General features: G+C 40.3%; 1 protein-coding gene across 1 annotated transcript; it reads left to right on the top strand.

Annotated features, from left to right (window-relative positions):
* Positions 1-73,050: 73,050 nt before the first annotated feature.
* Positions 73,051-235,254, top strand: TBC1D10A (TBC1 domain family member 10A). The gene is made up of 9 exons (XM_053702201.1): positions 73,051-73,341; positions 135,803-135,902; positions 190,175-190,282; positions 190,362-190,468; positions 208,601-208,715; positions 208,816-208,881; positions 209,683-209,872; positions 220,464-220,618; positions 233,796-235,254. The coding sequence occupies exons 1-9, from the start codon at positions 73,160-73,162 to the stop codon at positions 234,300-234,302; spliced, it is 1,530 nt and encodes a 509-aa protein (XP_053558176.1). The 5' UTR covers positions 73,051-73,159; the 3' UTR covers positions 234,303-235,254.
* The last annotated feature ends 53,104 nt before the right edge of the window (positions 235,255-288,358 follow it).

Here is a 288,358-nt window from a genome sequence, read left to right as displayed (position 1 = left end):
TGCTGCCATTAAAACCTTTAATATTGCTGCACTGCTGCGCTTAGGTTCTGTGCCGTCTCTGACGGCACCAGAACGAGGCTCCCATTGGAGCCTATGGAAGCACGCTCTCTTGAGCACAATGCTTCCCAGCAATGTGAACGCAAGCTTGCCCTCACATTGCTGTCAACTTGTAATACCAGCGCACATTAGCGTGTGCTGGTATTACTCAGTGGAGCGCAAATTTAGCACTCCAATTGTAATCTAGCCCATAGTATATATATTATACTGTGTGTATATATATATATATATATATATATATATACAGACACACATATACATACATATATGTATATGTGTGTTTTGTTTTTTACCAAAGTCAGGAAGTTTTTGTGCATGTCTGATTTCCTATGAAAAGGGATGTCAATTGTGCTAATCTCTCTCCTGCATGTGTACCTTTAGATGAATATGGTTAGTCTCCCACTTCACTTTCCTGTTTGCTTTAGTCAGTCCTTTTGGGCAGAGGAGGCAGTTAAGAAGGCTTCAAGTTTTTTTTAACTCTGCATACTCCTACTTATTTGATTGTGACATTGTTGGCAGCTCGCCACAAGGTTGTACTTGAGCAGTTATGTAAAGCAGCCACTTACACTTTAACAAAATATTATCACTTCAACCGAGGTAACCATTGAGAGAAAAGCTGTATAACCTGTTTCATCGCCTGCTTTTTTTTCTTTTATTTAGGGCGATTATGGTCCTGTTTTTGTCGCCAGACATTCTTCCCTCCCATATGGTGATTCTCATTTGTCACAGACCCAATTGTCTAGAATCTAGGTTCATGTACTGTCACAATGTACATGAGAGAAAACAGGATTTTTGTGCTTGCTGTTAAATCATTTTCTATATGTTCTGAGTCATTGCTCATGATGACCCAAACTTCCTTTTCCTCTTCTGACTTTTTTGTTTGTAACAATGGAGGGAGAGAGGAGCAGGTGGTATGAGTTTCTTGATGAACAGGTTATTTGAAGTCTTTCCCTGTCTCCAAGTGTATATACGATTAACCAGGTCCTCAGCAAAGCTTTTTTACCTTAGAATGTGCAGAAAGTAGTTTAAAGGGACATAACACTGTGTAATTACAATACTTGTAGTCTTGCAATAAATTAGCATATTAGCCAAGTATGAAAACTATCTGATTGCATTAAAAATTTGTTTGCTGCAGTTGTTTTTCAATGGCCCAACCCCATTACCAAAAAATCATTATATATATAAATAAATAAATATATATATATATATATATATATATATATATATATGTACAGTATATATATATATATAAAATGTATATAAAGAGTAAATAAAACATATTATTCTATGTAAAGAACACTGGAATGTGAAATATTCAAAAGCCATGTCAGTTTACTGCAACTATGGGTATTAGTTTTTTTCTTGAAGACAGCACACTTAGTAAAAAAAATCAGCGCAAAAATAAATTGCTTGACCAGGTAAGTCAAATATAGGTGAAATACTAAGGAACAATAAAAATATGGAAAGAAGGATTGCACGACTTCCTTAAAGTCTCACTTAAGTGGTCCACAAATTACATAATACAACATTATAATATAATGTTTTTGGGCACTATAAATAAACTTATCTCAATCCCAATCATGAAGTGAGACTTCTTCAGATGTGAAAGAAAGCTCCCAGTCCAAGAGTCTTGAATCTCCTTGTAACCTTTTCCTTCCAATAGATAAGCCTTCACAGGACAAACCCTCAAAATCTGTAGAGCTGCTTTACATATGTAGATCACACTAGCCATAGAACCAGTAAAGAAATAGAGTCAATTCTGAAAATAATTAAAGCCCATCTACGATTCACAGCAGAGTTTATTATACCAAAAAGTAAAATCAAACAAATTGCACTCGCAAGATATATACAAACAACTACATATCATATAAACTGTTCACCCAGGTGAATCTCTTGGTTACGATACGCTCCACATGTCCGGTGAGACGCTGTCCTGCTGCCGCCAGCATTTGGGACATGGCTCCTTTAAATTTAGGCAGCCCACAGAGAAGGAGCGTGGTACTCTCGGCGTTCGCAAAGACCGGGTGGTTGTTTGCTGGCTCGCAACTTTAAAAAGACCTACCACAAAATCTTATATTTTAGCATTAAAAATGCAGGGGGGGAAAGCTTTTAGAGAATACTTTAAATGTCTATATAATATACGCAGTCCAGAAAATGTATCAAGTGATAAAGATGATACGTTAAGTGGGTGTATAAAGCAATATTTCCAGGGGGTGTCTCACCTTCCATCTCGCAAGAACAACACAACCAGTTAGATAGCCCCATTAAATTCAAATAAATTACTAACAGAATTAAAGACTTGCCTAACGGCAAAGCCCCATATTATACTTCCAAAACCAGGTAAATCCATTGACCTGGTAACAAATTACAGACCTTTAACACTTCTAAAAAAAATGCTAATATTAAGATTTTTGCACAAATATTGGCTAATCAGATAAGACATATAAGTATATATAAGTATATATTGGATAAGTATATACACATATTAACACATAAATAAATATGTATATAGTCATATACATATATATTTAAAATTTGCTGCCATTGCTGCATGACTTACCCCCTTCGCTGTGCTAGGTTCTTAGCTGTGTCTCACGGCATGAGAAGGAGGCTCCCATTGGAGCCTGTGAAAGCTCCCTCTCGTGAGCACAATTCTTCCCAGCAATGTGAACATGAGCTTTCGTTTGCATTGCTGTCCACTTGTAATACCAGCGCACATGCACTGGTTTTACTCAGTGGAGCACAAATATTGCTTTCCCATTAACCCGTCAATGTAGTTCTCCCACAGCTAATCTACACAGATTAAGCAGGTTTTGTACATATATATTTAAAATTTGCTGCCATCGCTGCATGACTTACCCCCTTCGCTGTGCTAGGTTCTTAGCTGTGTCTCACGGCATGAGAAGGAGGCTCCCATTGGAGCCTGTGAAAGCTCCCTCTCGTAAGCACAATTCTTCCCAGCAATGTGAACATGAGCTTTCGTTTGCATTGCTGTCCACTTGTAATACCAGCGCACATGCACTGGTTTTACTCAGTGGAACACAAATATTGCTTTCCCATTAACCCGTCAATGTAGTCCTCCCACAGCTAATCCACACAGATTAAGCAGGTTTTGTGCCCAATAGAGAGGTGAGAGATAATACAATAAGAACATTACATTTGATTGATTATGTAACCAGAACTGGTAAAAAAGCAGTCCTTGTATCAACTGATGCAGAGAAAGCCTTTGACAGGCTTAACTGGAGATTCTTGGAGGCCTCTCTGCATCAGTATGGATTTGTGCCTAAAAGGATACTCTGAATACTGTCTCTCTACACTACTACATCACCTCCAATTAAAAAAAATGGTATACTTTCTAACAGCTTTCGAAAATACAATGGAACCCAACAGGGATGCCCACTCTTGCCTCTCTTGTTTATTTTAACTATGGATGTACATTAGCCTGTCAGAAACAGAATTTCAGCAGCTGTCAACCGTATGCCCTTACACTCTAAATACCACAACGATAAAATATCTTGGAATTAAGCTCACACCAATTTATGATAAACTATTCAAACTCAACTACAAACTTGATACATACCATTAACTTGGAATTAAATAGATAGCACAATAAGCAGATCTCATGGTGGGGACGTATCCAAACTGTAAAAATTACAATTTTACGAACATTTTTATACGTACTTCAGGCAGTTCCAATTGAGTTACCTCACACTTTTCTTCACCAACTGCAATATTCTATTAATGCTTTTATTTGGGGACAAATTAAACCTAGGATTAATAAAGCAATATTTTCTAGACAGTTAGGGGTGGGGGGTTTAGGGGTACCACAAATTATGAAATATTATCAAGCTATTGTACTTCAACGCATCCTGGACTGGCATGGAAGAAGGTTAGATAAAGCTTGGGTCACTATAGATTCAAACATATTGAACGCTCCAAGAGTGGGTGCGTTATGTTGGATGCCTCAGGCTGCTAGAACCCAAATTTCAAAAGAATCCCCCCTCTACAATCATATATTTAAAACTTGGGATACACTGCTAGGAGAAGACATAGGGATTTCCTCATCTTATTCGCCTTTATACCCGATATCATACAATGCAGAACTACAGGATGGCATGCACCTCAAATATGTAACACAGAAAGATATTGGGGAAACTGTTACTATCTATGACCTAGTGTCTGGAAGTAAATTAAAACCAAAAATGGAGTTACAATCAGTAGCAAATGGACCTTTTTTATTATGGTTAAAATTTGCACAATTATAGCATCTTTTACAAACCTCTCCATACAGAGACCATTTTTTGAGAACCCCACACACTTTTAAACAATTATGCCTCTTGGAACATTTACCTAGAGGAACATTAGCTATCTCTAGACGTCTTTTAGATCAAACTGCCCTACACCTATTACCACAATTTGTCAATCAAAGGCAAAACAAATTAAATATACAATTGGAAGAGAAACAATGGTAAAAAATCTTCCAACATACTAAGAAATCTTCATTTTCGCCCAGGGTACTAGAAATTAACCATAAACTCTTATTTAGATGGTACTTGACATTTACAAGACTTAAGAAAATGTATTACCACATCTTGAACTTTTGTTGGCATGATTGGGGAGCACTGGGTACTTTATCTCACATATGGTGGCAGTGCCCATCTGCAAATGCCTATTGGAAGTCAATAGAAGAAATGTTTCATACCCTGTTAGCATCCCAATTCTCCTTAATTCTATTGTGAGCAATTACTTGTCTCTCCCATACTTCAATGATAGGCTCTTCACAGAATCCACAGCCATGGAAGGGTGCACAATCCCCCCATCTCAATAATTATCTAAATACTTATCTCAATCTTTATCTATATAATGAACTTACCTACTCATATTTCTTATCTCTATTTCTCTACCTTGACGTCCCAGTGCCTTCCCAACATATCATCCAATTTACCAGCCAGTTCATAACTTACCACCACTGGTTATAAGATATATGTTAGAGACCTTTTTGTACAAAACATAGGAAGGTCAGATCCCTTCATCTTTCTACCTGCTGTTTAGCCATAACTGACTATACCACTTAGTAGACCAAAATGCCAACCTGGACCTTATTATATACAATGTCTGATCATTTATCATTATTTTTCTTTTGTTTAGTGCTAAAGCTTACATATTAATGAATATAAATATTACAACTATGTGTTTGTATAGAAAAAAAAGAGATTTTGTTGAAAATATTGTACAAATTATGTACTTTATGTTATAAACCTTGTAATTGTTTAAATTCAGTTTTAAAGACTTGTTTTTTAATCTTCCTGTGGTTTTCCCTATTCCTGATGCAGTTTCTGACAGGATTTCTAGGGAATGATCTAAGGTAATTAATTTACTCCTTCTGCAAGGTTTAAAAAGTTATATGCTTACATTATCGTGTGCTGGTATTACAAAGTGGAACACTAATAACTCTTTCACTGTTAATCCTTTTTTCACCCCAGTGCTGAGAAAATGTTGAGGTTGTTTTGGTACCTACATTTAAACCATACTATGGCCTCTATTTATCAAGCCGTCGACTTCATTGCATTCGACGGCCCCAATACGCTCGCCTAAGATCGCCTAACATCACCGCCGCGGACCTGAATACGCTCTCCAAAATGATCAAGCTGTCAAAAAGCCGCAAACCAAGTATGGAGCGATGAGCAGCGGACTGTTGTTAACAGTCATCAATCTCGCTGCTCTTCGGCTTTTTTACAGCTTTCTTGCTATACTGTCACTAAGCACCCACACAATACTAAACTTTTTACCCCTATATCGCAGCTCCCGGAGCCCCCTGCAACTAAATAAAGTTATTTACCCCTACACCGCCGCTCCTGGACTCCGCCGCACCTACATAAATTTATTAACCCCTAAACCGCCGCTCCTGGAGCCCACCGCCACCTACATTACATTTATTAACCCCTAATCTGCCCCCCCTACACCGCCACCACTATATTAAATGAATTAACCCCTAAGCCTAAGTATAACCTAACACCCCCTAACTTAAATATTATTTAAATAAATCTAAATAAATTTACTATTATTAACTAAATTATTCCTATTTAAAACTAAATACTTACCTATAAAATAAACCCTAAGCTAGCTACAATATAACTAATAGTTACATTGTAGCTATCTCAGGGTTTATTTTTATTTTACAGGCAAGTTTGTATTTATTTTATCTAGGTACAATAGTTATTAAATAGTTATTAACTATTTAAAGGGACAGTCAACACCAGAATTTTTGTTGTTTAAAAAGAAAGATAATCGCTTTATTACCCATTCCCCAGTTTTGCATAACCAACACAGTTATAATAATACACGTTTTACCTCTGTAATTATCTTGTATCTAAGCTTCTGCTGACTGCCCCCTTATTTCAGTTCTTTTGACAGACATGCAGTTTAGCCAATCAGTGCTCAGTCCTAGGTCACTTTACATGCATGAGCTCAATGTTATCTATATGAAACATGTGAACTAATGCCCTCTAGTGGTCAAAATGTATTCAGATTAGAGGCAGTCTTCAAGGTCTAAGGAATTAGCATATGAACCTCCTACTTTTAGCTTTCAACTAAGAATACCAAGAGAACAAAGCAAAATTGGTGATAAAAGTAAATTGGGAAGTTGTTTAAAATTGCATACCCTATTTAAAAAATGAAAGTTTATTTTGGACTTGACTGTCCCTTTAATAGCTACCTAGCTAAAATAAAGACAAAATTACCTGTAAAATAAATCATAACCTAAGTTACAATTACACCTAACACTACACTACAATTAAATTAATTAAATTAATTAACTACAATTACCTACAATTAAATACAATTAAATAAAATTAACTAAAGTACAAAAAAACCCACTAAATTACAGAAACCAAAAAAATAATTACAAGAATTTTAAACTAATTACACCTAATCTAAGACCCATAATAAAATAAAAAAGCCCCCAAAATAAAAAAAGCCCTACCCTATACTAAATTACAAATAGCCCTTAAAAGGGCCTTTTGCGGGGCATTGCCCCAAAGTAATCAACTCTTTTACCTGTAAAAAAAGAAATACAACCCCCCAACATTAAAACCCACCACCCACACACCCAACCTTACTCTAAAACCCACCCAAACCCCCTTTAAAAAACCTAACACTAACCCCCTGAAGATCACCCTACCTTGAGCCGTCTTCACCCAACTGGGCAGAAGTGGTCCTCCAGACGGTCCGAAGTCTTCATCTAATCCGGGCAGAAGAGGACCTCCAAACGAGCAGAAGTCTTCATCCAGGCGGCATCTTCTATCTTCTTCCATCCAAAGAGGAGCGGCTCCATCTTGAAGACATCCGACACGGAGCATCCATCCAGACCGACGACTACCCGACGAATGATGGTTCCTTTAAATGACGTCATCCAAGATGGCGTCCCTTGAATTCCGATTGGCTGATAGAATTCTATCAGCCAATAGGAATTAAGGTAGGAAAAATCCTATTGGCTGATGCAATCAGCCAATAGGATTGACCTCGCATTCTATTGGCTGTTCCAATTCTATTGGCTGACCGTCTGGAGGACCACTTCTGCCCGGTTGGGTGAAGATGGCTCAAGGTAGGGTGATCTTCAGGGGGTTAGTGTTAGGTTTTTTAAGGGGGGATTGGATGGGTTTTAGAGTAGGGTTGGGTGTGTGGGTGGTGGGTTTTAATGTTGGGGGGGTTGTATTTCTTTTTTACAGGTAAAAGAGCGGATTACTTTGGGGCAATGCCCCACAAAAAGCCCTTTTAAGGGCTATTTGTAATTTAGTATAGGGTAGGGATTTTTATTGTTTTGGGGGGCTTTTTTATTTTATTAGGGGGCTTAGATTAGGTGTAATTAGTTTAAAATTCTTGTAATCATTTTTTTATTTTCTGTAATTTAGTGTTTGTTTGTTTTTGTACTTTAGTTAATTTTATTTAATTAATTTAATTGTAGTGTAGTGTTAGGTGTAATTGTAACTTAGGTTAGGATTTATTTTACAGGCAATTTTGTCTTTATTTTAGCTAGGTAGTTATTGTACCTAGTTAAAATAAATACAAAGTTGCCTGTAAAATAAAAATAAATCCTAAAATAGCTACAATGTAATTATTAATTATATTGTAGCTATCTTAGGGTTTATTTTACAGGTATTTAGTTTTAAATAGGAATAATTTAGTTAATTATAGGAATATTTATTTAGATTAATTTAAATAATATTAAAGTTAGGGGGTGTTAGGGTTAGACTTAGGTTTAGGGGTTAATAAAATTAATATAGTGGTGGCGGTGTAGGGGGAGCAGATTAGGGGTTAATACAATTAATATAGTGGCGGCGGTGTAGGGGGGGCAGATTAGGGGTTAATAAATATAATGTAGGTGGCGGTGGGCTCCGGGAGTGGAGGTTTAGGGGTTAAACACTTTATTTAGTTGCGGCGGGGTCCGGGAGCGCGGTTTAGGGGTCAATAGCTTTATTTAGTTGAGGCAGGGTCCGGGAGCGGCGGTTTAGGGGTTAATAAGTATAATGTAGGTGGCTGCGGTGTCAGGGCAGCAGATTAGGGGTTAATAAGTATAATGTAGGTGGCGGCGGTGTAGGGGGGCAGATTAGGGGTGTTTAGACTTGGGGTACATGTTAGGGTGTTAGGTGTAGGTGTTCCCATAGGAATCAATGAGATATCGGGCAGCAGCGAACATGAGCTTTCGCTGCTGTCAGACTCCCATTGATTCCTATGGCATCTGCGGCCTCCAGGGCGGCGGATTGAAAACCAGGTACGCTGGGCCGGAAAAGTGCTGAGCGTACCTGCTAGTTATTTGATAACTAGCAAAAGTAGTCAGATTGTGCCGAACTTGTGTTCGGAACATCTGGAGTGACATAAGCATCGATCTGTGTTGGACTGAGTCCGGCGGATCGTATGTTACGTCACTATATTCTACTTTTGCCCGTCTCTAGCCTTTGATAACTAAGGCGAATCAGGCTCGCCACAAATACACTGCGGAATTCCAGCGTATTTGCGGTGAGTCACCCATACAAATCATCATCATGGGTAGCCACATGTGAAATAAGGGCCCATAAAGGCTTTCGGGGGTTATAATATAGATTAGAGAAGCCCCATGTATTACCACAGTAATCACCTTACAATATAGACAAGATTCATATATATATTTTTAAGAGACTTGTCTACTAAAAAAATAAACTTTATTAGGGGTCTTTAGACATATTGCACATACAGCTCTGGAAAAAAATTAAGAGACCATTGCAAAATTATAATTTTTCCATAAACATTTTGTCATTTAGAGCATTTATTTGGAGAAAATGACAACTGGTCAAAATAACAAAGGTGCATTGTTTTCAGACCTATAATAATGCAAAGAAATAAGTTAATATTCATTTTTAATCTACACAATACTAATGTTTTAACTCAGCAAGAGTTCAGAAATCTATCAATTTGGTGGAATAACCCTGATTTTCACTCACAGCTTTCATGCGTCTTGCCATGCTCTCCACCAGTCTTTAACATTACTGACTTTATGCCTCGCCTGGTGCAAAAATTTCAAGAAGATTGGCTTTGTTTGACAGCTTGTGTCCATCCGTCTTACTCTTGATCCCATTCCAGAGGTTATCAATGGTCTGGAGATTGGGCTGGCCATAACAGGGTCTTGATCTGGTGGCCCTCCATCCACACCTTGATTTACCTGGGTGGCATGGAGCATTGTCCTGCTTGAAAAAAAAAAACAATCCTCAGAGCAGAAGGAAACAAGTTTTCTTCCAGAATAACCTTTTACGTGGCTTGATTCATGCGACCTTCACAGATATAAATCTGCTTGATTTCAGCCTTGCTGAAGCACCCCAAAATTATCACAAATCCTCTACCAAATTTCACAGTGGGTGCGAGAAACTGTGGCTTGTAGGCCTCTCCAGGTCTACGTCTCACCATTAGACCACTAGATGTTGGTCAAAGCTGAGAATATGACCTTACTCCAGTCCTCTACGTTCCTTTTTTTAATGGTCTTTTGCAAACCTCAGCTTGGCTCTTCTTTGCTTATCATTGATGATCATTTTTTCTAGCCTTGCACAACTTGAGCCCTGCCACTAGGAGCCTGTTTCGAACCATCCTTGCTGTGTATATAATATTCCATGTCATGGTTGGTTGATGGTCATTAAGTTCTGTCTCCCAGCTGGTCTTGTGGGATGGGGGGTGAGCTGCGCGGTGTGAGAGCAGTAATTTATATGATATGGAGAGAATACCCGTGGTTGGGAATGGTAGGTAACATAATGATTCGAATGGGGTCAGAGGTCGAGTTAAGTTGTTTTTATATGCATGCATCGAGAGGTAGTGTAAGAGTTGATGGTGTAGTAGCCATTTGTTAAGGGGGACCTATAATCTCAAGTAATTCCTATTTAGGTTTGAGTTTGCCATTTTGTAAGATTAGATAATGGGGTATCATTTGTAAAAGTGAGTGTTTAGCGTAAGTGTGAGGCGTAGATTGGAGGGGGGCTGTGGGATTGCCCAGCAGGGGTGTTAGAGGGGAATAGGGTGTAGAGATTGTTTTGTATCCTCTCAAAAAAATTTCCCACGTTTTAAATGTTTTAAATGTTTCTCTAGCTAGAAGAGGGAGTCCAGGGGAGCACTGGTCTCTTTTTAATTTAAGCCAGCAGACCTCCAAGTTGGCTACTCCGAGAGAGTTTGTGTTCTAAAACTACCCAATCCTTGTGGCTGGCATTTCTGCACCAGTCTACAATTCTGGTCATGAAAATCGCATAGCGATACAGCAGCAGGTTGGGAACCCCAAGTCCTCCCTCCAATTTTGTTTGATATAGGATTTGTGTAGCGATTCATGGACGTTTGTGATCCCAAATATATGAATTTATGATTTTCTGTGATTGGTATATGGTGGAGTCAGGGATAGGAATGGGCAAGGCCTGAAGGATATAGAGAATTTTGGGAAATTTTACCATTTTGATAGCATGAATCCTTTCCAGCCATGAAATTGGTTTATTGGACCAGGAGTGTAGAGTAGAGACTATGTGGTTTTTTAGAGGTTCAAAGTTTAAGGAGGCTATCTTGTTTAGATGTGGGTTGATCAGGATTCCTAGGTACTTAAGTGCTATTGGTTGATGTTTAAATTGCTGTGAGCTGAGTATACGCAGGCCTTCAGGTGATGGCTTCAGACTAATACATTCTGATTTAGTTTTATTGATACGAAAATTGCATAGTGTTCCATAGTCTTGAAAGCGGAGCATAAGGGGGGATAGAAGTGCTAATGTTTGTAAGTGTGAGTATGACATCATCGCATACAATGAGGTTTTATACTCCTGTTGTCCAATGAGGATACCCATTATCGCGGGTGAGATCCTAATACTAGCTGCTAAAACTTCCATTGCTAGGATAAACAATGTTGGGGACAACAGGCAACCCTGTCTTGTCCCATTTTGAATTTGAAAAGGGGGTGATAAGGAATCGTTCAACTTAATTTTAGCTGTACGGGCATTGTATAGGGCGAAGATTTTATGGGTAAATTGATCATCAAATCCGAATTTCCGTAGGGTGTGGGAAAGAAAAGGTCAGCTGAGGCGATCGAAAGCCTTTTTGGCATCTAACAATAAAACTATAGAGGGGATATGATTATTAGTGGCATATTCGATAATATTTAATATTTTAGTGGTGTTATCTCGGGCCTCTCTTTGGGGGGTAAAGCCCACCTGGTTAGTATGGATGATGTTTGGGATAATCCTGTTTAATCGTGTGGTGAGGATTTTGGCATATAGTTTAATATCTAAATTTAGTAGTGAGATTGGGCGTAAGTTTGAGAGTGTTGTTGGTCGTTTGCCCGGCTTTGGTATCACTGCTACGTGTGCCTCCAGCATAGAAGGGGGAATTTTGCACCATCCTAAATTGCATTAAATATCGTCATTAGGTGGAGTACCAGAGCATCCTAGAATGTCTGATAATATTTTGCAGTAAAACCGTCTGGGCCAGGGCTCTTCCCAGATTTAAGCGTCTGTATAGCCAATATGATCTCTTGTGCAGTGATTCGTGAGTTAAGGTCTTTTAATTGTTCAGTGGTGACAGTCGGGAGGGGACAGGTCTGGAGGAACCGTTCTGTCTCTTGAGCAATCTGATTAGGGAGGATTTCCGAGGGTATGTTATATAAATTAGAGTAGTAAGTGTGGAATGCTTGTAGAATGTCAGGGGTGGTTTTCCGAGGGGGTTTGTCCGGGAGGTGGATTTCGTAGATATGTGAATTGAGCTTTCTTTTTTAAAGGGTCCTAGCTAAGTATTTACCTGCTCTATTACTTTCAAAATTAAATAAGCTGTTTGTCTTTCTTTTTAGGGTGTGATATTCAATCTGCAGGAAGTCATCAAGAGCTCTCCGCACATCTGTGTCCTCAGACAGAATGGAAGGGTCTGTTGGTGATTGTTTGTGTTGAAATTCTAGTCGTGAGAGTGTAGTGGTCAGATCCCGATACGTTTCCCTTTGTTGCTTATTGACATGGGACTTTATTTTTATGAGTTCTCCCCAATGGAAGCACTTATGCGCCTCCCATACCGTGAACTGATTAGGTATTGAAGGGGCATTAATAAGGAAGTACTCTATTAGGGCCTTATTTAATTTAGTAACGTGCTCAACATTGCTCAGGATTGCATCATCTAATGTCCAAAGGAAAGGGCTAGTTGTGCATTCTGGCCAATTAAAAGAGAGTATTACCGCAGAGGAATAGAATGTATAATCTGTTGTGTTTGGATGCAGAAAACACCAGGTGTCATATAATTTATGAAGTTTAAGATTTTTCCAAAAGTATGTGAGGAATTTAGCATTTGATTTGGTAAGGGAGTTGGTGCTATCAAACTGTGGCTGGAGAGGGAAGTTGAAATCGCCTCCTATGTAGACAGGGCCCTTAGAGGTGTCTAACAATCTATTGAACATTGTAGTAAAGAATGGTTTTGAGGTAGTATTGGGTGCATAAATGTTGACAAGTGTTATGGGTTGTCCATAGAGAAGTCCTACCAATCCTAGAAGTCTACCTTCCGTATCTGTCATTTTATTCAGTAATGTGAAAGGTAGGGTTTTTTTGAGCAGTATACTAACCCCGCATTTTTTGGTGGGGCCTGAATTGTGAAAATGTTGGGTATATGTGCGGCCAAGGTATTTTGGCCAGCGATTTTTCCTGATATGGGTCACCTGTAAGTAAATAATGTCTGCCCCTCGTTTTGCCAGATCAGAGAGTGCTTTCGAGCATTTACAAGGGGAATTCAGTCCTTTTGCATTTTTTGACAATATAACTAAAGGGCGGGATTCTTTGGAATACTGAGTTGCACAGGGAATATACAGTGTTACAAAATATGCATAGAGAGTAAAAAACAATAAACGAATAATTCTGAACAAGCTGTAAAAGCAGTAAAATGAAAAAAATAAACATATCTCTAAGTCTAAAATTAAACATATACAGGGAGTGCAGAATTATTAGGCAAGTTGTATTTTTGAGGATTAATTTTATTATTGAACAACAACCATGTTCTCAATGAACCCAAAAAACTCATTAATATCAAAGCTGAATAGTTTTGGAAGTAGTTTTTAGTTTGTTTTTAGTTATAGCTATTTTAGGGGGATATCTGTGTGTGCAGGTGACTATTACTGTGCATAATTATTAGGCAACTTAACAAAAAACAAATATATACCCATTTCAATTATTTATTTTTACCAGTGAAACCAATATAACATCTCAACATTCACAAATATAAATTTCTGACATTCAAAAACAAAACAAAAACAAATCAGTGACCAATATAGCCACCTTTCTTTGCAAGAACACTCAAAAGCCTGCCATCCATGGATTCTGTCAGTGTTTTGATCTGTTCACCATCAACATTGCGTGCAGCAGCAACCACAGCCTCCCAGACACTGTTCAGAGAGGTGTACTGTTTTCCCTCCTTGTAAATCTCACATTTGATGATGGACCACAGGTTCTCAATGGGGTTCAGATCAGGTGAACAAGGAGGCCATGTCATTAGATTTTCTTCTTTTATACCCTTTCTTGCCAGCCACGCTGTGGAGTACTTGGACGCGTGTGATGGAGCATTGTCCTGCATGAAAATCATGTTTTTCTTGAAGGATGCAGACTTCTTCCTGTACCACTGCTTGAAGAAGGTGTCTTCCAGAAACTGGCAGTAGGACTGGGAGTTGAGCTTGACTCCATCCTCAACCCGAAAAGGCCCCACAAGCTCATCTTTGATGATACCAGCCCAAACCAGTACTCCACCTCCACCTTGCTGGCGTCTGAGTCAGACCAGAGCTCTCTGCCCTTTACCAATCCAGCCACGGGCCCATCCATCTGGCCCATCAAGACTCACTCTCATTTCATCAGTCCATAAAACCTTAGAAAAATCAGTCTTGAGATATTTCTTGGCCCAGTCTTGACGTTTCAGCTTGTGTGTCTTGTTCAGTGGTGGTCGTCTTTCAGCCTTTCTTACCTTGGCCATGTCTCTGAGTATTGCACACCTTGTGCTTTTGGGCACTCCAGTGATGTTGCAGCTCTGAAATATGGCCAAACTGGTGGCAAGTGGCATCTTGGCAGCTGCATGCTTGACTTTTCTCAGTTCATGGGCAGTTATTTTGCGCCTTGGTTTTTCCACACGCTTCTTGCGACCCTGTTGACTATTTTGAATGAAACGCTTGATTGTTCGATGATCACGCTTCAGAAGCTTTGCAATTTTAAGAGTGCTGCATCCCTCTGCAAGATATCTCACTATTTTTGACTTTTCTGAGCCTGTCAAGTCCTTCTTTTGACCCATTTTGCCAAAGGAAAGGAAGTTGCCTAATAATTATGCACACCTGATATAGGGTGTTGATGTCATTAGACCACACCCCTTCTCATTACAGAGATGCACATCACCTAATATGCTTAATTGGTAGTAGGCTTTCGAGCCTATACAGCTTGGAGTAAGACAACATGCATAAAGAGGATGATGTGGTCAAAATACTCATTTGCCTAATAATTCTGCACTCCCTGTATTAGAGTAAAAAGTCTTGAAGGGGGAATAAAGCACAGACCTCTTGTATTTATATAGTAATATATATCTCCTCCATCTCTCTACCTGGCGGGGCATCGTGAGAGAGAGGGGGGTAAACTTTTAAATCCTGGGGGGGGGGGGGGGTAATTAGCAGTACACAGAGTGTTCTGGAGATGATGAGAGTTACAATAGTTATGATAAGGGGGAGGGGGGTCATACAACACTGGAACTGTGAATGGAAGAGTCTGTTAGTGTTACCGGACCATATGACATGTCCTCTGATTTGAGCAAATTAAATGACTGGGCTCACTTTTATGCGACTATAGGATTTGTTGGGATAGGAATAGAATGTATAATCTGTCGTGTTTGGATGCAGAAAACGCCAGGTGTCATAAAATTTATGAAGTTTAAGATTTTTCCAAAAGTATGTGAAGAATTTAGCATTTGATTTGGTAAGGGGGTTGGTGCTATCAAACTGTGGCTGGAGAGGGAAGTTGAAATCGCCTGCAAAGTAGACGGGGCCCTTAGAGGTGTCTAACAATCTATTGAACATTGTAGTAAAGAATGGTTTTGGGGTAGTATTGGGTGCATAAATGTTGACAAGTGTTATGGGTTGTCCATAGAGAAGTCCTACCAGTCCTAGAAGTCCACCTTCCGTATCTGTCATTTTATTCAGTAATGTGAAAGGTAGGGTTTTTTTGAGCAGTATACTAACCCGCATTATTTGGTGGGGCCTGAATTGTGAAAATGTTGGGAATATGTGCGGCCAAGGTAATTTGGCCAGCGATTTTTCCTGATATGGGTCACCTGTAAGTAAATAATGTCTGCCCCTCGTTTTGCCAGATGAGAGAGCGCTTTCGAGCGTTTATAAGGGGAATTCAGTCCTTTTGCATTTTGTGACAATATAACTAAAGGGCGGGATTCTTTGGAATACTGAGTTGTCATAGTTTAAGTGTAGGTGTATGGTGAGTTAAGATATTTAGAGTATACACATAACTAATAATATGAAAGTGTTTTAACCAGACCTCTTCTGCACAAGGAATATACAGTGCTACAAAATATGCATACAGAGTAAAAAAACAATAAACCAATAATTCTGAACAAGCTGTAAAAGCAGTAACATGAAAAAAAATAAACATATATCTAAGTCTAAAATTAGACATATATTAGAGTAAAAAGTTTTGAAGGGGGAATAAGGCACAGACCTCTTGTATTTATATAGTAATATATATCTCCTCCATCTCTCTACCCGGCAAGGCATAGTGAGAGAGAGGGGGTAAAAATTTAAATCCTGGAGGTGATGAGAGTTACAAGAGTCTGGAACTGTGAATGGAAGAGTCTGTTAGTGTTACCTGACCATATGACATGTACTCTGATTTGAACACATTAAATGACTGGGCTCACTTTAACGTTCAGTACTGTTGAGGTCACAGGTTTAGGTCTCCTCAGGGTCGGAGGAGTGAGGGGATTTCTGCGGAGAGGGCCTGCAAGTCTCTGTGGCTTGTCTTCGGTCCAGGCTCTTGCATGGCATTTTAGTTTGCCACCTTGCTGTGTTTGGCTTCATCCTCTTAGGCAGCGCCTGGAGGGAAGAGGATGTGGGGGTAGTTGTTGTTGGGGGATCTACTCCTAGATCCTTGCAAAAAGATGGTATGTCCTCTGGTGTATGGCAGACATATCGCCTGTCATTCTGTATGACCATCAGTTGGACGGGGAATCCCCATCTATAAGGAATCTTCCTGTTGCGAAGCAGTGATGTTAGTGGAGAAATTATTTCCTAATCTGTAAAGTCCTTGCAGAAAGGTCTTGGTAGAATTGTACTACATTGCCTCAAAATTTGATGGGTTGTTTTCTCCGTGACTGGTTTAGCAGCATCTCCTTCTCAAGAAAATGTTTAAATCTGATAATGATGTCCCTGGGTGAGGCCTTTTCAGGAGGTTTAGGCCGGAGAGCCCTATAGGCCCTTACCCACAGGATGTTGTTTGGGTAGGATGATTCTTTGATAGAGGTGAATAGGGATTGTAGATATTCAGGAAAGTCTCTTGGGAGAATAGATTCAGGGATTCCACAGAGTCTTAAATTCTTTCTCTTGCTTCTGTTTTCAAGATCATCGATCTTGTCCATTAGTGCTGTGATTGTTTCTTGATGCGTTGACGTTCTGTCATCAATTCTTTGAATGTCTTCCCTTACCTCCTCGGTTTCAGCTTCTAGCATGTCTACCCTGGAACCTAGGTTATGGAGATCTTGTTTCAGCTCCGTGAGCTCCTCCCGGAGACAGGTTCTAAAGATGTCAGTGATCTCTTGTTTAGATGCAAAGTGAGATAAGAGCAAGGTAGAGATGCCCTTGTGCGTGCTAGACGTTGATGAGGGCTCAACTGTAAGGCTTGCCGGGCTGGAGGAGGGTGTATGCCTGTGGTGGGGGCAAGCAGTAGAGGCTGGGTGTTCAGCAGCAAAGAATTTCGACATGGTGTGAGATTTGGTTGCAGCTTGTTTCATTATTCTCTCTGATTTTGCTTGTTTCCTGGCCGCCATCATAATATAGTAAATTATTCACACATAGCAATACAGTGTTGATAACAAAACAGGTAGCAGGGTAGATACAGTTATAATGCTGTATATCCCTTTGTAAAAGGGTGAAGTGGGGCTGCGGGTCAGCCGTCAGGGCCTAAGTATGAGGAATAGGCACCTCTTCCTGTCTTAGGTCAAATGGTGAAGAAGTTTCACGTCTAACGCTATTATTATGTAGCAAATAGGAAGGGCCTTAATGATAAGGATGAATATAATAAAGATAGCTTGATAGAGTGTACTTTATTCATATGTCCCCGTAGGGATGGGAGTCAAGAAAGGCACCATGGAATCTGGGTGCGCTATCACTGTGATAAAGATCTTTGGCTTGCCTCACGTGCTTTAAATCGTTACCACAATTTTGGGTGGCCTGGTTATATATGTCCTATGCCTGAGAGAGTGTCTCTTATCTGCGGTGATGTTGGCCTCTTGCAGCCGGTTTAGAGATCCAGCACATGGCTGGTGTTAACAGGGGAGGAAAGGGGTGGTATATACATATATAAAATGGGTATTGCCCCTTTTAAAGTTTATGGCTGTCTTGGCCAGGGTAGTATGGTCATAAATGTTCTTGTAATAACCACCAGTGACAGCAGTATAGAGGTATATGAGTTACCTGGGTGCGCCTCTCAGAGTCACAGTGATGTGTGGTGTACCCGGCATGAAGAAGCCGACAAGATGGCATGGTCACTGCAGGTATATTTCAGGTGGCTCCCCCAGTCTCTGCAGGTCGGTTGGAGGAAGACAAAGGCTCTGGTTCAGGTTCCTGAGAGCTATGCAGAACGCATCTTACACCAGCAGTCGTGAGCAGTGTAATGCGGCTCTTCACTCAGACTCCACATTACAAGTTCGGTGTTGCCGCAGTTTGCAGCAAAGTAAGGGCCGGGGTTCCAACTGTCTGCTCTCTGGTCTGCAGGGCTTCTCTGAGTCACTCTGTGGGTCAGTTTAATGCAGCTTGGTTGCCCAGGATTAGCTGTCTGAGAGGTCTACTTCACGGAGCTCCGGAGTTACACAGCCATCTTAGCTGCTGTCAGGCTCCACCCCCAGGGGTTAATTAGTTTTTTAAGTGCCGCCAACGGATTTAGAACTTTTACAAAGTTCAAAATTTATAAAAAGTTGCCGAAGCTATTAAATAGTTGACAAAGTTTACGTTTTAATAAGCGTGACTGTGACCGGTCTTTTTCCCCAAAAAAGTTGTATGTGTCTTATTTTAGAGTTGGTTAAGTTATGTTAGTAAACAAAATGACATAATAGGAGGTTTAGCCCTTATAAACGTGGAGGGCCCTCTAGTGGGTCTGTAATAAAATTAAGGGCTAACTGACATGAAGTCTGGAGTTTGCCATGTGTATGTTTGTTACTTTTTTGCAACTGGAGGGGCGGAGAGTGTGCTTACTTTTATAGGTCCATGTTGCAGCAGTTCCAGCCTCTTTTCCTGCTTCCAGACTTCAAGAGGAAGTTTTCCCGCCCACCCGTCCCCTGAAGAAGCAGATGTTGGCGGCAGGATGTAATGTGTGTTTTTTTGTTAGGTCATTACCCTGGCATGAGTAGGTTTAATTGAAATAGCTCTTTTTAGCCCAGGTTTTAACTTAGACCTCCACCCTTGGTCAGCGGGTTGCATGGCACGTTGGTAAGGGTCCCCTAGCTTGACAGTCGGTTATGGCCCTGGAGCGAGCAGTTAGAATGAAGAGTGACGGCCTTTGAGAAAAGGGAGGGATGTCGCCCACTAGGTGCCAGTCTCTGGGTTCCACCCCTCGAAGAATGGCTGGCCGAAGATCTCTAATTACACATACATTCTCTCTGCTAATGAGCATGAACAAGCCGTGCCACGCTGCAGATCCGAAAGGGGCCTTGACCGTCTGTCGGTAGGGGTTAATTAGTTTTTTAAGTGCCGTCAACGGATTTAGAACTTTTACAAAGTTCAAAGTTTATGAAAAGTTGCTGAAGCTATTAAATACTTGACAAAGTTTACGTTTTAATAAATGTGACCGTGACCAGTTTTTTTCCAAAAAAGTTGTATGTGTCTTATTCTAGAGTTGCTTAAGTTATGTTATTAAACATAATGACGTAATAGGAGGTTTAGCCCTTATGGCTCTTTACCATAATTTATTTATTTTTACATGCAACATTTTTATTTTGATCTGCATACTTTTTTATTGTGCTAAATCCACATGTGGCCTCAGACTATTTATTTAACAATCAACCAGATCTTGTTATGTGAGCCCAGGTTAGCAGCAATGTTTAAAAGTAGAAGTTACATTTTCATTGTAAAGGGACAGTACACGCTTTGTAATTACAAGACATTGTCTTGCTATAGAATAACATATAAGTCAACATTTTAAAAACAAAAACATCTCAAAATTATCTCAGGCTAGTTTGTGACTCAGCGGGTTCAAGGGATTAAAAAACACTTTGTACTAGACCAAGAAAATGCCACAAACACCCCTTTAATGCCACCCACATTAAATTATCTCTGCTGTCACCATTTAGGATTATTATATGGGAAATGCTAAGAAAAACACAGACTAATAGATTTAAAAAATGCCTTTTGACAAAAATCAACCAAAAACAAAATACTGTTATATTTGTCTCATATTTGTCTCTTCAATAAGGTGGTTTATATATTAGACAAAGGCAAAATTTAATTATGGAATATTTATTATTAAAGGGAAATGAAACCCAAAAAATTTCTTTCAGATAGAGAATACAATTTTTTTACTTCTATTATCTAATCTGTTTCATTCTCTTTGTATCATGTGTTGAAAGAGCAGCAATGCACTAATGGTTTCTAACTGTACACATGGGTTAGCCAATCACAATCAATATATTTATGCAGCCACCAATCAACAGCTAGATCCTAGGTTCTCTGCTATCCCGAGCTTGCCTAGATAACCCTTTCAGCAAAGGATAACAAGAGAAGGAAGCAAATCAAATAATAGAAGTAAATTGGAAAGTTGTTTAAAATTGTATTCTCTATCTGAATCATGAAAGATTTTTTTTTGGGTTTCATGTTCCTTTAAAGGGAAAGTTTACCCAAAAACTTTCTCTCCTTAACTTCCCAATTATCAATTTTACCCACTGGAGTGTATTAAATTGTTTACAAATGGCTCATTAGCCTTTCTATTGGCATTTAAAACAGCTGATTTAGCCTGTAGTATATTTACCTATACTGAAATGTTCTATACCTAGGTATAGGCTTTTCCGAAACTAATGTAAACACAGCCAGCAGAAGAAATAATAGAGATAAAAAAATAAGCATTTGAGTGATAAGATAATGAGATCTGATCCATCTGCAAGCTTTGCCTATTTTGATGAGCTGTGGATTCAAATAGCAAATCCAGCTATTTATTTTGCAAAAAGAAGCATAAACGAGCAATTTCTCATACATTTTATATGCTGCAGCTGGTATAACAAATCATGGGGAACACATTCAGGGAAAAAATGTTTTACAGTGAACTGTCCCTCTCTGCACAAGGGAGATTGCAAGAAAATGGTCAAACAAAATTATTTAAAATATATTTTAATAACTTTCTTTGCAGCTAATTTGCAATGCAATTTTCAACTGTTGCAATATATTATAAAACTTTAAAAATTGATTTATTCTCCAGTTAATCAACACATTGCAATGCAGCTGGTGACTGCTTCATTTAAAAAATCTAATTTAATTTCACAATGACTTGCAGAAAATTCTTCACAAAAAAACAGCAAGTGAAAAAAGTTCTGCCTCTGGGCAAATCAGTTGTCCAAAAAGTTTGATTTTTTAAACAGGGTTCTGATCGGAGTAAAAAAGTTGTTTTCATTAAACTTTATATTAGAATTTCAATGTGTTTTCTGTTCCTTTTATTCACATTATATTAAAACTGGTAGTGCAATCTCTGTCTTCTCTAGGTCATAGATATGAACTTTTTATGTGCAAAATATTTTCTGTTTCTGAGTTATGATCTTTAGCAAGTTTTTTTCCCCATTTTTTATGATATTTAATGCCATACGCAGGTATATTTTGTGTGTTTATGCAGTATGTATATAATATTTGGAGATATAAATTAGAAAATATTTAAGTTCAGTCAAAGGTTTGAGCCTTTAACATCTCATTGAGTGTTCGAAGGGAGTGTTATTAATTAAAGCAGTTTCTCAACTTTTTTGTAGCAAGTACCCCTGTAGGCATACAGTTGTTTCCTAAGTACCCCAATTGTACCACACATATTATTGAACTTTAATATGAGCCAAAATAGAAATCATGTGTATCACTTGATTTCACATGCTTGTATTAGATATATTAATGAAATATATAGGAATCAGATATTTGTTTTATGTTTTTTTCGAAATTTCATATTTAGCAATATTACAACTGAGAATAATGTAAAACACATAAAACATAGATATATAGTCCATTGATAATAATTACAGTATATGCAATTAATAAAAAAGAGAAAATAACAGCTGGATCGGCATGTGAAAGACGCAAGAGAGATGGTCGATACCAAAAACTTGACTCCCCGATCTAGAATTCAGCTACTAGATGCGCTCCCTTATTTAGTCTGGTCAAGAACACTGGCTGCACGCTTTGGCCATGCAGTTTCAAGATTCCGGAGTTAATACAACCTGCTGGGAGTACAGACAACTCTCACATTAGTTGTGAAAAGAGCGTGGAGCAGTCAAATTTGCAGCATTTCTCTGTGAACCATGTATGCAGACAGAGTCACTGGAAAATGGGCATTGGCTGACATTGCTACATGACTGATATAGGATATGTTTCCAACAATGCAGAGACACAGGCAGTATGTATAATTGGGAAACAAATTACACCTTGACACTAACTCTTTCACTGCTAAACATGACTCCTCTCCTTGGATTTAACTCTATCTCTATAACTGCTGTACCCTAATGATGGTGACTATGCCTGATGTTTGGGGGACTTTAATATTTAACGCTAAAATGTCAGAGTTGGTTTTAAAGTAAATACTGCATAGCCCATCCCTTCTCAGTACTTTAAAATTGAGGCATAATGGTGGACTTGTCCCTTAGAACTGCGGCATTTCACCTCTTCAGTCTGGTAATGGTTACTGTTCTACAAAACCTTTGCAAAGGGGGCTTTTTACTGTTATTCTTTTCTCTGACTAATTCTATCAGCCAGATTACGAGTTTTGCATTATGGCTGCTTGCTAATATCGTGTACGTTATTTCCATTGCATATCTTTTATAACGTAGGTATTACGAGTCTGAAAACAACCTTGTAACGCGTCGCAGTAACATGACTACCGCGTTTATTTAATAAGCGTAATCACGGGTTCGTTAAAGATTCTCCCATAGAGATCAATGCTAAATGAACTAATCACAGATTTCTTTCATGTAAGTAGCAAGAGTCCATGAGCTAGTGACGTATGGGATATACATTCCTACCAGGAGGGGCAAAGTTTCCCAAACCTTAAAATGCCTATAAATACACCCCTCACCACACCCACAATTCAGTTTTACAAACTTTGCCTCCCGTGGAGGTGGTGAAGTAAGTTTGTGCTAGATTCTTCGTTGATATGCGCTTCGCAGCAGGCTGGAGCCCGGTTTTCCTCTCAGAGTGCAGTGAATGTCAGAGGGATGTGAAGAGAGTATTGCCTATTTGAATACCATGGTCTCCTTCTACGGGATCTATTTCATAGGTTCTCTGTTATCGGTCGTAGAGATTCATCTCTTACCTCCCTTTTCAGATCGACGATATACTCTTATGTACCATTACCTCTACTGATTCTCGTTTCAGTACTGGTTTGGCTATCTACTATATGTAGATGAGTGTCCTGGGGTAAGTAAAATCTTATTTTTTGTGACACTCTAAGCTATGGTTGGGCACTTTATATATAAAGTTCTAAATATATGTCTTTAAACTTATATTTGCCATGATTCAGGATAATCAGTATTCCTTTATAATTCAGACTGTCAGTTTCATTATTTGGGATAATGCATTTTAATTCAATTTATTTTTCATTACCTTGAAAATTCTCAATTGGCCATTTTCCCTGCGTGCTGTTAGGCTCGCGGGGGCAGAAAATGTTGCTTTTTATTGTGTCATTCTTGGCACGGACTTTTTGGCGCAAAATTTTTTTGTCATTTCCGGCGCCGTAGTTGACGCCGGAAGTTGTATTCTGTAAACGTCATTTTTTGACGCATGTGTATTCAGACATTTTTTTCCCGCCAAAAAATGTGGGCGTCTGTTTTGGCGTCAGAGGATGTGGCGTCATACTTGGCGCCAAAGAATATGGGCGTTGTATTTAGCGCCAATAATGTGGGCGTCATTTTTGGCGCCAAAAAATGTGGTTATTTAAATCTCACTTTTTTTATTGCTTCTGGTTTTTAGAAGCTTATTATTTTGCATTTCTTTTCCCATTCCTGAAACTGTCATTTAAGGAATTTGATAATTTTGCTTTAAAGATTGTTTTTTTCTATTACTTATTGCAAGATTTCTCTGTTCCTGTTTCAAAATCGTTCTAAGGGATTCCCTTTGACTGAGGTTCAGTCCTACCAAAGCTAAGTTCATTTATTTTAAAAATGTTATGAATGTTTTTCTTTAGCTATGGTTTGTAATAAGTTATCATGATAAACTTTTACATGCAGAATCCGTTAGTATTTATGCTTTATATATTTGCTATTCTTTTTACATCTTATGTTCAAGAATTACGTAGAAGATTTATAAGAATATTTTTCTGATTCTAGTTTAAAGGCTTTGTCTGACATCGTGCCTTCTAATAAAAAATTTTAGGTCTTTTTCAAACTTCTTTTTTAATTATTGCAGTTTCAAATGACCAACTACATAATGATTTATCCCTCTCTGATGATGTTTTTCTCATTTCAGAATTTTCTTCATCAGATATTGACACTATCAAATCCACTTTTTTATTTTTAAAGTACATTTGTTCTTTGTTGAAAAGGTGTTGATTATTTTGGATATTAAGGTAATTAGTTCTTTCCAGACTAACTAACATTTTATTTCTGAATATTTATTCTTCTGTATTTTCAGAGGTTTTTTTCCAGTTCCTCATACTAGGGAATGGAATAGGCTGGGAATTTTCTTTTATTCCTTCTTTAAAGGATTTAAATTATATTCTTTGCCGGCAATTCATTTCAATTTTGATGGTTGTCCAATTTAATGGGGCTATCTCTACTCCTACTAATTATGCTATTGTTTCTATAGCAAAATAGTATTTATTTTTCCTTTAGATGGTTGTATCCTATTTAAGGAAAATTATTTTTCACCTGTGATTTATTTGAATGATGTTGCAATTGCTTCATTTATTCTGTTTACTTTAAATTCAAGTATCAGATTATGTTTTATTTAGCATTGTTAAGGGACAAAGTCTTCTGCTCATTTGAGGTTCAGACTGGGTGCTGTTGCATTTGTCTTGTTGTCTTGCATTTGTTTATGCAAGTCTGGTGTTGACTGGTCCTTTAACTGGATTAACATGCTAATGATTTCATTTGTATCTTCATTTTATTGAATATTTTCACAAATGAGGTTTAATCTATGTCTTTAGCTGTTTTTAGCTAGAAGAATTTTGTGATTTCTAAAAATCCTTATTTCTTTTTTCCAAGATAATCAATTATTTGATTCATTTCTTAACTGTTACTCTGGGCTTCAAGATTGAGTTTTAAGAATAAAACTTTGAGCTTATTTTAGTTCGGTTGTTCTTACTCAGGAACAAAATTCTAAATTCTTATCCAAGTAACATGTTTTTAATTGGAAGTTTTTTGGTTCTATTCGATCCAAATTTCTTAGATTTTGGTGTAGAATAAAATTTAGAGTTAAACCGTCTATGAGAAGTCTTTTTCTCTCTTTTATATTCCAGTTATTCCAGTAAGGCTAACATTTTCCTATATATTTTGGGTAATGTTGAAGTGCGGCTGATCACCTGTTGGGGCTCAAGCGCTGCTCAGATCTGGAATCTTCTGGGGTATTTATTCCTGTTCCATTTTTAGGAACTGGGTTTTGAGGTTTTTATTTAAAACTATTCATTGTTCCAAAGATAGAAAATCTTTTGGTATTTATATGGTCTATTCTGCCTTTTTTTTGGGTCAGTGATAGCATTATTTGTTTTCAAAAGCTCTTGATTCCTCACACAAGGGTCACCTTTTTTAGGTTTCCAGATAGATTGTGTCACTGTCTTTGTCTCTAACAGACAAGTGACTTTTTTATTGGGTTCTGTCTGTCGGTACCTTCAGTCTCTATTATTTCCAGTTTTTTATGCTGAATAATGGTGCAGGGATTCTAGGATTTCACTTTTTAAATCTTCAAATTCTATGTTTATCTATCTTTGATTAGGTGGTTAAGATCACCATCATTTAGTTCTACAAGTCTCTCAACCTGGACCATGATCTCTATAGATGCGAGTCTTTTAGGTTGGGAGGCTGTCTGAGGTTCTCTGTCAGGACAAGGGGTTTGGAAATCTCAGGAGGCGAGATTACCATTTGATATTTTTGAACTCCGTGCATTCCCAGAGTTCTTCAGTTGGTTTCTTTTGAAGAAGAGACGTTTATTGTTTTTTTCAGACATTATCACATCTGTGGTGTATGTCATTCATCAGGGTGTGACTATCAGTCTTTAGACTGTGACAAAAGTATCTCGGATATTTGCTTGGGCTAAATCCAGCTCCTATCTAAATTCTGGGGTCCTTTTCCCAGGTATAGACGTTTGGGAAGCGGATTATCTCTGTTTATCAAGCTTTACATCCGGAGAATGGTCTTTACCCAGATATGTTTTTCAATTTTTCGGATGTGAGGGCTTCCAGAAATAGATCTGTTGGCCTCTCGTCTTAACAAGGAACTTCCCAGGGGCCTATTTCAGGTCCGGGGATCCTCAGGCGGAAGTAGCGTATGCATTGACACTTCCTTGGAATTATCATTCTGTCTATATCCTCCGCCTCTAGTTCTTCCAAAATTCTAATGGAGCATTCGTTTGTTCTGCTGGTGGTTCCAGCATGGCCTCACAGGTTTTGGTATGCGGATCTCATTCGGATGGCCAGTTGCCAACCTTGGACATGGACATTTCCGTTAAGACCAGACTTTTTATCTCAAAGCCCATTTTTCCATCAGGATCTCAAATCATTTAATTTGAAGGTATGGAGATTGAACGTTTGATTCTTAGTCATAGAGGTTTCTCTGACTCAGTGATTAATACTATGTTACAGGTTTGTAAATCTGTCTCTAGAAAGATTTATTATCGAGTTTGGAAGACTTTCATTTCTTGGTGTTCTTCTCATAAATTCTTTTGGCATTCTTTTAGAATTCCTAGAATTTTACAATTTTTCAGGTTGGTTTAGATAAGGTTTTGTCTGCAAGTTCTTGAAAGGACAAATCTCTACTCTTTCTGTTCTTTTTCACGGAAAGATTGTTATTCATTCTGATATTCATTGTTTTGTACAGGCTTTGGCTTGTATCAAACCTGTCATTAAGTCAATATCTCCTCCTTGGAGTCTCAATTTGGTACTGAGGGCTTTACAGGCTCCTCCGTTTGAACCTTTGCGTTCTCTGGACATTAAATTACTTTCTTGGAAAGGATTGTTCCTTTTGGTTATCTCTTCTGCTAGAAGAGTTTCTGAGTTTTCTGCTCTTTCTTGTGGATCTCCTTTTCTGATTTTCATCAGGGTAAGGCAGTGTTCCTTCCTGTTATTCATTATTTTGTTCAGGCTTTGGTTCTTATCAAACCTGTCATTAAGCCAATTTCTCCTCCTTGGAGTTTTAATTTGGTTCTAAAGGCTTTACAGGCTCTTCTATTTGAGCATATGTTTTCTCTAGACATTATTTACTTTCATGGAAAGTATTGTTCTTTTTAGACATCTCTTCAGCGAGAACAATTTTTAATTATCTGTTCTTTCTTGTGAGTCTCCTTTTCTGATTTTTTCATCAGGATAAGGTGGTTTTTGCTATCCTCATTTCAATTCTTACCTAAAGTTGTGATTTCTATCAACATTAGGGAGGAATTATTGTCTTTTCCTAAGACTTCTTTGGTAAGATTCTTACTTTCTTTGGATATGGTAAGAGTTTTGAAATCTTATGTTGAAGCTATTCAGATTTCAGATAGTCTTCTAGTCTATTTGTTATCTTTTCTGGTGTTAGGAAGGTCAAAAGGCTTCTGCCATTTATTTGGCATCATGCTTAAACTTTTGATTCATCATGCTTATTTGGAGTCGGGTGGATTCCCGCCTCGGAGGATTATGGCTCATTCTACTAGGTAAGTTTCTACTTCCTGGGCTTTTTAAGAATGAAGCTTCTGTGGATCAGGTTTGCAAAGCAATGACTTGGTTTTCTTTGCATACTTTTACTATGTTCTACCATTTTGATGTTTTCTCTTCTTTTGAAGCAGTTTTGGTAGAATGGTACTTCAGGCAGCTGTTTCAGTTTGATTCTTCTGCTTATATTTTCAGTTTTTTTCATTATAAAAATTGAATTTTTTTTGATTTGGGTAGTGGATTAATTTTTCAGCGGAATTGGCTGTCTTTATTTTATCCCTCCCTCTCTAGTGACTCTTGCGTGGAAGTTCCACATCTTGGGTATTTATTATCCCATACGTCACTAGCTCATGGACTCTTGCTAATTACATGAAAGAAAACATAATTTATGTAAGAACTTACCTGATAAATTCATTTCTTTCATATTAGCAAGAGTCCATGAGGCCCACCCTTTTTTTGTGGTGGTTATGATTTTCTGTATAAAGCACAATTATTCCAATTCCTTATTTTTTTGATGCTTTCGCTCCTTTTTTATCACCCCACTTCTTGGCTATTCGTTAAACTGAATAATGCACAACAAAAACACAGCTCAAATGTACAAACAACAATTGCTCACGCAACATAGCACATTCGCATTCAACATTCACAATCGTAAGAAAAAAATAATGCACAACATTTACACTAAACGAGGAATCGATAAATACGTTCAGATCTTGCAACACGGAACAAAACAACATAAAAAAAGAATTGCACACTGATACACAAACAAAACATTTGCATTGCAGATTGTGGAACATTAGCATAAATAAACATATACACCACTTGACAAATATGAGACCATCACAAATCAGTATTTACATTTACAGATACTACTTTGGGAGAATGTTATGTGTGAGTCACTATGACATCATCGCATTATACACATTACACAAATACAAAAAAAATTTGAGCATGCGCAAATTCAAACAGCTAATCCACATTGCACACATACTAATTACTAACGCCTAGATTTAGAGTTTTGCGTTAGAAGGGGTGCGTTAGCTACGCGTGGTTTTTTCCCCCCGCACCTTTTAAACAACGCTGGTATTTAGAGTTCTCAGAAGGGCTGCGTTAGGCTCCAAAAAGGGAGCGTACAGGCATATTTACCGCCACTGCAACTCTCAATACCAGCGTGCTCGTGCACGATTCCCCCATAGGAAACAATAGGGCAGTTTGACCTGAAAAAAAAACACCTGTAAAAAAGCAGCGTTCAGCTCCTAACGCAGCCCCATTGTTTCCTATGGGGAAACAGTTTCTAAGTCTGCACCTAACACCCTAACATGTACCCCGAGTCTAAACACCCCTAACCTTACACTTATTAACCCCTAATCTGCCGCCCCCGCTATCGCTGACCCCTGCATATTCTTTTTAACCCCTAATCTGCCGCTTCGTACACCACCGCAACCTACGTTATCCCTATGTACCCCTAATCTGCTGCCCCTAACACCGCCGACCCCTATATTATATTTATTAACCCCTAATCTGCCGCCCCCAATGTCGCCGCCACATACCTACAATTATTAACTCTGCCGACCGGAACTCACCGCTACTATAATAAATGTATTAACCCCTAATCCGCCTCACTCCCGCCTCAAAAACCCTATAATAAATAGTATTAACCCCTAATCTGCCCTCCCTAACATCGCCGACACCTAACTTCAAGTATTAACCCCTAATCTGCTGACCGGACCTCACTGCTACTATAATAAATGTATTAACCCCTAAAGCTAAGTCTAACCTTAACCCTAACACCCCCCTAAGTTAAATATAATTTTATTCTAACGAAATAAAATAATTCTTATTAAATAAATTAATCCTATTTAAAGCTAAATACTTACCTGTAAAATAAACCCTAATATAGCTACAATATAAATAATAATTATATTGTAGCTATTTTAGGATTAATATTTATTTTACAGGCAACTTTGTATTTATTTTAACCAGGTACAATAGCTATTAAATAAATAAATTACAAAATTACCTGTAAAATAAATCCTAACCTAAGTTACAATTAAACCTAACACTACACTATCAATAAATTAATTAAATAAACTATCTACAATTATCTACAATTAAATCAACTAAACTAAATTACAAAAACAAACAAACACTAAATTACAAAAAAACCCCACTAAATTTAAAAAAATAAAAAAAGATTACAAGAATTTTAAACTAATTACACCTACTCTAAGCCCCCTAAAAAAATAACAAAGCCCCCCAAAATAAAAAAATGCCCTACCCTATTCTAAAATAAAAATTTTACAGCTCTTTTACCTTACCAGCCCTTAAAAGGGCCTTTTGCGGTGCATGCCCCAAAGAAAACAGCTCTTTTGCCTGTAAAAAAACATACAATACCCCCCAACATTACAACCCACCACCCACATACCCCTAATCTAACCCAAACCCCCCATAAAAAAACCTAACACTAAGACCCTGAAGATCTTCCTACCTTATCTTCACCACGCCGAGTATCACCGATCAGTCCATAAGAGGGTCCGAAGTCTTCATCCTATCCGGCAAGAAGAGGTCCAGAAGAGGGTCTGAAGTCTTCATCCTATCCGTCAAGAAGAGGGCATCTGGACCGGTAGACATCTTCATCCAGACGGCATCTTCTATCTTCTTCCATCCGGCGTGGAGCGGTACCATCTTGAAGCAGCCGACGCGGATCCATCCTCTTCTAACGACGTCCTAAGTCCGAATGAAGGTTCCTTTAAATGACGTCATCCAAGATGGCGTCCCTCGAATTCCGATTGGCTGATAGGGCCTCTACAGAAGGATGTATACTTTTGTTTATTGCAGGGGGCAAGGAAATCTGTATTACTTCAAGAAGATTTGTATTTGATAAAATGACCTTGACCCCCTAAATGTATTCATATGTGTAAGAATATATAAGCTAATAAAAAGATAAAATAAAAAAAAATAAAAAAATAGTTAATAACTATTTAATAACTATTCTAACTAGCTAAAATAAATACTTACGCCTAGATTTAGAGTTCTGCGGCCAAAGGGGTGCGTTAGCTACGCTGGCTTTTTTTCTCCCGCACCTTTTAAATACCGCTGGTATTTAGAGTTCACAGAAGGGCGGCGTTAGGCTCCAAAAAGGGAGTGTAGAGCATATTTACCGCCACTGCAACTCTCAATACCAGCGTTGCTTACGGACGTGGCCAGCTTCAAAAACGTGCTCGTGCACGATTCCCCCATAGGAAACAATGGGGCTGTTTGAGCTGAAAAAAAACCTAACACCTGCAAAAAAGCAGCGTTCAGCTCCTAACGCATGCTACATTGTTTCCTATGGGGAAACACTTCCTAAGTCTGCACCTAACACCCTAACATGTACCCCGAGTCTAAACACCCCTAACCTTACACTTATTAACCCCTAATCTGCCGCCCCCGCTATTGCTGACCCCTGCATATTATTATTAACCCCTAATCTGCCGCTCCGTACACCGCCGCAACCTACATTATACCTATGTACCCCTAATCTGCCCCTAACATCGCCGACCACTATGTTATATTTATTAACCCCTAATCTGCCGCCCCCGCTATCGCTGACACCTGCATATTATTATTAACCCCTAATCTGCCGCTCCGTACACAACCGCAACCTACATTATCCCTATGTACCCCTAATCTGCTGCCCCCAACACCGCCGACCCCTATATTATATTTATTAACCCCTAATCTGCCGCCCCCAATGTCGCCTCCACCTACCTACAATTATTAACCCCTAATCTGCTGACCGGATCTCACCGCTACTCTAATAAATGTATTAACCCCTAAAGCTAAGTCTAACCCTAACCCTAACACCCCCCTAAATTAAATATAATTTAAATCTAACGAAATAAATTAACTCTTATTAAATAAATTATTCCTATTTAAAGCTAAATACTTACCTGTAAAATAAACCCTAATATAGCTACAATATAAATTATAATTATATTGTAGCTATTTTAGGATTAATATTTATTTTACAGGCAACTTTGTAATTATTTTAACCAGGTACAATAGCTATTAAATAGTTAATAACTATTTAATAGTTACCTAGTTAAAATAATTACAAAATTACCTGTAAAATAAATCCTAACCTAAGTTACAATTAAACCTAACACTACACTATCAATACATTAATTAAATACAATACCTACAATTATCTACAATTAAACCTAACACTACACTATCAATAAATTAATTAAATACAATACCTACAAATAAATACAATGAAATAAACTAACTAAAGTACAAAAAATAAAAAAGAACTAAGTTACAAAAAATAAAAAAATATTTCCAAACATTAGAAAAATATTACAACAATGTTAAACTAATTACACCTACTCTAAGCCCCCTAATAAAATAAGAAAGACCCCCAAAATAAAAAAATGCCCTACCCTATTCTAAAATTAAAATAGAAAAGCTCTTTTACCTTACCAGCCCTGAAAAGGGCCCTTTGCGGGGCATGCCCCAAAGAATTCAGCTCTTTTGCCTGTAAAAAAAAACATACAATACCCCCCCAACATTACAACCCACCACCCACAGACCCCTAATCTAACCCAAACCCCCCTTAAATAAACCTAACACTAAGCCCCTGAATATCTTCCTACCTTATCTTCACCTCACCGGGTATCACACCGATCCGTCCTGGCTCCGATGTCTTGATCCAAGCCCAAGCGGGGGGCTGAAGAGGTCCATGATCGGGCTGAAGTGTTCATCCAAGCGGGAGCTGAAGAGGTCCATGATCCGGCTGAAGTCTGTTCCGATTAGCCAATAGAATGCGAGCTCAATCTGATTGGCTGATCGGATCAGCCAATCGGATTGAACTTGATTCTGATTGGCTGATTCCATCAGCCAATCAGAATTTTCCTACCTTAATTCCGATTGGCTGATAGAATCCTATCAGCCAATGGGAATTCGAGGGACGCCATCTTGGATGACATCCCTTAAAGGAACCGTCATTCGTCGGGAAGTCGTCGGTGAAGATGGATGTTCCGCGTCGGCGGGATGAACATGGATCCGGAAGAAAGAAGATTGAAGATGCCGCTTGATAGAAGACTTCAGCCGGATCATGGACCTCTTCAGTTCCCGCTTGGATGAAGACTTCAGCTGGATCATGGACATCTTCAGCCCCCCGCTTGGGCTTGGATCAAGACATCGGAGCCAGGACGGATCGGTGTGATACCCGGCGAGGTGAAGATAAGGTAGGAAGATCTTCAGGGGCTTAGTGTTAGGTTTATTTAAGGGGGGTTTGGGTTAGATTAGGGGTATGTGGGTGGTGGGTTGTAATGTTGGGGGGGGTATTGTATGTGTTTTTTTTACAGGCAAAAGAGCTGAATTCTTTGGGGCATGCCCCGAAAAGGGCCCTTTTCAGGGCTGGTAAGGTAAAAGAGCTTTTAACTTTTTTAATTTAGAATAGGGTAGGGCATTTTTTTATTTTGGGGGGCTTAGTTATTTTATTAGGGGGCATAGAGTAGGTGTAATTAGTTTAAAATTGTTGTAATATTTTTCTAATGTTTGTAAATATTTTTTATTTTTTGTAACTTAGTTCTTTTTTATTTTTTGTACTTTAGTTAGTTTATTTAATTGTATTTATTTGTAGGTATTGTATTTAATTAATTTATTGATAGTGTAGTGTTAGGTTTAATTGTAGATAATTGTAGGTATTGTATTTAATTAATTTATTGATAGTGTAGTGTTAGGTTTAATTGTAACTTAGGTTAGGATTTATTTTACAGGTAATTTTGTAATTATTTTAACTAGGTAACTATTAAATAGTTATTAACTATTTAATAGCTATTGTACCTGGTTAATATAATTACAAAGTTGCCTGTAAAATAAATATTAATCCTACAATAGCTACAATATAATTATAATTTATATTGTAGCTATATTAGGGTTTATTTTACAGGTAAGTATTTAGCTTTAAATAGGAATAATTTATTTAATAATAGTTAATTTATTTCGTTATATTTAAATTATATTTAAGTTAGAGGGTGTTAGGGTTAGAGTTAGACTTAGCTTTAGGGGTTAATACATTTATTATAGTAGCAGTGTGGTCCGGTCGGCAGATTAGGGGTTAATTATTGTAGGTAGGTGGAGGCGAAGTTGGGGGCGGCAGATTAGGGGTTAATAAATATAATATAGGGGTCGGTTGTGTTAGGGGCAGCAGATTAGGGGTACATAGGGATAATGTAGGTTGCGGCGGTGTACGGAGCGGCAGATTAGGGGTTAAAAAAATATAATATAGGGGTCGGCGATTTTAGGGGCAGCAGATTAGGGGTACATAGGGATAACGTAGCTGGCGGCGGTGTACGGAGCGGCAGATTAGGGGTTAAAATTTTTTAATAGAGTGGCGGCGATGTGGGGGGGGCCTCGGTTTAGGGGTACATAGGTAGTTTATGGGTCTTAGTGTACTTTAGAGCACAGTAGTTAAGAGCTTTATAAACCGGCGTTAGCCCAGAAAGCTCTTAACTACTGACTTTTTTCTGCAGCTGGAGTTTTGTCGTTAGATTTCTAACGCTCACTTCAGCCAGGACTCTAAATACCGGCGTTAGAAAGATCCCATTGAAAAGATAGGATACGTAAATGGCGTAGAGGGATCTGCGGTATGGAAAAGTTGCGGCTGCAAAGTGAGCGTTAGACCCTTTCCTGACTGACTCCAAATACCAGCGGGCGGTAAAAACCAGCGTTAGGAGCCTCTAACGCTGGTTTTGACGGCTACCGCCCAACTCTAAATCTAGGCCAAAGTTACCTGTAAAATAAATATAAATCCTAAAATAGCTACAATGTAATTATTAATTACATTGTAGCTATCTTAGGGTTTATTTTACAGGTAAGTATTTAGTTTTAAATAGGAATAATTTATTAAAGTATAGTGTAGTGTTAGGTGTAATTGTAATTTAGGTTAGGATTTATTTTACAGGTAAATTTCTCTTTATTTTAGCTAGGTAAGCTATTAAATAGTTAATAACTATTTAATAGCTATTGTACCTAGTTAAAATAAATTGAAATTTGCCTGTAAAATAAATATAAATCCTAAAATAGCTACCGCCCAACTCTAAATCTAGGCCAAAGTTACCTGTAAAATAAATATAAATCCTAAAATAGCTACAATGTAATTATTAATTACATTGTAGCTATCTTAGGGTTTATTTTAAAGGTAAGTATTTAGTTTTAAATAGGATTAATTTAGTTAATAATATAAATATTATTTAGATTTATTTAATTAATATTTAAGTTGGGGGGTGTTAGGGTTAGGGTTAGACTTAGGTTTAGGGGTTAATACATATATTATAGTTGCGGCGGGGTCAGGGAGCGGCGGTTTAGGGGTTAATACATATATTATAGTTGCGGCGGGGTCAGGGAGCGGCGGTTTAGGGGTTAACATATTTATTATAGCTTGCGGTGGGCTCCGGGAGTGGCGGTTTAGGGGTTAATCATTTTATTAGAGTGGCGGTGGGCTCCGGGAGCGGCGGTTTAGGGGGTAATAACTTTATTTAGTTTCAGCGGTGTAGGGGGCAGATTAGGGGTGTTTAGACTCTGGGTACATGTTAGGGTGTTAGGTGTAGACAGCTCCCATAGGAATCAATGGGATGTCGGGCAGCAGCGAACATGAACTTTCGCTATGGTCAGACTCCCATTGATTCCTATGGGATCCGCCGCCTCCAGGGCGGCGGATTGAAAACCAGGTATGCTGGGCCAGAAAAGTGCTGAGCGTACCTGCTAGTTTTTTGATAACTAGCAAAAGTAGTCAGATTGTGCCGAACTTGTGTGCGGAACATCTGGAGTGACGTAAGAATCGATCTGTGTCGGACTAAGTCCGGCGGATCGAAGCTTACGTCACTAAATTCTACTTTTGCCGGTCTCTAGCCTTTGATAACTAACGCGAATCAGCCTCGCCACAAATACGCTGTGGAATTCCAGCGTATTTGAGGTTGACGGCTTGATAACTACCCCCCAAAGTGTATACTTACCATCTGATGTTGTCTTTTAAAATATACCATCTGACATTGAGCCCCTCGTCCCGGAATGGCCCCTTTAGAACTGGGCTGTCCTCCTCATCCTGGACGGCCTGCAGCATACCAGCCCGCTGAGCTATGTTATGCAGGATGCTGCAGGCTATAACGATCTTTGCCACTTTCCTAGGGCTGTATTGGAGGGCTCCTCCAGACCTGTCCAGGCATCTTAAGCGCATTTTGAGGAGCCCAAACATCTGCTCCACTACAGCCCTATTCCGCTGACCCCCAAAATAAAAAAATGCCCTATCCTATTCTAAAATTAAAATAGAAAAGCTCTTTTACCTTACCAGCCCTGAAAAGGGCCCTTTGCGGGGCATGCCCCAAAGAATTCAGCTCTTTTGCCTGTAAAAAAAAACATACAATACCCCCCCAACATTACAACCCACCACCCACAGACCCCTAATCTAACCCAAACCCCCCTTAAATAAACCTAACACTAAGCCCCTGAATATCTTCCTACCTTATCTTCACCTCGCCGGGTATCACACCGATCCATCCTGGCTCCGATGTCTTGATCCAAGCCCAAGCGGGGGGCTGAAGAGGTCCATGATCGGGCTGAAGTGTTCATCCAAGCGGGAGCTGAAGAGGTCCATGATCGGGCTGAAGTCTGTTCCGATTAGCCAATAGAATGCGAGCTCAATCTGATTGGCTGATCGGATCAGCCAATCGGATTGAACTTGATTCTGATTGGCTGATTCCATCAGCCAATCAGAATTTTCCTACCTTAATTCCGATTGGCTGATAGAATCCTATCAGCCAATCGGAATTCGAGGGACGCCATCTTGGATGACGTCCCTTAAAGGAACCGTCATTCGCCGGGAAGTCGTCGGTGAAGATGGAGGTTGATGGCATGATAACTACCCCCCAAAGTGTATACTTACCATCTGATGTTGTCTTTTAAAATATACCATCTGACATTGAGCCCCTCGTCCCGGAATGGCCCCTTTAGAACTGGGCTGTCCTCCTCATCCTGGACGGCCTGCAGCGCTGAGCTATGTTATGCAGGATGCTGCAGGCTATAACGATCTTTGCCACTTTCCTAGGGCTGTATTGGAGGGCTCCTCCAGACCTGTCCAGGCATCTTAAGTGCATTTTGAGGAGCCCAAACATCTGCTCCACTACAGCCCTATTCCGCTTGTGCGCCCGATTGTAGCGCTCCTGGGCCTCGTCTGCAGGGTTACGCAACGGCGTAATGAGCCAAGGCTGACTCATGTTACCCGAATCACCTATAAATAATGAACATAACAAAATGACAAATATTACAAATATCGTAAAAATTATTATATTAAAATACATTTCAATAAGATACAATGCATGTGTACACAAAAATCCCATAAACTAGACATTTGCAGAAATACAAATAAATGGTTAAATTGCATCCTATAGCTGCACATTTAAGATAGGACCTGCTACATATCTGTTTGGAGATAAAACTAGACATTTGCAGAAAGACAAATAAATGGTTAAATAGCATCCTATAGCTGCACATTTAAGCTAGGACATGCTACATATGCATTTTTCGCATAAACTAGACATTTGCTGAAAGAGAAAGAAATGGTTAAATCGCATCCTATAGCTGCACATTTAAGCTAGGACATGCTACATATCTGTTTGGAGCTAAAACTAGACATTTGCAGAAATACAAATAAATGGTTAAATCATATCCTATGGCGGCACATTTAAGCTAGGACCTGCTACATATCTGTTTTGAGATAAAACTAGACATTTGCAGAAGGACAAATAAATGGTTAAATCGCATCCTATAGCTGCACATTTAAGCTAGGGCCTGCTACATATCTGTTTGGAGATAAAACTAGACATTTGCAGAAATACTAATAAATGGTTAAATTGCATCCTATAGCTGCACATTTAAGCTAGGACATGCTACATATGCGTTTTTCGCATAAACTAGACATTTGCTGAAAGAGAAAGAAATGGTTAAATTGCATCCTATAGCTGCACATTTAAGCTAGGACCTGCTACATATCTGTTTGGAGATAAAACTAGATTTTTGCTGAAAGACAAATAAATGGTTAAATCGCATCCTATAGCTGCACATTTAAGCTGGGACCTGCTACATATCTGTTTGGAAATAAAACTAGACATTTGCAGAAAGACAAATAAATGGTTAAATCGCATCCTATAGCTGTACATTTAAGCTAGGACATGCTACATATCTGTTTGGAGATAAAACTAGACATTTGCTGAAAGAGACAATTAAATGGTTAAAGCGCATCCTATAGCTGCACATTTTGCACATTACACAAACACAACTGTTTTTGAACATTACAGTGGTAATTGTCTAAATTCTGAACCGTGCTGTGCACAAATACTCACCAATGAGCCACCCATGGGGAAACTGTCTGCCCTCAAGCTGCCACCACAGTGACGGCTCCCTGAGGATACGGGCATCATGACAAGCCCCACCAAAATTTGCGCACACATTCATAATCCGCATCCGTGCATCATAGATGAACTGCACATTGAGACTATGAAAATGTTTACGATTTTGGAAGGGCTGGTCATTTGCTGGAACACGCAGCACAATGTGGGTGCAATCTATTGCTCCCAACACATTGGGCATTCAAGCTATTGCATAGAATTCGCTCTTCAGGCTCCTCCAATCGCCATCATTTTGAGGGAATCCTATGTAAAGCTTACAAACTCGTACCATGGCATCCAGAAAATTGTCAAAACCACAGAGAAGGTACCCTGAGACCGCCCATGCATGTACCCCTCTCCAGATTGAAAACTTCCAGAGGCCAGGACGTGTATGCAATTTAGCATCTTGGTCATGCCAGGGATCGCAGTCTACATACGTTTACGTGGCTCCAGATGAGGTTTAAGTACTTTGTAAAGGCCCATGAGTTGCTCTCGATTGAGCCTATACTTGTCATAAACCTCAAAGTCGCTCATGTTATCCAAGGTGGGCCTCACCCTGTGAACAGGAGGACCTCTTGGAGACGCTGAGCACGCCTGATTCTGTTGTACACAATTCATGCAACAGCACCAACTAACTGGGGATCATCTATATTTGCAAAGCCAAACAGCACAAAGCTAAACAGCAGAGCAAACACACAAGGAGTAACAAGGTATGCAGAAACACAAAAGCGATTTGATACAATGTCGATCACAAGGGACGCTTTGGCCATGTTGTTTGGTGGATTTATAGTGCAATATGTCCAATGGCAGTGATTGCTGATTGTATACACTTGATTGTATCTGAGCGGCGCGAATGCTTTCAAAGTGGGCGGATTTTCTTGTGTTTGATAAAATTTATTTTCCCCCCAATGAATCGTAATGTGAAAGTGTAAAATATAACATATACAGTGCACCTTCGTGATGTTTGTTCATATGCGTAATAAATACTTATTAAACGCAATGTTATATTAAAAAACACACGTCCACGCTAACATAATTGAAAGTGCATACTTGTGCATAATGTGCATAGACATGGCATACAATCTGATCGATCAATGTTGCTGCAATATTGTTGCCAAACGATAAAGTAACGTCTGACATCTATAATATTCTATATATAAGTGATTGTCGAGATGTCAATATTTTACTTGTCCCATTGAAATCGCAATAATAATGAAGATCTTCCAACCCTCTCATTTACGTATATGTAGTATTGAGTGAGAAACTGTCCAAAGGGGCGGTACAGTCCTAATGCTGTAATCTGTATGATTGAAGCTTAGAATGATGTCATCATATTAGCAACCTGCCTGTCTAGTTTGCAAATCTTTATTCTCTTGTTGTATTTTGCAACATTCTTATTGTGTGATGATTAAAAAAATAAATGTGTGCTTTGTTGTTGTGTGATGTGTTTTATGTATATCTATGTATGTATTGTGATTCTCTCACACATATGTTCATTTATATAAAGCAGTATAGCATTGTTGTTCCTTCCAAAAAAGTGACAACTCTAATATTTTCTAATGATATGTTATTATTGTACGTAATTCCTAATGGTATATTATGAGTGAATTGTGATGTTAAAGGGACACTAAATCCCTAATTTCTGTTTCATGATTCAGAGAGAGAATCCAATGTTAAACGACCTTCCAATGTAGTTGTATGCTGTAAATGTGTTCATTGTTTATATCTTTTTTTTTACTGAATATCAATGCACATGTATGAGTCAATGACAAAAGGCATGCATGTGCATGCATCAATCATCATCTGGTGAGCCTATCTAGATATGCTGGTCATCCAAGCATATGAGTTGAATAAATTAAATGCTATAATAGATGTAAATGAGACGTGTTAACAATTGGCTACTGTTTGTGAATAATGAAATCTTAAAAAATAATTTTTCTGTCCATTTAAATATGATTTCATTTTTTAAACCAATTTTGTATTGTTGATGATAGAATTGATGGTGATTTCTAGTTGATGTAATGTAATTTCGTAAAAGATTTTAATGATGTAGTGATGTTCACACAAGTAAAAGCCATAACTCCATAGGGAAATAGTAATTTCTTGATCTATTTGTCATAGCGGGACTAACGCAAGAATGAATTAATTAGCGACACAATTCTAATGCTGGTATTACGAGTTTTAAAGTCTAAAATGTTTGCGTGCGATAGGTAAATCTGCAGTTTCGTGCACGAACATGTATTCCCCATAGAAGTGAATGGAAGAGAGAATTTTCAAGAGGAATAAAACCCAACACTTGTGTTGAGCATAAAGTGAGTGACGTTATGTACTTCTGTGAAAAAGTAGCTAAATCGTGTTAAAGGGACAGTCTAGTATAAATTCATTTTTCATTATTCAGATAGGACTTTTAATTTTAATCAACTTTCCAATTTACTTTTATCATCATATTTGCTTTTTTCTCTTGGTATCCTTAGTTTAAACTAAACCCAGGTAGGCTCATATGCTCATTTCTAAGCCTTTGAGGGCTGCCTCTTATCACAGGATTTTTAAATCTCTTTTCAACACAAAGAGACAGAAAGTACACGTGGGCCATATAGATAACACTGTGTTCAGGCACAGGAGGTTATTTAAGATCTAGCACAAAACAAAGCTAAATGCAAGACAATAGAAAATAACAAGTCACAGTCATGTGATCAGGGGGCTGGAAGAAGGTTCCTAGATACAAGGTAATCATAGAGGTAAAAAGTATATTATTATAACTGTGTTGTTTATGCAAAACTGGGGAATGGGTAATAAAGGGATTATCTATCTTTTAAAACAATAACAATTCTATGGTAGACTGCCTCTTTAATGTCATAATAAACTAATGTTTTGTGTAGGTAATGTGCTGTATATTGTTTATATGTATCGATTTGTATATATATGTTATAATATTTGTAGTTAGATGTAGCTAGATGAGTGTATGTTCCCGTAGGTCTATGTAAGTCAATGTAAAATGGGTTTGTGTGCATTTTTTTTTCAAACACCCGAGATCTCGTAACTTTGATCCGTTATATTTTGACATGAAAATTTTTAATTTAATAATGAAATATTGTAGAGTGTTTGTATGAGTGTAGGTGTACTTTGTGTAATGTTTTTGAAGTGATTTGTAAATGTTTTTGTTATCGGTATATCATTAACTACTGAGTCTGTGTGAGCATTAGGTATTTGAGCGTAGATGTGGATATTTGTGGCGCTACGGAAACTTGTAATAGCAGCGTTAGGGAAAATTAAGCGTTATGGCCCATAACGATGATATTTGAGTCATAACGCACAACTCGTAATCTAGCTGTATGTACAGTAGATTAGGAACAACAGAAAGTATACTAGAGAGATCAGGATTTTAAAAATTTGCAATTGTCTATTGTATTTTACAAGCATGTTCTTTGAGTTCTGTTTTGTTCACTAATCTGCTAATCCAGATTACATATCAGAGCTGTATTATATATATATTAATCATCACTATCTGAGTAATAGTACATAGGTTTAGAAAAAGGATGCAATAAGTTTGTTTAGTGATATTGCTAGTCTCTCACATACAGTACTGATGTGCTGCTATAGTAATATATTATGTGTCATAAATACAGTAATTGTGTTGACTGAGCTATTAGGTGTTTAAATATCACTTTTATTTTTCACAAACAGGTTAGACATAGTGAGATAAACGTTTTCTCCTATCTATGTATCGTTGATATAATCTCTGAAGACCCCTTTAACACATTATTTTAAGGTGGGTGGTTCATAAGGATCTACCATTCTACATTGGGGCCAAGTTTTGCACTTATCACAGTTATGGGGTTATACAGAGAGCTATAGAAGATGTTTATGTTTACTTGCACACCTATATATATATATCCTTATCTATACAGGGGATGTAACTGTTATGACCCCTCACAGGCTTTTTAACACCTAATTTCATTCTGGGTGGTTTAAGTGAGACATAGCCCCATATATTAGTTTATTTTCTGATAGGAGTCCTACAGTGTGGTATAGGATTTGTTCCTAGTTATATGCCCAGACCAGCTGTGGTAGTATGTTATATAGTTCAGAAATTTAGTTGAGCATTGTGTCACTATGAGGGCCCCAGAGCCTATAGTAAATATAGTATAGATTTTCACTATTGATCTATGTTGTTGTTTATAAATATAAGTCAAGGGTCCAAGAGTGGCCCTATCACCATTTAAACAAACTTCCATGTCTCATAATTTCGGTTTTAAAGGTCCAAGAGAGGCCTTTGTAGGTCCAGGAGGTAGAAAATGAGAGCTCATGGGGCATATGTATCAAGGTCTAGCGGACCTGATCCGACACTGCGGATCAGGTCCGCCAGACCTCGCTGAATTTGGCGAGCAATACGCTCGCCGTATTCGGCATTGCACCAGCACAAGAGCTGCTGGTGCAACGCCGCCCCCTGCAGACTCGCGGCCAATAGGCTGCCAGCAGGGGGTGTCAATCAACCCGATCGTACTCGATCGGGTTGTACTGTGGCGATGTCTGTCTGCCTGCTCAGAGCAGGCGGACAGGTTATGGAGCAGCGGTCTTTGTGACAGCTGCTTCATAACTTTTGTTTCTGGCGAGCCTGCAGACTCGCCAGAAACACAGAACATCAAGCTCCATACGGAGCTTGATACATATGCCCCATGTCTTTTCTCTGTTATTGTTGTGCAGGCACAGTTTTGGTTATATTGATATTGTATATTGGTATACAATGTGCTCTTTACATTTACATGTACTTACAAATGCTGTGGAAAGGGGGAGCTGGTATTCTGGTTATTTGAAACTTGTTTTGTATCTCTCTAAATCTCTGTTTGTAACAGACTCCTCTGTATTTTGAAATGTTTACCTGTACCTGTTACCCCTGCAAATTATCTCTCAATAAAAAAAACATTTAAAAAATAAAAAAAAGAGAAAAATAAACTTTTCTACATGATGAGGGAATTCATGTTTATGGTACCATCTTTCTATTTTAATAACCATTTCATAAAAGTTTTTTTGGTCTCACTTCAGTATAATGCACACTTCAGTATAATGCACTTTACCTATTTCACAGTGGCACATTTATCTGTCACTTGTCTCTGTTACACTTGATCACAGTAATACACTTTCTCTGATCATATAAGTAAAGCTCAACTGCAGCCCCCAAAGGTCACTAACAAGCCAGAATCTAAAGTTTTACCACTTTGAGGTAAATCTGTGTCTGAGCGGTGGTCTAATCAAGGCATAGAAATACACTCTGCCCTGTTAGGAGAGTTTAAAGGGACACTGAACCCAATTTTTGGCTCAGAACCCTGAACCAAAGATGGGCTGGCTCATAAGCTTACATTCCTGCTTTTTCAAATAAAGATACCAAGAGAATGAAGACAAATTGATAATAAGAGTAAATTAGAAAGTTGCTTAAAATTGCATGCTCTGGCCTCTAGTTATCATGGTCTGGCGAACCTGATCCGACACTCCGCCAGACCTCGCTGAATACGGCGAGCAATATGCTCCCCGTATTCAGCATTGCACCAGCAGCTCACATGAGCTTCTGGTGCTACGCCGCCCCCTGCAGACTCGCGGCCAATTGGCCGCCAGCAGGGGGTGTCAATCAACCCGATCGTACTCGATCGGGTTGATTTCCGGCGATGTATGTCCGCCTGCTCAGAGCAGGCAGACAGGTTATGGAGCAGCGGTCTTTGTGACCGCTGCTTCATAACGGCTGTTATGAAACACGGATACATATGCCCCTCTATCTGAATCACAAAAGAAAATTGATAATAAGAGTAAATTAGAAAGTTGCTTAAAATTGCATGCTCTGGCCTCTAGTTATCATGGTCTGGCGAACCTGATCCGACACTCCGCCAGACCTCGCTGAATACGGCGAGCAATACGCTCCCCGTATTCAGCATTGCACCAGCAGCTCACAAGAGCTGCTGGTGCTACGCCGCCCCCTGCAGACTCGCGGCCAATTGGCCGCCAGCAGGGGGTGTCAATCAACCCGATCGTACTCGATCGGGTTGATTTCCGGCGATGTATGTCCGCCTGCTCAGAGCAGGCAGACAGGTTATGGAGCAGGAGAGAGAGAGAGAGAGAGAGGGAGAGGGAGAGGGAGAGAGAGAGAGAGAGAGAGAGAGAGAGACCTGTTTTACAGACCCTCTCTCTGTGCTCTTCTGAGCGGGTCTGTTTGTTTCACACAGCGCATCGGGCCAGCTGCATAGTCACAGTCCAGCCTGACCGCGCCATAACACTAAGTGCAGCTCGCTCCTGCTCTGTCTGACAGCAGGAGCGGGCTGCACTGTGTATAATGGCGCGATCGGGCCGGGCTGTGACTATACAGCTGGCCAGATGCGCTGTGTGAAACAAACAGACCCGCACAGAGAGCGGGTATATAAAACAGACGTTTTTAAAAAAAATTAAAAGGGTATATTATGTTTTACAAAGTTTGGCTAATATAATGTTATATAATTCTGCATTATGTGCAGAATTATATAACATTATTTTTGAGGTTTACTGTCCCTTTAAATATGAATATTGCGAGGCAGAGCCTGGAGGAGCTGAGGAATGGAAGCCTAAGGGTGAAGCTCTGTGTAGAACATTAAGTATTTGGGCTTAAAAACTGATGTAGGAGGCAAGAAATTAAGTACAATAGGGGCTTGAGCTACGGAGACACACTTGCTGTCTGTCTATATGGCTTGACAGAAAATCACTACCTCGCAGATCCAAGGACATTCATTACGGAGGTGAGCACAGCAGCGGTATAGCCGCCATCTCTACAACCCACGTGGCATTGCTTATAACATAGCTCTCACAGCGAGAGCGCAAGGTGCAGGAGGAAACCAGAGTGGAGGCTGAAATAACCGCATCGGAGATCCGCATATATGTGAGAGGGAAGGAGCAGCGGCAGGAGGGAGACAGTGAAGGAGTGAACGGCCTTTACAGCATCTGGGCTCCAGAGTGACAGGTATGCAGGGAAAGCCTGATCACGCTTGTCAGTTAGGCTGGGGGCCATAACCGGACATTACACAGAAATGCTAAAAGGGGATTATTTAAAGGGCAGGCTCACACATAAATCAAGAGACTCAGCATTATCGTAAGAAGCTGTTCCCAACGATTTATAGCTTGTTAGCAGGCTCAGTTGTGACACGGAGCTATAGGGCACAGGGAGAGTTTTGTTTTTCTATCTATAAGCCAGCAGGCCCCAAATCCTGTACCCCCCCAGCCACTGTTTGCTAACCATGATACAGGGACCCAGATAAGAAGCGAGCCTAGAAAGAAGCCTGACACTAAAGGCTACAAAGGATTTAAAAATGACAGTGTAGAGTTTCTGACAGGGGATTGAATCTTATGATGGCAGAGATCGCAACAGCCTAATGACAATAGGAGATGCCACGCTGACAGCATGACCTCAGATATTTAACAGAGACTCCCCAGGGTCTTACATCTTATGCCTCAGACTTCATATAATATATAATTGACCCTGAAGGATCCTATCATGCCCCTATGATAAGTGGAGCTACCTTACTTGGAACTGTAGATACTGTAGTGTAATACTGGTCTAATAGGACTCATTATACACTGGTCAGTGCCAGTGGAAACACTATTTATACCCCTGTTGAGAATAAAACCTAATGCTTTTTTCTGCTTATGGTCTAACCGACCCCCACTACTACATTGCACGCCACACTTGACAGGGTGGCAAGAAGAGATCAAGATGGCCGCAAAGAAAAATACCAAAACACAATCACTTGCTAAACAGTCCTCGACTAACCTTTTCTTTAAACCTCTGAAAGGAGATAAGTTGTCTGACATACAGACGCAACATTCGAATGAGGAGAGGGAAGTGGATGAGGTTCCTAAAGATAAGATGGAGGACTCAAGGCCCATTACCAAAGCAGATTTGGATCATCTTGTCTCCAAGCAGGATATTAATATAAATTTTGAAAGATTGCTGGAAAGGATGGAGAGTTTGCAAAATTCTGTGACTAACAGCATAATTGAATTGAAGCAGGAGATAGTAGATTTGGGTTCACAAGTAAACTCCCTGGAAGAAAGTGGGGACTCAATGGTAGAGGATCTGAATGCAGTAACGAATAAAGTCACTTCTCAACAATCAGAAATTGAAGATATATACGATAAACTAGAAGATTTAGAGAATCGTAGCAGAAGATCTAATATACGTTTAAAAGGAGTCCCTGAATCGATAGGTCCTAAAGAGTTAAATTCCTATCTGCTTAACCTTTTCCTAAGCATTACTGGTTCGGAGGAGGAAGACAAATTCCAAATGGAAAGGGCTCACAGGGCACTTCGAGCCAAACCAAAGGGGGAAGATTCCCCTAGGGATGTTATTATCAAGATGCTGCGCTTCCAAGAAAGAGAGGAAATACTAGCAGCGGCAAGGAAGAATCCCACTTTTAAGTACCAAGGGAACGTTATTCAATTCTTTCAGGATCTTTGCCTAAGGACCCTACAGAGAAGAAGCTCTCTTTGACCATTTACCTCCTTGCTGAGGAAATATCAAGTTCCATATCGGTGGGGCTTCCCTTTTGCTCTGCATATATCGTGGGAAAACAGGTCATTCTCTATCAAGGATCCTCAGGAAATCCCAGAAATCAGTCGTAAAATGAAGTTGGACCCTCCGGCTATGCCACAACAAGAAGCAACCTCTGATCTAATTAATCAGGGGGGAAAACCTCGTCAGAGGCAATGGTCCAAAATTCCAGACAAGAAGCGGAAAACCTGAAGCTCATAATAAGCTTACTTGAATAAGGGACTTGACTCCCTTTTTGCTGAAATCAATTTGATGGAAACAGGAGAAATAGTTCTGAACTCTTATGGCCAGTAGAAACGCTCTCCAGAGGCCAGATAAGTATAATGACAATTTGCGAATGTTTTGTTAGAAAAGTTTTTGTTTGGGAGTTTAACAAATTATAAGCAAGGAACTATGCTGGAGGAGGGGGCCATATTTCTGTTGTGGTTTCCTGCTTTTTTCCCCTTGCAGGTACTATGCAGAGACAGAATGTTGCGGGACGAGTTCCTGCCTGCTTGATTTATTATTTATAATTGTTATTCTATGCCATGGTTTGTTTTCTTGCTGTTTTTTGTTTTCTTTTTCTATTCTTGCCTTTAGGTTGGACATTTATTAAGTCGTAATGAATAAGGTATGATGATATCTGCACTATATAGAATGTGTTGGAATCCTGTCGGGATTATCAAAGTTTTTGTCCACATGTTCAATGTTTTTTGTTACTTAATCTTTTGTTTTTTTAACCAGGTGTTTCCTTACAGATTTGAAGGAAGGAAGGGGAGGAAGTCTCGAGGCGTTAGAGGGTATCAGGTACTATGGATTAGTGTGGGAAGGAGGATTCTTAATGGCTCTGACAGAATAGCTGAGATAGGTCTTACACAGCTATGTAGGAGGAAGAAAAGGGGGGAATACGGATGACACATAACATAAGACTAGTCTCCCATAACGTTAGGGGGTTGAATACAGACAATAAGAGACGGACGGCAATGACACACTATCTGAAGGTAAACGCAAACATAATATTTCTCCAGGAAACGCACTTCGTGTCCCAGAAAATCCCTAAATACTGGTCACGACAGTTCCCCCTTCACTTTCATTCAACGACAGACTCTAAAAAAAGGGGAGTGACAATCTTAATACATAAATCTTTAGATTTTATACTTGATAGTGAGATAAGGGATAACGAGGGCAGGTTTGTGATATTAAGAGGATCAATTCAAAATACTAGAGTCACTCTTTGTAATGTGTACGCACCCAACGAAACCCAGAATGCCTTTTTTTAGAAAATTTCACAGCATCTTACCCAGTGGTCACAAGATAGAATTATCTTGGCGGGGGATTTTAATGTTTCCATGAACTCCTTCAGGGGGGGGGAACTAAGGGGCAGTCATGTAAACAGCATTGCCAAAATGCAGTCGTTAAGTCGATTAGGGAATCAATGGGGGCACATAATCTTATAGACTCTTGGGAGGCGTTGGGCTACTCTAACCATGACTATACATACTACTCACCGGCACACAATTCATATTCAACCTTAGATTATATTTTTGTGAGTCAAATAATGATTCCTAATTTAGTGACCTCAAGCACGCAACCGTGTGTTTTTTCAGATCATACACTAGTAATCTTAGAGCTAGCGGGTATTCTAAATTTTTTAAGACCTAGGTCTTGGACATATAACCCAGCGCTCCTTAAAAATCCAGGAATACAGGAGAGGATAAAAATAGCATTGAGGGAATATTGGCAGTTAAATGAAGGGTCCACGGATAACCCATTAACGGTCTGGGCTGCACACAAGCCCGTGCTAAGAGGTTTGTTTATTAAAGAGAAGTCGATGGCAGTAAGACAATCAACACAAATAGTGAGCACACTTCAGGGGGAGGTTGAGACACTTGAGCTAGAACATAGACGCACTTTATCCTCAGGGATATATAAGTCCCTTCAGTCTAAACGGAAAGAATTGTCTACAATTTTAAATGATAATTCTATGCGTGCAGCTCTGAGGCTTAAAGCGCACTATTATGTGTACGCAAATAAGCCAGATAAATATCTGGCATATAAATTAAGGGAGAGTACCAAGTTCTTTGCAATACCCTCTATCCACAAACTGGATGGAAGTCCCACGTCAAATCCTCAAGAGATAACCGAAACTTTCGCTCAGTACTATGAGAGTCTTTATGATGGGAGAAAGGTGGCCGGGGGGACCTCACTCGGCAGACACATGATTTTCTAGAACAGGCTAAATTACCGACGATACAGGACACAGATTTGGCAGGGTTGAATGCAGACATCACGACCTTAGAAATACTATCAGTAATTAACAACCTTAAAACGGGTAAAGCGCCATGCCCAGACGGATTAACAGGAGAATATTATAAATTATTTAAGAAAGAATTATTACCCCATTTATTGACTTTCTGTAAAGGTATGTTGGCGGGAAAGGAACTACCCAGGGATATGTTACAAGCCAAAATTGTGGTGATACCCAAAGTAGGGAAAAATTCGAAGTATTGTCAAAATTATAGGCCTATTTCCCTGATTAATACAGATCTCAAAATATTTACAAAAATTATGGCTAACAGACTTAAATTGATTTTACCATCACTCATCCACAAAGGTAGGCTTTATTACGGAAAGGGAGGCCCCAGATAATGTGAGGAGAATCTTGACCCTAATAGACTATCTTGTGCAAACTAAGACACCATCGCTACTGTTATCACTTGACACGGAAAAAGCGTTTGATAGGGTAGACTGGCCTTTTATGTTTAAAGTTTTAGATAAAATGGGATTTAAGGGAGCCTTTATAAGGGCACTCACAACTATATATTCAAGACCAACTGCGGTGGTAGGAGCTGCAGGATACATATCTAGGTCCATCGACATCTTAAATGGCACTCGTCAGGGTTGCCCACTCTCACCACTTCTATTTGCCATTAGTATTGAACCACTTGCAGCGCTTATAAGGCAATCAGTAGATGTGTCAGGGGTACAGTTAGCAAAAGATGAATACAAATTAACACTATTTGCGGATGACGTTTTGTTGACTCTGACGAGACCTCTAATTTCCTTACCTAACCTGTATGCTATTTTGGGGAAATTCGCAGAGATCTCGGGTTATAAGATTAACCTGGACAAATGCGAAGCCTTGCCGATTTGTCTCCCTTCTCATACACAAAAGACAGTAGAACTAAATTTCAATATAACATGGGCAAAAACTCACATCACCTACTTGGGAGTTAAGATAAATAACACCTTTTCAGACTTATATGGGCTAAACTATGTTCCTATTTATAAAACCATTAGGAAGGATCTAAATAACTGGAAGAAAGGTAGGTTTTCATGGTATGGGAGACTGTCGGCTATAAAAATGAATGTCCTCCCTACTATTTTGTATCTCTTTAGAGCTCTGCCGATTGGGGTCCCCCTGACGGATTTAAATGCCTTACAGTCTGATCTATTTCGTTTCCTGAGGGGAGACGGTAAACCTCGCATTGCATCACAGCTGCTGAAACAACATAGACAGATGGGGGGGTGGGAGTCCCGAATCTAGTGGACTATTATCACGCGTCTAGGTTGGCGCAGTCTGCCATCCTAGGGTAAAACTTTCAGGGAGTCATTTGGCCAAAGATAGAAGCGGCTATTGAAGGCTGCGAGAGTCCGGCGGACATTTTATGGGACCCCTTGTGGAAGGCAAAAAAACTCACATACAGATCACCAGTGACTCGTGAGACACTTTACACCTGGCATAAGATGGCCAAACAGATGGATTTGTTGAATCCTCATTCAGTATTACTACCCTTAAAGTTTATGCTACCTATGGAACTAAGAAAAGTAGTGGGGAAATGGGAAAATAAGGGGTTATACAGGGTGGCTGATTTTTTAGATAAATCAGCAATACTCACTTTTAACCAGATTAGAGATAAGATTCAGCCTAACGTTTTAAATTGGTTTCTTTACCTACAGATTTCGTCAGCTATTTCTAAATACATGACTAGTAGACTAAACCAACCCGTGACCTTGCTAGAAAGGTTATGCAACACACAATCCAGGGGGGAACATGTAATATCTCAGATCTACATGACGTTGCAAGGAAAGAAAGATACTCTTAAGACTCCCATTATGGAGAGATGGAAGAGAGATGTAGGGGAAGTGAGGGAAAAGGAAATTTGGGGAAAAGATTTTCTCAGAAACCGGGAAAGGTCTGCTTAGTGCAAATATGAAGGAAAATTGCTTGAAGGTGGCCTTTAGATGGTACCTTACACCAGAACGGACAGCTCACATTCCCTCCCTAACCTCTTTGTTATAGAGGTTGTGGAGTGAAAGGCACGTATAGACATATGTGGTGGGACTGCTCAGCAGTACGACCATTATGGGAGAAATTATTGAAACTCCTTAGCGACACATTAGACTAAAGGATTGAGCTGACAGTAACCCAAGCACTTTTGTATGAGAGGGTACGACCGCTAAATTCAGCGATCAATACTTTTATTAAGACTTTGTGTACCTGTCTTCGTATCTGCATCGCTAGGCATTGGAAAGTGGGTGCTCCAGGATGGGCAGAAGTATTAGATAAAATAAATGACACCTATCTAATGTCAGAACTAGCAGCATGGACACAGGGGAATACTGAACAGTTTCAAAAAGTATGGTTCTACTGGATCATGAAGGGCTATGTTAGAACACACCCCAATCAGGAGGGAAATGAGTAAAAGAGAGAGGTATTGTGAGGTAGATTTGAAGGGAATAGAAGAAACCTACTAAGGACGGACACTTGGTACCTGGACGCGAGGGACGTATTGACTATAATTGATTTCTATAGCAATAGTTGGATAATACGTTTAACTAAATAAAGGAAAGATATTTGCAGAGTTTGGAAACACCTGGGGGGGAGAGGAGTTATGTATTATGTTTTTGATGCACTGTTTATTATACCACATTATGAAAGGTGAGACAATCTTGAATTTACCAGATTCTACCTGCTGTAAAAAGGTACTGGTTGTAAGTAAAAGACTGTCACAGCATTTGTCAGCGGGACATGTGTAATTGCTGATATCCACCTTTACTGTATATCTATGTTTTTGTACTATGTTTATAAAATCAATAAAAATCATTTCAATTAAATATGAATATTGCATAAATATGATTTTACATGTTTTCCTCTACTTGACTGTAAAGGGCTCCAATGCACTTCTATATATGTTTAAATATGTATTTATGTGTCTATATGTGTATACATGTCTGTAAATACATATATACACATATAAATACATGAATACATATATATAAATATACATACATAGCCATCTTTAGACATGCATATGTATGTATGTATCACTATGTGAAAGCCCATTGCCTGGGTTTCCCCCTAACACCTGAGATCTCATAACTTTGAGCCTTTATAACTTTTTTGTGCAATATTTGTTTTTGAATAATGTTTATTAGATGTTATTATTATGAATGTAAATGTACTTTGTAATGTATTTTTGATGTATTTTGTGCAACTTTTATGTTGCTTTAATAATTTTAGCGTAAATTGCGATTGCGCTCTAGGAATTACATTTACTTTCAACTTGTAATACCAACGGTAAGCCCGACGAGTGCAACTGCAAACCCTCACAATAAACCACTTAACACTTGGGCGCAAACATCTGCACTCCACTCGTAATCTGACCCTAAATATTTAGCCTGACTGCTGAAAAGTAGTAATTGCTCTGAGTCACATGACATTGCCTCTGGGGTATTAATGTCTAAAAATGTTTTATCTAACACAGTCTGAGCAAATTTATTTTCATTTATTCAGAAATTAGATAAAGCTGACTACCAGAAAAACTTCCTGGTTATTTTGCTTCCCAGGAGAGAATGTTCATATTTTTCCGGAAGGTATGGGATGACTGCCAGCAAATTCCTGCTGATCAATAAACACTCAATGAGTCTGAAGGGAGATTATGTTATCTTTTATTTCCTGGTTGAATATTATTTTGTTGGTATGGGAATAACTATACACCTGCACAATGCTCTCTGTGTCTTTTCTGCTATTTCTGTTTGTCCTTCTCATAAAACTCACTGCATGTCCCTATAACAATAACAACAACCCCACACTATCCTTATCTCACCCCCCTTTCTCACATCCCCTAGGGTGTCTTCTCATCAACTACTCTGTCTCCTTAGAAATACTTCCCCATCTAATTCTCCTGTCTCTAACCATACACGCTCCTACAAGTCTCACTCTCACCTTCTGTCACTTACACTCCTACTACTGCTTGCTGCTGGTGATGTCTCTCCTAACCCTGGCCCTGCAGCAATCACCACACTTTCACACTCTTGCTCAGTCTCCCACAATACAATCTATAGGTCACGCAATCCTAGTAATCTCATCTCCATTAACCCACAGCGCTTATCCCCTTTCTTATCTTGTGCTCTCTGGAATGCTCACTCTGTCTGTAAAAAACTTACAACTGCTCACGACCTGTTTGTTTCTAACACTTTCAATCTTCTAGCAATTACTGACACCTGGCCATCTTCTTCTGGCACTGCTTCCATTGCTGCTCTCACACAAGGTGGTCTCCACTTTAGCCGCACACCTAGGCCAGGTGAGAGACATGGTGGTGGTGTTGGAATCTTACTCTCTCCCTCATGCTCCTATCACCACCTGCCTCCTCATCCATCTCTCTCCTTCTCCTCCTTTGAAGTCCACTGCATCCGCCTGTTCTTCCCCCTCTCCCTAAGAGTGGTAATTATCTATCGCCCCCCTGGACCAACCTCTCAATTCTTTGACAACTTTACTGCCTGGCTTTCTCACTTTCTCTCTACAAATACACCTGCTCTAATCCTAGGAGACTTCAACATCCCCATTGATAACCCATCTGCCCCTGCTGCCTCTAAACTTCTCTCACTCACAAACTCCTTTGGTCTCTCACAATCCCCCCTATTTCCTACTCACCGCGATGGTCACTCTATTGATCTGATATTCTCCTACCTCTGTGCTCTCTCTGATGTCACCTGTCATCCATTTCCCATCTAAGACCACCATCTGCTTACCTGTAATCTGTACAAGCTAAACCTACTTCTCCCCCGCACCTGTAGAAATCTGCACAATGTGGATCCTCTCCAACTTTCAAACCTTATTCAAAAGCGCCTCCTCTAAACTTCCACAATATTCTCCCCTGACCTTGCTACAACCACCTATAACACTACTCCCAATACAACTAATCCCAACGCAAGACTGCAGCCTTCCATCTCCGCCCCCAGTCACCCCCTCCACCACTATTGGCACCTTCCCCCCAACCACTGAGAATGAAGTGAGTTCCCTATTGTCTTCCTCACACATCATTACCTGCCCACTTGACCCTATCCCTTCACATCTAATACCTTCTCTGTCTTCTACCCTCAATCCAGCTCTTACTCACATATTCAACCTATCCCTTAATAGCGGTTCATTTCTATCTTCCTTCAAACACTCAAAGGTCACCCCATCCTCAAAAAACTCTGGACTCAAGGCTCTGTTCTGGGTCCTCTACTCTCTCTATGGCTTCAACTATCACCTCTATGCGGATGATACTCAGATCTACCTATCCACCCCTGCACTCTCTCCATCTGTCAATTCTCACATCAGCGACTGTTTATCTGGCATTTCTTCTTGGATGGCCTCTCACCACCTAAAAATCAACATGTCCAAGACTGAGCTCCTTCTAATCTCTCTAATTCTACTCCAGTTTCTAACTTTTCTATCACTGTTGGCGACACCACTATCTCCCCATCACCCCAAGTCCGCTGCCTAGGAGTTACACTTGACTCCAATCTGTCCTTCATACCCCACATCCAATTGCTCTCTTCATCCTGTCACAACCACCTATGCAATATATCCAAAATGTGTCTGTTTCGGAGTGCTGAAAATACTAAACAGCTAATCCTCTCCCTAGTAATTTCCCGACTTGACTACTGTAATAACCTACTAACTGGCCTTCCTCTCTTCTGCCTCTCCCCCTTCAATCCATCCTAAATGCCTCTGCTAGATTAATCCACCTCTCCCGACGAGCTGTATCTGCTGCACCTCTCTGCGAGTCCCTTTACTGGCTCCCCATTCACAGCAAAATTAAATTCAAAATTCTCACCCTGACCTACAAAGCCCTTACCAACTGAGCTCCCCCTCCCCACCTGTCCTCACTCATCAACAAATATACTCCAGCCTGCCCCCTACGATCAAACAATGACCTGCTCCTTGCATCTTCTACCATAACCTCCTCCCATGCTAGACTACAGGACTTCTCTCATGCGGCACCAACCCTCTGGAACGCACTTCCTCTCCTCCTTTAAACGCTCGCTCCCTAAATAACTTTTTGTTCAGGGAAGTCTATCAGTAAATCAATAACAAATTAATTCCACTTGCCTAATAGTTGCCCTCTTCTAACTCCACACTAACATCATTATCACCTTTGCAGTCCCCACCTCCTGTTTCTCACCCTCCTACCCATCTAGTTTGTAAGTTCCCACGGGAACAGGGCCCTCAATTTCCCCTGTATACGTTTATTTAATTTTGTCTAGTGTCTTATATTGTATTGTACTGTACTTTTTATCTTTGTAAAGCAAAAAAGGAATAGCAGCACTCCAATAGAATTTGTACTCCTGGAATGAAATAAAGTTTGGAGAAAATTCTATAGGAGTGCTGCTATTCCTTTTTTGCTTTGGATATCGGTTGCTGGGCTGTGCAGTGCTTGGTTATAGTGTGCACCCAACATTTACAGTGTGTGCTGGACTTTTGTGATTTACTTTTTATCTTTGTACCCATGGACAGCGCTGCAGAATCTGTTGGCTCTTTATAAATAAATAATAATAATATCTAGGTCATTGATATTCTCCTGGTAAGTTTTATATTTTAGACCATTTTAGTAGTTATGCAGACTTTGATTATAAGCAATGTTCGGTGACATTTCATGAGCAGAAAAAACAAACAAACAGTCATCAACTCCTTCCCTTTCACTAAAATAAAAAAAAGTTGTTTTTTTCAAGAACTACAGCAGTATTATGCTCAGAATGTAGTTGGTTTAAAGCAAATTTTCTATCTTAATAAAACTTTTTTTCAGCTTTCTAGGAAGATGTGGTATGCATCTGTTGTTATAAGATATTAATCACAATTTGAAGATACTATTCTTTCAAATTTTGATTTCTTGGGGATTTATGCCTTGGATTACAGACTATTTAATCACTTGTATGCACCATTGATATGTCTGTCTTTTATACTTCTTTCTTATGAGGAATAAGTTATTGTATTTTTTTTTGCATCACTATCTTGAAAGTTACCACTTTAACGCCTAGATTTAGAGTTCTGCGGCCAAAGGGGTGCGTTAGCTACGCATGCTTTTTTCCCCCCACACCTTTTAAATACCGCTGGTATTTAGAGTTCACAGAATGGCTGGGTTTTCAGTGCGTTAGGGAGCGTAGAGCATAATTTAACGCCACTGCAACTCTAGATACCAGCGGTGCTTACGGACTGGGTTTTCAGTGCGTTAGGGAGCGTAGAGCATAATTTAACGCCACTGCAACTCTAGATACCAGCGGTGCTTACGGACGCGGCCAGCTTCAAAAACGTGCTCGTGCACGATTCCCCCATAGAAAACAATGGGGCCATTTGAGCTGAAAAAAAACCTAACACCTGCAAAAAAGCCGCGTTCAGCTCCTAACGCAGCCCCATTGTTTTCTATGGGGAAACACTTCCTACGTCTGCACCTAACACTCTAACATGTACCCCGAGTCTAAACACCCCTAACATTACACTTATTAACCCCTATTCTGCCGCCCCCGCTATCGCTGACCCCTGCATATTATTATTAACCCCTAATCTGCCGCTCCGTACACCACCACCACCTACATTATAGCTATGTACCCCTAATCTGCTGCCCCTAACACCGCCGACCCCTATATTATATTTATTAAACCCTAATCTGCCCCCCTCAACGTCGCCTCCACCTGCCTACACTTATTAACCTCTAATCTGCCGAGCGGACCGCAACGCTACTATAATAAAGTTATTAACCCCTAATCCGCCTCACTCCCGCCTCAATAACCCTATAATAAATAGTATTAACCCCTAATCTGCCCTCCCTAACATTGCCGATACCTAACTTCAATTATTAACCCCTAATCTGCCGACCGAATCTCACCGCTACTGTAATAAATGGATTAACCCCTAAAGCTTCCGATCAGCCAATAGAATGCGAGCTCAATCTGATTGGCTGATCGGATCAGCCAATCGGATTGAACTTGATTCTAATTGGCTGATTCCATCAACCAATCAGAATTTTCCTACCTTAATTCCGATTGGCTGATAGAATCCTATCAGCCAATCAGAATTCGAGGGACGCCATCTTGGATGACGTCCCTTAAAGGAACCGTCATTCTTCAGTTGGACGTCGGAGAAAGAAGATTGATCCGCGCTGGAGGTCTTCACGATGGAGCCGTTCCTCATCGGATGAAGATAGAAGATGCCGCTTGGATCAAGATGGTTGCCGGTCTGGATCGCCTCTTCTTCCCGGATAGGATGAAGACTTTGGAGCCTCTTCTGGACCTCTTCAGCCACAGGATTATGGATCGCCAGCCCCCGCTTGGGTTGGATGAAGATTTCAGAGCCAGGACCGATCGGTGATACCCGGCGAGGTGAAGATAAGGTAGGAAGATCTTCAGGGGCTTAGTGTTAGGTTTATTTAAGGGGGGTTTGGGTTAGATTAGGGGTATGTGGGTAGTGGGTTGTAATGTTGGGGGGGGTATTGTATGTTTTTTTTTACAGGCAAAAGAGCTGAATTCTTTGGGGCATGCCCCACAAAAGGTCCTTTTAAGGGCTGGTAAGGTAAAAGAGCTTTGAACTTTTTTAATTTAGAATAGGGTAGGGCATTTTTTTATTTTGGGGGGCTTTGTTATTTTATTAGGGGGCTTAGAGTAGGTGTAATTAGTTTAAAATTGTTGTAATATTTTTCTGATGTTTGTAAATATTTTTTTATTTTTTGTAACTTAGTTCTTTTTTATTTTTTGTACTTTAGTTAGTTTATTTAATTGTAGTTATTTGTATGTATTGTATTTAATTAATGTATTGATAGTGTAGTGTTAGGTTTAATTGTAGGTAATTGGAGGTATTTTATTTAATTTATTTATTGATAGTGTAGTGTTAGGTTTAATTGTAACTTAGGTTAGGATTTATTTTACAGGTAATTTTGTAATTATTTTAACTATTTTAGCTATTAAATAGTTCTTAACTATTTAATAGCTATTGTACCTGGTTAAAATAAATACAAAGTTACCTGTAAAATAAATATAAATCCTAAAATAGCTATAATATAATTATAATTTATATTGTAGCTATATTAGGGTTTATTTTACAGGTAAGTATTTAGCTTTAAATAGGAATAATTTATTTAATAAGAGTTAATTTATTTTGTTAGATTTAAATTATATTTAACTTAGGGGGTGTTAGTGTTAGGGTTAGACTTAGCTTTAGGGGTTAATCCATTTATTACAGTAGCGGCGAGATTCGGTCGGCAGATTAGGGGTTAATAAGTGTAGGCAGGTGGAGGCGACATTGAGGGGGCAGATTAGGGGTTAATAAATATAATATAGGGGTCGGCGGTGTTAGGGGCAGCAGATTAGGGGTACATAGCTATAATGTAGGTGGCGGTGGTGTATGGAGCGGCAGATTAGGGGTTAATAATAATATGCAGGGGTCAGCGATAGCGGGGGTGGCAGATTAGGGGTTAATAAATATAATATAGGTGTCGGCGGTGTTAGGGGCAGCAGATTAGGGGTACATAGGGATATCGTAGTTGGCGGCAGTGTACAGAGCGGAAGATTAGGGGTTAAAAAATTAAAATATAGTGGCGGCGATGTGGGGGGACCTCGGTTTAGGGGTACATAGGTAGTTTATGGGTGTTAGTGTACTTTAGAGCACAGTAGTTAAGAGCTTTATAAACCGGCGTTAGCCCAGAAAGCTCTTAACTACTGACTTTTTTCTGCGGCTGGAGTTTTGTCGTTAGATTTCTAACGCTCACTTCAGCCACGACTCTAAATACCGGCGTTAGAAAGATTCCATTGAAAAGATAGGATACGCAATTGACGTAAGGGGATCTGCGGTATGGAAAAGTTGCGGCTGGAAAGTGAGCGTTAGACCCTTTAATGACTGGCTCCAAATACCAGCGGTAGCCCAAAACCAGCGTTAGGAGCCTCTAACGCTGGTTTTGACGGCTACCGCCCAACTCTAAATCTAGGCCTAAGTTTGTTTGGGTCTTTTGCTAAATACCCATTTTTCACCTATACTCCTCTGTCATTTAGGATTTGGTTTAAAGGGATGTGATACCAAAATGTTAAGGCATGTAAAAGATGGAGCATAGCAGTAAAGAGCTGATTAGAAAATATCACCTGAAAATCTCTATGTAAAAAATTAACCTATTTTACATCAAAATTTCCTCAGTAGCCACATTCCATTGAAGCATTCAATCAGGATGCTAGTCCTAGGGCTTAGAAGGGAGTATGCATCTTGCATGTATAGAAACAGTCATGCTATTTCCATCCTCAGTTTAAAGGGACATGAAACACAACATTTTTATTTCATGATTCACTGATTTATTTTTATGATTCAGATAGAGCATGCAATTTAACCCTTTCAGTGGTAACAACAGCTCTGAGCCGTCGCAGAGTTTCCCACTCAAGTGCTAACGACTCAGAGCCATCACTAGCACTCTCCCACCTTGAGGGAGATTTGGAGGTCCCACCCGCTTCTACCTCGGAGATCGGGCCTGTATAGTGACAGGCATCGCCGGGGCTTCACATTATGCGTGGTGATGTCACTGCAAAACTTTATTTAAACATAACAATGTTAAGTATAGGAAAACGGGGCATGCTGCTTAGAAGCCTGTATCTCAGGCATCTAAGCAGCTACAGACCCCCAAGACCCATTGTTGGAAAGGTAATCACCTTGATAATGAAACAGATGTTTAAATAGTAGTAAATTGGAAACTTTTTGAAAATTTGTAAAATTGTATGCTCTATCTGAATCACATAAACTGTTGGGTTTCATGTCCCTTTAAGGAAGTTTACTATGAAATCTCATAAGATTTAAATGAAATCTCATGGGATTACAGTAAAGCAAAGTGTCAACTCAACACTGATGAAGCTGATTGGCTATTTTTTTTTCTCAACAAATTGTGAGGTAAAATATCTTACTTTTTTACACAGAGGTATTCATGTGATATTTTCTTGCCAACATTTCAGTTACACTATGTCACTTTGAAGTGATTTACCTTCCTAGTATTATGTCCCTTTAAACAAGAGATAAGGCTAATGTCACTACCCACGTAATTGTTGTTTGGTTTGGCAACAAACAGACACTAGGGGGTGTGGAGAGGTGTCACCAACACCCATTCTTTATGTAGCATCCTCAAACCTCAAAGGTATCAGCTGTATTAAATTTTCAAAGTAGAGCCTTTTAACAGAAGTTAAAAGGACATTAAACTTGAGTTGATTTTTGAAGACCTTGGCTTAAAAATAACAAAATAATGGACTTCCTGTGTGGCAAGGAGGAGGGGTGATAGCTTTGTGTCTCCATGCTGATTTGCAGAAATGCTGGAACGACCATGTGACACACAATGTGGGGTCAGCAAGTGAATACTTGCTGAGCAGTAGGAGTAAGATAAAGAAGAAAAAAGGGAATAGGTGTTGGGCACTTTCCCTACTTTATCTAACATTTCTATACTATGTTGACTCCTGCCCCTCTACATAAACCAATTTAAAGAATTACTACCCGCATTGGATTACAAAATTAGCTTTAAAAGGATACTAAACTCATATTTTTTCATTAATGATTCAGGTAGTGCATGCAATTTTAAGCAACTTTCTAATTTACTCCAATTATCAATGTTTCTTTGTTCTCTTGCTATCTTTATTTAAAAAGCAGGAATGTAAAGGTTAGGAACCGGACAATTTTAGGTTCAGAAACCTGGATTGCACTTGCTTTTTTGTGGCTACGTTTAGACACCAATAAGCAAGCGTAACCCAGATTCAGAACCAAAAATGGGCCGGCTCCTAAGCTTTACCTTCCTGCTTTTTAAATAAAGATAGCAAGAGAACGAAGAAAATTTCATAATAGGAGTAAATTAGAAAGTTGCTTAAAATTGCATGCTCTGTCTGAATAATTAAAGAAAAAATAATAATATCCCTTTAAAGCTAATTTTGTAATCCAATGCGAGTAGTAATTCCTTGAATTAATTTATGTAGAAGGACAGGAGTCAACATAGTCTAGCAATTTGGGTTTAGTATCCATTTAATTAATATCATGGCTGGAAATAGCTGCTTATTATGAGCAGGACTAATACATCTAATTGTTTCCTTTTTGATGGAAATTTAAAGGAAGAATCAATCTTCTTTCTTTTGGCTCAAGGATATAAAACACCTCTAATTTAAATGGTGTGGTGGGACATACAGTGAAAGTGTTTGGGGGACAAGTCCCTTGAATGACCGTTTTGTACAACTGTGCTCTAAAAGGACTCATATCTTTGGAAGTCTGGCATGAATCCAAGGAATATAGAACATAAATCCTCTTAGACACATAGTTCTGCATATACTTCTTAAACTATGCAGATAAAAAGTAATCTTGGGAGGACTTCCGGGCAGCGGCCATCTTAATGGTCGCATTGTGCTTCAGCTCCTGATTTATTCACCACTTCTATCCTAATTTCAGCTGAAATCTTGGCAACAAGTCATTTCACGAGGTAGAGAAGCTTGACTGAAGGCACTATAACTCAAGAGATAGGGTTTTGGTTTGTGGCGAGGCTCTCCAGCCCTCAGTACCGGACTTTTGCATTGAGGCCTTCCCCTATATCTGAAGCCTCATTTATCCTCACAATTGCTGCGCCATTGTTGCGCAGCCAGTGCCCTACGTGGCAAGCTAAGGAGAAGCGAAACCACAGTACAGCTAAAATGTACAATGCCCCAGATGAGATGGCAATCCAAGAGGATCTCCTTGTATCTGCCCTCAGATCCCTGCTACAGCAACAATTCGAATGCCTTGCTGAGACCATTCACCAGGCATTTAAAGGAAAAAAAAAGATACTATCTGTCAGTCTGCAGAACTAGAGATTACCACAGAGGAACAGAAAAACCATCAAGGAGACGCTTGCCTACTTACCGATAAGGTGATGGCCCTGCATGGATGCCCCAGGGAGTCAATGGGCCGGATGGTAGTGGCGGCTGAGCCTAATCTACAGGAGATGGAGAGCAGTCGAGATCTAATGGTGGCAAAGGTGTATGAGTGGTCGCCGAACACGGTCAATGCTGCTCCGCCTCCCTTCCTAGATACACCCCGTGAGACTGCACCAGACGGTCCACCTGGATCTATTACTCTGCAGTGTGCTATACTCTCAGCTGCGATGGATGACATTGAATCCTGGTACAGAGACACACCTGTTACATACCTAACTTTATTCCAGCACCTCAGAGACTTCCTAAGAGGTGACTTGAAATATCGGCAACTCTGAAAGGGTGAACTATTTGCCTTTAGCAAATGCATTATAGCAATGGAATTGAAATGGAGAGATGGGGTGGGTTAAAGTTTTGTATTTTACCCTGGATACAAATGTGGACAAAATGTCTGGCAATACTCGAGACCCCTTAACTATATAGTAGATCCACAATTGTGTCAATCTTATTTTACTACCCACCTGTGTTTACCCTTAGGGACTCAACCATTCATGAGGACTCTATTGTCTGATACATCTGGTTGTATTTGGACTGGGACGATTATGTGCTGCCTGATAGTACTAATTATACTTCTATTTGTGTCCTGATATATTATTAAGTATGTGAGACAGGTAGCAGATATTACTACTGTGACGGGTTAAACAGCCTCTACACTCATACTAAGCCTCATTATATACCATATAAGTATTACAGCAGCCAAATACTATTTGTAAGTCTTTAATCACATTATACTTTACCTTTACATAAAAAATATAGATTGCATTTGCATTTGCACAACCTATATATGATGAGTACCTTATACACCCAAGCTAACTGTCACTTAGGTACATTTTTTTAGCCTAGACTCCGCTATTCACTGAACAACATACCATGTAGCTGTATTGGCTCCCAGTTGGTTTGACATCTGAGATCTACATAATGTATCCCTAAGTATAATTATCTATTGGTGACTATTTACATTGCCCTATAATATATTTTCCTGATCCTTTGCTGTTTTTCCCTTTTTTACCTTTACCGAGCATTTGATACCAGTTAATTGTTTTATCCAAGGTCCATAAGTGACCATCTTTATAATTTAAATCCCTCCTTCAAGCTTTATATTTTTATTTGGGCTCAATATATTTTGGGAGGCATCCTGTTTATATTTAAAATGAGATTACATTGCAATCTGTCCATTTACACAATAATAGAGTATTTAGATAGCAATATGACTTACAGATAAATGTATTGCATTTAACATGCCAGCTTATATGTATTATACACGTCTATGTGGATGTATATGGACATGTGATTGCCAAAAAAATTTCAATGAAAAAAAAAAAGTAATCTTGGAACTGGAAGTCAAATATTAATAAGTTTGTTGCAGGGCGAGGAAATCGAAAGGAGCTTTAAGTTAGCAGACGCAGCAACAATACTGGTGAGCTGGAAAGAAACTCAGATTAAGTTAATGAATAACTATTATTTAACCCCGCTGAGGATTAGTAAGTGGGCACAAGATGGGCATTGGAACTGCTTTAAATGTAATAAAGAGGGGGCAGATTTGATACACTGTCTCTGGGCATGCCCAAAAATTAGACAATATTCGAGTAAAATTCAATACTGGGTGAACAGATTCTTGCAAGATGAGTGTACATTTCAGCTGAGCCATATTTTTTTCTTAAAAGACGATGGAAGTTTGAAAGGCGACAGACAGCTAACTAATATGGTCATTCTTGCAGCGCGTTATTTGATATTCCGGAAGTGGAGATCCCCTGATGCCCCTAGCTTGTGTGAGTTTATAAATAATATAAAATTACAAATGATTATAGAAAGACAACATTTAGTATGTGCGTCGGAAAAGGTATTTAGAATATTTTTCAACAAATGGAAGAAAGTAATTCTATCATGGCCTTTAGCGTTACAGGTTCAATTTGTTGCGCCCCTGAAAAATATTTTTTTTTTATAACACTGGTGGCAGAGGAAGTTCTTCCCTCAGACTGGTTATAAAGAATTTCTGGTCGGAGGGTGGGGTCAGACTGGCATCCGGGACCTTTTTTTTTTTTTGTGTGAGGTTAAAATGCAAACTTTGCTGGATTTAAATAACATGTTTAGTATAACACCGCAAAAGAACGTATATGTTTATTGACTTTCCCTGTAAGAGTAATCCTGGTGTTGTAAAGAAAGATATTATATTGTTAATTTTGTAACAGAATAATTCAGCTAAGGGAGAGGTGAAGAGTAGGAGCTGCGTCTCCTTCGAATGTCATTGAAATCAAGGAAGCTGCGTCTTCCAAGAATTGTTTGTTTTTTTGTTTTGTTTTTTTGTTGTTTTTCTTTTTTTGTTGTTTTTCTTTTTGACATATTATTTTGTTGATGATGTGGTGTGCATGGAATAAATAAAAATGTAATTATATAAAAAAAACAAAAGAAATATTAATAAGTGCATAGTTATAGGACCTAGTGGAATAGTTATTCCGCTTATTCAAATATTTGTAATGGTTTAAATTTATACTGATTTAACTCTTTTGACATAATGTGATCATATATTAGATTGTTCTAAAAGTAGTGGTTAACATAATAGAAGATTTGTTTGGATTTGAAAAGTCAAGCTATTGAGATATTTTAAACAATAAAAAGGGGGACTGTGGGAAATGTATCTCATTTAAGGAACTTCGTATTTTAAAAATAGAGAAGGTATTTCCATTATCTCACTAATATTTTACAGATTTATGGAAAAAATGAATCACTTCATTGACACATAATCACTAAGAGGGATTGCTGTACTCCTCACAGATATATATTTACACTTTTGTATTGGGATATTAATAATAATATAATTGTCACAAAAAGGGTTTTTGTTTTTTCTCACTATCTTTCCCTAGATAATTAGATATATGGAAAAGTTATTGCAGAATAATACAAAAAACAATGTTATATCCAGCGATGGTTAGGGGTTAAGTTACAAACCCTAGAAATGTTCAATAATGTTAAAGAAATTAAAGGAACAGTTACCCCAAACACTTTTTCTCATTTAATTTGATCCTAATTTTACCAGCTGGAGTATATTAAATAATTTACAAATAGCTCTTTAACCTTTATATTGGCATTTGAAATAGCTGATTTATCCTGTAGTATACTTACCTGTACTGAAAAGTCTATACCTAGATATAGGCTATTGAAAAACACAGCCAGCAGATGAAATTACCCTCACAGTGTGAGGTGGAAGAAATAAAGCTCTAAAAATTGTTCTTTCTAAGTATTATATAGAGCCAGAGATAAGAAAGGGAAGCATTTGAGTGATAATATAACAAGATCTGATCTGTCAGCAAGCCAATCCTATGTTGGTGGGCTGTGTTTTAAAAAAACAAATCCAGCTATTTATTTTGCAAAAAGAACCATAAATTAACAATTTATCATATGTTTTATACTCTGTGGCTGGTATAACAAGTCATGGGGAACAGATTTAGGGTAAAAAACAATTTTACAGTGAACTGTCCCTTAAAACAATATATGGGAAGAGAATAAAAAGTTTACAATGGCTAAATTATAGATTGAGAATATATTTTGATGCAGATAGAAAAAAAATTGTGTCTATACCTAGATATAGGCTATTGAAAAACACAGCCAGCAGATGAAATTACCCTCACAGTGTGAGGTGGAAGAAATAAAGCTCTAAAAATTGTTCTTTCTAAGTATTATATAGAGCCAGAGATAAGAAAGGGAAGCATTTGAGTGATAATATAACAAGATCTGATCTGTCAGCAAGCCAATCCTATGTTGGTGGGCTGTGTTTTAAAAAAAACAAATCCAGCTATTTATTTTGCAAAAAGAACCATAAATTAACAATTTATCATATGTTTTATACTCTGTGGCTGGTATAACAAGTCATGGGGAACAGATTTAGGGTAAAAAACAATTTTACAGTGAACTGTCCCTTAAAACAATATATGGGAAGAGAATAAAAAGTTTACAATGGCTAAATTATAGATTGAGAATATATTTTGATGCAGATAGAAAAAAAATTGTGTAATAGGAATTATGAACATAATTTTAAATCTTTGTTTATTTTATTCAATTTCTTTTATTCTCTATCTTCTTCAGGTCACATTTCTAAAACAAAAAAAGACAAACATAGTTGTCAATACTTTAACTTTGGCTTTTTTAAGCAAAAATGTCTGCTCCTATAATTCCAAGGAGGGATAGTGAAGGGGGCTCCTTTCTATTTTCAATTATGTATTCTATTAAGTAGTGATCAATATTTTTAAGATAATCTCTAGGAACACTGATGGAATTTCCTCTCCAATGAAAAAGAAAAGCATATTTACATTTCTAAATACTTTTTTGGGGGGAAATATATTTTTTATAAGAGACACATCTAAAGAAAAAGACCTAGTAAAATTCAGAATCGCATCAATTGAGGAGGGGATATATTCTTGTAAAAGAAAAAGAGGAGCTGCAATCTTATTTCTTAGGGGTCTGGATTTTAATATAGTTTCAAAGGATATCAATTCAAAAGGTAGATATGTAATATTAGAAGTCTATATTAAAAAGCAGAAGTATATTTTATGCAAAGTATACAGACCTAATAAAAAAGATATGATATTCTGGAAAAGCCTACAAACCAATCTATTAACATATAATAGTAAAGAGTTAATAATAGGAGGCAATTTCAATATAGCTCCTAAAATACCTTTAGACAGATTCAGACATAGGGGATTAGGGCAACCCCCCACACCCTGAAATGTTGGCATAAATATTAGTAAAACAAAAACCATAATATTTCAAGAAATAATTGGTACTCTTAACTTGTTAGATATCTGGAGGTTAAGAAAACAAACAGACATAAATTGTACATGTATTTCTAGAGCACTTAAGACCTGTTCTAGGACTATTTCCTTATATCAGATAAATTAGTAAAAAAATCTCAGAAGATAAAATAACACAATAATTTCAGATCAAGCTCCTATTAGCTTGTCAATAGGTTCTGAAATTAGGTATCGTAAAAGTAATAGATTATATTTTCCAGAATATTTGTGTAAGAGCAAAACATTTACACCATTTTTAGAAAGTAAGTGGAAGGATTAAGAGCAGTTTAATTTTGAGTATAACAACAAACCAGATGTCTTCTGGGAAGCATCAAAGGCAGTAATTAGAGGAGAAATTTTAGCATACATATTTATTTATTTTTTTAAAGTATTTTTTTATTGAGGTTTTTGAATGGTACAATAAAAAGAAGAAAATTACATAGTTTGTGCCATAAACAATAAGTGAATATACAATCGCTTTGCAGGCAAAAATTATTAAAGCTCATAGGAACATGTATGCTGTGTGTATGACAGTATAATGGTCATATTATAATCAGGTATGCAATTGAATATATATAGCTCACTGATTGCACAAAACTCTATTACATTAGAAGCAACACAGTAACAGTGTCTACTTGTATCTGAAGAGTATTAAATTAAATCTTCTTTATACCACTAGATGTCTGAAACATAAATAACAATAGAAAGGGAAACTAGACAAACATAGATGAAACCTCATTTTTCTTTTAGTAGAGGAATGTGAAGTAACTACTGCGTCAGTCACTCTTGGACCAATTTTATCGTAGGTGTTATGACAAGTGGTAGTTACTTAAGGCAAGCGTTGTGTGAAATATTAGGGGAAGGGGTCCAGCGGGCAAGAGCCGCTTGTGTAAAAGAGGGTAAAGGGAGGGCGTGACCTAGTTCCAAATTAGATATTTCCAGGTAAGTAAGATAACTAAAGCGGGATCAGAGTATATATGAAATCTTAGACCTCATCTTGTTTAAGAAGGGTATGCCAATGCACACAAATATAAACGCTTGTGTCTCATAGGGAATATGCTAGTGTATCTGTATTCAGTTTGGCTATGGCTTATGTGAAGCAGTTTATTCCCTGCATATAGGTTTAAGTTTATAGGGGATTGAGAGATCTATGAGCTGTTATTCACAGTATGAAATATGTGGCGTCGATATGTAGTGATCAGGATTATAGCCTGCTACAGAAACGGACCATTAATAAGAGGTGTAGGAGCATGGATAGGAGGCTATAGTAGTAGATAAGCTGTACAATGTAATATTATGAACACCAAACCTATTCCTCTTAGGAATAAAGCGAGCCATGTAGAGATATTGCAGTAACTAACGTGTGATGGCATAAGATTGGAAATAGGGGGCTAACAAATATGACCTGGTCAAATTGAGAGGTACATATTGTTCTAGAAAGATGTTCAGTAATGTTAGTATATATGGTTGTTTCAGAATAAATATTATAAGAGTACATAGGAATTGTAGAGTAAGATATAGAGCCTTCTTAAGTTGAGTTAAGTTGCCACACTACATATAATCCTACTATCAGCTAATCCAACCCACCTAGCATACATATTTAAATAAATAAAAAAGGCTAGGGACAAGCAACTTGCCAAGCAGGTTCCTAACTCTTACAATAAATATTTAATGAACCCCTCACAATTTAAAACATCTCAATAAATATAAGCTATTAAAACTAAAAGTATCTTCTATTTACATGCTCAAAAAGCAGTCAAGATTTTAGCTAATTTTATTAAATTAATAAAGAAATCTAATGTAATAGCTATTATTGAGGAGGCAAAAGGAAAAAATATTTAAGACTGATGAAATAGCAAAATTACTCAGGTCTTATTTCTTCAAAATATATGAAAAAAGCAAGATAAACATAGAAAATAAAAATGAGTTTTGGAATAATATAATCTTAAAAAAAGTTTCAGAACAACAAAAACTAGAAAATAAAAATATAGAATCCTCTGAAGTCAGTAAATGGTAAAGCTCCTGGCCCAGGTAATCTACTGGGGGAATACTATAAAATGATCCATGATCTGATTATACCTTTTAAACAGGATTATATAATAGCTTTTTGGAAGGAAAAATAATTACTAATCAAGACTTCACTAGTTCAGTTATGTTGCTCATTTTTAAACCAGGAAAAAAACCCTGAAAAGCATGTTTCTTATAGACCAATAGCACTCCTTAACGCAGTTTATTAGATATTCACTAAGATTCTGACTAATAAATTACAAAAGGTTCTTCCAGGTCTAATACATTCAGATGAGACAGAATTAATAAATGGAAGATCATCAGAAAACATTGTAAGGAAAGTGCAGTTAATTTTAGAAGCACATTGGAATAAAAAAATATCAAGATTGATTAAGAATGATAGTGTTATTATTACAATAGATGCAGAAAAAAAACATTTGATAATATAGCTTGGGACTACCTATAGCTTTAGAAAAGCATAACCTGGGAAATATTTTTTAATACAGTTAAATCATTATATAAGACATCAGTGGCCAGCGTCTTGGTGAATAATTATGAACCTCAACCAATAAAATTAAATAGAGGGACAAGGCATGGGTGTCCCTTGTTCCAATTAATTTTAATCTCTCATTAGAACCATTGGCCATATTGCTTAGAAAAACATATGAAGGATTGAAGATAGCAAACGAAGAAATCCAGGTAGCAATGTATGCAGATGACTTGATACCATTCGTAAACAAAATATATTAATTTTTTCTAGAATAATAGAAAAATGAAATAAATATGGCTCATTTTTGGATTAAAATTAATAAAAAATAAATCATAAATTATTTCGTTTACAAATTTTTTTAAGGGGAACACTGGTTTTGGCTTTCAAGAAGCACAGCACTAGTTCACTTATCTAGGATTAAAAATGTCATAAAATCCTAAAAAAATGGTATGAGCTAAGCATAGGAAGTTGAATAGAAGAAATTGGGGAAGATCTTAAAACATGGGATAATTTACCAGTGTCCCTAATATGAAGAAAAAAACATTTTAAAAATGGTAGCGTTAAATAAATTGCTTTATCCTATTCAAATGCTATTGCTATTAATTAGTGCTAAGGATTTAAAGAAGCCCAATTCAAAAGTAAAAAAAAAAAAAAAATTTGGAAGGGAAAAAAGCAAGAATAGGTCAAAACAAACTACATAACTCTATAGATATTTTGGACTTATTTTTGCCCAACTTTGAATAGTATAATTTGGTGATAATAGTTGAACCAGTTATAGATTGGTTGGTCATGGATAATGTGAGAGATAATTATAAAATAGAATATAGACTGACAGAGCCCTTTTCACTTCCATTCCTCCCGAATATGAAATTGCCAAAATTACCTTGGTGTGTGAAAGAGTCAATAGTTATGAATTCTCTTATTGCCTGGAATAAAATGTGTACTTACCTTGGAGTTGACAGAGAAATTACAAGGAACATGCCAATTCAAGGAAATCCAGATTTCCTGCTTGATTTTTCCTCTGATACATTACAAAATGGCAAGAATTAGGTATTAAAAGAATATATCAATTATTATGGCCACAGGATAAGATGAAAACTTTTGAACATTTAAAGGGACACTTTACCCAAATTTTTTATTTTGTAATTCAGAAAGAGCATGCAATTTTAAGCAACTTTCTAATTTACTCCTATTTTCATTTTTTCTTCGTTCTCTTGCTATTATTATTTTAAAAAGAAGGCATCTAAGCTTTTTTTTGTTTCAGTACTCTGGACAGCACTTTTTTATTGGTGGATGAATTTATCCACCAATCAGCAAGGACAACCCAGGTTGTTCACCAAAAATGGGCCGGCATCTAAACTTACATTTTTGCATTTCAAATAAAGATTCCAAGAGAATGAAGAAAATTTGATAATAGGAGTAAATTAAAAAGTTGCTTAAAATTTCATGCTCTATCTGAATCACAAAAGAAAAATTTTGGTTACAGTGTCCCTTTAAGGACAGAATAAAGTTTGCAAGATGATCAATAATTTGCTTTCATGCAGGTAAATGATTATTTAAAACAACTGGTATCAAGTTTAAAATCTGGTTGGGATATGGGAATTTTGAATCTGATATTAAATTTTAAAAAGATTGGTATTTTCAAAACTGCAAGAATTTATGAAATGTTAGCTGAAGAAAAAGTTTATGAACAAACCAAAGCAGTATTAGTAAAATGGGTTAAGATAATTCTATCTAATAAAGAAGGTATTAACATTATAGATAATATTAAATTGGTGATAAAAACACCTATATCAGCTGAAATGAAAGAATCTCATATAAAAGTAATACATCTTGCATACTATACTCCCATAAAAACTTGGGATAATGGGCAAAATTAGAAAGTGGAAATAGTCTTAAATGCAACCTCAATCTACTTGATTTTAAACATTGTATTTGGGCTTGTCCCAAAATCCAGAAATGTTGGTCTATGGTAATATATTGTGTAAACAAGGAATGTGGTAAAAATATTAAACTGTTTACAAGTGATTTTATTGTTTGATTCAGAAGTTAAAAAAAAATAAACCACGTATAGTTCGTATTATCCTATTGGCCAGAAAGCTAATTATTTAACAGTGGAAGACTACATAATCATTGAACACATAGATGCACAGGATGATGGAGAGAATAGATTACAGATTTATTTAGACAAATAGGAGAGTGTTATTTGTTATCAGACAATATAAATGATATAAACAAATCTTATCTATTGTTAAGGATTCCCTATATTTTATGGAACAGCAATCTAGAGGAAAATGGAACGTGATCTGAAGCAGGTGATGGAAGAGCATAAAATGAGAAGTAAAATATGAAATTTCCTCATATGTAAGCATTTAATACTTATATATTCTGTATTTGTTGAAGAATATTTAATTGTGATTGTCAATTACTAGAATTTGAGAAATTGTATGTTCTTTTTTCTTTGTTAAAGTTATACTAAACCCAATTTTTTGATAGAGCATGCAATTTTAAGCAACTTTCTAATTTGGATAGTACATATGCAAGAAAGCAGTTTTTGGAAAGGTAAATACAGTCAAGTATTTAATGTTTGATATAGTTGTCCTTTTAAAAAGAAGAGTATTTTCTTGATAAAGGGACAGTCAAGTCCAAAAAAAACTTTAATGCTTTAAATAGTGAATGTAATTTTAAACAACTTTCAAATTTACTTTTATCACCAATTTTGCTTTATTCTCTTGGTATTCTTAGTTAAATAGCTAATTCTAGGAGGTTCATATGCTAATTTCTTAGACCTTGAAGACTGCCTCTAATCTGCCTCTAATCTGAATGCATTTTGACCACTAGAGGGCATTAGTTCACGTGTTTCATATAGATAACATTGAGCTCATGCACGTGAAGTTACCTGATTGGCTAAAATGCAAGTCTGTCAAAAGAACTGAAATAAGGGGGCAGTTTGCAGAGGCTTAGATACAAGGTAATCACAGAGGTAAAAAGTGTATTATTATAACTGTGTTGGTTATGCAAAACTGGGGAATGGGTAAACAACAAAAATGCTGATGTTGACTGTCCCTTTAAATGTTATCATTAGCTCAAGAGAAGCAGATATTTACATATCTGGTAAAACTACACCAGTTTTATACATATTGGTATACTGCCATTTTTTTTTTACAAAATAAAAGACATTTACAGTGTGTAGTTTAGTTCGGATGTGCAGCAGCTTATAGCCTGGATCCCTGTGGGGACAACTCGTGTTTTAAACACTGTGTAAATATTCCAACTGTTTCAGTATCAACTTGCTCAGCAGGATGGAGGATGTAGGCGGGGACGCTGTGATTTACATTGCATGTGGCGTGGCAAGTTTTGATTGACATGACACTAGGCGGGGTTATCTTGTTTTACTAAAGTCTGAGCGTTTCTGTTTTGCATATTATCGCTAGGATCGAAGGTCGTTTATTTAATACCTTCCACCAATCTATCCATTGCTATAGGGGTTAATGACATTTTTGACGTGAAGCTTTTATGGAAAGTGACAGTTCCACAGCTGCGAGTAGTACTGGTTGGCTGCAAGCGATCCACTCGCTAATTGGTCAGAGCAGTGAGAAACAGCTATCGCTTAAGATTTTTCGTCTACCAGTTTGATTGATATGTTGCGAAGAGTGCTGATTGGCTTGAATTGTATGTTGTGGTTTTACTTTGTTTTCTGATTGGTGGCAAGTGTTAGGTTGGGCGGGACATGTCAGTTAGGCCCTGGGAGTCGGCTGGTGCTCAGCTGAGTCGGTGTGTGAGGTGGAGAGGGACCTGGGGAGAGGCAATGATTTCATCCTGCTAAACAGGGGGCCATTATGGCACGGAGCCCAGGGGTGGGTAGCGGGTCCACGTCCTCCAGCCTCCGCGGGACCCGCGAGACCCTGAGTGATCTGGATCTCGAATCTATGAGCTCTGACTCAGAGGTCAATGGGCTCTCTGTGGAGAGAAGAACCGACCGGTACGGCTTCCTGCTGAAGAGCGAGGGCGACGGAGCCCTGTGAGTACCGGGACAGGGGTTGAGTGTGGAAAGGAACGCTGGCTGTAACTATGTGAGGGGCGGTACTAAAGTCTTGGGAATAGTACTTTAGTGTTACTGGGGGCTTTTCCACTTTGTGATGGGTCAATGTCTGACAGTCATATTGAGGATGTCAGTACGTGTATTGTGTGATAAGGGCAATATCTGAGTTCAATACGGGATTTGTGTTGTGAGGAGAGTGGCAGAGATTGTCACTGTTCTGTGTAATTGTGATGTGTAAGCAGAACCTAAATGCCTCTTGGGTCAGCGATTGAGTTTTCACAATTTAATATATAAGTCCCATTGAAATGCCTTCTTGCGTTTTTGTTTTCTTGTCTTACTCTGAAATTTGGAGAAGAACCAGAACTACACTGGGAGTCATTACCTTATTGTCACAGGGACAGTACCTGAGTATTACTATATGAGGCGATCATAGCAGTATCTAAATGTCAGGTGTGATGGTATCAGTTCTTGAGAAAGGGGTGGAAAGTTTACACCAGGAGTTGGGAAATATTATATGAAACTTAGTGGTTTGTTAGGATATTGAGGAGCAAGTCACAAATATTTTTATTTATTTATAGAGCTAAGAAATATCCAAATACACATGTATAAATGTTCGTATAGGAACAGTGCTATGTCTTACAAGGTGAGGAAGCAGTGTAATAGCTTATCCATAGGAGACTGTGTACTATGTAGAAGTTGTGTCTTTTTAGGGGTTACAGTATAGTGAGTGGTGGTGTTTGTCTTTCATTGTGCTTGTGTGAGTCACTGTATTGAAGAGAGGTTGTTATTTGGGGGTGCTATGCACCCCCAAACGCACATATAACAACACCTGGTTATCTGCAAAAGGCTTCATATATTGTCACCACCTTTGTTAAACCTCAAAATATTAAAGGGACAGTAAACACCTTTTTTTTAACGATTTTTTAACGTTTTTAGAACATATTAACATCATTTTTACTGCAATTATTTTTCAATAACCAAATTCCACCCACCATTTGTCCTATATGGAGGAGCCAATCTGGGCTTTAGTCTGCAGAAAACAAGACTAGCTACTGACGTAGTTAGTATAAAGTGAACTGCTTTGCAGTTGTTATCTGTTAAAGCCAATTGGGGACATATATGTAGCAGGGTTATGGCCTTGAGAAGTCAGCAAGGTGCATTTCAAGGGCCGAGAGTTAGAAATTGCTCTATTTTCAGAGCTATATTACATGAAAAGGGGGCAAAATAATGACAATATATAGCAAAATAGTTTCATTATGTATAACTAAACATTTTCTGTAAAAATATCAAGGTGTTTACGATCCCGTTAAGTTCTAGAACCGCCACTGAGAACAGTGTCAATGTTGGTGGCAGGGTAGTGCCACTGTGTATAAATAACAGTTGCAAACCTTTTATCTAGGCATATAAAGAAGCACTTACAGAGTTACACCGTTTTCAACATAACATTTCCCTTTAATAAATCCTTTGATGCACCTCACAGTCCTGGAAAACTTTAAAGGGACACTGAACCCATTTTTTTCTTTCATGATTCAGATAGAGCATATTTTAAGCAACTTTCTAATTTACTCCTATTATCAATTTTTCTTCGTTCTTTTGCTATCTTTATTTTAAAAGCAGGGATGTTAAATCTTAGCAGCCAGCTCGTTTTAGGTTCAGCACCATGGATAGCGCTTGCTTATTGAAGGCTTACATTTACCCACCAATAAGCAAGCATAAGCCAGGTTCTCAACCAAAAATAGGCCGGCTCCTATGCATCACATTCCTGCTTTTTAAATAAAGATAAAAAGACAACAAATAAAATTTGATAATAGGAGTGAATTAGAAAGTTGCTTAAAATTGCATGCTCTATCTGAATCACTAAAGAAGAAAATTGGGTTTAGTGTCCCTTTTAAAGGGATACTAAACCCAAATTTGTTCTTTGATGATTCAGATAGAGCATGCAATTTTAAACAACTTTCCAATTTACTTATGGTATCAAATTTGCTTTGTTATCTTGGTATCTTTTATTGAAGAGTAAAAATATGTATGCTCAGGAGTGTGCACGTGTCTTTAGTACTATATGGCAGCAGTGTTTTGGAACATTATTTGCTTTGCTATACAATGTTGCAAAACACTGCTGCCATAGAGTACTTAAGACACGTGCACACTCCTGAGCTCTTGAGTTTTACTCTTCAATAAAAGATAACGAGAACAAAGCATTTGATAACATAAGTAAATTGGAAAGTTGTTTTAAAATTGCATGAACTATCTAAATCATGAAAGGAAATTTTTTGACTTTACCGTGCCTTTAATATCAAACCCAAGATAAATTGAAGAAGTGTCAGTGTGTGCATGACTAGGGACTAGTGTATGTATTTATCACTGTGGTTACATAGAGAGAAGTGTTGGTGCCCATATCACTTAGTTGAAGAGGAAGGAAGTGTGAATATGCGTATCAATGTGGACAGGGAAGGAAAGTGTTGGTGTGTGTAGAGCTGTAGATAGAGTAGGGAAGTGTTGTTTATCAGCGAGGGCAAGGGGGGGGGGATAAGGTTATTTGTTTATGTATCATTGTGGGAAGTTGGAGCACGAAGGGGCAATGTCCATGTATTACTGTGGACAGAGGGACAGTGATGGTGCATGTATTGTTATAATAATTGTGGAGACATTGCCAGTGTATATGTAACAATAAGCTGATAGGGTAGTGTTAGCATTTTGTATTCTCTTGTTTCACCCCAGCAAGTGTTTTGTGGTGAGAACTTATTATGAGTGTGTGTTGCTGGTAGAGAAAATGATCATATATCTCTGTCTTTTCTATAACTTAAAGGGACAGTCAAGTATAAATTAAACTTTCATTATTCAGATAGGACTTTTAATTTTAATCAACTTTCCAATTTACTTTTATCATTAAATTTGCTTTTTTTCTCTTGGTATTCTTAGTTTAAACTAAACATAGGTAGGCTCATATGCTAATTTCTAAGCCTTTGAGGGCTGCCTCTTATCACATGCTTTTTAAATCTCTTTTTAACACAAAGAGACAGAAAGTACACGTGGGCCATATAGATAACACTGTGTGGCACAGGGGGTTATTTAAGATCTAGCACAATACAATGCTAAATTTAAGACAATAGATAATAAACAGTCACAGTCATGTGATCAGGGGGCTGGAAGAAGGTTCCTAGATACAAGGTAATCAGAGGTAAAAAGTATATTAATATAACTGTGTTGGTTATGCAAAACTGGGGAATGGGTAATAAAGGGATTATCTATCTCTTAAAGCATCAACAATTCTATGGTAGACTGTCCCTTTAACATTATATTAAATGCAGGATGACATTCAATGTGGTTTTGCAGCCTTTAAAAAGGCATTGAAGTAATTTATAAATGTATATGCAATTAAGCCTTGCATCACAGGATACGTATTTTATAAGTATTTCTATTTGAATTTTGTTAGCAAACTGTGCATTTGTTTTGTTTTCTCACAGAAGTTCAGGGACATATAGCTTGAGAAACGTTTTCAGTATAATTTTTACCACCACTGCTGTAACCTGTTAGGGACTTATATAACTGAGCTACGGTAAAGATCAAACATTCACTAGTAGGTAGCATGTTGCAGACTGAGAGTTCTGTATCCTACCGGATGTACTTCAGACTCTCTGGAGGGAGTAGAACTCCCCCACACAATGTCCAGAAAGAACATATATAAAATATGGTCAAATAAATAATGAAAGTACAGTAAATTTGTGTTTTATGCATGATTAACCAATTTATGGGAGATTTAATTTTCAGTTGAATGTCCCTTTTTATTGTAGTAGAGATGCGCATTCAGCAGTTTTGTCTCTTTTCGGAGCAGAATATCCTCTCGTGCAAGTGAAAAGCATTAAGTTCTGGATTTGCACAGATCTTAGTGTGTTTCACTTGCACGAGAGGATAATCGGCTCCAAAAAGAGCTTCCAACTTCCACATTCGCAGTGAATGAAACTGCTTAATGTACCTCCTCCAATTTTCATTATGACTGTTACTCTAACTGTACATTATCCTATTATAATTGGGGGTTAGAATAGGACTTTGTTTCCAGTCCATTTTAGCTTTACTATAGATTAAATGACATTGTTCAACAGAATAATAGTTTTGGACAGTTTCTACAGTATATTGTTAACACTCTGGGAACCAAAGTATGGCTTTCACTGTACAATGACCTCTTAAGGCTATATTGAAACCATAGATTTAATTAATAAATATGCTGAATCATTTATGTTTTCATACAAGGAAATCACCTCTTTTCACTCCTTTTTAAAATGTGTGAATTTTAATGCAAGAGAAGCAAAAGTAATTCATAAGCTGTTAAACACAGCCACTTGTTATGTGGCATTTGGTACTTGATTAGATATCGGCTGCCTGCCACACACCCAGGGCCATTAGACAGGCATTCTCCGTTGTCAGCTTCCTCTGTTCCACCCTACACACCTCTTATTAAATCTCTTTATAGCAATGAAGGGATGTTAGTTTTCAGCTTTGTTTTGTTTCTTTAAAGGGATATGAAACTCAAAAATGTGTGTTCTTGATTCAGAGAGAGCATACAATTTTAATTAACTTTCCAATTTTCTTCTTTTATCTAATTTGTTTCATTATCTTGGTGACAAAATAGCAATACACTTCTGGGAGCTAGTGGAACACATTGGGTAAGCCAATGACAACAGGCATACATGTGCAGCCCCCAATAAGCAGCTAGCTCCCAGTAGTGCATTGCTGCTCCTAAGCCTACCAAGATATGCTTTTCAACTCAACAGTGGATACCAAGAGAACAAATTAAATTATATAATAGAAAGTAAATTGAATAATGAGAGAACAATTTGGGTTTAATGTCCTTTTTAAAAAGACTTCACTGCTGTTTATGGTTGCAAGAAATATTTCCTCCACATTCATTTGGTAAACCCGTGATCCTACAGGCTTCTTTCTCATTGTGTTGTCCAACCCTTATCTATCCCAGTTCTCATTGACAATGTCCCCCTATCAACACAACCATGGTTACAATATTCCATCCTAAGGTAGTTGGATAATACAAAACTTATTATTCTGCCAATGAAAACATAATCTCCATGAAAAAAAAAGAGACCTGGCCTTCCATCAAACCATCAGCAGCCTTATTATCCTGCAGTATTTACAGTACTGGGGCCCGTGAAATAGTTTCCACTTACGTCACTGGGCACAGCCAGACTGTTAGGAAAAAAGCAAGAGAATTCTTCTTCCCCCCCCAAAGACACTACAGAAACTTTTTTCCCCCTTCATCTTTCTCAGTTTTAAAGCACATTTAACCATTGCCTTATATACTGCAATCTCATTTACCTCTCTTATTGCAAACAAAATAAGGCATGATATTTCCTCTTATTTAAAGGGACAGTCTACACCAGAATTTTTATTGTTTTAAAAGATAGATAATCCCTTTATTATCCATTCCCCAGTTTTGCATAACCAACACAGTTATATTGATATACTTTTAACCTCTGTGATTATCTTGTATCTAAGCCTCTGCAAACTGCTCCTTTATTTCAGTTCTTTTTACAGACTTGCAGTTTAGCCAATCAGTGCCTGCTCCCAGATAACTTCACGTGCACGAGCACAGTATTATCTATAGGAAATACGTGAACTAACACCCTCTAGTGGTGAAAAACTGTTAAAAGCATTCTGAAAAGAGGTGGCCTTCAAAGTCTAAGAAATTAGCATATGAACCTCCTAGGTTAAGCTTTCAACTAGGAATACCAAGAGAACAAAGCAAAATTGGTGATAAAAGTAAATTGGAAAATTGTTTAAAATGACATGCTCTATCTGAATCATGAACGTTTATTTTGGCCTAGACTATCCCTTTAAGTGATGCACAAGGTGACTGGAACAAAATGAGGCAATGTTGTGACAAGAGTCTAAATATACTCGCACATTCCCAGAATACCTCAAGCATGCCACTTTCCCTTCTTTGTCAGTTCTCTCTTCTTCATCAATCCTCTTTTCATCTGGGTTTTTACTCCTTGTAAGAGAGGCAGGAAAAAATTGCTTCTGAAGAAGGCAGCTGCCACCTGCTGAAACATGTTGAACAAAATTGAACGCAGCTGTTATCTGTTTTTATGAATACGTTTGACTGTTTTTATGTATAGATTCTTAAGAGTGTTATTCATCACTGCTTCAAGGCAGAACATGCTGTGATCGGAGATGTCATCGCAGAAAACGCAGCATTTCTGCAGAAAAAATAGGACACTGTTAGTGCTTTCACTTTGCAGCGCTGCTCAGCATTAGACTTTTCTCTTCAAACAGTGTTGTGCTCTTTGCTGCACTGTGTAGGTTTTCTTTAAAAGTGCACCCAGAGCAAAGTGCTGTTTAAAGAGAACAGTCAAATACGGAGTAGCTCTGCAAAGCAGCAGTGTATTTATTGATGACTGTCTCTCAGGGATTTTTTTTCAACCCCCCCCCCAGCCTTTCCTGGTTTGCAAAGCTGTGACTTCTGAATGTAAGATTTTCTTGTGAGCAATGCACCATTTTTATTGCTACATTTCTACCTTGTGATGTTAGGTCTAGAGAAAAGGAAACACATTTTTTCAGGTGATTTTTTTTTTTTTTTTTTTTTTTTGTCTGCAGCTAATTTGCAATGCAATTTTGAACTGCAGCACTAGATTATAAAACTTAAAAAAAACAAAAAAAAACCACAACATTCCAGTTAACACATTGCAAATGAGCTGTTGATTTAGTGTAACTACCTTTTTTAAAATTACATTTTATTTCAAAATGATCTGCAGAAATGTTTTCACTAAAATAAATTTCATCGCAGAAAGTGAAGAAAAGTTCTGCCTCTGGACTGCTGAAAATAGACATTTGGCGTGATGCTACTCTGTTCCCTTTATTTGTTTGTCTTTCTTGGATGTAGAGATAATGGATGAAGAAGCAGGACTAATAATCCTATACTATCCTTGGAATGTGTGTACATTATCAACCCACCATTTTAAGTGTTTTGTTATGTTATCATATAGTTTCTTTTATTCACCCTTATATAACGTGATGGGAATGGGTCTGATTCTTTGGAGAGCTTGTTTAGTGCAGTCTACTTTTGTGCATTCTGTTCACTAAATAATAGGATTATTATTATTATTATTATTATTAGGTATTTGTAGAGCGCCAACAGATTCCGCTGCGCTATAAACATAGGCGGTATACAAGATAACATTTATAGGGATCAAATAGGTAGAGGGCACTGCCGAGAGTTGCACTGTTGTAGTCGGCTCTTATGAAGGCGATCTACAGACAGCTGGGCTAATAGGATTACATGCTAAGGGGTTCAAGGGGATAGCAATGGAGTTGGGGAAAGGTTAGTGTAGGTTGAATGCATCCCTCAACAGTTGAGTCTTTAGGAAGCGCTTGAAGCTTTCAAAACTAGGGGAGAGTCTTATGGAGCGAGGCAAAGAGTTCCACAAGATAGGAGCTAGTCTGGAGAAGTCCTGTAAACTGGAATGTGAGGAGGTAACGAGAGAGGAGAGTAGGAGGTTGTGAGCAGAGGGAATTGGATGAGAGGGAGAGTATCTGAAAACAAGGCCTGAGATATAGGGGGAGCAGTGCTATTAAGGGCTTTGTATGTGAGTCAGAATTTTGTGTTTAATCCTGGAAGCTGGAGGAAGCCAGTGAAGGGATTGGCAAAGAGGTGCAGCAGATGAAGAGCAACGTGTAAGGAAGATGAGCCTGGCAGAGGTATTCATTATGGATTGTAAAGAAGCTAGACGGCAGCTAGGGAGACCAGAGGATGGATTTGCTATAGTCGAGGCGAGAGGATGAGAGAGTGGATTAAATTCTTAGTTGTGTTTTATGTAAGGAAATGTCTAATTTCTCTTACAAGGTGTATCCAGTCCACAGATTCATCCTTACTTGTGGGATATTCTCATTCCCTACAGGAAGTGGCAAAGAGAGCACACAGCAGAGCTGTCCATATAGCTCCCCCTCAGGCTCTGCCCCCCCAGTCATTCTCTTTGCCGCTCTAACAAGTAGCATCTCCACGGGAGGGTAAAGTGAATGTGGTGTTAGATTTGTAGTTTTTATTTCTTCAATCAAAAGTTTATTTTAAAATAGTGCCGGTTTGTACTATTTACTCTGTGGCAGAAAGTGATGAAGATTTCTGCTGAGAGGAAAACGATTTTAGTATGTTGTAACTAAAATCCATTGCTGTTCCCACACAGGACTGATGAGTACCCGAAAACTTCAGTTGGGGGGAACAGTTTGCAGGCTTAACTGCTATAAGGTATGTTCAGTCATTTTTTTCTAGTCAAGACTTAGTAATGCTAGAAGACTGACAAGAATCCCCATGTGGGGAAGGTAAGCCATATTCTGAGACTTAGTATAGAAGGAAGGCTTAATTAAAAGGGCTCAAAACACTGGTGGACACTATTAAGGGGCAATCGATTATTTTATAACAAAAATCTGATCTTTTTACAAGTTTTTATTACATTTGGAACGTTTTTATGGGTTTTATTCCACATGGCATATATTTAGACATTTATTTAGGCTTGTGAAGGACCCACAACTCCATAGTGGAGAGGGAGGGGGCCTAGATTTCGCGCCTCAGTTGCACAGTTGATATTACAGACAGCTTCATGCAGCTTGACTTGGAGGGTCCAAAGATTACTTGAGGACTTCATAGAGGCTTATTTTCGATCAAAACTAATCCCCAAGGAAGGTAGGGCCACAGCAGATTGCTGTGGCATGGTGCTGTAGTTTGCTAACCGGTTGCCAGCTTTAGTTTGCTCCGGTTTGGGCATTAAGGGGTTAATTGACTTGAAATTCACTGTGCAATCATTTCAAAGCATTAGGATCATATGGTGAAAATTTCATAAAGATTGGGTTGTTTTTTGAGATTTAGTAAAAAAGTGTGCGCTTTTTATTATTTAAAGGCACAGTACCGTTTTTTCTAAAATTGTATTTTTCTGTATTTGAGTGCTGTCTAAGTCTGTTTAACATGTCTGAGCCTACAGATAGACGTTGTTCTATGTGTTTAATTGCCATGGCGGAACCCCCTTTACATTTGTGTTTAAAGTGTGCTAAGGTATCTAAGCATTTTAAAGACCATGCAGTGACACTTAAAAATGTAGCCCAAGATGATTCTTTAACGGAAGGTAACGAGGATAGTCCACCTTCCTCTCCCCATGTGTCGACACCAGTTACGCCCGCGCAAGCGATGCCTAGTACCTCTAGCGCATTGACCCCTATTACATTACAACAATTAGCAACAGTCATGGATAATTCCCTTGCGGCTTTTCTATCCAAACTGCCAGTTTTTCCTAAAAAGCGTGATAGCTCAGTTTTAAGAACAGAGGATGGGCAATCAGAAGCTTTGGATGATTTATCCGTTGTACCCTCACAACACTCTGAAGTGGCAGTGAGGGATGTGCTGTCCGAGGGAGAAATTTCTGACACAGGAAAGGTTTCTAAGCGGGCAGAATCAGATTCCTTAGCATTTAAATTTAAGCTGGAACACCTCCGCGTACTGCTTAAGGAGGTTTTAGCTACGCTGGATGATTGCGACCCCATGGTGGCCCCAGAAAAATTGTGTAAAATGGACAAGTTTCTAGAAGTCCCTGTATACACTGATGCGTTTCCGATCCCAAAGAGGGTGGCGGATATTGTAACTAGGGAGTGGGAGAGACCAGGTGTACCTTTTGTCCCCCCCCCCCTATCTTTAAGAAAATGTTCCCCATAACTGACCCCAGGCGGGACACGTGGCAGACGGTCCCTAAGGTAGAGGGAGCAGTTTCAACACTAGCCAAGCGCACGACCATACCAATAGAAGACAGTTGTGCCTTCAAAGATCCTATGGATAAAAAATTAGAAGGTTTACTAAAGAAAATATTTGTTCAACAAGGTTTCCTTCTTTAACCAATTGCCTGCATTATTCCTGTAACTACTGCAGCGGCTTTCTGGTTTGAGGCGCTGGAGGAGTCGCTCCAGAGAGAGACTTCATATGACGAAGTCATGGATAGAATTCATGCTCTAAAGCTGGCTAATTCTTTTATCACAGATGCTGCCTTTCAATTAGCTAAGTTAGTGGTGAAAAATTCTGGTTTTGCCATTATGGCGCGAAGAGCGCTTTGGCTCAAATCATGGTCGGCTGACGTGTCGTCCAAAACAAAATTACTAAATATTCCTTTCAAGGGAAAAACCCTTTTTGGTCCTGAGTTGAAAGAAATTATTTCGGATATCACTGGGGGAAAGGGCCATGCCCTCCCGCAAGATAGACCGTTTAAGGCCAAAAACAAGGCTAATTTTCGCTCCTTTCGCAACTTCAGGAGCGGCATTGCTTCAACCTCTGCAACCGCAAAGCAAGAGGGTAACGCTTCACAGCCCAAAGCAACCTGGAAACCATTGCAAAGCTGGAACAAGGGTAAACAGGCCAAGAAGCCTGCGGCTGCTACTAAGACAGCATGAAAGGGTAGCCCCCGATCTGGGACCGGATCTAGTAGGGGGCAGACTCTCTCTCTTTGCTCAGGCTTGGGCAAGAGATGTTCCAGATCCCTGGGCATTAGAAATCGTTGCTCAGGGATATCTTCTAGAATTCAAGGACTCTCCTCCAAGGGGAAGGTTCCACATTTCTCGTTTGTCTTCAGACCAGACAAAGAAACAGGCGTTCTTAAGCTGTGTAGAAGATCTATTAAAGATGGGAGTGATATATCCAGTTCCGATTGCAGAACAAGGACTGGGGTTTTACTCAAACCTGTTTGTAGTTCCCAAAAAGGAAGGAACTTTCAGGCCAATCCTGGATCTAAAAATTCTAAACAAATTCCTCAGAGTTCCATCATTCAAAATGGAAACCATTCGGCCAATCTTACCGATGATCCAGGAAGGTCAATATATGACTACCGTGGATCTAAAGGATGCGTACCTACATATTCCTATCCACAAAGATCACCATCAGTTCCTAAGGTTTGCTTTTCTGGACAAGCATTACCAGTTCGTGGCCCTTGCTTTCGGTTTTGCCACTGCTCCCAGAATTTTCACAAAGGTGCTAGGGTCCCTTCTGGCGGTACTAAGACTGCGGGGCATTGCAGTAGCACCTTATCTGGACGACATCTTAATACAGGCGTCGTATTTTCCCAGAGCCAAGGCTCATACGGACATTGTTCTGGCCTTCTAAGGTCTCACGGGTGGAAGGTGAACGTCGAAAAAAGTTCTCTGTCCCCGCTCACAAGGGTTCCCTTCCTGGGAACACTAATAGACTCGGTAGGCTTTTAACTACTTGCCGAGTTCTTCATTCCATTCCTCGGCCTTCTGTAGCTCAGTGCATGGAGGTAATCGGATTAATGGTTGCGGCAATGGACGTTGTCCCTTTTGCCCGAATTCATCTCAGACCACTGCAACTGTGCATGCTCAAACAGTGGAATGGGGATTATGCAGATTTGTCTCCTCAATTACAACTGGACCAGAAAACCAGAGATTCTCTTCTCTGGTGATTGTCTCAGGGAATGTGCTTCCGCAGACCGGAGTGGATCATTGTCACGACCAATGCCCAGGAGTAGACAACTGGGAGGCGGATTTCCTAAGTCATCAGACTTTTCACCCGGGGGAGTGGGAACTCCACCCGGAGGTTTTTGCTCAGCTGACCCAGCTATGGGGCATTCCAGAGTTGGATCTGATGGCGTCCCGTCAGAACACCAAACTTCCTTTTTACGGATCCAGGTACAGGGACCCCAAGGCGGAATTGATAGATGCTCTAGTAGCGCCTTGGTCCTTCAATCTGGCTTATGTCTTTCCACCGTTTCCCCTTCTCCCTCGACTGGTAGCCAGAATCAAACAGGAGAAGGCTTCGGTAATTTTGATAGCGCCTGCGTGGCCACGCAGGACTTGGTATGCAGACCTAGTGGACATGTCATCTGTTCCACCATGGACACTGCCATCGAGGCAGGATCTTGTAATACAGGGTCCATTCAAGCATCCAAATCTAGTTTCTCTGCAACTGACTGCTTGGAGATTGAACGCTTGATTTTATCTAAGCGTGGGTTCTCTGAATCCGTTATAGATACTCTGATCCAGGCTAGAAAGCCTGTCACCAGGAAAATTTACCATAAGATATGGCGGAAATATCTTTGTTGGTGTGAATCCAAGGGTTACTCGTGGAGTAAAATTAGGATTCCCAGGATATTGTCTTTTCTCCAAGAAGGATTGGAGAAAGGATTGTCAGCTAGTTCCTTAAAGGGACAGATATCTACTCTGTCTATCCTGTTACACAAGCATCTGGCAGAAGTACCAGACGTTCAAGCGTTTGCGCAGGCTTTAGTCAGAATCAAGCCTGTCTATAAATCTGTGGCTCCTCCATGGAGTCTAAATTTAGTTCTTTCAGTTCTTCAAGGGTTTCCGTTTGAACCTTTACATTCCATAGATATTAAGTTATTATCTTGGAAAGTTTTGTTTTTGGTAGCTATATCTTCTGCTCGAAGAGTCTCAGAATTATCTGCTTTGCAGTGTAATTCACCCTATCTGGTGTTCCGTGCAGATAAGGTGGTTTTGCGTACCAAACCTGGTTTTCTTCCTAAAGTGGTTTCTAATAAGAATATTAACCAGGAAATCATTGTTCCTTCTCTATGTCCTAATCCATCTTCAAAGAAGGAACGGCTATTACATAATCTTGATGTGGTTCGTGCTTTAAAATTCTATTTGCAAGCAACTAAAGATTTCAGACAAACATCATCCTTGTTTGTTGTCTATTCTGGTAAGAGGAGAGGTCAGAAAGCGACTGCTACCTCTCTTTCCTTCTGGCTGAAAAGCATCATCCGATTGGCTTATGAGACTTCTGGACAGTAGCCTCCTGAACGAATTACAGCTCCTTCCACCAGAGCTGTGGCTTCCACATGGGCTTTCAAGAATGAGGCTTCTGTTGAACAGATTTGTAAGGCAGCGACTTGGTCTTCACTGCATACATTTGCCAAATTTTACAAATTCTATACTTTTGTTTCTTCTGAGGCTATTTTTGGGGGAGAGGTTTTGCAAGCAGTCGTGCCTTCCGCTTAGGTTACCTGACTTGTTCCCTCCCTTCATCCATGTCCTAAAGCTTTGGTATTGGTATCCCACAAGTAAGGATTAATCCGTGGACTGGATACACCTTGTAAGAGAAAACAGAATTTATGCTTACCTGATAAATTACTTTCTCTTACGGTGTATCCAGTCCACGGCCCGCCCTGGCACTTAAGTCAGGTTCAAATTTATTTTTGTTAAACCACAGTCACCACTGCACCCTATGGTTTCTCCTTTTTCTCCTAACCGTTGGTCGAATGACTGGGGGGGCGGAGCCTGAGGGGGAGCTATATGGACAGCTCTGCTGTGTGCTCTCTTTGCCACTTCCTGTAAGGATGAATCCGTGGACTGGATACACTGTAAGAGAAAGTAATTTATCAGGTAAGCATAAATTCTGTTTTTAGAGAGTTTTTTTTTTTTTTTAAGGCGGAAGCGCCAAGCTTTAGCCAAGGACTGAATGTGAGGCACATTAGGACAACTACTGTATATACAGGGACACCCTTAGCATTTGTGGGGCCCTGGGCAAGACAAAACATTCATTGTTACCTATATAAGGAATAACACTTTGTATTACACCTCCAGATAGATACCATAAAAATTCTTCATAAACAAATTAAAGGATGTACATTGCACCTTCTCATACCTTGACCCCTGAAAGTGCCCGAAGCACGGGACCTGGGGCATGTGCCCCTCTTGCCCTGCCCAAAAGGACAGGCCTTACTTACTTATTAGTCAGCACTTGGAGATCTACAGGTATTGCTATTCTGAGATTTTTCAAATAAATTCTAAATGAGCGATGCTTTATTTTTTCTTATCCAGATCTGCAGCCATAATTTCTGTTCTTTCCCTCAGTGAAGTGTGTGGGGGGTGTAATTTCTAAATATTTTAAGGAGGGAATACATTTTTATCAATGTATTTTCTTCCTAACATACACAATTCATTTTTTCTTCTTCTTAATTAAATAACCCCTTTATTACCCATTCCCCAGTTTTGCATAACCAACACAGTTATATTAATACACTTTACCTCTGTGATTACCTTGAATCTAAGCCTCTGCAGACTCCCCCTTATTTCAGTTCTTTTGACAGACTTGCTTTTTAGCCAATCGGTGCTTACTCCTAGGTAACTCTACGCTAGCCTCTTAGTCAATAGGCGTGGGGGCTATCTGGCTTGGCGCTGACTGGCCCGCATGGCTGTTTGCTAAGAGGTGGAAACGTCACCTCACAGCAAAATATTGTTCTGCCGTGGGCTGCCTGAGCAGCTCAGTGCGGCAAACGCTTCCAACAAATAAAGGAGGTTTCAGCATGTAGTATTTTATACTTCATGAATGAAAGTCCCCTTTATTTGTTCCAATTGTAAATCCTAGCGTTTCACAAATGCTAGGATTTACAATTTAATTTTGACTAGACTGTCCCTCTAATCTTGTCCATTGCTGTATAATATTAATGCAGGTATTGAACAGCAAAAGGGTTAACAAGTGCTTAGAGGTTATAATTGTTCAACAGTTAAAAAAACAAACAAACAACTTTTATGGGGTTTTAAGGCTAATAAAAATAAGGCAGACAGACTGTCGGATGTAACCAAATCATTTCTTTCATTTGTAAACATTCTTGATAATGGGAAATCCTGATGATGTAGGAGAAGGTGTATTACATTTAAAGAGCCACGTGAGTCACATGATTAGTTTAATATACTGCTAGTTTCTGGGTTAAGAAGGAATTGCTGCTGTAACACCCATATCATGTGCCAGGGACTAGCTTATGAGACAGAAGGGCGTTCATTTGTTTCACAAGCAAGAGCGTGGGATATGAAAATCACTCTCTCAACTTCCTCTGAGTGAATGTTCTTTCCTTCCTGAGGTCAGAGAGGTGACAGAATGTGAAACCTTCCCTTGACCATTAGCTGTTCTACCAATGTAGGATGTGTTTAACAAGTGCCCATATTCTAAAGAACGTATTTAGAAGATTTCCTACACAAAATCCAGAATTAGTAGAGGATTTTTTTGAAGAATGTTTAGATAAGTGGAGCTTGCATAGAGTTATACTTTTATTGTGACTTCTCTTATTCCACACAAAATAATTTCCAGCAAGTTTCACTATCCATTTTAAACAACATTTACTTATACAGACCTTCTAATATAATAACAAAAAGCTCTAATTCATAAGCATTTTATTACCATATGTTTAAACCTTCACAATAGGGTTAAATACATAGTTTAAGCTTGTGCACCAGGAATGCTTCAAGTAAGAAGTTTAACTGTGTTTAAACACATATTTGTTGTGCATTTGTATTAGAATATGTTATATAATTATACACACACATACACCATTTCGTCAAAGCATGTGGATACCTCTACTAATGTGCATTGCTGTTTCTTCAACAAAAGATTCCAATTGAATGAAGCAAATTAGATAATAGAAGTTAATTGGAAAGTTGTTTAAAACTATGTAGTCTACGTGGACCATGAAAGAAAATGTTTGGGTTTCATGTCTCTTTAAATAAATATATGCAATGCCAAGTGTTGGCAGAAGTATTGTAAAGAATGCTGCCACTGGACTCTGCAGCAGTGGAAACGTGTTCTAGAACTAGATTGATGAATCACACTTCACTACCTGACAGCCTGGTTGAAGAATCTTGGTGTGATGGATACCATAAGAATGCTACCTACCTGAGTGCACTGCCTACTGTAAAGGTTGGAAGAGGAGCGATAAAGGACTGGAACTGTTTTTAAGGGTTTGGGATAGGCCCCTTTCGTTCCAGTGAACGGTCAACTTAATGCTACAGGATACAAGATAATGTGGTACTTCCAACTTTATGGCAACAGTTTGAGAAAAGGCTCTTTCAGCATGATTGTGCCCCTGTCCACAAAGCAAGGTCCATGAAGACATGATTTGAAGAGTTTTGTGTGGAGGACCGTAAATGGCTTGACCTCAGCATATTAAATACCCTTTCGTAGAGTTGGAAAGCTGACTGCGTAGATACTTTTAGAATATGGTTGTGTGTGATATGGCCTGCAGCCACAAAGTAGGTTCTGATGTATCCTGTTTATTTTATTTAACCCCTTAACGACCAAGGACGTACGCCACGCGTCCTCAAAAAAAAAATACAGTTAATGACCGAGGACGTGTGGCGCACGTCCTTGGTCTGGAAAGCAGCTGGAAGCGATCCTGCTCGCTTCTAGTTGCTTTCCGGTTATTGCAGTGATGCCTCGATATCGAGGCATCCTGCAATAACCTTTTTTTAGCAATCCGGTGCAGAGAGAGCCACTCTGTGGCCCTCTCTGCACCAGACATCACCGGCTAAATCCGTTGGTGGGTGGGAGCCGGTTCGGGAGACGGGTGGCGGCCATCGATGGCCCTGATGATGTGGAGGGGGGCGGGATCGTGGGCGGGGGTGATCGGAGGCGCGCACGTGAGGGCGGGCGCGTGCACGGGGAGGGAGCGGGTGGGAACCGCTACACTACAGAAAAATTATGTTTTAAAAAGTAGTAAATATTTATATAAAAATACATTAGTCAGGGGGTGGGGGATTGGTCTCGGGGGGGGGGGGGGGGGGAGCTACACTACAGAAAAAGAACATAACAATAAAAAAAAACCATTTCTCTTGCAAACTGGGTACTGGCAGACAGCTGCCAGTACCCAAGATGGCCCCCAATAAGGGAGATGGGGAGGGTTAGAGAGCTGTTTTGGGGGTGATCAGGGAGGGGGGCTAAGGGGGGATCCTACAAAGTAGCATATGTAAATATGCTAAACATTTAAAAGTTTAAAAAATAAAATAAAAAATATTTTAGTACTGGCAGACTTTCTGCCAGTACTTAAGATGGCGGGGACAATTGTGGTGTGGGGGAGGCAAGGGAGCTGTTTGGGAGGGATCAGGGGGTCTGATGTGTCAGGTGGGAGGCTGATCTCTACACTAAAGCTAAAAGTAACCCTGCAAGCTCCCTACAAACTACCTAATTAACCCCTTCACTGCTAGCCAAAATACACGTGTGATGCGCAGCAGCACTTAGCGGCTTTCTAATTACCAAAAAGCAACGTCAAAGTCATATATGTCTGCTATTTCTGAACAAAGGGGATCCCAGAGAAGCATTTACAACCATTTGTGCCATAATTGCACATGCTGTTTGTAAATAATTTCAGTGAGAAACCTAAAATTGTGAAAAATTTAGTGTTTTTTTTTTAAATTTGATTGCATTTGACGGTGAAATGGTGGCATGAAATATACCAAAATGGGCCTAGATCAATACTTTGGGATGTCTTCTAAAAAAAAATATATACATGTCAATGGATATTCAGGGATTCCTGAAAGATATCAGTGTCCCAATGTAACTATCGCTAATTTTGAAAAAAAAGTGGTTTGGAAATAGCAAAGTGCTACTTGTATTTATGGCCCTATAACTTGCAAAAAAAGCAAAGAACATGTAAACATTGGGTATTTCTAAACTCAGGACAAAATTTAGAAACTATTTAGCATATGTATTTTTTGGTGGTTGTAGATGTGTAACAGATTTTGGGGGTCAAAGTTAGAAAAAGTGTGTTTTTTTTTTTCCTCCATATTTTATAATTTTTTTTTATAGTAAATTATAAGATATGATGAAAGTATATTTTGAAAGTCCATTTAATGGCGAGAAAAACGGTATATAATATGTGTGGGTACATTAAATGAGTAAGGGGAAAATTACAGCTAAATACAAACACCGCAGAAATGTAAAAATAGCCTTGGTCCCAAACGGACAGAAAATGGAAAAGTGCTGTGGTTATTAAGGGGTTAAAAGTGTGTGTCTGCACAAAAACATATTATAACTTTCCATTTTACGTCTTACCAAATTTTAGTTTTTGTTCTCTTTATATACTTTGCTGAAAACATACTTGGGTAGGCTTAGGAGTTCTCTACTGGGAGCTAGCTGCTGATTGGTGGCTGCACATATATGCCTCTTGTCATTGGTTCACCCAATATGTTAGCTCCCAGTAGTGCATTGCTGCTTCTTAAAAAAGGGGCACCAAGGGACAACAAGAGAATTAATTAAATTTAATAGAAGTAAATTGTAAAGGTTTAAAATTGTATGTTCTGTCTGAGTCATGAAAGGGAAAGAAATGGGTTTCCAGTCCCTCTTATTACAAACAATTTTTCTATTAGCTCCTTTTGTTGGCCATAAACACATTTATATAAAGTAATCCTACAACCTCTCAAGCCTCTGTAGCGCTAAACGCTTTCTAGGTCTTCCTTTTAGCTAATTGGTTCCCAAAGCTGTATTCTATGATGAAGGGGAGATCTTACCAGGGTTTTATATTGGGGCAGAATTATGCTCTCATCCTTTGTATCCTCATCCCTTTTTTATATTTGCTATTATCTTACGTGTTTTAGAAGCTACTGTCTACGATAATCCCCAAATCCTTTTCCATCTTTGTTACACCAGATTTTGTCCCATATAAGTGATTATTCACATATCAGCAATAGGCCGTTTTTTGCTCCTAAAATGGAAATGTTTCCATTTATCAGTATTTAATATTTGCTTTTTGCCAAAGCTAGAAATGTTGCTGTTTTAATGCATATGGGTTAAACACATAGGTTAAGTACTGCTCAATTGCAGTAGGAATAAATTAGAAAGTTGCTTAAAATTGCATGCTGTATCTGAATCATGAAAGTTTAATTTTGATTAGACTATTCCTTTAAATTGTCATGCTCTATGCAATCCATTTAAAGTGAATGTAAAGTTTAATAAGTACCTGGTATCTAAAAATACTCTTAAAAGCAGGGGCACTTTCATTTATTAAACTTTACATTGAAACTTCTTTTTTAAATACTTACCTTTTTCTTTATGGAAAGCAGACTGACAATCCTCTGCCTGCAGACCCTGCTGTAGTTAGCAGATTGATGACAAATCCAGGTTCATCCAATGGTTGCGTTGCCCCCTTTGGCCTCCAGTTTGTGTGGCAAAGCAACTATTGGAGGAACCCAGATTCATTGCATTGCCCCCTTTGGCGTCCAATTTGTGGGGCAGCGCAACCATTGGAGGAACCTAGATTCGTAATCGATCTGCTAACTACAGCAGGAGCTGCGTGTGGAGGATCGCCGGTGAATTTTAAAAAATAAACTATATAAAGTTAAATAAATGAAAGTGCCCCTGTTTGTAAGAGTTTTTTTTATATACCGGGCACTTATTCATTAAATTTTACATTCACTTTAAGTTAAATTTTGACTTTATTGTCTCTCTTTAATTTTCTCATGGAATTAGATCAGTTTAGCATGTTCTATTTATACATACATACATACACCACACACGGGGCCCTCGTTTTACAACGGTTCAATTTACTCCGTTTCAGAATAACAACCTTTTCCAGTCATGTGACTGCTATTGAAAAGCATTGAGAGCAGTGCATTTATTAAAATAGCCAGAAGGTGGAGCTGTCCGCTTGTGTTGCCGCAAAGCCAAGCAAGCTGAAATTAATCAGTTAACTTTAACCAGACCTGAGCTATTGAGCAGATTTCAAAGGAACAATATCTTCCTGTCTAACTCAGTCCAGATTGGAATGCATAGAAAGAACTGTTTGCAGAAAAATGCAAGTGAAGTCTGTGTTGTGTGATTATTTTATTAGGTTTAGAATGCTGTCTAGCATTTAAAGTCTTCATTTCAAAGCTTTTAAAATAATGTATTAGGTGTTATTTATGACAATTTTGAGAGGGGCCTGGAACCTATCTCCCTCACTTCCTATTGACTTACATCATAAACTGTGTTTCAATTTACAACGGTTTCGATTTACAACCATTTCTTCTGGAACCTAACCCTAAACTGAGGGCTACCTGTGTGTGTGTGTATATATATATATATATATATATGTATATGTATATATATATATATATATGTATATGTATATATGTATATGTATATATATATATATATATATATATATATATATAGTCCTGGCGAGTGCACTCCTCATTATTTTCTATTTACTTATCTGCTGCACCCTGGGTATTGGAACTGGATTTCTGGAGTGCTTGTCTATCCTGTATGTATATATCTTTATAGCATGGCCTAGTACTCACGGTAACCTTTGAACCACCGGGGTGCACATCAAAGAGATCCTGCATAATTCACAGATCCAACATATCGCAAAAAGGAAGGCACTCGCCGGGTTTAATAAGGATAATGTTTTATTTCTTATGAAGAGTAAAACTTTATCCTTATTCAGGGCCTATGAATACCCAAAAACTCCCCTCGCCCACCGGGCGAGTAAATGACAAAACTTACCAGAGCGCAAGAAACTTTAGTCGCCCGTGCGTATCTGCATGTAGTGTGTTTATATCTTATGTAAAAAGGCAATGTAAATAGTGTTATTGTAATCCCATAAAGCATTGCAGACAGATGTCCCAATTTGAATGCCCTGCAAGCTGCTTAATATTTGGGACTTAATAAAAAGGCTTTAATTTTAGAAAAAAAAATTCTATCACTAGGTAGAAAAAAACAGGGATATTATCTTTGTAATACTGTATGTACGTCTTGACTTTTTTTCCCCCTAAGGAAAAAAAGAGATAATTGAGCTTTTTTTTTTTTACTTCAGCATATATGGGGGGTTATGATTAACTAAGTATATTTAATGCTGCCACCCTTCACCCTATAGCGCTGTGAGCGGTACAGCATTTAGCTGGACAATGAACAGTGACATAACGAGCATTTTAAAAATACTTTCCCCCCCCCCCTTTCTGCCCAGCTGCCTTTCAACTACTAGTGCGACTGTCAGTGCCGCGCTAGCAGATTTGACTGGGTGCATGGAGATGATATGTTCTCTACTAATTGGATTGGTAAAGTCAGTTTTTGGAGCATTAATAGCATCCAGAAAAATTGTGCACTGCTCTATATTGTTATGGTAGGCAGCTTGATCGTGTACATTGTGCTGAAGTACTGCAGAGGACCCTGGAGCACGTCCGCATAATGTACGTGAGCAAGCTGCCTACCATAACTATATAGTCACTTAAACCCATACTTCATTCATACACAGAGAAGAAACACTCACCGCTCTAGCAGGATGTCTTCCCATGCAAACAACTTTTAGGGGTGGGAAGTAGCAACTGACAAGGAAGAGACCAAGAGCCATGGAGATAAGGGGAGGTCTTTGAATGCATTTAACAGAAAGAACCTCCCCTTTCTATCCTCCTTTCCGTGTGTGCGCATATGAGAAAGGCAATTTGACATTTTTATTATTGCTTCTTATATCCCACTTAAAATGACAGGTCGCCGCTCGGGCTGGTAAACTTAAAATTTTACTTGCAAACATGAAATTTAGGTCGCCATTGGCGACCGGACCGGTCTATTCATATGCCCTGCTTATTAAACCCGGCGAGTGCCTTCCTTTTTGCGATATATATATATATATATATATATATATATATATATATATATATATATATTCAACGGATATACTTATTAAAATAATCTTAATCTCATGTCAAGCTGGTCTACAGATTCCATGCACAAGAGGCCCAACCTCCTCCAAACAGCTTTTTCAGCCGACTTATTTGATAACGGGTTGCGGTATTCTATGGGCTTTGCCGCGCATGTGCACATTCACCAAATTGTTCCATCGCACGCCGCCGACTTGCCGTGCCCGGGGGGGTCATGCTTATGGGGTTTACAGGGGGTGCTGATGGGGCTTACGTAGGTTACACAGGTTGTGCTTAGGGGGGTTACAGTGGGTGCAGATGGGGCTTATGTAGCGCCATAAGCACCCACTGTAACCCCCTAATCACCCCCCTGTGTAACTTCCATAAGCCCCATCAGCACCCCCTGTAAACCCCATAAGCACGACCCCCCCCCAAGCATGGCAAGTCAGCGGCTTGCGATAGAACAATTTGGTGAATGGGCGTGGGCAAATCAAATGGAGATCAGATAATACATGGCAAAAAAAAGCATTGTTGCATTATCTGATTGGTCCGTGAAGTCAGTGGCTGTACAACCAATAGGGTCTTGTCTGATGAGTAGGGACGTGTGCGCGGCACGGCTCATAGAATCCTGCGACCCATTATCAATTAAGTCGGCTTAAACAGCTGTTTGGAGGAGGTTGGGCCTCTTGCGCATGCACCATGAGCGCCACAAACCTAAAACAGCTGATTACACGTCACCAGAAGTGACGTGGTACACACATTTCTATGGTAGACAACTTATTTTAGAACACCGGTGGTACTATGTCTAAAGAGTTTGTCTTGAAAATTTAAAGGGACATGAAAGTCAAAAGTAAACATTCAGGTAGAGAATGCAGTTTTAAGAAATATTTTAATTTACATTTTTTTTTTTTTTTTTTTAATTATTTTAATTCTTTTATTAAGCTAGTTTACAGAACATAAGGGAGAAAATGACCTACACTTCATGCCCATAAAACAGGCGGCATGTTTATACAAGAGCAATAGATAAATACATAAACCACAGAAAAATAAGTGTAGACCACGTTTTTCAAGAATTTGGCCATAATGAAATTCAGAGATTACCCTGATTTCAAAGTTTCCCAAACCAATACAGGGTAATTCCTGTTTATCTATTGACACTTATTTAAAAAAAACAAAAAAAACTCATGCCTATGAACCGTACAAATTTTTCTTTTATCCCCCCAAACACATAAAATAAACACAGAACAAACAGAGACAAAAAAAAAAGAATTATAACCATAAATGAATCACTCCATCCCTCTATAACATTACTTGCTTTAACACAGTCTTCAAATTACTTTGCTACTAATGAGGCGGGTAGCCAAGAAAGAGGAAACATCCCCGTTTTAGCTGCTGATATAAAAGGTTTGGTGTTGAATAAAGGAGAGAACTGTTTTTGAATCGCCAATGTTTGTGCTTTGATCAGTGGTAGCCATTTGTCCAAGAATTCCTGTGTCTTATTATCATTTAATAAATTAATGTTCTGTATCTCGAACGTAATATGTTGTAGCTGGGTGCTTATAAAACTAGAAAAACTAGGTAGAGATCTATCCTTCCACTTCTTTAATATCATGTATCGCATTATCAGCGTACAGTAGCTATGGTAGTAATTTGGTTTAATGATTGCTGAGTCCGACAAGAAAAAAATATATCTACCATTAATCTTGAAATGATCAGAAAAAAATTGTTGTTTTTTAATATTTAATTTGGATCATAATTGTCATATTTTTGTATACCAAGAGAATGAAGAAAATTTGATAATAGGAGTAAATTAGAAAGTTGCTTAAAATTTCATGCTCTATCTGAATCACAAATGAAAAAAATTGGGTTCAGTGTCCCTTTAAGTACGTATGAGGACAGACGTGGTTGTCATCCGCACAATTTATTTAGTGTGGGTGACAACCCCCTGCATTTACACCACATCCTTGGTGGCAGAGGACTATATATTAATATTATTGTGCTTTTCTCTTGTTAAGTGTATCCAGTCCACGGATCATCCATTACTTGTGGGATATTCTCCCTCCCAACAGGAAGTTGCAAGAGGATCACCCACAGCAGAGCTGCTATATAGCTCCTCCCCTCACTGCCATATCCAGTCATTCTCTTGCAACTCTCAACTAAGATGGAGGTCGTAAGAGGACTGTGGTGTTTTATACTTAGTTTATTTCTTCAATCAAAAGTTTGTTATTTTTAAATGGTACCGGAGTGTACTGTTTATCTCAGGCAGTATTTAGAAGAAGAATCTGCCTGCGTTTTCTATGATCTTAGCAGAAGTAACTAAGATCCTTTGCTGTTCTCACATATTCTGAGGAGTGAGGTAACTTCAGAGGGGGAATAGCGTGCAGGTTTTCCTGTAATAAGGTATGTGCAGTTAAAATATTTTTCTAGGGATGGAATTTGCTAGAAAATGCTGCTGATACCGAAGTAATGTAAGTAAAGCCTTAAATGCAGTGATAGCGACTGGTATCAGGCTTATTAATAGAGATACATACTCTTATAAAAGTGTATTTTAAAACGTTTGCTGGCATGTTTAATCGTTTTTTACATATGTTTGGTGATAAAACTTATTGGGGCCTAGTTATTTCCACATGGCTGGCTTGAATTTTGCCTAGAAACAGTTCCCTGAGGCTTCCCACTGTTGTAATATGAGTGGGAGGGGCCTATTTTGGCGTGTTTTTTTTGCACAGCAAAAATTACAGACACAGACATCCAGCTTCTTCCTGCATGATCCAGGACTTCTTTGAAGGGCTCAAAAGGCTTCAAAAGTCGTATTGAGGGAGGAAGCCACAGTAGAGCTGTGGCAGTTGTTGTGACTGTTTAAAAAACATTTTTGTCATTTGTTATTCCGTTTTTGGTATTAAGGGGTTAATCATCCATTTGCAAGTGGGTGCAATGCTCTGCTAACTTATTACATACACTGTAAAAATTTCGTTAGTGTAACTGCATTTTTTCACTGTTATTTCAAAATTTGGGAAAATTTGTGTTTCTTAAAGGCGCAGTAACGTTTTTTATATTGCTTGTAAACTTGTTTTAAAGTGTTTTCCAAGCTTGCTAGTCTCATTGCTAGTCTGTTTAAACATGTCTGACACAGAGGAACCTACTTGTTCATTATGTTTGAAAGCCATGGTGGAGCCCCATAGGAGAATGTGTACTAAATGTATTGATTTCACCTTAAACAGTAAAGATCAGTCTTTATCTATAAAATAATTATCACCAGAGGGTTCTGTCGAGGGGGAAGTTATGCCGACTAACTCTCCCCACGTGTCAGACCCTTCGCCTCCCGCTCAGGGGACGCACGCTAATATGGCGCCAATTACATCAGGGACGCCCATAGCGATTACCTTGCAGGACATGGCTGCAATCATGAATAATACCCTGTCAGAGGTATTATCTAGATTGCCTGAATTAAGAGGCAAGCGCGATAGCTCTGGGGTTAGGAGAGATACAGAGCGCGCAAATGTTGTTAGAGCCATGTCTGATACTGCGTCACAGTATGCAGAACATGAGGATGGAGAGCTTCAGTCTGTGGCTGACATCTCTGACTCGGGAAAACCTGATTCAGAGATTTCTAATTTTAAATTTAAGCTTGAGAACCTCCGTGTATTGCTTGCGGAGGTATTAGCTGCTCTGAATGACTGTAACACAGTTGCAATTCCAGAGAAATGTGTGTACTGACGTTTTTCCTATACCTAAAAGGCTTACAGAAATGATTAGCAAGGAGTGGGATAGACCCGGTGTGCCCTTTTCCCCACCTCCTATATTTAGAAAAATGTTTCCAATAGACGCCACTACACGGGACTTATGGCAGACGGTCCCTAAGGTGGAGGGAGCAATTTCTACTTTAGCAAAGCGTACCACTATCCCGGTTGAGGACAGTTGTGCTTTTTCAGATCCAATGGATAAAAAATTGGAGGGTTACCTTAAGAAAATCTTTATTCAACAAGGTTTTATTTTACAGCCCCTTGCATGCATTGCGCCTGTCACTGCTGCGGCGGCATTCTGGTTTGAGGCCCTGGAAGAGGCCATCCAGACAGCTCCATTGAATGAAATTATTGACAAGCTTAGAATGCTTAAGCTAGCTAACTCATTTGTTTCTGATGCCATTGTTCATTTGACTAAACTAACGGCTAAGAATTCCGGATTCGCCATCCAGGCGCGTAGGGCGCTATAGCTTAAATCCTGGTCAGCTGACATGACTTCAAAGTCTAAATTACTCAACATTCCTTTCAAGGGGCAGACCTTATTCGGGCCTGGCTTGAAGGAAATTATTGCTGACATTACTGGAGGCAAGGGTCATACCCTTCCTCAGGACGGGGCCAAATCAAATTCCAAACAGTCTAATTTCTCTTGTAGTGTATCCAGTCCACGGATCATCCATTACTTATGGAATATATTCTCCTTCCCAACAGGAAGTTGCAAGAGTCCACCCACAGCAAAGCTGCTATATAGCTCCTCCCCTAACTGCCATATTCAGTCATTCTCTTGCAAGCCTCAACATAGATAGGAGGTCGTGAGAGTCTGTGGTGATTTATACTTAGTTTATTCTTCAATCAAAAGTTGTTTTTTTTTTAAATGGCACCGGAGTGTGCTGTTTTTCTCAGGCAGTATTTGGAAGAAGAATCTGCCTGCGTTTTTCTATGATCTTAGCAGAAGTAACTGAGATCCATTTGCTGTTCTCACACATTCTGAGGAGTGAGGTACTTCAGAGGGGGAATGGCGTGCAGGTTTTCCTGCAGATAAGGTATGTGCAGTAAAATATTTTTCTAGGAATGGAATTGACTAAGAAAATACTGCTGATACCGAAGTAATGTAAGTAAAGCCTTAAATGCAGCGATAGCGACTGGTATCAGGCTTATTAATAGAGATACATACTCTTATAAAAATGTGTTTTAAAACGTTTGCTGGCATGTTTAATCGTTTTTTAATGTACATTGGTGATAACACTGTAATGTTGGTATAGCCTTAAATGCAGTAAAAGCGACTGGTATCAGGCTTATTAATAGAGATACATACTCTTGTAAAAATGTGTTTTAAAACGTTTGCTGGCATGTTTAATCGTTTTTAACATATGTTTGGTGATAAAACTTATTGGGGCCTAAGTTTTTTCCACATGGCTGGCTTAAATTTTGCATAGAAACAGTTAACTGAAGCTTCCCACTGTTGTAATATGAGTGGGAGGGGCCTAATTTAGCTCTTTTTTGCGCAGTTAAAATTACAAAATGAATTATCCAGATTCCCTCAGCAGTCCCATGAATACTACAGGACATTTCTAAAGGGCTAAAAAGACTTCCAAAATCGTTTATAGGGAAGGTAATCCACAGCTCTGCTGTGGCAGTTTTGTTGTGTCTGTTTTTAAAAACGTCTGTCGTTTTTTTGATCTGTTTTTTGCATTAAGGGGTTAATCATCCACTAGCAAGTGGGTGCAATGCTCTGTTACCTTATTACATGTACTGTAAAAATTTCGTTTGTTTTACTGCCTTTTTTCACTGTTTTTCAAATTTTGACAAAATTTGTTTCTCTTAAAGGCACAGTAACGTTTTATATATTTGCTTGTTAACTTGATTTAAAGTGTTTTCCAAGCTTATTAGTCTCATTATTAGTCTGTTCTAACATGTCTGACATAGAGGAAGCTCTGTGTTCATTATGTTTTAAAGCCATGGTGGAACCCCATCTTAGAATGTGTACCAGATGTACTGATTTCATGTTAAACAATAAAGATAATTTTTTGTCTTTAAAAACATTATCACCAGAGTATTCTGTCGTGGGGGTAGTTATGCCGACTAACTTTCCCCACGTGTCAGACCTTTTGACTCCCGCTTTAGGGACTCACGCTCAAATGGCGCCAAGTACATCAAGGGCACCCATAGCGTTTATTTTACCAGGGGATTCTGTCGAGGGGAAAGTTATGCCGATTAACTCTCCCCACGTGTCAGACCCTTCGACTCCCGCTTCAGGGACTCACGCTCAAATGGCGCCAAGTACATCAAGGGCGTCCATAGCGTTTATTTTACAAGACATGGCAAAGGTGGTGAATAATACTCTGGCAGCAGTATTAGACTACCTGAAATTAAAGGAAAGCAGATAGCTCTGGGGGTAGATACAGAGCATAGACGCTTTAAGAACCATGTATGATACTACCTCACAATATGCTTAGTCTGTGGGTGATTTTTTTGACTCAGGGAAGATGATTTAACCTGATTCTGATATTTCTACATTTAAAATTTATGCTTGAGAACCTCCACTTGTTGCTCAGGGAGGCTTTGGCTGCTCTGAATGAATGTGTACAATCGCAGGGCCAGAGAAATTGTGTAGACTGGATAAATAATATGCAGTGCCGGTGTGTACTGATGTTTTTCCAATACCTAAAGAGGTTTACTAAAAAATTTTTTTTAATAAGGAATGGGATAGACCAGGTGTGCCTTTCTCTTCCCCTCCTATTTTTTAGAAGAATGTTTTCTAATAGTTACCACCACACGGGACTTCTGGCAGACAGTTCCTAAGGTGGAGAGAAGAGTTTCTACTCTAGCTAAGCGTACCACTACCTCTGGTGAGGACAGTTGTGCTTTTTAGATCCAATGGATAAAAAATGTTTATTCAACAGGGTTTTATCCTGCAGCCCCTTGCATACATTGCTTCTGTCACTGCTGCTGCGGCGTTCTGGGTTGAGTCTCTTGATGAGGCTTTACAGTTAGCGACTCCATTGGATGAATATATTTGACAAGCTTATGCTAGCCAATTCCTTTGTTTTCTGATGCCTTTGTTCATTTGACTAGACTAACGGCTAAGAATTCTGTTTTTTACTATACTGGCGCGCAGAGCACTATGGCTTATATCATGGTCAGCTGTCGTGACTTTAATAAATAAGCTACTTAACTTCCCTTCAAGGGGCAGACCCTATTCGGGCCTGGTTTGAAGGAGATTATTGCTTATATCACTGGAGGAAAAGGTCATGCCCTTCCTCAGGATAGGAATCAAGGGCCAAAAAAGGTCTAATTTTCGTGCCTTTTAAAACTTCAGGGCAGGTGTGGCATCCACTTCCTCTAAGGCAAAACAAGAGGGAATTTTTGCTCAGTCCAAGGCGGTCTGGAGACAATTGGACCTGGAACAAAGATAAACAGGCCAAGGAGCCTGCTGCTGCCTCTAAGGCAGCATGAAGGAACGGACCCCTATCCGGTAACGGATCCTATAGGGGGCAGACTTTCATTCTTCGCCCGGGCGTGGGCAAGAGATGCCCAGGATCCCTAGGCATTGGAATTTATATCCCAGAGATATCTTCTGGATTTCAAAGATTCCCCCCCCCCCAAAAAAAGGGGAGATTTCGCCTTTCACAATTATCTGCAAACCAGATAAAGAAGGAGGCATTCTTACATTGTGTACGAGATCCATCCAGTTCCAAGAGAGGAACAGGGACAGAGTTTTTACTCAAATCTGTTTGTGGTTCCCAAGGTGAGGGAACCTTCAGACCTATTTTGGATCTAAAGATCTTAAACAAATTCCTCAGAATTCCGTCATTTACGATGGAAACTATTCGTACCATCTTAACTATGATCCAGGAGAGTCAATAGAGGACTACAATGGATTTGAAGGATGCTTATCCTCACATTGTGATGCATAAAGATCACCTTCGTTTTTCAGGTTTGCCTTTCTAGACAGGCATTACCAGTTTGTAGCTCTTTCCTTTGGGATATCTACAGCCCCAAGAATCTTTATGGAGGTTCTGGGGTCGCTTTGGCGGTCCTTAGGCCGCGGGGCATAGAAGTGGCCCCTTAGTTAGACGACATCCTGATACAGGCGTCAAACATCCAAATTGCCAAGTCTCATACGGACGTAGTACTGGCATTTCTGAGATCACATGGGTGGAAAGTGAACAAGGAAAGAGTTCTCTATCCCCAATCTCAAGGGTATCCCTCCTAGGGACTCTGATAGATTCTGTAGAAATTAAAATTTACCTGACGGAGTCCAGGTTGTCAAAGTTTCTAAATTTCTGCCGTGTTTTTCATCCCATCCGCGCCCTTCGGTGGCTCAGTACATGAATGAAATCGGCTTAATAGGTAGCGGCAAGGGACATAGTACCGTTTGCACGTCTAAATTTCAGACCGCTGCAACTATGCATGCTCAGTCAGAGGAACGGGGATTACACAGATTTGTCCCCCTGTTGAACCTGGACCAAGAGACCAGAGATTCTCTTCTCTGGTGACTATGTCGGGTCCATCTGTCCAAGGGTATGACCTTCCGCAGGTCAGATGGGACAATTGTTACAATGGATGCCAGCCTTTTAGGTTGGGATGCAGTCTGGAACTCCCTGAAGGCTCAGGGATAGTGGACTTAGGAGGAGACCCTCCTTCTAATAAATATTCTGGGAGTGATATTCCATGCTCTTCAGACTTGGCCTCAGTTAGCAACTCTGAGGTACATCATACTCAGTCGGACAATATACACGACTGTGGCTTACATCAGCCATCAAGGGGGAACAGAAGTTCCCTAGTGATGTTAGAAGTCTTACAATAATTCACTGGACAGAGACTCACTCTTGTCTATCAGCTATCCATATCCCAGGTGTTGAGAACTGGGAGGTGGATTTTCTAAGTCGTCAGACTTTTCTTCCGGGGGAGTGGGATTTCCTTCGGAGGTCAAGACCAAGCAGGAGAGGGCTTTGGTGTTTTTGACAGCGCCTGCGTAGCCACGCAGGACCTGGTATGCAGATCTGGTGGACATGTCATCCTTTCCATCACGGTCTCTGCTTCTGAGACAGGTCCCTCTACCTCAGGGTCCTTTCAACCATCTAAATAGAATCAATCTGAGATGGACTGCCTGGAGACTGAACGCTTGATGTTATCAAAGCATGGCTTCTCTGAGTCAGTCATTGATACCTTTAAATACAGACATGAAAGCCTGTCTCTAGGAAAATTGAACATAGATATGGTGTAAATATCTGATTGTTATGAATCCAAGGGTTACTCATGGAGTAAAGCCTGGATTCCCAGGATATTATCTTTTCTCCAAGATGTTTTTGAGAAAGGGTTGTCGGCTAATTCCTTAAAAGGGACAGATTTCTACTCTGTCTATTCTTTTGCACCAGCGTCTGGCAGGTATTCTAGACGTTCAGGCATTTGGTCAGGCTTTGGTTAGATCCAAGCCTGTGTTTAAAACTGTTGCTCCACCATGGAGCTTAAACCTGGTTCTTAAGGCTCTTCAAGAAGTTCCGTTTGAACCTTTTTTGTTCCATAGATATCAATCTTTATCTTGGAAAATTCCTTTTGGGTAGCTATTTCCTCGACTCGTAGAGTCTCCAAGTTATCTGTGTTACAATGTGATTCTCCTTATCTGGTCCTTCGTACGGATAAGGTAGTCCTGCGTACCAACCTGGGTTTTTTCCTAAGGTGGTATCTAACAAGAATATCACTCAAGAGATAGTTGTTCCATGCTTGTATCCTAATCCTTCCTCAAAGAAGGAACGTCTATTACACAATATTTGACGTGGTTTGTGCTTTAAAGTTTTACTTACAAGTTACTACAGTTTTCATCAAACGTTCACCTTGTTTGTTGTCTATTCTGGACAGAGGAGAGGTCAAAAGACTTCAGCAGCCTCTCTGTCTTTTTGTTAAAAAGCATAATTAATTTAGCTTATGAGACTGCTGGACAGCAGCCTCCTGAAGGGATTGCAGCTCATTCTACTAGAGCTGTGGTTTTCACTTGAGCCTTTTTTAAATGTGGCTTCTGTTGAACAGATTTACAAGACGGAGTCTTGGTCTGCGCTTCATACTTTTTCAAATTTAACAAATTTGATACCTTGCTTCTTCGGAGGCTATTTTTGGGAGAAAGTGTTTTTTTTTTTTTTTTACAGGCAGTGGTAACTTCCGTTTAAGTACCTGCCTTGTCCCTCCCATCATCCGTGTACTTTAGCTTTGGTATTGGTATTCCATAAGTAATGGATGATCCATGGACTGGATACACTTAACAAGAGAAAACATAATTTATGCTTGCCTGATAAATTTATTTCTCTTGTAGTGTATCCAGTCCACGGCCCGCCCTGTCACTTTAAGGCAGGTAATTTTTTTCATTTGAACTACAGTCACCACTGCACCCTATGGTTTTTCCTTTCTCTGCATGTTTTCGGTCGAATGACTGAATATGGCAGTTAGGGGAGGAGCTATATAGCAGCTTTGCTGTGGGTGGACTCTTGCAACTTCCTGTTGGGAAGGAGAATATATTCCATAAGTAATGGATGATCCGTGGACTGGATACACTACAAGAGAAATAAATTTATCAGGTAAGCATAAATTATGTTTTTTGTGCCTTTCGAAATTTCAAGGCAGGAGCAGCATCAACTTCCTCCGCTTCAAAACAAGAGGGAACTGTTGCTCATTCCAGACAGGCCTGGAAACCTAACCAGTCCTGGAACAAGGGCAAGCAGGCCAGAAAGCCTGCTGCTGCCCCCAAGACAGCATGAAGGAACGGCCCCCTATCTGGAAACGGATCTAGTGGGGGGCAGACTTTCTCTCTTCGCCCAGGCGTGGGCAAGAGATGTTCAGGATCCCTGGGCGTTGGAGATCATATCTCAGGGATATCTTCTGGACTTCAAAGCTTCTCCTCCACAAGGGAGATTTCATCTTTCAAGGTTATCAGCAAACCAGATAAAGAAAGAGGCATTCCTAAGCTGTGTGCAAGACCTCCTAGTAATGGGAGTGATCCATCCAGTTCCGCGGACGGAACAAGGACAGGGATTTTATTCAAATCTGTTTGTGGTTCCCAAGAAAGAGGGAACCTTCAGACCAATCTTGGATCTAAAGATCTTAAACAAATTCCTCAGAGTTCCATCATTCAAAATGGAAACTATTCGGACCATCCTACCCATGATCCAAGAGGGTCAGTACATGACCACAGTGGACTTAAAGGATGCCTACCTTCACATACCGATTCACAAAGATCATCATCGGTTCCTAAGGTTTGCCTTTCTAGACAGGCATTACCAATTTGTAGCTCTTCCTTTTGGGTTGGCCACTGCCCCGAGAATTTTTACAAAGGTTCTGGGCTCACTTCTGGCGGTTCTAAGACCGCGAGGCATAGCGGTGGCTCCGTATCTAGACGACATCCTGATACAGGCGTCCAGCTTTCAAATTGCCAAATCTCATACAGAGATAGTTCTGGCATTTCTGAGGTCGCATGGGTGGAAAGTAAACGTGGAAAAGAGTTCTCTATCACCACTCACAAGAGTCTCCTTCCTAGGGACTCTTATAGATTTTGTAGAGATGAAAATTTACCTGACGGAGTCCAGGTTATCAAAACTTCTAAATGCTTGCCGTGTCCTTCATTCCATTCCACGCCCGTCAGTGGCTCAGTGCATGGAAGTAATCGGCTTAATGGTAGCGGAAATGGACATAGTGCCATTTGCGCGCCTGCATCTCAGACCGCTGCAATTATGCATGCTAAGTCAGTGGAATGGGGATTACTCAGATTTGTCCCCTCTACTAAATCTGGATCAAGAGACCAGAGATTCTCTTCTCTGGTGGATTTCTCGGGTCCATCTGTCCAAGGGTATGACCTTTCATAGGCCAGATTGGACGATTGTAACAACAGATGCCAGCCTTCTAGGTTGGGGCGCAGTCTGGAACTCCCTGAAGGCTCAGGGATCGTGGACTCAGGAGGAGAAACTCCTCCCAATAAATATTCTGGAGTTAAGAGGAATATTCAATGCTCTTCTAGCTTGGCCTCAGTTAGCAACACTGAGGTTCATCAGATTTCAGTCGGACAACATCATGACTGTGGCTTACATCAACCATCAAGGGGGAACCAGGAGTTCCCTAGCGATGTTAGAAGTCTCAAAGATATTTCGCTGGGCAGAGTCTCACTCTTGCCACCTGTCAGCGTTCCACATCCCAGGCGTAGAGAACTGGGAGGCGGATTTTCTAAGTCGTCAGACTTTTCATCCGGGGGAGTGGGAACTCCATCCGGAGGTGTTTGCTCAACTGGTCCATCATTGGGGCAAACCAGAACTGGATCTCATGGCGTCTCGCCAGAACGCCAAGCTTCCTTGTTACGGATCCAGGTCCAGGGACCCGGGAGCAACGCTGATAGATGCTCTAGCAGCTCCTTGGTTCTTCAACCTGGCCTATGTGTTTCCACCGTTTCCTCTGCTCCCTCGACTGATTGCCAAAATCAAACAGGAGAGAGCATCAGTGATTCTGATAGCGCCTGCGTGGCCACGCAGGACCTGGTATGCAGACCTAGTGGACATGTCATCTCTTCCACCATGGACTCTGCCTCTGAGGCAGGACCTTCTAACACAAGGTCCTTTCAATCATCCAAATCTAATTTCTCGGAGACTGACTGCATGGAGATTGAACGCTTGATTCTATCAAGGCGTGGCTTCTCAGAGTCAGTCATTGATACTTTTTATACAGGCTCGGAAGCCTGTCACCAGGAAAATCTACCATAAGATATGGCGTAAATATCTTTATTGGTGTGAATTCAAGAGTTACTCATGGAGTAAGGTTAGGATTCCTAGGATATTGTCCTTTCTCCAAGAGGGTTTGGACAAAGGCTTATCAGCTAGTTCTTTAAAAGGACAGATCCCTGCTCTGTCTATTCTTTTGCACAAGCGTCTGGCAGAAGTTCCAGACGTCCAGGCATTTTGTCAGGCTTTGGTTAGGATTAAGCCTGTGTTTAAAACTGTTGCTCCCCCGTGGAGCTTAAACTTGGTTCTTAAGGTTCTTCAGGGAGTTCCGTTTGAACCCCTTCATTCCATTGATATTAAACTTTTATCTTGGAAAGTTCTGTTTTTGATGGCTATTTCCTCGGCTCGAAGAGTCTCTGAGTTATCTGCCTTACATTGTGATTCTCCGTATCTGATTTTTCATTCAGACAAGGTAGTTCTGCGTACCAAACCTGGGTTTTTACCTAAAGTGGTCTCTAACAGGAATATCAATCAAGAGATTGTTTTTCCATCATTGTGTCCTAATCCTTCTTCATAGAAGGAACGTCTTTTGCATAATCTGGACGTAGTCCGTGCCTTGAAGTTTTACTTACAGTCTACTAAAGATTTTCGTCAAACTTCTGCCCTGTTTGTCGTTTACTCTGGACAGACGAGAGGTCAAAAAGCTTCAGCAACCTCTCTCTCCTTTTGGCTTCGGAGCATAATACGCTTAGCCTATGAGACTGCTGGACAGCAGCCCCCTGAAAGGATTACAGCTCATTCTACTAGAACTGTGGCTTCCACCTGGGCCTTTAAAAATGAGGCCTCTGTTGAACAGATTTGCAAGGCTGCGACTTGGTCTTCGCTTCACACCTTTTTCAAAATTTTACAAATTTGACACTTTTGCTTCTTCGGAGGCTGTTTTTGGGAGAAAGGTTCTACAGGCAGTGGTTCCTACCGTTTTAAGTTCCTGCCTTGTCCCTCCCATCATCCGTGTACTTTAGCTTTGGTATTGGTATCCCACAAGTAATGGATAATCCGTGGACTGGATACACTTAACAAGAGAAAACAACATATTTATGCTTACCTGATAAATTTATTTCTCTTGTAGTGTATCCAGTCCACGGCCCACCCTGTCCTTTTAAGGCAGGTCTAAATTTTAATTAAACTACAGTCACCACTGCACCCTATGATTTCTCCTTTCTCGTCTTGTTTCGGTCGAATGACTGGATATGGCAGTGAGGGGAGGAGCTATATAGCAGCTCTGCTGTGGGTGATCCTCTTGCAACTTCCTGTTGGGAGGGAGAATATCCCACAAGTAATGGATGATCCGTGGACTGGATACACTACAAGAGAAATACATTTATCAGGTAAGCATAAATTATGTTTTCTGTAAAAAATAAAAAATGGTGCCGGTACTAAAAAAATAAATAAAAATAAAATAAAAAATGTTGCTGGTACTCATTAATTATTGATTGATATATTGTGCTCAGTGACTTTGAGAAAAGCAAAGGGACAACATTATTTACAATTTACAAAAAACAGTGTGTATATGTGTGTGTTTATGTATATATGTGTGTGTAAATATTTTATTATATCTTTGCATGTGACAACACTGAAGAAATGACTTTGCTACAATTTAGTAGTGAGTGTACAGCCTGTATAACAGTGTAAATTTGCTGTCCCCTCAAAATTACTCAACACACAGCCATTAATGTCTAAACTGTTGGCAACAAAAGTGAGTACACCCCTAAGTGGAAATGTCCAAATTAGACTCAATTAGCCATTTTCCCTCCCCAGTGTCATGCGACTCGTTAGTGTTAAAAGGTCTCAGGTGTGAATGGGCAGCAGGTGTGTTAAATTTGGTGTTATCGCTATCACACTGTCTCATACTGGTCACGGGAAGTTCAGCACCTCATGGTAAAGAACTCTGAGGATCTGAAAAAAAGAATTGTTGCTCTACATAAAGATGGCCTAGGCTATAAGAAGATTGCCAAGACCCTGAAACTGAGCTGAAGCACGGTGGGCAAGACAATACAGCGGTTTCACAGACAGGTTCCACTCAGAACAGGCCTTGCCATGGTCGACCAAAGAAGTTGAGTGCACGTGCTTTGGGAAATAGACTTTTGATTTGCTCATAGGGGTCAGCAATACATAAAATCAATCTGCTTGCAAATTGATATATATAAAAATGATAGTTCAGGCACATCAATTAAATGTTCCCAACAACAAACCTTGAGTAGTATAGAAGAGTAGTATCAATATTCTCTAGCAGTGGATAAGAATGCTCTGACCATTAGGTGGCGCTTTTACACATGTATAAAACTGCCCATAAGTGACATAATAAAGAAACTTATAGTCCACTCCTCAGTACCAGGGAAGTTATTTGCAATCCAGTAAATTATGAGCATATTAAAAATGAAAGCAAATAAATAAATCTAGCACTGATATTCCAGCATGTCCTTTCTTTCTCTGTCATGCGGCTATGTGTGTATGTGTGTGTGTGTATATGTATATATATATATATATATATATATATATATATATATATACTCTCTGATGAAGCGCATGTGAGCATGCGCGAAACGCGTCAGATCTAGCACCCCTTGCACACCTGTGTTAGTGCTACTCACTTTGTATATCTAATAAAGTCACCTGGCTTCAAGTTCCTGAGTCCTCGCTTTCTTCCTTGTATTATATATATATATATATATATATATATATATATATATATATATATATATATATATATATATATATATATATATATATATATATATATATATATATACATATACATATATATATGAAAAGTAGGTGACAAAACAGGCGCACAAGGCACACTTCGTGTAATACGTTCTGGTATTGAAAGTTATATAGAAATGTGAAAAATCCACGCTCACCTGGTGATACCTCACAGTATGAGGTATTTAAAATGCCTTAGTGTTAGTGAAGTCTTCCTCCTCTCACTCCTCTATCTCTCCACGATCCTCAGATATCCAGAATTTTTCCCTTGTTAGTGGGAAGCTGTGAGTTGTCTTGACTGTCTGCTGCTGCTGCCAATTCAGAACTGAGCTACTTCTGCAAATCTGTTCCCCAGCCAGGACAGTGTATATACACACCTTGGGGTGAGGTGTTAAGAATAGAGTCTCCAACTGTCGGAGAAATGTCATGTGTCGGGGGTATATATATATATATATATATGTTTGTGTGTATATATATATATATATATATATCTCTCATGTGTCGGGGGTATATATGTGTATGTATATATATATATATATATATATATATATATATATATATATATATATATATATATATATATATATATATACACACAACAAGCTCAATACCATTGTTAGCCTGTTCTTTGGCGATTTACCACCTGGGTGCAACTTCTTTTAGCCCAGCAATGCTTTTCACAGAGTAGAACTTTCCTGTAGTATATCAGTCTGATCCCGCCTATTACGGTCAGTCCAGCGCCGAAATACCAGGCAATTCCTCTCTGAACAAGGAACAAAGCAACCCCAGATGATTGTTTCGGCCTTCATTGGACCTCGCCAGTGAGGTGTAGCAGTATTCCTCTAAGGACACTGAGCAAGGAGTCCAAGTCTGGTTTCCCCTTTTTCCCATAGGGAGACTAAATACACACAGAGAAATGCACTCACAGGAACGAACAACCAGCTCAATACCATTGTTAGCCTTTTTTAAAATAGTAAAAAACAGAAAAATATAGAATTCAGCTTAGCACTCAAAGGGTTAAGAGACTCCACTGTCCTCCACTCATTACCTGTATTAATGGCACCTGTTTGAACTTATCAGTATAAAAGACACCTGTCCACAACCTCAAACAGTCACACTCCAAACTCCACTATGGTGAAGACCAAAGAGCTGTTGAAAGACACCAGAAACAAAATTGCAGACCTGCACCAGGCTGGGAAGACTGAATCTGCAATAGACAAGCAGCTTGGTGTGAAGAAATCAACTGTGGGAGCAATAATTAGAAAATGGAAGACATACAAGACCACTGATAATCTCCCTCGATCTGGGGCTCCACGCAAGATCTCACCCCCGTGGGGTCAAAACGATCACAAGAACGGTGAGCCAACATCCCAGGACCACACGGGGGGACCTAGTGCATGACCTGCAGAGAGCTGGGACCAACGTAACAAAGGCTACCATTAGTAACACACTACGCCGCCAGGGACTCAGAACCTGCAGTACCAAACGTGTCCCCCTGCTTAAGCCAGTACATGTCCAGGCCCGTCTGAAGTATGCTAGAGAGCATTTGGATGATCCAGAAGCGGATTGGGATAATGTCATATGGTCAGATGAAACCAAAGTAGAACTGTTTGGTAGAAACACAACTCGTCGTGTTTGGAGGAGAGAGAATGCTGAGTTGCAACCAAAGAACACCATACCTACTGTGCAGCATGGGGGTGGCAACGTCATGGTTTGGGGCTGTTTCTCTGCAAAGGGAAAAGGACGACTGATCCGTGTGCATGAAAGAATGAATGGGGCCATGTATCGTGAGATTTTGAGTGCAAACCTCCTTCCATCAGCAAGGGCATTGAAGATGAAACGTGGCTGGGTCTTCCAGCATGACAATGATCCCAAACACACCGCCCGGGCAACAAAGGAGTGGCTTCGTAAGAAGCATTTCAAGGTCCTGGAGTGGCCTAGCCAGTCTCCAGATCTCAACCCCCTAGAAAACCTTTGGAGATAGTTGAAAGTCTGTGTTGCCCAGCGACAGCCCCAAAACATCACTGCTCTAGAGGAGATCTGCATGCAGGAATGGGCCAACATACCAGCAACAGTGTGTGACAACCTTGTGAAAACTTACAGAAAATGTTTGACCTCTGTCATTGCCAACAAAGGATATATAACAAAGTATTGAGATGAACTTTTGATATTGACGAAATACTTATTTTCCACCATAATTTGCAAATAAATTCTTTCCAAATCAGACAATGTGATTGTCTGGATTTGTTTCCACATTTTGTCTCTCATAGTTGAGGTATACCTATGATGAAAATTACAGGCCTCTCTCATCTTCTTAAGTGGGAGAACTTGCACAATTGGTGGCTGACTAAATACTTTTTTGCCCCAATATATATATATATAATGGAATTGACTGAGAAAATACTGCTAATACCGATGTAATGTAAGTGCAGCCTTAAATGCAGTAGTAGCGACTGGTATCAGGCTGATATGTATGTATGTATACTCTGAGGTATTTCTGGGGAATGGAATTTCACTGAGAAAATACTGTCAATATTAAAGTAATATTTGATCCTGCACTGCAGTGAAAGCGACTAGCAGCAGGCTTATTAATAACACTTCATAATTTTCAATTTTTAAAACGTTTACTGGCATGTTAATCGTTTTTTCTGAGGTACTTGGTGATAAAACTTTATGGGCATGATTTTTACCACATAGCTGTCGTTTTTTTCTGAATAAAAACAGTTTACTGAGCTTCCCCACTGTTGTAATATGAGTGGGAGGGGCCTATTTTAGTGCTTTATTGCGCAGTAAAAATGTAGTCACAGTCTTCCTATTTCTTCCTCCATGATCCAGGACGTCTCTACAGAGCCCAGGGGTCTCCAAAATTAGTTTGAGGGAGGTAATCAGTCACAGCAGACCTGTGACAGTGTGTTTGACTGTGATAAAAACGTTCATTGTTAATTCAACTGTGTCACATTTTTATGTTTCTTAAAGGCGCAGTAGCGTTTTTTATATTGCTTGTAAATTTATTTAAAAGTTTTTTTCCAAGCTTGCTAGTGTTATTGCTAGTCTGTTTAAACATGTCTGACACAAATGAATATGTTTGTTCACTATGTTTAAAGGCCAATGTGGAGCCCAATAGAAATTTGTGCACTCAATGTATAGTTATGCCGACTAACTCTCCTCTCAGGAGGTGCGTGATATTGTGGCGCCAAGTACATCAGGGCGGCCCATACAAATCACTTTGCAAGACATGGCTAATGTTATGACTGAAGTACTATCTAAATTGCCAGAATTAAGAGGTAAACGTGATCACTCTGGGGTAAGAACAGAGTGCGCTGATAATAGTAGAGCCATGTCTGATACTGCGTCACAATTTGCAGAACATGAGGACGGAGAGCTTCATTCTGTGGGTGACGGATCTGATCCAAGTAAACTGGATTCAGAGATTTAAAATTTTAAATTTAAGCTTGAGAACCTCCGTGTATTACTAGGGGAGGTATTAGCGGCTCTGAATGATTGTAACACGGTTGCAATTCCAGAGAAAGTATGTAGGCTGGATAAATATTTTGCGGTACCGGCGTGTACTGACGTTTTTCCTATACCTAAAAGGCTTACAGAAATTGTTAACAAGGAGTGGGATAGACCCGGTGTGCCCTTTTCACCCCCTCCTATATTTAGAAAAATGTTTCCAATAGACGCAACCACACGGGACCTATTGCAGACGGTCCCTAAGGTGGAGGGAGCAGTTTCTACTCTGGCTAAGCGCACCACTATCCCGGTGGAGGATAGCTGTGCTTTTTCAGATCCAATGGATAAAAAGTTAGAGGGTTACCTTAAGAAAATTTTTGTTCAGCAAGGTTTTATATTACAACCCCTTGCATGCATCGCGCCTGTCACTGCTGCGGCGGCATTCTGGTTTGAGTCTCTGGAAGAGACCCTTAGCACAGCTCCATTGGATGAGATTATGAACAAGCTTAAAGCCCTTAAGCTAGCTAATTCATTTATTTCTGATGCCGTAGAACACTTAACCAAACTTACGGCTAAGAACTCCGGATTCGCCATTCAAGCGCTGTGGCTTAAATCCTGGTAAGCTGATGTGACTTCTAAATCTAAATTGCTTAATATAACTTTCAAAGGGCAGACATTATTCGGGCCCGGCTTGAAAGAAATTATCGCTGACATTACTGGAGGTAAGGGCCATGCCCTGCCTCAAGATAGGGCCAAACCAAAGGCTAAACAGTCTAATTTTCGTGCTTTTCGTAACTTCAAGGCAGGAGCAGCATCAACTTCCTCCGCTCCAAGACAGGAAGGAACTGTTGCTCGCTACAGACAGGGCTGGAAACCTAACCAGTCCTGGAACAAGGGCAAGCAGGCCAGAAAACCTGCTGCTGCCCCTAAGACAGCATGAAGTGAGGGCCCCCGATCCGGAAACGGATCTAGTGGGGGGCAGACTTTCTCTCTTCGCCCAGGCTTGGGCAAGAGATGTCCAGGAGGATCCCTGGGCGTTGGAGATCATATCTCAGGGATATCTTCTGGACTTCAAAGCTTCTCCTCCACAAGGGAGATTTCATCTTTCAAGGTTATCAGCAAACCAGATAAAGAAAGAGGTGTTTCTACGCTGTGTACAAGACCTCTTACTAATGGGAGTGATCCACCCAGTTCCGCGGTCGGAACACGGGCAAGGATTCTATTCAAATCTGTTTGTGGTTCCCAAAAAAGAGGGAACCTTCAGACCAATCTTGGACTTAAAGATCCTAAACAAATTCCTAAGAGTTCCATCGTTCAAAATGGAAACTATTCGAACCATCTTACCCATGATCCAAGAGGGTCAGTACATGACCACAGTGGATTTAAAGGATGCCTACCTTCACATACCGATTCACAAGGATCATTACCGGTATCTAAGATTTGCCTTCCTAAACAGGCATTACCAGTTTGTAGCTCTTCCCTTCGGGTTAGCTACGGCTCCAAGAATCTTTGCAAAGGTTCTGGGCTCTCTTCTGGCGGTACTAAGACCGCGAGGCATAGCGGTAGCTCCGTACCTAGACGACATTCTGATACAAGCGTCAAGTTTCCAAACTGCCAAGTCTCATACAGAGTTAGTTCTGGCATTTCTTAGGTCGCATGGGTGGAAGGTGAACGTAGAAAAGAGTTCTCTATTGCCACTCACAAGAGTTCCCTTTCTAGGGACTCTTATAGATACTGTAGAAATGAAAATTTACCTGACGGAGGACAGGTTATCAAAACTTCTAAATGCTTGCCGTGTCCTTCATTCCATTCAACACCCGTCAGTGGCTCAGTGCATGGAGGTAATCGGCTTAATGGTAGCGGCAATGGACATAGTACCATTTGCGCGCATCTCAGACCGCTGCAATTGTGCATGCTAAGTCAGTGGAATGGGGATTACTCAGATTTGTCCCCTCTGCTAAATCTGGATCAAGAGACCAGAGATTCTCTTCTATGGTGGCTTTCTCGGCCACATCTGTCCAAGGGGATGCCCTTCCGCAGGCCAGATTGGACGATTGTAACAACAGACTCCAGCATTCTAGGTTGGGGCGCAGTCTGGAATTCCCTGAAGGCTCAGGGATCATGGACTCAGGAGGAGAGACTCCTTCCAATAAACATTCTGGAATTAAGAGCAATTTTCAATGCTCTTCTAGCTTGGCCTCAGTTAGCAACTCTGAGGTTCATCAGGTTTCAGTCGGACAACATCACAACTGTGGCTTACATCAACCATCAAGGAGGAACAAGGAGTTCCCTAGCGATGATGGAAGTCTCAAAGATAATTCGCTGGGCAGAGTCTCACTCTTGCCACCTGTCAGCGATCCACATCCCAGGCGTGGAGAACTGGGAGGCGGATTTTCTAAGTCGCCAGACCTTTCATCCGGGGGAGTGGGAACTTCATCCGGAGGTGTTTGCCCAACTGCTTCATCATTGGGGCAAACCAGATCTGGATCTCATGGCGTCTCGCCAGAACGCCAAGCTTCCTTGTTACGGATCCAGGTCCAGGGACCCGGGAGCGGTGCTGATAGATGCTCTGACAGCACCTTGGGTCTTCAACATGGCTTATGTGTTTCCACCTTTCCCGATGCTTCCTCGATTGATTGCCAGGATCAAACAGGAGAGAGCATCGGTGATTCTAATAGCGCCTGCGTGTCCACGCAGGACCTGGTATGCAGATCTAGTGGACATGTCGTCCTGTCCACCATGGTCTCTGCCTCTGAGACAGGACCTTCTGATTCAGGGTCCTTTCAAACATCCAAATCTAATTTCTCTGAGGCTGACTGCATGGAGATTGAACGCTTGATTCTATCAAAGCGTGGATTCTCGGAGTCAGTGATTGATACCTTAATACAGGCTAGGAAACCTGTTACCATGAAAATTTACCATAAAATATGGCGTAAATACTTATATTGGTGCGAATCCAAGAGTTACTCATGGAGTAAGGTTAGGATTCCTAGGATATTGTCTTTTCTACAAGAAGGTTTAGAAAAGGGTTTATCTGCTAGTTCGTTAAAGGGACAGATTTCAGCTCTTTCTATCCTTTTACACAAACGTCTGTCAGAAGTTCCAGACGTTCAGGCTTTTTGTCAGGCTTTGGCTAGGATTAAGCCTGTGTTTAAGACTGTTGCTCCGCCGTGGAGCTTAAACTTAGTTCTTAACGTTCTGCAGGGTGTTCCGTTTGAACCCCTTCATTCCATCGATATCAAGCTGTTATCTTGGAAAGTTCTAAACCTGGGTTCTTACCTAAGGTAGTCACTAACAAGAATATCAATCAAGAGATTGTTGTTCCATCATTGTGCCCTAACCCTTCTTCAAAGAAGGAACGACTTTTGCACAATCTGGACGTCGTCCGTGCCCTGAAATTTTATTTGCAGGCAACTAAAGATTTTCGTCAAACTTCTTCCCTGTTTGTCGTTTATTCTGGACAGAGGAGAGGTCAAAAAGCTTCGGCTACCTCTCTCTCTCTTTTTGGCTTCGTAGCATAATACGTTTAGCCTATGAGACTGCTGGACAGCAGCCTCCTGAAAGGATTACAGCTCATTCTACTAGAGCTGTGGCTTCCACTTGGGCCTTTAAGAATGAGGCCTCTGTTGAACAGATTTGCAAGGCTGCAACTTGGTCTTCACTTCACACTTTTTCAAAATTTTACAAATTTGACACTTTTGCTTCTTCGGAGGCTGTTTTTGGGAGAAAGGTTCTACAGGCAGTGGTTCCTTCCGTGTAAAGATCCTGTCTGTCCCTCCCGTCATCCGTGTACTTTTAGCTTTGGTATTGGTATCCCATAAGTAATGGATGACCCGTGGACTGACTACACTTAACAGGAGAAAATATAATTTATGCTTACCTGATAAATTCATTTCTCCTGTAGTGTAGTCAGTCCACGGCCCGCCCTGTTTTTACGGCAGGTCTAAATTTTAATTAAACTCCAGTCACCACTGCACCCTATAGTTTCTCCTTTCTCGTATGGTTTCGGTCGAATGACTGGATATGACGTAGAGGGGAGGAGCTATATAGCAGCTCTGCTTGGGTGATCCTCTTGCACTTCCTGTTAGGGAGGAGTTATAATCCAATAAGTAATGGATGACCCGTGGACTGACTACACTACAGGAGAAATGAATTTATCAGGTAAGCATAAATTATATTTTTTAAACCTCCTGTGGTTACTCCAGAGGTTTTTCCTATTCCTGATGGTATTTCTGATATGATTTCTAAGGAATGGAATAAGCTAGGTACTCCTTTTATTCCTTCTTCAAGGTTCAAAAAATTGTATCCTTAACCAGCAATTTCTATAGAGTTTCGGGAAAAGATCCCCAAAGTTGATGGGGCTATTTCTACTCTTGCTAAACGTACCACTATTCCTATGGAAGATAGTACTTCTTTTAAAGATCCTTTAGATAGGAAACTTGAATCCTATCTAAGGAAAGCCTATTTATATTCAGGTAATCTTCTCAGGCCTGCAATTTCTTTGGTTGATGTTGTGGCTGCATCAACTTTTTGGTTGGAGAATTTAGCACAACAAGAATTGGATTCTGACATATCTAGCATTGTTCGCTTACTGCAACATGCTAATCATTTTATTTGTGATGCCATTTTTTATATTATCAAAATTGATGTTAGATCCATGTCTTTAGTTATTTTAGCTAGAAGAGCTTTATGGCTTAAATCTTGGAATGCTGATATGACATCTAAATCTAGATTATTTTTCTTTTCCAAGGTAATAATTTATTTGGTTCTCATTTGGATTCTATTATTTCAACTGTTACTGGAGGAAAGGGTTTTTTTCTGCCTCAGGATAAAAAACCCTAAGGGTAAATCTAAGGCTTCTAACCGTTTTCGTTCCTTTCGTCAAAATAAGGAACAAAAATCTAATCCTTCCCCCAAGGAATCTGTTTCCAATTGGAAGCCTTCCTCAAATTGGAATAAATCCAAGCCATTTAAAAAACCAAAGTCAGCCCCTAAGTCCGCATGAAGGTGTGGCTCTCATTCCAGCTCAGCTGGTAGGGGGCAGATTAAGGTTTTTCAAGGATATTTGGATAAATTCTGTCCACAATCAATGGATTCAGAGCATTGTCTCTCAAGGGATCGAATATTATTCAGAGTAACACCTCCTGTGAGAAGATTTTTTCTCTCACCTATCCCAGCAAATCCAGTAAAAGCTCAGGCTTTCCTGAAGTGTGTTTCAGACCTGGAGTCTTCAGGGGTAATCATACCAGTTTCTTTACAGGAACAAGGTCTGGGGTTTTATTCAAATCTATTCATTGTCCCAAAGAAGAAAAATTCATTCAGACCAGTTCTGGATCTGAAAATTTTGAATCGTTATGTAAGAGTACCAACTTTCAAAATGGTGACTATATGGACTATTCTGCCTTTTGTTCAGCAAGGACATTATATGTCTACAATAGACTTGCAGGATGCATACATTCATATTCCGATTCATCCAGAACATTATCAGTTCCTGAGATTCTCTTTTCTATAAAGGCATGACCAATTTGTTGCTCTTCCATTTGGCCTAGCAACAACTCCAAGAATCTTTTCAAAGGTTCTAGGTGCCCTACTTTCTGTAATCAGAGAGCAGGGTATTGCGGTGTTTCCTTATTTGTACGATATCTTGGTACTCCGTCTTTACATTCTGCAGAATCTCACACGAATCAACTAGTGTTGTTTCTTCAAAAACATGGTTGTAGGATCAATTTACCAAAAAGTTTCTTGATTCCTCAGATAAGGGTCACCTTTTTAGGTTTCCAGATAGATTCAGTGTCCATGACTCTGTCTCTAACAGACAAGAGACGTTTGAAATTGGTTGCAGCCTGTCGGCACCTTCAGTCTCAGTCATTCCCTTCAGTGACTGTGCATGGAAGTTTTAGGCCTCATGACTGCAGCATCGGACGTGATTCCTTTTGCTCGTTTTCACATGAGACCTCTCCAGCTTTGTATGCTGAATCAATGGTGCAGGGATTATACAAAGATATCACAGTTAATATCCTTAAATCCCAATGTTCGACACTCTCTGACGTGGTGGTTAAATCACCAGCATTTAGTTCAAGGGGCTTCCTTTATTCGGCCAACCTGGACTGTGATCACTACAGACGCAAGTCTTTCAGGTTGGGGAGCTGTTTGGGGATCTCTGACAGCACAAGGGGTTTGGAAATCTCAAGAGGCGAGATTACCAATCAATATTTTAGAACTTCGTGCAATTCTCAGAGCTCTTCAGTTTTGGCCTCTGTTGAAGAGAGAACCGTTCATTTGCTTTCAGACAGACAATATCACAACTGTGGCATATGTCAATCATCAGGGTGGGACTCACAGTCCCCAAGCCATGAAAGAAGTATCTCGGATACTTGCTTGGGCGGAATCCAGCTCCTGTCTAATCTCTGCGGTGCATATCAGACAATTGGGAGGCAGATTATTTCAGCCGTCAGACTTTACATCCAGGGGAGTGGTCTCTCCATCTAGATGTGTTTTCTCAGATTGTTCAGATGTGGGGTCTTCCAGAGAGAGATCTCATGGCCTCTCATCTAAACAAGAAACTTCCCAGATACCTGTCCAGGTCCAGGGATGTTCAGGCTGAAGCAGTGGATGCGCTGACCTTTCCTTGGTGTTATCATCCTGCTTACATTTTCCTGCCTCTAGTTCTTCTTCCAAGAGTGATCTCCAAAATCATCATGGAACAGTCTTTTGTGTTGCTGGTGGCTCCAGCATGGTCACACAAGTTTTGGTATGCGGATCTTGTTCGGATGTCCAGTTGCCAACCTTGGCCACTTCCGTTAAGTCCGGACCTACTGTCTCAAGGTCCGTTTTTCTATCAGGATCTCAAATCATTAAATTTGAAGGTATGGAAATTGAACGCTTAGTAGTTTCTCTGACTCGGTGATTAATACTATGTTACAAGCTCATAAATCTGTCTCTAGAAAGATTTATTATTGAGTTTGGAACACCTACATTTCATGGTGTAATTCTCATATATTCTCTTGACATTCTTTTAGAATCCCTAGAATTTTACAGTTTCTTCAGGATGGTTTGTCTGCAAGTTCCTTGAAGGGACAAATCTGCTCTTTCTGTTTTATTTCACAGAAAGATTGCTAAACTTCCTGATATTCACTGTTTTGTACAGGCTTTAGTTCGTATTAAGCCCGTCATTAAATCAATTTCTCCTCCTTGGAGTCTTAATTTGGTTTTGAAGGCGTTACAAGCACCTCCATTTGAGCCTATGCATTCTTTGGACATTAACATTAAACTACTTTCTTGGAAAGTGTTGTTCCTTTTGGCCATCTCTTCTGCTAGAAGAGTTTCTGAGCTATCTGCTCTTTCTTGTGAATCTCCTTTTCTGATTTTTCATCAGGATAAGGTGGTTTTGTGGACTTCATTTAAATTTTTGCCTAAAGTTGTGAATTCTAACAACATTAGTAGAGAAATTGTTGTGTCCTAATAATTCTTTGGAAAGATCCTTACAATCTTTGGATGTGGTGAGAGCTTTGAAATATTATGTTGAAGCTACTAAAGATTTCTTGAAGACTTCTAGTCTGTTTGTTATATTTTCTGGTCCTAGGAAAGGTCAGAAGGCTTCTGCTATTTCCTTGGCTTCTTGATTAAAGCTTTTGATCCATCAAGCTTATTTGGAGTCGGGTCAGGCCCCGCCTCAGAGAATTACAGCTCATTCTACTAGATCAGTCTCCACTTCATGGGCTTTTAAGAATGAAGCTTCAGTTGATCAAATTTGCAGAGCTGCAACTTGGTCTTCTTTACATACATTTTACTAAATTCTACCGTTTTGATGTATTTGCTTCTTCAGAAGGAGTTTTTGGTAGAAAAGTTCTTCAGGCAGCTGTTTCAGTTTGATTCTTCTGCTGATGTTTTAAGTTTTTCTTGTCATTTAAAGAATAAACTTATATTTTGGGTTGTGCATTATTTTTTTCAGCGGAATATGGCTGCTGTTTGTTTTTATCCCTCCCTCTCTAGTGACTCTTGCGTGGAGTTCCACATCTTGGGTATTGATATACCATACGTCAGTAGCTCATGGACTCTTGCCAATTACATGAAAGAAAACATAATTTATGTAAGAATTTACCTGATAAATTCATTTCTTTCATATTGGCAAGAGTCCATGAGGCCCACCCTTTTTTATGGTGGTTATGATTTTTTGTATAAAGCACAATTATTTCCAGATTCCTTTGTTTATGCTTTTTACTCCTTTCTTTATCACCCCACTACTTGGCTATTCGTTAAACTGAATTGTGGGTGTGGTGAGGGGTGTATTTATAGGCATTTTGAGGTTCTGGAAACTTTGCCAGTCCTTTTAGGATTGTATATCCCATACGTCACTAGCTCATGGACTCTTGCCAATATGAAAGAAATTAATTTATCAGGTAAATTCTTACAAAAATTATATATATATATATAATATACCGTGTGTGTGTGTTATATGTGTATATATATGTGTGTATATATATATATATATATATATATATATATATATATATATATATATATATATATATATATATATATATATATATATATATATATATAATATTGATTGTGTGTATATATATATATATATATATATATATATACACACACACACACACAAGGGGACTGCACGCTCATGGGTACACATCCTATGACACTGCAATTTGCACAGCCCTGGGTGCTCAATAGCTCTCACATGTAGCTGTACTGTACCCAGTGTCACAGGCAGTTAACCCCAGACCAGTCTGTGTGCAAGGCCCATAGGGAAAATTACAAAACAAATTAATACAACACACAGAGAAAGTCCAGCACTCACTTGCAAGCTCTTCTCTAAGATTAAAAGCAAAACTGGAAGAGTTAGTTACCGCATCTGGTCACAATGGGACAACCCCAGGCACAAAAAAGTGCACTCTCACTTCATTCCAGCAACTCGAGGGTCAAGAAGTAAAAGATCTACAGGAAAAAGTATTGTCTTTGCACTTACTCCTAATATAGCAAATTTATTATGTGGCGTTTCGGGGATAAACCTTTCCTCAGACAAATACAAACTGTGCAAAGATTCATTTATAGTGCTAGAAACCCCACCGATATGTTAGTGCACTCCAATCGTAATGTGATGTATTTAAGTTCTATTTGTATTTATAAGATCCACCATACAGATATTTGTTTATTCATTACATAGTACTATGAATCATAACATATATTTGTGTTTATTAATAAGTGCATTGTTATGTTATTAACCTCATCATTCTAGCAGCGCAGTTTTTTTTCAGCTTTTCAAAGCCAAGGCACCCCGGGAAAGTAGCCCCTGCTTGCCAATAAGTTCCCAGGACTCCCTAGGTCAATGTCCCCTGCTTGCTAGTAGGCTCCCAGACATTACCAGGAAAGTGGCCCTTGCTTGCAAATATGCCTCAGGAACCCTGGGAAAGAGGCCCTGCTTGCCAAATATTTTCTAGGCACCTCATGGAAGTGTCTCTTGCTTGCCTATATACTCTCAGGCACCCCGGAAAAGGGCCCCTGTTTGTCAATAGACTCCTAGGCACCCCTGGAAAAGTGGCCCTTGTCAATAGGCTCCCAAGCACCCCAGGAAAGTGGACCTTGCTTGCCAATATACTCCCAGACACCCAGGAAAGTGGACCCTGCTTGCCAATAGGCTCCCAGACACCCTAAGAAAGTGTCCCCTACATGCTAATAAGATCACAGTACCCCCCAAGAAAGTGGCCCCTACTCACCAATAGGCTCTCAGCACCCTTGGAAAGCACATTGGCAAGCAGGGGCCACTTTACTGTGCTGTATGGGAGCCTATTGGTTAGCAGGGGTCACTTTCCCAGGATGGGAAACATATTGACAAGCAGCAGCCACTTTCTCGGGGGGGGGGGGGGGTCTGGGAGCCTATTGGTGAGCAGAGGCCACTTTTCTGAGATGCCTGGGAGCATATTGTAAAACTGGTCACTTTCTCAGGAGGCCTGGGTACTTATTAGCGAGCATGGACCACTTTCTCAGGGTGCCTAGGATCCTATTGGTAAGCAGGGGCCACTTTCCCAGGGTGTCTTGGAACATATTGGCAAGCAGGGGCCACATTCCCTGGAGGACTGGGAGCCTATTGGCAAGCAGGAACTTCTTTCCTTGGTTACATGGGACTCTATTGATAAGCTGGGGCCACTTTCTGGGCTGTCTGAGCCTATTGGCAAGTAGGGGACACTTTTTGCAAGCAAGGGCCACTTTTCCAGGTGCCTCAGAGCCTAATGGCAAGCAGGAGCCACTTTCCAGGGAAGTCCTGGGAACTTATTGGTAAACAGGGGCCACTTTTTCAAGGTGCCTGGGAACCTATTGTTAAACAGGGGCCACTTTTTCTGGGTGCGTTGGCTTTTTGAAAAGCTGAAAAAACTGTGCAGTAGTAGTTAGGCAAAAGGCTTTTGCCTAGGAAAATGGTTTTTAAAGCTTAAAGGGATACTAAACCCAATTTTTCTTCTTTAATGATTCAGATAGAACATGCAATTTTAAGCAACTTTCTAATTTACTCCTATTAATTTTTCTTCGTTCTCTTGCTATCTTTATTTAAAAAGCAGGAATTTTAAGCTTAGGAGCCAGCCCATTTTAGGTTCAGCAACCTGGATAGCGCTTGCTTATTGGTGGCTACATTTAGCAAACCAATAAGCAAGCATAACCCAGGTTCTCAACCAAAAATGGCCTGGCTCTTAAGCTTTAAATGCCTGCTTTTCTTAAATGGAAATAGTGCACAGCTGCATTTATTACTTTTGGGAAATAAGAAACTGGCCACCAGGAGGAGGCAAAGACACCCCAGCCAAAGGTTTAAATACTCCTCCCACTCATCCCCCAGTCATTCTTTGCCTTTTGGCTCAGGAGGTTGGCAGAGACGTGTCAGAATTTTTAAATTTTTGTTTTTTGTCTCTCATGGAGGGGAGTACTCTTCGGCATGGGACAGGAGTTTTAAGTAGTCCTGTCAGCCTCTCAGTGAGGGCTTGGATAAAAGTTAAAGTCCGGAGATGCAGGGAGAGTCTTTCTGTGAAACCATCCATATTCATATTAACAGCTCCTCAAGCAATCGGCCTTGTCGAACTTCGCTCCGCTGCCTGCTTTGTTCTCTCAAGTCCATGGAGGAGGTGAAGCCACTATTTGTCGTGTACCTGTTCCACGGTGTAGATTCCGGTAAGATTGTTTAATTTTACTTTATCGTCAATGTACTGTAATGTGAATGTTTTCCCGAGAGGTTACACACCTTTGCGTGTCTAACTATATGACATAAGTGAGTCTCTGTTAGTATCTTGGAATCGAGGGTTAATATCTCCTGAGGGGGGTTATTGAACAGGGGGGTTATAATCATGTTTGTTATGTGATACAACCTGCTTATGTGTGATGTTTATGGGTTTGTGGTTGGAACTTTGAGGCCTTTGGAAGTGACGCAACCTTTTGGTTGGGCACGCTTTTTTGGACTATTCGGTTCACCTTGTGTTCGGGCGTGGTTCCGTCCCCTATTTCCGCATTCCTGACTGTGTGGCGAAGGAGCTATTCTAGTCTGCAGGGGTCTGGTCATAGAAGGTGGCGAGTGCCCCAGCCACTGTGGGTGTCAGGTGCCATTTTTGTTTTCATACTTTAGTCCATATTAATATTTCCTCTATCCAGTTATGGAGGATTCGGTTGCTGAGACTCTGCTCGTTTCAGATTCTTTTACAGAGGATTCTGATACCGAGACTATTTTGATTTCAGATTCTGTGTCCGGTTACGAATCCGGATTGGCCTCGTTGACACATGTCAAACCAGTTTTGTTCTGTATGCCATTTCAGAGCGCCTGGTTCCTCGGGCTCGGAGAATCAAGGGACTGCTGAGCCATCCGCCTCTGGGGGTCCTGTCATCCGAGAGGCGAGTTCCCTACCAATTCATACTTATACACATGCTGGTAACCCAGTTTCTGATTCCTCCATGCAGGGTGACGTGTGTCCCCCCCCCCCTCCCCAGAGGTTGCAGTACGTTTTCGCTTCCGCATAAAGTTGACGATTGTTCGTCTGCAGAGTCCAGACGTTTCTTTGAGAATGTATTGCGCCCTATTGTCCTTGGCCTTCCGCCTTGTAAAGGGCCTTTACAGTTCCCCGCGGGTGTAACTGTCCCTGAGTGTTGTGCCTTTCATTACAGGATTGCGCGCCCTTGCGTATTGTTTAGACATGTTTTTCGGTTATTGAATGACCCTATCATTTCCAGATAAAGGGATTTTCAGTCTGCTGATTCGAATGGTGCACCTCATTAGACATGTGGGGATGAAGTAATATCCTGATTGTCATTTGTTTGAGATCTTTCCCAGTTTTTGAAAGAGAGGGCTCCGTTTGGCTGGTCCTGTGGGTAGGCCTGTGTCTTTTTGGGCTTTAAAGGGACAGTCTAGGCCAAAATAAACTTTCATGGTTCAGATAGAGCATGTCATTTTAAACAATTTTCCAATTTACTTTTATCACCAATTTTGCTTTGTTCTCTTGGTATTCTTATTTGAAAGCTTAACCTATGAGGTTCATATGCTAATTTCTTAGACCTTGAAGGCCACCTTTTCAGAATGCATTTTAACAGTTTTTCACCACTAGAGGGTGTTAGTTCATGTATTTCATATAGATAACACTGTGCTCGTGCACGTGAAGTTATCTGGGAGCAGGCACTGATTGGCTAAACTGCAAGTCTGTCAAAAGAACTGAAATAAAGGGGCAGTTTGCAGATGCTTAGATACAAGATAATCACAGAAGTTAAAAGTGTATTAATATAACTGTGTTGGTTATGCAAAACTGGGGAATGGGTAATAAAGCGATCTTTTAAAACAATAAAAATTCTGGTGTAGACTGTCCCTTTAACCTCCGGGTTGCCTTATATTTTATTTATATCAGATGGGATGTCTTTTATTTGTTTTTTGTTTCCTTCGGGAACCTTATGGGATTGATACTCCTTTATTACGTCTTCAGAAGTTGTTATGGACATGTTAGTCCTATGTTAAAGATGTCTGGTTTTTCCCCTAGGAGGGAGAATTTTTGCAGCTTGCCGGTTAGGACCCTAGGTGCAGGCTGGTCTTGTTTGTTAGGTTCGTTCGGTCTTGCGGCTGTTCAGACACGTGACGCTATTCTGCTCTGCTGGTTCGGTAGAAGCACCGAGTGCTCAGGTTATCATTGTTTTTCATGTTCAACTAAGCATTCGAGAGGACCTGTGGGTCCGTGAGGCGGGAAGGATTGTTTGTCCTTATAGCCTTCAGTCATAGATGGCCGGGCAGGGGAGTTTTTCCGCTGCGTCATTCTATCTGACATGTGATTTCATCAGAACTTAAGCCCTCCACCACATGGGGGAGGAAAACTAACGCCCCTTACTAGGGCTGCTGAAAATAATCGATTCAGTGATGTATCGTGATGCAGCCGTTAACGATGCTTGCATTGATGCAGTGCAGACCTGAAATGATTCAGGGGTCAGTGACGTCATCGCGCAACGTCACGTGACCCTGCCTCAAGGGGAGGCTATGAAATCGCAGAACGCATGCGCAGTCTTCCCAGCTTCCTCTGGGAGTTGTAGTCATATACATTATTTTGTGACAGTGTACTGTTAAGGATGATAAGGTCGGGCGCTGACTGACTACATCTCCCATCACACAGTAGACAGTGCGAAGACTTCCTGAGTTGGAGGATTTACTATTTCCTGGTATATACAATATTCACACTGAATTGAGAAGGAACTGTCTCTTTATGGGTGAAGTGGAGAAATGGATGACATGGGCCAGACACTATTAAGTTAATAGTGTCTGGCCCATGTCATCCGTTTCTCCCCTTCATCCATAAAGAGACAGTAGTATTAAGTATTAACTAGTCCTTTCTAAGGCTACCATAAGTATCTGCAAACACCTCTGTTTAATTTAAGTGGACGTAGCCTTGCTGGGGCATTTTGGGGCATTTTTATCAGCTTTACCATTTGACTAGGTATAATTACTCTGTAACCTCCATGGTAATCCAACGCTTTCACTGAAATGGCTTTAGAGGAACAGCTACATTAATGTAATTTACAACGAATGGTTTGGGAGTGTGGATATTTTATGTGCTTGAGGATATTAGTGTGATTTAACTGTTTAATACAGATATTTTCTGTCTGTGCAAACACCCTGAGGTTATCACGTCATATTGAACACTATTGGCCTGTCTGTATGCCAGCATAACAGTCTGTCATGTTTTTATACACAGTGTTAATCGTCAGCTAAGCACTGTATTGCAAAAGATTTGACACCATGCAAGGAGTAATGCATGCAAGTATTACAAGTATTTTAAGAAATTAAAAGTACAAAAACAAAATACCCTTTGTAGGCAGATGGGGCATATTACAAATTGGCAGGCATGTGGAGTGTTCACTGGAGCATCTAAAGGGTTATTAGCAATTTAATTTATTAGGTGATGTAACACAAACTACACCGTGGCAACCCAGTTGGAGATTGAGATAAATATTAAATTTTGTTAGAAGATAATGTACATTAGGAAAAACCTATAAATGATAGAAAACGGGGATGTGTGTGTGTGTATGTATGTGTGTGTATATATATATATATATATATATATTATGGAATAGAACAAGTTCATGAAAATCATAGGCAGTAATCGTGATGCATTGCGGAATCGAATCGTTGACAGGATAATCGTAATCGAATCGTGAGACCAGTGAAGATGCACACCCCTACCCCTTACCGCAGTTGAGCGATTTGGCCTTCATTTTTAGGCCTCTGGATTTGTCCTTTCGGGCTTGATCCAACAGCTTGTACAGGATAGCTGTCTAGCATGCGGAAGGTTTGCAGTTTGAAACCAGTTGCAGCTCTCGACACCTTGCAGGTGTACGCGTAAGCTGTTTATAGTGTATCTAGATACAGCTCTTAATCTTTGACGTGTACTGTCTGTCTGAGTTATAAGAGACCTTTGGGTCTTCTTCCATTGTCTCCGGGGGAGTTGGATCTCCTTTTAGGGATCTGTGTTTTCGGGTGCTGGTTGCTCCCTGCGGGAACTCTGTTTAGCTCAGGGTTTTCTGGAGCTGGGTAGGCTTAGTGCCTTTCTCTTCCTTGTGTCCTCACTTGTGCGGAGGTGATAGGGAGACTAGTCCTGCTAGTATAATTTTTTTCACCTCCAGGTATCCCTTGGTTGTCCTGAGGCTCTGGGAAGTATCTTCATATGACTTCTAGCCTTGCTCCTTGGAGCGTTGGACTTTAGCTAGGGGTGGTTCCTTCCTTTGGTCGGGGCTTTCGAGTTCTTCTTACTATCCGGATTCTCTGGATATGCATCCGTATCCCTTGTGTCTGGCTTTTTGGCCAGCTGGGGTGTTTAGTTCTAGGGTAAGGTTTGCCTGAATCATTAGGTGCCCGGACCTGTTTTTCTCCCTGAGACTTCCTGTTGCTGAAGCTTTGCTTTGCCTTTTTATTGACCCAGTCTTGGGTGGTTTTGGAATCTTGGATCTCAGGGCTGGTCGGGGTGTTCCACGGTAGTGGGAACTTGGGCTATGTCCTTGGTCCATCTACCTAACCTGGCCATGGTTGGCCAGGTTTTCTCAGTATTTTTATACTCTTTGCCACCATCATCTGGTGGTTATCTGTGTGGCTTGCGCCTCAATGGTTGTTGGTTCATACCCAGCTGCTGGCGCTGGATGTCCAATTTCTGGTGCGTCTTATTGTTGCTTTCCCCTGGTCAGCTTGGCAGTGTTCCTGTGGATTCCCTGCTCTGCAGACAAATGGGTTGGCTGTGCCTCTGCTTGGCAAGCTACTTTGTAGGGGGGTCCATTTCTAGGACATCTGTGTTGGGAATTTCTCTTCTCATTAGCCGGTGATTTCGGGCCTTGCGTACAGTTGTTGCACTTCCGGCATCATCCCTTTCTTTTAGGGGATATTCTCCTCCCTATGGAGATGGAGCCCTTGCTTGGGGCTTCTCCTGAATGGGAGGCGGAAAGGTGGGATGGGTTCCCCCTGGGGTCTTGCTGGCTTCAAGTCAGACTTATTGGGCCTTTATTTTGATAGATCCTTAGGTCTCTGGCCTTGCTGTCTGTTTTCAGAGTCGGGTTGTACTTGTACTCTGTGGGGATGGCTGTGCTATCCTTACGCTCATTCCTGTACCTGTTTTGGGATTCTTTTGTTCCCCTGTCTTGGATCCCTGAGGCTGGGTTGGTCCAGCTGGGTGTGGGTCTGCAGGTCAGGATGGCCCAGTGGTCTAAGGCACTGCGTTCGGTCGCAGTCTCCTCTGGATGTGTGAGCCTTGTTGAGTCTATCCTGTTTGCTCAGTCTGCTAGGGTATAGATTCTCCTTTCAACTTGCTCCATTGATTTCAGAAGAGGGTTTACTCTTCCTTCGGGTTCTGAGGGTATACTCCCCTCCTCGGGGGGGGGGGGGGGGGCCTCGATTGAGCTTTGGTGTTCCCCTTTTTAGAGACCTGTAGGTCTGGGGGTTGCTTTTGCGGTCTGTTTCTTGCTTGACTGCTTCTTCCTCCTCGCAAGTACCCTCTGTGTCGTCCTGTTATGGACTCTGTGTTCTCAAACTTGTTTTTCACCTGGGTGTATTACACACTTTTTCATGGCGAATGCTTTGGTATTCTATGGTCAGACACTGGGAGGACTTTGCCTCTTCAGTTGCATTCCGTGCTTTCAGGATGTTGGAGAGACGTCTTTCTGTCTCTGTGTCTGGTCTTATCCCGGGTTTTGCTTGGTATGGGTGTGGCCTCCTTCCCCTGTTTGGGCCCCTTTGGGTCTCTGTGAGCTGGGCTCACTCTTGGAGGTGTTCCTTTTTTGTATTAGGGGACCTTTTGGTTTCCTTGGTTCTCCTTTGCCTTGTCCCCTTAGGGGTTTCGGCTGGTGTCTCCTTCATTTGTGGTGGATGAGCGGTGGGGGACAGTCTGTTGGGCAACGGTGTCTCCAAGAGGACTGTTGGCTCAGTCAAGTCCGTTTGCTGTCTCTAGTTTGACTTCTGAACTGACTGCGAGTCAGTGTCTTTGGGGCTTTTCCTCTTACATTTTTCTCAGCTTCGGACAAAGTGGTTTTTTTATTGGGCAGAGGTTCAGGCCTGGTGCCCTCAGTATGGGCCGCCTATTGTACCCTCCCGTCTTGGCATTCAGTGTCCTCTATAGCTTGGGTATTGATTTCCCTAAAGTAATGAATGCAGCTGTGGACTCTTTTCATTTAAGAAGAAAAACATAAATTATGCTTTCCTGATAATTTTCCTTTTCTTCTGATGGAAAGAGTCCACAGCTCCCCACCCGTAATTTTCTGTGGGGCGTCCTTATTATTCTTCTGACACCTTTCACACTCATATTTCTTCTACTGTTCCTAGTTCCTTGGCAGAATGACTGGGGGATGAGGGGAGTGGGAGGAGTATTTAAGCCTTTGGCTGGGGTGTCTTTGCTTCCTCCTGGTGGCCAGGTTCTTATTTCTCAAAAGTAATGAATGCAGCTGTGGACTCTTTCCATCAGAAGAAAAGGAAGTTATCAGGTAAGCATAATTTATGTTTTTTAAATAAAGATAGGAAGAGAACTAAGAAAAATTGCTAATAGGAGTAAATTAGAAATTTGCTTTAAAATTGCATGCTCTATCTGAATCATGAAAGAAAAAAATTGGGTTTATTGTCCCTTTAAACAAAATTTCAAAAGCTATTTGTCTGAAATTACTATTTGCCTACCGCATATATAGCACCTTACCCAAATTATGCACCCTACATTTGAGAGAGACAATATTTAAACAGCTAATTAATAAAACACATCAGCATGTTATGACTAATATTTTATTTGAATGTATCATTCTATCTAGCATTTATTTAGTATTTAATGTCCCTTTAAGAATTAAGTTTCCCAGTTTATGCATTCATAATCTTTCCTTAAAGGGACAGTATACTCCAGAATTTTTTGTTTAAAAGGATAAATAATCTCATTATTCCCCATTCACCATTTTTGCATAACAAACACTGTTATTAATACACTTTTTACATCTGTGATTACCTTGTTTCTAAGCCTCTGCAGACTGACCCCTTATCTCAGTTATTTTGACAGACATCCATTTTAGCCAGTCATTGCTGACTCTTAAATAACTCCACATGAGTGAGCAGAATGGTATCTATATGACACATATGAACTAACCGTGTCTAACTGGAAAAAAAACCCCTGTCAAAATGCACTAAGATAAAAGGCAGTTCAACGGCTTAGAAGTTATTATATGAGTCTACCTAGGTCTAAAGAGAGCAAAGTAAATTGGAAAGTTGTTTAAAATGGCATGCCCTATCTGAATTGTGAACCTTTTTATTTTTGACTAGACTGTCCCTTTAAATCCCTGAAATATATGGTCTTCTTGTTTGGGCTCATATAACATTGTCTGTGAAATCCAGTTTCAAATGTGAACATGTTATGCTCTTTCCTTTTTTTTTTTTTTTTTAATATAATTAAATCCAGAATAGCTTTATTTTTAGTCTGTTCTTCTATCAATTGTGATGTGTGTATTAATAAGGACAAGTGTAGAATAGATCAGCTAATGACTAGAACTGTGTCAGGCTAAAGGAACATACAATTTATATTGTTTTAGAATAAATACATTGTCACTTGAACTATGCAGCAAATTAGGTGGACTCTAATTACTAAATAAACGGGACAGTTTAAAGTCAAAATGAAACGTTCATGCTTCAGATGCATGCAGTTTTAAAGTACTTAAAGGGACACTGAACCCACATTTTTCTTTCATGATTCAGAGAACATGCAATTTTAAGCAACTTTCTAATTTACTCCTATTAGCAAATGTTCTTCATTCTCTTGGTATCTTTATTTGAAAAGCACAGTCTCAAAGTGACTCAAGCACCAGTAGTGTAGATTAGATGTGCAGAGCTGGAGGAGCCACTGCTCAAAGACTCCCATATATCAAGTACAAAGAAAATCCAGCAGCACCACAATGGTTATCTTTCAAAATGTATTAGTACCTGGAGGTAAAAAGATGACGTTTCGGGCTCAGTAGCCCTTAATCATACGATTAAGGGCTACTGAGCCCGAAACGTCATCTTTTTACCTCCAGGTACTAATACATTTTGAAAGATAACCATTGTGGTGCTGCTGGATTTTCTTTGTACTTTATTTGAAAAGCAAGAATGTAAGTTTAGATGCTGGCCCATTTTTGGTGAGCAACCTGGGTTGTTCTTGCTGATTGGTGGATAAATTTATCCACCAATAAACATGTGCTGTCCAGGATCCTGGACTTTCTTTTTCAAATAAAGATAACGAGAACAAAGAAAATTTGATAATAGGAGTAACTTAGAAAGTTGCTTAAAATTGCACGCTCTATCTGAATCACAAAAGAAAAAATTTGGGTTCAGTGTCCCTTTAACAATTTTACGTCTATTCTCTAATGTGCTTTGTTATTTTCATATCCTTTGTTGAAGAGCAAGCCTAGGTAGCCTGATAGGAACTTAGGAGCCTGTATGTGCTTTTAGCATTCTATGGCAGCTGAAGTGGCACAATTTGATAAAATTGCTAAAAAAACATTGTTGCAAACACTTCTGCCAAAGCATGGTTGGTTAGCTCATCTAGCAGAATATCAAGAGAACTAAGCAAAATTTATAATATAAGTAAATTGGAAAGTTGTTTAACATTTTTTATCCAATCCATTTGTATTAAATTGTGACTTTCTTGTCCCTTTAAGAAACATAGAAACATAGAATTTGACGGTAGATAAGAATCAAAAAGGCCCATCAAGTCTACTCATATTACATGTTACTTTTTCCTTAGGATAGTCTTATGCATGTCCCAGGCATTTTTAAATTCCTTTACAGTCTTTGTGTTTACCACCTCAAATGGAAGTTTATTCCATGAATCCACCACCCTTTCTGTAAAAAAATGCTTCCTTAAATTTCTCCTGAATCTGCTACCCTCTAACTTTAGTTTGTGACCCCTTGTGTTGGAATTTGTGTGTGAAAAATGCTTTCAGCTTCTATTTTAAGTCCCTTCATGTATTTGAAGGTTTCTATCATGTCACCTCTTTCCCTTCTATCCTCTAAACTATACATATTTAGATCATAGAGTCTTTCTTTGTACGTTTTATATTTTAGACCATGTACCATTTTAGTAGCCCTCCTTTGGACAGCTTCTAGTTTATTTATATCTTTCTGAAGATATGGTCTCCAGAACCAGGGCCGTCTTTAATATTGATTGGACCCTGGGCAAAAATTTTCTTGGGCCCCCACCCCATGCAATTTCGCTCTCCACCCCAAAATCCCAAAAAATAACTAAATCAATTTTTTTTTATGATTAGCCCAGCAGTGGATCATCCACTGCTGGGCTAATCATTTAAAAAAAAAAAAAAAAAATTAAAAAAAATTGCAATATGTGAAACTGGACCTAAGCAGTACTAATAAGTAAATAAATATATAAATTCCTCCACTGTGGATTCATTTAATATTCTTTTGAATGTGATTCTGGTGTGAGGTTACCTGGTTAAAGAGATTTAGGGCAGCCAACAGGAGCAAAGCAAGGTGAAGGAGGAAGCATGGAGGTGCAGACAAATATAAGTTTACTGACTTGAACAGCAGAACTACTATGGGAAGCTGTAAAATCTGAGACAGAGAGAAAATAAAAACTATAAAAATAAACCTTACATTAATGTGTGAAGTATCAGCATGACGCTATACATCAGCCACACCAGCACATGTAGCTTCTTTGCTAGGAACAAGTTCCCTCTCACCCTGAACTAGACAATGCTGCATGGGGATGGGCGTGTGTGCACTCACTTATTCTTCCCACTGACACCTTTCTACATTGCACTATTCCCCTAACAAACTTCAGTTAGTTGATCTTAGGGCCACAGCAGAAAGAGCAGGGCTAAGGGGACCAGTAGACATGATGCTGTCTGTCCAAGGCTGCATGGATACAGTGTGAGATGAGTCACACAGCCTCAAGACTGAAGAGAGCAGTGTATGCAGCTGCACAGATGCTCAAATCCTCATGTGCCTGCCGCTCCAGCTTTCTGCTGCATGTGCCTACAGTCAGCCCTACCCAGAAACAATCTTCACCACCAGAGCAGTTACCTGGTAACAGTGGTAACCCCAGCAGGACCTTTTCTGATGCAGTGGGAAATGGCTGGATGCCGAGTTAGGGCTTTGCATTCAGGGCTGCACAGTGCACATCTAAAACAGCACATGGCACTAGCTTGGCATGTCACATGACACGGGCACGGTCTGGCACAGTTTTTAAAAAAAAAAAAAATATATATTTTTTTAAGGACTCTTGGGCCCCTCAACAGAGACTGGGCCAAGGGCAGCTGCCCCTTTTGCCCTGTGTTAAAGACGGTCCTGTCCAGAACTGTACACAGTATTCCAGATTTGATCTAACTAATGATCTGTAAAGTGGCATAAGAACCTTGCTATTTCTGCTACTAAAACCTCTTCCAATGCAACCAAGCATTTGACTGGCCTTGCTTGCTGCACTGCGGCATTGTGTACCAAATTTTAAATCATCTGAAATAATAATTCCCAAGTCCCTTTCTTCTTCAGTTACAGTCAGTAATGTACCATTGAGACTATAATTGGCCTTTGGGTTTTTGGATCCTATATCCATAATTTTGCTCTTGGTTTCAGATCCCATTTATTTGACCAGTCCTTAGGTAAAGGATAAGTAGAACCGTTATCCAGAAACTGATTTGTATGTGTAACTAATGAAGTAGTGAAAAAATTATTATGAAACCTCTCGATCTCCGTACTTTATTGCAAGTTTAAAAATAGCACATCTAGTTAATTGTGCTTTATTGTACAGTGCTGTTTATTAAAGGGACAGTTTACTCAAAAATTTTCTCCTCTTTAATTTGTTGCCAATGATCCACTTTACCTGCTGGAGTGTATTAAATTGTTTACAAGTAGCTCCTTTACCCTTATATTGGCATTTGAAATTGTTAATTTAGCATGTGGTATCCCCACCTATTCTGAAAGTTTGTGGCCGCGCGTACCAGCAATAGATAAGCTTTGTAAACACAGCCAGCAGAAGAAATTACACTCCCAGTGTGATAAAGCAGAGATAAGGTAATAAAATGTTGATTTTCCATTGTTCTCTCAAAGTACTGGTGATTGTTTTAAGGACAGATATAAGATAAAGAAGCAGGTATATGTGCACAATGTGATACAGTAATGAGATCTGATTATACCTACAAGCTCAACCTATTTTATTAGGCTGTGGCTTCAAAACACAAAATCAGAGCTTTAATATACACAAAAAACCTTAAAAAGCTAATTTTCATACATTTGTTTACTCTGCAGTTGGTAAAAAAAGCAATTGTAAACACATTAAGGGAAAAACTATTTTACAGTACACTGTCCCTTTAAGGGGAAGCACAGTAAGGACTGTGAACAGTCTATGGACACTACTCTGACGGTTTAATTTCTTCATATAGGCTGGAGGAGCTGCCAGTAGAAGTGTTACGGCAAAGAGAGGCCAAATGGCTGGATATGCTGGGAAACTGGGATAAATGGATGGCAAAGAGGCACAAAAAGGTAGGTTGAGTAATGTAACATTCTCGTAGTTGTAAAGGCATCTACCCCACTCTCATAAATCTGTGGGTGATATTTTGACTTTATTGGTATGTCACGTAGAGACACCACTTCCCCAATGCATTCATTGCTGCTGGCTCCATTAAAGGGACAGTCTACACCAGAATTGTTATTGTTTTAAAAGATAGATAATCCCTTTATTACCCATTTCCCAGTTTTGCATAACTAACACAGTTATAATAATATACGTTTAACCTCTGTGATTATCTTGTATCTAAGCCTCTGCAAACTGCCCCTTTTTTCAGTTCTTTTGACAGACTTGCAGTCTATCCAATCAGTGCCTGCTCCCAGATAACTATTCGTGCACAAGCACAGTGTTATCTATATGAAATACGTGAACCAACACCCTCTAGTGGTGAAAAACTGTTAAAATGCAATCTGAAAGAGGTGGGCTTCAAGGTCTAAGAAATTAGCATATGAACCTCCTAGGTTAAACTTTCAACTAAGAATACCAAGAGAACAAAGCAAAATTGGTGATAAAAGTAAATTGGAAAATTGTTTAAAATTACATGCTCTATCTAAATCATGAAAGTTTATTTTGGCCTAGACTGTCCCTTTAATAGCTCCCTTTTGGTGGTTGGTGAACGTTTTGTTAAAATAATATGTACAAAAGGACATTTAGTCATTTTTATATATGTATAATATGTACCCACAGTTAAGCACAACATTAAATATCTGCTTGCAAAATGTTTAACAGCATTTTACACGTCATTTTGTTAGAACACTGTGTTTTGCAAGTCAAGTGCAATCCTTTGTAAACTCTTGAGTATGTTTGTTTCCAATGTTAATCGCCATTTATGACTAGAGATTTTGTACGACTATAAACAATCACATTGTAGCATGTACTAGAATTGGATAAACTGCAAACCAAATGCCCTTGGTGGAGTGGAAGTACAGTTGTCAGAAGTATTTTGCATCAAAGCAGGCAAATTATTATATTGCATTGTTGTTATTTTTCCTTAATTGAACAGTTTGTGGGGGATAGACAGTCAATAAACGTTTACATTTCTTCAGTGTATTTTGATACGATACTGTATGGATGCATACAACTGTGGAAATATAAGTTTAGCACCATTGTGAGTTGGTTTTACATCCACAGCTGCAGACCCACAGGTGCAGGTTTAAGTTCTACTATCTTTTTATGGGGCAAGGGGGACAGTATACTGATTTGCTGTACTTTCTGCCATCTATGAAAAGAAAAAAAAGGTTCACACTAGGGGATGGCTGGGCATGTAAATAAACACGCATGGTGTGAGCGCTAAACTTGTGTGCTCTGCAACGTTGCATAGTCTTCCACATATGTACAGCATCTAAACGCTGCAATTACATCAACTGCATAACCTAAAAATGAAGCATTTACTGTTCCTTTAAATCCATATTGAGCAACGAAAAGTTTCCTGTCCCATTCCAGCAGAGCAAGGGCCAGAACTGGGCGGATGGACTTTGATTCACGTGCAAGTACAAACCCTAGAAGCACGTGCAGCAGCTAAGGAGAAAATAGATCTTTAGTTTTATTTGTGCCTTTAATAATAAAAAAAACCCAACATACTCACTCACTGGTTCAACCACTTATCAGCATAGCCATTAATAACAAACTAAATGAGGTCACACATCAATAGTACAGCAGGGCAGGTCTCCTGATTATTAAACAGTTCCCTTCTAAGCAGCACAATAATATTGTCGCATACCTTTTTTCTTTATGCATCTATGAACTAAAGCAGTGACTACAAATAATCTTAAAGTGAAAATGCTTCAAAAAGGCTTTTAATCAGTAATTATTTTATTTATCTCATTTAACTTCAAAATGTAGATAACTTTATATTGCTTTAATTGTATTTTGTGTAAATCTTTGTATTTCCATCCAAACATAGCATCTTTTAACCAAAAATGTTTGATTCTAAGTGCTTATCTGTTAATCGTATCACTGTATTTGATGTGTATTAGTGTAAAATGTGAGTAAATAAAATATTAAAATACCCTTTAAAAAAATCCTTAGAAAGAGGGAGGTTTGTCACCTTAAAGGCTGGTGAGAATCAAGGCCTTTACGGTATCTGGGGGGCGGGAGGTATAGACGCCAGAGAATCTATAATCTATATATTTATATCCTTAAAGGACCACTTAACACAGAAGACTATCATAATCAGTAAATGCATAATAAAAATAAAATGCTAAAGCACTAATTTCAAATGAGCAGTAAAGTAAATCCATCAACTTTTGAAACACAGATACTTCATGTAAAAAACTCCTTTATTTGTTTTAACCGATCGCCGTTCTTAGCTGCTACAGCAGCCCACGGCTAAAAAAATGTTTTGCTAAGAGGTGACGTTTTCACCTCTTAGCCAATAGCCTTGCGGGAAATCCGGCTCCCATGGGCGCCAAGCCGGATTTACTGCACGGCTATTGGCTAAGAGGTGAAAACGTCACCTCTTAGCAAAAAATTTTTTAGCCGTGGGCTGCTGTAGCAGCTAAGAACGGCGATCGGTTAAAACAAATAAAGGAGCTTTCTCCAACATAGGTGTGTCCGGTCCACGGCGTCATCCTTACTTGTGGGATATTCTCTTCCCCAACAGGAAATGGCAAAGAGCCCAGCAAAGCTGGTCACATGATCCCTCCTAGGCTCCGCCTACCCCAGTCATTCTCTTTGCCGTTGTACAGGCAACATCTCCACGGAGATGGCTTAGAGTTTTTTAGTGTTTAACTGTAGTTTTTCATTATTCAATCAAGAGTTTGTTATTTTCAAATAGTGCTGGTACGTACTATTTACTCAGAAACAGAAAAGAGATGAAGAATTCTGTTTGTATGAGGAAAATGATTTTAGCAACCGTAACTAAAATCCATGGCTGTTCCACACAGGACTGTTGAGAGCATTAACTTCAGTTGGGGGAACAGTTTGCAGTCCTTTGCTGCTTGAGGTATGACACATTCTAACAAGACGATGTAATGCTGGAAGCTGTCATTTTCCCTATGGGATCCGGTAAGCCATGTTTATTACGATTGTAAATAAGGGCTTCACAAGGGCTTATTTAGACTGTAGACATTTTTTGGGCTAAATCGATTGATATTAACACTTATTTAGCCTTGAGGAATCATTTATTCTGGGTATTTTGATATAATTATATCGGCAGGCACTGTTTTAGACACCTTATTCTTTAGGGGCTTTCCCAAAGCATAGGCAGAGTCTCATTTTCGCGCCGGTGTTGCGCACTTGTTTTTGAGAGGCATGGCATGCAGTCGCATGTGAGAGGAGCTCTGATACTGATAATAGACTTCTGAAGGCATCATTTGGTATCGTATTCCCCTTGGGTTTGGTTGGGTCTCAGCAAAGCAGATACCAGGGACTGTAAAGGGGTTAAAGCTTAAAACGGCTCCGGTTCCGTTATTTTAAGGGTTAAAGCTTCCAAAATTGGTGTGCAATATTTTCAAGGCTTTAAGACACTGTGGTGAAAGTTTGGTGAATTTTGAACAATTCCTTCATGTTTTTTCGCAATTGCAGTAATAAAGTGTGTTCAGTTTAAAATTTAAAGTGACAGTAACGGTTTTATTTCAAAACGTTTTTTGTACTTTCTTATCAAGTTTATGCCTGTTTAACATGTCTGAACTACCAGATAGACTGTGTTCTGAATGTGGGGAAGCCAGAATTCCTATTCATTTAAATAAATGTGATTTATGTGATAATGACAATGATGCCCAAGATGATTCCTCAAGTGAGGGGAGTAAGCATGGTACTGCATCATTCCCTCCTTCGTCTACACGAGTCTTGCCCACTCAGGAGGCCCCTAGTACATCTAGCGCGCCAATACTCCTTACTATGCAACAATTAACGGCTGTAATGGATAATTCTGTCAAAAACATTTTAGCCAAAATGAACCCTTGTCAGCGTAAGCGTGGATGCTCTGTTTTAGTTACTGAAGAGCATGACGACGCTGATATTAATATCTCTGAAGGGCCCCTAACCCAATCTGAGGGAGCCAGGGAGGTTTTGTCTGAGGGAGAAATTACTGATTTAGGGAACATTTCTCAGCAGGCTGAATCTGATGTGATTACTTTTAAATTTAAATTGGAACATCTCCGCATTTTGCTTAAGGAGGTATTATCCACTCTGGATGATTGTGAAAATTTGGTCATCCCAGAGAAACTATGTAAAATGGACAAGTTCCTAGAGGTGCCGGGGCTCCCAGAAGCTTTTCCTATACCCAAGCGGGTGGCGGACATTGTTAATAAAGAATGGGAAAGGCCCGGTATTCCTTTCGTCCCTCCCCCCATATTTAAAAAATTGTTTCCTATGGTCGACCCCAGAAAGGACTTATGGCAGTCAGTCCCCAAGGTCGAGGGAGCGGTTTCTACTTTAAACAAACGCACCACTATTCCCATAGAGGATAGTTGTGCTTTCAAAGATCCTATGGATAAAAAATTAGAAGGTTTGCTTAAAAAGATGTTTGTTCAGCAGGGTTACCTTCTACAACCCATTTCATGCATTGTCCCTGTCACTACAGCCGCATATTTCTGGTTTGATGAACTGATTAAGGTGCTCGATAGTGACTCTCCTCCTTATGAGGAGATTATGGACAGAGTCAATGCTCTCAAATTGGCTAATTCTTTCACTCTAGACGCCTCTTTGCAATTGGCTAAGTTAGCGGCTAAGAATTCTGGGTTTGCTATTGTGGCGCGCAGAGCGCTTTGGTTGAAATCTTGGTCGGCTGATGCGTCTTCCAAGAACAAGCTACTAAACATTCCTTTCAAGGGGAAAACGCTGTTTGGTCCTGACTTGAAAGAGATTATCTCTGATATCACTGGGGGTAAGGGCCATGCCCTTCCTCAGGATCGGCCTTTCAAGGCAAAAAATAGACCTAATTTTCGTCCCTTTCGTAAAAACGGACCAGCCCAAGGTGCTACGTCCTCTAAGCAAGAGGGTAATACTTCTCAGGCCAAGCCAGCTTGGAGACCAATGCAAGGCTGGAACAAGGGAAAGCAGGCAAAGAAACCTGCCACTGCTACCAAGACAGCATGAAATATCGGCCCCCGATCCGGGACCGGATCTGGTGGGGGGCAGACTCTCTCTCTTCGCTCAGGCTTGGGCAAGAGATGTTCTGGATCCTTGGGCGCTAGAAATAGTCTCCCAGGGTTATCTTCTGGAATTCAAGGGACTTCCCCCAAGGGGAAGGTTCCACAGGTCTCAGTTGTCTTCAGACCACATAAAAAGACAGGCGTTCTTACATTGTGTAGAAGACCTGTTAAAAATGGGAGTGATTCATCCTGTTCCATTGAGAGAACAAGGGATGGGGTTCTACTCCAATCTGTTCATAGTTCCCAAAAAAGAGGGAACGTTCAGACCAATCCTAGATCTCAAGATCTTAAACAAATTTCTCAAGGTCCCATCTTTCAAGATGGAAACCATTCGAACTATCCTTCCTTCCATCCAGGAAGGTCAATTCATGACCACGGTGGATTTAAAGGATGCGTATCTACATATTCCTATCCACAAGGAACATCATCGGTTCCTAAGGTTTGCATTCCTGGACAAACATTACCAGTTCGTGGCGCTTCCTTTCGGATTAGCCACTGCTCCAAGGATTTTCACAAAGGTACTAGGGTCCCTTCTAGCTGTGCTAAGACCAAGGGGCATTGCAGTTGTACCTTACCTGGACGACATTCTGATTCAAGCGTCGTCCCTCCCTCGAGCAAAGGCTCACACGGACATCGTCCTGGCCTTTCTCAGATCGCACGGCTGGAAAGTGAACGTGGAAAAGAGTTCTCTATCCCCGTCAACAAGGGTTCCCTTCTTGGGAACAATTATAGACTCCTCAGAAATGAGGATTTTTCTAACAGAGGCCAGAAAGACAAAGCTTCTGGACTCTTGTCGAATACTTCATTCCGTTCCTCTTCCTTCCGTAGCTCAGTGCATGGAAGTGATCGGGTTGATGGTAGCGACAATGGACATAGTTCCTTTTGCGCGCATTCATCTAAGACCATTACAACTGTGCATGCTCAGTCAGTGGAATGGGGACTATACAGACTTGTCTCCAAAGATACAAGTAAATCAGAGGACCAGAGACTCACTCCGTTGGTGGCTGTCCCTGGACAACCTGTCACGAGGGATGACATTCCACAGACCAGAGTGGGTCATTGTCACGACCGACGCCAGTCTGATGGGCTGGGGCGCGGTCTGGGGATCCCTGAAAGCTCAGGGTCTTTGGTCTCGGGAAGAATCTCTTCTACCGATAAATATTCTGGAACTGAGAGCGATATTCAAGGCTCTCAAGGCTTGGCCTCAGCTAGCGGGGACCAAGTTCATACGGTTTCAATCAGACATTGCATCCGGGGGAGTGGGAACTCCATCCGGAAATCTTTGCCCAAGTCACTCAACTTTGGGGCATTCCAGACATGGATCTGATGGCCTCTCGTCAGAACTTCAAAGTTCCTTGCTACGGGTCCAGATCCAGGGATCCCAAGGCGGCTCTAGTGGATGCACTAGTAGCACCTTGGACCTTCAAACTAGCTTATGTGTTCCCGCCGTTTCCTCTCATCCCCAGGCTGGTAGCCAGGATCAATCAGGAGAGGGCGTCGGTGATCTTGATAGCTCCTGCGTGGCCACGCAGGACTTGGTATGCAGATCTGGTGAATATGTCATCGGCTCCACCTTGGAAGCTACCTTTGAGACGAGACCTTCTTGTTCAGGGTCCGTTCGAACATCCGAATCTGGTTTCACTCCAGCTGACTGCTTGGAGATTGAACGCTTGATTTTATCGAAGCGAGGTTTCTCAGATTCTGTTATCGATACTCTTGTTCAGGCCAGAAAGCCTGTAACTAGAAAGATTTACCACAAAATTTGGAAAAAATATATCTGTTGGTGTGAATCTAAAGGATTCCCTTGGGACAAGGTTAAGATTCCTAGGATTCTATCCTTCCTTCAAGAAGGATTGGAAAAAGGATTATCGGCAAGTTCCCTGAAGGGACAGATTTCTGCCTTGTCGGTGTTACTTCACAAAAAACTGGCAGCTGTGCCAGATGTTCAAGCCTTTGTTCAGGCTCTGGTTAGAATCAAGCCTGTTTACAAACCTTTGACTCCTCCTTGGAGTCTCAATCTAGTTCTTTCAGTTCTTCAGGGGGTTCCGTTTGAACCCTTACATTCCGTTGATATTAAGTTATTATCTTGGAAAGTTTTGTTTTTAGTTGCAATTTCTTCTGCTAGAAGAGTTTCAGAATTATCTGCTCTGCAGTGTTCTCCTCCTTATCTGGTGTTCCATGCAGATAAGGTGGTTTTACGTACTAAACCTGGTTTTCTTCCAAAAGTTGTTTCTAACAAAAACATTAACCAGGAGATTATCGTACCTTCTCTGTGTCCGAAACCAGTTTCAAAGAAGGAACGCTTGTTGCACAATTTGGATGTTGTTCGCGCTCTAAAATTCTATTTAGATGCTACAAAGGATTTTAGACAAACATCTTCCCTGTTTGTTGTTTATTCAGGTAAAAGGAGAGGTCAAAAAGCAACTTCTACCTCTCTCTCTTTTTGGATTAAAAGCATCATCAGATTGGCTTACGAGACTGCCGGACGGCAGCCTCCCGAAAGAATCACGGCTCATTCCACTAGGGCTGTGGCTTCCACATGGGCCTTCAAGAACGAGGCTTCTGTTGATCAGATATGTAGGGCAGCGACTTGGTCTTCACTGCACACTTTTACCAAATTTTACAAGTTTGATACTTTTGCTTCTTCTGAGGCTATTTTTGGGAGAAAGGTTTTGCAAGCCGTGGTGCCTTCCATTTAGGTGACCTGATTTGCTCCCTCCCTTCATCCGTGTCCTAAAGCTTTGGTATTGGTTCCCACAAGTAAGGATGACGCCGTGGACCGGACACACCTATGTTGGAGAAAACAGAATTTATGTTTACCTGATAAATTTCTTTCTCCAACGGTGTGTCCGGTCCACGGCCCGCCCTGGTTTTTTAATCAGGTCTGATAATTTATTTTCTTTAACTACAGTCACCACGGTACCATATGGTTTCTCCTATGCTATTATTCCTCCTTAACGTCGGTCGAATGACTGGGGTAGGCGGAGCCTAGGAGGGATCATGTGACCAGCTTTGCTGGGCTCTTTGCCATTTCCTGTTGGGGAAGAGAATATCCCACAAGTAAGGATGACGCCGTGGACCGGACACACCGTTGGAGAAAGAAATTTATCAGGTAAACATAAATTCTGTTTTCTACATGAAGTATCTTATACTTCATAAATGAAAGTCAATCCTAGCGCTTGTAAAATGCTAGGATTTACTTTCACTTTAAAGTTAGTTCTATTTTTCTTGCTACTGCATCCATCATGTGACAAACATCAGCAAATCACAAAATGCATATACATATATCCTTTGAATTCTTGCACATGCTCAGTAGGAGCTGGTGCCTCAAAGTGTGCAAATAAAACAATTGTACACATTTAGGTAAGTGAAGTGGAAAGTTGTGTAAAATTGTGTGCTGAGTCTGAATCATGAAAGTTTTTTTTTTTTTTTTTCCTTTTTCACTTTAGCGTTCCTTTTAAATCTATAATTGTTTGAATGGGTTATGGACTGGTACAAATTGCAACAAGCTCAGGCTTGTTGCTGCTTCTGTCCTAAGCATTAGATTGTTGTCTGAGGTTTACCAGAGATATGCATCAGCTGCGCTCTCTGTGTAATCTGTGGCTACTGGCATGGGGATTTCTGGAGAATGTCTTATTCAATATATCCATAGCATATTTATCAAAAATGAAAAGAAATAAAAAGTTTCCAAGTGCCAGACTGAATTACGTATATTAAAGTCATATGTTGCTTATTATACTTTCATTTGCTTGATATACTACTGTATTTATTGCATGGCTTTTTGAAGAATGGCGACAGCATTACATGTGGTTAGTTCCATATCTCATTCCAATAGGAATACAGCATTGTTTTCTAAAACTGAATGTATTCATGTATAAAATTTAAAGGGATACTAAACCCAAATTTTTTCTTTCATAATTCAGATAGATGAAGCATGCAATTTTAAACAACGCTCTACTTTACTCATATTATCAATTTGTCTTCATTCTCTTGCTATCTTTATTTAAAAAGCAGGAATGTAAATCTCTGGAGCCGGCCCATTTTAGGTTCAGCACCCTGGATAGCACTTGCTTATTGATGGCTACATTCAGCAAACAAATAAGCAAGCATAACCCAGGTTCTGAACCTATAACAAGAGAACAAAGAAAAATTGATAATAGGAGCATGAAAGTTGATTAAAATTGCCTGCTCTATCTGAATCATGAAATGAAAAAATGTGGGTTTAGTGTCCCTTTAATTTTCGTTATGGATCTGTTATCAGGCTGCACCTAAGTGGGAAGTGTTTTAATGCAAGCAGTTACTGTATGTCCCTTTCTGTTACTTCAGAGCTTGATCATTAGCTTTGCAGTCTGTCTTCTCCGGGCAGAAAGTGCACAAGTTCCCCATATAAAACCAGCAGCACTATCATTAGCCATCGGATTGGCTACTGTGCCAGTTACACATGTTGTCAAAATGTAGACCGTTGTATTAAAATGTGATATATATATATATCCAAACAATTTCCAGTTCAGCCCACCAAGAGACAGCAGCCTGGGTGCAAATATAAATAGTATAAGTAAACAGAAACAGATGCACTCTCAGGACTTCCACAAAATGTCTTTAATGGAACGTTTTCGGGGTGCTGATGAAGGGGTTGTGAACCCCGAAAACGTTCCATTAAAGAAATTTTGTGGAAGTCCTGAGAGTGCATCTGTTTCTGTTTACTTATATATATATATATTACTGTGTGTGGCTCTCCCTCCGCCCCATTTCCTTTTCTGTAGTGTAGTGATGTAGAGAGCAGTCCCACAGCTCTCTACGTCAGAGCTTTACAAACTTGTTATGTTGGTGACACACTTTTTAGACCTACATCATTTCGCAACACGGTAATTCAGTTGTACTAGCAAACGGGAGGTTAAACTAATTTGTTTTAAGCAAAACAGACACATACATAAATTATATAATAACGAAATGTATTTACAAGTAACAGTATGTAAGTGCAAGAATTAAAAAAAATAGTTTAATATCACCAATAGCTACTTACTATTTTAATGGGATGTATGAGGTTGATGGGATAAACACGGTTTCTGAATATTTACTAGAATATTAGATAAAGACACTCACATTTTATCATCAAGCATTTTTAAGCTTCCACTTCCTATCCATATATCAAGAGCAGGAGCAGCAATGCACTACTGGGAGCTAGCTGCAAAAAAAACACTGACTTCTGACTTCAGCTCATCGTTTTAAGCTGCCGCCCTCAGAGCTCTGTGAGTTCTGACTAACTACTGCCTGTGCTGCAAACACTTTGCTGTCCCACTCACTGACTACACATCCAGTCAGGAGCCAATTGAGGAGACTACACGTGCAGCCAGGAGCCAATGTGCCGCCAATAGGAATAGTTTAAGATCCCGCTGAGCTGTGTCAATAGGTTAAGATGATCTGTGACCCACTAGGTATCAATCACGTGTCAACCACATGATATGCGTAGTAGGCAGGCGGAAAGCGGAAACCAAAATTAAATTAAAATGTGTCTCGACACACAGTTTGGAAAGCACTGCTCTACGTAGTAATTATAACTAATGTGCATGTGCAGATCTATGCAGAGGCATGTCCGGCAATACACAGCAATTGGTAAACAGCCAACAAATAGAACATATGTTAGAATTTTAAAGGGAACTACATCACAAAAATCAAAGATTAAAAAGCTATTTAGCAAAATAATTAACTTTTACTACTTAACCATCACTTTTTAAATAGACTCATCTGTATCCAATAACCTCCTTTTACTTTTTAAATAATCCATTGCTGGTCTTTCTATGGAGAAGATGTCACGTTTTCAATAGAGCCAACAGCGAGACCGCACTATTTTATCAAGCCTTAAGGAGGGAGGGTCTAATAGTTATTATACCCTGACGATCCCTTAATGACCAGCAAAGTACAGGGTGAACTCTAGAACAATAGTAGCTGGTGCCTCAGAAAGTGTGCATATAAGAAAATGTAATAATGGAAGATATTTTGAAAGTCTCTTAAAACTGTACGATTTGTCTGAATCATGAAAGTTTAATTTTGGCTTTAGTGTTCCTTTTAAGTTTAATCGGGTTACATACTGGGTTTTTTCGCTGGCACACCGTAGTAGACACAATAAGTTGTTTCTCAAAATGGATAAACAGAAACTTTGCCATGCTTTTTCATTCTTGTTTATTTTCTTGTTAGGATAACTGATTATCCCTTTCATTCCCTCCCTCAGGATCAGCAGTTCTGTGTGGCATTCGAGAAGTATTTTTACTATGTGTGTAACCTCTTTGCTGAGTATAAACGCACAGACCTGCAGGGTTGATAGTGCTATAATTACATATTCTGTAGAATTAAAAGGACATTATAGTTTAAAAATATTCTTTATTTTTCAGCTAAGACACTACTGCAGCAACTAATATTCTTCGCGAAATTATGACAAAATTTACACCCCTCCCCCCATAAAAAGAAATAAAATCTTCTTTGGCTGCTGTAGATATTTATAACAAGCCCAATTCAGCATTTATTTTATGTTTAGTGCAGTTAAGTGTGTTTTTTTTTGTTTGTTTTTTTTTCTTAATCCTTTCTTTTCTTTCTTTTTTTTTCTTTTTTCGTCTTGTTGGGTTTGTTTCCTTTTCTGCACACACTCCCTGGCACGTGGTGTACAGACCTGCACTCTGCCAGCTACTCACAGGTCCTGCACCCTGGTGTTTCCCTTAGCTAGCCACTTGACATTTTTTTACTTTTTACATAAATGTAGTGTAGTGTACTTTCTGTATACATTGAAGTAATGGTAATTTATACATACTAACTGAAGGTATATACCATACATGACGTCCGCTAAACTGAAAAAATGACTGTATTTATCTTCTGTTTTAAAACTATTTTTTATAATGATTAAGTGAGCAGTTATACTCCGCACCTTTTGAGTTCTTAATATTTAGTGAAATAGAGAGCAGTCCCACCAACTCTCTATGAAGACAGCAAAACACATGCTATGCATGCGTATCCTGTGTATCCTTTGTGTGTCATTATGCATGCATATTCATTCTGTGAAAAAGAATTGGGCACCAAAGCGTATGTGCCCCAAGGCAGAACATAGAGTGATCTGATATGTCATCGCAGAAAATGCAGCATGTCTGCAGAAAGAACAGGAACTGTTAGCCCTTTAACTTTTCAGTGCTGCTCCACATTAGGCTGTTCTTTTTAAACAGAGCTGTTCTCTGGCTGCATTGTATAAGTTTTCCTTAACACAGGCCATCCAGAGCAAAGTGCTGTTTGAAGACAACAATCAAATATGCAGCAGTGCATTGATTTGTTGCCTGGCTATGAGATTTTTGCAAGCTCGTTCCCTAGCTTTTCACAGTCTGCAAAGCTGTTTTTCTCTGAATGTAAGCTGTTAGTATGAGCAAAGCACCTTTTTTATTACTACATTTCTATGTTAGACTAAGAGAAAAGGAAACAAATTAATTCAAGAAACATTTTACAATTGCTTTTTTCGTCTGCAGCTAATTTGCAATGCAGTTTTCAACTACTTCACTAGATTATACAACTTTAAATATTGCTTTATTCTCCAGTTAACCAACAAATTGCAATTGATCTGGTGCTTTAGTGTAACTGACAAATTTACAATTTTATTTTATTTAAAAATGACCTGCAGAAAAATTTTCACTAAAAAAATCTCATCGCAGAAAGGGAAAAAAAGTTCTGTCTCTGGGCGTATGTGTAGCTCTGCTATTTCATGCGAGCCATATGGCTGACGATAATTGGAGGATGAGTATTGAGAGGGGCCGGTGGGGTGATTGACATTAAAGAAGATATCTTAATGATTTAAAGTAAAAAGACTGAATAACAATTCATATACACACACATGTTTTTAAGGACAAATAATGTGCATATATGGAAAGTTTACCATCACTTTAAGCTTGTAGATATTTAGCTTTTAAAAGAATGTTATATTGCTGCTTCTTGTGATATTCTTGCAGCTTTATTGGATGGGGCTTCCCTGGAAATCAGTGAGACTGAATCTGACTGGGATACTTGTATTCTAAGCACAGTAGTTTTGTGTGTTTCTCAGACAGTATATTTCCTGAATAAAGCCTCAGACCAGGAATGCAGTTTGTGGCTCACTGACTTGTAGGGAAGCGAAAAACAAACCGTAGTTAACTCCTTAACAGTGTAATAACACAAAGTGAAATACAATAACAAAAATGACTGTGTACCAGACAGCGTGTTCTAAAATAGAAGGATATTAATAGAATTCCCTAAATGAGTTGAAGTTTTCTCCACATAACTTGTTTGCATTTCTCTTGTTTGGAGGTTACTTACAGAGCTTCAGAACAATGGAATCCAGATACACGTGCGGAGATGAACCTGATTCTTGTGCTTATATCCTTAAAAGGACATGAAACCCACAATATTTCTGTCATGAATCAGAGCATACAATTTTAAACATCTTTCCAATTTACTTCTGTTATCTAATTTGCTTCCTTTTCTTGGTATCCTTTGCTGAAGGAGTAGCAATGCACTACTGGTTAATGTTTAACATTGGGTGAGACAATGACGAGGCATATATGTACAGCCACCAATCAGCAGCAGCTCTTGAGCTTACATAGGTATGCTTTTCAACAAAGGATACAAAGAGCACAAAATAAATGATATAACAGAAGTACACTTTCTGGCTTTAACCATCTTTATCCATTTCATACTTCAAACCCTTTGAGTTCCCTATAACAGATGAACAAATGTTCTGTTGCAGAACATCTGAGCTTAAGAAATTTTAAGGGACACTAAATCTCTCTCAAATTTTTAATGTTTTTGTTTCTCAGAAAGAAACATAATGGTCCAGATTACAAGTGGAGCGTTATAGTTAGAGTGAGTAGTGTAAACGCGATTGTGAGACCACAGTGTTCTTTACAAGTGGCGCGCTGTTAAATTACCGCAAATTCTATGGGCGTTGGCAGGCAGAAATGTCCACTCGTATTACAAGTTAAAAGTAAATGCAAACGCAATAGCATTTAACACTTAAACTTTTTACACAACCTGAAAGGTCGTGCAGAGAGTTTGGACGTAGGAAATAGTTGCACTAAGCTATTCTATTTACCCCTAAACTGACACCTCGCACATTGCAAAGTAACCCACTACACTTTTAACCCCTAAACCACCATAGAGTAACCCACTACACTATTAACCCCTAAACCAACACAACCCCCATTGCAAAATAACCCACTACAATATTCATCCGTTGGGATGAAGATAAGAAGATCGCAGCCTGGATGAAGATGGGGCTCTGCTGTCCTGATTAATCTTTGAGTACCATCGTTGGTGTTAGGTGTGTTTTTTTTGTTTTTGTTTTTTGGGTGTAGTTTTTCTTTTAGTTTAGTTTAAGGTGGTTGTTTTTTTTTTTTTTTTTTTTTTAATATGGGCAACAAACGAACTAAATGCCCAGCCAAATGCCCGTTTCAGGGCAATTTTTAGAGAGCCCTTTTTTGGGAGGGGTAATGGGTTAATTTGTAGAGTGGTGATGTTTTTATTTTGTTTAGAAAAAAGTATGACACTTTACGTTAATGCCCTGCAAAAGACCCTCTTAGTGTTAGTATAGTTTCCTTCTTAATACGGGGAGAGTCCACAGCTGCATTCATTACTTATGGGAAATACAGAACCTGGCCACCAGGAGGAGGCTGACACCCCAGCCAAAGACTTTCCCTCATCCCCCAGTTATTCTTTGCCTTTCGTCACAGGAGGTTGGCAGAGAAGTGTCAGAAGATTATGGAGTAGTTCCTTAGGAAGGGTATCTGCCCTTCGAGATGGGGACTGGAGTTTTAAGTAGTCTTGTCAGCCTCTCAGTGAGAGCATTGATGAAAGTTAGAGTCTGGAGATGCAGGGAGAGTCTTTCTGCGACACCATCCAGACTCATATTAACAGCTCCATAAGCAATCCACGACATAGATTCCAGTAAGATTGTTTAAATTTTTACACACAGGATTAACGTTAGAAGACAGGGTCACAGTGAAACTCTTTTATCTTTATGGAATCAAGGGTTAATATCTCCTGAGGGGAATTATTGAACAATGGGGACTTTTAATCATATTTGTTATGTGATTTTGACTGCTTTTGTGTAGACACGTTTTGGGGCTCATAGGCTGATACAGAACGTACAGGTTATTTTCATTTTGAGAGCTGCGTAGTTTTATTAAGCTGGCACGCTTTTCCTTAGCAGGGGCGGTCCTGCATGATGCACCATGTGACCGGGAGTGGTCACGTTTTGCTTTTCTATTTCCGATTCCTGAGTGAGTGTCTGCGGAGAGGAGCCGATTTCTCTACCTGTCTGGATCATAGGAGGTGGTGAGTGCCACAGCCATTGGGGTATAAGGTGCCAGTTGTTTTTTTCCATAATTTTAATTTTGACGTGTTATGGAGGATTCTGATGTTTTAGAGGGGGATCACTCTGCTACAGAATTTGATACTTGCGTATATTGTGAGGAGGCCTGGGTAGACCAGCCCTCTCAATTATGTTCTGTATGCTGCAACAGGGTGTTCTCATCAACCAATGTTGAGATGTTAGAGACCACTGAGCCATCCGTCTCTTAGGATTATTCGTCCCGTTAGGTGTGTTCCCTAGAAGCTTCTGTTTCTACAAATGCAATTTTCCTGAATACTGCTGCTCCTTCGCCTGAAGGTTACTGCGCGGTTCCGCATGGTCATCTTTATGGCTTTAGCGGCTTTGCCTCTTCCTGCTACGTGCAAGTAAAGGGTTAATCCATGCACTCCTGTCGTGTAAGATGACGATTGTATCCGATCAGTCTTCTGGGGAAGCGGTGCCCTCTAAAGGCTTCAGAGGTAGAACCTTCAGGGTCGGAGTCTCCTGATTTGATTCCTCCGACTGAGGAGGATTTAGCATTTAGATTTAGAATGGCTTGCCTGTGTTTACTTCTGAGAGAGGTTTTGGCGATGTTAGAGGTTCCCAGTACTGATCCGTCAGCTGAATCTCAGTCCTCTAAATCAGATAGCGAGTTTGACTAGACGAGTGGAGAGTTATGGAGATCCTATTCCTTATCGTCTATATATTTTATATATATATATTTTTTTTTTGTATTTAGAATCCCAGTACCGAGCTCTAAGAGAAGTTTGTGTCGTATGACAGGCTGGACCTGTTTGTTTTTTGTTTTACACTCTCCTTTGGCTATTGCTTTTGTGCGCTTGCCTATTTTCTTTTCTATTTCGTTTAGGATAGTTTTTGATTTTAGAGCTCTGGGTTGTTGTAGAAACTCCTTTTAGGAAAACGTTTTGCCACTGGGATTTTGTTACTAGCGAATTTAAAGGTCTCTGTTCGGGGTGATTCCCTTGATGATTTCGAGACAATATTTAAGCAACGGAACTTATATTTCTTTATTTTGATTATTCTTAGTTTTCCTAGCACTGCTGGAACGTAAGAATTTTCCATTTGACCCTTGAGTTTTATGACAGATATGTCGTATCCTAGATGACAGGCTGGACCTGTTGGGGTACTAGTTTAAGTCTATTTCCTTCTATTCAAGAGAAGGAGTTATTTCTAGCTATTCTGGTTCAGAGCTGGTCCATCTATCCTAGATAACAGACGGGACCTGGTTTAGGTACTATCTTGGATGGGTGTTTTGATGCTGGATCATATGGATCCAGGGGACCTAGAGGCCAGAGCTAGACTTTCTGAGGGCCCACTACGGCTCATTGTCAGCAATCCACTTTCTGAGCGTGCTTTTCAGGAACGGATGTTTCCCTACACTCATTCCTTTGATCTGGATACCCGAAGGGTTTCGAATGTGTAGCTGAATGAGGAAGCAGATCGAGATTCTCAGGGCGTCCGTACCTATCCCAGGTTTTCCCCCTAGGGGGTTGTGGCCAGGGATCCTTAGACAGAACTATTGGATCCTTAACATTGCTTGGGAGGTCTATTTTAACCTTCTTTTTCGGCCATGTCACTCTTTTTCGAGGACTCGATCCTACAGGAGCAGACGTCAGTGAGTCTGATTGCTCTGGTTGTGCCAGCGAGTTCGTATAGCAGTTTAGGGGTTTCACCGCTATGGGAGTTAATTGTTGCAGAGATCTGCAGGGTCATGGTCCCTTTGGTGTCATGAGATCGTTTTGTCTTCTGATGCGGATTGCGAGAGGTCGCTTGGTCTTAGCTATGAGGTGTTTTTCTGAAAGGTTCGGTCCTTTCCTTCAGCTCGTAGTTGGTCCCTCGCCATCTATCTTAGGATGGAGGACCCCCTGTTTTTGCCAGGAGGAGCTAGTTCATCCTGACTCTATATATTGGATTTCCAGGGGTTCTTCTTTGTTCTCCTCCAGGATGCCCTGGAGAAGCTTCTTCCTAGCTAGTTCTTGTTCGAATGGGTGGCGAGCTGTAATAGCCTGATGGTTAGCTTAGCTGCCTAACAAGCGAAAGGTTACAGGTTGGAATCAGCTGTAGTTCCTTGCCCTGGTATGTGGGCTCACAAGCAGATTTTAGATACTGTTTGTTTTCCTGTCCCAGAGGTTCATTAAACTTCAGGCGTTCAGTTCCTTTTGCTAGGGCGCTGACTGCGGTCCGGCGGATGAGTTCTATCTGCTGCTCCTTTAGGAGTTTTTAGATTTTGTTTTTAGGGGGTTGCATCGGGTTCCTTTTGTACCTGTGCAGGTGGTGGTCTTTGAATTTTCTCTTCAATGATCTATTCCGTCTAAGAATATTCTCTACGTGCCATGGTCGCTATTGCAATACAGCAATCCGTACTCCTTTATTGGGGTTTCAGTTATAAGGAGACTATTTTCGAGTTTTGTTAGGGGCTTCTATCTAAGATTGTTACTTTTAATGTCATACTGGGAAGGCTTCTTCCTTTTTCTGCGAATCTTGTCTTGATGGTCTTTTTTTAAGACTACATTAGAATAGACAGTTTTTTTTTTTTGCTGTTGTATATTCATATCTGGGAGGTTCAAGGTTTTGGGAGACTTAGTTGAATTCCTTATTGTTAGTGGAGGAGTGTTATTTGCTTGACCTCGGAGACAGCGGGACACTAGCTTCTTCAGAGGTTTTTGGCTCTGTTTGAGAGCAGTCTTTTGGGGTCTGTGGCATGGGATCTTTATGGTTCTGATTGTTGGACGGTTCCTAACATTCTTGTTCCTTTTTGCTTCTGTTGAAGCAGTCTTCGGGAGAATGGGTTTGTTGCATGCTGTGGTACCCTCACGAGTGATCACTTCCGGTTTCGCTCCACGTGGAGCCCGACAGTCTAGCAGAGCATCGGAAGCGATCAGACAGGCTTCTTATGCTCTGCTTGTGTGCTGAGTGCCTCGGTGGGTCGAGGCACTCCAAATCTATTAAAATAAAATAATATAAAAATTTAAATAAAAAAAAAGTTTTTTTTTGTGTGTTTTTTTTTTTTTTTTAATATTATTATAAGCTCCATATAGCCCCCCTCCCCCACCCCATGAGGCTTCATAGATGGGGATGCCCAGTGGATCATAGGGCTTCTGGGGGTGTCCCTAGCCTGCCTCATCATAGGGGCCAGGCTAGGGTCATCCAATCTGAGCTTGCGCTATAATTTATTTTTTAATAATAAAATATCCCATTTGTCTGATCATGTCAATATTTGTAAATAGTGACTCTGATCAGTGTGGATCTCCCTCTCCTCACTTGCGTTTTTGTGGGAGACAGAGAGAGACCTGTGCTTAGGGGAGAGAGATTTACTTGAAATTTGTTAAAAATTGTGAGACCCAAAGGTTCTTTTCAGAGCCATTAACCCCTAGTTTGCCAGTGATCACTATAAATCACTGGCAGTAGCACAGCTGCACTTTTTTTTTTTTTGGTAATTTTTTTTTTTTTTTTTTGCGAGACCCAAAGGCTCTTTTCAGAGCCATTTAGTTAATTTAAATTTAAATTTTGTGTTGAAATTTTTTTTTTTTTTTAGTAATTTTTTTTCTCTCTGACAGATAAAATAAATGTCACAGAGAATATATAGTGCTGAGGAGGCATATGCCATCCTTGCATCAGAGTCAGACACCTCTATGAGGCCTATTTATAATATGTCTGTCGGACCTGATCCGACACTGCGGATCAGGTCCAACAGACATCGATGAATGCGGAGAGCAATTTGCTCTCCGTATTCAGCATTGCACCAGCAGCTCTTGTGAGCTGCTGGTGCAACGCCGCCCCCTGCAGACTCACGGCCAATCGGCCGCCAGCAGGGGGTGTCAATCATCCCGGTCGTACTAGATCGGGTTGATTTCCGGCTATTCCTGTCCGCCTCATCAGAGCAGGCGGACAGGGTTGTGGAACAGTGGTCTTTAGACCGCTGCTCCATAACATGTGTTTCTGGCGAGTCTGAAGACTCGCCAGAAACACGGGCCTTCAATCTCCGTTCGAAGCTTGATAGATAGGCCCCAAAGTCTGACTCAGATCCCAATTTTGACCCTGCCATATGCTCAGATACATCACTATTAGTTGAGACTGTATCGAATGATGTATCTGCGGCTGCTAGCCCCCCTGCCAGAAGTAGACATGTTGCTTCCATTGCCGCTGAAGAGTGGGTAACGCCTCATCACCAGAGGCCAAATATCCCACCCTTCACAGCAAATCCTGGCATCAATATGGATGTTGCATGATTTAGCCCCCCAACAGTTTCTGGAGGTGTTTCTGGGTGATGATGTAGTGGGGAACATTGTTGCCCAAACTAATTTATATGCCCATCAGATCTATGCTGCAAAGCCTGACTCATACTTGGCAAAGCAGCAATGGGCCCCCATCGATGTGCCAGAATTTAAAAGATTCTGGGCATTGACTATGCTGATGGGCATCATAAAGAAACCCTCCATTCACTCCTACTGGAGCAGTAGCCCTATCTGCTCTATCCCTATTTTTTTCCAGTGTATGTCGAGGAAGAGGTATGAAATGATTCTACATTTCATGCACTTCAGCGACAACAGCCTGTGCCCCCCTGGGGAGCATCCCCAATTTGACAGGCTGTAGAAAATCTGCCCCCTGATTACCCACTTTGCTGCCAGGTTTGCAGAGGCTTATACACCTGGAAGGAATATATGCATGGATGAATCCCTGATGAAGTATAAGGGAAGGCTGGGATCCAAGCAGTATATTCCTTCCAAGCACTCCAGGTATGGGGTAAAGGTGTATAAGCTCTGTGAGAGCGAGACTGGGTATACTCGGACCTTCTGGGTGAGGGAGAGAATAGCCACCTTGACCCTTCAGGTTGCCCAGAACATATGGGAACCACTGGCAAGATTGTCTGGAACCTGATATTACCCCTGATGAACAAAGGGTACCATTTTGTATTTAGATAATTTCTATACAAGTGTCCTTTTTGTTCAAGCTACTGTATTGCTTTGATACAGTAGCTTGCGGTACAATTAAAAAGAACCGCGCAGGTTTCCCAGGACAGCTTGCACGCACACGGCTACGAAAGGGGGAGACCTCAACTGCCAACATCTCCTCTTGGCACAGAGCTAAGTACACAGACAAGAAGGATGTATACCTTCTTTACCACCATCCGCAGAGAGAGGACTGGGGAGGTCTCTGTACGTGGCAGAGCTGAGAGCATAATGAAGTCAATGTGCATTCAAGGCCTATAACCGGCATATGGGTGGGGTTGATCTGGCAGATCAGCTACTGCAGCCCTACCTAATTTTGCGGAAGACAAGGGCCTGGTACAAAAATGTTGCAATTTACTTAATGCAGATTGCAACCCACAACGCTTTTTTGTTCAAAAAAAGCAAACCCCGTAATGAAAAATACTTTTTTACAGTTTCAGCTCCAGATCATTTTGAGGATTTTGTACCAAGATGCACCTGCTCCCCGGCGGCGATGGGAGAGAGCAGAGTTGGGGCTTTTTTTTGGTTATGTTCATTTAGTTTTTTTTTTTTTTTTTTTTTTTCTTTTACTGTGCTCGATTTTTTACATTTCACTACTTTTTATAAGTTCTAAAATTAGTGTTGTATTTTACCAAACCCCCTTTTTAAACCTATCCATGGGGGGCATGGGTGTACTCAGGGGGCCTTGCAGAAAACAATCTGGAGTGGGTTTTTTTTGCAATAACTTACAACAGGATCTCATAAATCATAGTCAAAAAGCAATGTGTGTGTAAAAATGAAAATTAAAAAATTACCACCATACACTTTGTCCAATTTTTTTGGCTAAAACAGTTGCATCAAAGCAAACCATATACAATACCGTTGGGTGCCAGCATTTCAAATACATACACTTTCATGGCAATAAATAAAACTGGGGTATGTGATAGGCCCCAAACTAAAGATAGGCCTATCAGAAGAAATACTCTCACTTTTAACTAACATTACAAGTAAATAAATTGTAACAGAACCTTCCCAAAATCCTGGCAAACCTATGCATGGGGGGCATAGGTGTACTCAGGATGTCTTGCAGAAAACAACCTGGAGTGTTTTCTTGCAATAACTTGCAACAGGCTCTCTTAAATCATAGTTAAAAAGCAATGTTTGTGGAAAAATAAAAATAGAATTATTACCGCCATACACTTTCTCCAATTTTTTTGGCTTAAAAGGTTTGCATCAAAGCACACCATATACAATACCTTGGGGTGTCAACATTTCAAATATATACACTTTTATGGCAATAAATTAAACTGGGGTATGTGATGGGCCCCAAACTAAAGATAGACCTATCAGAAGAAATACTCACACTTTTAACTAAAATTACAAGTCATAAAATTGTAACAGAACCTTCCCAAAATCCTGGCAAACCTATGCATGGGGGGCATAGGTGTACTCAGGAGGTCTTGCAATAACTTACAACAGGCTCTCCTAAATCATAGCCAAAAAGCAATGTGTGTGTAAAAATAAAAAAATGCCACCACACACTTTCTCCATTTTTTTTTTGACTAAAACAGTTGCATCAAAGGCATCAAAACACCACATATACAATACCTTGGGGTCTCAACTTCTGAAATATATGCGCGTTCATGCCGAGCAAATACATTGGAGTATGAAAAAAGGCCCCCCAAAAGAAGATAGTCAAAGAAGATATGTTAAATTTGAAAAAATCACAAACACATGTCAGAAGTTTGGCATTGCAAACCCCAAACAACCCAACAAACCTATGCATATGTGGTATCACTGTACTCAGGAGATCTTGCTGAATTAATATTGGGGTGTTCTTTTGTAGTAACACATAACAGGAACTTAGAATCCATGCTAAAGTACAATGTGTGTGAAAAATAACACAATAAAATTACTACCCAAAAGTTTGACAAAGACTGGTGGTTGACTTAGTGCATGGAAAGTTTTAAAATACCAGCTTGTCAAATAGCCTAGGGTGTCTACTTTTCAAAAATATATGGTTTGATGCGGATAAATTACAGATGTGAAAATTCCAAGTTGGAAAACTGGAGTGCATCCCCTAAAAATAAGGCTTTTTAGCCCCCTGAGAACCCGACAAACCTATTTATAGGTGGCATCACTGTACTCTGGAGATGTTGTTGAACACATATTGAGGTGTTTTGGGGCAGTAACACATAACAGGAACTAAGAATCCATGCCTAAAGTACAATGTGTGTGAAAAATAACACAAAAAATGACTACCCAAAAGTTTGACAAAGACTGGTGGTTGAATTAGTGCATGGAAAGTGTTAAAATGCCAGCATTTCAAATACCCTAGGGTGTCTACTCTTCAAAAATATTTGGTTTGATGGGGGTAAATTACATTGGCTGGCTTCAGAAATGTCCCAAATAGGACATGGGTGCATGATGACAGATGTGAAAATTCCAAGTTGGAAAACTGGAATGCACCCCCTAAAAATAAGGCCTTTTAGCCCCCAGAGAACCCGACAAACCTATACATAGGTGGTATCGCTGTACTTAAAATACCCCAAGTTTAATACCTTAGGTTGTCTTCTTTTTAAAAAAATATATATACATGTGAAGGGTTATTCAGGAATTCCTGACAGATATCAGTGTTACAATGTAACTATCGCTAGTTTTGGGGGGAAAAATGGTTTGGAAATAGCAAAGTGCTACTTGTACTTATTGCCCTATAACTTGCAAAAAAAGCAAAGAACATGTAAACATTGGGTATTTCTAAACTCAGGACAAAATTTAGAAACTATTTAGCATGGGTGTTTTTTGGTGGTTGTAGATGTGCAACAGATTTTGGGGGTCAAAGTTAGTGTTTAGGTTTTTTTCTCCATTTTTTTCATCATATTTTATAATATTTTTTATAGTAAATAAGATATGATGAAAATAATAGTATCTTTAAAAAGTCAATTTAATGGCAAGAAAAACGTTATAATATGTGTGGGTACAGTAAATGAGTAAGAGTAAAATTACAGCTAAACACAAACACCACAGAAATGTAAAAATAGCCCTGGTCCCAAACGGTCAGGAAATGGAAAAGTGCTGTGGTCACTAAGGGGTTAAAGGGATATGAAACCCCAATTTTTTCTCCTCCTTGATTTAGATAGAGCATGCAATTTTAATCAACTTTCTAATTTACTCCTATTATCAATTTTTCTTTGTTCTCTTGGTATCTTTATTTGAAAAGGCAGGAATGTAAGCTTAGGAGTTGACCCATTTTTGGTTCAGCACCCTAAGTAGTGCTTGCTGATTGGTGGATACATTTAGCCACCAATCAACAAGCACTTCCCAGGTGCTAAACCAAAAAATGGGCTGGCTCTTAAGCTTACATTCTTGCTTTTCAAATAAAGATACCAAGAGAATGAAGAAAAAATGATAATAGGAGTAAATTAGAAAGTTGCTTACAATTGCATGCTCTATCTGAATCCTGAAAGAAAACAATGTTTTTCATATCCCTTTAAACAAATAATGAAAGTACTTGTCAGCAGCTGCATAGAACTGCTTGTCCCAAGTGGACATGGGCAGTGAGACAATTGGCAGCAGCAGTTGCACAAATAAGGCATAACATAGTATGTTGATTTATAACAAGACTGCAGAAGAATCTTGTAATTCCAATTTATTTATCTTTTTAATTACTTCAATAGGATTAAACACCTAATAAAGTTGCAATCCTGAAAGACCTTTTTTCTGCTTTAGATAAGTGACAATGATAGTATACACTTGTATGCCTGTTACTCATTTACTCGCCATCTGTAGCCTCATCTTATTTATTCCCTTTGCAGGAGTTAAATAGTAAAACAAAGCAGTGTGTTTAAAAATAAAATGTTCTAATGGAATGTCCTTTTAAATACTCTGGCACACAGGATAAGGAAAGAGATTACAAAATGTTTTAATGGTCACAAATAATTTTGCTGATTCATAACTTAGGCCGCAATAATTTAATAGCTGTTTTTTTTTACTCCACATCTGCTAAATAGATTTTAGAAATCATTAAGGAATAATGGAATCAAAAGTTTTAGTGGAAACACAGGAGCAACTCCCATTTCCCAATGTGATATTAAGAATATGTTTACAATCTTATTACTCGGCTAGAGGAACATTTTGTTAAATTTCTAGTTTTATTGAAGAAAAACTATTTTGATGCATTAGTTTACATAAAGGAGCAATGCATCATTTGCATAGGGTTTTGCATTTCATTACATATAGTAGTTTTTGAATGTTACAGCATTTGTTTAACACGGATCTATTCCGAAGTTAAATGCTGTGGTGATATTGTCATACCCAGTCTGCCAAAATCTGATAAAGATTGGATTTGGGGAGATGGTTGAAAACTGAATATTCTTTCTTTCTTTCTTTTTTTTTTTTTTTGTATGCACATATTTATTTTGGTGTGTGTTTGTTTTCTTTAATATAGGTGATAAGAGTCCACGATCCATTACTAATGGGAATTACCTTTCCTGCCACTAGGAGGAGGCAAAGATTTGCAAACCTCAGAGCTCTATATAACCCCCCCACACACACACACACACCTCTATAGTAATCAGTCTTGTCTTTGCCTCCGCTGTAGGTAGGTGAAGAATGATGATGTGTTTAAGTTTTTTAGGTAAGTTTATGTTTTAGGTGGGTGGCTGTTGTTATGATGGAAACCATCAGGAATACCCTTGGCCAGCTTAGTAGTGCTAGCTTTTGCAGCACATTCTTATATTTGATGAGCTCTCAGAGGGATCTTTAGTGTGTGTGTGTTGTTGTGGTTTTTTTTTTGGTTTTTTTTCTCACTTGAAAGTCAAAATTAAACTTTCCTGGTACAGAGAGAGCTCACAATTTTAAGAGACATTTTGGTTTACTTTATTGTTATGGAATGTATGTTATGCTCTTGGTATCCTTTGTTGAAAAGCATACCTAGGTATGTTGGGGAAGGAACAGCAATGTATACTGGGAGCTAGCCAATGATTGGTGGCTACACACATTGGCATTGACTCACCAGATGTATTCATCTGGCTCCCAGCAGTGCAGTGTTGCTCTGGACTGACTAACTTTTTAAGGGTTAACCCAGTGTTTCCCAACTGTGGTCCTCAAGTACCCCAACAGGCCTGGTTTTCATTATAGCTGAACCAGTGCACAGGTGAAGTAATCAGCTGATCAGTAACCAACCTGCTCTCATCCATCAGCTGATTATTTCACCTGTACTCTAGTTCAGCTATAATGAAAACCAGGACTGTTGGGAGTATTTGAGGACCGCGGTTGGGAAACACTGCCTTAACCCAATAAGACGTGTATATATGCATCTTGCAGTACTTTGCCTATCGTACTGCAAGACACACACACACATATATATATATATATATATATATATATATATACACACTTCTTCTCTTCAGGAAGCTCCAGCACTCTCGGCTGTTAAGTTACAGCCGAGAGCTGGAACTCCTGAAGCGCCAGACATCTGCCGCATATGGAGCTGGAGCGTGATTGGTGCTCCGGCTCCATATGAGGGCAGATGCCTGATCGTTACAGATGGTGGTGACACTGGGAGGTGTGGGCGGGAGGCTGGTGGCGGGTGGGCGACCCAGCAGGGGGGGCGGGAGGGAGTGGGAGGGCCCTACGCTACAGCAAACCAATAAAGGGACAGGGAGGGATGGGGCAGCTACGCTACAGAAAAGGGGATCTGGGGGTGTGGCGGGCCCTAACTAAAGATTGTGGGGGGGGACTACTCTACAGAATTAAGGAAGAAATAAAAATAAAATATTTTTTAAAAAAGTAGAGCAGTTTATAGGCACTGGCAGACAGCTGCCAGTACCTATGATGGTGCCTAACAGTTAGAGGGGGGAGGTTTAGAGAGCTTTTTGGGGGGGTTCAGGGAGGTTGGAGGGTAAAGAGGATCCTATACTGCAAAAAAATAAATATATATATATAGCCTCATTTTCATACTGGCAAACTGTCGGCCAGTACCTACGATGGGGGTTATCAGTGTGGGGTGGGGGAGGGATCAGGTAGGGATCAGGGGGTGGGAAGTGTCAGTTGGGAGGCTAATCTCTACACTAAAGCTAAAATTAACCTTTTAAGCTACCCTATTATTCCTGGCAGTGAATGGGTTAATTAAAGTGTGGTGTGCAACTGCAATAAGCGGCCTTCTTATTTCCAAAAAACAATGGCAAAACAATATATGTCTGCTATTTCTGAACAAAGGAGATCCCAGAGAAACTTTTACAAACATCTATGCCATGATTGCACAAACAGTATGTAAATAATTTTAACTTACCACTGCCTTTAGGTACAATGGTGCCTAGGGGGCGCCTACCTAAGACCACAATCTCCCAAAAATTAAGGACAATAATGTACTAGATGTATATATGTATGTATGCACAGTATATATATATATATATATATATATATATATATATATATATATATATATATATATATATATATATATATATATATATATACAACCATATTTCCATTATAATATGAGGAGAGTCCACGGCTTCATTCATTACTTGTGGGAAATACAGAACCTGGCCACCCGGAGGAGGCAAAAACACCCCAGCCAAAGGCTTAAATACCTCCCCCATTCCCCTCATCCCCCAGTCATTCTTTGCCTTTTGTCACAGGAGGATGGCAGAGAAGTGCCGGAAGATTCGGAGTAGTCTCTTATGGAGGGTAGTATTCTTCGAAATGGAACTGGAGTTTTAAGTAGTCTTGTCAGCCTCTCAGTGAGAGCATTGAAGAATGTTAGGGTCTGGAGATGCAGGGAGAGTCTTTCTTGCGAAACCATCCAGACTCTTAGTTACAGCTTCTTAAAGGGATACTAAACCCATTTTTTTATTTCATGATTCAGATAGAGCATGATATTTTAAGCACCTTTCTAATTTACTCCTATTATCAATTTTTCTTTGTTCTCATGCTATCTTGATTTGAAGAAGCAATACTGTAAGCTTTAGAGCCGGACCATTTTTTGTTCAGCACCTGGGTAGCACTTGCTGCTTTGTGGCTAAATGTAGCAAACCAATCAGCAAACTCTAGTGCTGAACTAAAAATGGGCTGGCTCCTAACCTTTTATTACTGCTTTTTTAAATCATGATAACATGAGAACAAAGAAAAATTGATAATAGGAGTAAATTAGAAAGTTGCTTAAAATTGCATGCTCTATCTGAATCATGAAAGAAAAAAATGTGGGGTTAGTATCCCTTTAAGAGTTTCACTGCCTGCTTTCTACCACTCAAGTCCATGTCAGGAGGGATGCTACAACATTGTCAAACTTGAGAAGCCGTGTTTCTGTTCCACATATATACATTATGTATGTTAACGCAAGAAGACAGGGTCACATTGTGACTCCTTTTATCTGTATAGAATCAAGGGTTAATATCTCTGGAAGGGGATTATTGAACAGGGGGGGATTTATACATGATTGCTTTATTGTGTTTTTGCTGCAACGTGTGAGATGTGGCTCTGGCAATGTGTGAACAGTCAGGTTCTTCTTTCGTTTTGATTGAACTGTGCACACTATTTAGTTTGGTGCGGTTTTTCTCGGCTGCAAGGGCGGTCCATCGTGGCACTCCATGTGACCGGGTGTGGCCTCATTATCTTCCTTTTTTCCTGTTTTTGCAGGAGACAAAGCGGTTTCTCTGTGGGCCTGGGTCATAGGAGGTGGTGAGTGCCCCGGCCATTGGTATAAAGGTGCCATTTTTTTTCTATAGTCCATATTAAAGGCACAAGCTATGGAGGACTCTGATGCGTTAGAGGGTACTCCCTCTTTGCCTAAATCTAATGCCTGTGTTTATTGTGAGGAGGCTACAGTATACCCGCCTGCTCAACTATGTTCCACATTCCTTGATAAAATAGTGATATCTAAAAAGAACAAAATGTTTAGTACCACTGAGCCGTCCACCTCTGAGGGGTCTCCGTCCGCGAGGTGCATTCCCTATAATCATCTCCGATTACACATGCAGCTCCCCAGTGCACTACTAATCCTCCTGCGGGAGGGGCCCGGTGGCCGCCAGATTTTGCTGAGCAGTTGCAAACAGTGTCTGCGGCCTTCAGTGCTTTACCTCCCTCTGCTGCAAGAAATTGTTCCCTGTTCCTGACTCTCAGCTAGAATTGTGGGGGTCTGTCCCTAAGGTGGATGGAGCTATCTCCACGCTCGCTAAGCGCACCACTATCCCACGATAGTTTGTCGTTTAAGGAGACCATGAATAAGAAATTAGAGACCTTGTTGAGAGAGATGTTTCATCACACAGGGTACTTATTTTAGCCTGCAGCGGCAGTTGCTGCGGTGGCGGGAGTCTCTATCTATTGGTGTGACTCTCTGTCAGACATGATCGAGGTGGAGACTCCCCTTGATGAGATACAGGAAAGAATTAAGGCCCTGGGGTAGCTAATTCGTTTATCTGTGATGCAAATATGCAGATTATTTGCTTGAATGCCAAGAAATCAGGCTTTTCTGTTCTGGCCCGGAGGGCTCTTTTGCGAGGTGCAGAGGGTATTTTTGTGCTGATTTATTATATATGGCTATAAATACTGTTTAGCAGTTAATTCTTCCCTTAATACTTAGGGTGCATTAATTTTTGGAAGCCTTATTTAGGATTGTGTTAATTTTGAAGAAAAATTAACGTTTTTACGCACTTTTGAAAAAATTGTTCACTTTATTTTTTAAAGGCACAGTACACGTTTTTCTGAAAACTGTTTAAAACATTTATTAAAGTATTTAAATGACTTTTGTGGGTTTTTTACTGGTCTGTTTAGCATGTCTGACATTGAGGAATCTCAGTGTTCTATGTGTTTAGAAGCTATTGTGGAACCCCCTCTTACATTGTGTATTTCTTGTGCTGAAAGGGCCTTACATTGTAAAGAGCATATTCTAATTAAAGATAGTGTGTCTAAGGATGATTCTCAGTTTGAAGAAAATCAGGATATGCCATCCAATTCTCCCCAAGTGTCACAGCCTTTAACGCCCACAAAAGCGACGCCAAGTACCTCTAGTGCGTCTAATTCCTTTACTCTGCAGGAGATGGCTGCAGTTATGTCAACTACCCTTACAGAGGTATTATCTAAATTACCAGTGTTACAGGGTAAACGCAGTAGGTCAAGTATTAACGGGAATACTGAATCCTCTGATGCTTTATTAGCTATTTCCGATGTACCCTCACAGTGTTCCGAGTTGGGGGCCAGGGAATTGCTGTCTGAGGGAGAAATTTCAGACTCAGGGAATGTGTTACCTCAGACAGATTCAGACGTTCTGTCCTTTAAATTTAAGCTCGAACACCTCCGTCTGTTGCTTCGGGAGGTTTTAGCGACTCTGGATGATTGTGACCCTATTATGATACCACCAGAGAAATAGTGACCCACAGTTATAAATTGGACTTCAAGGATTTTCTCCCAAGAGGGAGGTTTCATCTTTCAAGATTATCTGTAGACCAGATAAAAAGAGAGGCGTTCTTACGCTGTGTAAAAGACCTTGTTACCATGGGAGTAATTTGTCCAGTTCCAAAATCGGAACAAGAACAGGGGTTTTTCTCAAAATCTATTTGTGGTTTCCAAAAAAGAGGGAACTTTCAGACCCATCTTAAACCTCAAGTGTCTAAACAAGTTTCTCAGTCCCATCGTTCAAGATGGAGACTATACGAACAATTTTACCAATGATTCAGGAGGGTCAATATATGACTACCGTGGACTTGAAGGATGCTTACCTTCATATTCCTATACACAAGGATCATCATCAGTTTCTAAGGTTTGCCTTCCTGGACAAACATTATCAGTTTGTGGCTCTTCCCTTCGGGTTAGCCACAGCACCCAGAATCTTCACAAAGGTTCTAGGGTCTCTTTTGGCGGTTCTCAGACCGTGAGGCATAGCAGTGGCGCCTTTCTGGACGATATTCTGATCCAGGCGTCAACATATCAACTGACAAAATCTCACACGGACACAGTGTTGTCTTTCCTGAGAAATCACGGTTGGAAGGTGAACATAGAGAAGAGTTCACTTGTTCCACAGACAAGGGTTCCTTTCTTGGGAACTCTGATAGACTCGGTAGCCATGAAAATATTTCTGACAGAGGTCAGGAAATCAAAGATTCTAAATACTTGCCGAGCACTTCTGTCCATTCCTCGGCCATCAGTGGCTCAGTGTATGGAGGTAATTGGATTAATGGTAGTGGCAATGGACATCATTCCGTTTGCTCGCTTTCATCTCAGACCGCTGCAGCTGTGCATGCTCGGACAGTGGAATGGGGATTATGCGGATTTATCTCCTCAGATAAATCTAGACCAAGAAACCAGAGAGACTCTTCTTTGGTGGTTGTCGCTGGATCATCTGTCCCAGGGGACTTGTTTCCGCAGACCCTCATGGGTGATAGTGACAACGGACGCCAGCCTTCTGGGCTGGGGTGCAGTCTGGAATTCCCTGAAGGCTCAGGGTGTTTGGACTCAGGTGGAGTCTTTACTTCTAATCAATATTCTGGAACTGAGAGCAATATTCAATGCGCTTCAGGCATGGCCTCAGTTGGCTTTGGCCAAATTCATCAGATTCCAGTCGGACAACATGACGACTGTGGCCTATATGAATCATCAGGGGGGGAACAAGGAGTCCCTTAGCGATGAGAGAGGTATCCACTTTTGTCATCTGTCAGCAATCTACATCCCAGGAGTATAGAACTGGGAAGCGGATTTTCTAAGTTAACAGACCTTTCATCCGGGGGAGTGGGAACTCCACCTGGAGGTATTTGCCTCATTGATTCTTCGATGGGGTAGACCGGAATTGGATCTGATGGCATCTCAACAGAATGCCAAGCTTCCAAGATACGCATCCCGGTCGATGGATCCTCAGCCCGAACTGATAGATGCCTTGGCAGTGCATTGGTTGTTCAGCCTAGCTTATGTGTTTCCACCGTTTCCTCTCCTTACACGCGTGATTGCTCGAATCAAACAGGAGAGAGCTTCAGTGATCCTGATAGCGCCTGCGTGGCCACGCAGGACTTGGTATGCGGATCTAGTGGACATGTCCTCTCTGCCACCATGGAAACTTCCTTTGAGACAGGACCTTCTCATTCAAGGTCCTTTCCAACATTTCTCTGATTCGATTATCAGTACTTTGATACAGGCTAGAAAGCCTGTCACTAGAAAAATCTATCATAATATATGGCGTAAATATCTTTATTGGTGTGAATCCAAGGGTTACTCATGGAGTAAAGTTAGGATTCCTAGGATTCTGTCTTTTTTCCAAGAAGGATTGGAGAAAGGGTTATCAGCAAGTTTCTTAAAAGGACAAATTTCTGTGTTGTCAATTTTGTTACACAAACGTTTGGCAGATGTTCAGTCTTTTTGTCAGGCTCTCTCTAGAATTAAGCCTGTTTTTAGACCAATTACTCCTCCCTGGAGTTTAAATTTAGTTTTTCGAGTTCTTCAAGGGGTTCCGTTTGAACCTCTGCATTCCATAGATATTAAATTATTATCTTGGAAAGTTCTGTTTTTGGTTGCTATTTCTTCTGCTCGAAGAGTTTCTGAGCTTACAGTGTTACAGTGTGATTCGCCTTATCTCATATTTCATTCTGATAAGGTGGTTTTACGTACCAAACCTGGTTTTCTTCTTAAAGTTGTTTCCAATAAGAATATTAATCAGGAAATTGTTGTTCCTTCCGTGTGCCCTAATCCTTCTTCTAAGAAGGAGCGTCTGTTACATAATCTGGACGTGGTCCGTGCCTTAAAGTTTTACTTACAGGCAACTAAGGATTTCTGTCAATCATCTTCATTATTCATTGTTTATTCTGGAAAGCGTAGGGGTCAGAAAGCTACGGCTACATCTCTTTCTTTTTGGCTGAGAAGTATCATCCGCCTGGCATATGAGACTGCTGGACAGCAGCCTCCTGTAAGAATTACGGCTCATTCTACTAGGGCTGTGGCTTCCACATGGGCCTTTAAAAACGATGCATCTGTTGAACAGATTTGTAAGGCTGCGATTTGGTCGTCCCTTCATACTTTTTCCAAATTTGATACTTTTGCTTCTTCTGAGGCTGTTTTTTGGAGAAAAGTTTAGGTATCTGTCTTGTCCCTCCCTTTCATCCGTGTCCTGTTGCTTTGGTATTGTATCCCACAAGTAAGGATGAAATCCGTGGACTCGTCGTATCTTGTAGAAGAAAAGGAAATTTATGCTTTCCTGATAAATTGATTTCTTCTACGATACGACGAGTCCACAGCCCTCCCTGTCAATTTAAGACAGATTATATTTTTTATTATTTACAACTTCAGTCACCTCTGCACCTTTTAGCTTCTCCTTTCTCTTCCTATAACTTTCGGTCGAATCACTGGAGGGGAAGGGAGGAGCTATATATACAGCTCTGCTGTGGTGCTCTTTGCCACTTCCTGTTAGCAGGAGGATAATATCCCACAAGTAAGGATGAAATCCGTGGACTCGTCGTATCGTAGAAGAAATCAATTTATCAGGTAAGCATAAATTTCCATTTTTCATAGGTTTTTCAACATTTATTTTCCAACGTTTCGGCCCCAACCTGGGCCTTTGTCAAGGTGGGGGCCGAAATGTCGGAAAATAAATGTTGAAAAACCTATGAAAAAGAGAGAAGAGTCTTTCTTGTATACCTATATTCATTTGTGACTCATATGTTAGAGTTTTAACCTTGCATGGAAATATGGAAATATATTTATATATATATATATATATATATATATATATATATATATATATATATATATATATATATATATATATATATATATATATATATATATATATATATATACCACAACACTTTATTTAACATTTATGCTCAAAAGACAGAACAATACATAAACTTATAGTAACTTATAGACACACAATTTAAAACGGCTATGAGGCTAACTGTGAACACACGGATGTGTTTGGTATAATTTATCCATATATAGCATAGGAGTTTAATATTACGTATCCAGTCTTGGATACGCTATACAAGGGTGATTTGTAGCAAGTCTCTAACATATATAAATTCATCACTGTCAGTTATAGCAGTCCTTTATCAGAAGTCACACTATTATTATTATTATTTTTATGTTGCAGTGATCTATTGGTCACTTTAGATTCTCAGATGACTTACTCAGTGATTTAATTGAGGGACTTGAGAGAAAGTATCATTACATACTATACCGGTATTACTAAATAGCCATAGTCATAGTTAGAAAACATGCTATATTTATAATCCTAAATATGGATATATTGGTATATTTAATCAGTGATTTAATGATCCAGAACGCTTCACAAGATTGTAGTTTACCATACCCCCCAACTGTCCCGATTTTCGCGGGACAATCCCGATTTTAGGGGTCTGTCCCTCTGTCCCGAGTTGCTAGCCATCTGTCCCGATTTGCCCCAGGCATTTAAAAATTTTTTTTTTTTTTTTTTTTTTTTTTTAAATTCTATTGGGCCCATACTCAGAAGCAGCTGGCTTTGCTCTCACAGGGTTAGATACCTATTATATTCCCTGTGGAAAAGGAATGGTGTGTGGGTTAAGCAGGAGTAAGAAGGCTGTATACACTCTGACCACGGGTAATGGTGACCTCTCTAACCTACCTCTGGTAATGATGATATCTAACCCCTGGTAATAATACTAGCATGCCTTCAGTTTTATACAATGAGCAGTGCTAATACCAGGGTAACGAACAGGGTAACGAACAGTGGCAGCCGCAGACTGCCAGCTAATGTGCTTACCAACCCCAGGACCCCATACAATGAATTACAGATACCCATATATGATGTAGTGTGTGTGTGTCTATCTGTACCCATAACTGTGTGTGTGTGTATCTGTATGTATAAGTTTATGCTATGTAGTGTGTGTGTGTCTGCATGTATAAATGTATGCTATGTAGTGTGTGTGTGTCTGCATGTATAAATGTATGCTATGTAGTGTGTGTGTGTCTGCATGTATAAATGTATGCTATGTAGTGTGTGTGTGTGTCTGCATGTTTAAGTGTATACTATGTAGTGTCTGTGTATCTGCATGTATAAGTGTATGCTGCATGTATAAGTGTATGCTATGTAGTGTGTGTATATCTGCATGTGTAAGTGTATGCTATGTAGTGTGTATGTATCTGCATGTATAAGTGTATGCTATGTAGTGTGTGTGTATCTGCATGTATAAGTGTATGCTATGTAGTGTGTATCTGCATGTGTAAGTGTATGCTATGTAGCGTGCTACTGTGCATTTTTGCTGACTTTAAAGGCCAGAATCTAGAATATTAATGGGGAATGCAGAGAGTAGTTTTAAAGAATTTATTAATAAATGTGCAATTAAGATAAAAATATTTAGCAATGTCTTTGCAAAGGCTAATTAAATACAGCGCTCACATAGCCATCCCAGTGGTTTGATTTGCTGCCTAAATGTATTAAAATATATGACTTTATTTAGAATTTTATTTTTATTACTTTGGGCTTATGATTTTTAAGCCCCGCCCACCACATTTCAATTTTTTTTGCCGGGGGGGGGGGGGGGTGTCCCTCTTTTGAATTTTGAAATGTTGGGAGGTATGGTTTACTACCACGTCCTCATAGGATCAGAGTAGTCAAGATCTAGCTTTGTTCAGGTTTTAGTATTCAGTTTTTAACCATTTGTTTTAACACTTATCAAGTAATCTAATCGTTATCTAGCAGATTACGTTTGAATAAATTACATCTGGATATTTCCAGTGTTCCTAATAAGTGGTTCGGTTCAGATTGCGTGTTAAGAATACTTATGTAGGTTGTTTTAATCCACTATGTTATAAGCTATTACTATCTAATTGTGCTCCATTATTCTGATACATTCAGTTTTCCTTGATACATTGTATCTATCATCTGCACACTCATTCATACTGATACAATATCACATTTACAAATACACACTAGTGCGTACCCAATAGTTAATTGTAAAAAAGTTCTTTGGCCAGTTACAATATTCTATGTTGAAACCGTATCCGCATAAATCGCAGGACAGGTATTCTATTTTTATATCATCAATTCATTAAACCGGCGTTATACAGCAAACATTCAATACCCAGCATCAGGCACTCAAAAACAAACAGACTCGTGGTCACAAATTAGCTCCGCCCACCAAAGAATGAGGCCTCTATGGAGCAGATTTGTAAGGCGGCTACCTGGTCCTCCTTACATACTTTTTCAAAGTTTTACAAATTTGATGTTGCTTCGGCGGAAGCAGCTTTTGGGAGAAAGGTTTTGCAGGCTGTGGTGCCCTCAGAATAGGGTCTGCCGTCTTTTTTACCCTCCCGTCTTTTTCATTCAGTGTCCTCTAGAGCTTGGTATTTGTTTCCCTCAAGTAATGAATGAAGCCGTGGACTCTCCTCATATTAAGATGGAAAACATAAATTATGCTTACCTGATAATTTCATTTCCATCTGTATGAGGAGAGTCCGTTGGGCGGACCTAAATTTCTTTTGTTTTTCTTCTGGCACCATTTATGCCCTGATATTTCTCCTACTGTTCCTTCTTCCCTCGGCAGAATAACTGGGGGATGAGGGGAGTGGGGGAGGTATTTAAGCCTTTGGCTGGGGTGTCTTTGCCTCCTCCTGGTGGCCAGGCTCTGTATTTTCCACAAGTAATGAATGAAGCCTTGGACTCTCCTCATACAGATGGAAATTAAATTTTCAGGTAAGCATAATTTATGTTATTGCACAAGTTACCATAAATGACCACAAATTCCCATCAGTGCACAATAAGTGTGAAGTTTTTAAAAATGAAGTCTGAAAACCAGTTGTGGACCATAAGAGAACCTAATACGGGATCTTCTTATGTGGGTAAGGAAATAAGGTGATTCCTCTGGGCTGCTCATCTCCTGGATATTCAGTATCAAAAGCCAACTATATGTGTAAAAAACACAAACAAACAGAGGGCGCTTCCTAGTGTGACTCTGGTGTACCAAGCCCATAATAAGGTAGATATTGCTGTACTTACAATTGTGGCAGCACCAATGTGCTGAATGACACAGACTGGGATCTCGGTGTCCCAACTCACTGCTCCTAGCGATAGTGCGGACTCACGTACTTTCTCCTCCTCCAAATCAGACTTGTGCTTGTTGTAGATAAAGTTGGTTTATTTAAAATAGTTTAAAAACAATTTTGTTTAAAAACATGGGGTTGACATTCCCCTAAGACAACTGCAACCCATTTCTCAGCGGCAACACACGGTTTCCTCAGGCATTTCATATCACATTTTAAACAAATTGTTTTTAACCTGTTTTAAATAAACCAACTTTATCTACAACAAGCACAAGTCTGATTTGGAGGAGGGGGACAGTCCGTAAAACCGCACTATCGCTAGGAGCAGTGAGCTGGGACACTGTGAGATCCCAGTCTGTGTCATTCAGCCCTCCGTTTGTTTGTTTTTTACACAGATAGTTGGCTTTCAGTAGGTACATAATCTGTGAGAAACCCAGTTTGTGGAAAAAAGTACCTTTTTTTTTTTATTATTTGATTGCATTTGGTGGTGATATGGTGGCATGAAATATACCAGAATGGGCCTAGATCAATACCTTGGGTTGTCTACTTTAAATAAATAAATATACGCTGCTCTCTTTTTCATATATATTCAGTGTGTATGTATATATATATGTATGTATGTGTGTATATATATATATATATATATATATATATATATATATATATGTATGTGTGTGTGTGTGTATATATATATATATATATATATATATATATATATATATATATATATATATATATATATATATATATATAGTTTTTGCAGGTAAATAAACACAATTCTGTTTAAATGGAGTTATAGCAAAAATTTTAAAAATGCTCTGGTATTTTGGGCAAGTTTTTGTCTGAAAGTCCAGGTAGTGAAAGGGTTAAACAAAGTTGTATGCAAGCAACAGTGTAATATTAAAATACTCTTGCACATCTAACAAATTAGAGCATGTTCATCCTTTTTGCACTTTTATATTCCTTTAACCTAAATTAGGCAAATTACCCTTTTAAAAGAGGTGATGCCCTTTTTTTAATCAAAGCAGTGGTCACATGCTGAGCAGATCACTATGGCAACATTGATCATCTGACAAAGCCATAGATATATTTAACAAAATTTAGGAGCGTTGCTTAGCCCTTTTGTTGCCCTTACCCTATAAACTGATATGAAAACCCTTATTTAAAAACATTTCACCACTCTCAAATTAGTGATCTTAGTGGTCCTAACCAGCTACTATAGCACTGACAAATACTTCACATCACTGGTCTTGTTTTTGTCCCACATCCTAGAACTATATTGTATGCTCCATCTTTTGAAAGAAGTGGATGGAACAGATCAAATAAGGGGTTTCATGTCCTTTTAGCTATCAAGTGATTCTAGTAATAAATATAGCTGCAAGCGGTAATAGAGGTGGCCAAGCGCATTTCCTTTGCAATGGCATACAAGCTGCTAAGTCACAATATAAAGCTATACAGCAGTTTACAGTTCTAACATAAGCAGTTGAGGGAAAAAAACAAATTTTCGATTTTTTTGCGTTTTTCAAGATGGCTGCCACACTATATGACCAATACTTTCAGCACAAACAGCTTTAACATAAGCGGTTGCAAAGAAAACACATTTTCATATTTTTTGCGTAAACTAATATGTCTGCGACAGCTTGTAACTAATTCCTTCAACATGAACAACTGTGACTCTAGGTCACAATATAAGGGGTTACAGCAAGTTTCACAGTTCTAACATAAGCGGTTGCAGAGAAAGTTGATTTTCGAAATTTTCATGTAAAACAAAATGGCTGCCTGATCATATGATATACAGCCTCCATATTATGCACAATAGTTCTCGCCATAGATGTCAATAGACATAGCAAAAATAAAGCATTTTTGTAAAACGGTTTTTGTTTTATTATTAAAAAAATATAGTTAAGCATTTTTGAACAATTCAAAATGGTTGCCAAACTACATGACCTATCAACTTCTCTTGAACAAATCTGAATGTTAATCATAAGATAACTCTATATAAACAAAACTTCAAGTCTGTCTCATAAGCAGTTTCGGAGACGAAGATTTTTGTAGTTTTTAAAAACAGTGCATACGAAACAAAATGGCCGCCAAGATATGCAATGTATGGCTTTCAAATTGCACGTACTAATACTCACTATAGACCTCTACAATTTGCAGAAGTTTCATGAAAATTTGCAAATGTTTTATTTCACATAGGCGACTGCGCACTGCAAATTTTGAATGCAATATTGCCTTAAAGGTACAGTTCACCCCAAAATTTACCCCCTTCCAATTGTTCCCAATGATTCATTTTACCTGCTGGAGTGTTTTAAAATGTTTACAAGTAGCTCCTTTACCCCTATTGTTGGCTTTTGAAATAGCTGATTTAGCCTGTGGTATCCCAACCTATTGTGAAAGTTTCTATACTGGAGTATATTCTATTGAATAGCCTAAGTAAACGCAGCCAGCAGAAGAGATTATACTCTCAGTTGGGGGCAGGATAGTTAAGTAATAAAATGATCATTTTCCATTGTTCTCTCTATGTATTGAGCTTTAGTTTTCCAGACAAATATAAGATAAGCAAGTGTGTGTACACTAAGTGATAACATAATGAGATATGATATTACTGAAGCTCAACCCATTGTAATAGGCTGTGGTTTAAAAGCACCAAACCAGCTACTTAATATACACAAATAAACCGAAAAATGCAATTTCTCATACATTTTATACTCTGCAGCTGGTATAACAAGTCATTGGAAATACATTCATATAAAAACAATTTTACAGTGTACTGTCCCTTTAAGGGGTTATGACTGTGTAATCCTGTATCTACTACACTGTAATATAGTTAAATAGTGTAAACATAATGCATAAAGAGCAAATTATGATAAAAAAGGCGAATGGTTATGGAAAATTCGCAGTTTGAACAATCTTGGTTGATGACCTTGCAAACAGCACATGTGCAAAATTGTGCTTCATTGCACTTAGTGGTTTCAGAGAAGAAGATATTTAAAGGGACAGTAAAGGTTCAGAATAATGTTATATAATTCTGCACACAGTATTTAAGTGGTAACTCTATATAACATTATATAACATTATTTAAGCGGTAACTCTCTCCCGCTCTGGTCTAGTAGCAGGAGTGAGCTACATTTATTCCAATAGCACGACCAGGCGTGCTGTGACTAACCAGCAAGCCCGTGAAGCGCTTTGGATATTGAAGACCGGCTCATTAGATCCTGGAGCGGAGTCAAATGTTCACTGAAAATACTTTTACATTTTTGAAGTTACCGCTTAAATAATGTTATATAATTCTGCACTGTGTGCAGAATTATAGAACATTATTCTGAACCTTTACTGTCCCTTTAAAGAGTTTCACACATTTCAAAATGGCAGCTAGATTAGGTGACTAAATCACTTCTCTTGAACAAACTTTCATACAGCAGTACACACAGCAAGTTTTACAACTGTATCATAAGTGGTTCCGTAGAAGAAGATTTTGAAGCGTTTGTCAAAATTTGTCACAAAAAGCAAGATGGCTGCTAGATTATGTGAGCTATGTGATTTATGTTGCACAGGATTATGCACAGCATAGATCTCTAGCACTGTGCCAAGTATCATGAGTTTTTGAGTTATGCTGTTATTATAAGCATTTGGGGGAAAAATGGCGGAATAATAATAATAATAATCTGAACAAAAACATTAGGTGTCCAGCACTATGTGCTTGGCCACCTAATGATCACCTGACAGCAACTGCTAGCCTGTTTTTGTTGTGGTATTGATAGATTCTGATTGCTGCTGATAAAAGCATATTATTGCTTATCAGCAAATGTAGGCAGACTGAAACTGCAGGGACCTGGGAGGATATGAGCGCTGCAGTTATGCACAGAAGCTTTCTAAATAAAAGCATGAAACTCCTTTATAGTCCCCCAGGGTCACACAACGTTTGTGTGTGCTTCATACCTTTACCAGCTGGTTGGCCCTATGTATCTGAGGATGTCAGACAAACAGCTTAAAGGGATATTTGTTATTTTGTAATTCAGAGCATATCATTTAAATGTATACAATTCTATTATAACATTTGCTTTGTTTCCATGGTATTTGTTGGAGAGATAACTTGATCGTTGTCTAGAGCACTACATGGCAGGAAAAAGTGCTGCTATCTAGTGCTCTTGCAAATGGTTAACATTAATGCAAAACTGCTGCCATATAGTGCTCCAGACACCACATGCATGCTCCTGAGCTTACCTCCCCTTTTTTCAACAAGAGAACAAAGGAAATTTGATAAAAGAAGTAAATTAGAAAGTTGTTTAAAAATATATAGGTTCTATCTGAGTCATTAAAGAAAAATTGTGTATTTCATGTCTTTTTTTTAATTGTAAATACAGCCTCTGTGACGCATGAAAAGGACAGGGGAGGTGCATGTGTATACTGTCATAGCTGCCTACTGTTCAGCAAGCATTGTAACTTTTTGTCGGGAATGATTTGGTGGGGTGGACAATTTATTAGACATCACCAGTGTTGCTTACAGTGAGGCATAGGGCGTCTTTTAGCTGGGCATTACTATTATTATTTTTATAATTTATTTGTAGAGCACCACCAGATTCCGCAACTCTGTAAACATATGTAGAATATGCAAAGGTAGCACTTAAAGGGACATTAAACACTTTGAGATGGTAATATAAAATGATATATTTTATATAAAATATACCACTCTGCAATAGACTTTTATTATTTATTTTGTCCCCTTTTCCTATAATTCCTTTCTGAAATTTTCAGCTTTTCAGTTCCTGTTAGAAATGGAAGTGCAGAACACTGTTATATTCCACACAGCCATTGGCTGCACACGCTACTGACCTATTTATAATGTCCCTAATTGGCTACAGCAGAGAAGGTAACCTAAGTTACAACATGGCAGCTCCCATTATTTTACAGACATTACAACTTTAAACTTATTTTGTCAATATTTAAACATCTAATTAAACTTTTAAAAATGCATCTACATGTTATTCTCAGACTAATCTTTTCTTTGAATGCATCATTCTATCTAGCATTTATTTAGTGTTTAAAGTCCCTTTAAGAGGTAAATTATGGACCAAATGAGTAGGGGAAGAGGGCCTTTCCAAGAGTTGCCAGGTGTTTTTATCTTTCAAGAAGTTGATAGACAGCTGGTATTGTGCATGTACAAGCAAACAGAGTGCAAAGAACTGACAAAAGGAAAGGAATTGGGATAAGAAAGGTTAGGTATAGATTGTATGCATCTCTGATCAGTAAAGTCTTTAAGGAACACTTGAGACTTTGAAAACTAGGGGAGAACTATCTGCCTCGCTCCACAAGATTAGTGCCAATCTGGAGAAGTCACATAGACTTGAATGTGAGAAGGTGGTCATGAGCAGAGCGAAGGGAATGGGAGGAAGAGTATCTGGTGATTAGGGAAGAGATGTAGGAGGGAGCAGTGTTATTGATGGTCTTAAATGTTATGTTCAGCATTTTGTGCTTTATTCTTAAAGTGTCGGTAAACCTTAAAAATAATGTTATACAATTCTGCACATAGTGCAGAATTATATAACATTATATTAGCGCAAACTTTATAAAACATAATATACCCTTTGAATTTTTTTAAAAAACGGCTGTTTTACAGACCCGCTCTCTGTGCTCTTCTGAACGGGTCTGTTTTATTCACACAGCGCATCGGGCCAGCTGTATAGTCACAGCCCGGCCCGACCGCGCCATTATACACAGTGCAGCTCGCTCCTGCTGTCAGACAAAGCAGGAGCGAGCTGCACTTAGTGTTATGGCGCGGTCGGGCCGGGCTGTCACTATACATCTGGCCCGATGCGTTGTGTGAATAAAACAGCCGTTTTTTAAAAAAATTCAAAGGGTATATTATGTTTTATAAAGTTTGCGCTAATATAATGTTATATAATTCTGCACTATGTGCAGAATTATATAACATTATTTTCTCCAACATAGGTGTGTCCGGTCCACGGCGTCATCCTTACTTGTGGGATATTCTCTTCCCCAACAGGAAATGGCAAAGAGCCCAGCAAAGCTGGTCACATGATCCCTCCTAGGCTCCGCCTACCCCAGTCATTCTCTTTGCCGTTGTACAGGCAACATCTCCACGGAGATGGCTTAGAGTTTTTTAGTGTTTAACTGTAGTTTTTATTATTCAATCAAGAGTTTGTTATTTTAAAATAGTGCTGGTATGTACTATTTACTCAGAAACAGAAAAGAGATGAAGATTTCTGTTTGTATGAGGAAAATGATTTTAGCACCGTAACTAAAATCCATGGCTGTTCCACACAGGACTGTTGAGAGCAATTAACTTCAGTTGGGGGAACAGTGTGCAGTCTCTTACTGCTTGAGGTATGACACATTCTAACAAGACGATGTAATGCTGGAAGCTGTCATTTTCCCTATGGGATCCGGTAAGCCATGTTTATTAAGATAGTAAATAAGGGCTTCACAAGGGCTTATTAAGACTGTAGACTTTTTCTGGGCTAAATCGATTCATTATTAACACATATTTAGCCTTGAGGAATCATTTATTCTGGGTATTTTGATATGATTATATCGGCAGGCACTGTTTTAGACACCTTATTCTTTAGGGGCTTTCCCTAATCATAGTCAGAGCCTCATTTTCGCGCCGGTATGGCGCACTTGTTTTTGAGGACAGCATGGCATGCAGCTGCATGTGTGTGGAGCTCTGATACATAGAAAAGTCTTTCTGAAGGCATCATTTGGTATCGTATTCCCCTTTGGGCTTGGTTGGGTCTCAGCAAAGCAGATTCCAGGGACTGTAAAGGGGTTAAATATAAAAACGGCTCCGGTTCCGTTATTTTAAGGGTTAAAGCTTCCAAATTTGGTGTGCAATACTTTTAAGGCTTTAAGACACTGTGGTGAAATTTTGGTGAATTTTGAACAATTCCTTCATACTTTTTCGCAATTGCAGTAATAAAGTGTGTTTAGTTTAAAATTTAAAGTGACAGTAACGGTTTTATTTTAAAACGTTTTTTGTGCTTTGTTATCAAGTTTATGCCTGTTTAACATGTCTGAACTACCAGATAGATTGTGTTCTGACTGTGGGGAAACCAAGGTTCCTTCTCATTTAACTATATGTATTTTATGTCATAAAAAAATTTAGTAAAAATGATGCCCAAGATGATTCCTCAAGTGAGGGGAGTAAGCATGGTACTGCATCATCCCCTCCTTCGTCTACACCAGTCTTGCCCATACAGGAGGCCCCTAGTACATCTAGTGCGCCAATACTCCTTACTATGCAACATTTAACGGCTGTAATGGATAATTCTATCAAAAACATTTTAGCCAATATGCCCACTTATCAGCGAAAGCGCGACTGCTCTGTTTTAGAAAATTCTGTAGAGCATGAGAACGCTGATGATATGGTTTCTGAAGGGCCCCTACACCAGTCTGAGGGGGCCAGGGAGGTTTTGTCTGAGGGAGAAATTTCAGATTCAGGAAACATTTCTCAACAAGCTGAACCTGATGTGATTACTTTTAAATTTAAGTTGGAACATCTCCGCGCTCTGCTTAAGGAGGTGTTATCCAATTTGGATGATTGTGATTATCTGGTCATTCCAGAACCACTATGTAAAATGGAAAAGTTCTTAGAGGCCCCGGGGCCCCCCGAAGCTTTTCCTATATCCAAGCGGGTGGCGTACATTGTTAGTAAAGAATGGGACAGGCCCGGTATACCTTTAGTACCTCCCCCCATATTTATAAAATTGTTTTCTTATAGTCGACCCCAGAAAGGACTGATGGCAGACAGTCCCCAAAGTCGAGGGGGCGGTTTCTACTCTACACAAGCGCGCCACTATACCCATAGAAGATAGTTGTGCTTTCCAAGATCCTATGGATAAAAAATTAGAAGGTCTGCTAAAGATGTTTGTTCAGCAAGGTTCCCTTCTACAACCAATTGCATGCATTGTCCCTGTCACTGCAGCCGCGTGTTTCTAGTTTGATGAGCTAGGAAAGGCGATTATTAGTAATTCTTCTTCTTATGAGGAGATTATGGACAGAATTCGTGCTCTTAAATTGGCTAATTCTTTCACCCTAGACGCCACCTTGCAATTGGCTAGGTTAGCGGCGAAAAAATTCTGGGTTTGCTATTGTGGCGCAGAGCGCTTTGGTTAAAATCTTGGGCAGCGGATGCGTCTTCCAAGAACAAATTGCTTGACATTCCTTTCAAGGGGAAAACACTCTTTGGCCCTGACTTGAAAGAGATTATCTCTGATATCACTGGGGGCAAGGGCCACGCCCTTCCTCAGGATAGGTCTTTTCAAGACCAAAAATAAACCTAAGTTTCGTCCCTTTCGCAGAAACGGATCAGCCCCAAGGGCTACGTCCTCTAAGCAGGAAGGTAATACTTCTCAAGCCAATCCAGCCTGGAGACCTATGCAAGGCTGGAACAAAGGAAAGCAGGCCAGGAAACCTGCCACTGCTACCAAGACAGCATGAAATGCGGGCCCCCGATCCGGGACCGGATCTGGTGGGGGGCAGACTCTCTCTCTTCGCTCAGGCTTGGGCAAGAGATGTTCTGGATCCTTGGGCGCTAGAAATAGTCTCCCAAGGTTATTCTCTGGAGTTCAAGGGGCTTCCTCCAAGGGGGAGGTTCCACAGGTCTCAGTTGTCTTCAGACCACATAAGAAGACAGGCATTCTTACATTGGGTAGAAGACCTGCTAAAAATGGGAGTGATTCATCCTGTTCCATTAGGAGAACAAGGGATGGGGTTCTACTCCAATCTGTTCATAGTTCCCAAAAAAGAGGGAACGTTCAGACCAATCTTAGATCTCAAGATCTTGAACAAGTTTCTCAAGGTTCCATCGTTCAAGATGGAAACCATTCGAACACTTCTTCCTTCCATCCAGGAAGGTCAATTCATGACCAAGGTGGATTTCAAGGATGCGTATCTACATATTCCTATCCACAAGGAACATCATCGGTTCCTAAGGTTTGCATTCCTGGACAAGCATTTCCAGTTCGTGGCGTTTTCTTTCGGATTAGCCACTGCTCCTAGGATTTTCTCATAGGTACTAGGGTCCCTTCTGGCGGTGCTAAGACCAAGGGGCATTGCTGTAGTACCTTACTTGGACGACATTCTGATTCGAGCGTCGTCCCTTCCTCAAGTAAAGGCTCACACGGACATTGTCCTGGCCTTTCTCAGATCTCACGGATGGAAAGTGAACGTGGAAAAGAGTTCTCTATCTCCGTCAACGAGGGTTCCCTTCTTGGGAACTATAATAGACTCCTTAGAAATGAGGATTTTTCTGACAGAAGCCAGAAAAACAAAACTTCTAGACTCTTGTCGGATACTTCATTCCGTTCCTCTTCCTTCCATAGCGCAGTGCATGGAAGTGATAGGTTTGATGGTAGCGGCAATGGACATAGTTCCTTTTGTGCGCATTCATCTAAGACCATTACAACTGTTCATGCTCAGTCAGTGGAATGGGGACTATTCAGACTTGTCTCCGAAGATACAAGAAAATCAGAGGACCAGAGACTCATTCCGTTGGTGGCTGTCCCTGGACAACCTGTCACAAGGGATGACCTTCCGCAGACCAGAGTGGGTCATTGTCACGACCGACGCCAGTCTGATGGGCTGGGGCGCGGTCTGGGGATCCCTGAAAGCTCAGGGTCTTTGGTCTCGGGTAGAATCTCTTCTACCGATAAATATTCTGGAACTGAGAGCGATATTCAATGCTCTCAAAGCTTGGCCTCAGCTAGCGAGGGCCAAGTTCATACATCAACCATCAGGGGGGAACAAGGAGTTCCCTAGCGATGGAAGAAGTGACCAAAATCATTCTATGGGCGGAGTCTCACTCCTGCCACCTGTCTGCTATCCACATCCCAGGAGTGGAAAATTGGGAAGCGGATTTTCTGAGTCGTCAGACATTGCATCCGGGGGAGTGGGAACTCCATCCGGAAATCTTTGCCCAAGTCACTCAACCGTGGGGCATTCCAGACATGGATCTGATGGCCTCTCGTCAGAACTTCAGAGTTCCTTACTACGGGTACAGATCCAGGGATCCCAAGGCGGCTCTAGTGGATGCACTAGTAGCACCTTGGACCTTCAAACTAGCTTATGTGTTCCCGCCGTTTCCTCTCATCCCCAGGCTGGTAGCCAGGATCAATCAGGAGAGGGCGTCGGTGATTTTGATAGCTCCTGCGTGGCCACGCAGGACTTGGTATGCAGATCTGGTGAATATGTCATCGGCTCCACTATGGAAGCTACCTTTGAGACGAGACCTTCTTGTTCTAGGTCCGTTCGACCCACTCCAGCTGACTGCTTGGAGATTGAACGCTTGATCTTATCAAAGCGAGGGTTCTCAGATTCTGTTATTAATACTCTTGTTCAGGCCTGAAAGCCTGTAACCAGAAAAATTACCACATAATTTGGTATATCTGTTGGTGTGAATCTGCAGGATTCCCTTGGGACAAGGTTAAGATTCCTAAGAGTCTATCCTTCCTTCGAGAAGGATTGGAAAAAGGATTATCTGCAAGTTCCTTGATGGGACAGATTTCTGCCTTGTCTGTGTTACTTCACAAAAAGCTGGCAGCTGTGCCAGATGTTCTAGCCTTTGTTCAGGCTCTGGTTAGAATCAAGCCTGTTTACAAAATTTGGACTCCTCCTTGGAGTCTCAACCTAGTTCTTTCAGTTCTTCAGGGGGTTCCGTTTGAACCCTTACATTCCGTTGATATTAAGTTATTATCTTGGAAAGTTTTGTTTTTGGTTGCAATTTCTTCTGCTAGAAGAGTTTCAGAATTAGCTGCTCTGCAGTGTTCTTCTCCTTATCTGGTGTTCCATGCAGATAAGGTGGTTTTGCGTACTAAACCTGGTTTTCTTCCAAAAGTTGTTTCTAACAAAAACATTAACCAGGAGATAGTTGTGCCTTCTTTGTGTCCTAATCCAGTTTCAAAGAAGGAACGTTTGTTGCACAACTTGGATGTAGTTCGTGCTCTCAAATTTTACTTAGCAGCTACTAAGGATTTCAGACAAACTTTGTCTTTGTTTGTTGTTTATTCTGGTAAACGGAGAGGTCAAAAAGCAACTTCTACCTCTCTCTCCTTCTGGATTAAAAGCATTATCCGATTGGCTTATGAGACTGCCGGATGGCAGCCTCCTGAAAGAATCACAGCTCACTCCACTAGGGCTGTGGCTTCCACATGGGCCTTCAAGAACGAGGCTTCTGTTGATCAGATATGTAAGGCAGCGACTTGGTCTTCACTGCACACTTTTTCTAAATTTTACAAATTTGATACTTTTGCTTCTTCTGAGGCTATTTTTGGGAGAAAGGTTTTGCAAGCCGTGGTGCCTTCCATTTAGGTGACCTGATTTGCTCCCTCCCTTCATCCGTGTCCTAAAGCTTTGGTATTGGTTCCCACAAGTAAGGATGACGCCGTGGACCGGACACACCTATGTTGGAGAAAACAGAATTTATGTTTACCTGATAAATTACTTTCTCCAACGGTGTGTCCGGTCCACGGCCCGCCCTGGTTTTTTTTAATCAGGTCTGATAATTTATTTTCTTTAACTACAGTCACCACGGTAACATATGGTTTCTCCTATGCAAATATTCCTCCTTAACGTCGGTCGAATGACTGGGGTAGGCGGAGCCTAGGAGGGATCATGTGACCAGCTTTGCTGGGCTCTTTGCCATTTCCTGTTGGGGAAGAGAATATCCCACAAGTAAGGATGACGCCGTGGACCGGACACACCGTTGGAGAAAGTAATTTATCAGGTAAACATAAATTCTGTTTTTGAGGTTTACTGTCCCTTTAAGGCTAGAGGAAGCCAGTGAATAGTTTGGCAGAGAAGTGCGACAGATGAGAATCAACATGTAAGGAAGATTAGCCTAACAGAGGTATTCCATTATGGATTGTATAGGGGACAGACGGCAGCTAGGGAGACCAGCGAGAATGGAGTTGCAATTGTGAATGTGGGAAATGATGATAGTGGATTCAAATCTTAATTGTGTTTAGTGTGAGGAAATGGAGAATGTTGAAGCTTTACTATCTCCAGCCATCTCTACAGACACCTCACTCCCTAGCAAGAAACACAGACAATCTTTACCAATCCCAGCAAGGCAACATCACTGACTTTTTTTATTCATAAACGGGGAGAGTCCACAGCTGCATTCATTACTTTTGGGAATTCAAAACCTGGCCACCAGGAGGAAGCAAAGACACCCCAGCCAAAGGCTTAAATACCTCCCGCATTCGATCATCCCCCAGTAATTCTTTGCCTTTCGTCACAGGAGGTTGGCAGAGAAGTGTCGGAAGATTCGGTTTAGTCTTTTATGGATTGTAGTACTCTTCGGAATGGGACTGGAGTTTTATGATAGTCCTGTCAGCCTCTCAGTGAGAAGATGGATGAAAGAGTCCAGAGATGCAGGGTGAGTCTTTCTGAGAAACCATCCCGACTCATATTAACAGCTCCATATGCAATCAGCGTTGATGAGTTTCGCTGCCTGCTTTCTTCTCTCAAGTCTATGTCAGAAGCAATGCTACTATCTGTCACACTTGAAGGGCCGTGTTCCTGTTCCACAGCGTAGATTCTGGTAAGATCGTTTCATTTTACTTTCAATATGGAAATGTAATGAAGAAGACAGGGTCTCAGTGGGACTCCTTTTATCTTAAGGAATCAAGGGTTAATATATCCGGAGGGGGGTTATTGAACAGGGAGGGACTTTTATCATGTTTGTTATGTGAATCTGTCTGCTAATGTGTAGAGATACTTGGGCTCGTAGCTATTTGGGAACATTTCAGCCTTTTTTGCAGGCTGTGCGGTCTTTGCGGACTGGTGCACTTTTTCTTGGACTGCACGGTGCACCTTATAACTGGGCGTGGTCACGCTTCTGTTCTCCATTTCCATATTCCTGACCGTGTGGCTATGGAGAGAGTCTGTTTCGCTAGAGTCTGGGTCATAGGAGGTGGTGAGTGCCCCAGCCATTGGGGGTGTAAGATGCTGTTTATTTTTTGTCCATATTTACAATCTCCAAGTTATGGAGGTTTCTGATTTTTTGGAGACGGATGTCTCTGATTCAGATTCTACTTCTTGCAAAGAATATGAAATGGCCTGGGTGATCCATGCCCTTCAGTTATGTTCCGAGTGCCGCTCTGGAATTGGATACTAGCGATTTTGTGGTCACTTTGGCGCTTCTGCAGATGTTATATGAAAAGTTAGGGCATTGTTATGTCTACCGTTTGTCTGTTTAATTTGTCTATCCCTTCTAGGGTTGCGACTTTCTGTGGCCTTGGATAGTTCTTGCCCTATGTATCAGACGGGTCCTGGTTGGGTACTAGTTTTCTGTCCCTTGGGGTCTATATGAGACACGTGGTGCCCGTTCTACCTGGCTGGTCCGGTTGGGGTGCTGAGTGGCTCATCTTGTTTTGAGCTTCGTTTTCTTGTTTTTCATTACAAGTTATAGGTGGCCTTTTGTTCCTAGACGTCAGGCTGGTCCTCATTTATCCTTTGGGGGCATCAGAGGGATTGTGCTCAGTCCTAATTTTCCTATCCATGCTTAGCTGGCGGTTTCCGAGGTTCGGATCCTGTTAAGGCGTACTCTGTAGGCTCCTGGGTTCTTTTGGTTCAGGTGCTAGAGGTTTTTTTTTTTTCTCCTTCCCATAATGGGTTGGAGGTTCAGAGGATTCCATGGAAATCCGTGGTCCAGTTTCTGGTGGAGTTTACTCGTCTCTTTTGAGACTTCCTTTGGGATTGTCTTCTTGGACTCTGTTGTCTTTGATGACGGCACCTCTGCCTTTGGGTCGAGCCTGATTGGGCCTTTTGTCCCCTTTCCTTGGGGCTGGCCTTTTGGTTATCGGTTCCAGGAAGTTAGGGCCTTTTGGCTTTTTTCTACTTCCGGGATCTTGTCTGCTCCCATGTTTTTGGGGTTCTGCAGATTATGTTGTCTCCTGTGCTTGCCCCTGCTTAGGCATTTTGGGTTTCATCCGCCAGGGGTTAGAATGCTCGTTCATTCGTAAATTCCTCAAGCTGTATGTGCTTCTGCAAAGTTGATCCTGAGAGGATCTTGGAGACTGGTTATCTCCTCAATCCAGATTTTCTAGGTTTGAGTTCTGTTCTCTTGTACGTTTACCTTGATCTTTGGACTTAGTGGGTGTTGTCCCTAGAGCCTTTAGGGGTCAACCAGAGTAGCTGTGTGGCTTTCATATTTGCCTAGCACTCTTTAGGTGGGAATTTGTATTACGCTGTGGTTTTTAAAGTACTCTGTGTCTGGGATGCTTATGTGAGAGTTCAGTGTCCAAGGTGCCTTGCATATGACTGATGCATCGCCTGTGGTGCAAGGTCTGCTCATTCGGTACTCAACCTTTTGAGTCCATCTACAGCTTTTCACTCCATACCTGTGTGCGAATGAGCTGTTCTGTTTTTGTTTCCCCTCCCTTGGCATTCCACAGTATCCGCCTGGTGCTCGGAGGTCCTTTTTCTTCCTCTGTTCAGTGGGGTTGTCCCCCCTGCCTTGCGTGCAGGATGTCAGGGGAAGGGCTGGATTTCTTGTGACATGCCATTACTGTAGTATCAGTAGAAGCACTCTGCGTAGGGGAGGGGTTCTACCTTTCTCCCTTTAGTTTTTCAGGGCTTTACTTTGGTCCCTTTGGAATCCATGCAGATAGGGGTTTGGGATTTTCCTCCCTTGCTCTGCTAGGTCGGTAAGGATGAAACAGGGCAAAACCGATGAAAGACCCTGTTTACTCTCTTGGAGTTACCCTTGGGTTTTTTCTTTATTACCCTAGTACTTTTGTGTTTATTCGCGGGCTGAGAGTCTGTGGGACTTTGTCTCCTCAGAGGCTTTTGGGCTCGGTTGAGTCTAGTGATTCTGAGCGGTCTCTAGCAAGAGCCTTGCTGGTTCTAACTGTTGGGCTGTTACTTGTGCCTTTTACTTTTTGTCCCTTCTGCTTCTGGTGAAGCGTTTTTTTGTTTTTTTTGTCGGGAGTTTGGGTATTTTCAGGCTATGGTATCCTCAGAATGGGCCGCCTTTTGTACCCGCCCGTTTTGCATTCAGTGTCCTCTATAGCTTGGGTATTGTTTTCCCAAAAGTAATGAATGCAGCTGTGGACTCTCCCCGTTTTTATGAAGAAAAACTTAAATTATGCTTACCTGATAATTTTCTTTTCTTCAGATTGGAAGAGTCCACAGCTCCCCGCCCGTTTTTTTTATATGGGGCGGCAGTAATTTTGTTTTTGTTCTTATGGCACCTTTTTCACCTTGATATTTCTCCTGCTGTTCGTTGTTCCCTCTGCAGAATGACTGGGAGATGAGGTTAGTGGGGGAGGTGTTTAAGCCTTTGGCTGGGGTGTCTTTGCCTCCTCCTGGTGGCCAGGTTCTGTATTCCCAAAAGTAATGAATGCAGCAGTGGACTCTCCCCGTCTGAACATCATCAGTTAAGCATAATTTCTCCAACATAGGTGTGTCCGGTCCACGGCGTCATCCTTACTTGTGGGATATTCTCTTCCCCAACAGGAAATGGCAAAGAGCCCAGCAAAGCTGGTCACATGATCCCTCCTAGGCTCCGCCTACCCCAGTCATTCTCTTTGCCGTTGTACAGGCAACATCTCCACGGAGATGGCTTAGAGTTTTTTTAGTGTTTAACTGTAGTTTTTATTATTCAATCAAGAGTTTGTTATTTTGAAATAGTGCTGGTATGTACTATTTACTCAGAAACAGAAAAGTGATGAAGAATTCTGTTTGTATGAGGAAAATGATTTTAGCAACCGTCACTAAAATCCATGGCTGTTCCACACAGGACTGTTGAGAGCAATTAACTTCAGTTGGGGGAACAGTGAGCAGTCTCTTGCTGCTTGAGGTATGACACATTCTAACAAGACGATGTAATGCTGGAAGCTGTCATTTTCCCTATGGGATCCGGTAAGCCATGTTTATTACGATCGTAAATAAGGGCTTCACAAGGGCTTATTAAGACTGTAGACTTTTTCTGGGCTAAATCGATTCATTATTAAATACATATTTAGCCTTGAGGAATCATTTTATCTGGGTATTTTGATATAATAATATCGGCAGGCACTGTTTTAGACACCTTATTCTTTAGGGGCTTTCCCAAAGCATAGGCAGAGCCTCATTTTCGCGCCGGTGTTGCGCACTTGTTTTTGAGAGGCATGGCATGCAGTCGCATGTGAGAGGAGCTCTGATACTTAGAAAAGACTTTCTGAAGGCGTCATTTGGTATCGTATTCCCCTTTGGGCTTGGTTGGGTCTCAGCAAAGCAGATACCAGGGACTGTAAAGGGGTTAAAGTTCAAAACGGCTCCGGTTCCGTTATTTTAAATAATATCTGTTGGTGTGAATCTAAAGGATTCCCTTGGGACAAGGTTAAGATTCCTAAGATTCTATCCTTCCTTCAAGAAGGATTGGAAAAAGGATTATCGGCTAGTTCCCTGAAGGGACAGATTTCTGCCTTGTCTGTGTTACTTCACAAAAAGCTGGCAGCTGTGCCAGATGTGCAAGCCTTTGTTCAGGCTCTGGTTAGAATTAAGCCTGTTTACAAACCTTTGACTCCTCCTTGGAGTCTCAACTTAGTTCTTTCAGTTCTTCAGGGGGTTCCGTTTGAACCCCTACATTCCGTTGATATTAAGTTATTATCTTGGAAAGTTTTGTTTTTAGTTGCGATTTCTTCTGCTAGAAGAGTTTCAGAATTATCTGCTCTGCAGTGTTCTCCTCCTTATCTGGTGTTCCATGCAGATAAGGTGGTTTTACGTACTAAACCTGGTTTTCTTCCAAAAGTTGTTTCTAACAAAAACATTAACCAGGAGATTATCGTACCTTCTCTGTGTCCGAAACCAGTGTCAAAGAAGGAACGTTTGTTGCACAATCTGGATGTTGTTCGCGCTCTAAAATTCTATTTAGATGCTACAAAGGATTTTAGACAAACATCTTCCTTGTTTGTTGTTTATTCAGGTAAAAGGAGAGGTCAAAAAGCAACTTCTACCTCTCTCTCTTTTTGGATTAAAAGCATCATCAGATTGGCTTACGAGACTGCCGGACGGCAGCCTCCCGAAAGAATCACGGCTCATTCCACTAGGGCTGTGGCTTCCACATGGGCCTTCAAGAACGAGGCTTCTGTTGATCAGATATGTAGGGCAGCGACTTGGTCTTCACTGCACACTTTTACCAAATTTTACAAGTTTGATACTTTTGCTTCTTCTGAGGCTATTTTTGGGAGAAAGGTTTTGCAAGCCGTGGTGCCTTCCATTTAGGTGACCTGATTTGCTCCCTCCCTTCATCCGTGTCCTAAAGCTTTGGTATTGGTTCCCACAAGTAAGGATGACGCCGTGGACCGGACACACCTATGTTGGAGAAAACAGAATTTATGTTTACCTGATAAATTACTTTCTCCAACGGTGTGTCCGGTCCACGGCCCGCCCTGGTTTTTTTAATCAGGTCTGATAATTTATTTTCTTTAACTACAGTCACCACGGTACCATATGGTTTCTCCTATGCAAATATTCCTCCTTAACGTCGGTCGAATGACTGGGGTAGGCGGAGCCTAGGAGGGATCATGTGACCAGCTTTGCTGGGCTCTTTGCCATTTCCTGTTGGGGAAGAGAATATCCCACAAGTAAGGATGACGCCGTGGACCGGACACACCGTTGGAGAAAGTAATTTATCAGGTAAACATAAATTCTGTTTTTAAGTTTTTTCTTCACTCAAGCAATGTATAAAACTGAACTTTCTATGGCTTTTTTTAAATAAAAAAAAAAAAAAAAGTTTATTCTGCTGGTGGTGTATTAGATGATGACTTACTGTTGTTACAGTGTCTGTAGGAAGGAGTATACTATTTTAGGCTATTCAGTAACCTTAAACTCCTTATCAACAGATAAAACTTCGATGTCAGAAGGGTATTCCACCATCATTACGAGGCCGTGCATGGCAGTACCTTTCTGGAAGCAAAGTGAAGATGGAACAAAACCCAAAAAAGTTTGATGTAAGTATCTGACAAGAAGTAAAACCTTACAAGATATATGTAAACTATTCCCAGTGAGTCACCATTGTGCTTCCTCCAGGATCTGGACCAAATGCAAGGGGACCCCAAGTGGGTGGATATCATAGAAAGAGATCTACACAGGCAGTTTCCATTCCATGAAATGTTCGTTGCTCGTGGAGGTCATGGGTGAGTTACTTTCTCAAAAACCGCACAATTTCCAGGGCAGCATTTCTTGTGTTTCTTTTGAATTGACTGTTACTTCTGTGCCTGCAGCTATTTTCAAAGCCTTTCTCTTATTTTAACTAATTATAGGTGATTTGCCTCTTCATACTAGGTGTTGCCATCTTTGAACATACAGTTTCTTGCATCCTGTGACCAAAGTGGTACACGTTCATAGATCAGTAATGTTGCCAGCTTTTTGACAGCTGTAGCTTGTACAATAAAGAGCAGGAGCTTTACATTTTTTAAAATCTTGCACAACAGCTAGAGAGTGATAGTTCATATGTGCCATATAGATAACTGTGCTCACTCCAGTGAAGAATAATGGTTATGCAAGAACCAGCACTGACTGGCTAAAATGCAAGATAGTAAAAAGCACTGAGATAAGGGGCAGTCTGCAGGGGCGTAGATACAGGTAAATATAGAGGTTATAAAGTATATTAATATAATTATGCAAACTGGGGAATGGGTAATAAAGGATTATCTATCATTTTAAACAATAACATTTTTCAAGTAAACTGTCCCTTTAAGCTCCAAGATAGTGGCCCCCAATGTGAAGATTCAGAGTTTCACTAACCTGCACTTGTAAGTAGTTACATACAAAGGAATGGCTTTAACCCCTTAATGACACACTTCGTACAGGGTACGTCATACAAAAACTGGTCTTTAAAGTTCGACGTACCCTGTACGTCGTCAGGGGTTTCCAGCGACTGGAAGCAATCCTGATAGCTTCCAGCCGCTTTCAAGGTATTGCCATGATGCCTCGATATTGAGGCATCACTGCAATACCTTTTTTTTGCACACCGATGCAGAGAGCCACTCTGTGGCCCTCTCTGCATCGGCCAGCGATGGTGCCGATCGTTGGTGGGTGGGAGCCATTGCAGGGAGGCGGGTGGACGTCCCATTGCTGGCAAACTTCCGGCCAGCAGTGGAGAAATGGTTGTCGGCATGCACGCTGGGTGGGGGGCGTGCGTGTGTGCGCCCGCGATCTATTATGAAATTAAATCTGATTCCCAAATGTTAAGTGGTGGGAGAGGGTGGAGGGGGGAAATAAATTCAAAAGGGATCTGGGAGGGGGGTATGGTATGGAGGGGGGGCAGCTACACTACAGAAAAAGTAGGTTTTATTTTACAAAAAGCCACATTTGTTTGCAAAGTGAGTACTGGCAGACAGCTGCCAGTACCCAAAATTGTGGCATATAGTTAGTGGGGGGTGGGTTATAGAGCTCTTTGCGGGGGATCACAGAGGTTGGGGGCTAAGGGGGGATCCTTCACAGCAGAATATATTTATTTATTTTTTAAATTTACATTTTTAAAAAAAGAAAGCCTTTTATTTTAGTACTGGCAGATTTTCTGCCAGTACTTAAGATGGCGGGGACAATTGTGGGGTGAGGGAGGGAAGAGAGCGGTTTGGACGGGATCAGGGGGTGGGATGTGTCAGGTGGGAGGCTGATCTCTACACTGAAGCTAAAATTAACCCTTCAAGCTCTCTACAAGTTACCTAATTAACACCGTCACTGCTGGGCATAATACAAGTGTGGTGCGCAGCGGAATTTAGCGGCCTTCTAATTACCAAAAAGCAACGCCAAAGCCATTTATGTCTGCTTGTTCTGAACAAAGGGTATCCCAGAGAAGCATTTACAACCATTTGTGCCATAATTGCACAAGCTGTTTGTTAATAATTTCAGTGAGAAACCCAAAGTTAGTGAAAAAGTTAACAATTTTTTTTTTTTTATTTGATCGAATTTGGCGGTGAAATGGTGGCATGAAATATATCAGAGAAGCATTTACAACCATTTGTGCAATAATTGCACAAGTTGTTTGTAAATAATTTCAGTGAGAAACCTAAAGTTTGTGAAAAAGTTAGTGAAAAAGTGAACAATTTTTGTTTTTCTTGATGGCATTTGGCGGTGAAATGGTGGCATGAAATATACCAAAATGGGCCTAGATCAATACTTTGTGTTGTCTACTAAAAATAAATATATACATGTCGAGGGATATTCAGGGATTCCTGACAGATATCAGTGTTGCAATGTAACTATCGCTAATTTTGAAAAAAAAAAATGGTTTGGAAATAGCATAGTGCTACTTGTACTTATTGCCCTATAACTTGCAAAGAACATGTAAACATTGGGTATTTCTAAACTCAGGACAAAATTTAAAAACTATTTAGCATGGGTGTTTTTTGGTGGTTGTAGATGTGTAACTGGTTTTGCTACTTGTACTTATTGCCCTATAACTGGCAAAGAACATGTAAACATTGGGTATTTCTAAACTCAGGACAAAATTTAAAAACTATTTAGCATGGGTGTTTTTTGGTGGTTGTAGATGTGTAACTGGTTTTGCTACTTGTACTTATTGCCCTATAACTGGCAAAGAACATGTAAACATTGGGTATTTCTAAACTCAGGACAAAATTTAAAAACTATTTAGCATGGGTGTTTTTTGGTGGTTGTAGATGTGTAACTGGTTTTGGGGGTCAAAGTTAGAAAAAGTGTGGGGTTTTTTTTTTTCTTTCAAATTTTTCATATTTTATATTATATATATTATTATTTATAGTAAATTATAAGATATGATGACAATATTGGTATCTTTAGAAAGTCCATTTAATGGCGAGAAAAACGGTATATAATATGTGTGGGTACAGTAAATGTGGAGGAAAATTACAGCTAAACACAAACACTGCAGAAATGTAACAAACACTGCAGAAATGTAAAAATAGCCCTGGTCCTTAAGGGTAAGAAATTGAAAAATGTCCTTGTCCTTAAGGGGTTAAAGAGAACTGCAGGCATAGAACTTTCATACTTCAGACAAAAAATACAGTTTTTTTTTGTTTTGTTTTTCCCAGTTTACTTAAGTCTTTTGGTATCTTTTGTTGAAGGAGCAGCAATTCACTACTGGTTGCTATCTGAACACATTGGGTAAGCAAATAATGAGAAATATGTGTAACCACCAATCAGCAGATAGCACCCTGTAGTGCAGTGCTGCCGCAAAGACTACCTAGGTATGCTATTCAACAAAGAATACCAAGAAAGAGAAGCAAATTAGATAATAGAAGTAAATTGGAAAGTAGTTTAAAATTGTATGTTCTATCTGAATCATGAAAGAAAAAATTGGCATTTCATATCCTGTTAACACTGAATAAATTTTACAATTTTGTTATTCTGAAATGATGTAATTTTCTTAAACATGATGCTTTCTAAACCCGAGCACTTGTGTTGGTCAGGAAATTGATGTTAATTTGCATTCCAGTCACGACAACATGTTAGTGAAGATGCTTACTTTTGTGATGCATTGTATAGAAAAACAATTAGTTGTATAATGCAGACTCTGTGCAGCTATTCGGGAACCAGCAAATTCAAATGTGAAGCAAGTGTCAGTATGCTATGTTAACCCACCATGCAGCATATATAAATATAAAGTCATTAGTGGGTACCTCTACTTTTGATGGGTGACCAATACAACATCATTGAAAAGGTCTTTTCTTTCATGATTCCCATAGAGTATGCAATTTTAATCAACTTTCCTATTTACTATTCTCAAATTTTTATGTTCTCTGTATCTTTTGTTGAAAAAAAGCTCAGGAGCATACACGTGTCTGGAGCAGTTTTGCAAGACACCTACCTAGGTATCTCTTCAACAAAGAATGACATGGGAATGAAGCAAATTTGATAATAGAAGTTAAATAGAAACTTTTTTTTAAATTGTTTGCTCTGTCTTACTCACAAATATTTTTTTTGTTTCCTATCCCTTTAATGTTCACTTACATTGCGTGACTATCTTATATGTACTACATGGAACTATTACTTTGTGTGTGGGCAGAAGATATGTGTGTGTGTGTGTATATATATATATATGTGTGTGTGTGTGTGTATGTATGTGTGTATATGTATGTATATATATATATATATATATATATATATATATATATATATATATATATATATATATATATATATACATTTTTTAACATTTGGGTCTTGTCTAGATATAATATAGCTCTAGGAAAGTTTATTATAGAAAGGGCAATATAAATATTTAGCATAATAGGACTTTTTATGTGCACATGCTCCTGCACCTATAGTTTGCCAGTCATGAAAATATTGCTGTCCACTTTAAGTTAAATGTAGGGGGGGGGGGGGGTTGTACTTGGTTATACTATTTTGCCATTTCTTTCATAACAGTTGGGATTAAGTTCCCAAAACCAGGAGGCAGGCAAAAAATTACCCAATACATCAAGAGCTTTAATCCCTCCCACTTCCTGCTTCTCCTCAGTCTTAATTTTTGCCTTCACAGGAGAACAGGCAAATGGTGCAGTGCTGGAAATAATCTTCTGAAAGTGTTTCTCAAATTGCTGTGAGGCCTGTCATCCACCCCACAGGACCGAGAATAGGGCAGAACAGTGAGGAGGAGTAACATGGCTTGTAACTGTAATTCTCTTGTTGGAGTTTTGCATAAGCCCACCACAATGGTCACTGGGATTGGTACTTTCTGTATTTGTGTATTTCGTCCATGAATAATATGGAGCAATCCAGACCTGTCCCTACTTCGCTTACTCATTCCACTCTCTCAGAGGAGGACTTAACGAATATAAGTCCTTAGCCCTGTTGTCTACTTGGCAAAATTGTTCAGGTTTCCTTTTGAGGTGTTTCCAGTATTTCAAGCTATTGCTCAGATTATCAATAAATTGTGGGAAAAGCCGGGTATTCTATTTGTTCCATCTTCTAAATTTAAGAAGATGAGATGTTCCCGGTCCCCGCCACACACTCTGAGATCTGGGAGTCTATTCCTAAGGTAGATGGGGACATATCTACTCTAGCAAAGAGAACTTCCATCCCTTTAGACAGCACTTCTTTCAAGGACCCCATGGATAGGAAGTTGGAGGCTTACCTTAGGAAGTCATTCTTACAAACAGGTTTTCTCTTCAATCCAGCTGTTGAGTATTGCCTGTCTGGCAGGGGTGGTCACATTTTGGAGTTAGTGACTGAAGAGACATCTCTAGAAGAGATTCAGGATTGTTTAAGGGTGATCAAAGTATCAAATTCTTTCATTTGTGAGGCAACTATGTATATTGTCAGATTGAATGCTAAGAACGCGAGCTTAACTGTACTAGCTCGCAGAACATTATCTCCCTTTCTTGTGTTCCATTAGTAAAGGGCAGTATTAAGAGTTCACTTTGTATTTTTTTTACAGAGGTAGTTTCTGTGATGAATATCAGATTGTGATACCTTCGTTGTGGCCTTCTCCAAAGAATGCATGTCGTCTTTTGCATAGTTTGGACGTAGTGAGGGCTCTGAAGTTTTATCTTCAAGCTGCAAAGGACTTTAGGCCATCTTCGTCCTTGTTAATTCATTTTTCAGGTAAACGGAAGGGTCAAAGGCTTCTATAGTCTCCTTAGCTTCTTAGCTAAAGCAGCCGATTATAAACGCCTACTTGGAGGCGGGGAAGACGCTACAAACTCGCATTACAGCTATTCTACTAGATCTGTTGCTACATTGTGGGCTTTCAGAAATGAAGCATCTATTGAACAGATTTGCAAAGCTGCTACTTGGTCTTCTCTCTTTACTTTTATAAAGTTTTATCATTTTTATGTTTTTGCCTCTTTGGAGACTGTCTTTTGGCAGGAAGGTTCTCCAGGTAGCAGTGTCTGGTCAGTGATGTGACTGCCCGTTTTCTTTCTAATGACACGGTGAGTCCACGGATCATCTAATTACTATTGGGAATATCACTCCTGCCCAGCAGGAGGCAGCAAAGAGCACCACAGCAAAGCGGTTAAATATCACCTCCCTTCGTTCCAACCCTAGTCATTAGAGCAAGGAAGTGGTAAAGTTAGGTGTTAGAAAAAAGATTCTTCAATCAAGATTTTAATATTTTTTAGCAATACAAGATTGTACTGCTTTGTCCTAGGGTGTAGCCGTAGTCCATATCAGTCTCTTCAGTAGAGCAGTGGTGGCTTTCAAGCAATGGGTACTTGTGGGGTACAATCCTCTCTGCGCCTCCCATGTATTTAATGCTGCCTTAATCGTGCAAGCCTGAGTAAGATTGCTCAGTCTTTATTTTTATCCACAGGTCCATATGAGGGAACTGGCCTTCTCAAACCCTAGTGAGCTGCTGTGCTGCCTGGCAGAAATCTAAAGGTAAGTGCTAACTTTCATTTTTCTGGGACACATTGCAGAAAATAAAAGGATGGCACTCTACATTATAATGGTGGGACAAGGGACATTCACCTATGTTTGGGGGATCATTTTACTGGCAGCATTAGCAGGCACTGGGGACAAGGAGAGATGGCTCAGAGGTGGTGTTTTGATTATTACTTTACTCCCTGCGGCTTGGGTAATCTTTTAGCTGATCAGGAGGTTAACGTTAGAACGCCCACTTCCTGTGTTACGGAGCGGAGCTTGCTTCGTCACAGTCATTAGCTGTATAACGGTTACCGGTCTTCACTTCAGAGAGAATAGTAGTTGAGTCCGTGTTTTCTAACAGGATAATCACTCCGTTTTCAGTCAGGCAGGTAAGCACCTCAGCAAAGCTAAGCTAAGCTGAGGTGTAGAGGTTGTCCGGAGTGATTCTTTGCTACTTTATAATTTTACTGCAGAAAAATAAAGCAGTTTCGTTTTAAAATTAAAGGGACAGTAACGTTTTTTTTTTGTGGGATATTTTCTAAATAAAATATCAGTTTGTTTATTTATCCTGTTTATTAGTGAATAAATATGGACCAAGAGGCCCTGCACGATGTTACATGTACTTTATGTTTTAATGCTAATGTGGAACCACCAATCCCTTTCTGTTCCTCATGTATTGAGAGAACTTTACATTTCAGGGATAGACTTTTTCCTGAGCCAACATTGTCTAAGGCGGATGCTGTTCAGGAGTCTTCTGACAATGTTCAAGATATGCCGCAGCTTTCTCCTCAAGCATTCCAAAACTTAGCGTCCATACAGCCAGTGCCCTGCGCTTCCTCTATTACTCCACCTGGAGTTACCTTGCAAGACATCGCTTCTCTAATGTCCTCAGCGGTATCTGATGCATTGTCTGCTTTTCCCATGCTGCAGGGAAAGCGCAAGAGGAAATGTAAACAATCAGTGAATAAGGTTGCTGACACAGTTGTGGCTATTCCGAATGTCCCTTCCCAGAAATCTGAGGAAGAGGATACTTCGGTAGCATCTGAGGGTGAAATCTCAGACTCTGTGTAATTCCTTTGGCTGATACTGAAGTTGTTTCTTTCAGGTTTAAGCTCGAACACCTCCGTTTGTTACTTATGGAGGTTTTAGCTACCCTGGACAACTCCGACACTACTGTTGTAGTCAATCCAAAGAAGTCTAGTAAACTAAACAAGTATTTTGATATTCCTTCCTTAGTGGAGGTTTTTCCTGTACCAGATCGAGCTACAGAGATTATTACTAGGGAATGGGAGAGACCGGATATCCCTTTTTCTCCATCCCCTATATTTAAGAAGATGTTTCCTATAGCAGACTATATCAAGGAGTCTTGGCAGACGGTACCCAAGGTGGAAGGAGCAATTTCCATGCTAGCTAAGAGGACCACTATTCCCATAGAAGATAGTTTTCCTTTAATGATCCTATGGACAAGAAATTAGAGGGGTTACTCAAGAAAATGTATGTACACCAATGGCAACCTGCGGTGTGTATTACTACCGTCACTAGTGCGGCGGCATACTGGTTTGATGCGTTGTCTGATTCTATTCGGACAGACACTCCCCTCGAAGAGATCCATGATAGAATTAAGGCCCCTTAAATTGGCCAATTCTTTTATTACGGATGCCTCCCTACAGGTTATTAAACTAGGAGCAAAAATTTTCTGGTTTTGCCATATTTGCTCACAGAGCCTTATGGTTGAAATCCTGGTCTCCGGATGTGTCGTCTAATCTTTTGGCGATCCCTTACAAGGGAAAGACCTTGTTTGGGCCGGGTCTGGCTGAGATCATTTCCGACATTACGGGAGGAAAAGGTCATCTCCTCCTCAGGATAAGAGGAATAAGCAGAAGGGACGTCAGAGTAATTTTCGTTCCTTTCAAAACAAGGGCAAGCCTTCCTCTCCCTCAACAAAACAAGAACAGTCCAAACCTTCCTGGAGGTTCAACCAATCGTGGAACAATGGAAAGCAAGCTAAGAAGCCCGCCAATGACTCAGTCAGCATGAAGGGTCTGCCCCCGATCCGGGACCAGATTTTGTGGGGGGCAGACTATCTTTCTTCGCTCAGGCCTGGGTTCCGGATGTTCAGGATCTCTGGGCGGTGGACATCGTGTCCCAGGGATACAAGCTAGAGTTCAAAACTGTTCCTCCCTGGGGCAGGTTTCTTCTCTCAAGATTATCTGCAGACCAGATAAAGAGAGGCGTTCTTACTCTGTGTTCAAGATCTTTCCGACCTTGGAGTGATAGTTCCTGTTCCAATACAGGATCAGGGTCTGGGATTTTACTCTAATCTGTTCGTGGTTCCCAAAAAAGAGGGAACGTTCAGACCAATTTTAGATCTCAAAAGTCTAAACAAATTCCTCAGAATACCGTCCTTCAAGATGGAAACTATTCATTCCATTCTTCCCTTGGTTCAAGAGGGTCAATTTATGACAACGGTAGATTTAAAGGACGCGTACCTGCATGTTCCCATCTATAGGGACCATCACAAGTTTCGGAGGTTTGCATTTCTAGACAAACACTTCCAGTTTGTGGTTCTTCCATTCGGCCTTGCTACAGCTCCCAGAATTTTTTCAAAGGTTCTGGGATCCCTGTTGGCGGTGCTCCGATTGCAGGGCATTGCAGTGGCACCATATCTGGACGACATTCTGGTTCAGGCGCCATCCTTTCAACAAGCAAGATCCCACACGGAAATGTTGTTATCCTTCCTGCAATCTCACGGATGGAAGGTGAATTTGGGAAAGAAAGAGTTCTTTAGTTCCAACTACAAGGGTAGTTTTTTTGGGATCTATAATAGATTCCTTATCAATGAAGATTTTTCTGACAGAAGTCAGGAAATCAAAGATTTTTCGATTTCTGTCTAGCGCTTCAGTCCTCTCCTCGGCCATCAGTGGCTCAATGCATGGAGGTAATCGGTCTGATGGTAGCAGCCATGGACATCATCCCGTTTGCCCATTTCCGCTTCAGGTCTCTGCAGTTGTGCATGCTCAGGCAGTGGAACGGAGATTATGCGAATCTGTCTCCACGAGTACATCTGGAGCAGGAGACGAGGGATTCTCTCCTTTGGTGGTTATCTCAGGATCATCTCTCCCAGGGAACCTGCTTCCGCAGACCCACCTGGGTGATTGTGACAACGGACGCCAGCCTACTGGGATGGGGAGCAGTCTGGGGCTCTCTAAAGGCTCAGGGGACATGGACTCGGTCTGGAGCTGAGAGCAATCTTCAATGCTCTTCTGGCCTGGCCTCAGTTAGCTTTGGCCCGGTTTATCAGGTTTCAGTCGGACAACATAACTTCAGTGGCTTACATCAACCATCAGAGGGGAACTCAGAGTTCCTTGGCCATGGCAGAGGTAGCCAGGATAATTCAGTGGGCGGAGTCCCACAACTGCTGCCTGTCGGCGATCCACATTCCAGGAGTGGACAACTGGGAGGCGGATTTTCTGAGCAGACAGACCTTTCAACCCGGGGGAGTGGGAACTCCATCCGGAAGTGTTTTCCAGCTTGATTCTCAAATGGAGACAGCTGGAGCTGGATCTCATGGCATCTTGGCAGAATGCCAAGCTTCCGAGGTACGGGTCAAGGTATCCTCAGGCGGTACTGATAGACGCTCTGGCGGTACCTTGGAATTTCAGTCTTGCATACCTATTTCCCCGTTCGCTCTCCTCCCTCGAGTCATTGCTCGAATCAAACAGGAGAGGGTGCCGGTGATCCTCATTGCACTGGCGTGGCCTCGCAGGATCTGGTATGCAGACCTGGTGGAGATGTCGTCTCGTCCACCTTGGAAACTTCCATTGAGGAAGGACCTTCTAATTCAAGGACCGTTCCTTCATCCAAATCTAGTTTCTCTGAAGCTGACTGCTTGGAGATTGAACGCTTAATTTTATCTAAACATGGATTTTCAGAGTTGGTCATTGAGACTAAGATTCAGGCGCGTAAGCCTGTGACTAGAAAGATTTACCATAAGATATGGCGTAAATATCTGCATTGGTGTGAATCCAAAGGCTACTCTTGGAGTAGAGTTCGGATTCCTAGAATTTTGGCTTTTCTCCAAGAGGGCTTAGAGAAGGGTTTATCGACAAGCTCCCTAAAGGGTCAAATATCTGCCTTGTCTATTTTGTTACATAAACATCTGGCGGATGTACCAGACGTGCAATCGTTCTGTCAGGCCTTGATCAGAATCAGGCCTGTGTTTAAGCCGGTTACTCCTCCCTGGAGTCTTAATCTAGTTCAAACGGAGCCTGTTGAAGAACTTTAAGAACTAGATTAAGACTCCAGGGAGGAGTAACCAACTTAAACACAGGCATGATTCTGACCAAGGCCTGACAGAACGATTGCATGTCTGGTACATCCGCCAGATGTTTATGTAACAAAATAGACAAGGCAAATATTTGACCCTTTAGGGAGCTTGCCGATAAACCCTTCTCTAAGCCCTCTTGGAGAAAAGCCAAAATTCTAGGAATCCGAACTCTACTCCAAGAGTAGCCTTTGGATTCACACCAATGCAGATATTTACGCCATATCTTATGGTAAATCTTTCTAGTCAAAGGCTTACACGCCTGAATCATAGTCTCAATGACCAACTCTGAAAATCCCCACTTGGATAAAATTAAGCGTTCAATCTCCAAGCAGTCAGCTTCAGAGAAACTAGATTTGGATGAAGGAAGGGTCCTTGGCTTATGAAACTGCAGGTCAGCAGCCTCCTGAGAGAGTTACAGCTCATTCTACGAGGGCTGTTTCCTCTTCCTGGGCATTCAAAAATGAAGCTTCTGTGGAACAGATTTGCAAGGCTACAACTTGGTCCTCTCTTCACACTTTCTAAATTCTATAAATTTGGGAGAAAGGTTCTTCAAGCCGTGGTGCCTTCCGTTTAGGTTCCCATGGTTCCCTGTCTTGTCCCTCCCTTATCATCTGTGTCCTCTAGCTTGGGTATGGATTCCCAATAGTAATCAGATGATCCGTGGACTCACCGTGTCATTAGAAAGAAAACAAAATTTATGCTTACCTGATAAATTTCTTTCTTTCTTGACACAGTCCACGGCCCGCCCTGTTTTCTTAAGGACAGGGTTTTTTTGTTATAAACTTCAGACACCTCTGCACCTTGTTGCTTCCTTTCTCTCTTTTGCTTCGGTCGGATGACTGGGGTTGGAGGGAAGAGAGGTGATATTTAACAGTTTTGCTGTGGGGCTCTTTGCTGCCTCCTGCTGGGCAGGAGTGATATCCCCAATAGTAATTAGATGATCCGTGGACTCGCAGTGTCAAGAAAGAAAGAAAGAAATTTATCAGGTAAGCATAAATTTAGTTTTTTTAGCCCACTCTATATTTCATGTGACTTTAGACTCCACAACTGTTAGGGATCATAGACTATCACCACCTTATAAAAGAAAACATAATTTCTCCAACATAGGTGTGTCCGGTCCACGGCGTCATCCTTACTTGTGGGATATTCTCTTCCCCAACAGGAAATGGCAAAGAGCCCAGCAAAGCTGGTCACATGATCCCTCCTAGGCTCCGCCTACCCCAGTCATTCTCTTTGCCGTTGTACAGGCAACATCTCCACGGAGATGGCTTAGAGTTTTTTAGTGTTTAACTGTAGTTTTTATTATTCAATCAAGAGTTTGTTATTTTAAAATAGTGCTGGTATGTACTATTTACTCAGAAACAGAAAAGAGATGAAGATTTCTGTTTGTATGAGGAAAATGATTTTAGCACCGTAACTAAAATCCATGGCTGTTCCACACAGGACTGTTGAGAGCAATTAACTTCAGTTGGGGGAACAGTGTGCAGTCTCTTACTGCTTGAGGTATGACACATTCTAACAAGACGATGTAATGCTGGAAGCTGTCATTTTCCCTATGGGATCCGGTAAGCCATGTTTATTAAGATAGTAAATAAGGGCTTCACAAGGGCTTATTAAGACTGTAGACTTTTTCTGGGCTAAATCGATTCATTATTAACACATATTTAGCCTTGAGGAATCATTTATTCTGGGTATTTTGATATGATTATATCGGCAGGCACTGTTTTAGACACCTTATTCTTTAGGGGCTTTCCCTAATCATAGTCAGAGCCTCATTTTCGCGCCGGTATGGCGCACTTGTTTTTGAGGACAGCATGGCATGCAGCTGCATGTGTGTGGAGCTCTGATACATAGAAAAGTCTTTCTGAAGGCATCATTTGGTATCGTATTCCCCTTTGGGCTTGGTTGGGTCTCAGCAAAGCAGATTCCAGGGACTGTAAAGGGGTTAAATATAAAAACGGCTCCGGTTCCGTTATTTTAAGGGTTAAAGCTTCCAAATTTGGTGTGCAATACTTTTAAGGCTTTAAGACACTGTGGTGAAATTTTGGTGAATTTTGAACAATTCCTTCATACTTTTTCGCAATTGCAGTAATAAAGTGTGTTTAGTTTAAAATTTAAAGTGACAGTAACGGTTTTATTTTAAAACGTTTTTTGTGCTTTGTTATCAAGTTTATGCCTGTTTAACATGTCTGAACTACCAGATAGATTGTGTTCTGACTGTGGGGAAACCAAGGTTCCTTCTCATTTAACTATATGTATTTTATGTCATAAAAAAATTTAGTAAAAATGATGCCCAAGATGATTCCTCAAGTGAGGGGAGTAAGCATGGTACTGCATCATCCCCTCCTTCGTCTACACCAGTCTTGCCCATACAGGAGGCCCCTAGTACATCTAGTGCGCCAATACTCCTTACTATGCAACATTTAACGGCTGTAATGGATAATTCTATCAAAAACATTTTAGCCAATATGCCCACTTATCAGCGAAAGCGCGACTGCTCTGTTTTAGAAAATTCTGTAGAGCATGAGAACGCTGATGATATGGTTTCTGAAGGGCCCCTACACCAGTCTGAGGGGGCCAGGGAGGTTTTGTCTGAGGGAGAAATTTCAGATTCAGGAAACATTTCTCAACAAGCTGAACCTGATGTGATTACTTTTAAATTTAAGTTGGAACATCTCCGCGCTCTGCTTAAGGAGGTGTTATCCAATTTGGATGATTGTGATTATCTGGTCATTCCAGAACCATTATGTAAAATGGAAAAGTTCTTAGTGGCCCCGGGGCCCCCCGAAGCTTTTCCTATATCCAAGCGGGTGGCGTACATTGTTAGTAAAGAATGGGACAGGCCCGGTATACCTTTAGTACCTCCCCCCATATTTAAAAAATTGTTTTCCTATAGTCGACCCCAGAAAGGACTGATGGCAGACAGTCCCCAAGGTCGAGGGGGCGGTTTCTACTCTACACAAGCGCGCCACTATACCATAGAAGATAGTTGTGCTTTCCAAGATCCTATGGATAAAACATTAGAAGGTCTGCTAAAAAAGATGTTTGTTCAGCAAGGTTCCCTTCTACAACCAATTGCATGCATTGTCCCTGTCACTGCAGCCGCGTGTTTCTAGTTTGATGAGCTAGGAAAGGCGATTATTAGTAATTCTTCTTCTTATGAGGAGATTACGGACAGAATTCGTGCTCTTAAATTGGCTAATTCTTTCACCCTAGACGCCACCTTGCAATTGGCTAGGTTAGCGGCGAAAAAATTCTGGGTTTGCTATTGTGGCGCAGAGCGCTTTGGTTAAAATCTTGGGCAGCGGATGCGTCTTCCAAGAACAATTGCTTGACATTCCTTTCAAGGGGAAAACACTCTTTGGCCCTGACTTGAAAGAGATTATCTCTGATATCACTGGGGGCAAGGGCCACGCCCTTCCTCAGGATAGGTCTTTTCAACCTAAGTTTCGTCCCTTTCGCAGAAACGGATCAGCCCCAAGGGCTACGTCCTCTAAGCAGGAAGGTAATACTTCTCAAGCCAATCCAGCCTGGAGACCTATGCAAGGCTGGAACAAAGGAAAGCAGGCCAGGAAACCTGCCACTGCTACCAAGACAGCATGAAATGCGGGCCCCCGATCCGGGACCGGATCTGGTGGGGGGCAGACTCTCTCTCTTCGCTCAGGCTTGGGCAAGAGATGTTCTGGATCCTTGGGCGCTAGAAATAGTCTCCCAAGGTTATTCTCTGCAGTTCAAGGGGCTTCCTCCAAGGGGGAGGTTCCACAGGTCTCAGTTGTCTTCAGACCACATAAGAAGACAGGCATTCTTACATTGGGTAGAAGACCTGCTAAAAATGGGAGTGATTCATCCTGTTCCATTAGGAGAACAAGGGATGGGGTTCTACTCCAATCTGTTCATAGTTCCCAAAAAAGAGGGAACGTTCAGACCAATCTTAGATCTCAAGATCTTGAACAAGTTTCTCAAGGTTCCATCGTTCAAGATGGAAACCATTCGAACACTTCTTCCTTCCATCCAGGAAGGTCAATTCATGACCAAGGTGGATTTCAAGGATGCGTATCTACATATTCCTATCCACAAGGAACATCATCGGTTCCTAAGGTTTGCATTCCTGGACAAGCATTTCCAGTTTGTGGCGTTTTCTTTCGGATTAGCCACTGCTCCTAGGATTTTCTCATAGGTACTAGGGTCCCTTCTGGCGGTGCTAAGACCAAGGGGCATTGCTGTAGTACCTTACTTGGACGACATTCTGATTCGAGCGTCGTCCCTTCCTCAAGTAAAGGCTCACACGGACATTGTCCTGGCCTTTCTCAGATCTCACGGATGGAAAGTGAACGTGGAAAAGAGTTCTCTATCTCCGTCAACGAGGGTTCCCTTCTTGGGAACTATAATAGACTCCTTAGAAATGAGGATTTTTCTGACAGAAGCCAGAAAAACAAAACTTCTAGACTCTTGTCGGATACTTCATTCCGTTCCTCTTCCTTCCATAGCGCAGTGCATGGAAGTGATAGGTTTGATGGTAGCAGCAATGGACATAGTTCCTTTTGTGCGCATTCATCTAAGACCATTACAATTGTTCATGCTCAGTCAGTGGAATGGGGACTATTCAGACTTGTCTCCGAAGATACAAGTAAATCAGAGGACCAGAGACTCATTCCGTTGGTGGCTGTCCCTGGACAACCTGTCACAAGGGATGACCTTCCGCAGACCAGAGTGGGTCATTGTCACGACCGACGCCAGTCTGATGGGCTGGGGCGCGGTCTGGGGATCCCTGAAAGCTCAGGGTCTTTGGTCTCGGGTAGAATCTCTTCTACCGATAAATATTCTGGAACTGAGAGCGATATTTAATGCTCTCAAAGCTTGGCCTCAGCTAGCGAGGGCCAAGTTCATACATCAACCATCAGGGGGGAACAAGGAGTTCCCTAGCGATGGAAGAAGTGACCAAAATCATTCTATGGGCGGAGTCTCACTCCTGCCACCTGTCTGCTATCCACATCCCAGGAGTGGAAAATTGGGAAGCGGATTTTCTGAGTCGTCAGACATTGCATCCGGGGGAGTGGGAACTCCATCCGGAAATCTTTGCCCAAGTCACTCAACCGTGGGGCATTCCAGACATGGATCTGATGGCCTCTCGTCAGAACTTCAGAGTTCCTTACTACGGGTACAGATCCAGGGATCCCAAGGCGGCTCTAGTGGATGCACTAGTAGCACCTTGGACCTTCAAACTAGCTTATGTGTTCCCGCCGTTTCCTCTCATCCCCAGGCTGGTAGCCAGGATCAATCAGGAGAGGGCGTCGGTGATTTTGATAGCTCCTGCGTGGCCACGCAGGACTTGGTATGCAGATCTGGTGAATATGTCATCGGCTCCACCATGGAAGCTACCTTTGAGACGAGACCTTCTTGTTCTAGGTCCGTTCGACCCACTCCAGCTGACTGCTTGGAGATTGAACGCTTGATCTTATCAAAGCGAGGGTTCTCAGATTCTGTTATTAATACTCTTGTTCAGGCCTGAAAGCCTGTAACCAGAAAAATTACCACATAATTTGGTATATCTGTTGGTGTGAATCTGCAGGATTCCCTTGGGACAAGGTTAAGAGTCTATCCTTCCTTCGAGAAGGATTGGAAAAAGGATTATCTGCAAGTTCCTTGATGGGACAGATTTCTGCCTTGTCTGTGTTACTTCACAAAAAGCTGGCAGCTGTGCCAGATGTTCTAGCCTTTGTTCAGGCTCTGGTTAGAATCAAGCCTGTTTACAAAATTTTGACTCCTCCTTGGAGTCTCAACCTAGTTCTTTCAGTTCTTCAGGGGGTTCCGTTTGAACCCTTACATTCCGTTGATATTAAGTTATTATCTTGGAAAGTTTTGTTTTTGGTTGCAATTTCTTCTGCTAGAAGAGTTTCAGAATTATCTGCTCTGCAGTGTTCTTCTCCTTATCTGGTGTTCCATGCAGATAAGGTGGTTTTGCGTACTAAACCTGGTTTTCTTCCAAAAGTTGTTTCTAACAAAAACATTAACCAGGAGATAGTTGTGCCTTCTTTGTGTCCTAATCCAGTTTCAAAGAAGGAACGTTTGTTGCACAACTTGGATGTAGTTCGTGCTCTCAAATTTTACTTAGCAGCTACTAAGGATTTCAGACAAACTTCGTCTTTGTTTGTTGTTTATTCTGGTAAACGGAGAGGTCAAAAAGCAACTTCTACCTCTCTCTCCTTCTGGATTAAAAGCATTATCCGATTGGCTTATGAGACTGCCGGACGGCAGCCTCCTGAAAGAATCACAGCTCACTCCACTAGGGCTGTGGCTTCCACATGGGCCTTCAAGAATGAGGCTTCTGTTGATCAGATATGTAAGGCAGCGACTTGGTCTTCACTGCACACTTTTTCTAAATTTTACAACTTTGATACTTTTGCTTCTTCTGAGGCTATTTTTGGGAGAAAGGTTTTGCAAGCCGTGGTGCCTTCCATTTAGGTGACCTGATTTGCTCCCTCCCTTCATCCGTGTCCTAAAGCTTTGGTATTGGTTCCCACAAGTAAGGATGACGCCGTGGACCGGACACACCTATGTTGGAGAAAACAGAATTTATGTTTACCAGATAAATTACTTTCTCCAACGGTGTGTCCGGTCCACGGCCCGCCCTGGTTTTTTTAATCACGTCTGATAATTTATTTTCTTTAACTACAGTCACCACGGTAACATATGGTTTCTCCTATGCAAATATTCCTCCTTAACGTCGGTCGAATGACTGGGGTAGGCGGAGCCTAGGAGGGATCATGTGACCAGCTTTGCTGGGCTCTTTGCCATTTCCTGTTGGGGAAGAGAATATCCCACAAGTAAGGATGACGCCGTGGACCGGACACACCGTTGGAGAAAGTAATTTATCAGGTAAACATAAATTCTGTTTTATTCTAATCTGATAAATTTCTTTCTTTTACGAGACACAATTTTTATCTGACGGTTCTGGCATGCACTCATTACCCTGCTTTGTTCTTCCTGCTTTTGTTTCTTCTCCTTGCTTTGCTATATGTTAGACTGAGGGGAATTGGTAGGGATTAAAGCTCTTGATGTATTGGGTAATTTTTTGCCTGCCCCCTAGAAGAAGGAACTTAATCAAAGCTGTTATGGCTTGTGGACTCTCACCACCATGAATGAAAGAAATGTATCCAGTAAGAATATATGTTTTCTTAACAGTCATGGGCTGGTGAAAATGTCTGTCTAGCCCTGTATGTACACTAATGTATTTTATATGACCCTCTGTTCCCTATCCATCGTTATAACACTCTTATAGTGTTTGTGTGCAGGAACTGTCTTGCTTAAAATCATTTGACGCTTCATTATATAGTAGTATAGGTGTTTCAATGTAATATCTAATATTTGTTCAGCAATTCTTAACATGGAAAAATAAACATAAATGCTGTTTATTATAAAACGGTTTCCTGTTAATGTTACAAACTAAACAGCAGGTCTTGTTTGTGCTTGTTTAATATTAGCTAAGAAGGCTGCATGTGTACATTATATGAAGCAAGAAAGTTAGGACCCAGAAGTAAAATTTAAGAATCTTGGAATATGCCAGTATTTTCTTTGCATTGCAATGTTGTTTGTTTGCAGTCATCTACCACTATAGACTGAGTGACCATTTTCAACATTCTTGCCTCTGCAGCCAGCAGGATCTGTTCAGAGTTCTTAAAGCATACACTTTATACCGGCCAGATGAAGGGTACTGCCAGGCCCAGGCTCCTGTAGCAGCCGTTTTGCTTATGCATATGCCTGCAGAGGTAAGGTCGTTTTTTTTTTGTTTTTTTTTAAGTCCCTCTTAGGCATGCAGGATTTTTGCTGCACAATACTCTTAAAACACAATTTCTTTCTCCCCCATAGCAAGCGTTCTGGTGTTTGGTGCAGATCTGTGAGAAGTACCTTCCAGGATACTATAGCGAGAAATTGGTAAGTGCTTTTAATTCATTTGCCTTCACAGAAGCCATCAAAATGATTTCTCTCCTATGAAATCGGTTTCTTCATGAAGATTGTACATTTCAGCCTGGAAGACAGCACAGCCTTTCATCTACCTAGCCAACTAGGGCTTTTGTTGCATGGCTTCCTTTATAATGTGTATACTCTCTCTTCTTTTTGTCATAAACACTACTGAGGCAACAGTGCAAGCCTTGTTCTGACAGTGACCTGTTAATTGATATTACCCTCACCCTTTCTGCGCGACTCTCTTCAGCCTCAGCTTTGAACAATCTCAATCATTTGTGTGTTATGGATGTGCTATTTTCCTAGATTAATCAATATCCTTTTGCAGCTAGTGCCATGCAAGGCAGAGGTGAGGTTAATGGATAATACATATTTGATTCAAGCACTGGTCTTGTGGAATTTGAGACTGCACTGTAGGCTGTAAATGATATTACTGACATTTGTCCTGTGCTGCAGTGAGCATGTCAGATGGACTTTGTGAACTGAATAACTTCCTAGCTTTAGAAGCGCACCAAGATTATGGTGCATAAAATGTCCTTTTGTTTAAACCGATAACTAGAGACAGATGAACTTTTTAGTTGGCAGTGTCAAACTTCACATTAAACAGGAATATTTTAACCAGCCAGCAATATTTTGAAAACATAGAGACAGTAAACTCTATATATTTCTAGTATGCTTATTCATAGGATGTCACTGAATTGTTATATAATATAGATTACTTTTATAGCGCCATTTGGAAGTCATTGTTTGCACTATCTTCTCTCCCTACAGGAGGCAATACAGTTGGATGGAAGGATATTGTTCTCTCTTCTGCGTAAAGTGTCCCCTGTGGCCTACAAGCACCTGAGCAAGCAGAAGATTGATCCTATCTTATACATGACTGAATGGTTTATGTGTGCATTCTCCCGTACGCTTCCCTGGAGCTCAGTCCTGCGTGTTTGGGACATGTTTTTCTGTGACGGTAACAGATGTAGTTTCTTCAGGGCCTTCATTTGTGTATTGTTTCTTGTTTCCCTGCATTTGGTTTTCTTACAATTTCTGTGCTCTGCATATCTTCATAGTGGAAACACATTAAACATATCTGGCAACTTCTGTAGTCAGACTGCCTAAGGAATTGTGAAAGTTTTATAAAAAAAAAATTGCTGCTGCATAGTAAACAGCTATTAAAGGAATGGTTTAGTCAAAATTAAACTTTCATGATTCAGATAGAGCATGCAATTTTAAGCTTTCTATCTTACTCCTTTTATCATTTTTTCTTTGTTCCCTTGGTATCTTTATTTGAATATAAGCTTAGGAGCCGGCCCATTTTGGTTCAGCACCTGGGTAACACTTGCTGATTGGTGGCTACATGTAGACCCCACTCAGAAAGCTCTACCCAGGTGCTGAACCACAAATGGGTCTGCTCCTATGCTTACATTCCTGCTTTTTCAAATAAAGATACCAAGAGAACAAAGAAAAATATATAATAGGAGTAAATTAGAACGTTGCTTAAAATCACATGCTCTATCTGAATCATGAAAGTTTAATTTTGACTAGACTATACCTTTAACCCCTTAGTGACCAGAGCACTTTTCCATTTTCTGTCCGTTTGGGACCAAGGCTATTTTTACATTTTTGCGGTCTTTGTGTTTAGCTGTAATTTTCTTCTTACTCATTTACTGTACCCACACATATTATATACCGTTTTTCTCGCCATTAAATGGACTTTCTAAAGATACCATTATTTTCATCATATCTTATAATTTACTATAAAAAAAATTATAAAATATGAGGAAAAAATGGAAAAAAACACACTTTTTCTAACTTTGACCCCCAAAATCTGTTACATATCTAAAACCACCAAAAAACACCCATGCTAAATAGTTTCTAAATTTTGTCCTGAGTTTAGAAATACCCAATGTTTACATGTTCTTTGCTTTTTTTGCAAGTTATAGTGCCATAAATACAAGTAGCACTTTGCTATTTCCAAACCATTTTTTTCCAAAATTAGCGCTAGTTACATTAGAACACTGATATCTTTCAGGAATCCCTGAATATCTATTGACATGTATATATTTTTTTTTAGTAGACATCCCAAAGTATTGATCTAGGCCAATTTTGGTATATTTCATACCACCATTTCACCGCCAAATGCGATCAAATACAAAAAATTGTTCACTTTTTCACAAATTTTTTCACAAACTTTAGGTTTCTCACTGAAATCATTTACAAACAGCTTGTGCAATTATGGCATAAATGGTTGTAAATTCTTCTCTGGGATCCCCTTTGTTCAGAAATAGCACACATATATGGCTTTGGCGTTGCTTTTTGGTAATTAGAAGGCCGCTAAATGCCACTGCGCACCACAAGTGTATCATGCCCAGCAGTTAAGGGGTTAATTAGGGAGCTTTTAGGGAGCTTGTAGGGTTAATTTTAGCTTTAGTGTAGTGTAGTAGACAACCCCAAGTATTGATCTAGGCACATTTTGGTATATTTCATGCCACCATTTCACCGCCAAATGCGATCAAATTAAAAAAAACGTAAAATTTTTCACAATTTTAGGTTTCTCACTGAAATCATTTACAAACAGCTTGTGCAATTATGGCACAAATGGTTGTAAATGCTTGTCTGGGATCCCCTTTGTTCAGAAATAGCAGACATATATGACTTTGGCGTTGCTTTCTGGTAATTAGAAGGCCACTAAATCCTGTTGCGCCTCACACGTGTATTATGGCTAGCAGTGAAAGGGTTAATTAGGGAGTTTGTAGTGAGCTTGCAGGGTTAATTTTAGCTTTAGTGTAGAGATCAGCCTCCCATCTGACACATCCCACCCCCTGATCCCTCCCAAACAGCTCTCTTCCCTCCCCCACCCCACAATTGTCCCCGCCATCTTAAGTACTGGCAGAAAGTCTGCCAGTACTAAAATAAAAGGGTTTTTAAAAAAAAATGATTTTTTTTTTTAGCATATTTACATATGCTACTGTGTAGGATCCCCCCCTTAGCCCCCAACCTCCCTGATCCCCCCCAAAACCGCTCTCTAACCCTCCCCTCTGCCTTATTGGGGGCCATCTTGGGTACTGGCAGCTGTCTGCCAGTACCCAGTTTACAATAAAAAGTGCTTTTTTTGGTTTTTTTTTGTTTTTTTCTGTAGTGTAGCTTCCCCCAACCCCCCACCCCCCACAAACAAACCCCCACCACCTTGCTGATTGTTTAGATTTTATTGTTTATTATATTTTTTATTTCCCCATTTTCTGCAGTGTAGCGGTTCCCACCCGCTCCCTCCCCGTGCACGCGCCCGCCCCCACCCTCCCGTGCACGCGCGCGCGCCCGTGCGCGCCCTCAGCCACCCCCGCCCACGATCCCGCCCCCCTTCAGATCCACATGGCCATCGATGGCCGCCACCCGCCTCCCGGTCCGGCTCCCACCCACCAACGCAGGTAGCCACCGATCTCCGGTGCAGAGAGGGCCACAGAGTGGCTCTCTCTGCACCGGATGACTTAAAAAGGTTATTGCAGGATGCCTCCATATCGAGGCATCACTGCAATAACCGGAAAGCAGCTGGAAGCGAGCAGGATCGCTTCCAGCTGCTTTCCACACTGAGGACGTGCAGGGTACGTTCTCAGGCATTAACTGCCTTTTTTCTGAGGACGTACCCTGCACGTCCTCAGTCGTTAAGGGGTTAAACATGTCCCATATTTTAAAAGAAAAAGTAAGCTATTTAGATAAAAAAATGAACATTATGTGCAGTGTACTGTAAAATTGTCTTTACCTGAATGTGTTTCCAATGACTTGTTATACCAGCTACAGAGTATGAAATGTATCAGGTTTATTTTCATATTTGAAATAGCTGGTTTTGTTTTTTGAAACCATAATCTATCATAATGGGTTCAATTTGCAGGGAAATCAGATATTCATAGATTATCGCTTTTCTGTACACACACAGGCTTCTTTATATTATCTCTGCTAACCAAAGCCTAATTTTTAGAACAATTTAAAATGATCATTTTATTGATTATCTCTTCTACCTCCTACTGGGAGTGTAATTTCTTCTGCTATGTTTATACAGGTTATCTTTCAGAATAGTTAGGGATACAACTAAACAAAAACAGGTCAAATGGGTTATTAAAAATAAACTAAAGTGGAGAACATTTTAATGCAAACTGTCCCTTTAACTTTCATACAATGTTCTTGTTGTTTATTGGTCAAATGTAGAATAAAAGACTAATAGAAAACATAATTGAACAGACACCACAGAATTACTATGAAAATGCATTTGTAGCTGCCTGAGCAGAAGGACAATAAACTGACAGACATGAACCAGTTTATATTTCTGTATAGAGAGCTGCTAATCCTCCCAAGCCGATCTGTAGGTTGTTACTTGCTGTTTGTTGAGGATGTTATTGGATTTGTAGGTTATCTCTGAAAGCAGTTAGTCATTTAGGCGTGCGTGTGCAGTAAATAGATGGCCTGTCTGAACATGCTTTCTGAAGACTTGCATAAAGCTGCATTTCTGTGTTTTGGTTACTGTTTGTAAGCATTTGCTGTCTGAATGTATCGCCGCTCCCTGTGTGTGTGTCAGTCACATTAATAAGTGTTTCCATTTAGAATATACTTTATTTCCTAGTTTATTATTTTTTGTTTCATATAATAGTGTGATTCCCATCATAATCACTTTGTTCTTTAAAGAACTGTGCCCTGAATTTAAATTATTTGATCTAGGGCTGAATAGTATGCAAGTAGTTGTCACCATTTAGCATATATGAAGAGACATGGTTCATAATCTACAATAAGGGCAAGATTTATCATTGCTATTTTCCTATATTTGTGCCTAAGAATGCGCACACAAATAAATGCCCCATTTATCATTCAAAAATGCACCTAAAATTGGGTTACAAGTGTGACTGTAAAATTATTCTACCATGTTCCCGTTCTCCTGCGCCAAAAATGGGTTAAATTAGATTGTTTTTTTTATATTTCTTTTACAAAGATATGACGAGTCCACGGATTTCATCCTTACTTGTGGGATATTAACCTCCTGCTAACACTAAGTGGCAAAGAGCACCACAGCAGAGCTGTGTATATATAGCTCCTCCCTTCCCTCCACCCCCAGTCATTCTCTTTGCCTGTGTTAGTAATAGGAAGAGGTAAAGTGAGGTTTTAGTGTTAGATTCTTCAATCAAGAAGTTTTTTATTTTAAATGGTACCGGTGAGTACTATTTTCCTCAGGGAGATATGAAAGATGAAGATTTCTGCCCTGAGGTTGATGATCTTAGCAGATGTAACTAAGATCCACGTTGGTTCCCACATAGCTTCTGAAGGTAGTGCAAGAGAAATCTTCAGTGTGGAGAATGGTTTCATGCTACAAGCAGCATTGAGGTATGTTCAGTCTTTTATTTCTGAGAAGACTTGATATATCAGAACTGGCTGACATTTTTTCCCTGCAAGGGAAGGGGTAAGCAGTAGACCTGTACACAGAGGGTATTACTGAAAATCCTGTGTTTATATCTTTATTTGACATAGTACTGAGCTGAAGGCAAGACACTGGGAGAGGCAGCTTGACGTTTTTTATTTGAAAGCAACAAATAGTCAGTATGGCTGCAGTGTTAGAGTTTAAGGGGACCACATGGTTTACTTTGCAAACCGCTTCCCATGGCAGACTGGTAGAAAGACGTCCATAATGGGCGGGGCCTATTTTCGCATGCTCAGGCGCGCAATTTACTCTGACTGAGAAGGCAGCAGGCATTCGCTCCGGTGGGGCCTAAACTTGTGTTCTGTTCACCGGATCGTTGTCGAGTCATTTTTCAGTACCTGGGGGCAGTTAGACGCTACAGCGAGGTGCAGGGGTCTCTCTTTCAATTAAGATATATTTTTTGCCTTAAAATGTCTCTTAGAGGTTAAATTCACCCTTTGCTCATAGGGTGCAATCATTTTTGGCCCAATTGAATAAGTATATTTAATTGTGTAGTGTTATTTTTTTTTTATATTTAAATGTTTTATTGAATTTTCAGATAAGATAAACAAGTACAGCAATAGTACGACCAATGCGTACAATTACACCAACATAACATAAACAGTGGATACTTAAGGAAGCACAATATGTGCGCTAGATTAACAGACATACATACATACTTAAACCCTGTATCCAGGATAGGAGGTTAACACACAGGTGTTCACATTAGTCTGATGTAAGCGGGAGGGGGAAGTGGGGGATGGGGGAGGTAGCATCTTAGGAAGGGGGAGGGGGAGCAAGACCTAGGGTAAGGGGTATGAAACTAGCAAGTATTCCAGGCTTAACGATGCAGGTGTGGGAGGCGGACTGATATTACTAGGGGAGGACAGTCTGTCTTAAGTCTCAAAGCTAGGGAGCCATAAAGTGTCAAATGCATTCTTCCATTCTGCCCAAATTAATTCGAAGAAGTCAGAACTCTCCGTGGAGTAATAAATAATCTTTTCCATAGAATAGATATAGCCCATGGTTTGAATGATGTCAGACCAAGAGGGGGGGGTTAGTTCTCTTCCAAGCTCTGGCTATGTTGAGCTTAACAGCTGAAAGAAGGTAAATACTTAATGAGGCGTAGTGTCTGGGCAGTTTACAAGTACCTACGTGGTGAAGGGCAACTTCTGGGGTTCTGGGGAAAGAGATACCCATGTTCGCTAACGCTGTGAAGCTCCTGTTCCAAAGGGGCCTCAGTTTGGGACAGCTCCACCATATGTGTGTCATGTCACCTACCATACCGCAACCCCTCCAACAAATAGGAGAAGCCCCTGGAAAAATTGCAGCCAGTCTAGAAGGCACATAGTACCATTGTGTGAGCAATTTAATATAAGTCTCAATCATAGTGACACAATGGAGGGTTTTATTTGTAAAAAGCAGCGTACGGTGCCATTCTTTAGTGGGTGTAGTAAACTCAAGTTTCTGTTCCCATTTAGCAATATGAATTGCTTTATCTACAGGGGCCGCACCTTCCATGATAGAGTAATGGAAAGATAGTGGCTTACCCAACCTCAGACCCTGTTGCCATCTGGATTCCCAAGTGGTTAGTGGCCGAGAGAGAGACGTGTAGCATTATTTAACGTTCTAAGCAGTTTAGGAAAAATTGTGCTTTTTTTTTTTTTTTTTTTTTAAAAGGCGCAGTATACATTTTTCAAAAAATTGTTGAAATCAATAAATACAGTGTTATACGACTATTGTGGTTATTACTAGTCTGTTCAACATGTCTGACATTGAGGAAACTAATTGCTCTGTGTTTAGAAGCCATTGTGGAACCCCCTCTTACTTTGTGTACCTCTTGTACTGAAAGGGCCTTACAATGTAAAAAGCATATTTTAGGTAAAGAAAGTGTGCCTAAGAATGATTCTCAGTCTGAAGAGAATCAGGATATGCCATCCAATATTCTCCCCAAGTGTCACATCCTTTAACGCCCACACAAGCGACGCCAAGTACCTCAAGTGCATCTAATTCTTTCACTCTGCAGGATATCAGTTATGTCAACTACCCTTACAGCGGTATTATCTAAATTACCAGTGTTACAGGGTAAACAAAGTAGGTCTAGTATTAATGTGAATACTGAGTCCTCTGATGCTTTATTGGCTATTTCCGATGTACCCTCACAGGGCTCTGAGTTGGGGGTCAGGGAATTGCTGTCTGAGGGAGAACTTTCAGACTCAGGAAATATGTTACTTCAGACATATTCGGACGTCATGTCCTTTAAATTTAAGCTGGAACACCTCCGCCTGTTACTTCGGGAGGTTTTAGCAACTCTGGATGATTGTGATCCTATTGTGATACCACCAGAGAAATTGTGTAAAATGGACAATATCTAGAGGTGCCTACTTACACTGATGTTTTTCCGGTTCCTAAAAGAATTTTCGGAAATTATAAAAAAGGAATGGGACAGACCGTGTATACCGTTCTCTCCTCCTCCTACTTTCAAGAAAATGTATCCCATATCAGACACCATTCAGGACTCTTGGCAGTCGGTCCCTAAGGTGGAGGGAGCTATATCTACTCTGGCTAAGCGTACAACTATACCTATTGAAGACAGTTGTGCTTTCAAAGACCCTATGGATAAGAAGTTAGAGGGTCTTCTAAAGAAATTATTTATTCATCAGGGTTTTCTTTTACAACCTACAGCTTGCATTGTTCCAGTTACTACTGCAGCAGCTTTTTGGTTTGATGCTCTAGAAGAGTCTCTGAAGGTTGAGACCCCTTTAGAGGACATTTTGGATAGAATTAAGGCTTTCAAGCTAGCTAATTCTTTTATTACAGATGCCGCCTTTCAAATTGCTAAATTGGGGGGGCGGAGCCAGCAACAGGATTGAGCGGTCATACAATTTCATAGCTCCGGCTAACTACTATATTTAAAGCTATAATTGACCGCTCTGACCAGGCTAATTGGCTATTTACATTTTGGCCAAAGTATTAAGGCACTCAGACAAGAGAAGCGGAGACTGGGAAATATTTTAGTTAGGGGAAACAACACACTTTCTGAGAGGCCCTTGTGTGAACACTCCGTGGAGCAACTACATCTCGGGATCTTGTGGAGTCCTACCCAAAGAGATGGTGCTACCCTGATTGCCTCTCCTACTCATTTGAAGAGCAGAAACGGGTGAAGTCACGACAGAACTTTACAGTGACGCTCTTTTGGAGCCGATGCATTGCCTGCTGCGTAGCCATTTTGTGATACGGCAAACCTCAATACCCCAGTCTAGATTTCAGCTCTAACTTTTCAGGCGAATGAGCTCACAAGCAGAGCAGACCCTCGTGGGTAATGGAACAAAGGTAAACAACCCAAGAAACCCGCTGCTGCTACAAAGACAGCATGAAGGGGCGGCCCCCGATCCGGGACCGGATCTAGTAGGGGGCAGACTTTCTTTCTTTGCCCAGGCTTGGGCAAGAAATGTTCAGGACCCCTGGGCATTGGAAATCGTGACCCACGGTACCAACTGGAATTCAAGGATTTTCTCCCAAGAGGGAGATTTCATTTTTCACGATTGTCTGTAGACCAGATAAAGAGAGGCGTTCTTACGCTGTGTAAAAGACCTCTCTACCATGGGAGTAATTCGTCCAGTTCCAAAACTGGAACAGGGACAGGGGTTTTATTCAAATCTTTTTGTGGTTCCCAAAAAAGAGGGAACTTTCAGACCCATTTTAGAAGTAAACAAGTTTCTCAGAGTCTCATCGTTCAAGATGGAGACTATACGAACAATCTTACCAATGATCCAGGAGAGTCAATATATGACTACCATGGACTTGAAGGATGTATACCTTCATATCCTTATTCACAAGGATCATCATCAGTTCCTAAGGTTTTCCTTCCTGGACAAACATTTTTAGTTTGTGGCTCTTCACTTTGGGTTGGCCACAGCACCCAGGATCTTCACAAAGGTTCTAGGGTCCCTTTTGGTGGTTCTCAAACCGCGGGGCATAGCAGTGGAGCCTTATCTGGACGATATTTTAATTCAGGCGTCGACTTATCATCTGACGAAATCTCATGCAGACACAGTGTTGTCCTTTCTGAGAACTCACGGCTGGAAGGTGAACCTTGAAAAGAGTTCACTAGTTCCACGATAAGGGTTCCCTTTTTGGGAACTCTAATAGACTGTAGACATGAAGATATTTCTGACGGAGATCAGAAAATCAAAGATTCTAAATGCTTGCCAAGCCCTTCAGTCCATTCCTCGGCCATCAGTGGCTCAGTGTATGGAGGTAATTGGATTAATGGTAGCGGCAATGGACATCATTCCGTTTGCTCGTTTTCATCTCAGACCACTGCAGCTGTGCATGCTCAGTCAGTGGAATGGGGACTATGCGAATGTATCTCCTCCGATAAATCTGGATCAAGAGACCAGAGACTCGCTTCTTTGGTGGTTGTCACTGGATCATCTGTCCCAGGGGACGTGTTTCTGCAGACCCTCGTGGGTGATAGTGATATCGGACGCCAGCCTCCTGGGCTGGGGTGCAGTCTGGAACTCCCTGAAGGCTCAGGGTGTATGGACTCAGGTGGAGTCTCTACTTCTAATCAGTATTCTGGAATTGAGAGCAATATTCAATGCGCTTCAGGCATGGCCTCAGTTGGCTTCATCAGATTCCAGTCGGACAATATCACGACGGTAGCTTATATCAATCATCAAGGGGGAACTAGGAGTTCCTTAGCGATGATAGAAGTATTCAAGATAAGTCAAAGGGCGGAGGCCCACTCTTGTTATCTGTCGGCATCTACACCCTGTTCTTTTAAGACAGATTTATTTTATACTTATTTTTGTAAACTTCAGTCACCTCTGCACCTTTGGCTTTTCCTTTCTCTTCCTAAACCTTCGGTCGAATGACTAGGGGTGGAGGGAAGGGAGGAGCTATATATACAGCTCTGCTGTGGTGCTCTTTGCCACTTCCTGTTAGCAGGAGGTTAATATCCCACAAGTAAGGATGAAATCCGTGGACTCGTCATATCGTAAAAGAAATTAATTTATCAGGTAAGCATGAATTTACTTTTTCTATAGTGCGCGCCTCGTTAATTCGACTTGTTACAAATTTATCAATTGCGTTTTTCCTATAGCGGACTGACAGTTCTCCTGCAAATATTTGCATTAAAGTTCTCCATAACTACTGAGGAGAACAGGTTTAGAAATCTATTCTCTACCAGTTGTAGATGCAATGTTAGGGGGAAAAAAATAAGTTTAACAAGCTGCAAAAATATAACAAGGCACAATAATGTCTTGTATATTGGAGTGCAAAAAATAATCTATTGGGGCGCAAAAATATATGAAAAGAAGCACAAAATAATAAACAATCTATTTTCTTCCATGACCGTTTTTTGAAGCGGAGCATAAAGAATAGTTGATTATTTTCATTGATAGATAAGGTGCAGATACTAATCCGACTGGAGAATTGTATCTTTACATCTCCTCAGCTCGCCCATTAAAGGGACACTGAACCCAAATTTTTTCTTTTGTAATTCAGAAAGAGCATGCAATTTTAAGCAACTTTCTAATTTGCTCCTATTATCAATTTTTCTTCATTCTCTTGCTATCTTTATTTGAAAAAGAAGGCATCTAAGCTTTTTTTTTGGTTTCAGTACTCTGGACAGCACTTTTTTATTGGTGGATGAATTTATCCACCAATCAGCAAGGACAACCCAGGTTGTTCACCAAAAATGGGCCGGCATCTAAACTTACATTTGTGCATTTCAAATAAAGATACCAAGAGAATGAAGAAAATTTGATAATAGGAGTAAATTAGAAAGTTGCTTAAAATTGCATGCTCAATCTGAATCAAGAAAGAAATTTTTTGGGTACAGTGTCCCTTTAAGAAGAGCAAAAAAAATTTTGAGCTCACAGATGTGCTTCTCTAAAGGCAAGTTAAGAAGAACCCAAAGGAGAATTACTTGGAGAATTCTCCTTGTGCTTGATAAATCTTGTTCGATATTGTTTTTTGCCTGCTGGTTAGCCGGCAAGTGCATGTAGCAGAGTTCGGTGTATTGTAACATATCTTTCATCATCCAAACATGCTGCTTTCTTGTTCATTGAATGATTTTTGAGACAACTTTTTTTTTTTTTTTTCCCCCCTCCCTCAGGTGTAAAGATCATTTTTCGGGTGGCTCTGGTTCTTCTAAAATATTCACTTGGCTCCTCTGAGAAACTTAAATCCTGTCAAGGCCAGTATGAGACCATGGAGAAACTGAAGTCCATTGACCCTAAATATATGCTGGAGAATTTCCTAATTCCAGAGGTGAGAATAATTCTTGTTTACACATCCAAATAAATTCTGATCTGCAAAGTGACTACAGAGTATGAAATACTAGGTCTTCAGGTTCAATAGCTATTCATGATGGGACATAAACCATTATGTTTGACACCAGTACAGCAGCCAACTTTCCATTTTCCATCTAAAAAAATCATACTTACATTTTTTTTGGGATAAGTAAAAATGCCATGGTATTTCAGGGGTACTATCTAACTAAAGAAAATAATAACCTTTTCTTCTGTTATGTGTGATCAGTCCACGGGTCATCATTACTTCTGGGATATTATCTGCTCCCCTACAGGAAGTGCAAGAGGATTCACCCAGCAGAGTTGCTATATAGCTCCTCCCCTCTACGTCACCTCCAGTCATTCTCTTGCACCCAAAGACTAGATAGGAGGTGTGAGAGGACTATGGTGATTATACTTAGTTTTTTAGAACTTCAATCAAAAGTTTGTTATTTTACAATAGCACCGGAGCGTGTTATTACCTCTCTGGCAGAGTTTGAAGAAGAATCTACCAGAGTTTTTCTTATGATTTTAACCGGAGTAGTTAAGATCATATTGCTGTTTCTCGGCCATCTGAGGGAGGTAAAAACTTCAGATCAGGGGACAGCGGGCAGTTGAATCTGCATTGAGGTATGTAGCAGTTTTTATTTTCTGAATGGAATTGATGAGAAAATCCTGCCATACCGTTATAATGAACATGTATGTATACTCTACACTTTAGTATTCTGGGGATGGTATTTCACCGGAATTACTCTGTAAAAGTACATTAAACCTTTTAATAGGTATTTTTTATGTTAAACGTTTTTGCTGGAATGTAGAATCGTTTGCATTAATGAGGTACTGAGTGAATAAATATTTGGGCATTATTTTTCCACTTGGCAGTTTGCTTGTTTTAATTATGACAGTTTCGTTTCTCTCTCACTGCTGTGTGTGAGAGGGAGGGGCCGTTTTTGGCGCTCTTTGCTACGCATCAAAAATTTCCAGTCAGTTACTGTTGAATTTTCTGCATGATCCGGTTCATCTCTAACAGAACTCAGGGGTCTTCAAACTTCTTTGAAGGGAGGTAGATTCTCTCAGCAGAGCTGTGAGACTTATATAGTGACTGTGATTTAAAACGTTGCTCTGTAATTTTTATGTTTAAAATTTAATTAGTGTTACTTTACTAATGGGAACAAACCTTTGCTAAAAAGTTGTGTTGTTTTTAAAGAGTGATGCTATAACTGTTTTTCAGTTCATTATTTCAACTGTCATTTAATCGTTTAGTGCTTCTTGAGGCACAGTACGTTTTTGTTAAATAAGATTGTAACCGAGTTGCATGTTTATTGCTAGTGTGTTAAACATGTCTGATTCAGAGGAAGATACCTGTGTCATTTGTTCCAATGCCAAGGTGGAGCCCAATAGAAATTTATGTACTAACTGTATTGATGCTACTTTAAATAAAAGCCAATCTGTACAAATTGAACAAATTTCACCAATCAGCGAGGGGAGAGTTATGCCGACTAACTCGCCTCACGTGTCAGTACCTGCATCTCCCGCCCGGGAGGTGCGTGATATTATGGCGCCTAGTACATCTGGGCAGCCATTACAGATAACATTACAAGATATGGCTACTGTCATGACTGAAGTTTTGGCTAAATTACCAGAACTAAGAGGCAAGCGTGATCACTCTGGGGTGAGAACAGAGTGCGCTGATAATTCTAGGGCCATGTCTGATACTGCGTCACAGCTTGCAGAGCATGAGGACGGAGAGCTTCATTCTGTAGGTGACGGTTCTGATCCAAGCAGATTGGATTCAGATATTTCAAATTTTAAATTTAAATTGGAAAACCTCCGTGTATTAAGCTAGGGGAGGTCTTAGCGGCTCTTAACGATTGTAACACTGTTGCAATACCAGAGAAAATGTGTAGGTTGGATAAATACTTTGCGGTACCGGCGAGTACTGACGTTTTTCCTATACCTAAGAGATTAACTGAAATTGTTACTAAGGAGTGGGATAGACCCGGTGTGCCGTTCTCACCCCCTCCAATATTTAGAAAGATGTTTCCAATAGACGCCACCACACGGGACTTATGGCAAACGGTCCCTAAGGTGGAGGGAGCAGTTTCTACTTTAGCTAAGCGCACCACTATCCCGGTGGAGGATAGCTGTGCTTTTTCAGATCCTATGGATAAAAAATTAGAGGGTTACCTTAAGAAAATGTTTGTTCAACAAGGTTTTATATTACAACCCCTTGCATGCATCGCGCCGATTACGGCTGCGGCAGCATTTTGGATTGAGTCTCTGGAAGAGAACCTTAGTTCAGCTACGCTGGACGACATTACGGACAGGCTTAGAGTCCTTAAACTAGCTAATTCATTTATTTCGGAGGCCGTAGTACATTTAACCAAACTTACGGCTAAGAATTCAGGATTCGCCATTCAGGCACGTAGGGCTCTGTGGCTAAAATCCTGGTCGGCTGATGTAACTTCTAAGTCCAAATTACTTAATATACCTTTCAAGGGGCAAACTTTATTTGGGCCCGGTTTGAAAGAAATTATTGCTGACATTACAGGAGGTAAGGGCCACGCTCTACCTCAAGACAAAGCCAAAGCTAAGGCTAGACAGTCTAATTTTCGTCCCTTTCGGAATTTCAAATCAGGAACAGCATCAACTTCCACTGCACCAAAACAGGAAGGAGCTGTTGCTCGTTACAGACAAGGCTGGAAACCTAACCAGTCCTGGAATAAGGGCAAGCAGGCCAGGAAACCTGCTGCTGCCCCTAAGACAGCATGAACCGAGGGCCCCCGATCCGGGACCGGATCTAGTGGGGGGCAGACTCTCTCTCTTCGCCCAGGCTTGGGCAAGAGATGTCCAGGATCCCTGGGCGCTAGAGATCATATCTCAGGGATACCTTCTAGACTTCAAATTCTCTCCCCCAAGAGGGAGATTTCATCTGTCAAGGTTGTCAACAAACCAAATAAAGAAAGACGCGTTTCTACGCTGTGTACAAGATCTATTATTAATGGGAGTGATCCATCCGGTTCCGCGGTCGGAACAAGGACAAGGGTTTTACTCAAACCTGTTTGTGGTTCCCAAAAAAGAGGGAACTTTCAGGCCAATCTTGGATTTAAAGATCCTAAACAAATTCCTAAGAGTTCCATCGTTCAAAATGGAAACTATTCGGACTATCTTACCCATGATCCAAAAGGGTCAGTACATGACCACAGTGGATTTAAAGGATGCTTACCTTCACATACCGATTCACAAAGATCATTACCGGTATCTAAGGTTTGCCTTCTTAAACAGGCATTACCAGTTTGTAGCCCTTCCATTCGGATTGGCTACGGCTCCAAGAATCTTCACAAAGGTTCTGGGTGCCCTTCTGGCGGTACTAAGACCGCGAGGAATTTCGGTAGCTCCGTACCTAGACGACATTCTGATACAAGCTTCAAGCTTTCAAACTGCCAAGTCTCATACAGAGTTAGTTCTGGCATTTCTAAGGTCGCATGGATGGAAAGTGAACGAAAAGAAGAGTTCTCTCTTTCCTCTCACAAGAGTTCCATTCCTGGGGACTCTTATAGATTCTGTAGAAATGAAGATTTATCTGACAGAAGACAGATTAACAAAGCTTCTAAATGCATGCCGTGTCCTTCATTCCATTCAACTCCCGTCAGTAGCTCAATGCATGGAGGTGATCGGCTTAATGGTAGCAGCAATGGACATAGTACCCTTTGCACGCCTACATCTCAGACCGCTGCAATTGTGCATGCTGAGTCAGTGGAATGGGGATTACTCAGATTTGTCCCCCACTCTGAATCTGGATCAAGAGACCAGAAACTCTCTTCTATGGTGGCTTTCTCGGCCACATCTGTCCAGGGGGATGCCATTCAGCAGGCCGGACTGGACAATTGTAACAACAGACGCCAGCCTACTAGGTTGGGGCGCTGTCTGGAATTCTCTGAAGGCTCAGGGACAATGGAGTCAGGAGGAAAGTCTCCTGCCAATAAACATTCTGGAATTGAGAGCAGTTCTCAATGCCCTTCTAGCTTGGCCCCAGTTAAAAACTCGGGGGTTCATCAGGTTTCAGTCGGACAACATCACGACTGTAGCTTACATCAACCATCAGGGAGGGACAAGAAGCTCCCTAGCAATGATGGAAGTATCAAAGATAATTTGCTGGGCAGAGTCTCACTCTTGCCACCTGTCAGCAATCCACATCCCGGGAGTGGAGAACTGGGAGGCGGATTTCTTGAGTCGCCAGACTTTTCATCCGGGGGAGTGGGAACTTCATCCGGAGGTCTTTGCCCAAATACTTCGACGTTGGGGCAAACCAGAGATAGATCTCATGGCGTCTCGCCAGAACGCCAAACTTCCTCGCTACGGATCCAGATCCAGGGATCCGGGAGCGGTTCTGATAGATGCTTTGACAGCACCTTGGAACTTCAGGATGGCTTATGTGTTTCCACCCTTCCCGCTGCTTCCTCGATTGATTGCCAAAATCAAACAGGAGAGAGCATCAGTGATTCTAATAGCGCCTGCATGGCCACGCAGGACTTGGTATGCAGATCTAGTGGACATGTCATCCTGTCCGCCTTGGTCTCTACCTCTAAGACAGGACCTTCTGATTCAGGGTCCATTCAAACATCAAAATCTAACTTCTCTGAAGCTGACTGCTTGGAAATTGAACGCTTGATTTTATCAAAACGTGGTTTTTCTGAGTCGGTTATTGATACCCTGATACAGGCTAGGAAGCCTGTTACCAGAAGGATTTACCATAAGATATGGCGTAAATACCTATACTGGTGTGAATCCAAAGATTACTCCTGGAGTAAGGTTAGGATTCCTAGGATATTGTCTTTTCTACAAGAAGGTTTAGAAAAGGGTTTATCGGCTAGCTCATTAAAGGGACAGATCTCAGCTCTGTCCATCTTGTTTCACAGGCGTCTGTCAGAAAATCCAGACGTCCAGGCCTTTTGTCAGGCTTTAGCTAGGATCAAGCCTGTGTTTAAAACTGTTGCTCCGCCATGGAGTTTAAACTTAGTTCTTAACGTTTTACAGGGTGTTCCGTTTGAACCCCTTCATTCCATTGATATAAAATTGTTATCTTGGAAAGTTCTATTTTTAATGGCTATTTCCTCGGCTCGAAGAGTCTCTGAGTTATCAGCCTTACATTGTGATTCTCCTTATCTGATCTTTCACTCAGACAAGGTAGTTCTGCGTACTAAACCTGGGTTCTTACCTAAGGTAGTCACTAACAGGAATATCAATCAAGAGATTGTTGTTCCATCCTTGTGTCCAAATCCTTCTTCAAAGAAGGAACGTCTTCTACACAATCTGGATGTAGTTCGTGCCCTCAAGTTCTACTTGCAGGCAACTAAGGATTTTCGACAAACGTCTTCCCTGTTTGTCGTGTACTCTGGTCAGAGGAGAGGTCATAAGGCTTCGGCTACCTCTCTCTCTTTCTGGCTTCGTAGCATAATTCGTTTAGCCTATGAGACTGCTGGACAGCAGCCTCCTGAAAGAATTACAGCTCATTCTACTAGAGCTGTGGCTTCCACTTGGGCCTTTAAGAATGAGGCCTCTGTTGAACAGATTTGCAAGGCTGCAACTTGGTCTTCGCTTCATACTTTTTCCAAATTTTACAAATTTGACACTTTTGCTTCTTCGGAGGCTATTTTTGGGAGAAAGGTTCTTCAGGCAGTGGTTCCTTCTGTATAATGAGCCTGCCTATCCCTCCCGTCATCCGTGTACTTTTGCTTTGGTATTGGTATCCCAGAAGTAATGATGACCCGTGGACTGATCACACATAACAGAAGAAAACATAATTTATGCTTACCTGATAAATTCCTTTCTTCTGTTGTGTGATCAGTCCACGGCCCGCCCTGTTTTTTAAGGCAGGTAAATATTTTTTTTAAATTATAATCCAGTCACCACTACACCCTTGGCTTCTCCTTTCTCGTTGGTCTTTGGTCGAATGACTGGAGGTGACGTAGAGGGGAGGAGCTATATAGCAACTCTGCTGGGTGAATCCTCTTGCACTTCCTGTAGGGGAGCAGATAATATCCCAGAAGTAATGATGACCCGTGGACTGATCACACAACAGAAGAAAGGAATTTATCAGGTAAGCATAAATTATGTTTTGTTCTAATGTGTTTCCATATTTGAAAATACTCTCCTTGTATAATATGTTTAAACAGCAGAGTCATAAAGCCCATATAGTTTCCACATATATTTTGAAGTGTAAGCTTAATGAACCCTTAGGATTGCTTATTCCAAGCATTCTTAAATCCCATTAGTGTATTTGTTGTTACTAAGCTTAAGCTAAGAATAAACCAGAATGCACTTTGATGCTCTGATGTAAAACAAACATGTTTTACTAGACTGAGATTTGATAAATGTGAGGTTTTACCTGCATAAGATTTTTTTTTCCAACTGCATTACTGCCCAAACATACTATATTGGGCCCTCTAGGTTATATGAATGCAAGTTTTTGACACCATTTTACCCAATACACAGTTTACCAGTTGTAGACTAATTTACCAGTTGTTTAAATTACATGATAAATTAAGTATAAAGGGCCAGATTACAAGTGGAGCGCAAATGTTTGTGCGCGTCGGGGTTACCGTTGGTATTACAAGTTGAAAGTAAACACGATTGCTTGAGCGCTATTGCAATTTACGTTAAAATGATTACCGCGTCCTCTGGTTAACTGTTTTTTGCAAAACAAAGTGTCACTAAACACATCAAAAATACATTAGAAAGTACACTTACACTCAGAAAACATCTAATAAATTTTTTTTAAAAAAATATTGCACACAAGTTATAAGGGCTCAAATATATGAGATCGTAGGTGTTAGGAAAAAAAAGACAGGTAAAGAGCTTTAACATTGAGATACATACACTCCCTCAGTGTACAGCAGGTCGAAGGCTCTTAGCAGGGATACCTTTTGCATTCAGTGGTGTTGGCAGCAAAATCTTCAACCACAAACATAACCTAATGCTTTTTATTTCTTTGTCAGAAAGTCTGTTTTCTCTTGTTAAGTGTATCCAGTCCACGGATCATCCATTACTTGTGGGATATTCTCCTTCCCAACAGGAAGTTGCAAGAGGATCACCCACAGCAGAGCTGCTATATAGCTCCTCCCCTCACTGCCATATCCAGTCATTCTCTTGCAACTCTCAACTAAGATGGAGGTCGTAAGAGGACTGTGGTGTTTTATACTTAGTTTATTTCTTCAATCAAAAGTTTGTTATTTTTAAATGGTACCGGAGTGTACTGTTTATCTCAGGCAGTATTTAGAGAAGAATCTGCCTGCGTTTTCTATGATCTTAGCAGAAGTAACTAAGATCCTTTGCTGTTCTCACATATTCTGAGGAGTGAGGTAACTTCAGAGGGGGAATAGCGTGCAGGTTTTCCTGTAATAAGGTATGTGCAGTTAAAATATTTTTCTAGGGATGGAATTTGCTAGAAAATGCTGCTGATACCGAAGTAATGTAAGTAAAGCCTTAAATGCAGTGATAGCGACTGGTATCAGGCTTATTAATAGAGATACATACTCTTATAAAAGTGTATTTTAAAACGTTTGCTGGCATGTTTAATCATTTTTTACATATGTTTGGTGATAAAACTTATTGGGGCCTAGTTTTTTCCACATGGCTGGCTTGAATTTTGCCTAGAAACAGTTCCCTGAGGCTTCCCACTGTTGTAATATGAGTGGGAGGGGCCTATTTTGGCGTTTTTTTGCACAGCAAAAATTTCAGACACAGACATCCAGCTTCTTCCTGCATGATCCAGGACTTCTCTGAAGGGCTCAAAAGGCTTCAAAAGTCATATTGAGGGAGGTAAAAAGCCACAGTAGAGCTGTGGCAGTTGTTGTGACTGTTTAAAAAACGTTTTTGTCATTTGTTATTCCGTTTTTGGTATTAAGGGGTTAATCATCCATTTGCAAGTGGGTGCAATGCTCTGCTAACTTATTACATACACTGTAAAAATTTTGTTAGTGTAACTGCATTTTTTCACTGTTATTTCAAAATTTGGGAAAATTTGTGTCTCTTAAAGGCGCAGTAACGTTTTTTATATTGCTTGTAAACTTGTTTTAAAGTGTTTTCCAAGCTTGCTAGTCTCATTGCTAGTCTGTTTAAACATGTCTGACGCAGAGGAACCTACTTGTTCATTATGTTTGAAAGCCATGGTGGAGCCCCATAGGAGAATGTGTACTAAATGTATTGATTTCACCTTAAACAGTAAAGATCAGTCTTTATCTATAAAAGAATTATCACCAGAGGGTTCTGTCGAGGGGGAAGTTATGCTGACTAACTCTCCCCACGTGTCAGACCCTTCGCCTCCCGCTCAGGGGACGCACGCTAATATGGCGCCAATTACATCAAGGAGGCCAATAGCGATTACCTTGCAGGACATGGCTGCAATCATGAATAATACCCTGTCAGAGGTATTATCTAGATTGCCTGAATTAAAAGGCAAGCGCGATAGCTCTGGGGTTAGGAGAGATACAGAGCGCGCAAATGCTGTTAGAGCCATGTCTGATACTGCGTCACAGTATGCAGAACATGAGGACGGAGAGCTTCAGTCTGTGGGTGACATCTCTGACTCGGGGAAACCTGATTCAGAGATTTCTAATTTTTAATTTAAGCTTGAGAACCTCCGTGTATTGCTTGGGGAGGTATTAGCTGCTCTGAATGACTGTAACACAGTTGCAATTCCAGAGAAATTGTGTAGGCTGGATAGATACTATGCGTTGCCGGTGTGTACTGACGTTTTTCCTATACCTAAAAGGCTTACAGAAATTATTAGCAAGGAGTGGGATAGACCCGGTGTGCCCTTTTCCCCACCTCCTATATTTAGAAAAATGTTTCCAATAGATGCCACTACACGGGACTTATGGCAGGCGGTCCCTAAAGTGGAGGGAGCAGTTTCTACTTTAGCAAAGCGTACCACTATCCCGGTTGAGGACAGTTGTGCTTTTTCAGATCCAATGGATAAAAAATTGGAGGGTTACCTTAAGAAAATGTTTATTCAACAAGGTTTTATTTTACAGCCCCTTGCATGCATTGCGCCTGTCACTGCTACGGCGGCATTCTGGTTTGAGGCCCTGGAAGAGGCCATCCAGACAGCTCCATTGAATGAAATTATTGACAAGCTTAGAATGCTTAAGCTAGCTAACTCATTTGTTTCTGATGCCATTGTTCATTTGACTAAACTAACGGCTAAGAATTCCGGATTCTCCATCCAGGCGCGTAGGGCGCTATGGCTTAAATCCTGGTCAGATGACGTGACTTCAAAGTCTAAATTACTCAACATTCCTTTCAAGGGGCAGACCTTATTCGGGCCTGGCTTGAAGGAAATTATTGCTGACATTACTGGAGGCAAGGGTCATACCCTTCCTCAGGACAGGGCCAAATCAAAGGCCAAACAGTCTAATTTTCGTGCCTTTCGAAATTTCAAGGCAGGAGCAGCATCAACTTCCTCCGCTTCAAAACAAGAGGGAACTGTTGCTCATTCCAGACAGGCCTGGAAACCTAACCAGTCCTGGAACAAGGGCAAGCAGGCCAGAAAGCCTGCTGCTGCCCCCAAGACAGCATGAAGGAACGCCCCCCTATCCGGAAACAGATCTAGTGGGGGGCAGACTTTCTCTCTTCGCCCAGGCGTGGGCAAGAGATGTTCAGGATCCCTGGGCGTTGGAGATCATATCTCAGGGATATCTTCTGGACTTCAAAGCTTCTCCTCCACAAGGGAGATTTCATCTTTCAAGGTTATCAGCAAACCAGATAAAGAAAGAGGCATTCCTAAGCTGTGTGCAAGACCTCCTATTAATGGGAGTGATCCATCCAGTTCCGTGGACGGAACAAGGACAGGGATTTTATTCAAATCTGTTTGTGGTTCCCAAGAAAGAGGGAACCTTCAGACCAATCTTGGATCTAAAGATCTTAAACAAATTCCTCAGAGTTCCATCATTCAAAATGGAAACTATTCGGACCATCCTACCCATGATCCAAGAGGGTCAGTACATGACCACAGTGGACTTAAAGGATGCCTACCTTCACATACCGATTCACAAAGATCATCATCGGTTCCTAAGGTTTGCCTTTCTAGACAGGCATTACCAATTTGTATTCCTTCCCTTCGGGTTGGCCACTGCCCCGAGAATTTTTACAAAGGTTCTGGGCTCACTTCTGGCAGTTCTAAGACCGCGAGGCTTAGCGGTGGCTCCGTATCTAGATGACATCCTGATACAGGCGTCAAGCTTTCAAATTGCCAAGTCTCATACAGAGATAGTTCTGGCATTTCTGAGGTCGCATGGGTGGAAAGTGAACGAAGAAAAGAGTTCTCTATCTCCTCTCACAAGGGTTTCCTTCCTAGGGACTCTTATAGATTCTGTAGAAATGAAAATTTACCTGACGGAGTCCAGGTTATCAAAACTTCTAAATGCTTGCCGTGTTCTTCACTCCACTCCGCGCCCTGCGGTGGCTCAGTGCATGGAGGTAATCGGCTTAATGGTAGCGGCAATGGACATAGTGCCATTTGCGCGCCTGCATCTCAGACCGCTGCAATTATGCATGCTAAGTCAGTGGAATGGGGATTACTCAGATTTGTCCCCTCTACTAAATCTGGATCAAGAGACCAGAGATTCTCTTCTCTGGTGGCTTTCTCGGGTCCATCTGTCCAAGGGTATGACCTTTCGAAGGCCAGATTGGACGATTGTAACAACAGATGCCAGCCTTCTAGGTTGGGGTGCAGTCTGGAACTCCCTGAAGGCTCAGGGATCGTGGACTCAGGAGGAGAAACTCCTCCCAATAAATATTCTGGAGTTAAGAGCAATATTCAATGCTCTTCTAGCTTGGCCTCAGTTAGCAACACTGAGGTTCATCAGATTTCAGTCAGACAACATCACGACTGTGGCTTACATCAACCATCAAGGGGGAACCATGAGTTCCCTAGCGATGTTAGAAGTCTCACTCTTGCCACCTGTCAGCGATCCACATCCCAGGCGTAGAGAACTGGGAGGCGGATTTTCTAAGTCGTCAGACTTTTCATCCGGGGGAGTGGGAACTCCATCCGGAGGTGTTTGCTCAACTGGTCCATCGTTGGGGCAAACCAGAACTGGATCTCATGGCGTCTCGCCAGAACGCCAAGCTTCCTTGTTACGGATCCAGGTCCAGGGACCCGGGAGCAACGCTGACAGATGCTCTAGCAGCTCCTTGGTTCTTCAACCTGGCCTATGTGTTTCCACCGTTTCCTCTGCTCCCTCGACTGATTTCCAAAATCAAACCGGAGAGAGCATCAGTGATTCTGATAGCGCCTGCGTGGCCACGCAGGACCTGGTATGCAGACCTAGTGGACATGTCATCTCTTCCACCATGGACTCTGCCTCTGAGGCAGGACCTTCTAATACAAGGTCCTTTCAATCATCCAAATCTAATTTCTCTGAGACTGACTGCATGGAGATTGAACGCTTGATTCTATCAAGGCGTGGCTTCTCCGAGTCAGTCATTGATACCTTAATACAGGCTCGGAAGCCTGTCACCAGAAAAATCTACCATAAGATATGGCGTAAATATCTTTATTGGTGTAAATCCAAGAGTTACTCATGGAGTAAGGTTAGGATTCCTAGGATATTGTCCTTTCTCCAAGAGGGTTTGGACAAAGGCTTATCAGCTATTTCTTTAAAAGGACAGATCTCTGCTCTGTCTATTCTTTTGCACAAGCGTCTGGCAGAAGTTCCAGACGTCCAGGCATTTTGTCAGGCTTTGGTTAGGATTGAGCCTTTGTTTAAAACTGTTGCTCCCCCGTGGAGCTTAAACTTGGTTCTTAAAGTTCTTCAGGGAGTTCCGTTTGAACCCCTTCATTCCATTGATATTAAACTTTTATCTTGGAAAGTTCTGTTTTTGATGGCTATTTCCTCGGCTCGAAGAGTCTCTGAGTTATCTGCCTTACATTGTGATTCTCCTTATCTGATTTTTCATTCAGACAAGGTAGTTCTGCGTACCAATCCTGGGTTTTTACCTAAGGTGGTTTCTAACAGGAATATCAATCAAGAGATTGTTGTTCCATCATTGTGTCCTAATCCTTCTTCAAAGAAGGAACGTCTTTTGCATAATCTGGACGTAGTCCGTCGTGCCTTGAAGTTTTACTTACAGGCTACTAAAGATTTTCGTCAAACATCTGCCCTGTTTGTCGTTTACTCTGGACAGAGGAGAGGTCAAAAAGCTTCGGCAACCTCTCTCTCCTTTTGGCTTCGGAGTATAATACGCATAGCCTATGAGACTGCTGGACAGCAGCCCCCTGAAAGGATTACAGCTCATTCTACTAGAGCTGTGGCTTCCACCTGGGCCTTTAAAAATGAGGCCTCTGTTGAACAAATTTGCAAGGCTGCGACTTGGTCTTCGCTTCACACCTTTTCAAAATTTTACAAATTTGACACTTTTGCTTCTTCGGAGGCTGTTTTTGGGAGAAAGGTTCTACAGGCAGTGGTTCCTTCCGTTTAAGTTCCTGCCTTGTCCCTCCCATCATCCGTGTACTTTAGCTTTGGTATTGGTATCCCACAAGTAATGGATGATCCGTGGACTGGATACACTTAACAAGAGAAAACATAATTTATGCTTACCTGATAAATTTTTTTCTCTTGTAGTGTATCCAGTCCACGGCCCGCCCTGTCCTTTTAAGGCAGGTCTAAATTTTAATTAAACTACAGTCACCACTGCGCCCTATGGTTCCTCCTTTCTCGTCTTGTTTCGGTCGAATGACTGGATATGGCAGTGAGGGGAGGAGCTATATAGCAGCTCTGCTGTGGGTGATCCTCTTGCAACTTCCTGTTGGGAAGGAGACTATCCCACAAGTAATGGATGATCCGTGGACTGGATACACTACAAGAGAAATAAATTTATCAGGTAAGCATAAATTATGTTTTTAAGTTATATCCAATCTAATATACAGAATTTCCTTATGCATACAAATTCTTACTGCTTGTTTTTGTGGTACACATCAATATATCATTTATTTAATATCTTGTGTTAGCGACAATTAATTTTATTTTATATTATTCAACAAACTGCTCTTAATAAGTGTCTCCTAAATAGATTATTTCTTGAGGCAAGTTTTACCTAGAAATAATCTTTATAAATTAATTATCCTCTGTCCCCCCCCCCCCCCCTTATTTCAGATTGTAGAATTGGCGATTACAGAGCGGGACGTGGAACGAGAGCACCTGATCCAGCTGAAAAAATGGAAAGAAGAGTACGGGGAGCTGCAGTGCAAGTCTCCCCCACGTTTGCATGGTGCAAAAGCCATTTCTGACACTGAACCACAAAGTCGTAAGTTACTGGCGCACTCTCCCTCCATCATCCTCCCTACTGACACTGCTCTAGTGAAAAAGACCAAGGAACAGAAGCAAGCAGAGAAAGAACAGGAAAAGCTACGTGCAAAGGAGTTTAGAGAGAAAGAAAAGGAGGCTAAAGAGAGAAAAAAGCTAGAAAAGAAAAAGAGCAAGACCAAAGCGGACCAACTGAATGGAACTTTGAAAGAGGAAAGTGGCAAGGAATTGCCCAGAGATCACCGGCAGGAACCGGTTCAGTCTCTTATGTCCAAAGAATCCCAGAAAGACTTACTCAAAGTACATCAATCAAATGAAAGTTTATGCTCCAAAGAGAGTGAAGATACCTATTTATAACTACATTCCCATTACCACTGTCAGCATTCAGAGCCCTTCTGTCCTCCATAAGAGCTACCCCTGAGCACAGATAACCCCTGTAAGTGCTATTGGAAAGTATGCTGAATTAAATAAGTGAAGTGAGGAATTAGAAGGCCTGAGAGTTTGCATAAAATAACACTGCACTGTTCCTCTCTTTGGTTATCTTTGCTGGAAGACCTGAAATTTTGTACGATACAGAAATAAGACAATAAAGAGACCCAGAGATGCCAGAAAGTAGTTTACAGTTCATACTCTCCAACGCTAAGTTACATCTACTGACTTTCTTTAATCCTGAAAAAAAACCTCTACTGGGCTTAATCTATTTGACAAGTCAGTATTGTGCAGAGAATAGTGTACGAGTAGCAGATACTAGGCAAGGAGGCTACAATGCTTAGATCTGAGAAATGTTATCTGTTCGAGTCTGCAAGGGATGCTTTGTATGATGACTTTTGTCACTGTAAGACGTGCTGGGCACACCCCCCAAGCATCCTCTATCATTCCAGATGTTCTGCTGCTGAGAGCAGAACGTCTATTACTATGCACAAAGATCTTATTGTTTCCTTGTTACAGGGGACCAAGAAGGGAAGCTAAAACACAGACTCTCTTCCTCAATCTCATAGACGTTCTTTGTATAAAAAAAAACGATTAAAAGAGAATAAGTCTGTATTAATATAAGGGCACAAAGGAGCATTTGGTTTCTTCTTTTACATGGTCGTATTAGATCTTATTCAAAAAGAGAACCTCTGCTGCTTGCTAAAGGCAATGACTTAAAATGGCCAACACACTCTATTCCTTCTCACACTACAGAAAAACGGTGTACAGTATGTTTATCCTAAACACAGCCAAGCAGGAATATTTATTTATCTACGGTATTAGCTCTTGCAAAAAAATAAATAGAATAAAGATGCTTGCCAATATTTAGAGTAAAGAAGCTGGCCTTCTGTTGTTTATTTGTATATAAGATTTGTTTCTTCTTTTTAAGGTCTGCAGTTGGTATTCATGCACTACATAGAACATGTATAAACAAAAAGAAACCACACAAAGGATGCAAATAGTTTACATATTTTAGAATATATACAATGCATATAGTAACAGTGAGCAATGCATTATAAATGTTTGTGATCTCCTTCAGTATCGTTGTTAAAATATAAAGGGTCATTACCACAATACATATTTGTGAATATGTGAATTTCAAAATAGTTGAACTTTTGTTATATGTTTATTTTGTATAAGTTTTTTTTACCTTTTTGATGTAGAATGGCAATTTCTTTGCTGTAAATACAAGTAGAAAAAAGTGTAAGTTTCGCTCATATTCAGTGTGTAAGCAGGAGATGATTCTAGACCACATGGTTAATAGTAGACTATTTAGTGGAGATAGACAAATGTTAGACAAACTGCTCATTTCACTCTATTTTCGGGTTTTGAAGTTTTTTGTTGTGTTTTTTAGCTTTTATAGAATTTTAGATGGTTTCCCCTTCTCTCACTACGTTTTGTACCTGCTCTAAAATAAAAGAATATCCAAAACTTTATGAAAAGACTTGAATGTCTTGCCATATAGCCCCACTACACCCACAGAAGACAAGTGTTCTGAGAGCACATGCATGCACAAAGGTGATTAGTATAGAGTGCTTCTCTCCACAATCACCTATATTAACTAGAACATGAATATGCCCAATATAAGAGTTGACTTTGCAGTGATTCATGCATTAATCATGGTGAACATTTCTACCATGTATGTCTTCCTCATTATATGTTTTCCCCCCTTACAACTAGCAGGGAGGATTATTTTGTGCAGTAATAACTTAAAGGGACAGTCTACTTGAAAATGTTCATTGATTAAAAAGATACATAATCCTTTTTATTTCCCATTCCCCAGTTTTTCATAGCCAACAGTTATATTTACAGGTAGCCCTCAGTTTACGCCGGGGTTAGGTTCCAGAAGGAATGGTTGTAAATCGAATCCATTGTAAATTGAAACCCAGTTTATAATATATGTCAATGGGAAGTGAGGGAGATAGGTTCCAGGCCCTTCTCAAAATTGTCAGTAACATCTAATACATTATTTTTAAAGCTTTGAAATGAAGACTTTAAATGCTAAACAGCATTATAAACCTAATAAAATAATCAACACAGAATATATAATTAAACTAAGTTAAATGAACAAAAACATTTGCTAAACAGCATTATAAACCTAACAAAATAATCACACAACACAGACTTCACTTGCATTTTTCTGCAGTTATTTCTATGCATTTCAATCTGGACTGATTTATAGACCGGAAGATCTTGTTCCTTTGAAATCTGCTCGATAGCTCAGGTCTGATTAATTTCAGCTTGATTGGCTATGCTGCAACACAAGCTGACAGCTCCATCTACTGGCTATTTTAATAAATGCACTGCTTCTCAATGCTTTTCAATAGTAGTCACATGACTGGAAAAAAAGGTTGTTATTCTGAAACGGTGTAAATTGAACCGTTGTAAAACGAGGGCCACCTGTATACACTTTTTACCTCTGTGATTACCTTTTATCTAAGCCTCTGCAGACTGCCACCTTATCTCAGTTCTTTTGACAGACTTGCATTTCTTTCATGTAATTGGCAAGAGTCCATGAGCTAGTCACATATGGGATATACAATTCTACCAGGAGGGGCAAAGTTTCCCAAACTTCAAAATGCCTATAAACACACCCCTCACCACACCCACAATTCACTTTTACAAACTTTGCCTCCTATGGATGTGGTGAAGTAAGTTTGTGCTTGTTTTCTATGATTTCTTGATAAGCTCTTCTAAGCATTTTGAAGCCCAATTCCTCTCAGAGTACAGTGTTTGTCAGAGGGATGTGAAGGGAGTATAGCCTACTGATGTTATGGTTTTCCTCGCGGGAAATCTTTTCAAAGGTTCTCTGTTATTGGTTGTAGGGGTTCATCTCCTACCTCCCTTTTCAGATCGACGATATACCATTACCTCTGCTGATACTTTTTCAGTACTGGGTTGGCTATCTGCTATATGTGGATGGGTGTCTTTCGGTAAGTATGTTTTTCTTATTTAAGACACTCTCAGCTATGGGTTGGCGCTTTATGTATTAATATAAAGTTTTAAATATATGTATTTTACTTATATTTGCCATGAGTCGGTTCTATGTATATTTCCTTTTGCAAACTGTCAGTTTCAGTTTGGGAAGCATGTTTAGGAAGTTATTTGTCTTACCTGGGGTATAGTCCTTTTTTTCAAATTGACAGTTTTTTTCTTTCATGGGCAAAATTAGGCTCGCAAGGGCGCAACATGCTTTTATTTATTGCGTCATTCTTGGCACGAGAATTTCTCTTGTTAAGTGTATCCAATCCACGGATCATCCATTACTTGTGGGATATTCTCCTTCCCAACAGGAAGTTGCAAGAGGATCACCCACAGCAGAGCTGCTATATAGCTCCTCCCCTCACTGCCATATCCAGTCATTCTCTTTCAACTCTCAACAAAGATGGAGGTAGTGAGAGGAGAGTGGTGTATTATAGTTAGTTTTTCAACTTCAATCAAAAGTTTGTTATTTTTAAATGGTACCGGAGTGTACTATTTTATCTCAGGCAGCATTAGAAGAAGAATCTGCCTGCGGTTTCTATGATCTTAGCAGAAGTAACTAAGATCCACTGCCGTTCTCACATATTCTGAGGAGTGAGGTAACTTCAGAGGGGGAATGGCGTGCAGGTTATCCTGCAATAAGGTATGTGCAGTTAACATATTTCTAGGGATGGAATTTGCTAGAAAAATGCTGCTGATACTGGATTAATGTAAGTTAAGCCTAAATACAGTGATTTAATAGCGACTGGTATCGGGCTTATTACCAGCGATACATACTCTTATAAAAGTGCAATATAAAACGTTTGCTGGCATGTTTAATCGTTTTTATATATGCTTGGTGATAAAACTTATTGGGTCCTAGTTTTTTTCCACATGGCTGGCTTGATTTTTGCCTAGAAACAGTTTCCTGGGGCTTTCCACTGTTGTAATATGAGTGGGAGGGGCCTATTTTAGCGTTTTTCTGCACTGCTAAAATTAGACACACTCAGCTTCCCTCTGCATGATACAGGACATCTCTGAAGGGCTCAAAAGGCTTCAAAAGTCGTGTTTGAGGAGGGTAACAACCACAGTAGACCTGTGGCAGTTGTTGTGACTAGTTTTAAAAACGTTTTTTTTTCATTTATTATTCCGTTTTTGGTATTAAGGGGTTAATCATCCATTTGCAAGTGGGTGCAATGCTCTGCTAACTTGTTACATACACTGTAAAAAATTTTACAGCCCCTTGCATGCATTGCGCCTGTCACTGCTGCGGCGGCATTCTGGTTTGAGGCCCTGGAAGAGGCCATCCATACAGCTCCATTGACTGAAATCATTGACAAGCTTAGAACACTTAAGCTAGCTAACTCATTTGTTTCTGATGCCATTGTTCATTTGACTAAACTAACGGCTAAGAATTCCGGATTCGCCATCCAGGCGCGTAGGGTGCTATGGCTTAAATCCTGGTCAGCTGACGTGACTTCAAAGTCTAAATTACTCAACATTCCTTTCAAGGGGCAGACCTTATTCGGGCCTGGTTTGAAAGAAATTATTGCTGACATTACTGGAGGTAAGGGTCATACCCTTCCTCAGGACAGGGCCGAATCAAGGGCCAAACAGTCTAATTTTCGTGCCTTTTGAAATTTCAAGGCAGGTTCAGCATCAACTTCCTCTGCTTCAAAACAAGAGGGAACTTTTGCTCAATCCAAGCAGGCCTGGAAATCTAACCAGTTCTGGAACAAGGGCAAGCAGGCCAGAAAGCCTGCTGCTGCCTCCAAGACAGCATGAAGGAACGGCCCCCTATCCGGCAACGGATCTAGTAGGGGGCAGACTTTTTCTCTTCGCCCAGGCGTGGGCAAGAGATGTTCAGGATCCCTGGGCGTTGGAGATCATATCTCAGGGATATCTTCTGGACTTCAAAGCTTCTCCTCCACAGGGGAGATTTCACCTTTCAAGATTATCTGCAAACCAGATAAAGAAAGAGGCATTCCTACGCTGCGTGCAAGACCTCCTAGTAATGGGAGTGATCCATCCAGTTCCGCGGACGGAACAAGGACAGGGTTTTTATTCAAATCTGTTTGTGGTTCCCAAAAAAGAGGGAACCTTCAGACCAATTTTGGATCTAAAGATCTTAAACAAATTCCTCAGAGTTCCATCATTCAAGATGGAAACTATTCGAACCATCTTACCCATGATCCAAGAGGGTCAGTACATGACCACAGTGGACTTAAAGGATGCCTACCTTCACATTCCGATTCACAAGAATCATCATCGGTTCCTGAGAATTTTTTCAAAGGTTCTAGGCTCTCTTCTGGCGGTTCTAAGACCGCGAGGCATAGCGGTGGCTCCTTATCTAGACGACATCCTGATACAGGCGTCAAGCTTTCAAATTGCCAAGTCTCATACAGAGATAGTTCTGGTATTTCTGAGGTCGCATGGGTGGAAAGTGAACGAAGAAAAGAGTTCTCTATCTCCTCTCACAATGGTTTCCTTCCTAGGGACTCTTATAGATTCTGTAGAAATGAAAATTTACCTGACGGAGTCCAGGTTATCAAAACTTCTAAATGCTTGCCGTGTTCTTCACTCCACTCCGCGCCCTGCGGTGGCTCAGTGCATGGAGGTAATCGGCTTAATGGTAGCGGCAATGGACATAGTGCCATTTGCGCGCCTGCATCTCAGACCGCTGCAATTATGCATGCTCAGTCAGTGGAATGGGGATTACACAGATTTGTCCCCTCTACTAAATCTGGATCAGGAAACCAGAGATTCTCTTCTCTGGTGGTTATCTCGGGTCCACCTGTCCAAGGGTATGACCTTTCGCAGACCAGATTGGACGATTGTAACAACAGATGCCAGCCTTCTAGGTTGGGGTGCAGTCTGGAACTCCCTGAAGGCTCAGGGATCGTGGACTCCGGAGGAGAAACTCCTTCCAATAAATATTCTGGAGTTAAGAGCAATTTTCAATGCTCTTCTAGCTTGGCCTCAGTTAGCAACCCTGAGGTTCATCAGATTACAGTCGGACAACATCACTACTGTGGCTTACATCAACCATCAAGGGGGAACCAGGAGTTCCCTAGCGATATTAGAAGTCTCCAAGATAATTCGCTGGGCAGAGTCTCACTCTTGCCACCTATCAGCAATCCATATCCCAGGTGTAGAGAACTGGGAGGCGGATTTTCTAAGTCGTCAGACTTTTCATCCGGGGGAGTGGGAACTCCATCCGGAGGTGTTTGCTCAATTGGTTCATCGTTGGGGCAAACCAGAACTGGATCTCATGGCGTCTCGCCAGAACACCAAGCTTCCTTGTTACGGATCCAGGTCCAGGGACCCAGAAGCGACGCTGATAGATGCTCTAGCAGCTCCTTGGTTCTTCAACCTGGCTTATATGTTTCCACCGTTTCCTCTGCTCCCTCGACTAATTGCCAAAATCAGACAGGAGAGGGCATCGGTGATTCTGATAGCGCCTGCGTGGCCACGCAGGACCTGGTATGCAGAACTAGTGGACATGTTATCCTTTCCACCATGGACTCTACCTCCAAGACAAGACCTTCTCATACAAGGTCCTTTCAATCATCCGAATCTAATTTCTCTGAGACTGACTGCATGGAGATTGAACGCTTGATTCTATCAAAGCGTGGCTTCTCCGAGTCAGTCATTGATACCTTAATACAGGCACGAAAGCCTGTCACCAGGAAAATCTATCACAAGATATGGCGTAAATATCTTCATTGGTGTGAATCCAAGAATTACTCATGGAGTAGGGTTAGGATTCCTAGGATATTGTCCTTCCTCCAAGAGGGTTTGGACAAAGGATTATCAGCTAGTTCTTTAAAGGGACAGATTTCTGCTCTGTCTATTCTTTTACACAAGCGTCTGGCAGAAGTTCCAGACGTTCAGGCATTTTGTCAGGCTTTAGTTAGAATTAAGCCTGTGTTTAAACCTGTTGCTCCTCCATGGAGCTTAAACTTGGTTCTTAAAGTTCTCCAAGGGGTTCCGTTTGAACCCCTTCATTCTATTGATATCAAACTTCTATCATGGAAAGTTCTTTTTCTGATGGCTATTTCCTCGGCTCGAAGAGTCTCTGAGTTATCTGCCTTACATTGTTATTCTCCTTATCTGATCTTTCATTCAGATAAAGTAGTTCTGCGTACAAAACCTGGGTTTTTACCCAAGGTGGTTTCTAACAAGAATATCAATCAAGAGATTGTTGTTCCATCATTATGTCCTAATCCTTCTTCAAAGAAGGAATGTCTTTTGCATAATCTAGACGTAGTCCGTGCCTTGAAGTTTTACTTACAAGCTACTAAAGATTTTCGTCAAACATCTAACCTGTTTGTTGTTTACTCTGGACAGAGGAGAGGTCAAAAGGCCTCGGCAACCTCTTTCTTTTTGGCTTCGGAGTATAATCTGTTTAGCCTGTGAGACTGCTGGACAGCAGCCCCCTGAAAGGATTACAGCTCATTCCACTAGAGCTGTGGCTTCCACCTGGGCCTTTAAAAATGAGGCTTCTGTTGAACAGATTTGCAAGGCTGCGACTTGGTCTTCGCTTCATACCTTTTCCAAATTTTACAAATTTGATACTTTTGCTTCTTCGGAGGCTGTTTTTGGGAGAAAGGTTCTACAGGCAGTGGTTCCTTCCGTTTAAGTTCCTGCCTTGTCCCTCCCATCATCTGTGTACTTTAGCTTTGGTATTGGTATCCCACAAGTAATGGATGATCCGTGGACTGGATACACTTAACAAGAGAAAACATAATTTATGCTTACCTGATAAATGTATTTCTCTTGTAGTGTATCCAGTCCACGGCCCGCCCTGTCCTTTTTAAGGCAGGTCTGAATTTTAATTAAACTACAGTCACCACTGCACCCTATGGTTTCTCCTTTCTCGGCTTGTTTCGGTCGAATGACTGGATATGGCAGTGAGGGGAGGAGCTATATAGCAGCTCTGCTGTGGGTGATCCTCTTGCAACTTCCTGTTGGGAAGGAGAATATCCCACAAGTAATGGATGATCCGTGGACTGGATACACTACAAGAGAAATAAATTTATCAGGTAAGCATAAATTATGTTTTTTTGGCGCGAAGGTACGTCTTTGATGACACACGTTGGTAATTTCCATCATCTTAGTTGATGCCAGGTTTTCCTTGCACAAGGTTGCGTCTGTTATGACGCGAGTTGCGTCATTTCCGGATGTTGTTGGTGCCAAAACATTTTTTCAACTTCCTTTTGAGTAAGCAGCCAAAAAAAAATTTAGTTTATTTTTCACCCCACTTCCTTATATGCCTCTTGCTCTCTATATGCTCAGAGGGCTATGCTGTTTCCATTTTTTCCCATTCCTGAAACTGCCATATAAGGAAATTGTGAATTTTGCTTTAATGTTTTTTCTTTTACATTTTGCATAGATTCCTCAATCTGATCCTGTCTCAGAAGCAACTGTTGGAACCATGCTGCCGATCACAGTTCTACCAAAGCTAAGTATATCTGTTGTAAGTTAGCTGAGATTATATCTCCAGCTGTAGTATGTAACAGTTGCCATGATAAGCTTTTGCACGCAGAAAATGTTTCCATCAGTACTAGTACAGTTTCTGTTGTTCCTTTAACATCTAATGTACATGATATCCCTGTTGATATGAAAAATTATATTGCTGAGGCAATACAGAAGGCTTTGTCGGCTATTCTGCCTTCTAATAAACGTAAAAGGTCTTTTAAAACTTCTCATAAATTTGATGAAATTTCTAATGACTGACAACATACTGAAATATCCTACTCTGATGAGGATCTCTCTGATTCAGAAGATCGTACCTCAGACATTGACACTAACATTGAGGAGTCTAGTCCTTTTGATATCAAAACTAGTAAATGTTTAAATTCTGTTTATAAACCTCCTGTGGTTACTTCTGAGTTTTTTCCAGTTTTTGATGCTATTTCTGATGTGATTGCTAGGGAATGGATTAAGCCTGGTACTTCTTTCATTCCTTCTTCTAGGTTTAAAAAGTTGTACCCTTTGCCAGCGGCTAGAATAGAATTTGGGGAAAAAGTCCCCATAGTTGATGGGGCTATTTCTACTCTTGCCAAACGTACTACTATTCCTATGGAAGACAGTTCTTCTTTTAAAGATCCTTTAGATAGGAATCTTGAATCTTATCTAAGGAAAGCTTATTTATTTTCTGGCTATCTTCTCAGGCCTTCCATTGCTATGGCTGATGTTGTGGCGGCATCAACCTTTTGGTTGGATAGCTTAGCACAACAGGAAACAGATCCTGATTTGTTTAGCATTGTTCGTTTGCTTCAACATGCTAATCATTTTATCTGTGATGCTATTTTTGATATCATCCAAATTGATGTTAAATCTATGTCTTTAGCTATTTTAGCTAGAAGAGCTTTATGGCTCAAATCTTGGAATGTTGACATGGGCCCATATTTATCAAGCTCCGTATGGAGCTTGAAGGGCCGTGTTTCTGGCGAGTCTTCAGACTCGCCAGAAACACAAGTTATGAAGCAGCGGTCTAAAGACCACTGCTCCATAACCCTGTCCACTTGCTCTGAGCAGGCGGACAGGAATCGCCGGAAATCAACCCGATCGAGTACGATCGGGTTGATTGACAGCTCCCTGCTGGCGGCGGCGTTGCACCAGCAGCTCTTGTGAGCTGCTGGTGCAATGTTAAATGCGGAGAGCGTATTGCTCTACGCATTTAGCGAGGTCTTGCGGACCTGATCCGCACTGTCGGATCAGGTCCGCAAGACCTTTAATAAATAGGGGCCATGGTATCTAATTCTAGATTACTATCTCTTTATTTCCAAGGTAACAATTTATTTGGTTCTCAGTTGGATTCAATTATTTCAACTATCACTGGAGGGTAGGGAGTTTTTTGCCTCAGGATGAAAGATCTAAGGGTAAATCTAAAACTTCTAATAGTTTTTTGTTCTTTTCGACAGAACAAGGAACAGAAAACTAATCCTTCCCCTAAAGACTCTGGTTCCAATTGGAAACCTTCTTCAAGTTGGAATAAATCCAAGCCTTTTAAAAAACCAAAGCCAGCCCCCAAGTCTGCATGAAGTTGCGGCCCTCGATCCAGTTCAGCTGGTGGGGGGCAGATTGAATCCATTGATTTTGAACAGAATCTGCCCAAATGTCTTGGAATAATTTCAGAGTATTGTCTCTCAAGGGTATCGAATAGGATTCAGAGTAAGACCTCCTGTGAGAAGATTCTTTCTTTCATGTAATTAGCAAGAGTCCATGAGCTAGTGACGTATGGGATATACATTCCTACCAGGAGGGGCAAAGTTTCCCAAACCTCAAAATGCCTATAAATACACCCCTCACCACACCCACAATTCAGTTTTACAAACTTTGCCTCCTATGGAGGTGGTGAAGTAAGTTTGTGCTAGATTCTACGTTGATATGCGCTCCGCAGCAAGTTGGAGCCCGGTTTTCCTCTCAGCGTGCAGTGAATGTCAGAGGGATGTGAGGAGAGTATTGCCTATTTGAATGCAGTGATCTCCTTCTACGGGGTCTATTTCATAGGTTCTCTGTTATCGGTCGTAGAGATTCATCTCTTACCTCCCTTTTCAGATCGACGATATACTCTTATTTATATACCATTACCTCTGCTGATTTTCGTTTCAGTACTGGTTTGGCTTTCAACAAACATGTAGATGAGTGTCCTGGGGTAAGTAAATATTATTTTCTGTGACACTCTAAGCTATGGTTGGGCACTTTATTTATAAAGTTCTAATTATATGTATTCAAACATTTATTTACCTTGACTCAGGATGTTCAACATTCCTTATTTTCAGACAGTCAGTTTCATATTTGGGATAATGCGTTTGAATCAATCATTTTTTCTTACCTTAAAAATTTGACTTTTTTTCCCTGTGGGCTGTTAGGCTCGCGGGGGCTGAAAATGCTTCATTTTATTGCGTCATTCTTGGCGCGGACTTTTTTGGCGCAAAAAATCTTTTCTGTTTCCCGCGTCATACGTGTCGCCGGAAGTTGCGTCATTTTTTGACGTCCTTTTGCGCCAAAAATGTCGGCGTTCCGGATGTGGCGTCATTTTTGGCGCCAAAAAGCATTTAGGCGCCAAACAATGTGGGCGTATTATTTGGCGCCAAAAAATATGGGCGTCGCTTTTGTCTCCACATTATTTCAGTCTCATTTTTTTGGTTACTAGAAGCTTGTTTATTGGCATTTTTTCCCATTCCTGAAACTGTCATTTAAGGAATTTGATCAATTTTGCTTTATATGTTGTTTTTTCTCTTACATATTGCAAGATGTCTCACGTTGCATCTGAGTCAGAAGATACTTCAGGAAAATCGCTGTCTAGTGCTGGAACTACCAAAGCTAAGTGTATCTGCTGTAAACTTTTGGTAGCTATTCCTCCGGCTGTTGTTTGTATTAATTGTCATGACAAACTTGTTAAAGCAGATAATATTTCCTTTAGTAATGTACCATTGCCTGTTGCAGTTCCCTCAACATCTAAGGTGCAGAATGTTCCTGATAACATAAGAGATTTTGTTTCTGAATCCATTAAGAAGGCTATGTCTGTTATTTCTCCTTCTAGTAAACATAAAAAATCTTTTAAAACTTCTCTCTCTACAGATGAATTTTTAAATGAACATCATCATTCTGATTCTGATGACTCTTCTGGTTCAGAGGATTCTGTCTCAGAGATTGATGCTGATAAATCTTCATATTTATTTAAAATGGAATTTATTCGTTCTTTACTTAAAGAAGTACTAATTGCTTTAGAAATAGAGGATTCTGGTCCTCTTGATACTAATTCTAAACGTTTAGATAAGGTGTTTAAATCTCCTGTGGTTATTCCAGAAGTTTTTCCTGTTCCTAATGCTATTTCTGAAGTAATTTCCAGAGAATGGGATAAATTGGGTAATTCATTTACTCCTTCTAAACGTTTTAAGCAATTATATCCTGTGCCGTCTGACAGATTAGAATTTTGGGACAAAATCCCTAAAGTTGATGGGGCTATTTCTACCCTTGCTAAACGTACTACTATTCCTACGTCAGATGGTACTTCGTTTAAAGATCCTTTAGATAGGAAAATTGAATCCTTTCTAAGAAAAGCTTATCTGTGTTCAGGTAATCTTCTTAGACCTGCTATATCTTTGGCTGATGTTGCTGCAGCTTCAACTTTTTGGTTGGAGACTTTAGCACAACAAGTAACAGATCATGATTCTCATAATATTATTATTCTTCAGCATGCTAATAATTTTATCTGTGATGCCATTTTTGATATTATCAGAGTTGATGTCAGGTTTATGTCTCTAGCTATTTTAGCTAGAAGAGCTTTATGGCTTAAAACTTGGAATGCTGATATGGCTTCTAAATCAACTCTACTTTCCATTTCTTTCCAGGGTAACAAATTATTTGGTTCTCAGTTGGATTCCATTATCTCAACTGTTAATGGTGGGAAAGGAACTTTTTTACCACAGGATAAAAAATCTAAGGGTAAAAACAGGGCTAATAATCGTTTTCGTTCCTTTCGTTTCAACAAAGAACAAAAGCCTGATCCTTCATCCTCAGGAGCAGTTTCAGTTTGGAAACCATCTCCAGTCTGGAATAAATCCAAGCCTTCTAGAAAGGCAAAGCCTGCTTCTAAGTCCACATGAAGGTGCGGCCCTCATTCCAGCTCAGCTGGTAGGGGGCAGGTTACGTTTTTTCAAAGAAATTTGGATCAATTCTGTTCACAATCTTTGGATTCAGAACATTGTTTCAGAAGGGTACAGAATTGGTTTCAACATGAGACCTCCTGCAAAGAGATTTTTTCTTTCCCGTGTCCCAGTAAATCCAGTGAAAGCTCAAGCATTTCTGAATTGTGTTTCAGATCTAGAGTTGGCTGGAGTAATTATGCCAGTTCCAGTTCTGGAACAGGGGATGGGGTTTTATTCAAATCTCTTCATTGTACCAAAGAAGGAGAATTCCTTCAGACCAGTTCTGGATCTAAAAATATTGAATCGTTATGTAAGGATACCAACGTTCAAAATGGTAACTGTAAGGACTATCTTGCCTTTTGTTCAGCAAGGGCATTATATGTCCACAATAGATTTACAGGATGCTTATCTGCATATTCCGATTCATCCAGATCATTATCAGTTCCTGAGATTCTCTTTTCTGGACAAGCATTACCAGTTTGTGGCTCTGCCGTTTGGCCTAGCTACAGCTCCAAGAATTTTTACAAAGGTTCTCGGTGCCCTTCTGTCTGTAATCAGAGAACAGGGTATTGTGGTATTTCCTTATTTGGACGATATCTTGGTACTTGCTCAATCTTTACATTTAGCAGAATCTCATACGAATCGACTTGTGTTGTTTCTTCAAGATCATGGTTGGAGGATCAATTTACCAAAAAGTTCATTGATTCCTCAGACAAGGGTAACTTTTCTGGGTTTCCAGATAGATTCAGTGTCCATGACTCTGTCTTTAACAGACAAGAGACGTCTAAAATTGATTTCAGCTTGTCGAAACCTTCAGTCACAATCATTCCCTTCGGTAGCCTTATGCATGGAAATTCTAGGTCTTATGACTGCTGCATCGGACGCGATCCCCTTTGCTCGTTTTCACATGCGACCTCTTCAGCTCTGTATGCTGAATCAATGGTGCAGGGATTACACAAAGATATCTCAATTAATATCTTTAAAACCGATTGTACGACACTCTCTAACATTGTGGACAGATCACCATCGTTTAATTCAGGGGGCTTCTTTTGTGTTTCCGACCTGGACTGTAATTTCAACAGATGCAAGTCTCACAGGTTGGGGAGCTGTGTGGGGATCTCTGACGGCACAAGGAGTTTGGGAATCTCAGGAGGTGAGATTACCGATCAATATTTTGGAACTCCGTGCAATTTTCAGAGCTCTTCAGTCTTGGCATCTTCTGAAGAGAGAATCGTTCATTTGTTTTCAGACAGACAATGTCACAACTGTGGCATACATCAATCATCAAGGAGGGACTCACAGTCCTCTGGCTATGAAAGAAGTATCTCGAATTCTGGTTTGGGCGGAATCCAGCTCCTGTCTAATCTCTGCGGTTCATATCCCAGGTATAGACAATTGGGAAGCGGATTATCTCAGTCGCCAAACGTTGCATCCGGGCGAATGGTCTCTTCACCCAGAGGTATTTCTTCAGATTGTTCAAATATGGGAGCTTCCAGAAATAGATCTGATGGCGTCTCATCTAAACAAGAAACTTCCCAGGTATCTGTCCAGATCCCGGGATCCTCAGGCGGAAGCAGTGGATGCTTTATCACTTCCTTGGAAGTATCATCCTGCTTATATCTTTCCGCCTCTAGTTCTTCTTCCAAGAGTAATCTCCAAGATTCTGAAGGAATGCTCGTATGGAATTTTACAGTTTCTTCAGGATGGTTTAGATAAAGGTTTGTCCGCAAGTTCCTTGAAAGGACAAATCTCTGCTCTTTCTGTTCTTTTTCACAGAAAGATTGCTAATCTTCCTGATATTCATTGTTTTGTACAAGCTTTGGTTCGTATAAAACCTGTCATTAAGTCAATTTCTCCTCCTTGGAGTTTGAATTTGGTTCAAGGGGCTCTTCAAGCTCCTCCGTTTGAACCTATGCATTCATTGGACATTAAATTACTTTCTTGGAAAGTTTTGTTCCTTTTGGCAATCTCTTCTGCCAGAAGAGTTTCTGAATTATCTGCTCTTTCTTGTGAGTCTCCTTTTCTGATTTTTCATCAGGATAAGGCAGTGTTGCGAACTTCTTTTGAATTTTTACCTAAAGTTGTGAATTCCAACAACATTAGTAGAGAAATTGTGGTTCCTTCATTATGTCCTAATCCTAAGAATTCTAAGGAGAAATCGTTGCATTCTTTGGATGTTGTTAGAGCTTTGAAATATTATGTTGAAGCTACTAAGTCTTTCCGAAAGACTTCTAGTTTATTTGTTATCTTTTCCGGTTCTAGAAAAGGCCAGAAAGCTTCTGCCATTTCTTTGGCATCTTGGTTGAAATCTTTAATTCATCTTGCCTATGTTGAGTCGGGTAAAACTCCGCCTCAAAGGATTACAGCTCATTCTACTACGTCAGTTTCTACTTCCTGGGCGTTTAGGAATGAAGCTTCGATTGATCAGATTTGCAAAGCAGCAACTTGGTCCTCTTTGCATACTTTTACTAAATTCTACCATTTTGATGTATTTTCTTCTTCTGAAGCAGTTTTTGGTAGAAAAGTACTTCAGGCAGCGGTTTCAGTTTGAATCTTCTGCTTATGTTTTTCATTAAACTTTATTTTGGGTGTGGATTATTTTCAGTAGGAATTGGCTGTCTTTATTTTATCCCTCCCTCTCTAGTGACTCTTGCGTGGAAAGATCCACATCTTGGGTAATCATTATCCCATACGTCACTAGCTCATGGACTCTTGCTAATTACATGAAAGAAAACATAATTTATGTAAGAACTTACCTGATAAATTCATTTCTTTCATATTAGCAAGAGTCCATGAGGCCCACCCTTTTTTTGTGGTGGTTATGATTTTTGTATAAAGCACAATTATTCCAATTCCTTATTTTATATGCTTTCGCACTTTTTTATCACCCCACTTCTTGGCTATTCGTTAAACTGAATTGTGGGTGTGGTGAGGGGTGTATTTATAGGCATTTTGAGGTTTGGGAAACTTTGCCCCTCCTGGTAGGAATGTATATCCCATACGTCACTAGCTCATGGACTCTTGCTAATATGAAAGAAATGAATTTATCAGGTAAGTTCTTACATAAATTATGTTTTCTCTCTCACGTTCCAGCAAAACCGGTGAAGGCTCAGGCTTTTCTGAAGTGTGTTTAAAATCTAGAGCTTTCTGGGGTAATAATACCAGTTCCGCTTCAGGAACAGGGTCTGAGGTTTTATTCAAATCTATTCATTGTCCCAAAGAAAGAAAATTTGTTCAGGCCAGTTATGGATCTGAGGATTTTGAATCGTTTTGTAAGAGTCCCAACTTTCAAGATGGTGACTATAAAAGACTATTTTGCCTTTTGTTTAGCAAGGTCATTATATGTCCTTGATAGACTTACAGGATGCATATCTTCACATTCCGATTCATCCAGACCACTATCGGTTTCTGAGATTCTCTTTTCTAGACAAGCATTACCAATTTGTCGCTCTTCCATTTGGCCTAGCAACAGCTCCAATGATCATTTAGAAGGTTCTCGGTTCCTTTCTATCTGTAATCAGAGAACAGGGTATTGCGGTGTTTCCTTATTTGGAAGATATCTTGTTTCTAGCTCAGTCTTTACATTTAGCCGAATCTCACACGAATCAACTAGTGTTGTTTCTTCAAAGACATGGTTGGAGGATCAATTTACCAAAGAGTTTCTTGATTCCTCAGACAAGGGTCACCTTTTTAGGTTTCCAGATAGATTCAGTGTCCATGATTCTATCCTTAACAGACAAGAGACAAATGAAATTGGTTTCAGCTTGTCGAAACCTTCAGTCTGAATCATTCCCTTCAGTGGCTATGTGCATGGAAGTTTTAGGTCTCATGACTGCAGCATTGGATGCGATCCCCTTTGCTTGTTTTCACATGAGACCTCTACAGCTTTGTATGCTGAATCAATGGTGCAGGGATTATACTCGGATATCACAATTGATATACTTAAAACCCAACATTCAACTCTCTCTGACTTGGTGGTTAGACCATCATCATTTAAATCAGAGGGCCTCTTTTGTTCGTCCTACCTGGACTGTGATCACAACTGTGGCATATGTCAATCATATGTCGCAGTCCCCTAGCTGTGAAAGAAGTATCTTGGATACTTTCTTGGGCAGAATCCAGCTCTTGTCTAATTTCTGCGGTGCATATCCCAGGTGTAGACAATTGCGAAGCCTATTATCTCAGCCGTCAGACCTTACATCCGGGGGAGTGGTCTCTCCATCCAGATGTATTTTGTCAGATTGTACAGATGTGGGGTCTTCCAGAAATAGATCTGATGGCTTCTCATCTAAACAAGAAACTTCCCAGGTACCTATCCAGGTACAGGGATCCTCATGCGGAGATGGTGGATGCTTTAGCAGTTCCTTGGTTTTATCAACCTGCTTATATCTTTCCGCCTCTAGTACTTCTTCCAAAAGTGATCTCCAAGATCATTATGGAACAATCGTATGTGTTTCTGATAGCACCAGCGTGGTCTCACACAGGTTTTGGTTTGCGGATCTTGTTCGGATGTCCAGTTGCCAGCCTTGGCCACTTCCTCTAAGACCAGACCTTCTGTCTCAAGGGCGGTTTTTCCATCAGTATCTCAAATCGTTAAATTTGAAGGTATGAAAATTGAACGCTTAGTGCTTAGTCATAGCTGTTTCTCTGACTCGGTGATTAATATTATGCTACAGGCTCATAAGTCTGTTTCAAGAAAGATTTATTATCGAGTTTGGAAGACCTATATTTCATGGTGTTCTCATAAATTCTTCTGGCATTCTTTAAGAATTCCTAGAATTTTACAATTTCTTCAGGATGGTTTGGATAAAGGTTTGTCTGCAAGTACTTTGAAGGGCCAAATCTCTGCTTTTTCTGTTTTATTTCATAGAAAGATTTCTAAGTTTCCTGATATCCACTGTTTTGTTCAGGCTTTGGTTCGTATCAAGCCTGTTATTAAATCAATCTCTCCTACTTGGAGTCTTAATTTGGTTTTGAAGACTTTGCAGGCTCCTCCTTTTGAGCCTATGCATGCTTTGGATATTAAACTACTTTCTTGGAAAGTGATGTTTCTTTTGGCTATCTCTTCAGCTAGAAGAGGTTCTGAATTGTCTGCTCTCTCTTGTAAGTCTCCTTTTCTGATTTTCCATCAGGATAAGGCTGTTTTTGCAGACTTCGTTTAAATTTCTTCCTAAGGTTGTGAATTCTAACAACATTAGTAGGGAAATTGTTGTTCCTTCCTTGTGTCCTAATCCCAAGAATGCTCTTGAAAGATCTTTGCATTCTTTGGATGTTGTAAGAGCTTTGAAATATTATGTTGAATCTACTTAATATTTCATTAAGACTTCTACTATTTGTTGTCTTCTCTGGTTCTAGGAAAGGTCAGAAAGCTTCTGCCATTTCTTTGGCATCTTGGTTGAAGCTTTTGATTAATAAAAAGACCGTCCCCACCTCAGAGGATCACAGCTCATTCTACTAGATCAGTCTCCACTTCTTGGGCTTTTAATAAGGAAGCTTCAGTTGATCTGATTTGCAAAGCAGCAACTTGGTCTTCTTTGCATACATTTACTAAATTTTACCATTTTGATGTATTTGTCTCTTCTGAAGCAGTCTTTGGTAGAAAAGTTCTTCAGGCAGCTGTTTCAGTTTGATTCTTCTGCTAATGTTTTACGTTTTTTTTTTTTCTTTTAATTTATGAGAAACTTATTTTTGTGGATTTCATTTTATCCCTTCCTTTCTAGTGACTCTTCTGTGGACTTCCACATCTTGGGTATTTCTATCCCATACGTCACTAGCTCATGGACTCTTGCCAATTACATGAAAGAAAACATAATTTATGTAAGAACTTACCTGATAAATTAATTTCTTTCATATTGGCAAGAGTCCATGAGACCCACCCTTTTTATGGTGGTTATGATTTTTTGTATAAAAGCACAATTATTTTTCCAGTTCCTCTTTTTTTGTATGCTTTGTTTACTCCATATTTTATCACCCCACTACTTGGCTATTTGTTAAACTGAATTGTGGATGTGGTGAGGGGTGTATTTATAGGCATTTTGAGGTTTGGGAAACTATACCACGGGAGTAAGCACAATGTTATCTATGTGGCACACATGAACTAGCATGGTCTAGCTGTGAAAATCTGTCAAAATGCACTGAGATGAGAGGCGGCCTTCAAGGGCTTAGAAATAATAAGCATAATGAGGTTTAGATGAGTTTTTTTTTCTTGGACAAACTTTATAGAATGAAACCCTTTGTAAACAAGGGAGAGAATGCGAATAGCAGTTGTTGAAGTACCATATACCAAACTTCAGAACAAACTTCTAGCGCCACATTGTGTTTAAACCATTTAGGGCACAAAAAGAGGAACATTCGCTGTGAAAGCATTTATTGTGCTCTGCTCTCAAATGCACATTGAGATACACTAACATCATAGCTGACATACAATGCATGATTCAATACATATGCTACACAGGCATAAAGAGTCTATCTCTTACACTTCACAATATTATTAATGGTACATTTAAAATAAACTATTTTTGATTTCTTCCTAAAAAAAAAAAAAACATGCAGAGGAAAACAAAAAAAAGAGGAAACATTTGTGGACTGCAGAACAACACAAACTTTGAGTACAATATGATTTTAAAATGCGTTTTAAAATGTTTTATTTTGGATGTAAACCTTCAATGTAGTGTTTAATTGCTGATATTAACTAGGCATATATAAAAAAAAAATTAACATTTTCTTTGCATTTGGGCACCAGAGGATGCATCTCTAAAGTATTTCTTCCTGTTGTATTTACCCTCTCCTCCATCCCCCCCCCCCCATGTTTGAAGCTCAATATACCTCTTGTACTTGGCATTCCATGTTCTTGTGGGGGGGGGGGGGATTTCTTTCACAAAAGTGATGAGAGTAATGAGCCATTACTCTAGGGAATTCCACTCCTGGCCACTAGGAAGAGGCAAAGATTCTCAAACTCAAGAGCCCTTAAAAGCCCTCCCACCTCACTGGTAAATCAGTCTTTGCCTCCGCATGAGGATGTTGAAGAATGGAGGTGCTCCAGATGTTCTGTGAGAGGGGTCCTCAGACTGATTTTAAAGTGAAGGTCAATTTTCATCAATGAGTGCCCGGTTTTTAAAAATACTTTTAAAAACAGGGGCACTTTCATTGATGAAAATTAACATTGCGCTGGATTTGAAGAAATACTTACCTTTTACTCCTGCAAACCGTGTCGACAATCCCCCTCCTTCTTCTTCCTGCTGTAGACCACAGCAATGACGAAACTGGCTTCCTCCAATCACAGCCGGGCATCACGAGCTGGACGCTCTGGGGTGCAAGCCATGATTGGAGGAAGCCGGTTTTGTCATTTCTGACGTCGGCACGGAGGAACTGAGGCTGAGATCAGCGATCCGGTTTTGCATAAGTAAAAGCTAAGTATTTCTTCAAATCCAGTGCAATGTAAATTTTCATCAATGAAAGTGCCCCTGTTTTTAAAAATATTTTTAAAAACCGGGCACTCATTGATGAAAATTGACCTTCACTTTAAGGCCCATTTTCCGCTGAGAGAGCTACTGTTGGACAATGGGAAGTTTATGGAGTATTGGGTAGTGGCATCATTGCATCCAGTGGGAGTTGGTTACAGGCGTGCCACAGGTGTCATATGGACCAGTTACTAGCCTCCACCTATTGGATTCTGATTGAAATCTTGCTCTGAACCTGATTTAATCCACTATAAGTACATTTTTCATTCTCCTATATCAGCTCTTCACTAAGCCAAGCAATCCTATTTCTCTTATATCTACTCATTCCTTCTGATGGCTTCTCAGTTGAGCAACAAGCTTACTGGATATTTAAAGAGGATTAGGGGTCCTCAGGTGGAGTTTGTGGTTGCTCTATTAGCTCCCTGGTTGTTTTTTCTGTCTTACATCTTTCCATTGTTCTGTTACCAAGAGTGCTAGCCAGGATCAAGCAGGAAGTATTATTAGTAATTCTGATTTGCTCCAGCTTGTCATCTCAGGACTTGGCTTGCAGATCTGGTGTAGGTAATTGAATGCTTAGTTTTTAGACATTTTTTTTGGGGGGGGGGGTGTTGAGTCCTTGATTCAGGCTCGGGTTAATCTATGACAAGAAAGGGTTTTCTCTTACATGGTGTATCCAGTCCACGGATTCATCCTTACTTGTGGGATATTCTCATTCCCTACAGGAAGTGGCAAAGAGAGCACATATATATATATATATATAGCTCCCCCTCAGGCTCCGCCCCCCAGTCATTCTCTTTGCCGCTCTAACAAGTAGCATCTCCACGGGAGGGTAAAGTGAATGTGGTGTTAGATTTGTAGTTTTTATTTCTTCAATCAAAAGTTTATTTTAAAATAGTGCCGGTTTGTACTATTTACTCTGTGGCAGAAAGTGATGAAGATTTCTGCTGAGAGAAAAACGATTTTAGCATGTTGTAACTAAAATCCATTGCTGTTCCCACACAGGACTGTTGAGTGCCATAAAACTTCAGTTGGGGGGAACAGTTTGCAGACTTAACTGCTTTAAGGTATGTTTCAGTCATTTTTTCTAGTCAAGACTTAGTAATGCTAGAAGACTGACAAGAATCCCCATGTGGGAAAGGTAAACCATATTCTGAGACTTAGTATAGAAGGAAGGCTTATTTGAAAGGGCTCAAAACACTGGTGGACACTGTTAAGGGGCAATCGATTTTTTTTTTTTTTTTTACAAAAATCTGATATTTATACAAGTTTATATTACATTTGAAACACTTTTTTGGGGTTTATTCCGCATGGCATATATTTAGACACCTATTTTGGCTTGGGAAGGCCCCACAACTCCAGAGTGAAGAGGGGGAGGGGGCCTGAAATTCGCGCCTCAGTTGCGCAGTTGATTTTACAGACAGCTTCATGCAGCTCCATGTGAAGAGTCCAGAGATTACTTGAGGACTTCAGAGAGGCTTATTTTCATTCAAAACTAATCCCCAAGGAAGGTAGGGCCACAGCAGAGGCTGTGGCATGGTGCTGTAGTTTGCTAACCGGTTGCCAGCTTTAATTTGCTCCGGTTTGGGCAGTAAGGGGTTAATTGACTTGAAATTTACTGTGCAATCATTTCAAAGCATTAGGATCATATGGTGAAAATTTCATAAAGATTGGATGATTTTTGGAGATTTAGTAAAAAAGTGTGCGCTTTTTATTATTTAAAGGCACAGTACCGTTTTTTCAAAAATTGTATTTTACTGTATTTGAGTGCTGTCTGTCTGTTTAACATGTCTGAGCCTACAGATAGACCTTGTTCTATGTGTTTAATAGCCATGGCGGTACCCCCCTTACATTTGTGTTTAAAGTGTGCTAAGGTATCTAAACATTTTAAAGACCATGCAGTGACACTTAAAAATGTAGCCCAAGATGATTCTTTAACGGAAGGTAACGAGGATAGTCCTCCTTCCTCCCCATGTGTCGACACCAGTTACGCCCGCGCAAGCGATGCCTAGTACCTCAAGCGCATTGGCCCCTATTACATTACAACAATTAGCAGCAGTCATGGATAATTCCCTTGCGGCATTTCTATCCAAACTGCCAGTTTTTCCTAAAAAGCGTGATAGCTCAGTTTTAAGAACAGAGGATGAGCAATCAGAAGTTTTGGATGATTTATCTGTTGTACCCTCACAACACTCTGAAGTGGCAGTGAGGGATGTATTGTCCGAGGAAGAAATTTCTGACACAGGAAAGGTTTCTCAGTGGGCAGAATCAGATTCCTTAGCGTTTAAATTTAAGCTGGAACACCTCCGCGTACTGCTTAAGGAGGTTTTAGCTACGCTGGATGATTGTGACCCCATGGTGGTCCCAGAAAAATTGTGTAAAATGGACAAATTTCTAGAAGTCCCTGTATACACTGATGCGTTTCCGATTCCGAAGAGGGTGGCGGATATTGTGACTAGGGAGTGGGAGAGACCAGGTGTGCCTTTTGTTCCCCCCCCCCTATCTTTAAGAAAATGTTCCCCATAACTGATCCCAGGCGGGACGCGTGGCAGACGGTCCCTAAGGTAGAGGGAGCAGTTTCAACACTAGCCAAGCGCACAACCATACCAATAGAAGACAGTTGTGCTTTCAAAGATCCTATGGATAAAAAATTAGGTTTACTAAAGAAAATATTTGTTAAACAAGGTTTCCTTCTTCAACCGATTGCCTGCATTATTCCTGTAACTACTGCAACGGCTTTTTGGTTTGAGATGCCGCTTTACAATTAGCTAAGTTAGCGGCGAAAAATTCTGGTTTTGCCATTATGGCGCGTAGAACGCTTTTGGCTCAAATCGTGGTCGGCTGACGTGTCGTCCAAAACAAAATTACTAAATATTCCTTTCAAGGGAAAGACGCTATTCGGCCCGAGTTGAAAGAAATTATTTCGGATATCACTGGGGGAAAGGGCCATGCCCTTCCACAAGATAGACCGTTTAAGGCCAAAAACAAGGCTAATTTTCGCTCCTTTAGCAACTTCAGGAGCGGACCTGCTTCAACCTCTGCAACCGCAAAGCAAGAGGGTAACGCTTCCCAGCCCAAAGCAACCTGGAAGCAGGGCTGGAACAAGGGTAAACAGGCCAAGAAGCCTGCGGCTGCTACCAAGACAGCATAAAGGGGTAGCCCCCGATCCGGGACCGGATCTAGTAGGGGGCAGACTTTCTCTCTTTGCTCAGGCTTGGGCAAGAGATGTTCCAGATCCCTGGGCATTAGAAATTGTTGCTCAGGGGTATCTTCTAGAATTCAAGGACTCTCCTCCAAGGGGAAGGTTCCACATTTCTCGTTTGTCTTCAGACCAGACAAACAGGCGTTCTTACGCTGTGTAGAAGATCTTCTAAAGATGGGAGTGATACACCCAGTTCCAATTGCAGAACAAGGACTGGGCTTTTACTCAAACCTGTTTGTAGTTCCCAAAAAGGAAGGAACTTTCAGGCCAATCCTGGATCTAAAAATTCTAAACAAATTCCTCAGAGTTCCATCATTCAAAATGGAAACCATTCGGACAATCTTACCAATGATCCAGGAAGGTCAATATATGACTACCGTGGATCTAAAGGATGCGTACCTACATATTCCTATCCACAAAGATCATCATCAGTTCCTAAGGTTCGCCTTTCTGGACACGCATTACCAGTTTGTGGCCCTTCCTTTCGGGTTGGCCACCGCTCCCAGAATTTTCACAAAGGTGCTAGGGTCCCTACTAGCGGTACTAAGACCGCGGGGCATTGCAGTAGCACCTTATCTGGACAACATCTTAATACAGGCGTCGTCTTTTCACAGAGCCAAGGCTCATACGGACATTGTTCTGGCCTTTCTAAGGTCTCACGGGTGAAAGCTGAACGTAGAAAAAAGTTCTCTGTCCCCGCTCACAAGGGTTCCCTTCCTGGGAACACTAATAGACTCGGTAGAAATGAAAATATTTCTGACAGAGGTCAGGAAGTCAAAGCTTTTAACTACTTGCCAAGTTCTTCATTCCATTCCTCTGCCTTCTGTAGCTCAGTGCATGGAGGTAATCGGATTAATGGTTGCGGCAATGGACGTTGTCCCTTTTGCCCGAATTCATCTCAGACCACTGCAACTGTGCATGCTCAAACAGTGGAATGGGGATTATGCAGATTTGTCTCCTCAAATACAATTGGACCAGAAAACCAGAGATTCTCTTCTCTGGTGGTTGTCTCAGGATCACCTGTCTCAGGGAATGTGCTTCCGCAGACCGGAGTGGATCATTGTCACGACCAATGCCAGTCTGCTAGGCTGGGGTGCAGTCTGGGACTCCCTGAAAGCTCAGGGCCTATGGTCTCGGGAAGAATCTCTTCTCCCGATAAACATTTTGGAACTGAGAGCGATATTCAACACGCTCCAGGCATGGCCTCAACTAGCGGAGGCCAAATTCATCAGATTTCAGTCGGACAACATCACGACTGTAGAGTACATCAATCATCAGGGAGGAACAAAGAGTTCCCTAGCGATGAAGGAAGTAACCAAGATCATCAAATGGGCGGAGGATCACTCCTGCCACCTATCTGCAATTCACATCCCAGGAGTAGACAACTGGGAGGCGGATTTTCTGAGTCGTCAGACTTTTCACCCGGGGGAGTGGGAACTCCACCCGGAGGTTTTTGCTCAGCTGACCCATCTATGGGGCATTCCAGAATTGGATCTGATGGCGTCCCGTCAGAACACCAAACTTCCCCTTTACGGATCCAGGTCCAGGGACCCCAAGGCGGCATTGATAGATGCTCTACTAGTGCCTTGGTCCTTCAGTCTAGCTTATGTCTTTGCACCGTTTCCTCTTCTCCCTCGGCTAGTAGCCAGAATCAAACAGGAGAAGGCTTCGGTAATTCTGATAGCCCCTGCGTGGCCACGCAGGACTTGGTATGCAGACCTAGTGAACATGTCATCGGTTCCACCATAGAAGCTGCCATCGAGGCAGGACCTTCTAATACAGGGTCCATTCAAGCATCCAAATCTAGTTTCTCTGCAACTGACTCCTTGGAGATTGAAAGCTTAATTCTAGCTAAGCGTGGGTTCTCTGAATCAGTTATAGATACTCTGATCCAGGCCAGAAAGCCTGTCACCAGGAAAATTTACCATAAGATATGGAGGAAATATCTTTGTTGGTGTGAATACAAGGGTTACTCGTGGAGTAAGATTAGGATTCCAAGGATATTGTCTTTTCTCCAAGAAGGATTGGAGAAGGGATTGTCAGCTAGTTCCTTAAAGGGACAGATATCTGCTCTGTCTATCCTGTTACATAAGCGTCTGGCAACAGTACCAGACGTTCAGGCGTTTGCACAGGCTCTAGTTAGAATCAAGCCTGTCTATAAACCTGTGGCTCCTCCATGGAGTCTAAATTTAGTTCTTTCAGTTCTTCAAGGGGTTCCGTTTGAATCTTTACATTCCATAGATATTAAGTTATTATCTTGGAAAGTTTTGTTTTTGGTAGCTATGTCTTCTGCTCGAAGAGTTTCAGAATTGTCTGCTTTGCAGTGTAATTCACCCTATCTGGTGTTCCATGCAGATAAGGTTGTTTTGCGTACCAAACCTGGTTTCCTTCCAAAAGTGGTTTCTAATAAGAATATTAACCAGGAAATCATTGTTCCTTCTCTGTGCCCTAATCCAGTTTCTAAGAAGGAATGACTGTTACACAATCTTGATGTGGTTCGTGCTTTAAAATTCTATTTAAAAGCAACTAAAGATTTCAGACAAACATCATCCTTGTTTGTTGTCTATTCTGGTAAGAGGAGAGGTCAAAAAGTGACTACTACCTCTCTTTCCTTTTGGCTGAAAAGCATCATCCGATTGGTATATGAGACTGCTGGACAGCAGCCTCCTGAACGAATTTCCGCTCATTCCACCAGAGCTGTGGCTTCCACATGGGCTTTCAAGAATGAGGCTTCTGTTGAACAGATTTGTAAGGCAGCGACTTGGTCTTCACTGCATACTTTTGCCAAATTTTACAAATTCGATACTTTTGCTTCTTCGGAGGCTATTTTTGGGAGAAAGGTTTTGCAAGCAGTGGTGCCTTCCGTTTAGGTTACCTGACTTGTTCCCTCTCTTCATCCGTGTCCTAAAGCTTTGGTATTGGTATCCCACAAGTAAGGATGAATCCGTGGACTGGATACACCATGTAAGAGAAAACAGAATTTATGCTTACCTGATAAATTACTTTCTCTTACGGTGTATCCAGTCCACGGCCCGCCCTGGCAATTAAGTCAGGTTCAAATTTATTTCTCCAACATTGGTGTGTCCGGTCCACGGCGTCATCCTTACTTGTGGGATATTCTCTTCCCCAACAGGAAATGGCAAAGAGTCCCAGCAAAGCTGGTCACATGATCCCTCCTAGGCTCCGCCCACCCCAGTCATTCTCTTTGCCGTTGCACAGGCAACATCTCCACGGAGATGGTTAAGAGTTTTTTGGTGTTTAAATTATGTAAGATGGACAAGTTCCTAGAGGTTCCGGTGCCCCCCGACGCTTTTCCTATACCCAAGCGGGTGGCGGACATAGTAAATAAAGAGTGGGAAAGGCCCGGCATAACTTTTGTTCCCCCCCCCTATATTTAAGAAATTATTTCCTATAGTCGACCCCAGAAAGGACTTATGGCAGAAAGTCCCCAAGGTCGAGGGGGCGGTTTCTACTCTAAACAAATGCACTACTATTCCTATCGAAGATAGTTGTGCTTTCAAAGATCCTATGGATAAGAAATTAGAGGGTTTGCTTAAAAAGATTTTTGTACAGCAAGGTTACCTTCTACAACCAATTTCATGCATTGTTCCTGTCACTACGGCAGCGTGTTTCAGGTTCGAGGAACTAGAAAAATTGCTCAGTAAAGAATCTTCGTATGAGGAGGTTATGGACAGAGTTCAAGCACTTAAATTGGCTAACTCTTTTGTTTTAGATGCCGCTTTGCAATTAGCTAGATTAGCGGCGAAAAATTCAGGGTTTGCTGTCGTGGCGCGCAGAGTGCTTTGGCTAAAGTCTTGGTCAGCGGATGTGTCTTCCAAGACAAAATTGCTTAACATTCCTTTCAAAGGTAAAACATTATTTGGACCTGATTTGAAAGAGATTATTTCAGACATCACTGGGGGAAAGGGCCATGCCCTCCCACAGGATAGGTCTTTTAAGGCTAATAATAAGCCTAATTTTCGTCCCTTTCGCAGAAACGGACCAGTCTCTAATTCTGTATCCTCTAAGCAAGAGGGTAATACTTCACAACCCAAACCAGCCTGGAAACCAATGCAAGGCTGGAACAAGGGTAAGCAGGCCAAGAAGCCTACCACTGCTACCAAAACAGCATGAAGGGATAGCCCCCGATCCGGGACCGGATCTAGTGGGGGGCAGACTTTCTCTCTTTGCTCAGGCTTGGGCAAGAGATGTTCAGGATCCTTGGGCGCTAGAAATAGTTTCTCAAGGTTATCTCCTGGAATTCAAGGAACTACCCCCAAGGGGAAGGTTCCACAGGTCTCAATTATCTTCAAACCAAATAAAGAGACAGGCATTCTTACATTGTGTAGAAGACCTGTTAAAGATGGGAGTGATACATCCAGTTCCAATAAGAGAACAAGGAATGGGATTTTATTCCAATCTGTTCATAGTTCCCAAAAAAGAGGGAACATTCAGACCAATTTTGGATCTAAAGATCCTAAACAAATTTCTCAGGGTACCATCGTTCAAAATGGAAACTATTCGAACGATCCTACCTACTATCCAGGAAAATCAATTTATGACTACCGTGGATTTAAAGGATGCGTACCTACATATTCCTATCCACAAGGAACATCATCAGTTCCTAAGGTTCGCTTTTCTGGACAAGCATTACCAGTTTGTGGCACTTCCATTTGGATTAGCCACTGCTCCAAGGATTTTCACAAAGGTACTAGGGTCCCTTCTAGCGGTTCTAAGACCAAGGGGCATTGCAGTAGTACCTTACTTGGACGACATCCTGATTCAAGCGTCGTCCCTGTCAAAAGCAAAGGCTCATACGGACATCGTCCTAGCCTTTCTCAGATCTCACGGATGGAAGGTGAACAAAGAAAAAAGTTCTCTGTCCCCGTCAACAAGAGTTCCCTTCTTGGGAACAATAATAGATTCCTTAGAAATGAGGATTTTTCTGACAGAGGTCAGAAAATCAAAACTTCTAAGCTCTTGTCAAGTACTTCATTCTGTTCCTCGTCCTTCCATAGCGCAGTGCATGGAAGTAATAGGATTGATGGTTGCAACAATGGACATAGTTCCTTTTGCACGAATTCATCTAAGACCATTACAACTGTGCATGCTCAGACAGTGGAATGGGGATTATACAGACTTGTCTCCGACGATTCAAGTAGATCAAAAGACCAGAGATTCACTCCGTTGGTGGCTGACCCTGGACAATCTGTCACAGGGAATGAGCTTCCGCAGACCAGAGTAGGTCATTGTCACGACCAACGCCAGCCTAGTGGGCTGGGGCGCGGTCTGGGAATCCCTGAAAGCTCAGGGTCTATGGTCTCGGGAAGAGTCTCTTCTCCCGATAAACATTCTGGAACTGAGAGCGATATTCAATGCTCTCAGAGCTTGGCCTCAACTAGCAAAGGCCAAATTCATAAGGTTTCAGTCAGACAACATGACGACCGTTGCATATATCAATCATCAGGGGGGAACAAGGACTTCCCTGGCGATGAAAGAAGTGACCAAGATAATTCAATGGACGGAGGATCACTCCTGCCACTTGTCTGCGATCCACATCCCAGGAGTGGAAAATTGGGAAGCGGATTTTCTGAGTCGTCAGACATTCCATCCGGGGGAGTGGGAACTCCATCCGGAAATCTTTGCCCAAATAACTCAATTATGGGGCATTCCAGACATGGATCTGATGGCGTCTCGTCAGAACTTCAAGGTTCCTTGCTACGGGTCCAGATCCAGGGATCCCAAGGCGACCCTAGTAGATGCACTAGTAGCACCTTGGACCTTCAACCTAACTTATGTATTCCCACCGTTTCCTCTCATTCCCAGGCTGGTAGCCAGGATCAATCAGGAGAGGGCCTCGGTGATCTTGATAGCTCCTGCGTGGCCACGCAGGACTTGGTATGCAGACCTGGTGAATATGTCATCGGCTCCACCATGGAAGCTACCTTTGAGACAGGACCTTCTTGTTCAGGGTCCATTCGAACATCCGAATCTGGTTTCCCTCCAACTGACGGCTTGGAGATTGAACGCTTGATTTTATCAAAGCGTGGGTTTTCAGATTCTGTAATAGATACTCTGATTCAGGCTAGAAAGCCTGTAACTAGAAAATTTTACCATAAAATATGGAAAAAATATATCTGTTCGTGTGAATCTAAAGGATTCCCATGGAACAAGATAAAAATTCCTAAGATTCTATCCTTGCTACAAGAAGGTTTGGAGAAAGGATTATCTGCAATTTCTATGAAGGGACAGATCTCTGCTTTATCTGTTTTAGTTCACAAAAGACTGGGAGCTGTGCCAGATGTTCAAGCATTTGTTCAGGCTCTGGTTAGGATCAAGCCTGTTTACAGACCTTTGACTCCTCCCTGGAGTCTAAATCTAGTTCTTTCAGTTCTTCAAGGGGTTCCGTTTGAACCCTTACATTCCGTAGATATTAAGTTATTATCTTGGAAAGTTTTGTTTTTGGTTGCAATTTCTTCTGCTAGAAGAGTTTCAGAGTTATCTGCTCTGCAGTGTTCTCCGCCCTATCTGGTGTTCCATGCAGATAAGGTGGTTTTGCGTACTAAGCCTGGTTTTCTTCCGAAAGTTGTTTCCAACAAAAATAGTTGTACCTTCTTTGTGTCCGAATCCAGTTTCAAAGAAGGAACGTTTGTTACACAATTTGGACGTAGTCCGTGCTCTAAAATTCTATTTAGAGGCTACTAAAGATTTCAGACAAACATCTTCCTTGTTTGTTGTTTATTCTGGTAAAAGGAGAGGTCAAAAAGCAACTTCTACCTCTCTTTCCTTTTGGCTTAAAAGCATTATCCGATTGGCTTATGAGACTGCCGGACGGCAGCCTCCTGAAAGAATCACAGCTCACTCCACTAGGGCTGTGGCTTCCACATGGGCCTTCAAGAACGAGGCTTCTGTTGACCAGATATGTAAGGCAGCGACTTGGTCTTCACTGCACACTTTTGCCAAATTTTACAAATTTGATACTTTTGCTTCTTCGGAGGCTATTTTTGGGAGAAAGATTTTGCAAGCCGTGGTGCCTTCCATTTAGGTGACCTGATTTGCTCCCTCCCTTCATCCGTGTCCTAAAGCTTTGGTATTGGTTCCCACAAGTAAGGATGACGCCGTGGACCGGACACACCAATGTTGTAGAAAACAGAATTTATGCTTACCTGATAAATTACTTTCTCCAACGGTGTGTCCGGTCCACGGCCCGCCCTGGTTTTTTTAATCAGGTCTGATGAATTATTTTCTCTAACTACAGTCACCACGGTATCATATGGTTTCTCCTATATATATTTCCTCCTGTCCGTCGGTCGAATGACTGGGGTGGGCGGAGCCTAGGAGGGATCATGTGACCAGCTTTGCTGGGACTCTTTGCCATTTCCTGTTGGGGAAGAGAATATCCCACAAGTAAGGATGACGCCGTGGACCGGACACACCGTTGGAGAAAGTAATTTATCAGGTAAGCATAAATTCTGTTTTTTGTAAAACTACAGTCACCACTGCACCCTATGGTTTCTCCTTTTTCTCCTAACCGTCGGTCGAATGACTGGGGGGCGGAGCGTGAGGGGGAGCTATATGGACAGCTCTGCTGTGTGCTCTCTTTGCCACTTCCTGTAGGGAATGAGAATATCCCACAAGTAAGGATGAATCAGTGGACTGGATACACCGTAAGAGAAAGTAATTTATCAGGTAAGCATAAATTCTGTTTTTCATTGGATTTAGAAGGCATTTATTTCTTGGTGTTTGAAGCATGGTTTTTACTGACACTTTAATTCTTTAGTTTCTTCAGGTCGGTTTTGATAAGGGTTTATCCGCCAGTTTTTTGTGTGTTTTTTTTAAACATGTTTATTGCATTCATCACAGAATGAGCAAAAGAGATACAGACATGTAAAGTGCAATTCATACAATTGGTTACAAATTCAATAAAGTTCACATTATGACTTTGTTGGTTATTCTCTTCCCAAATCTTAGTTCCTGTATCCAATCAGTTCTAGTTAGTCCATTACATGACTTTCTGTGACAAAAAAAATTCTTTATATAACTTAAGTTGTCTATACTAAGTTAACAAACAAACTTTTGTGTTCTTTCTTATCTATGGTTGTATCTAGCTATGGTTTGTCCTTTCTATGTACCTAGGTCGTCACCTACCCTTCGACAGAAGCATCCCGTCTGTCAACTGCAGTATCTCTCTCCCTAGGACGCACACCAGCCGACCTAGTTCTCCATTCTCCTCTTAGTTGTGCTTTGAGTATGTATTCTGAAATGGGGTTATGAGAGTGTGTTTGGTTTGAATTGGTAGTCTAGAAATATAAGGTCCTCATTTTTCTATGAACATCTTTACTTTACTTTGTGTATCTCCCATTCTATCAAATTGTTCCATAAAGATTTGATCTAATACAGTGTTTTAAAGCTTGTACAGTAGGAGGGTTTCTTTTCGACCAATTCTGAAAAATGAGGCATCTTGCCAATAATATAATATTTATAATGCAGAGTCTTTCCTCCGGGTGTATTCCCAAGTTACAAAGAAATAATATATTATGCAGGAATAGTTTAATATTAGTGTTTAGAACAGTGGTAGAGAACCAGTGGCTAACCGTTACCCAAAACTTTACTTTCTTTCATGTAATTAGCAAGAGTCCATGAGCTAGTGACGTATGGGATATACATTCCTACCAGGAGGGGCAAAGTTTCCCAAACCTCAAAATGCCTATAAATACACCCCTCACCACACCCACAATTCAGTTTTACAAACTTTGCCTCCTATGGAGGTGGTGAAGTAAGTTTGTGCTAGATTCTACGCAGCAAGTTGGAGCCCGGTTTTCCTCTCAGCGTGCAGTGAATGTCAGAGGGATGTGAGGATAGTATTGCCTATTTGAATGCGGTGATCTTCTACGGGGTCTATTTCATAGGTTCTCTGTTATCGGTCGTAGAGATTCATCTCTTACCTCCCTTTTCAGATCGACAATATACTCTTATTTTTATACCATTACCTCTGCTGATTTTCGTTTCAGTACTGGTTTGGCTTTCTACAAACATGTAGATGAGTGTCCTGGGGTAAGTAAATCTTATTTTCTGTGACACTCTAAGCTATGGTTGGGCACTTTATTTATAAAGTTCTAAATATATGTATTCAAACATTTATTTGCCTTGACTCAGGATGTTCAACATTCCTTATTTTCACACAGTCAGTTTCATATTTGGGATAATGCATTTGAATCAATTTTTTTCTTACCTTAAAATTTGACTCTTTTTTCCCTGTGGGCTGTTAGGCTCGCGGGGGCTGAAAATGCTTCATTTTATTGCGTCATTCTTGGCGCGGACTTTTTTGGCGCAAAAAATCTTTTCTGTTTCCCGCGTCATACGTGTCGCCGGAAGTTGCGTAATTTTTTGACGTCCTTTTGCGCCAAAAATGTCGGCGTTCCGGATGTGGCGTCATTTTTGGCGCCAAAAAGCATTTAGGCGCCAAATAATGTGGGCGTATTATTTGGCGCCAAAAAATATGGGCGTCGCTTTTGTCTCCACATTATTTCAGTCTCATTTTTTCTTTGCTTCTGGTTACTAGAAGCTTGTTTATTGCCATTTTTTCCCATTCCTGAAACTGTCATTTAAGGAATTTGATCAATTTTGCTTTATATGTTGTTTTTTCTCTTACATATTGCAAGATGTCTCGCGTTGCATCTGAGTCAGAAGATACTTCAGGAAAATCGCTGTCTAGTGCTGGAACTACCAAAGCTAAGTGTATCTGCTATAAACTTTTGGTAGCTATTCCTCCGGCTGTTGTTTGTATTAATTGTCATGACAAACTTGTTAAAGCAGATAATATTTCCTTTAGTAATGTACCATTGCCTGTTACAGTTCCTTCAACATCTAAGGTGCAGAATGTTCCTGATAACATAAGAGATTTTGTTTCTGAATCCATCAAGAAGGCTATGTCTGTTATTTTTCCTTCTAGTTAACATAAAAAATCTTTTAAAACTTCTCTCTCTACAGATGAATTTTTAAATGAACATCATCATTCTGATTCTGATGACTCTTCTGGTTCAGAGGATTCTGTCTCAGAGATTGATGCTGATAAATCTTCATATTTATTTAAAATGGAATTTATTCGTTCTTTACTTAAAGAAGTACTAATTGCTTTAGAAATAGAGGATTCTGGTCCTCTTGATACTAATTCTAAACGTTTAGATAAGGTATTTAAATCTCCTGTGGTTATTCCAGAAGTTTTTCCTGTTCCTAATGCTATTTCTGAAGTAATTTCCAGAGAATGGGATAAATTGGGTAATTCATTTACTCCTTCTAAACGTTTTAAGCAATTATATCCTGTGCCGTCTGACAGATTAGAATTTTGGGACAAAATCCCTAAAGTCGATGGGGCTATTTCTACCCTTGCTAAACGTACTACTATTCCTACGTCAGATGGTACTTCGTTTAAAGATCCTTTAGATAGGAAAATTGAATCCTTTCTAAGAAAAGCTTATCTGTGTTCAGGTAATCTTCTTAGACCTGCTATATCATTGGCTGATGTTGCTGCAGCTTCAACTTTTTGGTTGGAGACTTTAGTGCAACAAGTAACAGATCATGATTCTCATAATATTATTATTCTTCTTCAACATGCTAATAATTTTATCTGTGATGCCATTTTTTTATTATCAGAGTTGATGTCAGGTTTATGTCTCTAGCTATTTTAGCTAGAAGAGCTTTATGGCTTAAAACCTGGAATGCTGATATGGCTTCTAAATCAACTCTACTTTCCATTTCTTTCCAGGGTAACCAATTATTTGGTTCTCAGTTGGATTCTATTATCTCAACTGTTACTGGTGGGAAAGGAACTTTTTTACCACAGGATAAAAAATCTAAGGGTAAAAACAGGGCTAATAATCGTTTTCGTTCCTTTAGTTTCAACAAAGAACAAAAGCCTGATCCTTCATCCTCAGGAGCAGTTTCAGTTTGGAAACCATCTCCAGTCTGGAATAAATCCAAGCCTTCTAGAAAGGCAAAGCCTGCTTCTAAGTCCAGATGAAGGTGCGGCCCTCATTCCAGCTCAGCTGGTAGGGGGCAGGTTACGCTTTTTCAAAGAAATTTGGATCAATTCTGTTCACAATCTTTGGATTCAGAACATTGTTTCAGAAGGGTACAGAATTGGTTTCAACATGAGACCTCCTGCAAAGAGATTTTTTCTTTCCCGTGTCCCAGTAAATTCAGTGAAAGCTCAAGCATTTCTGAATTGTGTTTCAGATCTAGAGTTGGCTGGAGTAATTATGCCAGTTCCAGTTCTGGAACAGGGGATGGGGTTTTATTCAAATCTCTTCTTTGTACCAAAGAAGGAGAATTCCTTCAGACCAGTTCTGGATCTAAAAATATTGAATCGTTATGTAAGGATACCAACGTTCAAAATGGTAACTGTAAGGACTATCTTGCCTTTTGTTCAGCAAGGGCATTATATGTCCACAATAGATTTACAGGATGCATATCTGCATATTCCGATTCATCCAGATCATTTTCAGTTCCTGAGATTCTCTTTTCTGGACAAGCATTACCAGTTTGTGGCTCTGCCGTTTGGCCTAGCTACAGCTCCAAGAATTTTTACAAAGGTTCTCGGTGCCCTTCTGTCTGTAATCAGAGAACAGGGTATTGTGGTATTTGGACAATATCTTGGTACTTGCTCAGTCTTTACATTTAGCAGAATCTCATACGAATCGACTTGTGTTGTTTCTTCAAGATCATGGTCTAAAATTGATTTCAGCTTGTCGAAACCTTCAGTCACAATCATTCCCTTATGCATGGAAATTCTAGGTCTTATGACTGCTGCATCGGACGCGATCCCCTTTGCTCGTTTTCACATGCGACCTCTTCAGCTCTGTATGCTGAATCAATTGTGCAAGGATTACACAAAGATATCTCAATTAATATCTTTAAAACCGATTGTACGACACTCTCTAACGTGGTGGACAGATCAGCATCGTTTAATTCAGGGGGCTTCTTTTGTGCTTCCGACCTGGACTGTAATTTCAACAGATGCAAGTCTCACAGGTTGGGGAGCTGTGTGGGGATCTCTGACGGCACAAGGAGTTTGGGAATCTCAGGAGGTGAGATTACCGATCAATATTTTGGAACTCCGTGCAATTTTCAGAGCTCTTCAGTCTTGGCCTTCTTCTGAAGAGAGAATCGTTCATTTGTTTTCAGACAGACAATGTCACTACTGTGGCATACATCAATCATCAAGGAGGGACTCACAGTCCTCTGGCTATGAAAGAAGTATCTCGAATTCTGGTTTGGGCGGAATCCAGCTCCTGTCTAATATCTGCGGTTCATATCCCAGGTATAGACAATTGGGAAGCGGATTATCTCAGTCGCCAAACTTTGCATCCGGGCGAATGGTCTCTTCACCCAGAGGTATTTCTTCAGATTGTTCAAATGTGGGAGCTTCCAGAAATAGATCTGATGGCGTCTCATCTAAACAAGAAACTTCCCAGGTATCTGTCCAGATCCTGGGATCCTCAGGCGGAAGCAGTGGATGCATTATCACTTCCTTGGAAGTATCATCCTGCTTATATCTTTCCGCCTATAGTTCTTCTTCCAAGAGTAATCTCCAAGATTCTGAAGGAATGCTCGTTTGTTCTGCTGGTAGCTCCGGCATGGCCTCACAGGTTTTGGTATGCGGATCTTGTCCGGATGGCCTCTTGCCATCCGTGGACTCTTCCGCTACGACCAGACCTTCTGTCGCAAGGTCCTCTTTTCCATCAGGATCTCAAATCCTTAAATTTAAAGGTGTGGAGATTGAACGCTTGATTCTTGGTCAAAGAGGTTTCTCTGACTCTGTGATTAATACTATGTTACAGGCTCGTAAATCTGTATCCAGAGAGATATATTATAGAGTCTGGAAGACTTATATTTCTTGGTGTCTTTCTCATCATTTTTCTTGGCATTCTTTTAGAATTCCGAGAATTTTACAGTTTCTTCAGGATGGTTTAGATAAAGGTTTATCCGCAAGTTCTTTGAAAGGACAAATCTCTGCTCTTTCTGTTCTTTTTCACAGAAAGATTGCTAATCTTCCTGATATTCTTTGTTTTGTACAAGCTTTGGTTCGTATAAAACCTGTCATTAAGTCAATTTCTCCTCCTTGGAGTTTGAATTTGGTTCTGGGGGCTCTTCAAGCTCCTCCGTTTGAACCTATGCATTCATTGGACATTAAATTACTTTCTTGGAAAGTTTTGTTCCTTTTGGCAATCTCTTCTGCCAGAAGAGTTTCTGAATTATCTGCTCTTTCTTGTGAGTCTCCTTTTCTGATTTTTCATCAGGATAAGGCAGTGTTGCGAACTTCTTTTGAATTTTTTCCTAAAGTTGTGAATTCTAACAACATTAGTAGAGAAATTGTGGTTCCTTCATTATGTCCTAATCCTAAGAATTCTAAGGAGAAATCATTGCATTCTTTGGATGTTGTTAGAGCTTTGAAATATTATGTTGAAGCTACTAAGTCTTTCCGAAAGACTTCTAGTCTATTTGTTATCTTTTCCGGTTCTAGAAAAGGCCAGAAAGCTTCTGCCATTTCTTTGGCATCTTGGTTGAAATCTTTAATTCATCTTGCCTATGTTGAGTCGGGTAAAACTCAGCCTCAAAGGATTACAGCTCATTCTACTAGGTCAGTTTCTACTTCCTGGGCGTTTAGGAATGAAGCTTTGATTGATCAGATTGGCAAAGCAGCAACTTGGTCCTCTTTGCATACTTTTACTAAATTCTACCATTTTGATGTATTTTCTTCTTCTGAAGCAGTTTTTGGTAGAAAAGTACTTCAGGCAGCGGTTTCAGTTTGAATCTTCTGCTTATGTTTTTCATTAAACTTTATTTTGGGTGTGGATTATTTTCAGCAGGAATTGGCTGTCTTTATTTTATCCCTCCCTCTCTAGTGACTCTTGCGTGGAAAGATCCACATCTTGGGTAATCATTATCCCATACGTCACTAGCTCATGGACTCTTGCTAATTACATGAAAGAAAACATAATTTATGTAATTACTTACCTGATAAATTCATTTCTTTCATATTAGCAAGAGTCCATGAGGCCCGCCCTTTTTTTGGGGTGGTTATGATTTTTGTATAAAGCACATTTATTCCAATTCCTTATTTTATATGCTTTCGCACTTTTTTTATCACCCCACTTCTTGGCTATTCGTTAAACTGAATTGTGGGTGTGATGAGGGGTGTATTTATAGGCATTTTGAGGTTTGGGAAACTTTGCCCCTCCTGGTAGGAATGTATATCCCATACGTCACTAGCTCATGGACTCTTGCTAATATGAAAGAAATGAATTTATCAGGTAAGTTCTTACATAAATTATGTTATCCTCTGACAATTTCATATCATATGTAGTATGTCTGCTTTGCTAGCTTTACAATAGGGGCAGTCGCTCTCATCTTTCCCTATAAAGTTATAGAATTGCTTGGGTGATATATATGCATTATGTAGTAATTTAAAGTATGATTCTCTAACCTCCGATGAGAGTGGCCATCCTATCCACTTTTTTTAAAAGTTTCAGCAGAGATCTCCTCCCCCAAAAGAGCGGCCCACCTATGTGACCTGTCCTGTATATTTTTCTCACTAGTTGGAGTCATAAGCAGAGAGTATATTGGTGAAATTGATGTTATACCTCCTTTAACGCAGTCTAGAATTTTAATGGCTTGAGTTTCTTTTAGAGCATCATATGTAGCCATACTAGAATGCCTCGCTTGTAGGTATGCAAATTGGTGTGTTGTCTCTGAATGTTAGCATGTGTTTGCTGTTCTCAGTATTTGACCTACAGTGTGGATGCCTTGCCTTTTCCAAGTGTGGAAGACTTCAGTAGATATACCTGCAGGGAATTCTGGATTTCCTTGCCACGGGAGGTACTTCACTAGTTTGTAATTAGTTCCCAATCGTTTACATATCAATCTCCAGGCCCTTACCGGCTGCTCCAAAACACTGATTCCGTTCAACCATTTATTAGACTGAGCTAAAGTCATTTGGGGCAAGAACTCTATTGACCACGGCTTAATTAATTACTCTTCTAATTTAGGATTTATAAATTGTTGGCTGCATGTTTTCTGAGACCATCTTAAATTCGTATCCTGGTATATCATTTCATGAGTGGGGTGTGAGCCAGATTAGTTCAGCTTTATCTGTATTAATTTGATGCACTGACATTTTTCCGGCTTGTTCTATTATCTCCATTATTTTTGCCAAATTTTATTGGGGGTCTTGAATAAATAGGATCATATTATTTGCAAATAATGAGAGATACAGGTCTGAGTCCCCGATTTTTAAACCTATTGTGTGTTCCCTAATTTTCCAAGCTAGGGGTTCGATCGCTATGTCAAATAGTAGGGGTGAGAGAGGGCAATCCTGTCTCGTTCCCTTCCTCAATGGGAAATTTTAAGTTATGAAATTTTAAGTTATGAAGCCATTAATTAATAGGGACGCTTGTGGTGAGTTATATAGTGTCAACGCTTGGGTGAATGGTCCTTTAATGCCTATGTGGTGAAGTGTCATAAACAAATGGTCCCACAACACCTTGTCGAAGGCTCTTTCTGCATCTATAAGGAGCAGGGTAGCCTCACCCTGTGTGTTCTTGTGTTTAGAATTCCTGCCAGTAAAACTGTAGGACATTTTGAACCCCTTTGTATGTTAAGAATAGAGGACCTACCCTTAACAAAACCTGTCTGGTCTGCATGGATTATGTTTGGAAGTAGGTGGGATAGTCTATTTGCCAGAATTTTTGTAAATATGTTGTAGTCCTGATTCAACAAGGATTTTGGTCTATAAAAGTGGGGTAATAAATGAATAAAGGGTCTCTGCCTGATTTTGTTTATTATACTAATGTTGGCCTCCGAAAAATGAGTAGATAAATGAACTGTGCCGTCCAGCATGCCGTGATATAGGTTCGCTAGGGATAGACTTATCTCTGCATTCATAATCTTGTAAAATTCCCCCGGTAGACCGTCTGGTCCAGGGGCTTTAGTCACTGGGATTGATTTACTTCCTGTACTTCTAGTGGGGTAACTCTTTGGTTGAGAACAGTGAGATTTTCCTCTCCTATTTTGAGTAGGTTGATAGTTTCCCAGAATACATTTTTCAGTGCTACGTCAACCTCCTGTCTCCCATATAAGTCTTGGTAGAAGTCTACAAACGTCCGTTGGATGTCTATCTCCTTAGTGAATGTAATTGGGACCTTCTGTATCGCTAGTATAGAGGGTTTTTTTTTTAGTTAACTTAGTGGTTTGCCAATAGTTTCCCTGTTCTATTCCCAAACCTGTAGTATATAGTCATCTCTCTGTGTTTTAGCCTCTTTGTATTTGGTTTTATTTACTATAGTGGAGTGTCTCAGATATTTCTTGCATTCAACAATTCTTTTAGAAGGAGTTTACTTCTCTCCTTGTGTTTTTTCTCTGCTTCCCAAAAGAGCAAGTGATCTCCTATGTGTTCTGCATTTAGAGTATGGTAGGAAAGCCACTTTCCCAGGATATATCTGTAAAATTAGGGTCTTTATAAAGATATGTGGGGAATACCCATCCATCCCTGTGTTGAGTTGCAAGGTCTATTTGTAATCTTAGTGAAATCGGTGCTTACTTCATCTATTTTTGTATCTATAATCCTAGATCCTATGGCCTGTGAAACCAGAAAGTAATCTATTCTTGACAATGTATCTTTTGCTAACAACCTACACGTATAATCTCTAGCTTCTGGGTGTGTCTCTCTTCAGATATCTTGAATGTTCAGGACCTTCATGAGGGAGTATTAATGATTCTTTTTTTTAATTTTTTTGAGTGCGGGGCTTCACTTCTAGTGTTGCTGGGTTTCTAAATCTCTGCTGGTGTCTGTGGGGCTATATTAGTCTTCTCCTTCAATCATAGGGGAGGACATGAAGTTTAGTATTTAGAATTGGAAAGAGTTCAAAAAATCTTTCTTCTGGGTTTGTGGACCATATACTCCTGCCAGTGTGAAAACTTGGTTCTGGATATCAAGATGTAACAATATATATCTCCCTAATGAGTCAATTCTAGTGTTTATTATACGATAAGGAAGGTTCTTTCTAAAGCGTATAGCTACACCTCTTGCTCTCTTTGCCTCATATGGTGTAAAAACAACTAACCCCTACCCAACTGTGTTGTAGCTTTCAATGTTCTATGATAGTTAAGTAGGTTTCCTCTAGAATTACTATATCCGCCCTTTGTTTGTATAAGTACTTTAGTATAGATCGTTTCTTCTGGGGAGAGGTAATACCCCCTACATTCCAGCTAATGATCTTTTAGGTCAGTGAGTGTATGTGTGAATTGGTAAATACCTGAGTAGGAGTTTCATTGCTGTTGCGCCCCAGGGAGAAGAGAAGATCGACTGTTTCTGAACAAGAAAATATAAACACAAACAGAAATATACTTGTCTACTTAATATTTGCTGCCTTAGCTAGAAAATATTGAGGTTTTATGCACTGCCTCAATGCCTGCCTTGCCAACTATTTAATTTATAACATATTATTCCCCTCCCTACCCCAACTCTGAACTTGATACTTTGCCATCTCACTGATTGTAGCGGGTTCTGAATTCAGTGCCATCAGGTCAAGGAAAGTTCCTTTTTGAAAACCAGCATATCTTAGTATAGTCTCTCTATGGGTTTTCTGCTGCTGACACCTCCCGCCTCAGGAATTTTTGTAATTGTCTTGGGTCTTCGAAGAACTTCGGTCCGTCTGAAGTTTGGAGCCTGAGTCTCGCCCGGTACAACAGAGAAACTGAGCGGCCCGCCTCTATTAGGTTCTTGCAGTAAGGGAGAACTCCTTGCGCCTTTTAGAAATTTCCGCAGAGCAGTCCTGGAACAAAATAATTTTGTTGCCTTCATATAACAATGGTGTGTGTTGGCGGTAGACTCTAAGCAGTGTAATTTTGTCCTTAAAGTTAAGATATTTTATCATGATGTGACGTGGACCTTTCCTGTTTGTGGCGTCTTGATTAGGGTTCCCCACCCTGTGGGCTCTTTCCACTACACATGGGATATCTGCCTGGGGGATGTTAAGGAGTGATGGTAGTGTTTGTTCTGCAAATTTTATAAGTTCTGCACTAGGGACTGTCTCCAGGAGGCCAACCACTCGCCTCATGCGGTTTTCAAGGTCATCTATTCTGTTGAGGAGAATCTTATTCTACTGTTGTAAAGTTGTGGCCTTTTCAGCTGTCTCTCTTTGTCTGTCCTCTGTGTCAGCAATCTTATGTTCTGCCTGTGGAGAGTGAGTAAACTCCAGTCTGCAACCTCTCTATTTTAGCTAGAAACAGTGCCGAGAGCTGGGCTACAATTGGGTAGGTGTCCTGAAGCGTGTGCTCCAGTATTATAGGAGCTGTATTCTCTGCTGCATATTCTTCAGCTTGATGTTTCATCTTTTTCTCTGCTTGTTTTTGTTTATTTGCAATGATTTTGGCTCTCTTGGTATAACTGGTATAGCATTTCTGCATACAGTACTTCTCAGTCCCGCTGGACCCTACTGGGGGATGTGTTATAAATTTAGACCTGGGGGGTTTCGAATCAGATTATTGCCATGTACCCATGAGGAGTAGAGCATATGTATAGGGATATAATGGCTAGTTAGGGCATGAGTAGGCCATTGTCCTAGTGAGTCACATAAAGAGGTCTCTTGAGGCTGGTAACCCAATCCATCTCAGTCTAATAGTAATGAGAATTAACTCAGTGTTGTCAATCAGCCTGGTCTTATACACTATTGTAGTAGCCCCACGGGGTAATGATTGTTGCAGCCCTATGGCCTATGGGTCCCAGGATATTCAGGAATTATCAATCTGCTTGTATCTTGTGGGTCTCTATTCACAGTTGTTAACAGTGTGAGTGTATTATCTCTTGCTGTGTGAGCTATATTAGCAGGCCTATTTCCCCTCAAGGTGTGTGGAAAGGAAGGAAAAGGCCATTGTGTTGTCTCACGACTCGATCACCAGAGAAGTTCCTTCGTGTTTGAACTCCGTTGTCCTCTCATGAGTACTGCTGGTCCCAGCTTTATCTGCTTAGCACTGGCAGCGTGATTTCTGTAAGTGAATTTCAAGATGGCGCCTCCTATTTGCGCTTCTGGTGTCTTCAATGTCGTTCCGTTGTAAGGGTGATGTCTTTTCCTTCACAATGTGTTACCGCAAAAATTCTTTGCCCCTTCGTTTCCCTTGGGCTCAGCTTTGCCAGGATGGCTTGTGGGAGCCTGTAAACTGTGATAGCCGATGTTAATGCGAGGAACACGGAGCTCTTTACTAACGCTGCTATCCCGTTGCTCTGCCCACCGGAAGTTCTATTTGCCAGTTTTTTTAAAGGGACAGATTTTGGCTCTTTCACTTTTGTTTCTCCATTGGTTTGTTAAGCTTCCTGATATTCTCAGTTTTGTTCCAGCTTTTGTCAGGATCCAGCCAGTGGTAAAAAAACAATTTCTCCTCTTTGGAACCTCAATTTGGTTCTAAGAATATTGCAGGTTGCTCTTTTTTTCTTGGAAGTTTTCGTTTCTTTTAGCAATTGCTGCTATTTTAAAAATGTCTGAATTGTCTACTCCCTTTTTTTATGTGGGCCTACTTATCTGGTTTGCCATTCAGATAAGGTGGTTTTAAAATGGTTTGTTGGATTTCTTTTAGTGGTGTCTAGACAATGAATCATTTAGTTGTGCTTTCTTTTTTTTCCTAATCCAAAAGATTCTAAATATTATTTTGCCACACCCTCATTACTCGTGGACTCCACAGCTTGGGTATTAGTTTCCCAGGAGTTCCTTGAGGCCTCTCACCACCTTTATGAAAGAAAATATAATTCATGCTTACCTAATGATGAATTAATTTTTCATGGTGGTGAGAGTCCACTAGACCAACCCATTTTGTTTTTGTTACATTTTAATTAGAATTTTTTCTGGCAGCAGTTTAAAGGAATAGTCTAGTCAAATTTAAACTTTCATAATTTACATAGAGCATGCAATTTTTAAGCAGCTTGCTAATTTACTCCTATTATCAAATTTTCTTTGTTCTCTTAGTATTTTGGTTTGAAAAAGCAAGAATGTAAGCTAAGGAGCCGGCCCATTTTTGGCTCAGAACCTGGGTAGCGCTTTCTGATTGGTTGGCTACATTTAGACACCAATCATCAAGTGCTACCCTGGTGCTGAACCAAAAATGGGACTCCTCCTAAGCTTACATTTAAATAAAGATACAAAGAAAACAAATAAAAATTAATAGGAGTAAAATAGAAAGTTGTTTTTTAAATTGCACGCTCTATTTGAATCATGAACGTTTCATTTTGACGAGACTATCCCTTTAAGTGTCCTCCTTTTTTTTTTTTCTCTTGTCCTTTTCCTACATTTCTTCTTCTTCTAGCATGTCTTTAATGCTACTTATTTATCAGTAAGATGGGAGGGTTTTATAGGGCTCTTGAAGTTTTGCAAATCTGTCTCCTCCTCCTAGAGGCCCGTAATTGAATTCCCAAGAGTAATGGCTCATGGACTCTTGTCACCATGAAAGAAATTAATTTATCAGGTAAGCATAAATTATATATTTATTTATATCCATGAGCCATCACTTGTGGTAATATTCCACTCCTGACCACTGTGAGGAGGCAAAAGACACCCCATCACACCAGAATTTTCCCATTAACCTTTTATTTTATTTTGCCTCCTTGATGAGGAGTGAAGTGAAAGTGAAGTGCAAGATTTCTCAGTCCAAAAGGGGATCTCCTAACCAAACTGAGGCCCAAATACTCCTCCCAGTAACCCGTCGTTCAGATGGGCAGACAGGGAGTTATCAGCCAGACACTGAAAGGCCTCCCAGATGAAATGTGGACCACCATTCCTCTGGACGACAGTGAGCTCCTCCTTATGGATTCACAGCCCTCCCCAGGTGAAATGTGGACTTGTCCACCAATCCCCTGGGTTCTATATGCTGTAACTCATTCAGATCCTTGGCATCGTGCTTGCATTGCTTAGGATGGGCTTGTCTGATGGAAACAAGTTGCTGCAGCTGAGGTAAGCCCAGTGGACAGAGGTGCTGATTGGTACGTACCTGCACCTTACAAGCTAACAGGCTATTACTATGAACATGTTCACATGATTCACATAGTCTGGGGATGTATATTATATACCATATAGCATTTTTAGGCACTTTTGAAAAAACCCCATTGTTTATTGAGGTTACTGTTGCTTTAAATTTAGCGCGGTTGGCTTTTCACTCCCAGATTTTACTTCTGAGGTATACACAGTATGTTTTATTTCACCTGCGCTAAACTTCTGTCTGTTGCCTTCGAGTTTTAGCCCTCACCGGTAGCACAGGCACTCTAAGGGTTATCCGTTTAGCTCGCTTTTTAGCGTGCCCTTTCTGTGTTAGAATTCTTTCCTGTTCCTGTGCTGCTATAATGTTCTCAGTGTGTGGAGGTGGTAAGGCACTCTGATCATCCGAGCTGGGCTTTAAATTTGGGGTACAAACTTTTTATCTAACCATTTAAGTGCTGTTCTATGCTACGTAAGGGTTATTCAGTGATACATTGTGCCTCTTTTCTCCCCATGTAAATAATGATCTGCTGAATGATTTGCTGTTATGCTTTTATATGCATTAATAAATACCTTCTTATCTTTCTGAGTGACAGCATGTGATGGTTCATCCATCATGGCTTCAGTTCTGTTCTGGCAGTCCTTCTGCTTCTCTTATTTAATTACTGATGGCTGAATGTCAAAACTGGAGGGAAATACATCAAGACTTTTACCTAAGCAGCATTGGTGGTCCTTATGACAGATGTGGATTAGTGGGATACAGACTACCTCAGCTACTAGATTTTCCATTGTGAGTTTTTTTTATACTTCAGCTGCAGTCCTACAGAACATCAAGCAAAATTTACATTCATTCGGGACTCAAAGGACTAAGTCAACAAAGCACACCTTTTGCTTGTTTTCTTCACCTTCTTCCGTGCCATATTTGTTGCTTCAGGGGCCATAAATCTTCTTTGAATAGCCAATTTTATCTTTTACTTAGATTGAAAATCCAGTTCTCAGATGGAAAAGTGTCTGTCATCGTATAAACGTCAGTAATTGGTAGGTTCTATTTTTGGTCTTGGCTTTGTTAGAGTTGATTATATGCTGTAGTTTGGGAGTCTTTCTAGTCATCAAATCCTGGATTCTTTCATATTTACCAATATGTTCACTATATAAATACATACAGGGCTTTTTGTTGTGGGGGAGTGTTAGCACCTCTGCCAACTCATAACAGGTAGTAGTTGTAATTATCATGTAAATACTCAAGAGGGTATTATCTTTTCATTTAGATTTGACAGCGCAAAAATATAATTTTCTTAACTAGTTGCCTTTTGATAAATCTTTAGGGATTTTATTTTTTGATTTTTGCATATTTAGTGTAAAGTTCCAGCGCTTTTTCCTACCTCTCTGTAAAAATATATCAAGCATTGTAAATAACTGTGTCCCTTTTGCTTTTATCGAAGTTACTAAGCACAATAGATCAATCAATAATTGAGAACTGGTGTAGTGTCTAAATCTGCGACCCGACGGAATTTGTGACCGTTACGTCACCACATTCCTGACCGCACACGTGACTGGTTGACCACCAATCACCTGCTACAGACACCTCCTTCCAGATTTCGACAGCTGAGCCTGTCTGATTTTGCAGCCTTCACTGAAGCACCACTGCTCTTACCATGCCTTCATACATTAGCAGTCCGAAACGGATACTACTAATATGGAAATGCCTATGAGAGTTAAAAATACTTTGAAACTTTGACGAGCGGCTGCTCTATTTCATTCTTTCAACATTACATCATGCTGCTGTTTATATTTCTTAAAACTTACCTTTTATCTGTATGTTTTCCACGGATTAATTCAGTTAAAATAAAACGCTAACATCTTGCATCATTTATGAAAACATACAGATAACAGGTACATTTTAATAAATATAAACAGCAGCATGATAGTAAGAATATAATGGAGAAAGAATGAAATGGAGCAGCCGCTTGTCAAAGTTTCAACATATTTTTAACTGTCATAGGCATTTTCATATTGGTAGTATCCGTTTCGGACTGCTAATAAATGTATGAAGGCATGGTAAGCTGTGGAGCAGCGGCGCTTCTGCGACTCCTCACGGTGTAGTGTCGAAATCTGGAAGGAGGCATCTGTAGCAGGTGATTGGTGGTCAACCAGTCACGTGTGCGGTCAGGAATGTGGTGACGTAACGGTCACAAATTCCATCGGGTCGCAGATTTCAACAAGACACCGGCACCTTTTTATAATTATAGTTTGTACTGGACAGAATTATTTCTCCTTTTGGACCTTATTCTTCTCATAATCTTACTTTTATGTGTACGCATAACATCTCTTTGAAACACAATGCATATGCATTTCTGAGCTTAGTATCTCATCATCAAAACCATCTCATCTGTTTGTTTATTTTGATCTATTTTTGCAAGATAAAGTGTTTTTGTTCAAAGGCTCTAATTTGCAATAAAAAGTATTGCCATTCTCTACTGTAAAATTACAAATTGCTCTTCAGTCATTGCATTCTAATTATTGTGAACATGAGGGTCTCTTATATCTGTAGATGTAGATTGTAGTCTAAAATATTAGCTAAAAGCTATGACTCTGTTCTGCAATCTGATGCGCTCTTCGTCTTGCACTGGTGCTCTTGGTTTTGGGTTTCTGCTGGCTTCAGTCAGCCATCATTCTGGGTTCACAAACAGGCAACAATTTGCACAGTACTACATATTCTGCTTCTTTGGTTGCAACCTTGTGCGTAGCTTGTCCTTGAACAATTGTGTAAAGCAGCCTCATGGTCCTGTTTAAATACCAAACTGTTATAATTTTTTTTTTTTTTAACCTTTACTTAGGCAGCCTTTGGAAGAAATACTTTGCAGTCTATTGTTTATTATTAGCCATTTGCATTATTCATTAAAATGTTCATCTAGGGGAAATAATGTTCTTAAAGGGACAGTAAATATCTTGAGATTTGTATATAACGTTTAGTTATGTATAATGAAACAACTTTGCAGTATGTCATACACGGAACACCGAGAGCGGGGTGCGCTAAATATTGAGAAAAAATTCAAGTCTGTGCACAAACCATGTATTTCTCGTGTGGTCGAGCAGTGATATAAAGGCAATGTGAAGCGAAGTGTAAAGCGGCAAGCTCCTCTGGTCCTCGGAGTGAAGATTTCTGGAAATTTAGAAATGAAAAAAGAGGGCGCCACATAGCGTGATACTGTTGAATCAAAATCAAATGGACAATATTCAAAAAGGCTTACCGAAAAGCTATGCACCGTACTGTGACCGGTGCTGTAGGACTAACACTGAGAGTGTTAGTCCGCCCTACAGCACCGGTCACAGTACGATGCATAGCTTTTCGGTAAGCCTTTTTGAATATTGTCCATTTGATTTTGATTCAACAGTATCACGCTATGTGGCGCCCTCTTTTTCATTTCTAAACTTTGCAGTATACTTTCATTATTTATTTTGCCTCCTTTACATGTAATTTTGCTCTGACAATTGAGCAAATTATAATTCCCAGAACTTAAACGGGACCCTTCTGGTTGTTATATATCTTTTCTAATTGGCTTTATTAGAAAACAACTGATACACAATGCACTCTATACTAACATTATAGCTGGGGCTAGCCTTTTAGTCTGCCAACTAAAGCCCAGATTGACTCCTTCAAATAAGGCAAATGATGGTTGGAGTTTGGCTATTGATAAATTAACACCCTTTTGATTGCAATTATTTGTTTAAAAAAAATGTATGACTTTGCTGATATGTTGTTCTAGAGAACACAACAGAACTGTATTGTAATTACAAGGTGTTTACTGTCCCTTTAACATAGGGAGAAACTTCTAGGCCACAGAGAGAAAGAGAGAGTTTATACTGTATTTACAGTACCAAGAGATTATGTACAAAAATATACTTGCTCTCCAGCAGTTAATTATTTTATGGTTGTGCAGGCCCTTAATATTTTAAGCCCAAAAATGTTTCCAAAAACACAGACAATAAGAAACCCCTCTTTGGTTTCCTAATAAAGTAAGGGAACCAAGCTCTTTTTAAATCAAGAAAGATCAACATTTAATATATATCGACGCACACTTCACAAGCAGTGCATCACAAAAAATATCCACCCCCCCAAAAAAATAAATATATATTACAATAACATTACACATCCACCTCATATAATGATCCCCGGGATCATATCCTTAAGCAGGTACTAAGTATTAAATTAAAGCACCTATATATAAACACATAAACACACATGTATACACAATATAAACACATAAATACACATGTATACCATACATAATAATGGTGACCTCTCTAACCTACCGCTGGTAGTGATGACGTCTAACCCCTGGTGATAATACTAGCATGCCTTCAGTTTTAAACAATGAGCAGTGCTAACACTAGGGTAACGAACAGTGGCAGTTGCAGACTGCCAGCTAATGTGCTTGCCAACCCCAGGACCCCATACAATGAATTACCAGATACCCATACATGATGTAGTGTGTGGCTATCTGTATCTATAAGTGTGTATCTGCATGTATAAGTTTATGCAATGTAGTGTGTGTGTATCTGCATGTATAAGTGTATACTATGTAGTGTCTGTGTATCTGCATGTATAAGTGTATGCTGTGTATTGTGTGTGTGTGTATCTGCATGTATAAGTGTATGCTGTGTAGTGTGTGTGTGTATCTGCCTGTATAAGTGTATGCTATGTAGTGTGTGTGTATCTGCATGTGTAAGTGTATGCTATGTAGTGTGTGTATTTGTATGTATAAGTGTATGCTATGTAGTGTGTGTGTATGTGTAAGTGTATGCTATGTAGTGTGTGTGTATCTTTATGTATAAATGTATGCTATGTAGTGTGTGTATCTGTATGTATAAGTGTATGCTATGTAGTGTGTGTGACTGTGTGTATCTGTATGTATAAGTGTATGCTATGTAGTGTGTGTGTGTGTATCTGTATGTATATGTGTATGCTATGTAGTGTGTGTATATGCTATGTAGTGTGTGTATCTGTATGTATAAGTGTATGCTATGTAGTGTGTGTATCTGTATGTGTAAGTGTATGCTATGTAGTGTGTGTGCATCTGTATGTGTAAGTGTATGCTATGAAGTGTGAGTGCATCTGCATGTGTAAGTGTATGCTATGACGTGTGTGTGCATGTGTATGTGTAAGTGTATGCTATGTAGTGTGTGTGTGCATCTGTATGTGTAAGTGTATGCTATGTAGTGTGTGTGTGCATCTGTATGTGTAAGTGTATGCTATGTAGTGTGTGTGTGTGCATCTGTATGTGTAAGTGTATGCTATGTAGTGTGTGTGTGTGCATCTGTATGTGTAAGTGTATGCTATGTAGTGTGTGTGTGCATCTGTATGTGTAAGTGTATTCTATGAAGTGTGTGTGTATCTGTATGTGTAAGTGTATGCTATGTAGTGTGTGTGTATCTGTATGTGTAAGTGTATGCTATGTAGTGTGTGTGTGCATCTGTATGTGTAAGTGTATGCTATGTAGTGTGTGTGTGTGCATCTGTATGTGTAAGTGTATGCTATGTAGTGTGTGTGTGCATCTGTATGTGTAAGTGTATGCTATGTAGTGTGTGTGTGTGCATCTGTATGTGTAAGTCTATGCTATGAAGTGTGTGTGCATGTGTATGTGTAAGTGTATTCTATGAAGTGTGTGTGTATCTGTATGTGTAAGTGTATGCTATGTAGTGTGATACTGTGCATTTTTGCTGACTTTAAAGGCCAGAATCTAGAATATTAATGGGGAATGCAGAGAGCAGTTTTAAAGAATCTATTATTAAATGTCCAATTAAGATAAAAATATTTAGCACTGTCTCTGCAAAGACTAATTAAATACATAGCTCACATAGTGGTCTGATCTTGTGTTCGATTTGCTGCCTAGGAGTATTAAAAGATATGACTTTTTTTAGAATTTTATTTATATTACTTTGGTCTTATGTTTTTTTTTTTAAGCACCGTCCCTGCTCCTGCCCACCACATTTCATTTTTTTGCCGCGGAAGGGGGGGTGTCCCTCTTTTGAAATGTTGGGAGGTATGGTATACACATATTTACATATCAACACTTGTAATACCAGATTGCGTGCTAGTCTTAGCACGGGCCCATGATATTGATAGCCCACCCTGCAAAGTGCTCTTCAGGTCCTGAGCAGTACTTCAACTATGTGTGTAACCTCTTTACAGGGTTTAACCCCTTAACGACCAGTGTCGTACCCTGTATGACGCTGCTGTTCTGGGTCTCTCTCTGCCGCAATCTTGCTAAAACTAGCGAGAATGCGCTATTTCTGCACGCCCCATGAGTGGGGCAGTGCGGAAATAGACAGGCAGAAAGGGCGCCGATCGTTGGTGGGAGGGTAAGGAGGGAGGCGGGTGACCAGGCCATCGCTGGAGGTGTGCAGGACCGATACGCTACGGAAAAAAAACACCCAGAGCGGAAGGGAGGAGGGAGAGGGGGATCATACTGAGGGATGGGATAAGAGGGTAGGAAATCGATCTGGGAGGTGGTAAATGAGGTAGGAGGCAGCTACACTACAGAAAAAATGTGTGTGTTTTTTTTTTTTTTTTTTTTTTTTTTTTTATTATTTACTAAAGTTGGCAAATTTGGGAAAACTGGGTACTGACCTAATTTTCATACTGGTGGAGGGAAAAGAGCTGTTTGAGAGGGATCAGGGGGTGGGATTTGTCAGGTGGGAGGGTAATCTATACACTAAAGCTAAAAGTACAAGCTACCTAATTAACCCCTTCACTGCTGGGCATAATGCAAGTGTGGTGCGCAGCTGCAATTAGTGGCCTTCTAATTACCAAAAAGCAATGCCAAAGCCATATATGTCTGCGGTTTCTGAACAAAGAGGATCCAATAGAAGCATTTACAACCATTTGTGCCATGATTGCACAAGCTGTTTGTAAATAATTTCAGTGAGAAACCTAAAGTTTGTGAAAAAGTTAACAATTTGAACGCATTTGGCGGTGAAATGGTGGCATGAAATATACCAAAATGGGCTTAGATCAATACTTTGGGTTGTCTACTTAAAAATATATATAGTTTTGATAGGTAAATATAAAAAAGGCTCTATTTCTGTTTAAATGTAGTGACGGCAAAAATGCTCTGGTCTTTTGGGGAAGTTTTAGTCTGCATTGCCCAGACCTTAAGGGGTTAAACAAATAGATGTTTTAAGGTTGCTATTCTTAAAATGACATGCTCTAACAAATTAGTGTCATTTTCTCGACTATAATATCCTATTTTCTAAAAAATAATCAATATAACAATGAAGCCCAAAATCAATTTATATTAAGATTGTTTAAATTAATTATATGTAATTTCTTTGCAAGTCACAGCAATGTAGACAGCCTGTGCCCCACATATGCCAATTTGTTTTCCAGTTGGTAGAAGACAGTAGGCTTTAGTGATGACTTGGAGAAATATACACTTAATTTCCCCCTAAGGTTAAGATACATAGACATTGTGTTAGTTATCTGGGAGGTCCAAAGGAGCTTTTTTTCAGAATTCATTATTATTTTAAATACCAACAAGATAGAGCATGCAAATGTAAGCAACTTTGTAATAGGAGTCAATTAGAAAGTTGCTTAACATTGCATGCTCTATCTGAATCACAAAAGAAATCATTTGGGTTTCATACTCTGTTTTGCTGTTTAAAACTTATAAAATGTACTGAGACAAAGGCGGCCTGCAGGGGCTTAAAAACAGGCAAAAATTTAGAGTTTTAGAGGTTATAAAGTATATTAATATAACATTATTGGTTATGCAAAGCTGGGGAATGAGTAGTAAATGTGTTATCTACCTTTTCAAACAATAAAACATTTGGAGTAGACTGTCCCTTTGACAGTCAAGTCCAAAAAAAACTTTCATGATTTAAATAGGGCATGTAATTTTAAACAACTTTCCAATGTACTTTTATCACCAATTTTGCTTTGTTCTCTTGGTATTCTTAGTTGAAACCTAAACCTAGGAGGTTCATATGCTAATTTCTTAGACCTTGAAGACTGCCTCTAATCTGAATGCATTTTGACCACTAGGGCATTAGTTCATGTGTTTCATATAGATAACATTGAGCTCAAAAGAACTGAAATAAGGGAGCAGTTTGCAGAAGCATAGATACAAGATAATCACAGAGGTAAAACGTGTATTTCTATCACTTTCGGCTAGATTACGAGTTGTGCGATATGAGTGAAAAAGCAGCGTTATTGCTCTTTTTCACTACCGCTGGTATTACAAGTCTTGTAGGTACGGCTGCACCGCACACCTTTTTGGCTGTAACGCAACGTAACTACTGCACCTTTCAAAAAGTCCTTTTTTAATGGGACTTCCATAGCGCCGGTATTACGAGTTTTGCCTGGGAGACCAAAAAGTGAGTGGTACAGCCCATATCATCAAGATTCGTACCGCCATCTAAAGTCAGTAGTTTTGCACTACAAAGCTGTAGCATTAAACTCATAACTAAAGTGTTACAAAGTACACTAACACTTATAAACTACCTATAAACCCCTAAACCGTGGCCCTCCCACATCGCAAACACTATAATAAAATATTAACCCCTAATCTGCAGATCCGGACATCGCCGCCACAATAATAAACATATTAACCCCTAAACCGTTGCACTCCCGCATCGTATACACTAGTTAAATATTAACCCCTAATCTGCCGCCCCCAACATCACCGCCATAGTTACATTGTAGCTATCTTATATTTTATTTTTATTTCACAGCTAAGTTTGTATTTATTTTAACTAGATAGAATATTTAGTAAATAGTTATTAACTATTTACTTACTACCTATTTATAATAAATACAAATTTACCTGTAAAATAAAACCTTACCTGCCTCACACTAACACCTAACATTACACTAAAACAAATTACATTAATTAAATACAATTAACTAAATTACAAAAAATAAAAAACACTAAATTACACAAAATAAAAAAGAAATGATCAAATATGTAAACTAATTACACCCTATCAAAATAAAAAAAAGCCCACCCGAAATAAAAAAAAATCCTAGTCTAAACTAAACTGCCAATAGCCCCTAAAATGACTTTTTGCGGGGGCATTGCCCCAAAGAAATCTGCTCTTTTACCTGTAAAAAAAATAATACAAACAACCCTCCCAACAGTAAAACCCGCCACCCACACAACCAAACCCCCAAATAAAATCCTATCTAAAAAACCTAAGCTCCCCATTGCCCTGAAAAGGGCATTTGGATGGACATTGCCCTTAAAAGGGCATTTAGCTATTTTTCCTTGCCAAAACCCCTAATCTAAAAATAAAACCCACCCAATAAACCCTTAAAAAAACCTAACACTAACCCCTGAAGACCCACTTACAGTTTTTGAAGACCGGACATCCATCCTCAACGAAGCCAGGAGAAGTCTTCAACCAAGCGGTAAGAAGTGGTTCTCCAGACAGGCAGAAGTCTTCATCTAAACTGCATCTTCTATCAGCCAATCGGAATTAAAGGGTAAAGAAATTCTATTGGCTGATGCAGTCAGCCAATAGGATTGAGCTTCAATCCTATTGGCTGATCCAGTCAGCCAATAGAGTGTGAGCTCAATCCTATTGGCTGATTGGATCAGCCAATAGGATTTTTTCACCTTTAATTCTGATTGGCTGAAAGAAT

Source organism: Bombina bombina, chromosome 2, assembly GCF_027579735.1.
Source record: "Bombina bombina isolate aBomBom1 chromosome 2, aBomBom1.pri, whole genome shotgun sequence".
Classification (NCBI taxonomy): domain Eukaryota; kingdom Metazoa; phylum Chordata; class Amphibia; order Anura; family Bombinatoridae; genus Bombina; species Bombina bombina.
Note: the sequence above shows the minus strand (reverse complement) of the source record. Positions and strands in the feature narration are given on the sequence as shown.

Coding starts and splice junctions, on each gene's coding strand:
- TBC1D10A (XM_053702201.1), top strand. CDS start 73,160: ATGGCACGGAGCCCAGGGGTGGGTAGCGGGTCCACGTCCTCCAGCCTC. Junction 190,469..208,600: donor GTTGCTCGTGGAGGTCATGG/GTGAGTTACTTT, acceptor TTGCCTCTGCAG/CCAGCAGGATCTGTTCAGAG. Junction 220,619..233,795: donor AGAATTTCCTAATTCCAGAG/GTGAGAATAATT, acceptor CCCTTATTTCAG/ATTGTAGAATTGGCGATTAC.